The sequence below is a fragment of the Trachypithecus francoisi genome, unplaced genomic scaffold (genome assembly GCF_009764315.1).
Source record: "Trachypithecus francoisi isolate TF-2019V2 unplaced genomic scaffold, Tfra_2.0 Lachesis_group15, whole genome shotgun sequence".
Lineage (NCBI taxonomy): Eukaryota > Metazoa > Chordata > Mammalia > Primates > Cercopithecidae > Trachypithecus > Trachypithecus francoisi.
Genome location: NW_022681460.1, coordinates 42,995,527 through 43,283,884, shown reverse-complemented (window position 1 = coordinate 43,283,884; position 288,358 = coordinate 42,995,527). Strand labels below are relative to the sequence as shown.

Sequence of the window (288,358 nt, the reverse complement as noted above, 5' to 3'; positions counted from 1 at the left end):
AAGCAAATGGTTTGAATGAAGAGAATCAAGGGATCAGAAAGCAAAATGACAGAGAAACAACAAAAAAAATGTGGCTGGTTCGAAGATAATGTTATCTCAATTAATTGTTCACAGTCAGTTACAGATCAAACTCCTTGTGCTACTCTTTCCCCCCTTCTCACTACTGCACTTAACTAGTCTAGAAAAAAAAATTAAACCCTGAAACACAAGGGAAGAGAAACTGAGCAGCTTAATGAGGAATTTATTTAGGGCAGTAATAGCAGCACACATTTAAGAAAACTGAGCACTTTTTAAGTGTGAGCGTTAACTAATGTAATTTAATAGCATGGAAGGCCAATGTGCTTTGTAGTAAGCTGGTTACTTTTTCTATTTTCTATTCATTGCCTTGTTTTTCCCTCTTTGCTTATTTGTTTTCTTTTACTAAACAAAAATTAATACACTAAAAGTCCAGATATTAAAATTTAAGACATGAAAAATTAAGCATATGGCATCAAGATTCTTTAGTTTTTATAGAAGGAAAATTAGAGCATCATCTCTTATTCAACCATTATCTGTTTATAACCTATTTGATAATATGAAGAGATGGGGATAATAGCCATTAGAAAGGTTGTATACTAAAGAATAACCAGGATTCTGTAGATAGTGAGCACTGTTCTGACTTTTTCTGTGAGTAACTTGGAGAACATCATCTTGGGTACATTTAATTTTCTTCTGGTGGCTTCAGGATTACCTCTGGGAAACAAGCCCTTGTCAAGAAAGAGAAATAAATCAAGTTTTTCTTTAATCTCATTAAGTCCCCACAGTGAAGGCTGACCTTCCCAGAAGCTCTTTAGTGATTTTTATTTGTTGCATTTTTCCAAACTGAAGACACAAAGGAAAGGAGCACTGGTGGCCTGTCAATTCTTGACACTGCCAAAAGACCTGGCTGTCATCACGAGGATTTATCAGCTTGCCTTACAGGACACCTAACCCTGTCATGCGGCTTAGGGTTCCTGACCAGAGTCACTAAATAAGCAATTACCTGAGAGCCCAGCAAATACTGTGGCCTGGAGCAATATTTGGTATGACCAACAGCATGTGCTGTTACCAGATCTTTCTCTATAAAACGCTGGAATCAGGAGGGATTATTCTACAGAAAACTTAATGAAAAGAAATTTAAGCCTTTGACCAAAGTTGTCTTATCTTGAAACAGTATCTTTCTCAAGATTCTTTTTTTTATATATAACCTTTCATAGATCCCTTATGGCTTAATCCCTTGTGAAACTGCATATATCTTTAATATTATATTACTTTTCCAAATTTGTTGTGGAACAGTCATGATAGAAACTGCAATTCCAAACCACCTTAACAAAAAGATCCACATATAGAGATGTGTTTGAATTTGGTTTATTTTTTAATGCTTATAAATATTCTACCCTTTTCATCTTTGTTTCTTTTAGATAAGCATTTGGACCTTCAAATAGAATATACTTTTTTTGCATTCATTTGAACATCTTTTCTGACTTAGAACTTGTCTCAAGGGAAAACCTTGAAAGAAAATTAAAACTTCTTTTTTAAAGCCCACAGCAATTCATTAATATTTTCAAGCTTTTCAATACAGTTGCATTCACAAATTGGATTTGCACTGTTTGATATAAAACAATTGTTTTTCACCTCAAGTGCTCCACTGTTTTCAAGCTTGTTAATTAAATGTTTTATTTTTAAAAATACTGTACAAGTTTCTCAAAACTTCATCTGCACCTGCTCAGTAAATGAAAAGATGTCCTTGGAACAACTCCAGTTTATTAAGTGGAAAGCCATTTATTTCACATAAGAATTCAGTCTTTTACCTGCAAGCTTTAACATGAGTTACTGTGCATTGTATTATTTCACCTTTTATCTGCTTTCAATTAATAGAAGCATTTTTAATGTGTGGAGGGGAAAAAGACATGTTGTTTGAAATGTCACTTCCATTGCCTGATGCTCCTATGCATGTGCTGAACTGACATCTCTGTAAAGCTATTTGGTGGCTTTATCTTTTAGCCTGGCCCTTTTGGTCTTGCCCCATCATCCTTTTTCCCAAAGAGATTATGTAGTGTGATCTGATGAGATATGCAGATGGCGTGGAGCAGTAAAACTGCTACAACCTCTCAGGGATTTTTCACAGCACAGCCAAATTAGTAAACTGCTTTCTAAAACAGAAAAGAAATTAGGGACACATCGGATCTGATACAGTTTGGATATGTGTCCCCGCCCAAATCTCACGTTGAATTGTAATCCCCAATGCTGGAGTGGGTCCTGGTGGGAGGTGTTTGGGTCACGGGGGCAGATTCTATCTCAAAGATAAAATGCATCTCAAAAATGCACTTTTTCCACTAAGCGGGGAGAACATCTTAAAATTAAAGGAAAAAAAAACTGTATGTAGTCCCCTGAGCTACAATTGGTCATCTAATACTCAGGGTAGTATTCTTGGTACAAGATGGGTACCTATAACAAGAACACTGCCCAGAAAGAGACAGCTTTTGAGGCACCTGTTTACACTGCTTCCACCTCCATTCTCCTTTTATCTAGAGCTTACACCAGCTGCCTGTGGGACTCTCTCCCTCCTTCTTGTTAAGAGTAGGAACAGAACATACATTCTGTAAATTAGTGACTGTTCTACTTTTCAAGGCTAGAAGGAAGTGAGGAGCCAAGGTAGTGCATCCTATGGCCTTAATTCCACTATATTGCCTATAGACTCCTACCCAAGACATCATGAAAAATATAGGTATATGGAAGAAACTTTTTAAAAGTCCATCTGAAAAGTTATTTTATCCTCTTTAATGAAGGAAGTATTTTGGCATGAGCAATTAGTACTTATTTGCATAAATAATAAAGTATATTTACTTCTCTGTCACATAGCCCATTTGGATGACTTCCATGATGTAAAATAAGGCATGTAGTGGTATTAATGTCATTAGTCCTGATGATTCATTATTGGGCTGGAAATAGACTATAACAATCCTCAAAAATTAATACTGCTCTGTGATTGGTTTTAATGTAGCTCTTAAAATAATTTTTAAAATAATGTAATAATTACTAAATTGATTAAATTATTTAATAATGTTTGCTTAATGTAATTATTGAAATTTTTTCTACTTTGATGACATCTTAAAACTGACAATGGTAAATTTAAATATTTGCTTTCTCACTCTCTAAATATAAAGAGAAATAGACATTAATATATTGTATAGATATTGATATTGATATTACAAGATATATAGATATTGCTGAATTACTTGAGAGTCAGTTGAATACATTATAATACTTCATTTCTCAATAATTTAGCATGCATCTAGTAAGAAAAAAGCATTCTTCTTTATGACCTTAATAAAATTATCATAATGGGGTAGTTGAACATTGATCCAACACTATTATTGTCTATATATGATATATATCTTATATATAAGCCATATTCAGATTTCCCTAATTGTCCTGTGATACAGTTTGGCTGTGCCCCCACCCAAATCTCACCTTGAATTGAAATAATCCCCACGTGTCAAGGGCAGGGACAGTTGGAGATAATTGAATCATGGGGGCAATTCCCCCATACTGTTCTCATGGTAGTGAATAAGTCTCATGATATCTGATAGTTTTATAAATGGGAGTTCCCCTGCACAAGCTCTCTCTTGCCTGCCACCATGTAAGATGTGCCTTTGCTTCTCCTTTGCCTTCTGCTATGGTTATGAGGCCTTCCTAGCCATGTGGAACTATGAGTCCATTAAACCTCTTTCCTTTATAAATTACCCAGTCTCAGGTATGTCTTTATTAGCAGCATGAGAACAGAATAATACAGTAAATTGGTACCAGGAGTGGGATGCTACTGTAATGATATCCAATAATGTGGAAGCGACTCTGGAACTGGGTAATACACAGAGGTTGGAACAGTCTGGAGGGCTCAGAAGAGGACAGAAAGATGTGGGATAGTTTGGAACTTCATAGAGACTTGTTGAATAGCTTTGACCCAAATGCTGATAGTGATATTAAGTCTAATCACTGGACTTCCTGTCACAATCTGAACAATGACGTCCAGGTTGAGGTGGTCTCAGATGAAGATGAGGAACTTGCTGGAAACTGGAATAAAGGTGACTCTTGCTATGTCTTAGCAAAAAGACTGGCAGCATTTTGCCCGTGCCCCAGATATTTGTGGAACTTTGAACTTGAGAGAGATGATTTAGGGCATCTAGCACATGAAATTCCTAAGCGGCAAAGCATTCAAATGTGACTTGGGTGCTGTTAAAAGCATTCAGTTTTATATATTCACAAAAATATGGTTTGAAATTGGAACTTATGTTTAAAAGGGAAGCAGAGCATAAAAGTTAGAAAATTGGTAGCCTGATGATGTGACAGAAAAGAAAAACCCATTTTCTAAGGAAAATTCAAGCCAGCTGCAGAAAGTTTCATAAGCAACAAGGAGTCAAATATTAATCACTAAGAAAATGGGGAAAATGTCTCCAGGGCATGTCACAGACCTTCATGGCAGCCCCTCTCATCACAGGCCTGGAAGCCTAGGGAGGAAAAATGGTTTCATGGGCCAAGCCCAGCGCCTCCTTCTCTATGCAGCCTCAGAGCATGGTGCCCTGTGTCAGCTCCAGCCATGGCTAAAAGGGGCCAACATACAGCTCGGCCCATTGCTTTAGAGGGTACAAGCCCTAAGTCTTGGCAGCTTACATGTGGTGTTGGTCCTGCAGGTGCACAGAAGTCAAGAATTGAGGTTTTTGAATCTTAGCCTAGATTTCAGAGGATGCATGGAAATGCCCAGATGTCTAGGCAGAAGTTTGCTGCAGGGGTAGGGCCCTCAAGGAGAACTTCTACTATGGCAGCGTGGAAGGGAAATGTGGAATTGGAGCCCCCCTACAGAGACTCGCCACAACGGCACTGCCTAGTGGAGCTGTGAAAAAAGGGCCGCCATCCTCCACCATCTTCCAGACCCCAGAATGGTAGATCTACTGCTTGCACCATCCACCTGGAAAAGCCACAGACACTCAACACCATTACATGAAAACAGTCAGGAGTGGGGCTGTACCCTGAAAAGCCACAGGGGCGGAGCTGCCCAAGGCTGTGGGAGCCCAACTCTTGTATCCTGTATGTGAGACATGGAGAAAAAGGAGATCATTTTGGAGCTTTAGATTTGACTGCCCCATGGTGACACATGTCTGTAATCCCAGCTACTCAAGAGGCTGAGGTAGGAGAATCGCTCAAACCTGGGAGATGGAGGTTGCAGTGAGCCAAGATTGCACCATTGCACTCCAGCCTGAGCAACAAGAGCAAAACTCCTTCTCAAAAAAAAAAAAAAAAAAAAGGTTTGACTGCCCTGTTGGATTTTGGACTTGCATGTGGCCTGTAGCCCCTTCATTTTGGCCAATTTTTCCCATTTGGAAGGGGTGTATTTACCGAATGCCTGTACCCCCATTGTATGTAAGAAGTAGCTAAGTTACTTTTGATTTTACAGGCTCATAAGTGGAAGAAACTTGCCTTGTCTCAGATGAGACTTTGGACCATGGACTTTTGAGTTAATGCTGATGAGTTAAGACTTTGGAAGAAGGCATGATTGGTTTCGAAATGTGAGGACATGAGATTTGGGAGGGCCAGGGGTGCAATGATATGATTCGGCTGTGTCCCCACCCAAATCTCACCCTGAATTGTAATAATCCCCACAGGTCAAGGGCAGGGCCAGATGGAGATAATTGAATCATGGGGGCAGTTTCCCCCATACTGTTCTCATGGTAATGAATAAGTCTCATGAGATCTGATGGTTTTATAAATGAGAGTTTCCCTGCTCCCTCATGCCTGCTGCCATGTAAGATGTGCCTTTGCTTCTCTTTTGCCTTCTGCCATAATTGTAAGGCCTCTCCAGCCATGTGAAACTGTGAGTCCGTAAAACCTCTTTCCTTTATAAATTACCCAGTCTTGGGTATGTCTTTATTACCAGTGTGAAAACAGACTAATACATCCTAATAACATCCTTTATAATTGGAATTCAGGGATTTTTTTAATTGTTTTTTTGTTTGTTGCCAATTCTGGATCCCATCAAGGATCACATATTAGATTTAATTGTTTTCTCCTTAATGTCCTTTAATCTAAAACTATTTTTCAGCTTTTTGGTCCTTTGGTAACATTAACATTTGGGAAGAATCTAGGCCAATTGTTTCTAAAGAATGCTCCTCAGTTTGAACTAGCCTGTTCCTTATGATTAGATTCAGGTTAAATATTTTTGACCAGAGTGCTCCATGGTTGCTGGTGGGTCCTTATAAGTGCATCTCATCAGGGGACACAACTCAGTTTGTCCCATTACTGGTAATGTTAAATTAGATATGTTGGCAGTGTTGTCTCTAATACACTGGAGAGGTACCTTAATAAGTACTCTGTAGTATGAAACTAGGATTTTAATCCTACCAAGTTGTTACAAATAGTTTTAACCCAAAGTTTTCTAATTTTATGCAGAATTGTAGAGCTCTTATCACTGTCCTGAGGCAGTTCTCTCTGGCAGTCCATCCTCCCCACATATTGCTCTGACCCCCAACACCTTCCACCTCTCTTTCATGGCTCAGTCTTCTGCTATGCTCCTACAGCTTACTCTCTTTTATTCCTCTATTTGGGTCTACATTCTTTCATCAACAAGTTTCTCTATACTCTAAACCTTCAACACAGTGTTCCCTGAACTTACAGAATTAACTGAAACCTACTAGGACCTAGCACCCTGGGGGCCCTTCCTATTGAAGAACAATCCCTTTCCTCTAATAAGGAATCTAGGAGCAACATTCTTCTACACTCCTCTGCATCAAAGCAACCCCACTTGCACACAAGTCTTTGAAAAGCATGCCATGCCTCTGCACCCTCTAAATCTTCTCATGATTGTCATCTACCAGCCTCCAAATCTTGCCTCTCATGATCTTGGCACTTGTTTACTTTCTTCCCTCTACGTTGGTTTCTTCCATTACTCTTTGGGACTTCAATCTCCATTTAAAAAATAAAAACAACTTTTTTCTACAATACCACATTTTCTTAACATTTATACCCTAAAGACCTCTGCTCCATTTCAGCAATCCGTATCCATGATCACAGCTTGGACCTTATCAACACCCAGAAAAGTTTCACATCTGAAATCTCAAACTCCCATGTCTTAGTCCCCCACATCTTTCAATCTTCTTCCCACCTTACTGTAAATGCAATCTTTAAATGCATCATGACTTTCAGCACCAGAACTCTTTCCTCTTCTCCACCACTTTGGTAAACTCTTTTCCCGTGCAACTGCAAAGTTGTCAACTCCTCAAATCCCTTTGCAAACTGAACTGTCGAATAATCCATTCACTGACATTCTCTTAATTCTGAGCTGTTGCTGAGCCCTTCAGGAAAAAAATCACGAATCACACAGAGCTCCTGTTTGCCCATTTCCCCAGCTGCTCATCCCCAAGCCTTCTTCTTCTTAGTAACACCACCACCAGCCACCCAGAATCAACACTGATTCATCTCTTTCCTTCTCCTTCTACATGAAATCCATCTACAAGTGCTTAAGACTCTGTCTCCAAAATATACACCAGTATCCAACCACTGGTTACAATCTCTACTGCCACCATCATCTTTCCCTTCAAAGACTGCAACCTTTCTGATTCTACTCTTGCCTCATTCCACAACACCTTCTCCTCCCAACAGCCATCATGATCTTCTTAAAACACCACCACCCTCCTTTAAGCCTTCTAATGGCTTCCCACCACGCTCAAAACAAAAATCATTATTCTTGCCTTGACTTATAGAGCGAGCCCTAACTTTCCTCACTCTGTTTACCTCAGGTGCCTCAGCTCATACTACTTTTCTCCTCATCACACTGGCCATTCTCTCTTAGGAGCACCAGACTCGTTGCTGCCATAAGCATTGCTGCATGAGCTTTGCCCTTTGCCACAGAGAACCTCCCCTTGATATCCAATGTCTGGCTCCTCTGGTCAATCAGACTTCATGTTAGGTGTCACATCCTCAGAAAGGCCCCTCCTACCATCTGATTCATAGAAGTTCCCCAGTCCCTCCTGTCACATCGCTTAATTTTACCTGCATAACACTTAGTTGAAGTATTTTGCTTATGTATGTATTTGTTCCTGTTTGTCTTCTGCCACTAGAATGTAAGCTCCAGGAAGGCAGGGACTTTGTTCACCTCTGTACCCACTAACACCTAAAATGGTACCTGGCACAAAGCAGACACTCAAAAATTGTTGGTTGAATAAATACAGTGCAGACTGGAAACAAATATAAATTTATAGCTTACTTTCTCTATAGCTTTATTGTTCTCATCAACAATATTGGGAATAATAGTGTTACCTATCTTGCAGGATTAATGATGAGGATCAAAGTAGTTAATAGTGTACAAAGGGTATAGAACAGTATCTACAACATCAATTGCCATTCTTATTATTTGTTAAAGAAATAACTAAACAAAAAGGTCACCATCCAGTAGAAAAAAACTTTGTGAGAACAACTACATACTGATTCATTAATTTCACTTAACAGATATATATTAATTTCTTATTATATTCCTATTGCTATAAGTGGCACTGCAGATATTAAAAACAATACAGAGTTTCAGTCCTAGAAGACTTTCACATTTCAGTACAGATGACAGTTTCATAAATGAATATTTAAGATGTGATATAAATACTATAATATATGTATGTACAAAATACATTGGGAATAATTACTACTGCAGGGAAAATCCAGGAAGACTTCACCAAAGATGACATTTGAGCTAGACCTTTCTTTCACACTGAGGAAATAAGAAAAATTCTAAGCAGAGGTAACAGCATGGGAAATAACAGTCCATGCCTCTGTCCTGCTACACCCTCATCAGCACCCCCTCATCTTCCTACCTATGAACCCAATCCTCCCCCAGCTCCAAGGTGACTCTGTGATATCATGATGTATCCAAGGTCACAACAGACCAAGTAGAGCTAAGATTCTCTTTCTGGGTCACCTATTCATTTCACACTGAATCAGGTAGGCATGCTCCCAAGCACTGTCTGCACAAGCATGCTGAATTTCTAGGATTCATCCATCTTGCCATCTCACACACAGAACAAATGAAAGCCTCTCTCATCTTACTCTGATAATAAATCAGAGTTGAAAACTGGTTATTCACTTTTTCTTTTGCACTCCCATTGAACTTTGTATTTCTAAAATCCTTGTTTACCTTCCTGGTTCCTCTCCCAAACTGTACTCCTTAACAACCTCTCCAATAGCATTTCTGACTCCACTCTTGCCTCACTCCACAATAACTTCTCTGCCCAGTAGCTAAAGTCATCTCTTGGCCATCCATGTCTTTGTAGTTCTAATAACTGCACAGTACCTGACATTAACCTGATAAATAAAAATAACCTGCAAATGAATAAATAAGACTTTATAATTTGTAATGATTTTTATAAGTAATTCTTATATACATCTGCAAAGATATTACAGTCTATTATCTATTATCTATTATCTATATGTCATGATTTCACATTATTTCATGTGAAATATTTTAAAATATTAGAATTTAATAAAAATGCTGTGATATATGATTTGAACATACTAAATGCAAAAATAAAATGTTAGCTAATATAACTGTAGATCTATAATAAATTTTATTTTTTTCTTCTTTTATTTGACTTTTATTTTTGAGACAGCGTCTCACTCTGGACTGGAATGTATAATAAATTTATGAAAAGAGAAAAAAGTAAAATTTTTTTTAGTTAAGAGGAAAAGTATTATTCTATGTATTATTTCTCTTGCAATGTATAGACAGCAGACATACAACCACCTGATCCCATCACTAAATAGAAAAAGAAAGCGCTGGGTTTTTTTTTTTTTTTTTTTCAGTCTTCAATTTTCTGCCTTGTTTTCAAAGGATGTTTCATAAAGGAGGAAATAACCAATGAAGTCAAAGTTAATGGGGAAAAAACCATACATGTTTATATATTATATGTTATTATCTACCAGTGGAGGAGTTGTAGGTAATTAGAAATTGTTGGCTTAAAGTGATCACGTTTTTTGATCAAGAGCCACTTCTCCCTGTACTGGCGGATTTCCACTGGTTTGCCTGAATTCTGTTTGCTTGCATCGGGTCTGACAGGCGAAGAACATGGCCAGCTGGTTTCCAAAGCAATATGCTTCCTGGTCTGAGGAAGGCCTGTGAGACATGTCATAAAACAGCTGCCTCTATCTCCCCAACCAGCCAGAAAAAAGCTGAGCAGAACAAAACCTTGAATCAAAAAACCTCGACTTTTCATGCAAGGACAAAAGGCAGTTATTAAGCATACCAGGAAGGTTCTTTTATACCTGGTAATTACATATAAATTGGGGACATCTAATAAAAAAAATCATTTCCTTCTTCATTTACTTAAAAATGTGATTTCTGCAGTCATTACATAATTACTGGTATTTTTCAGTAACATTATTAGGAATAAATGGACTACTGTTTCTGAAATTATCATAAAGATAAAAATACTGAAACTTCCTTATTAGAACTGGTTGTTGAGTAGGTGGGAAGAGAAAATGGTCTATTTCTGTAAAACAGCAAACTGAACTTCTTCTTTGTCAAAAGAGATCAATCTGTCATCCTTTGCCTTTAAAAAGTGATTCCTCCTATTTCCCTCATACTCTTATAAGCCCTCTGTCTTGCTTAAATTCCTCCTTTGAACATTTTGTTCTTTACGACTGCTGATCTCTAATGAAAACTCCACTAGGACTTAGAGTATAGCACTGTTTTGTGCTCCCCAATCAACATAGTAGTAGAGAAAAAAATAGGAAATGGATTACTGTTTTTCCTATCTGTGCTACTTTGAGAGCTTAAGTAGGAGTCCTCAATGAAAGTATTAAGGAGGTAATTTGTTCCCCCACATCTTTTAACATTTTCTTTCTCTGCTTTCTACCCACTCAACAGTCCTCATTCTTGGAAATCACTACATAAAAAGCTGAACCAAGCCCCAAGTATGCACATTATCTGTATCAATTGCAACCCTCTTCCCTCATCCAAGCTAATACACACCCATGTTCCATTCCCAGCTACACATTTCAGTTGTGTGCTCCAGGCCTTACTATGTGGAGTGAACTGGTGGTAACCTACTAAAAATCACATTTTTTAAATTGCTTTTTAATGTGTTCATTAATGTGCTGATCTTTGCTCCTCTCATCCCTTCTTCCAGATAAAATTATACCTTACCCTGGTTAAAATTTACAAGTCAGCTGAAGGCCCTTGAGAGAGAATACCAGTGTTGGGGTGTCAAACACCATTGCTGGAGAAGAGGAAAATATTGTTATAGGCCAATCTTTCAGCTTTTCTCAAATCATATTACACAGACATCAAAACTATGCCAAAGCATAAATCTGACACTGTCTAAATTGTCATTACCTCAAAAGTTTACAGCTGAAGAAGGGAAATTTATAGACGCCAGCTTCCAACTGTGCCAAGAACTTAACCGTAGCCCATTTCTAGGGGAAGTGTGAGTGAACTGGGTAATGCAACTAGCCACAGAGGCCTGAAGTTTAAAAGATAACACAAAGAAATAACAAATGCAGAGAAATATTAGAATTTGAAAACCACTATTTTGCACCCCTAATGAAAGAATAGATCTAAGCAAGTTTCATCAATGGTTGCCAAAACCATTAGTTGAAACAATGATAATTACACCTGAATCCAATATCAATCTTAATCATCTTAAAAGTGGAGCATACACACATGACATGCCTCCTGAAAGGATACAATGTAAAGTATGCAGCACCACCTGTGAAGTATTCTTGTCCCTCCAAAAAAAAAAAAAGGAAACTAAATCTTAATCTAATCAATCATCTAGTTGTAACCACCAGTTTACAGAAAATGTGAGGGGTAGAGGAATATGATAAACACTGTGGAGAAGCAGATTCAGATTATGGAAATTCTAAAGGACAAATGACCTGGTTTCTTAAACACATAAAAGAGAGGTGGAAGGAGGAGAGCCATTATAAACGTAAAAAAAAAACCTTTAGAAACATGAATCAATGCAAATGAGTGTCCCTCGTTCAGACTGAAATTCAAACAAATTCAACTATAAAAGACATTTTTTAGATAACTTGAGAAATTTCAACATGGACTAGGTATTAGATGATATCAGAATAACTGTCCATTTTTTGTCAGGTGTAATCTATTAACAGGTGAAATGATACAATTCTAGGAATTTATACTTAAGCAAAAGTAAATGAAATGAGACTGGTAAAACATTGGGCGACTCATCTTGCCATTTTTTCCGCTTTTGTGAGTTTTGGAAAACTTTCATATTAAAATATTTTTAGGTTAGCTTTTGTTTTGCTTTGGTTTTGCTTGTTTGTTTTTACAACACAGACTTAATAACTTGATTAGTCACATCCTACATTGAAGATTCTTTTTAAGGCCTGATTTAATACCGAAGATCCAACTAATTGAAAGAAGAGACAGTTCTTTGTACAAACCATAAAGAAGGTAAATTGACATTTTAAAAAAAAAAAAAAGGCCAGGTGTTTAGGAGCACCAAGCAGAGTAGGGAGGGTTGTGTGAAATCTTGGGATCTTCCACAACTGACTTGACAAAGACAACGTTCCAAAGTTATTCAGCCCAAATACAGACCTGCTGGCTGGTTTCCCACTCCTCACTGCCAGCTGGCTCCAAGGGTCTCAGCCTGTGCCCCCAGCTCCCAGGAGCAGAGGGCAGAAGAAAAGAGGCAACTCTACTTGCAGATGGAACTGACCATCTCAGAGTCAGCTGTCCTCCTCCTCTTAGGGCTCCATGCTGAGAGGTCCAGAGGGCGAATGGCCGATCACTCCCAGGCCACCAGCCCAGTGACACTCACCACCATGGCACCAGGGGCTGTGATCCAGTCAGCAGTACTCTACCCAGCAGTAAACAATCCCACTGGACAGGGCAGATTTATCAAATCATTTCATTTTTGGAAAGAAAATGTAAATTGGACAAATTTAATTGTAGCCTGAGTACTGGATCATATTAAAAACTATTCATTTTGTTTGCTGTGAGATTATAGTGCTGTAGTCATGGAAGAAAATGTCCTTGAGGTATACTACACTATTGAAGGGTAATATGTCATGATGACTAAGATGTACTTGAAAATACTTCAGCAAAGAAAAATAGAAAAATGTTAATAATTACTAAATACAGGTGACAAAACTAGACTTACTAAAGTAAAAACAAAAAGAGCAATATGGTATGCATGAGAATATGCACAGTCTAGTACAACTACTTTCGTGTTTTGCATATTATTTTCCAGTCTTAATCTATACAAATACGCATGCTTAAGTAACTACAATCATAATAGACAATCATTTTGGTCAGTTGTTCTCATTTAATATTTTCAATTTTCCATTGTTTTGTCTTAATAATTATTTTTAACAATACTTTATAATGTGCCATAATATTGATACTCCCTAAAGAACACTACTTTAATTTTGAATACTTGAGTTGGTCCCCCGCTTTTTTGCTGTATGATTTAATGTTGCAGAGAAAAATCATGTATATATAGCTTTATGCTTTTGTTAAATTGTTTCACTAAAATAAATCCTCAGAACTATAAGAATGGAGCACAAATATGTACATATTTATAGTTACATAATTTTATTACATATTATGGTTATATAATAAAAGTATATAAATATGTATAATAAAATATATAATACAATAAAAATGTATAAATATATATAAACATAAATGTTTTTATTTATGATGGGAAAATAATATGCAAAACATGAAAGTAGTCATACTAGACTATGCATATTCTCATGTGCACTACATTGCTCTTTTTGTTTTTACTTCAGTAAGTCTAGTTTTGTCACCTGTGTTCAGTAATTATTAACAATTTTTTTTGCTTTTTTTATTATTATACCTTAAGTTCTGGGATACCTGTGCAGAACATGCAGGTTTGTTACATAGGTATACACGTGCCATGATGGTCTGCTGCACCCATCAATCCGTCATCTACATTAGGTGTTTCTTCTAATGCTATCCCTCTCCTAGTCCCCAACCCCCGACAGACCTCAGTGTGTGATGCTCCCCTCCCTGTGTCCATGTGTTCTCATTGTTCAACTCCCACTTAGAAGTAGAGGATATGCAGTGTTTGGTTTTCTGTTCCTGTGTTAGTTTGCTGTGGATGATGGTTTCCAGCTTCATCCATGTCCCTGCAAAGGGAAGGAACTCATCCTTTTTATGACTACATAGTATTCCATGGTGTCTATGTGCCACATTTTCTTTATCCAGTCTATCACTGAAGGGGATTTGGGTTGGTTTCAAGTCTTTGCTATTGTGAACAGTGCTACAATAAACATACGTGTGCATGTGTCTTTATAGCAGAATGATTTATAATCTTTTGGGTATATACCCAGTAATGGGATTGCTGGGTCAAATGGTATTTCTGGTTCTAGATCCTTGAGGAATCGTCACACTGTCTTTCACAATGGTTGAACTAGTTTACACTCCCACCAATAGTGTAAAAACATTTCTATTTCTCCACATCCTCTCCAGCATCTGTTGCTTCCTGACTTTTTAATGATCGCCATTCTACATGGCATTAGATGATATGTCATTGTGGTTTTGATTTTCATTTCTCTAATGACCAGTGATGATGAACTATTTTTAAGATGTTTGTTGATCACATAAATGTCTTCTTTTGAGAAGTGTCTGTTCATATCCTTTGCCACTTTTTGATGGGGTTGTTTGTTTTTTTCTTGTAAATTTGTTTAAGTTCTTTGTAGATTCTGGATATTAGCCCTTTGTCAGATGGATAGATTGTAAACATTTTCTCCCATTCTGTATTGCCCATTCACTCTGATGATAGTTTCTTTTGCTGTGCAGAAGCTCTTTAGTTTAATTAGATCCCATTTGTCAATTTTGACTTTTCTTGCCATTGCTTTTTGTGTTTTAGTCATGAAGACTCTGCCCATGCCTATGTCCTGAATGGTATTGCCTAGGTTTTCTTCTAGGGTTTTTTTGGTTTTAGGTCTTACATTTAAGTCTTTAATCCATCTTGAATTAATTTTTGTATAAGGTGTAAGGAAGGGATCCAGTTTCAGTTTTCTGCATATGGCTAGCCAGTTTTCCCAATGCCATTTATTAAATAGGAAATCCTTTCTCCATTGCTTTTTTGTCAGGTTTGTCAAACATCAGATGGTTGTAGATGTGCGGCATTATTTCTGAGGCCTTTGTTCTGTTCCATTGGTCTATATATCTGTTTTGGTACCAGTACCATGTTGTTTTGGTTACTGTAGCCTTGTAGCGTAGTTTGAAGTCAGGTAGCATCATGCCTCCAGCTTTGTTGTTTTTGCTTAGGATTGTCTTGGCTACACGGACTCTTTTTCAGTTCCATATGAAATTTAGAGGAGTTTTTTCTAATTCTGTGAAGAAAGTCAATGATAGCTTGATGGGGATAGCATTGAATCTATAAATTACTTTGGGTAGTATGGCCATTTTCACAATATTGATTGTTCCTATCCATGAGTATGGAATGTTTTTCCATTTGTTTGTGTCCTCTCTTACTTCCTTGAGCAGTGTTTTTTCTTTGCTGAAATCTTTTAAAGTACATCTTAGTCATTATGACATATTATCCTTTAATAGTGTAGTGTGCCTCAAGGACATTTTCTTCCATGACCACAGTACTATAATTTCACAGCAAACAAAAAATATATGTGTATATATATGTCCCTGGCAAAAGTTTTCTACGTTGCTGGACAAATGGTTTTAGTGACATCAGCAAAATGTGTTTGTGTCCATTTTAGAACATTACTAGCATTTTCTTATATTTTTATCAAATTTTTATATATAGGGATATTTACATCTTTGTTTATTGGCAACTTGGTTAACTTTTTTTAAACTTATTCAGGATTTTTTTTTTTTTGAGTGGATTTTTATTTTCTTGCTCTGTCACCCAGGCTGGAATGCAATGGTGCGATCTCGGCTCACTGCAACTTCTGCCTCCAGGTTCAAGCTATTCTCCTGCCTCAGCCTCCCAAGTAGCTGGGACTATAGACACACGCCACCATGCCTGGCTAATTGTTGTATTTTTAGTAGAGACAGGGTTTTGCCATGTTGGTCAGGCTGGTCCTGAACTCCTGACCTCATGTGATCCTCCCAAAGTACTAGGATTACAAGAGTGAGCCACTACACCCAGCCTCAGGAATTTTTTTTTCAAACAAAATCACAGGAAGTACTTGACAATGATATTTGAACATGAAACCTAGCTGGCTGATCTTAGAGAGCCAGAATTTGAAAGTATAATTAAAATGGTTAATTCTTGTAATTTGCTATTTATCTATTGGAATCATGACACCTTCTCATAAATTTTAACGAACTATTTACATATCGCTATTACCTTCTATTCTTGGCAAAGCTATGATTTTTTCTTAGGCTGTATTATCATTATTTCACTTTTGTTTTGTTTGTATGGAGGGATAATATAAGCTTTTGTTGTCTATACATTTAAATATATTGGTCTTTCAATTTCTTTTTAAGGTTTTATTTCCCAACAAAACCAAACACCTCTAAGATCATCTTGACCCACAGTGCATTTGCCAATAGTGATCAACACAGTGCAAAACTACTGAGAACATTATACCTGTCTTATCATTAATATGCTAGACTCCGTGCTCTTTCTCACATTCCTCCACACAGTAACAAAAGCCCATCAATGTTACCTCCTAAATATTTAACTCTATCCTCTCCTCTCCATCCCTGTTACCACTATCCATCATCATCTGTCACCTGAAATGCTGAATTTAACTGTCTTCTAACTAGTCCCCCGTCTCCAAAATAGTCCTTTTGCAATGCAAAACTGCCATTAGTGCCAACTTTACCCTTCCAGAGTCCCTCCCTTTATGTCCCCTCATCCCCTTGCACCCTCCCCCACAACTCTCCAGTCTCTCAGTAACAATTAGCCAACATGCTTTTAATGTTTACCTGAGTTAAGCACTTTGCAAACATTACTTCAATTACCCCTCATAAGAATGTTTTAAATACAATGCCATTGTTGTTCCCATTTTACAGATGAGTAAGCTGAAGCATATAGAGGCTAAGTAGTTTCACCAAGTTCTCACAGCTAGAAAGATGCAGAGACAGGATGCAAACTCAGCTCTACTGAACTCCAAAACCCACATACTCTCTTAACCACTGCATCATACTTCCTCACAGGTGGATCTTCATCTCTCAGCAATACTGCCTCTTTGCCATTCTGCCCCATAGCAACACTGCAATGCCTGGAATTCCTCAAATACATACACGCTGCTTCCCCACTCACTATGCTCATGCTATTCTGTCTCTTGGAAATGTCCTTCCTTCACCTTTTAACCATGACCTACATGACTCTTATCCATCTTGTTTAAGACTCAGCTCAGGTGTTGCATCCTCTAGGAAGACTTTTCCTATATAACGCCTTCCCTGCCCTCACCTTTCTCTCTCTGACTGAGGAGGTACCCTTCCTCTGTCTTCACCTCCATTACTACACCCACCACATTGTGTTATCAATTTCTGTTCTTATGTTTGCCTCCTCCACTAGACCATGAGCAGCTTGAGACAATCTTTCTGTTTTGTTTTGTTTTGTTTTTAGACAGGGTCTCACTTTGTCACCCAGGCTAGAGTGTGACCTCCACCTCCTGGGCTGAAGAAATGCTCCCATCTCAGCCTCCTGAGTAGCTGGCACCACAAGCACACACAACAATGCCCGACTAACTTTTTCTATTTTTGATAAAGATGGGGTCTTGCCATGTTGCCCAGGCTGGCCTCAAACTCCTGAGTTCAATGGATCAGCCCATCTTGTCCTCCCGAAGTGTGGGATTACAGGCGTGAGCCACTGCACCTGGCTTGAGACCATCTTAATCATCCATATGTCCACAGCCAGTGTTGTGCCTGGCATGTAGTGGGTCCTCAGTGCTTCATCAATGTTCAGAATAAGAAATAAAGAGCGTTTAATAAGCTAATTCTCAAATATTTGTTGAATAACTACTATTTCTAATGTATGTATTAAAGTATTGGGCCGGGACAGTCAGGGAAGGCTATAGAGAAAAGGGAAGATTTTAAATGGGGTCAAAAGATGTACAAGGCTCAGAAAGGAAAGGCACATATCAATAATCTAAATCTAATGTTTGAGCAAATGCTTAGGCTGGGGACCATGGTTAGCTATAAATGGCAAAGCTGAGAAGTTGATCGTCTTCCTCTTGCTCTTGAATTCTGTCAGATCAGCTGTTTCCTTATCCAAGAGCAAAGTGTCACATTCAAGTTTTGTTCCAGGGCATTTAATCTTTCAATGATAAGCATCTCACCTTAACTCTCAGATCATCTCCTAGGACAGAAAATTGTGGAAATATTTCTAAATAAATTAAAAACCTAGAGACTCTTAGATCATGAGATACATTAATAATGATGAAATGCCAGAAACATGTGCAGCTTCATGTAATGAATTCAACAACTGTCCGAAGGTCATAGAGGTCTTCCTGCAAAATACATGTCATTCTGTTTACATCAAACACAGAAAACTCATTTACAAGTGAATGTCATTTTCATCTTTGTTCCATGGCCAAGTACATCTCATTTGCATTCATTTGTTTCCCTACTGGAGTGCTTGTCACTATTCTACAGCTGATGTGGGTTGTGCTCAGTACCTGCTACTTACCATAGGCTCCAGTCATCCAGTTACAAGTCTGAATCATGATCCCAAAGATGGTTTTACATGAGGTATTTTTAAATAATATGCATCATTGGGAAATCAAAATTTGGTGATAGTGTTCACAGGAAAAAACTTTAAAAGTTCAAATGCAGGTGCACGAAGACATACTCTTTTCCCATGTGAGCCCAACATTAGGACTTCTATATTGCTAGGTGTGGAGAACTAAAGTTCTATAGCTAAGGCCTCCCAAGGATCCTTTGCTAAATTCTGAAGAGAACAAAAGAATGGGTAGAGGCCCCATTGTTGTCTCCCTATGTACAGAGTATGATCAAGAGCTAAAGGTAACTCTGAGTTTTCCAACTATGGAGAGAAGGACCAGTTGAACAGTCAGCCAGTCATCCTTCTCCCAGAGGTTGGTCTGATTCTGACACTGTCCTGGCCAGCTCAGTGTCCTCAATAGCTCTTTCCTCACTGCAATCAAAGTGGTAACACCTTCTGAAACACACCTGCACCCCACCTACAAAATCACCTAACACAAGTTATTTATTGAAGTGTCTTTAAGGTAATAAAAGATTGAAAACAACCCAAACAAAGGTCATCAACAGGAGAATTGGTAAAATCTATCTTTTTACCTCTACACAATACAGTATTATGTAGCAATAAAACAAAAAAAAAAGTGAGGAGGCTCTCTTTGAATTATCATGGAAAATTTCTCCAGAGTATATTAATTTGAATAAAAAACAGGATACAAAAGAGTGAATATTAAATATTTAAGACAGGGAAGAAAATAAAAATACATTCATTCTTGGATATTTGTATTTATAAAAAGAAAATTAGATGCATACAAGAAACTAAAGTAAGTGATTACAAGTATAGATCCAGATTTTTTGGTTTTGAAATTCATAGAATTTGGGTGACCTACTTTAAGAAATAAAACACAGAATTAGGTACAGTTCTGTATTAGTCCATTTGCATGCTGCTGATAACTGAGACTGGGAAGAAAAAAAGGTTTAATTGGACTTACAGTTCCACATTGCTGAGGAGGACTCAGAATCATGGCGGGAGGCAAAAGGCACTTCTTATATGGCAGCAGCAAGAGAAAAAATGAGGAAGAAGCAAAAGCAGAAACCCCTGATAAACCATCAACTCTCTTGAAACTTATTCAGTATCATAAGACTAGCATGGGAAAAACAGGCCCCCATGATTCAATTACCTCCCCCTGGGTCCCACCTACAACACTTGGGAATTCTGGGAGACACAATTCAAGTTGAGATTTGGATAGGAACACAGGCAGACCATATCAAGGTCTTATATAAGGATTTCATGACAGTGAGCTTCATGGAACATCTACCCATGGTGACTACCTGAGTCGACAGCAGTGCACAGAAATGAGATTGGATTAAGACTCCTAGATAGATACCTATTTAGACAGTTTTGGTCTTTGAAAATGTGAATATATTTCTTATTTAGAATGCAAAACCAACCTTTTTTTTTTTTTTTGGTAGATACAAGAGTCTCGTTATGTTGCCAAGATTGGTCTTGAACTCCTGGCCTCAAAGTGATCTTTCTGCTTTGGCCTCCCAAAGTGCTGGAATTATGGGCATGAACCACTACATCTGAGCATCTCAACCATCTTATTCAAGTTTGGCTCCATTCTGCAACCTTGTGTCTGCAGGGATTCTCCCTCAGCCTGGCTTTTTCCTGATGACAATGTACCTAGCATTCTGTTTTGAGTTTGCCCTTGTGTTTCCCTCTTTCTGATCACCCTCAGCTCTGTCATCAACAGAGCAGCTTCAGACACCCCAGCCCCACCTCTGCCCCCTGCCTGGCCCAGATTTCCAGGAATACAGACTGCTACATGTGAAAAGAGTTTGAACATTGAATAAACCACACCACAAATGATCTCCAATACTATGGGATACTAGGAAACTGGGAACTTTTTAAAGTACTGACTTGGAAATTCGGTGATTCTCTGGCTGTGCACCATAGTCCTGAAATTCTCAACAGAATCAAACTATTACACCTTCCTTCCTAGGGTCCTCAGGATCACAGGTGGGCCATTTTAGATCCATCCTTATACACATCTTTTTGTTTAACAAAACCAAGTAAGCCTAGACTACATTGGACACAGCCTTGCAGGGATTTACCAGAATTCAAATGACTTCAAATACATAACAAGCCAAAGGTGTTCTCTAACTTAACTCTGGTTCCAGCTAAAAAAGCCTGGAAACCCACTTATCTTTCATTTCACCTTATCATCACCCTATAAAACATTCACTGGATCTAGTTACAAAGGATTCAAATTGAATTTCTGGAAACTTCTTTCATCAGGTGACACTGTTCTAAAGAGGTCATTTGGCTGGGTGTTGTATCATGTGCCTAGTAATCTCAGCTACTCAGGAGGCTGAGACCAGAGGATGGCTCAAGCGCAGGAGTTCCATACCAGCCTAGGCAACATATTGAGAACCCATCTCAAAAACAAACAACAACAACAGAGCCCTAAATAAATAAATAAATAGAACAAGAGGACATACATTAATAGTATGTTGAGAATGAGGCTGTGGAGTGGAGACGGTAGACTTAGGAATGAATCTTAGGAATACTTATAGCTTGGTATTGAAACAAGCCCCATTTCCCTTATCTATAAAATAGATTGTCATAAAGATTAAATGAGATAATGAAGATTCAATTAAATGAGTGCTGTCAAGGAAACCTTGAGGCAAAGCTATTTTTTCCCACTTTATGAGGAGAATATCGGCCCATATAAATATCATGAAGTCTCAAACTACTAATTCAAGACAATAATATACAAATTGATTTAGAAACCAATGTAGGGCATAGAATATATACAAACACCTATAGATGGCAACGCCAGTACCCTGAGATCACATTTCAGCATGTTAGCTTTAAATAATTCTGAAAGCCTATCCCATAAACCCTCTGATGTATTTTTTTTTTCTCTACATTCTCTTGGTTACTAAGGCATTTCTTTCTCATGCTTTCTGAAAAATCACAAATCAGCTTATAAAATGCGACATCCTACGTTGACTTGTTTCTCATTGGATTGACTTTTAGCATACCTGAAAGCATTTTGTTGCTCACACATGTGTACTGCTACAGTCCAATGCCCTCAAGAGAGCTTGAATCTGACCTGGTCACGTCTCCATTTCCCTTAAGGTGACAATTCAAGAATCAACTGCTCAGTGTCAAGTATAGAATCTTATCTTTCTGCCTTTTTTTTCCAGGAATTTAAAAAAGATTAAAAACAATCTTTGACCTTCGCTATGTTCTTATGTAAAGCCATCTGCTATTGCATCTATCTTCACTATATCTCCTGTCACATAAGACATTTCCACCTAAGGCTTTCTACTCAAATCACTAGATTTAAGTGTCTCCCACTCAAATACAACTTGCCATGAAACGCTGGATTTTAAATCATTCTCTACTTAAAGTAACTTCTAGGAAAACTGCTGCACTACCAGCATTAAGAATAGAAAATTCGTATTTATAGCCATTTCTTGCAATATCAAATTATGCAAAAGTATATATGGATAGAAAAAAGTAGAGAACGCTCATGACGTTTGGATATTTATTTTAATAGTTTCCTCGCTCTACTTGAAAACATTTCTCTTAATCTGTTTAACTCAAATTACCAAAAAATCTATGACTTTTATATTCTTTAATGAACTCAAGATTTCGTCTTTATTGGCCATTTACATGAAACGTTAAACTTTAAATAATTAAAATGTACTTGAAACAAAGTTAGTGTCTTCAGAGGAGTTACATGTATACGTGTACTCCACCCACTTTCGGTCCCTTTTTGAAGGACTCTTGGAGAGTTTGCAAGCTAAGGGCATTAACAAGTTGTCTGTGGTACAACAGCTTAATTTGAATTAAACTACAGTCGCAGATGACAGAAGCCCTCCTTTCATCTTTTGTAGGGAGGCCTCCGAGCCCAGAGCGAGCGCCACGCTTCCTTCTGGAACTAAACACGTTGGCCCCGCCGTCTGTTGAGTCTTCTCTTCACAACTCACACCTGGGTGGCCAAGGGTCACTCTCGACCTCGCGTAGGCGCCAGCGCCTCTGCCCTCTTCCCGTTTGGAAAGCGGCAGATGGCGAGAGCGCACCGCGCGGGTGCCGCAGCTCCCCTCCACAGCCCGGCGGTTTCCACAAGGACCAGTTAGGCCTGAAACTCTCCCGTCCTCCTGCCAGGCACCGCGGGTCTTCCCCGGTCCTTCTCTCCAGCAGGACGCCTGGACCGTCCACCTAAGCGCGGCGAGACTCCCGCACCTCTGCCCCAACCAGACCCCAGAAACCCTGTTCCCAGGGAGCGCGACCAGGGGGCTGTGAGCCCCGGGGGCTGTGAGCAGGGAGCTCCGAGCCACAGAATGCTGCCCTCACTCTCACCTCCCGTTCTGCCTAGCCGCCGCCGCACTAGCCCAAGCTGCGAGGCCGTCACGGGGCCCGGGGTTCTTTCGCTGTGGCCAACTGGCCACCAATAGCAACCCTGGCTCCAAGGAATGCACCAATGGGAGCGCTCGGAGTAACGAGACTCAACCAATCACCGCCCTCTCGGCTCTGGGACCCCCACCAGCAGTGTCATCACTACTCCTGTAACTCCGCCAAACTGTAGTTCTAGCCACTCCCGTCCTTCCCTCAGAGTCTAAATATTAAATATACTTTCCCCAGAGGAGAATCCTGCGGAGTTGCAGCTTATGCTTGGCTCAGGAAGACATGCACACGCTTTCACCTCCCCTGCGTTCTTCTGCTTAAGCTCATCTCTCAATGCCCACCCAAGCTTTTCAAAATTTAGTGAAAACAAACGAGAATTCTTTTTACCACGCAGTTGACCGCTACGAACTATTTGAACCGTTGTCTCAGCTTAAAATGGAAAGATGGCCTGAGAAGGAAGAGTTCTGAAAGAAGTCTCTCCTTAGCAAAAGGATGAAAAGCCTTTTTTTACTGAAGCTGGTGCGAGTTGGGGGTTAGAAGTAAACCAAGGAGAGTGTTCTGCAAAAAGATGCTAGTGTTATACAAGGTCGTCAACCCTTATCTCCTTAGGTTGATATCTTCCAAATGAAAACACAAAGAGTTGTTAGAGTTTAGGGTTTTCAAAAATATATATATCGTTTGATAACTCACTATGCGTCAGGTGTGATCTAAGCTGCTGGCCTGCGTTAACTCACTTGATGTTCACAACTATCCTATTGCTTATTTCACCCTGTTTTACAAGTGAGGAAATTGAGGCAATAGAGAAAATGGCCCAAGATGCAAAGCTAGTAAGTGACAGAGGCAGGACTAGAACCCAGGTCTGTCTGAGGTATTTAGCTTAACAAAACAGTTTAATGCCCAAACGAACTAGGTTCAAGCAATCTAGAGTCTTTCACTTCTAAAGAAAATGAATACGCCTCCTATCTTTTTTTTTTTTTAATTTTTTTGGTACAAAATATTCAGTTAGAATCCCAGAAACTTCCAGTGGCGTTAGCATAACGCTCAAAGTCAGTTGTGGTCACCAAGATAAGAAGAATTGAATGGTGGGTGACAGGGAGAAGAGAGAAGGGGACTGGAGACAGAAAGAAGTAATCTGAGAAACACTAATTCAACTGAGGCACTTAAAATAAACAATACTATTGTTCCTGATTGTATATCGCTGATATGACTTTGTCATTAAAATGAATAATGGCATTACGTATGATAGTATGCACAGACATGAACAAATATATGAGTTATTTGAGGCAACCTATGGAGAATTACACATGACTTTTGATTAAGAGACTCTTTGTTCAATTTTTTCGTATTGGAATCTATTTTAACAAGGTCTAGAAGATATCAATTCACAAAGGGGAAACAGAATATTGGGTCCTTTGTCTTATTAAATTCTAAATGTATATCCTTTAACCAAACTAATTTTAGGTTTATTTTTTGAGAGGGGGTCTCACTGTGTTGCCCAGGCTGGAGTACAGTGGTTATTCACAGACAGGATCATAGCACACCGCAGCCTTGAATTCCTGGGCTTAAGCTAGCCCTCTGCCTCAGCCTCCTGAGTTGCTGAAACTACAGACATGAGCCACTCTCACCGGCTTATTTTCAATTTATTTTTAGGAGCTATTTTCATAAGTTACAGGAGTTGGTACTGAGCCAGAAAACGGGAGACAGGGGCAATACTGTGATAGCTGATAAAATGTTTCCCATGTTTCAAATCTGGGCAGCCTTTCTCACTTTCCTTGAGAACTCACATGCTCTGATTTCAGAAAAGCTTTTCCAATATTCTTCTATAGTGGTGGATTTGGTTTGAAGCAATAATTGCTTCAAAGGGCAGGACCACAATACTAAACAGACACCAAGAAGCTCTGGGCTCTTGGAGCCGATTTAGCAGGCAGATGCTTGAATTCACTTCTAGTTCTGTGTGACGAACTGTGAACCTGGTGGGGCAAGTCAATTGTGCTCTTCTATGGAATGGAAAGAGCTGAAAGTAGCATAAGAACCTGGCACAGTATAGGTCCTCAAAAAATGATGGTATTTTTGTCACCATATTTTCATGTTGATTCTCTCTCTCTCTCTCTCTCTCTCTCTCTCTCTCTCTCTCTCTCTCTCTCTGTTAGCTTTCTTTTACAAAGCAAAACATTTTCTGGTCAGCTGCCACTAAAAACCTATAATTCCTAGCATACATTTTCTCATAGAAGAAATCTTGCAGATCACCACCAATAGAAATCACATGCCCTCCCCTACCCATGCCCACCTGCTGTGATGTGCCAGAACATGTTTCTGCCAGCCACCAGGTGACTAAGGCAGTGTTGCCAACAGGAAGACAAGGTAAAGACTTGCAAATCATTCAGGATTCAGAAAATAAAGGGCATTTTTAACTGAGTTAAATTATCAGTGTCACATCCAGACCCTTGGGTGACTCACCAGAATCTTCAAACTGATCTCTGAAAAAGTGCTGCGGACATGGGCCCTTCAGGTACCTGCCCTTAGCTAAGGGGTTAACTGAGCCTCCACTTTCCACAGGGAAATCCTCCCCAGAATGTATATGGGGATGAAGATGGGTGCTTTCTAATTTTAGTCAACAAAATTATATTCTTTATGATATCTGCCCATTAGCTAGCATTTTTTTAAAAACCAGTAAATATAGTCATTGCTTCTAATTTTGCTGTTCTAATTATGGGCATCCCCGTGACCTTAAAGAGTATGCTTTCTTTTCTGTAAGATAAGACCAATACTGACAGCAGAAGACCATTGGAAGAAGGACATGGGAAAAAGAAACTTATGAGTAAAGCAAATAGATCAGCACTTCCAACAAAACAGACCCTCCTTTAGTATTTGTTGAATTAATAAAATATATGAATCATAAAAGACACTAAGCAAGTTTCCTTTTTTGCTTCCCAAGGAAAGTTCTGTCAAAATGGAACACGACAAGAAATAATGATTCTACTGTTCCATACTTTGACAATATGTGGGGTTTTTCTTCTTGAAGGTCATGAACTTCTTTCAGTAAACATGAAAACATTTAGCATGATTAACAATGGTTTTAGCAAACAATTCTTTTGCCTGATGTTTGGGAGCCTGTAAAATGCACATATTGAAAATGGCATATTTCCCTCTTATAATACAACACTGTTTAACATTATTTTATGAATAGTCAAACTATTCAAGTCTCCAATGATTTATTTTATTATGCAGTCTCCTCGCAAATTGTTTTCAAATTAAACTACTTGTTTAAAATATCTGCTGAAATCACTAAGTGAACAAACTCTCGTTTGTATCTTTATTTTTCTTAAAGATTGCACAATCTGGAACCAAAACCAAAATACTATATCCACTGTACAGTAGTCATTATAAAACAACACACACCACATTTGTATTCTACCAAATAGAATATTTTCTTTAAAATTATATATTGCGTGCTCTTAGATTCATGCTTTAGACATTTTACATTTATCATTATTCTCTCATAAATAATTGCAACTTGACCAATTTGTACACCTGCTACCACTATATTCAATAGGGCAAGGCGTAGTCTTTGACATGAGAACAGATAAAATGGAAATCAGTATATGGATGTCACATCTACCCAATTGTGACTAGTGTTTTGCCTAAGAAATGAAATGCTAATGTAAAATACACACACAAAACGTCGTTTCAAAAGGCACAATTTCCTCCACAGAAAAGTACAACTTAAAAATACGTGGCAGTTAAAATGTGCGCCCTCGAGGGCGCTGTGACGTTCGCATTGACGTGATCCTGAACACCAAGAGCAGACCGCCTGGGCGGTTCAGGGTGAGCTCGTTCAAGAAGTCCAGAGGCCCGGGGTACGGAGGTACTGGTCGCCCTCGAGCTGTCCAGGTGGCCGGATTTACGCCACCTCTGAACTGTTGCTCTGAGTTTCAGCACCAGATCTGGGACCTCTCACGGTTCCAAATCTGGCGCCCTCTCAAAAACAAAAACAGTTTTGCCCATTGGGTCCCTCTTCCCACCACCAGGAGTTCCTCTTCTACGAGAATAGACCCTCGATTCCTCTGTCCTCGCCCCGCCCCTTCCCGGGAAGACTTATTACAAGTCGCGCTCGCCGCCGCCCGCAGCCTCGGGGTCGCTCTGGTCGTCTGTGAAGCAGACGTCCACGTCACTGTCGTCGCTCTTGGGATCCCCAGGCTCCGGGGGATAGCCGGGCTCGGCACCCGGGCCGTCGCCCGCTTTGGCGTGCAGACTCTGGCCAGGGTGGCGGGACTTGACATGTCGCTCCAGGTCCCGGCGGCGCACAAGTACCTTGCCGCAGAACTCGCAGCGGTAGGGCGTGTTGCCCTCTGCGTGCAGCCGGATGTGCTTGTTGAGATTGCTGGGGTCGCCGAAGGGCCGCAGACAGACTTTGCACTTGAGTGGCTTGTAGCCCGTGTGCGTCCGCATGTGGATCTTGAGCCCATACTTGCGCGAGTACAGCTTGCCGCAGTAGAGGCACAGGTGGCCGGTCTTGGGCTTACCTGCGCCGCTGCCTCCGCTGCCGCCGCCCCCGGTGCCTCCCGCCGCCGCGACGGCCGGTGGCAACGTCCCCGAGTCCAGGCGTCCGCGACCCTTCCCGGCAGCCATCTCGGACAGCTGCTGATTGTGCATGGCGATCTCTCGGTCGATGCTGGCCAGCGAGCCCAGCTCGGCGGGGCTTAGGGCGGCCGCTGCTGGCGCGCTGAAGTAGGAGATGGACTCCGGATACTTCAGCAGCCCGCTGAAGTGCAATTTGAGCGGGTAATAAGCGGTAGTGGCCGGTGAGCCGTAGAGCAGCTCCCCGTTGTAGACTGTAAAGGCCGGCATGACGGCAGGCAGGTGACTACATTCACCACCTGGATAGGCTTTGAGACCGCCCGGGTCGAGGGGCGGCAGCGCACAGCGCTCGAGGGGCAGCCCGGGCGCTGGAGGCAGCTGCGTGTAACGCGCTCCTGGCAGCGCGGCGGAGGCGGGCGGGGCGCGCTCCACGTGCTTGAAGGCGGACGCTTCTTCCGAGGGGACCGATAGCAGAGGGAAGCCGCGCAGGGCCCCAGAGCACGGCAGGCCATGGGGCGGTGGCGGCGGCGGGTCCCCCGCGAGCAGGCACTTCGGGTGGTGGTGGTGCGCGTGGTGGTGATGGTGGTGACCCGCGCCCCCCGCCGCCGAGTTCTCCCCGCTCCCGGGGCGCCCGCACGCCCGGCCCCCGCCCAGCAGCCTGCCCAAGGTGAGGCCGGCCCCCTGCTTGCTGCCGCTCTCCTCCCGGTAGGGGTCGTCGTGGGCGGCCGCCGCCGCCCTGGCTAGGCCGGCGGGCTTGAAAGCGGAGCGCACGCCGGGGTAGAAGGCCAGGCTGCCGACCCCCGCCGAGGAGCCGCCCACGATGCCGAGGAAGTGCCCTTGTCCTCGGGCGGCCCCGCTCATGTCCAAGGCACGGTCCAGCTGCTCCTTGCCTTTCTTGAGCTGCCCCCACTTGCCTGGGGTCGGCGAGGTGGCCGAGGGCGCAGAAGAGGCCTCACGCTTGATGCCCTCCCGCGCACCGCAGGCCTGAGCTGGTGGCGGGCCCTGCGGGTGGGGTCGCAAAGTTCCTGCCTGGGAAGGCGCGGCGAAATCGGACGCGGAGGGTTTCGGGGAGAGACCGAGGCCATCAGCTGCTGGGACGGTGCCTTGGCGAGCCGCGTGTTCGTGGTGCAGGAAGGCGCCGCCTCCACCGCCGCTGAACACGCAGTGGAAACGCAGGTGTGCCTTAAGGCTGTTGGGGTATCTAAACGTCCTCCAGCAGTACCAGCAGATGTAGCGCTCCTCCCCTGGGCAAGAAAGAATGGAAAAGCGACCCGGTGAGAGGCGAACAAGCGAGACAAAAAGAAAGCGCCAGTGCACCCAAGGCAAAGGCCAAGTTTCGACCAGCGGTATCGGGAGAGGGCGAAATATAAGTTCGGTAGCCCTACTGTATCAAGGACCCCGAAAAACCTCAAATGGCCAATCCTTATCAGTGTCTCCATCCTCTGGAACTACTCAGAGGCCAAAAAAGGTGACGGGACCTTTCCAACGAAGACTTCCTCCAGGCCTTCCTAGCAAAATCTTCGTTGGAAGGGCAGCACTCAGGCAGGCTGATCGGGTAAGAGCAAAGAGCAGCTGTTGCTTTAAATCAAGTGTTGAGGCTGTGCAGTGCCTGGGCCCATCTGTTGGCGTTTGCGGAATAGGTAGCGTATGTCAAGGAGTTTGGATAAACTGAACAAAGACCAATCTAATGGTCGTGAGCGCCTCATTACCAGGCGAGACAATATCCTGTATGTATAGGCCATATGTAATCATTCCTTTTCATAGAACAATGTCTTTTGTGTCCCCTACCCACCCATTCCACCCCCTTCCAGCCTTAAACACTTTGCCTGAGGTTTTCCTGGAGCGTGACCAACTGAAGGACCACATAGGGACTATGATTTGCCATTCTTCAAAATTATTTGTATCTTTATTTCCTCTTTAACCCCATTTAATTTGCTGGGAGAAAAGAAAAAAATCTTATGCCATGATACCCTATAAAGAATGATGATAATCTAAGAAGGATGATGTTGCATTGTCTTGTCTGCCACTTGGTAATTAATTAACTCCTAGATAGCTGCACAAATCCAAGCTTAGTAAAGTCTTTGGAGAAAATATATTAGTTTTTTATTATATGAATATATATAAATGATATAGATCGATAAATAAATATAGATACTCAGCTTTTAATAAGTGCAGAATTCTCTACCAAGCACTACATATGTGTTTGGTGTCAAATCTTTTTTTCTGTTTAGTATTATTAGCATTAGTTTTTTCATTTTGCCCGAGTTTGTGAACACAACCAAGAGACACATATATGATCACATACTAGAAGTTAATTTCCACTTAAAAGGTTCATATTACTGCTGTAGAGAGAAATGATCTTGCAGTTGGGTTTCTTTTAAAACGTGGTTGGTTGATAATACTGAAGGGAAAGATGTCTGTGAGAAAGAAGTTAGTTGAACCGCAAGGAAATATCCAAAATATACATCAGTCTCATAAAATTTAACAGGAAAGTTAAATTCCCCCTCTGCATATACAAGCAGCTCAAACTTCTGAAATATTACTACAGAAATAGCAATAGGGAAAAGTTCCAGATCTTCTTCCCTTTATGTATATTAACTGCTGGGTTTGCATAACACAAGTAGCTCCCACCCCCACCCCTGTGAAACACCTGTGAAAACTCAAGTGATAAGCACTATATTCCAAGGAGAGCAGAAAGAAAAATGGGAGAGTAGTATTTCCCTATGAGACCCTATCCTAATTGTTATAGAAGTCTTAGATAAAACCATTTCAATGTTCTGTTACTTTGTACTGAACACTCATGTAAAAGAAATCTTGAAAAAAAGAAAGAATAGACCTCCTGGATTCTCTTGGTGGGTATGTTCTCTTAAATAACCTTCCATCTAACTTCAGAGCCTTTCTGTCTCTCATCACCCCTTTTGAAAGAGGGAGTTTTCCTAGTCTGCCGCAGAATGACTCAGCTTAATGCAAAGCCACGTACACTTTTTTTCTTAATGTGAAGGGGCAGTATTTTCCTCCATCTTACTACGAAATTGAAACCCACTGAAGTTAGCTAGAATTAGGAGAATAGCAGCCATCCCTATTTATTTCTTCCTCTTTCCAAGCTTTAAGCAGCATACGTTTAATATATACTTTTTTTCAGTTATCCTAACCAACTGACATGTTCTTCAGACTCTCAGATCTAAATCATGCCAAGAGTACCAAACACATTTAACAAGTGACTGCCTCCTCTTCGTGTAACTCTAAGGTAGTCAAGAGTTCAAACTTCTCCAAGCTGGGGAAGTCAGGGTTCAAAATCACCCATGCCTTCTCACCTCCAGGAAAAAAAAAAAAAAAAAAAAAGGTGTTTATTTTGACACCTGTTACCATATGATGTTTATAAGCTCAATTGGCTGAAAGGAAAACACAAGGACCACTATTCCAGTTGCTTTTGTACTATTTGGGGCTACCTAAGAAAGGATGTTCTGTGTGGAAATGGCTGGCTCCTCAAGGTTAGTGGTCCTCCAAATTCTGTAGTGGCAGATTTGAGAGTTCTCCACTATGCGGCTTTTATTATATGTCTCTTTTTACTGGAAGAAGTTGACAAGAGAATGTAATATAATGTGATGCAAGGAACAAACTATCTTAGGATAATTTGAATACTATACATGCAAAATAAACAACTTGCAGAGGACGATGATACTTTAAAGTAAAGTGACTCATTGTTTTGAATAAACTTCATTCTGTCTTATTCATGAAGTGTTTCCTAATTCACATACTTGTATTAATTTCTCTAAACCTATTTCTAAAGGGATGTGATTGAGCAGGCAATTCAGGAAGACAGCATGTTCTAATATTTCACAGCATTCATTATTTTGATGTTAAATAATAAATGTGTCTTTAGGAGAAATTACAGACAATTGTCATGGAAAAAAAGCCATGGAAGCTTTGTGTGTGAAAAGGAAGTCTCCAAGACCTTAACTATTCTAGCACCTCCTAGACTTCTTTCCACAGGAAGTGTTCTTCAGTGTTCAAGGGTAGGTTTTAAAATGTTTTTCTGTTTAGTTACTGCACCTTAATTTGCATAAATCCGCTCTTGGCTTTGAAGGGATCAAATAAATCTGAGAAGAAATTGGGATACATCCCAGATTCAATTTAAGTAGGCAAAGGGAAGTGAATAAATGCCACTTAAATGGAAGGGTCTCAGTACCTGCCAACTGACCAGCTGTAAGTACCGTAATACTTCTAAAATGCTGTAGAAATGCCCTGTTCTCCTGGAAAGCCAGTGGAGAAGAAATGTCCTTGGACTTTGTAAAAGCTTTCCAGGTTTGAGTTATATTCTGTGGAACTCACCATGTAATTACTGTAACAACAATTTAAGGCTCCTTTTTTATTATTTATTTATTTATTTTTTGAGACAGGGTCTCACTTGTCACCCAAGCTGGCATGCCGTGGTAACATTACAGCTCACTGGAACCTTGACCTCCTGGGCTCAAGTGATCCTCTTGCCTCAGCATCCTAAGTAGCTAAGACTACAGGCATGTACCACCACACCTGGCTACTTATTTTTTTGTTGTAGAGACAGAGGTCTCACCATGTTGCCCAGGCTGGTCTCAAACTCCTAGCCTCAAGTGATCCTCCTACCTCAGCCTCCCAAAGTCTGGGATTACAGGCATGAACTACCCCGCCTAATTTTTTTTTATCTTAAGTGAGTAAATAATGGTCTCTTTGAATAGGCATCAGAAAAAGGATGGCCCCATTAAGTTCATAATGTGTACTTTTTCCCCTGCCATTGTGAGCCAGATTACTATCACTGTTATCGTTTATGGTTGATTTTAAGGAGGCAGTGGCGACCTCTCCTCTTTGCCTTGAAATACAGGGAATGTGAATTCCATTTTACATAGGTCGAGCTATATCTAGGGACTTGCTTCAAGACAGGAGGAGGAGGGCTGGACTCTTGCCCATCCACGCTTTTGGAGTGGGTACCTTTCTCATCGTGAGTCGGAGTCGCCGTGGTGGGGATGTCGAACCACTGAGCCAAGGAGTTAGAATACCACACTGTGAGCTCCTCCCCTGGCTGGACGTCTCGCAATGCTCGGTAGAAGATCTGGGATGCAAGGAATGGAACAGTTCTCTGTCATTTCCTGGGTAATTGGTCAAAAAGCAACTGAGAAGAAAGGTTCAAATCCCGATTCTGATGCTGTGTGACCCTGGAGAAGCTACTGGAGCTCTCTGAACTTCACTTCCCTCACCCTTCAAACGGAAAAATAATAGTATCTACCTTATAGGGTTGTCAAGACATTTAAATGAGACGTCTAGCTAAAGCACTTTGCTCTTAATATTGTTGGCCACTGCAGGGATGGTTAGGTAGATTGAATTGGTGGTGGGGAGTAGGGGGTGTGGAGAGAAGCCCGCAGTACCTGTCCTCCCGGTAAGTCTGCAATAGCTTCCAGAGTCTGTTCCTGGGAGTTTCTGGCTGCCCGGATTAACCCTATCCACTCCAGAGGGGAGCCCCCCGACTCGTCCACCAGCTCCCCTCTCACCATGCGCACCTGCAACACAAGCAGCGGTCGTTCTTCCCACACCTTGGCAAGGCCCACAACCCAGACAGAAAGTTTATCCTCCACCCCCACCCAACACAGGAAAGTGGTTGTTTTTGGTTTGGCCAGACCACTAGGGGCTATGGAAGGAGGAGAATTCTTTAGGACTTTGCTTGGGGGAGGGAGAAAGAGGAAAGTCTACCTATGCTAACAGTACCACCACTTTCCTGCGCCCCACCTTGGCAACACGGGGAGGGGGGAGGGATGTTGAGAACATCCTCCCTTAGTGCTTAAGCACATCTTGTACCAAGTTGTGCCCCACACATTACCCCAGTTCCCCCACTGGCAGTTCTGAGAGCAGCCCTAACACCAGGTTAGAGACGTTTCTAGGTCAGTCCCAGGACCCAGAGCGTCCCCCAACAAACAAAAAAATTCATGCCTCCTCTATTCTGTGTGCATCGCACCTAGGTGCCTGTGAGCCTTGCAGCGAAAGTCTCAGAACAAAGCCCAAGCGGGGAAAAGCTTGCCTGCAGCTGGCAGGCCATTTAAAAGCAATTAAAGCGCGTTTAAAGAGGAATGCGCGGTGGGCACCAAACCCTGCTTTAGACTGTAGTGGGGCGAGGGACGGGGGGGCTTGGTTGCAGGAGGAGCGAGGTGCAAGTCCCTCTGGCTGGACACCGGAGCTTTTTCTTACTAGAAATCTCCAAGCAAAGCAAGCTAAAGCCAAGGAAGCCAAAGTCCTTCCTTCTACCCCAGACTTCTGCCTTCATTTCCTGGTCGCTGTTTGCCGACCTTTGGCTCCTGGGACGCCCCCAAAGCGGGCGAGTGCTTTAAGTCTCTCTGGTCAGGGGTCGCAACGGTGTGTGGGGTGTGGGAGTCAAAGCTAGTGGTTTGGCCCTGGCGCCTGCCGGTTGGGACTCTGAACTCTCAGAGCCCGGCTGCAGGCGCTCTGATCCTGTGCCCCGCGCGGGTGGGCGCCCCTCGCCCTTGGAGCCCGCGTCAGAGCCAGCACCTTGCTCATCCTCTCTCCATATACCCCAAACCCACAAGCCGACATCGGCAAGGGAAAAAAATATATATCTGAGGAGGTTCTGGGAATTGAGAGCCTCCCAAAGATTTTTTTTTTTCCGGGAAAAAAAATTAAATTATTTTAAGGCAAAATTACGCCTCAAATTAACATATTGAAGGGCAGAAGGGAAGAAAGGTTCTCGATGCCCTGCATCCCCAAAAAGAGGGTGCTTTTGCAGAGAGAGCTGAGGTCAGGGTGCGGGGGTGGGCTTCTGGGTTCTGAGGAGACCCGAGAGCGCGAGGGTAAATACAAGCTGCGGATGGTCCCGGCACCTACAGCCCTCAGTGCACCCCACCCAGGGCTGTACCCTCTTGGCCACATCCTCTCCTCTCAACCCGACCCGTCCAGCTCTCACAGTTAAAGAGGCTACTTGCTCAGAATAACAGGAGTCCCCTTCCACCCGGCAGAATTAGCAGGTAAAGACTCAATCACTCCCTTCCTCCACTTTCTCTCTCTAGCCCTTTCCCGGGTCAGGGCACTGAGAGGCGAACAGTAGTGGGCGGAGGTTTGAATGGTCAATACCTTTTTCTTGGGCCCGGGCTCCCTGCGGTCTGACAGGTACTTGCCCAGCTTGAAGGTACCAGGAACCGGTCCGAGGCGCAAGCCGGCCGGGATGCAGCAGTCGGCACTCACGCTGGTGGCTGGAGCTCTGGCGGCTCCGTGCATTGTTGTCGCCGCCCCCAGGCAGGCGCTCGGGTGCGCCAGGTCCTCGGAAGGGAGCGAGTGACAGAGCTGGAGCTGCGCGCTAGCCAGGGAGCCGCGCCCCGACGTGCGTCCTCCGCCCGCGGAGTGACGCGGGCGGGCATGCACCGCGCCTTTTCAATCCGGGCGGGAGCCTTTTGGCACCGCAAGCGCAAGGGCGCGTAGTTTGGTGAGAGAGTTGCGCTGCGAAGCAGCTGCAGAGTCCTACCCGAGAGGGTCACATGGAGTGGTTCCCTCAGCCCCCTGCATAATCGAGGCCTCTGAATGGCTAGCACACAATGGTCCAGGCGACCTTCCCATTCCTAAAAATCCAATTTGTCAAGGGCGAAGAAAAGGCACTGGTGAATCAAAGGTCCGGCGGGACCATTAATCCTCAGCATGGGGTATTGTCCTCGAGACAGTTACGATATTTTAAGTGACAAATCCACTGTATAATTTCTCCATAAATTTTACTTCCTTTTATTGTTCCCCGACAAACCAGTTTTGGGAAATAAGTGACTACTTTAAGTCTACTTGGCTGATTCCTTTGAGCCTTGGTCTACTTCAAAGATTTTTAATTCTCTCCCCTTGGCTTTATTGTAAAGGAGATTAAACAAAGAGATGGAGACTGTTTGGAGGACTTGTTAACTTCTATTGATTTCTGGCGTGTGCCATACAGAAATTAGGCAGGTACTTGATGGGAAAACACCAGAAAATACCTACACTTTTTAAATAACGACCATATTACCATTTCAGGGGATTGGGTTCAGGCCAGTCGTCTATTTAGAACTGCTTGAATTGTGACTTCTGTCCCATTTCGTCCCAAAATATGATGAAACCTCCAGATCAAGTTGAGAAGGCGAGGTCAACTGTGCATCACTTTTCTCGGGCACACCCCGGGCCTGCACTTTCTCTGGAGAATGGGAAACGACCCCAAAACCAACAGTTTCGAATGGGGATCCTGCCCCCGGTCTGCGGCCCAGGGTTGAAGAGGAAGAAGTTCTAACAGTGGGTTATTGATCACGTCTCCTGGAAGAGGTCCTTGGACTAACTCCCCTAAAACCAACAACCTGGACTTTTCTATTAAAAAATAATAATAAAATAAACAAAAACGAAATCATCGCAATCTGTTAAAGGTTGTAGAGAAGGGGGCGAGGTGGGCGTTTGGGACAACTCTTTCTTACAGCTACTTTGTGAACTAACAAGACGTTGTACTTCAGAGTTAAACCGGAAAGCTCCCCGTTTTCTTTTAGGGAAGCCTCCAATTAGCGTGCGGACATTTATTTTCATAAATAGTAGCCAAGTAACCAAATTCATCAGATATTTGTGACTCTTGCCGGCACCTGCCGCGTGCTGCTAGTTCTGGGCACAGCTCCCCCAATCCTATGCAGCCAGCACCCAAGCCCGATGTAGTTCTTCCAAGAGAGGCCTGAGTGGTGGTGTATTTCCAAGCCTAGCGCCAGAGCCCCAGCCACTGTACAAAAGGGCGGAGGGCCCTCAGCAGCGCCCACGCTGCTAGCTTCTCGAAGCTTTGTGGGCTGAAGGTGCTGGAGCGATTGTGGTTAGCAAGGGTGGCAGGACGCAAGGTGGCGACACCTGCAACTCAGCAGTTTATCTGAGGAGGTCTTCAGAGAAGCTCCGTGTGGTGCCCCTCACTCGAAACCTATGTTCACCACACTGGGCATGTCCGGGACACTCAGGATCATTCACTCTGTGCTCTCCCACTCAAGACTCAGGGAACCTTTAGTGGATTGCTTCGGAGGTTCGGCCTCCTCCTCTGTAAAATGGGAATGATGGATACAAACAGACCCTTTACTCCCTCTCCGCGGTTAACTTCCGTTTGTAACAACAATCTGTAGAGTGAGTGCATTCTGGAAGCTCCAAAACTGGTTGTTTGCCCAATGGGAGAATTTAGGTCAGGCCAAAGGTTTCAAGTCTAACGTCTCAAGTCAGACCCTGAGAGGACACACGGATGGCTGGCCTCGGGCCAACTCCAGGGCCTGTGTATACATGGCTGCTGAGGCAGAGAAGAGTCGCTTGAAAGGTCTGGAGGGCCACACACTGTGGCCTCTGGGACCGTGCAGCCACACTATGCCCAGGTCACTTTCTGAGGTAGCTGCCACTGATTTTTCCTCAGAAGCCTCCAATTGCGCCTCTGAGGGCTTCGAAGACTGCCCTCGACGGAGAAGAGGGAGCCTTTGATCCAGCGGCCCATGAATGGCAAAAGCCGGGGGGAGGGAAGGAGGAGAGGAAGCCTCTCCGAAGAGTCAGGGCAATAAATTTAAGCCATGAACATGTCCCTCTAACCTCTGGCCTGGCGACTCCGGGATGACACCCAGTTTAAATTACCAGCACTGCAAACGGGAAGGGGCGAGCGCTGGGCCTGGGTTCGGGGCGCCTCCCTGGCCCTCCTTAATGAGTGAAAAAGCGTGAACGACACGCGAACAATTTTATCAATAGGACCATGTAAAGGCCGACTGTGAGGAAAGTTATTTATTAATATAGCCAATTGTGACTGGTTCCCAGCCCCGCGAGAAGAAAGAGACTGCGCCAGAGGCATTCAAACCAGCTCGCCGAGTTTTATTCTGTCCTGTGGCTCAGAGTTGAAGTTCCCCAAGTGAAATAAATTGTCCACAAAGGAGAAAAGGAACACATTTTCTTTTATTTTTCCTCCCCTAAAAAGCAAGGGTGAAACCAATCTAATGTGCCCAGTGGAGCAAGATGGGCCGTGAAAGGCTGGGTGTTAAAAGTAAAAGCGGGCTGTGCAGCAAATGGGATGGAAAATTAAATGAAATTAAATAGCTTGAACGGCCGTATTGTCCCTTATTAAAAAGACACATTAATTACATGGTCTCAGCCTTATTCAAAGACAATGTTGAGACTCAATCAAAACATTCCACTCGGCTTTTTTTTTTTTTTTTCATCGACTTGAAATGGGCGTCCAGAGGCCCTGTTAAAGCGAAATCTCTCCTACACCGAGGTGCGGGGGAAAAGCGGTTTAGGGGCGGTCCTGCTCCCTGCCCACAGTGGAACCGCTCGGGCAAGGCTCCCGCTCCGGTAACAGGTTGTCCTAACAAGGCTGGAATGCTCACCAGCAGCCGCCGGCCCTCAGAGCGGCAGGCTGCGGAGAGCTAAGTCCCGCCCGCGCGCAGCTTTCGGACCCGGCAGTGATAGGGGTCGGCCCCGCCCGGTGCATAGTCGCGAATGAGCGAAGAGCTGGGAATGCTGCCGGCGCCGAGCACGTGTGACCTGACTGGACTCCGCCTAGAGGAAAGGAGCCCCTTAAGACTTTGGCGCTGAGACAAGCGGCTTCTTTCAGACCACACTTCTCCTGCGCTGCTCGTCACCGTTGTTCATAGGCTTTGAGTTTCAGGTCCCCACGGGGACCGAGTGAGCTGCCCTGAGGGGTGGCGGGGGTGGGGAGGGCTGAGTCTTGGAGACCCTGGTGCTGGTGACTCACCAAACACCCCTCCCTCCCCGGTCGGCACGGAATCCCGAAACTGGGCCCGGAGGAGTCGCGAACCCGGGGATGCAGAGAGCAGCTCGGGGTCAGTGACCCGAGACGATGGAGGTTGGGGAAAGCGGAGAGAGGCCTGCAAGCCCCGCTTTCAGTAGCCGAATGTCGGGCGGGGGTGGCCTAGGCTGCATCCCCCGACAGTGTCCGCGCGGGCCGGGCGGGCGGGTCAGCTCTGACCAGCTGCGCGGCCCCCGAGGCGCGGGTGGGACATTAAGGCCGGGTCTGAATAGGGCGGCGATGGGCTCTGGGAACGCCACCAGATGACACGCCGGCGATGAGGCCATTTTCCCCTTAATTGCGTGGCCGGTGGATGAGCGGCGACCGGGAGTCTCCAAAGTGGCAGCCAGGACGCAGCCCGGACGCCGCTGGTGGGTTTTGTGGTGCCTTTTTTGTTGTTTTTTAAGTCCTCCGTTGGAAACGGCTCAATAAAAGTATTCAGAATCCCTCTCAAGTTGCCTTTTAACCGGAGTTCTCCAACTTATTTCTTGGTTCTTTCGGTTGACATGGTGCAAAGAAAAGTCAGCGAGCGTGTTGCTGAATTGCAATGTCTCGGGGCACCTTCACATTCAGCGCTTCTCTGCCGGCCGCTGCCGAATGAGCCCGCACTCAATTCGATTTTCCTTGCTGTTGGGCACATTTAGGAGCGCCTCTATTTGTGAAGTTCATTTCTAGGCAAATGTATTCAAGAGCTGATGGGAATGAATAGGACCGTGTGTCAGCCGCCCCTAATTGGGATTAAAGCACTTAGGAGCATATGCAGAGAGTGACAGAAATTCTCAGGTTGCATTGTGTTCGGACTTCCACCCGCTCTGACGCTCCTCCTCCAGGGGAGATTTATAGAGATTTCTAGGAGAAACTGAGGAAAGAAAAGCGAAAAGGGAAACAACCGGGCTAATGGCTCACGATGGGGCTGCGGTTCTGCAAGTGGTGGTGACAGCTTCTGAGAAAAGATGCCGGGGAATAATTGAACGCGGGCGGGGGAGCAGGTCTGAACTCTTTAATCAGAAAGGCGGAGAGTTAAAAGGCGAAATAAAGATGTTCTGGAGATTCCCAGACGGTGTTTCCCCCTTTTCTTCTTTTCTTTTTTCTTTTCCTTAAAGAGCCTGGATACATTTCTTTTTATCTCTACCCTCCCACACCCACCCTAAATAACATACCCTCTCTTGGAGCAATAATAAGAACAATTTGGTACTCGAATTAGAGAGGGGAAAAGTCACAAAAGAAACAAAAACATCTCTTTTTTTGTATGTTGAAGACTTCACACCCAAATAAATCAATGAAAGTATTTTGACATATGAATGTGTGTGTAAAGTATACACATGCTATGTTAAACACGATCATAATATGTATTTATATCATTAAGACTATGTGTAGATATATAGTATGGTAAATCTCCACCTGGAAGTAGCTGCTGGGTTTCTGAGCTGAATTGACAAAGCTTCCCCCAACCTCCTGCTCTGTCACCCAAGCTGGAGGGCAGTGGAGTAATCATGGCTCACATGGCTCAGTGGTCCATCATGGTTCACTGCAGCCTTGATCACCTGGGCTGAAGCGATCTTCCCATCTCAGCTTCCAGAGTAGCTGAAGCTACAGGTGTGAGCCATGACACTTGGCTATTTTTTTTATTATTATTTATGTTTTGGAGATTCCAACCAGGCTGGTATGGAACTTCTGGGCTCAAGTCAGCTTTCCAAAGTGCTGGGATTACAGGCGTAAACCATGGTGCTCGGCCCACAAGGCCTTTTAAAACCTAAAAATCAACATGGAACTGAGGCTGGGACAGTTGTCTAAGCAAAGAGAAGTGACAGCCTCTTTTAGTCCTTGAGGAGCAGAGAAGCCAGAAAGGACAGATGAACACTGAACAAAAGAATGAGGGGGAAAGCAGATACTTCTTTTCTGTATTTTCTTTTTTCTTTCTTTCTTTCTTTTTCTTTCTTTCTTTCTTTCTTTCTTTCTTTCTTTTCTTTCTTTCTTTCTTTCTAATTCATCTGCAAATATTGGTTCCCAGGAAAAGTGACAGACTCTGGTTGTCTGAGCTCAGGATAGGAGAGAGACTTCTCACTATACTACTTTTGGTATCATTTTGGATTTGGTACCATAAGAGTATATTTCCAATTAAAAGTTATTCTTGCTGGATGTGGTGGTTCTCACCTATAAACCCAACACTTTAAGAGGCTGAGGCTGGGGTATTGCTTGAGAGTTTGAGACCAGCCTGGGTAACATAATGAGACCCTGTGTCTACAAAAAAATTTTAATAATAAGTTATTCTTGATATTATATTTTAAAAATCTGTATGAGGGCAAGGGGAAAAGAGGGAAGAAATAAAAGGATGGTAATGTGGAAATATGAAAAAGAGATGACAACCAGCAATTTTTATAATAAATTCCTATGCAAAATTAGTCTCCCAAACTCACTCTAGAAACACCTGCTAACCACGGGCTTAGCCATGGTGAGAAGCTGTGTTCTCCAACTACAAAGGAGATTCTGGATAAAGGGGATGACCATGTGACAGAGTGACAAGATCCCCCCACCCCACAACCATGTCAAGCCATGAGTGGAATGGTTTCTTTCTCCTTCAATTCCTAAAACCTTCTTTCTCCCCCAGGCTAGCCCGCCTCATAAAGAAAGAACTTGTGAATCTGTGTTCAGGAGGCACAGGATTTTCCTTTACCCCCAAATCTAGTTTTAAACTTTTTGGAAAGTAGTGCATTATCAGAGGAAGCTGGCCTGGCAGATACCTTGGTAGTCCCTGGGAGAACCCGTGAGCAGTTGAAGTTGATCCAGTGATCACCATGATAGCAAAATAAACAAACAATAAAAATTTTCTGCTTCTGTCACAACTAAGAGCCAAATTTATGTTCATAGCCAGCATCTTCAAATAGCAATTAGAAAGTTCACTAGTAGGATCTGTGTGTTCTTCTACTGTCACCACTAATTATGTGTCTGATGCAACGCTATCACTCATGTTATCCATACTCATGTTATTTATATGCGTGAGCAAATGAGGATACATTTCAATTTCTTGAAAGTATAGTTGAATTTTATATATCCTTCATTTTACAGTAGGATGAACATTCAGATAACCTTTCCAACACATAAATAATCACAATCTAAAATTTTGGTAAGGTTACAAAAGGTAAATTTTATGTACATACACACAAAGATATTGTTTAAATAGTTTTATTGAGATTCACAAGCCATAAAATTCAACCATTTAAAGTGTACAAATTTTTTTAGCATATTTACAGCTCACATGGTTGTACAACCATTACCACAAGCTAATTTTGGAACAATTTCATCTCCCTCACTCAAAGAAAGCTCGTACCCAGTAGCTACCACTCCCCATTCATCCCCAGCCTCTCCAGTTCTAGGCAATTACCAGCGTTTTTCAGTCTCTAAAGATTTGCTTATTCTGGACATTATCTAAATGAAATCATACAACATGTGGTCTTTTGAGGTTTTTTACTTAGTATGTTTTCAGGGTTCATCCATTTATAAGAGTTCATTCCTTTTTGTGGATAAATAATATTCCATTGTAGAGATATCTCAAATTTTATTTTTCCATTCATTAGTTAATAGGCCTTTGCTATTATGAGTAATGCTGTTTTGAACATTGGTATACGTGTTTGTGTATATGTGTCTCTGTGTGTGTGTATGTGTGTGCGTGTGTGTGTGTGTGTGTATATATATATATATGTGTGTAAAAACACACATATATATATGTTTTGTTTTAATTTATTTTATTGAGATGGAGCCTTGCTCTGTTGCCCAGGCTGAAGTGCAATGGCACAATCTCGACTCACTGCAACCTCCACCTCCTGGGTTCAAGAGATTCTCTTGCCTCAGCCTCCAAAGTACCTGGGATTACAGGTGTGCATCACCATGCCCAGCTAATTTTTGTATTTTCAGTAGAGACGGGGTTTCGCCATGTTGGTTGGGCTGGTCTCGAACTCCTGACCTCATGTGATCCACCCACCTCAGCCTCCCAAAGTGCTAGGATTACAGACATGAGCCACTGCACCCAGCTGTTTCTATTTATTTTGGATGTATACCTAGGAGTAGAATTGGTTGGCCATATAATAACTGTTTAATTTTGGGGGGATTGTCAAACTGTCTTCCAAAGCAGCTGCACCATTCTACATTCCCACCAGGAGTGTATAAGGGCTTCAGCTTCTCCACATCCTTGCCAACACTTATTATCTGTCTTTTTAATTATCACCATCCTAGTAGGGATGAAGTGGTGTCTCACTGTAGTTTTGATTTGCATTTCCCTAATGACTAAATGAATAATGCTCAGACATACTTTCGTGTGCTTTCTGCCATTCATATATCCTTTTTAGGGAAATGTCTATCTAGGTCCTTTGCCCATGTTTCAATTGGGTTATTTGTCTTTTAATTATTGAGCACACACATTTTTTATAACTTTTTAAATGCCCAACACATAACAGGCTATTAGGTTGAATGATCATACAACACTATGAGGTAGAATTTTTTATCTACCTTTTACCAATGAGAAAATTTCAAAGAGGTTGAGAAGCTTATTGGAGTCATACAGTAAACAATGGAGACAGAATTCCTCTCACGTCATTCTGGGTTTAAAATCCAGGCCATTTACACTTGATCTCACTGCGTTAAGGGGCTTACTTGATGTCACATATCTGTTCTTCTCTATGCAAATGATTAAGTTACCACGGGACATCCAAGTAGTTGAGAGAGTGGGCTCTGCAGTCAGAGTGCCTAGATTCAAATCCTTCTTCTAACACTTAGCCACGTGAACTTGAGCAAGGGTAACCTTTCTATTCTCCAGTTTCCTTATCTGTAAAATATGAGTAATAAAAAAGACCTACTTCTCAAGTGCTCAGCAGAGCACTGAAGACATAGGACATACTCAGAAATGTTACTTAATAATATTCTTATAATGATACTATGCCCACCATTTACCGAGCCCTACGATAATGTATTTGTACTGTTAGGCTAGGAATTGTATATGATAAATTAAATGGAGCAGGACTTCTGGCACCAGGGCAGTCACGTAAGATACAGTCATGCATAGCTCAGGGCAACAAATAATTGATGAAGGAAAGCCTCTCTTTATAGACATATTCTATCTCATAAATGAATAAAGAGTTTGGGAATTCAAGTATTATTGTTTTGGAACCCTTAGTAAAATAATGAATCCAGGCAATGATCATCAGTGACGGCTAGCAGCACAAAAAGCAAGACAACTACATATTATGTGCCTCTGAATGGAAGAAGGCAACACCTCCTGTGAAACAATCTTGCCAAAACAAGCAAGCAAGCAAATAAATGAAATCAAACCTGAATCTGATTGTTCTCATAATAGGAAATAGAAAGGACAGATGAACATGATAAACAAATCAGTCGGACCTGATCAGCAAAAACAAAACAAAACAAAAACAGATTGTGGGACCTTCTACTGGACAAATCATTTTTATTTTTAACAAGTAAGTTGCAAGGTGAAAGGCAGAGGGAGGGGAGACCAATACATTTAAAGACATTTAAAGAGTGTGGTGGTTTAAAAATATGTCCACGTATTATTTAACAATTCACACCTCAAAAAGCAGAACCTTGAATGTGGGCAAAATTTAATCACTTGCTTGTAACAAAGAGAATATGGCAGAAGTGACGGCATGTGATTTTTGAGACTAGGTCATTACACATTCCTCCTTGATATCTCTACAACACTGACTAGATATTCAATGGTATTAGGAATTAATGTTAATTTTAAATGAAATAATTTTAGTATGGTTATGTTTTTTAAATCCGTATTTTTCAGATACATACTGAAATATTCACAGAAGAAATATGATGTCTGGGATTTGCTTCACATAATTCTAAGGTGACAGGGCAATGAGTAGAGGTATATAGATCAGGATTTTTCAACCTAAGCACTAATGACATTTTGGACTTTGTTGTAGAGGCTGTCCTGTCATTGTATGATATTTAGCAGCATCCTTGTCTCTACCCACCAGATGCCAGTAATATCCCTCCCCCATTGTGGTGCAAGACATTGACAAATGTCCCTGAGGGAGAAAATTACCCTCCGTTGAGAACCACTGGGTATAGATGAAACAAAATTGGCCACAAGTTGATAATTATCCAATTGAGTGAGTGATAAGTACATGGGCATTCGTTACAATATTCTGTCTATTTTTTATGTGTTGGAACTTTTCAAAATAAAATGTTATTCAAAAATAAGATTTTTTTTAAAAGTCCAGTAGGGGAGAAGAGATGTGAGACAGTCAGTGGGTATGTGTACATGCTCTCAAATCTGAGAGGTAAAAAAAAGCAAAAACAGGTTCTTTGCTTCTGTGATCTTTTAAGAAGCTATACCAGGGATGGGCTAGAGAGAATGTGCTGAGTTGCAGGGTGTACAATCTAAATAGCTGCCTGGAATCTTCAAAGCTACAGTGGTACCTTGCTAGACCTAAGAAATCCACAGGCTTCACAATTTTGAAAAAAAGGTACTTCTGTGGCATTGAATAAAACTCTTTCTACTCTTCTCAGTTGGGATAGGAACCACCAAAAGTGGTCTGCACTTAAGTCAATTATAATGGCCTGAATTCATTTTATTTGTGCAAATACCTTCCTTGTTAAAAAAAAAAAAAAAATCAAATCGGTGAAGTTATTCCACATTCATCATTGACCTTCAAGCCTCAAAGTCATGTTTGGAAGATAGCATGGAGGAGAAGAGTCTTCAGTATTATCCCTCGGTTTGGGGATACTGTGCTCCTAACTTAATATCCTAAGACATGTCTGGATCAGTGAGTGTTCTGAGGTAATGTGGAACTTTCTCCTCCCAAAATTCACATGTTGAAGTCCTACCCACCAGTAGGTACCTCACTCAGAATGTGACCTTATTTGGAGATAGGGTTCTTAAAAAGATAACCAAATTAAAATGAATTTATTAGGGTGACTCCTAATCTAATATAACTGGTGTCCTCATAAGAAGAGGCATTTGGATTCAGACATGCATATAGGAAGAATGTCATGTGAACATGAAGACAGCCACCTATAAGCAAAGAGAGAGGCCTGGAATAGATCTTTCCTTCACAGTCTTCAGAAGAAATCAATCTTATCAAAACCTTGATTTTGAACTTCTGGCCTCCAGAACTGTGAGACAATAAATTTTTGTTATTTAAGCCACCCTGTTTTGTGGTACTTTGTTACGGCAACTCTAGCAAACTGATACAAGTACAAACACCAAAAACTCTGTGAAGGGTTGAAGCAGAAAGGGATAAGAGGTGGTTCTGATTCTATCCAAATGTAAGAAATACTGGCTTCAAGGCTACTTCCCCAAGAAAACCCAAATTAAGCCATAAGATGGCTCAACTGGAGACACCACAGCCAAGGCACAGGACACAGACCCGACTGTCTCTGAGAATGGCTGTCTGCCCCTACCGCCTCAAGAAGTTTGATACTCTGCTGCTGACCTCACAAAAAGGGATTCCACACAGGCGTTTGCTTTTTCACATTACTTATTTCCAAATCAAAGTCTCGGGTGTTAGTTTCTGACTTAGAACCTAAGCCATATTGCTATGTCCTATATGCAATAAGAAAGCTGAGAAAATGAGCATCTGATTTATAAATAGGGAAAGGATGGAGCCATAAGGTAGGATATTCCCAGTCATAGTTGAAAGGTCTTCATAAGCATGATACAATTTCACTACACTGCCTTAGTCGCTGTAACAAAGTCTTCTATTAGCTTCCCAAGTATTCATTTTTTCCATCTTTTAATAGAACGCTGATTGTATTATATTACTGCTAGCTGCATTGCTGTCTAGAACAAAGACTGCGTGTCCCAGCCTCTTTGTGGCTATGTAAGTCCTGGTCAATATGATGTAAAAAGAAGTGTCTTTTAAGACTAAGGAGACATCTCAGCCCTCTTTTGACTTTCCTCATGCTTGAAATGCAGACATGATGGCTGGGGCTACAGAAGCCATCTTGGTCCATGATAAGATCCTGTGTATAGAAGCCATGTACTGAGGATGGCCAAACAGAAAGACAGAAGGAAGTAGGATCCCAGATGACTTAATGGAACAACCACACCAACCCTGGATTACGTATGGCTGGACTTCTTTTAGGTGAAAATAAACTCTGTTGTCTAAACCACTACTTGGCAGGGGGAGTGAGAAAGTTCTTTTACTCAAGGCTGATAGCAATCCTGAAGTGGTACTACTAATATATGGAAGATACTGGTTTGTTTCCTTTTGGGCTTTGACTTTGTGTGTGTTATCAATGAATTAACTTTTTAGATTTCCTTATAATTTGTATTCATTTTTATATTTAAGAGGCTTATATATAAATATACCTTTTAAAATGAGATACTATTGATTTTATTTCACCAAAAATATTTGGAGAATAAAAAATGTTTAAGTCATTAACATAGGAACATTCTTCCAAAAATTGCTATTTAATGTTTAAAAATAAGACATCCTTTGAATCCAGGACATCATTGCTGTGCATTTATGAATTTGTAGTCTGTCTTGATTCATTTTGTGTTGCTATAACAGAATACCACAGACTGAGTAATTTACAAAGAAAATAAATTTATTTCTTACAGTTCTGGAGGCTGGAAAGTCCAAGAGCATGGCACTGGCATCTGGCAAGCACCTTCTAGTTGTTAAGAAAGTGGAAGGACAAGAAAGTGCTCTCAAGAGAGCAAGAGAGACAGAGGGGGCAGAACTCACTTTTACAACAAGACCTTTCCCCCAATAACTAAGCCACTCTCAGGATAATGATAACAACGTTAATCCATTTATGAGAGCAGAGCCCTTGTGACCTAATCACCTCTTATCAGGCCCCATCTCCCAGAACTATTGTATTGGGGGTTAACTTTCCAACCCATGAACTTTGGGGAACACAGTCAAACCAATAGCATGGTCTGTGGTATGAATTCTGGATATTGTCAACCCCAACATTTAATTATATTTTAGTAGATGTTTAATGAAGAATATTAAACTATTCATATAGCATCTGTCTTCTTCAGAATTGATAAATTTATTCATTCCTAATCTTAAACCAGCTGTGTGATATATTTTAGGCTTCTAAGGAAAAAGTAACAAATGCAAAAATATTTCAAGTGCAGGGAGAAGAAGTAGGTTCATGTCACTAAACATGAAAGAGATACCCATACATGTTTCCAAGGTCAAACCAAAGGCTATAATTATATGGTTCTTCATTTTATCACTGATGATGATGCAGAGGACTTAAAAAAAAATTAAGCTGATTCATCTTGAGTCATGTGAGGGTTGAGATGATTTGATATAAAGAAATAATAAGAGAATTCAGTAGAGAGAAATAAATAATAAAGGGGCGGGAGAGAAAAAAAGTAAAAGGAAGAAGTGAGAAGCTATTAGAAACACGTTTCTATACTTGAGCAACAGATAAAGATGGAACGATTTGCTGATTAGTATAACTGAAAATATGGGGAGGGGTGGATTCTGCAGGACAGCATCTGGATTAAATACTTTATAAGAAAAAATATAATTCAGCAAAAGTCTTTCTCTTCTGTGATAAAATGACAGACATTTCAGTGCCTACTTGCCTCAAAAAGAGAAACTTGACACAGAGCAGCAATCAGAAGCTACTTACTCTTCCATCATTAGACCAGAAAGGAAAGGACATGTTTTTTAGAATATGTTGCCGAGTAATTAATGAAGTTGACAAGTTGAAGGCAATTTTCTGGTTCTTGTTTTAACAACAACTTAACTTTGTTTTTTATAACCCAATGATGTTGGGTAAAATAAAACAATTGACAGAGAATAAGTCAGGACAGGACTTGGTTGCATCTGAATATGAAAAATATCTAGAAAGATGCTTTAACTTTATCCTTTACCTAATTCTGTTACCCTCATAGCATACATGAATTCAGTTTTTAATTACTTATTTTTAATTTTTAAAGTATATAACAAATCATGCATAGCAAAAATTTTATTCTGTAGAATTGATACTCTCATTCTCTCATTTTTACATTTCACTCAGTCACAGCCTAGAGAAGTTGTGTAATATTGCCAATAAGAATGACTACTTTGATTTCCACATAATTTTTCCAGTGACTTTTTTCTGTCTTCGGGGGTTAATTTCCTGTATTAAACTGTTACATAATCATCCCCAGTGAATCAGACCTCCTGGTATTCATGCTCTTGTATAATCTCCTTTCACAATGATCGTAGGCTTTGCCATACGACTTGCTCTGGTCAATGGGACATTAGCAAATGTGACAGAAGCAGAAGTTTCAGTACTTGCACATTTGCATTATCCCCTTTTAATATACTATTGATTGCCATATGAAGAAGCCTGATCTAGTCTTCTTAAAAGACCACTCAGAGCAAGAGGTCCAGCCCTCAGCTCCCCATCAAATGATTATAGCCACTTTAGTGAGCCTAGGTGAGACTAGAGAAAGATCCATCCAGGTAAGCCCAACCCAAATTGCAGAATGGTGAACAAATAAAGTGTTGTTTTATGTCACTAAGTTTTAATAACCAATTAGTTATTCAGTGACAGATAATAGATAGGTACACCTCCTCTGAATGAATATAGTTAAACACAACAAAGATAAATGTGGGGGAGACTGCCTTGATTCATTATGATCAGCGGTCTAGAAATGTGAGAAGGTAAACTATTTAGACAAGAGATAGCCAACAAATTGGGGATTGTGACTGATCACAAGTATGGAAGATATTAAGATATCAACCCAACAACCATCATCCCCATGCGTTTTTTGCTAGCAGAACCCTGAGTTTGTGTATAAAGTGGTCAGGTGCTTTAGGGAATGCAAAGTCCCTCCAAACTCCAAGAGGTGAATCTTGATTAACTTAAGTCAGTCATGGTAGTTCCTTTACCCTCATTTTTGACTAGTTTAGGAACAGGAATGTGAAACAATTCTGGAGAAAAAAAGAAAATGTGAGAGCAAGTGTTTTGGAGGTACATGGGAACCGTTTTCTTTCATCTTAAAAGCGGTGTCTAAAAGAAAACCGTCTCCATTATTTCTGTCTTTTCATGTTTTGTGAGAATAACAGTCTTAGAAAAGCAGTAATCAATTGTGAGGAAACAAACCTGAGAACAGAAACCAACATCCACATCAAAGAGTAAAGAAATGTTAGGTGTTTAGTTGAATAATTAGGCAATAGTTTCTGTAACCTAAATGTGAGATGTGGATATTTTGCTTTGCTTCTTTCTCTTGCATATTGGGAATTGAAATGAGAGGGTGTTTTGATTAATTTTTCTAATTAATGCTTTGCCCCCTATGCTTGCAATTAATTTACCTTTCAGTATTGTTTGGTCTTTTTAAAACTGGTTAGAAACTTGTAAGGACATTACAACTCTATCTCCTTTTCCGAAAGTAAATGCGAACAATCAATTCAACATTCTTGATACAAGAAATGTTACAATGAACGCTGGAATCTCAAAAAGACTTCTCTCTCTGGAGCAATGCAATTAGATTTTCCAGTGATTAAATGGGTCGTCGCCGACAAGAAATTATTGCTCAAGGCATAAGATTGTACTTCATTCCATCAAAGTGATGCTCAAGTTCAGAAAGCTGCACAGAAAGCACCCTTAGATAAACACAGACGTGGGAAAGGAATAAACTTGTGAGACTCCTTCAGTTTCCCCATTTGGTTCTTCAGCCCCCTTGCGAAACTGTCTGACCTCGGGCATCTGTGGAAACGCAGACGCTGAGGAAGCACCGACAGAGGAACGCTTGGGATATATGCGGCCCCATCCCAGGTCAGTACCCTGGAGGCAATGACTGACGTCCCAATCCCTAATCTGGGGACTGGGTGCTGGGGCGGCGCCACGCTGCTTACCCGGGAGCCAGAAGACTCTGCTGGACCATCGAGCTCGCGTGCAGAAAAGCTCGAGGCCCGGCCTCTCCCCCTGTGCCAGGCACCCAGGGAAAGAAAAGAGCCCTGTCTTGCTGGTGGGGAGTTGGGGGGGAGTGGGGGATGGGGATGGTAAGGACGCCGCGCCGGGGTCCCTCTCCTCTTGGGGGTGGACGTGCCAGCAGGTCAGGCTGTTTTCCTGCGAGGACGGAAAGGGAAGCCTCGCTCCTGTCTCCTCAATCCCGGGGCCCCGCGGAGCCCCCATTCTGCGCTGGAATTTCACCTCTTTCCTGCACTGTCTCCCCACTACGTCTCAGGCCGAGCTTATGCCTTCTTAGAGATCGGCTTCTGTCGCTGTGGCCCTGGGATATCAAATTCTAGAAAGCAGTCTGAGGAGAGAGAACCGCGCGCTGAAGTGCGAGTGGCCACGCGCCTCCTGGCGGGCGCCAGCAGCTGCCTCGCAACAGCCGGTGGAGCTAGGCTGCTGCGTCCGTGGGCACCCCGCCCGCGCTCGCGCCCTACACCCTACCTGGTGCCTCCGACCCGCCACACACCCCTCGGGGAGCGCCGCTAACTTGCCGGGGGCAATGCGCAGTGAGCTGGCCTTAGGGTTCCGAAGCTCACACAGCGGAAGGAAGACGAGGAGGGGAAGGAAGGCAGGTGCCCGCTGTGACCATACCAATCTGGTATTGGACTCCCTAGGCAAGAAGTCTTTTAAAATAATTTCATTAAATGGTTTTTTACTGATGATAATGACATCAATAATAATAAAAGAGATCCTGGCGCTCACATTCGTCTGTAAGAGTTTGGTAGCAGATCTCTTGGTGTCAGCATCATTCATGCTTTCCATGAACACGCAATGAGCACTTACTGTGCCGCAGCTCTGCTCCGGCTTGACTAGGATTATCCTAGCCCCTCCCAGGCCTCTCAAATATGAACTTCCCCCGTGTTTTCAGGAGTACTGCAAGGTAACTGTTAGGTAGTTTTCAAAAGGTCTGGAGAACCTGGTGACCACGACAAAGAAAGGCACAGTCATACATAGGAAAAGGATGTCTAATTTATTTGCATTGTTCCAGGCTCCATGCCAGAGTCAGGCCTAGGTTTTGATCCTCTGGAGAAAATGTACCAAAGTCGATGGTTTGAGGGACGTCAGTCACTGCCTTGTGGAAGACTAGGAAGACTGAAAGACTCTTTTTCTCATGCTTACCGTTTACCCTTTTTTTTTTTTTTTTTTAAAGACATGATCTTCCTATGTTGCCCAGGCGAGAGTCAAACTCCTTGGCTCAAGCGATCCTCCTGCCTCAGCCTCCCGACAGCTGCGAGTGCCATCTGCCCAATTACTTTTGTTTAACAAGGTTTAATCATGTAAAATCAATTATATTTAGTCAAAGAGTTACAATTATAGCTCAACTAAGCCTGCAGTCAATATAAGTATTCATACCCTAAGAAAAAGCACCACAAAATGATGACTGTGATTATAAATGGTTGACTGGTTTCTTGTGTCCATAGTGGACAATATTATCAAGCACAAACAGGAAAACATGTTTGTTAGGAAGGTTTTATTTTCCTTCCAGGAAATTCTGTAGGTGAAAATGTTGAAATTGGTCAGTTGAAATATCTGGTGAAGTCTAGCATTACCATTAAATAAAACGCAAGTGACAGGAGAGTACTGATGTATATTCCTCTTGGGAGATTAACTCTTTCTGTGCTAGTCCCCCCCTCATACCCCCACCCCTGAATTTGCTCACAGCCATGGCAGGGCCGTTCGTGTTTGGGGATGCCAGGCAGACGTAACTCGGCTTCAGAGCGCCTTGCTTAAGCAAAAGGGTGTGTGTACGTTCCCGAGGCGTCCGAGGACGGGTAGGCTGGCAAAGACTGGCCCTGGACACCACTGGGAGAGGACACCCCAGGGCTGGCTGCTGTTGCTGCTAGGGCTACTCCTCCCCGTCCCAGCCCTCCTCCAGCTTCTCTGCCGCAGCTGAGCTTCCTCCTCTGGGGCTCTCGCAGCTGTTTAGGTTTAAGGTACCGGAGGAATTTCAAGCTTTTTCTGATCCCACCCCACCCGCCCCCGACTCTGTGAGACTGGCCTCTGGGCACCTCAGGCTCTTCTGTCTCCATCTAGCTCAAATCGAAGCTTGGAGAGAAGCCCCCACAGCTGCGATTCGACCCTGCCCCGGCCCACCGAGATGAAAGCAGTTTGCGGAGGTTCCTTCGGCACCCGGCACGGGCACGCGAGGGAAGACGCCCTGCGCCGAGCAGCGCAGCCTCGGCTTTTGAAGCTGCCCTCTATGCACTACCTCCGGCTTCCAACCCGAATCTACACTCCATACGCAGAGCTGGCTGGGCGAGGTTGTGCGGCAGCAGCAACCCCGAGGGAAAGAATTTTGTTTCTTTTTGAGGCCCTGCTACATTTCTGGTTCCCAGCCTGGGGCCGGGGCCGCCTCGCTCCCCGAAGTCCCACAGGCCTGGGCCGCAGCTGGGCCGACGCGGTCGACAGGTGTGTGAGGCCTAACCCGGGAGCACCGGGAGGCGGCTGGGAGCCAGGGCAGAACGCCCGGGGCACATCCTCAGGGAGGAATCATCTGGCGTTCAATCATCTGGCCGCTCTCGGGTCTTTTGCTGGATCTGCAGATCGGCTCACGCAGCAGGAGCCCAAAGAGCAGAACCTGGGCATGCCAGACTTTGCAGTCGCGCACGCCACCCAGCGCCCGCCTTGCGCTGGTCTCAGCCGGCGTTCCCTCTGTTAGGCAAATCGCTTAGCGCTGGGGTCGGTTTTAGTTCTCCAGTGTCTCTCTCCAAAGGAAGCGCAAGGTAGTCGTTACCCCTCTACTCTCAGCTCCTAGAGCGATACCGGGCACACAGCAGCGCACAGTAAAGTATTGGTTCTTTCATTTAACATGTGTCTGTTGAGCGCTCACTATGTCCTAAACACCGCAAGACCTCTGGCCTCAGGAAGCTTAATTTCCAGTTGTTTGGATGGATGGGAAAAGAATAAGGTACTGTTCTTGCATTGCTATAAAGAAATACCTGAGACCGGGTAATTTATAAAGGAAAGAGGTATAGTTGACTCACAGTTCTTCAGTTTTTACAGGAAGCATGGTGCTGGCATCTGCTGAGCTTCTAGGGAGGCCTCAGGAATCTTACAATCATGATGGAGGGTGAAGGGGGAGCAGGCACCTCACATGGAGAGAGTAAGGGCAAAGGAGAGAAAGAGGGAGAGAGAATGGAAGGTGTGATTGCAGGGATTTTCCACAGTGATCAGCTCTGTGTCCTGTGGACAAATTACCTGCTTTCTATGGAATTTAGTATATTTTCTCTTTGCCTAGGCAGGAAGATCTTTTAGGTATAAACGTAACCTGCAATTTCAGTCTTTTGGAAGAGGACCCCAAGAGGACAAAGACTTAATAAGCGAGAGAGAAAAAAAGTGAGAGAGGAAAAAAAGAATAAAGTGAAAGGGGCACCCAGACCGTCCAACGATTAAAAACAAGCCCATAGGCCAAGCATGGTAGCATGCATCTGTAATTCCACCTACAGGGAAGGATAGTTTGAATCCAGGAGTTTGAGGCCAGCCTGGGCAACATAGTAAAAGCCTCATCACAAAAAATATGCTAGGGCTAACGACATGTCCCATTTTCCCTTTTCACAAAGAAGTATCATGAGTTTAAATCATATGAACTTTTATCTGTTTTTAATTTAGTTCAAGGACTGCCAATCAAACGAATTAGAATCATAAAACAGGTACATCCTGACAACCTCACGCTGAAGTGGGAATACTACTACCCCAATACTTCTAGCTTTCTCTTAAGCCACTTTAGCTTCTGGCTTTGAAAAAGACCTGTGAGGCCTGAGGTAACAGAAAAAGGACAAAGTGTTTCTTCCTATGTTCTTTGAATAGAATGCCCCTGAGAGTCTAACCTCTGGGAGGCACACTTTTTCACTTCAGCTCCTGAAAATGACTTTGTAAAGGAAACTGATTAGTTTGGGTGGAGGGATGATGGAGTCAGATGAAAAAGTCAGGAAAATAAGTTCAGAGAAGTAAGACCAAATGAAAGATTCCTGAGTTGTTAGCCAGACTTTTACTTGGATATGGAATTAGGTTTACAGTCTGTGATTAAGAGGTTGAGCTGTTTTTTTCAGAAGTGTGGTACCCTGTCTAGTGGGCCTCTTTGAACTTAGAATTTGAGTCTGTAAAGCTTTTCATTTGTTTTTTTAAAAAATCACATTTTCTGAAGAATTCCATATGTAATCCCAATATTAGGAAGTAGGCCTAGCAGTTATTATTATTCTAATTTTTTAAATGAGCCTCAGATAAGTTACTTATCCAAAGCCACATAGTTGGTTAATAGAGGAGCCCTTGTTAGCATCTGGGTCTGATACTCAGCTCAGCGTTCTGCGCACCATTCCGCAACAGGAAAAAAATTTTTAAACTTAACCAATAAATATCTATTGAGGACCTATTAGTAGCTCAGCACAGTAGGAAGGCCTGTGGAAGTGTGCTATTTGCTGGTCCTTAATATATTCAATGTTGACACATACCCCCTTTGTTCCTTCTTGGCACTATCAGTACAATATAGAAGACATACACACTCTAGGCACACAGTCTGGAATTACTTCCTGGCTCCAGCATTCTACAGCCGCACTTCATTTTATTGTGCTTCAGAGATATTGTGCTATTTACTATGGAAAGTGTGTGGCAACTCTGTGTTGAGTACGTCTATTGGTGCCATTTATCTGTTATGGTGATCTGCGATCAGTAATCTGTGGTGTTATTGTTGTAATTGTTTGAGGGCTCCGTGAACCATATTCATATAAGTCAGCAAACACAATCGATAAATGTGTGTGTTCTGACTGCTCTACAAATTGGCAGTCCTCATCACTTCCTCTCTCCTCTGGCCTCCCTATTCCCTGAGACAAAACAATGTTGAAATTAGGTCAGCTACACCCTACAATGGCCTCTTAAGTGTAGGGTGAAAAGTGAAAGTGTTCAAATGAAAAGAAAAGTTGCAAGTCTCTCACTTTATATGAAAAGCTAGAAATGGTAAGCTTAGTGAGGAAGGCATGTGGAAAGCCAAGACAGGCCCAAAGCTTGGCCTCCTACACCAAACCATTAGCCAAGTTGTGAATGCAAAGGAAAAGTTCTTGAAGAAAACTAAAAGTTGTTCCTGTGACCATACAAATGATAGGAAAGCAGAGCAGCCTTATTACTGATGCAGAGAAAGTTTGAGTGGTCTGAATAGAAAATCATACTAGCCACAATATTCCCTTAAACCAAAGCTTACTCCAGAGCAAAGCCCTAACTCTCTTTAATTCCGTGAAGGGTGAGAGAGGTGAGGAAGCTGCAGAAGAAAAGTTTGAAGCTAGCAGAGGTTGGCTCATGAGATTTAAGGAAAGATGTGGCCTCCAAAACATAAAAGTGCAAGGTGAAGCAGTAAGTGCTGATGTAGAAGCTGCAGGAAGCTATCCAGAAGATCTACCTAAGATTGCTGATGAAGGTAACTATACTCAACAATAGATTTTCTATGTAGGTGAAACAGCTTCTATTGGAAGAAGATGCCATCTAGGATATTCATAGCTAGAGAGAAATCAATGCCTGGCTTCAAACTTTAAAGGACAGGCTGACTCCCTTGTTAGTGGTTAATGCAGCTAACTTTAGGTGGAAGCCAATGCTCACTGACCATTCTGAAAATCCTAGGGCCCTTAAGAATTAGGTAAATCTACTCTGCCTGTGCTCTATAAATGAAACAACAAAGCTTGGATGACTGCACGTTTATTTACAGCATAGTTTACTGAATATTTTATGCCCATGTTGAGACCTCCTGCTTAAAAAAAAAGATTTGTTTCAAAATATTAGTGCTAATTGTGACAATGTACCTGGTCACCCAAGAGCTCTGATGAAGATGTATAAGGAGATTAATGTTGTTTTCATGCCTGCTAGTACAACATCTATTTTGCAGCCCATGGATCACACAGTTAATTTTTACTTTCAAGTCATATTTTTTAAGAACTATATTTCTTAAGGCTGTCGCTGCCATAAATAGTGATTCCTCTGATGGATCGTGGCAGTGTAAATTGAAAATCTTCTAGAAAGGATTCATCATTTGTCATAGCCATTAAGAACATTTGTGGGCTGGGTATGGTAGCTCACACCTGTAATCCCAGCACTTTGGGAGGCCAAGGTGGATGGATTGCTTGAGCACAGAAGTTCGAGACCAGCCTGAGCAAAATAGTGAAACCCCATCTCTACAAAAAATACAAAAATTAGCTGGTCATGATGGCATGCACCGGTAGTCTCAGCTACTCAGAGGCTGAATTGGGAGGATCATTTTAGCCCAAGAGGTGGAAGTTGCAGGAGCTGGGATTGTGCCACTACACTCTAGCCTGAGCAATAGAACAAGACTCTGTCTCAAAAACAAACAAAAAAAAAGTTAAAGTGTTAAAAAAAATTGTAACTCATGGGAGGAGGCTAAAATATCAATATGTTATTCACAGGAGTTTGGAAAAAGTTGATTCCAACCATCATATATGACTTTGAGGGGTTCAAGACTTCAGTAGAGGAAGGAAGTGCAGGTGTGGTGGAACTAGCAAGAGAACTAGAAATGCAGCTTAAAAATGTGACTGAATTGCTGCAACTCATGATCAGACTTGAACAGATAAGGAGTTACCTCTTATAAATGCTCAAAGAAAGTGGTTTCTTGAGATGGAATCTATTCCTAGTGAAGATGCTGTGAACATTGTTTAAATGACAACAAAGGAATTACAATACTCCATAAACTTAGTTGATAAAGTATTGGCAAGGCCTAAGAGGACTGACTACAATTTTGAAAGCAGTTCTACTGAGTAAAAAGCTATCAAACAGCATAGCTACAGAAAATTTGCTTTTACAGAATGCTCTTGTCTGCAAATAAATGCCAACAGCGTTTTTAAACAATAAAGAAATTTATTTTCACCTAAAAAGAGTCCAAGCAGGACAGTGACCATGGAAGTTGGAATCCACTAAGGAGTGTGTAACAACTCACCTGCCAAATCAACTAAAAAAAAAAAAAGTCCAGGTGTAGGCACTTGAGAGGTTGTTTAATTCAATGGTTCCTCAACATTGTCACCATGAACTAATTTTTTTCGAGGGCTTTGGTTCTGTCATCCTCAGCCTTGTCTTCACAGTCATAGCACATCTGCCACACAACAGTGATCACATACAGCAGTTTCTCAACTTTGGAAGTTGGTATTTGGGGCTGAATCATTCATTGTTATGGGGGCCTGTCCTATGCATTGTGGAATGTTTAGCAGCATCCCTATTTTCTACCCAGTAGATGCCCATAGCACTCTCCCCACAGTTACACAAAGCAAAAGTGTCTTCACTCTTTAGTCATTGCCAAAAGTCCCATGGAGAGTGGGGACAAAATCACCCCCAGAACTGCTCACTATAGACACAACAATCAGTAGCAGAAAACAGACTGATTTTTTTTCCTCCAAATACTTTAAGACCTTGCTCATACATTCTCAGCAGACTTCCCCTCTATGGCATTGGCTAGAATTGTCACTTGCCCATGCCTAAATTAAACGGGAATCAATGCAGCCCTCAGACTCAGGCAAGTGAGATGCTGTACCAACCCACACCTCAGCATCTTTGGAATATAGATATATATATCTATATTCCACATATATATATAAATATATATGTAAATAAATATAGATATATCTATATTCCATATATATAAATATATATAAACTCACATACACAGACACATATATACGCATATATATACACACATATACACATACACACACACACACACATATATATATATAAATTTTTTTGAGACAGAGTCTCACTCTGTCACCGGCTGGAGTGCAGTGGCATGATCCCGGTTCAATCTCTGCCTCCCAGGTTCAAGCAATTCTACTGCCTCAGGCTCCCAAAGTAGCTGGGATTACAGGTGCATGCCACCACGCCTACCTAATTTTGTATTTTTAGTAGAGAGTATTTTTAGTATTTTTAGTTTCACCATGTTGGCCAGGCTGGTCTCAAATTCCTGACCTCAAGTGATCTCCCCACCTCAGCCTCCCAAAGCACTGGGATTACAGGCATGAGCCACCACACCTGGCCTGGAGTATATTTTTAAAGTAAACTTTGTATTGGCCACTCTTGTGTTGCTATAAAGAAATACCTGAGACTGAACAATTTATTTTAAAAAATAGGTTTAACTGGCTCACGGTTCTGCAGGCTGTACAGAGCAGGCATCTCTTGGCTTATGGGGAGGCTTCAGGGAGATTTTACTCGTGGCAGAAGGTGGAGCAGAAGCTTGCACATTACATAGCGGGAAGAGCAACAAGAGGTGGAGGCTGGAGGGCCACGCTTTACAAGGAATAGATCTCATCAAAACTCATTCACTATCATGAGGACAGCACCAAGCCAAGAGGGATCCTCCCCCAGGACCCAAACACCTCCCACCAGGCCCCACCGCCAACAGTGAAGATTACATTTCAACACGAGATTTGGGCAGGGACAAATATCTAAACGATATCAAACCTTTTATTTTTGAATAATTTAATTTAAATTTACAGAAAAGTTATAAAGATAGCACAGAGAGTGCCTGTATGTCTTTTACCCAGTTTCCTCTAATATTAACATCTTAACATAACTATGGCACATTTGTTAAAATTGAGAGAGTGTTATTGATTCATGACTATTAATCAATTTTCACAGTTAATTCAAATTTCACCAATTTTTCCTACTATGTCTTTTTTCTGTTCCAGGATCCCATGCAGGATACCACATTACATTTAGCCATTAAGTCTCCTTATTCTCCTCTGGTCTGTGACAGTTTCTCAGTCTTTACTTGTTTTTGATGACCTGGATATTTTTGAATAGTGCTGGTCAGATGTTTTATATAATGTCCCTAAATTTGGGTTTGTCTGATGATGTTTTTTTTTCTCATGACTACTTATAGGGTTACAGACTTTTAAGAGGAAGACCACAGAGGTAAAGGTAAAGTTCTCTTCTTATCAATTGTGTCAGGAATACATACTACCAACATGACTTATCACTGTTGAGGCTAACCTTGATCACTTTGTTCAGGTAGTGTGTGCCAGGGGTCTCTGCTGTAAAGTTACTATTTTTTCCCTTTACAAAATCTATTGTTTGGAAGCAAGACACTAAATTCAGCCCATACTCAAGGGGTGAAGCTTTAAGTTACATCTCTGGAGGGGAAACTTCTACATGTATTATTTGGAATTCTTTAGTAAGGAAGATTTATCTTTTACCCATTTATTTATTTACTTAATCATATATTTACATATGTATGTCAGCATAGATCCAGGTATATTTGTTTTATTATTTGGGTTAAAGTACTATACTGTTTGTTTGTTATGGATAGTTAGTTTTAGGAGTCAACTTGACTAGGCTAAGCATGCCCAGGTAACTGGTAGAACATTATCGCTAGGTGAGGCTATGAAGTTTTTTCTCCTGGAAGAGAAAAAGGACATAGTAGGAAGAGATTTGAATCAGTCGAATGAGTAAAGAAGATAGCCCTCACCAATGTGGTAGGCATCATCCAAACTGTTGCATGATTAAACAGAACAAAAAGACAGAGGAAGGGTCAATTCACTCTCTCTTCTGGAGTCTGGACATCCATCTCCTCCTGCCCTTGGACATCAGTGCTCCTGGTTGTCAAGTCCTCAGGCTTGAACTGGAAATACACCACTGGCTTTTCTGGATCTCCAGCTTGAAGATGGCAGGTTGTGGGATTTCTCGGCTTCTGTAATCAAATGAGCCAATTATATATATAATCTCCTATTGGTTCTGTTTCTCTGGAGTACCCTAATATAGTTGTTTCTCATTATCATGTGGTTGTTCCCGTTATCATTTCAATGTCTTGATGTATATTCTTCTACTTATTTCTTCTTCCTTAGATATAAATAAGTACACAGGTATATAAATATGTTTGTATGTGTATTTCTTCTACAGAAGAAATTTGGTCTGGAAGTCAAGTCTGAAAAAGATTGTTTTAGGAGCACCCTCAAGTAAGTCTAAAGCACAGTCAAGATTGAGGACCACCAACCATCCTAAGCCAATTATGGTTGTTCTCATCAGGGCTGTCCCTAGTTGTATGGGGCCCTAGACACTTTGTGTGTGTGTGTGTGTGTGTGTGTGTGAAACCTCTATCTATATAAACAAAGGAAATAAGGAGAGAATGAGGCAGAATGGAATTAAGGCTGAAAGTTCATGACGAAGAGAAAAACTAAGAGCATACAAACTAAAGTTACAATGCAGAGACTACATACAGAGACTACAAAGCAGACAGAAAACATACAGAATGGGGACATAGTATAGGCCAGTTGGAAAAGGAAAACAGGAAATACACAAAAAGAAGTATGCCTCAATTCCGGACAGTTTTCTAGTTACAATTCTAGCGCCAATCCACATTTCTTTTTTTAATGAACTGTAAATTTATGGAAGTTACTTTGCACCAGAAAAGTTCAATTATAGTATGCAGATGTGAAAAAAAATGAATAAAAACAAGGAAGAGAATTGACCAATGCTGCAGAGATAAATAACGTAATGAAAGAAGTTAGGGGAGTATCCAGTTTATAGCCAGGAAGTGAGATCCATTCTAAGCTTTAGTTTGAAAAGTACATCAAAATCAATCATTTCAGAAGACCACTACACAGATAGACTTCCCCAGAGTTTGCAGATCTGGTCTTTATTTTTGCAGACTCAGAAACATGAGCTGCCAGATTGCTAAGTCTTGTCTACCTCTTGGGTGTAAACACATTGATGAAGCTCATAGAAACTCATACATTGAAAACCCAACCAGGCGCAGTGGCTCACACCCGTAAATCCCAACACTTTTGAAGGCTGAGGCAGGAGGATCACTTGAACCTACGAGTTTGAGACCAGCCTGGGCAACATAGTGAGACCTCATCTGTAAAAAAAAAAACAAAAAACAAAAACCTGCAAAAACCTAATATATAATCTGTTATGGGATTAGAGTTAAAAAAAAGAAAAAAAAACAAATTAATTGATTTATAAAGATAATTACCAGTTGACTAAATACTTTTTTTATTGCTCATAGCATTATATTTCCATAGGCAAATTAATGTGGGAAACCAAATTATTATTCAAAGATTGCTTCATAAGTATAAAATTAGATCAATAGAAGTTGGTTGAAGTTAGTGCTATCAAGTTATAACAATCTGATGCATCCACTGTATCTTAAGAACATACATGCTGAAGAGCCTAGATACTTAAGTCTGTGGACTAGAGCTGATGAACACTCTGAAGACACTATAGTAGTCAAAATAATAGTCCCCAAAGAAGTCCTCACCTTAATCTCCAGAACCTGTGAGTATGTTATGTTACATGGCAGGGAGAAATTAAGGTTGCAGATGGAATTTAGGTTGCTAGTGAGCTGAATTTAAAATAAGAAAATTATCCTAGATTATCCAGGTAGGCCCAGGGTAGTAATCACAAGGGTACTTTAAATGTGGAAGAAGGAGGTACAATTTAGAGTGACACAATATGAGAAAGACTCAACTGGCCATGGCTGGCTTTGAAGATGAAGGGGGCCATGAGCCAAGAAATGTGGAAACCTCTAGAAGCTGGAAAAGGCAAGAATACAGATTATCCTCTAGATTCTTTAGAGAGGAATACAGCCCTGCTGACACCTTAATTTTAGCATAGTGAGATGCATCTACGACTTTAGGACTTTTTTCTGTCTTTGTACAAGATTTTATTAAAGTTCCTTACAGAACAACATCCAGACTCCAGACACAGCTGCTAAGGAGACCCTGTTATGCTGTGGGGACTGGCTGGGACATGGCAGGTGGCTCTGGCTTCCTACTTTTCTGTTCTGAGATGTGGGTGGTGGAGAGTATCTCATCTTTGGGTTCCACGATGCTCATGTGGTCGGACAGGGGCTTCCTAGGGCTAATCTTACCAGCTGGTTCCCAGGGCAGCATGATCTTCACCTTGATGCCCAGTACACCCTGTTGGAGCAGCACATGGTGCACAGTGGTGTCAACACAGTATTAACAGGGTCCCAGCTATGGATCATCAGGCCATCCACAAACTTCATGAATTTAGCCCTCTGTCCTCAGAGTTTCCCAGACACAATGACCTTGAAGCCTTTGATCCCACTGTCCATGATGAACCGTAGCACGCCATAGCAGGCCCTCTGCACAGCAAGCCCTCCTAGGGGTTTGTAACACGGAGACTCTGCCTGGGCAATGGCACATATCTCTTGTGGACACCTTTTCAGCATAAAGCTCTACTTTACCCTCTGAAAAGCCAAACCTCTTCTGAACTACAGCAGTCAATTCCCTGATCTGCCAGACCTTCTCATCAAGAACATTCTGTGTTCTGGTGGCTAAGGTAATGATTTCTGTCCTAGTTGGTGTAACTCAGATCTCGACTCCAGAGTAGCTATCTTCAGCCAGCTCCTGAATGAGAACTTCATTCAGTTCAGCTTTGAAGACACCATCAGCGACAAACTTCTTCTTGGAAAACTGTACCACCATCTTGCTGTGGCACACCAGTGAAAGAAAAGGATGACACTTAGGACTTCTGACCTCCAGAACTGTAAAATAAGGCAAATTTTTATAGCAACAATGGGAAATGAACACAGACACCCTGCCAAAATATGATTTTCTGACCTCTATTTGTGGATTCCATAAATTTTCCTTTCTTAATATCATCTTTTAAAGCAAACAAATATAATAACTTGGTGTAAACTTTTAGTTACATCACAATCCAGACAGGCTTCCCCAGCTGGATCTTCTTGATTGGTGTTCACCAATTATTTGGACACTTCTTGTTCTGGTAAATCTTTTTTGTGGGCCATTTCTTGATCCTGGGAATCTCCAGACAATAGGATTGCAGAGATCTGGCTCTAAGATTTCTTATTGATACATTTTGTTCTCTTGCAGGTCATTCTAGACTAACCAAAAATGAAAGGTGAATTCTGGAATCCCTCCAAATGTCTGGGGACACCAAATCTAGGAGTGAAAAGGGCAGAACAAATATCTAATGGCATGAGTAAGCTGGCATATTGTAACCCAATGTATTTGATTATTGTTCCCTGCAGAATACAACTGCATTACAGCGTCAAAGGCTTGTATTAAAAGACAGAGCACGTTCCTCCTTGTATCAAGCTAGATACAAAGAGATCTTCCTCATCTCTGAAAACAGTTCTTTAGAGTCCATGTTACAGAATCTAGATTTGTTCTAAATAATAATAATTTAAAAAGCTAACAGTTATTGAGCTCTTACTATGTATCAGGCATTATTCTAATTTCATTTAAGTTCATTTAAACTTCACCACAACCCTATGACTTACCAATAATTGTCCCTGTTTTACAGATGAAGAAACTGAGGCTCAGAGTGACTAAGTAGTTTGACCAGGGTTAGACAACTGGTAAGTGGCAGAGCTATTATTTGAACCTCGTCAGGCTAGAGACTGAGTTCTTAACGAATACACTTTATACTATTGTTTGAATATATCCCTCAAAGTTTATATGTTGAAACCTTGATCCCCAATGCCATGATGTTGAGAGGTGGAGCCTAATGAGAAGTGATTAGGTTATGAGGCCTCTGCCCTCATGAATGGATTAATGCTGTTATCCTGGAAATGGTTTCCTTATAAAAGGATAAGTTTGGCCCTATCTTGTGCGCTTTCTCTCTCTCTCTCTCTCTCTCTCTCTCTCTCTCTCTCTCTCTCTCTCTCTCTCTCTCTGTCTCTCTCTCTCTCTCTCTCACCTTCTCTTTGTCCTTCTGCCATGGGATGATGTAGCAAGAAGGCCCAAGGCCCTCACCAGATGCCAGCCCCTCAGTCTTGGACTTCTCAGCCTCAAGAACCCATGAGCTAATACATTTCTGTATTATCACTGGTGTCACTTTTGTAATTGATCCTTGTAGCCATGGCTAAATTATCTCAAAACAATGATGTAATCATTTTCATTTTTTCTTTAAAAACCTTTGTGTTCCCTTACCTCCTTAAATACCCATGTAGTTTACTAAGGGCGCACATACTCCTATTGCAATGCCCTATTCCTGAATAAAGATCATTTTATTTTAGAGAGTCTCTCTCTGTTATCTAGGTTGACAATTATAAATTACCCATTCTATGCTATTCTCTTGTAGCACAAAACAAAGATGCTTTTCCATAATTTAGAAGTGTATTAATCTTTAACAAATACAGGTATACCAGAACTAAAATAAAGGGAAGTACAGGGGATGACTACATAAAGAAGAGGATGTTTTTCACAATAAGGACTATTAATAACAAAGCAAAGTAATTATGATAATACTTTAATTAAAAAATGAGATTATCTCTAATAATTGTGTTCAAGAAAAAAACTTGTACTACAAACTTAGAATAATGTGCTTACAGCAGTTTAGTCATAGTAGTTTTGTTGAAGCTGTCTAGTTGGGTAAAAAAGTTATTGCACTGTGAATCAGAAGAATCGGATTCCAGGTATTCTTGCCTCTATTTAACTAAGTGAGGTTAATAAAGCCACTAATCTTCTAGCTCCTAGTTTACCACAAATAGTATTCATGCTGCTGGAGAAAGCACTGTAAGAAGAAAAAGACAAACGCTTTCTTGTCACAAGAGCGTGAACACTAGCATCAAGAATTTATTGACATTTTAAAATATTAAAAGAGCATAATTGAATTGTTTGTAACACAAAGGATAAATGCTTAAGATGATGGATACCCATTTACCCTGATGTGATTATTACTCATTGCATGCCTGTGTCAAAATAGCTCATGTACCCCATAAATATATACATCTACTATGTATCCACAAAAATGAAAAATAAACATTTTTTAAAAAGAATTTATTGAACACATCCCTGTTTGAAAAGCACAAGGTAAGTTGAAAATTGGAAGGGGCAACATTAATTTATTTCATCAAGTTTAAATTAGTGGGTAGTGAGGCCTGAAAAACAATACTCATAAAATTATAAAGAAAAGTTTAAAAAATTATCAGTGAAAAAAGGCAGATCTACTAGATAGCTCATGATCTTTTTGCATCCAGGTAAGCTGGGATATCTATGCATTTTAACAGCTTTCATAAATTTCTGTATTCCACTAGAGATATCCTTAAATGAAGTTAGCTTTTGGATCAAGTCAATTTAGTTCAACCTACATTTATAGAATGGCCTCAAAAGCAATTTACTCTGAAACTAAGGAAGCCTAAGCTCCAGGCCTTTGACTTGCACAGCCCCCATGAGCACTGGGAGCTGCAGGGCATTTGGCAGAAGCAGAAACCAGGTCACAAACAGGAAGAGGTTCTATGTAGCACTTATGGTAAATTGCCTAAAAGAGTTCACAGAAGGAAAGGACCTGAATTTCCACAGCTGTGGTAAGTTGTGGCTCTTTTTGTATTCTAAATGTAGTACTCACTTTTCAGCATAATTTTGTATCCATAATGTTATATCAAAGCACATCCCCCAAATTCTACAAGAGATTTAAACACCCGTATTTGCTATGCCTACTATGCATTATACCCTGAACTAATGGAAATACAAAGATGAAGGATCTCACTGTTTTGTGGGAAGAAGAGTGCAGAATTAGGTACAAAAGAAAATTGCAGGGCATGGTGGCCTATAATCCCAGCACTTTGGGAGGCTGAAGTGGGTGGATTATCTGAGGTGCGGAGTTCGAGACAAGCCTGACCAACATGGTGAAACCCCATCTCTACTAAAAATACAAAAAAAAAAAAAAAAAAATTAGCCGGGCATGGTGGCGGGCACCTGTATTCCCAGCTACTTGGGAGGCTAAGGCAGGAGAATCGCCCGAAGCCATTGCACTCCAACCTGGGTGACAGAGCAAGACTCTGTCTCAAAAAAAACAAACAAAAAAAATGCTAGTCCAGTAACAGTAACAAAGTGTAGTGTAATAGGATCGCTTATATAAAACATTAGTAATACTAATTCGTTGCAGTATCCTTAACTTCTGGATGCCAGGCTGACAAAAACAAACAAACCCTGAGAGAGTTGAAGAAATCCTGAGTCTGTAAAATAGCCCACGGCCTGGAGTTTCTAAAGGTAGTGCCTTTTAAATATTTTTTATTGTGATCTACAGTGTAACAGACAGTAGTGTTCATCAGGTATACTACACACTCCTCTACATTTCTCAGCTTTCTTGTTTTTGAGACAGAGTCTCACTCCGACACCCAGGCTGGCGTGCAGTGGCATGATCTCAGCTCACTGCAATCTCCACCTCCCAGGTTCAAGTGATTCCCCTGCCTCAGCCTCCCAAGTAGCTGGGATTACAGGCATGCGCCACCATGCCCAGCTAATTTTTGTATTTTAGTGGAGACGGGGTTTCACCATGTTGGCTAAGATGGTCTGAGCTCCTGACCTTGTGATCCGCCTGTCTCAGCCTCCCAAAGTGCTGGGAGTACCGTTAAAAACTGGAGGCATGTGTCTATTCTGGTCAATGGCACATGAGAGAAGGTGATTGGGTTGTTTCTGTTTTAAGGCTCTTAACACTGGGTAAGAGCTAGTATGAGTCCTCTGTGCTCTCTCTAGAAAGATTTTAAGCCTAGAAGTAAAGACCATCAAGATGGAGTAATTGAAAGATATATAAATATTAGATTCTTGCAGATCTGGAAGACAACCATCAAGGAGAGCAAGCTGACTTTTTATGGGAGTGACCTATGACATGTAAAATACTTTCATGGTAAGCTATGCTGATTAGGGGTGGGGGTGGGGAGGTGTTACCACAATTTCACCTAGTGTAGCTTATCCAGACTAATTCATTCTTTTTTCTTTTTTGATTTGGAGTCTCACTCTGTTGCCCAGGCTGGAGTTCAGTGGCACAATCTCTGCCCACCGCAACCTCCGCCTCCTGGGTTCAAACGATTCTTGTGCTGCAGTCTCCTAAGTAGCTGGGACTACAGGCACGCACCACCACACCCAGCTAATTTTTGTATTTTTAGTAGAGACTGAGTTTCACTATGTTGGCCAGGCTGGTCTCAAGCTCCTGACCTCAAGTGATCTGCCCACTTCGGCATCCCAAAGTGCTGGGATTACAGGCGTGAGCCACCACACCTGGCACAGACTAATTCTCACGTACAAATAAATGCATTTCACATCTTGACTGTGTGTATATATGTGTGTGTGTGTGTATATATATACACACATATATAACTGAACCAAATTTAATATAATATCCTTGCTATTTCTGATTTACCTAGTATTTTCTGTTCTATTTAGGAAAATGATTATACTTAATTTTACCACACCCTAATTGGTCTCCATCCACAATGTGAAAAATATTGTGTTAAGTTGCCTCAGATGCTGATCGTCTATAAACAAGTTTCTGGCGTGTCCAATTATTTAGAAAAATAATTAGAAGTTTTACAACAAATGCATTGCTACAATGAAATTGAAATGGAAAATATAAAACATTTCATCTTGTAAAATTAAATTATGGTTTTTGCAGTATGTTTCTATTTGGTGCAAACATATACATACATGTGCATACATATATGCATGAATGTTTTTAGATGTTCTGCAAAACCGGTGATTCTGCTGCTCTGTAAGTTTGCACTTTTTTTATCACTCCAAAAGAACTCCATTAAGATCGCGGCCTGGCGCAGTTGCTCACGCCTGTAATCCCAGCACTTTGGGAGGCAGAGGTGGGCGGATGACGAGGTCAGGAGATGCAGACCATCCTGACCAACATGGTGAAACCCTGCCTCTACTAAAAATACAAAAGTTAGCAGGGCGTAGTGGTGCGCGACTGTAGTCCCGTCTACTTGGAGGGCTGAGGCAGGAGAATCGCTTGAACCTGGGAGGCAGAGGTTGCAGTAAGCCTAGATAGCGCCACTGCACTCCAGCCTGGGCGACAGAGCAAGAGTCTGTCTCAAAAAAAAAATCGCTTGATCCAGGCCAGGCCTGGTAGCTCACCCTTGTTAATCCCAGCATTTTGGGAGGCTGAGGCGAATGGATCACCTGAGGTCAGGAGTTCCAGACCAGCCTGGCGAAATCCCCTCTCTACTAAAAATACAAAGATTAGATGGACGTGGTGGCGCGCGCCTGTAATCCCCGTAATCCCAGCTATCTAGGAGGCTGAGGCAGCAGAATATCTTGAACTCGAAAGGCAGAGGTTGCTGTGAGCCGAGATTGTGCCACTGCACTCCATCCTGGGTGACAGACCCAGACTCTGTCTCAAAAGTAAAAAATAGGCCGTGCGCGGTAGCTCACGCCTGTAATCCCAGCACTTTGGGAGGTCGAGGCGGGCGGATCACGAGGTCAGGAGTTTGAGACTATCCTGGCCAACATGGTGAAACCCTATCTCTACTAAAAATACAAAAATTAGCCGGGCGTGGTGGTGCGCGCCTGTAGTCCCAGCTACTCGGGAGGGAGGCTGAGGCAGGAGAATCACTCGAACTCCTGCAGGCGGAGCTTGCAGTGAGCCGAGATCGCGCCACTGCACTCCAGCCTGGACGACAGAGCAAGGCTCCGTCTATAAATAAATAAATAAAGTAAAAAAAAAAAAACCACAAAAAAAACAAAAAAAAAAACTTGATCCGTGAGAACAAAGTCATCTTCATTTATTTCTCTTTCCAATCACAGGTAAAATAAGTCACAAAATCTTATATTTTATTACAATGCCATTGTTCTGTTTTTGAAGTCCTGGAAGAGGTAATAATAGAACCCCGGAACTCAGCCACTTCGCCCAGGTTAGACCCCTACTCAAGCAACTCCAGTGCTGAGGACAGAAGACTAACGCCGGGGGCCCCCGGCGAGAACCGTCAAGACGCTCTCGCGAGAGTCTTCCAACCGCCGTGAGCTCTCGTGAGCACTAGTTCTCTTCTATCTCAGCGCCCCCACAGGTCGGCACCTCCCTGCCGGCTCCCTCCGCTACCGCGGGCCGGAACTTTTGTCGATAGGAACGGGTTTGCACAGTTGAGTGTTGTCGGCCGGCGTGAAGGAGACTAGGGGGCCATCCTCTTCCTTTCGCCGTCGCCGCCGCGGAGCGGAGTCGAGCCGAGCTGATTTGATCGAGGAGCGCGGTTACCGGACGGGCTGGGTCTATGGTCGCTCCGCGGGCCGCTCCGCCGGCTGGTGCTTTTTATCAGGGCAAGCTGTGTTCCATGGCAGGGAACTTTTGGCAGAGCTCCCACTAGTAAGTGATCTTCCGTCTTCTCACCTGGGGCCGGTTATTGGGGGGCTGTGAGGACGGGGCCTCCGACTCCCCTGGGCCTGGATCCCGGCTCAGTTCCGAGTGCCGGGGTCCTCACGGGAGACGGCAGCGGCCAGAAGCAAGATGCGCTTTTCTGAGGCGACTCCCCTCCCCGCCCCCAGCCCGTTTCGGGGAGGGAAGGATCTGTGAGGGGGAGGGGTGAGAGAGAGTTTAGTCTCCCAGGAAGGAACGTTTCGGAGTTTAATTTCGGATTTTTGGTGTAACTAGGCCGCGGGGGGTCGGATAGAGTGGGCACAGGTACGGGAAGTGTGACTCAGCTCAAGACTGTGAGGCCACCTGTTCAGGACAGTTGTGGCGTGCTTTTGCCTGGGATTTCTTCGGGTGATCGGCGTCGTGGTCTTTTGTCATTCACTGTGTATCTTGAGTGGATTTAATATTCTGAAGAGAGGAGAGAGTCTGGCTTGTTTCTGCCTACTAACCTCTTCTTGCCAGTACTTTATGTCTAGATGGAGTTTTATATTGATAAGGTATAGGGCAGGTGCCCTCTAAATTTATCCATTTCATTAGCCTGTGCCTTATATTTTGTTTTAAAGGCGTATTTTTCCAGTGATTTTGTTTACCTATTTAACCTTTTTCATGAATAAGTTTTTGTTTCTGTCAGTGACTATGTGAGAGCTAGAATAATATTGAAAACATTTATCCCTAAATACATTTGTTTAAGCAGGCAGGAAGGTGCGTGATGGGGTTAATTGAACATTGAGTAGGCTTTCCACTGTATAGTTGAAAGATGAACAGAACTTGACAAAGAAGGTATCTTAGTATAATTTTTTATGCTAAGAAAGCGTTAGTAAGTAATTTAAATTTCGATTCTGTGAATAGGATCTGTTCCTGATGTACATTTTTTAGCCCTTTGCAAGGAGAAAAAGGAAACAATGAACTCGGTAACCTATTTAAGGAAAAGCAGGTTTTCCTCTTGCTGTAAAGTGATTCTGTGGAGATGACATGTTAAAGAGGCTTTACAACTGATCATATGTGTGTGTATGTGTGTGTATATATATGTGTGTGTATATATATATATGTTGCATTGTTTTCACACACTGAAATATTGTTTGGGCAAAATTAAAGTATCGAAAGTTTAGGTATTGGAGTTAGAGCTCCTGAAAAAAAAATTTAGGTAGTGGAGAAGAGATATTCTGATAAACTTTGAAAGAAGCTGAGAGAATTGACAAGTAGCTGACTGTTGATTTGTCAGTTTTTCAACTTAAAAAAAAGCACCTACCTTTTTTCAATGGTGTTCTCATTATGCTTTCATTTATTCATAGCATTATAAAAACATTTTTTCACTTTTCAAATATAAAATAATTACAAAGTTAAGTGTACTTCTTTGAAACTATTCTTTTCTCCCAATTCAAATACTCCTAAAAGAAGGGATCACTTTGCCTTGCTCAGATCCCTTGAGCAGTCATGGAGTTTCTCATCTGGAAAAGGTAACAAGTATGGAAGACAAGACAATTCTGGAAAAACAAACGAAAAGATTATGAGAGGCCATTGTTTTAGCTGAATTTGGTGAAAGAGGGCAGTTGACATTAAATATGCTATATTTCATGCTTCTAAGATGCATATTTTCACACTTTAACATCTTTGAAATGAGCATGGCAGTTTCTTTCATAGCATATGAAATAATGATGAATCCTAGATGTAATCTTAAATTTGATGAAATGCAGTATTAAATTTTTTTAGTTTATCCTGCATACAAAGCTCTGTGAAGAAAACTCATAAAATGTTTGTGAAATTTATGAAATTTATCTTTTTAAAAACATAAAATGACTCTGTGGGGATGAAATTAATTAGCAAACCACAATGTAGTTGAAGTAGAACAAAACACAGTCTGTGACCAGAATGAACTAGAAGGGGACTAAGTATTTGCTGGGTTGATTGAATGCATTAATGAAGGAGTAACAAAAATAAAAACTACAAAACTAACTGTGGATACTTTATTGTGTGAAAAAGGAAACTGAAAATACAGTTACTTAATATCTATAAAATAACATCATAAATATTACCATATATGGAATGTAACCAAAGCTTGAATGTATTACAAAATCAATATCCTGAATAATTGAGAGATAATAGAAATATTCTATTTAATAATATTAAGAAGGAAACATGAAATAAGCCTAAAGAAACAGGAAGAAGATCTTAAAATAGATAACACTGATGCTAATATATTAAAAGGAAAAAAATTATAAAAGATCATTCTTAAACAAAAACAGTAGACCAAACTACTGCTAGTTAAATCAGGGGGAAAAGGAATGATACAAAAATACAAAATTAGGAATGAGAAAAGTAAACCCAGGGGTACTTTTGGGTTATCTCCAGGGTTTTAAATTTGAAAGCCAAAGCAAGTTAAGAATATTACCCAAGAGCTATGCCTTATTTCATGGGTAAATACTTTCCATCTTTCAAGAGAATCTCCTTTTGAAATTGTTCCATTTCATACAGAAAGAAGAAAAGCTTTCTCTTTACAAAGCCATGATAACACTTACAGAAAAATCTAGCAAAGGGAACACTAAAAACAGTCTCACTTTTGAATACTGATGCAAACATTGTAAATCAATTATTACCAAATTCATTTTACATTGAAAGTATAAAACGTGACAGTGGATTTTATTATAGAAATATAGATATGAATAGAATATAGATTTTATTATCGAAATAGATATAGAAATATATGGATTTCTATATTATAGAAATATAGTCAATGAAGCAGTAAAGGTATTAAAAAACTAATGCAATTCAACATTTATCCTTGACCAAAGCTCTTACTAAAACAGAAACAGGATGCTTCCTTAACATGAAAAACATATCAAAGCATCAGCAGTGGTGAAACATTGAGATAATTAGGGTGCCTATTTAAGATTTTACCAGTATACTAGTGAATACAGTTGATACAAAGGAGATATAGAAAGAATGACAAAACAATGACAAAATTATCAATATGTGGAAATAAAATTAATGAGAAAACTCAGTTAATTGAGAAGTTATTAGAAATAATAAAGGTTTAATAAGGTGACCAGTTATAAAATACAAAAATAAAAGCTTTTTAAAAATGGATAGGGAAATATAATTTACATTAGCAACAGAAAATATAAAATACAGAGGGAAAAATATAAAGAAATATACAGAACCTGTAGGAAGAAAACTTTAAAAGTCCATAGTGGCACATACAGATTTTAATAAAGTTTGAATTCTTGGTAAAATGTCATTTCTCCCTATATTGATCTTTAAATGTAATGCAATCACAAAATTTGAATGGATATTCTTTTTTAGGACTTGATATAATGCTTCTTAAGTTTGGGTCTTAGAATAATAATTGTGATAGAATGTCAGAAATTTTCAGGAGAATAGTAGCAAGGAAGTATTTTTCATACCAGATATTCATTACTTAATTTTCTGTGTTTTAAAATAGCACAGCATATGAACAAGAAAAAAAATAGGAAATTATAAAGAAATCCAAGTATAATGATAGAATTATAAATCAGGAGATACCTTAGTGCATTTGGATAAGCATTTGACAAAATATTTAGCTGGATCCCAACTTTATACTTTGTACCAAAATAAATTCCAGATGGATCATAAATTGAAGGAAAAAAGCCCTTAAGGGTATTAGAAAATATGGGTGAATTGTTTTTTATCATTTTGAATCAGGAAAGACCTTGCTATGCCTGACAAACATGAAAGTAAAAGGTAGATTTAAGTAAGTGATTCAGATTTCTGTATTACAAATAATTAAATACTGAGAGATATTTAAACTTGGGAGAAATTTTGCACTTATTTGTCAAACAAGTGATTATTCATACTGTACAAATTTTAGATGAGAAGAATCTCTTAATCATTAAAAAAATCAGTAATACCATTAGAAAAATGGTCATATTAGAATTAACATTGTACAAAAGAAGAACTATATATGACCAATAAAGACAAGAAAGATGTTTAACCTCAAAAGTAAACTACAGAGAAAAGAAACACTGACATACTACTTTGCCTTTAAGTTGCAAAATATTTAAAAGTGACAGTAACCCATAGGATTAATTTTTTTTTTTTTTTTTTTGAGACAGAGTCTCACTCTGTCCACCAGGCTGGAGTGCAGTGGTATGATCTCAACTCACTGCAGCTTCCACCTCCCGGGTTCAAGCAATTCTCCTGTCTCAGCCTCCCAAGTAGCTGGGACTACAGTCACACGCCACCACGTCCAGCTAATTTTTGTAATGTTAGTAGAGACAGAGTTTCACCATATTGGTCAGGCTGGTCTCAAACTCCTGACCTCAGGTGATCGGCCCACCTCGGCCTCCCAGAGTGCTGGAATTACGGGCATGAGCCACCGTGCCCGGCCAGGATTAAATATTGTAAGATTCACTCATGAACTGTTAATACAAATGGAAATTGGTATAATGTTTTTGGAGGGTAAACTGACAATGTTTAATTAATAAATTACCGGCAACACTAATCCTACTTCTGGGAAGTTATTTCAAATATATTATTAATCAAATATGGCAAGGAGAATTACAAAGATATTCATTAAGAAGAATATCATTCAGGAAATAGTAGCAAGGCAGTATTTTTTTTATACCAGCTATTAATTACTTAATTTTCTGTGTTTTAAAATAGCACAGCATATGAACAAGAAAAAATAGGAAATTATAAAGAAGATCCTAGTATAATGATAGAATTATAAATCAGGAAATACCTCAGCGCATTTGGATAAGCATTTGACAAAATTTTAGCTGGATCCCTACTTCGTACCAAAATAAATTCCAGATGGATCATAAATTGAAGGAAAAAAGCCCTTAAGGGTATTAGAAAATATGGGTGAAAAATGATAACCTGTATTTCCATCAGTAGAGATTGGCTAAATAATGATCCATCCATAAAGCTGTATGAAAGAATGCTGAACAACAAGTTAATTGACATAAGACTTGGAATACATATTGAATGACAAACACAGGTTCAAGATAGTTTTTTCTTTGAGTCATGTCAATTTCATATCTCTGGTTAAAAATAGCACACTTGACTAGGCAAGAGGAGGAGGCTATCAGTGTAACACATTCTGAGGCAGTTTTTAATATAATTAGATTTGTGAAGTAAGGAAATTAAATGCCATAGTTACACATGAACAGCTGAAAAACTATACTTCCTCAAATCTAAGCCATCATCAATTGGTGCCAAATAATTCCACCGTTATCTTATATCACTAAGAAAGAATAAACATACTGCCAATTAAAACACGAAGGCATCACAGATTGTAAGACATATCTTGATACCAGAGTCAGAATCAGTGAAATACAAGCTGGTAACAGACTAAGGAGGAAGAAGGAAAAGATTAGAGCAGAATTTTTTTCAGGACATATTTACATTTATTAGTGAGATAATTCTTATTAGTCACATTTCAAGAAATGTGAGAAATAATTGTCTTTAAGGTTACTTTTGCTCTTTGTACTTCTCAGAATGTGAACAATGTGTTCAATCTTAGAGTGTTTTCCCTGACCTTGCTTGTTGATTTTCTGTAACATGTCTTTTCTAGTTTGCAATGGATTTTGGATAAACAAGATCTGTTGAAGGAGCGCCAAAAGGATTTAAAGTTTCTCTCAGAGGAAGAATATTGGAAGTTACAAATATTTTTTACAAATGGTAAACTTTTTAAAAAATTGTTTGAGATTGTATAGTTGGTTACCTCTGAATTAAAATGTTTTTGTGTGGTAATTTGTAAACTGTTTTAGTGCATACTTAACATTTTTATTTATACAGGTGTTCTTTTTACAACGTATTCATTTCTGTTTCTTTTTAGTGATCCAAATAAAGTTTTTTGTGTGAATTTTACATATTACAGGCACTTAAGACAATTTAGAAGTGTTACCTAATCTCCCTAAGGCTTTGTAATAGTTATTAGACCCAGTTCAAGGTTGGTTAAAGCAAAGTACTTTGAGGATAAATGATTCTTTGGATTGGCATCCTGTAGTGGTCATTTCTCTTAGAACTTTGCTTTGAAGGGAAGAAGATTTAGGGATATATCTTTACTCTGACATGTAGTAGGTTTGTCACATAATTTTTTTAACTTTCAGTTAACTATTTTGTAAACTTATCTCTCTGGTTTTTTTTGAGGATTCATTATGAATTTTTTTTTTTTTTTTTTTTTTTTGGTGAGCCGTATAAAGCTAAGTGTGGTAATCTTAGCACTTTGGGAGGCAGAGGTGGGCGGATCACTTGAGGCCAGGAGTTTGAGATGAGCCTGGCCAACATGGTGAAATCCCCACTCTACTAAAAATACAAAAATTAGCTGGACGTGGTACACAAGAGAATCACTTGAACCTGGGAGGTGGAGATTGTAATGAGCCAAGATCGCACTACTGCATTCCAGCCTGGGCGACAGAATGAGACTCTGTCTCAAAACAACAAAAAAGTGGTAGTATTAACAAGTTTCACAGGTGTCTAATATTTTCTTTTTATATTTATTTTAAACATAATATGAAAAGCATTAAAAATATTTAGAAGATAGAGGGGAAATACTTATTCAACTTCCTTAATGGATGAATAGTTTTTTGCTGTGGGGCAATTTCTGTTTTGTTGTTGTTTTGTTATTGTTTATGCATACCTATATATTTCTTAACACATTTGCAAATCCTAGTGTTAGACCACTGTGACTCACATAGAGCATGTGTAGGTTTTTTCATTTGTTAAAAATAAACATAATTATGATTTAACCAATTGGAAGTTACTGTTCAATGTTAATATTATAATGATACCAGAAGATACATTTAAAATTTCATTATTTACCTTTTAGTTATCCAAGCATTAGGTGAACATCTTAAATTAAGACAACAAGTTATTGCCACTGCTACGGTATATTTCAAGAGATTCTATGCCAGGTAGGATTATTTTTATTTTATTTATTTTATTTTATTTATTTGAACTCTTATCTAATGTTGATGAACCTTAGCACAGTGTAAATGAATCATGTGTCTGCCATAGAGTTATCTTGATTTTTTCCCAGTGTGTTTTCTATGTGAATGATATTTAACTTTGTTTTATCATATTTTAGGTATTCTCTGAAAAGTATAGATCCTGTATTAATGGCTCCTACATGTGTGTTTTTGGCATCCAAAGTAGAGGTATAAAACAATTTTCTGTTCTTCATCAAAGTATAGTCAATGTATGTTGGTTAATCTGCCCCAGTTTTCACATTGCCTATGTCAAATTAATAAATGGTAATGTATGCAAAATACTAAAATTGTACAAAATCAAAGAAATATATACATATCCTTATATATTCACTTAACAGACACATACAGCACTTACTGTGTACCAACTGACTTAATCTTCGTAACAAACTGGAATGCATAGTGGTAGTATTCCCATTTTATAAATGAGGAAACTGAGACAGAGAGAGTTGAAGAACTTGCTTAAGATTATATGCCTAGTAAGTGTCAGAGCCCATGTTTGAACCGTGGGAGTCTCCTTAGCAATCCTGTGTTCTTAACTACTTTCCTCTGCTGCCTTTGAGACATTTATTGTTTGGCACTGAGTAGTATTCAGTAAGTACCACAGCTTGCCTACCATAACCTGAGAATGTCCCTTATGCTTCTCACCCATATGCTTATCTTCTCCTGTCTTCCCTCCCATCATCCTGATGATTGGCTGCCTACCAAGCCAGAAGGAAGGCAAGGATTAGGGGAAGCTATAGCTATATAGATTCTAACAAGTAAAAGTTGAGGTTGTGAGCGTAGAGAAATTAGGTGAGGGAGAGAAGATAGATAGGAACTTGCAGCAGAGACTGAATTTCTGTTCAATTTTTTTACTTTTGTAGTATTTTCAAAAGAGCTCAGCTAAAGTCCAGAAAATAATAGCAGATATTGGCTGTTTTTCATAAATAATTAATGTAGTCTTTGGTGGTGTGAAATCTTTGCATTATGTTTCTATTTTTGGATAATGTCTTAGAGTTGTATTCTTAGAGTTGTATTCTTGAATACTGAATGTGATTTTTACCTAGTAAGTTTATATTCCTTTTGGTACCTACTTTCATTTAGTTTTGTTTTAGCCATGATTTAAGAATATCCATGACATCTTTCCCAACTATTACCTAAATAATGACAGTTGACTCTGTTAGAAATAATATTAAGACAAGCTTTCTAGAAGTTTATGTTTTCTAATTGTGAGTGGTAGAATCAGCTTTGTTTTTGTTAAGTTCTTTAATGGAAAAGAAAGTGTTTATTAAAGGTCCTTATGGATTGAGTTTTCTGATTCTAATAATTCTAATACATAATATTTGATTTTATTTAAATATTACTATGTAATAATTTAATTTTAAGTCTCTTAAGCACAGGCAGTATGGAGGACCAAGACAAAAAATCTTTATAAACATTTAATCTTGTAGATTAATTTGAGGATTTTAATCTATCTTATTTGTTAAATATTGTTATTTGATTTACTGAGTAGAACTCTGTGATGTGATTTACCAAATGAAAGTTTTCCCTTTGAGTTTTGGATAAAGAATTATTCCTAGGCTGGGTGTAGTGGCTCATACCTGTAATCCCAGCACTTTGGGAGGCTGAGGCGGGTGGATCACCTGAGGTCAGGAGTTTGAGACCAGCCTAACCAACATGGCAAAACCCCGTCTCTACTAAAAATACAAAAATTAGCCGGATGTGGTGGCAGATGCCCGTAATCCCAGCTACTAGGGAGGCTGAAGCACGAGAATTGCTTGAACCCAGGAGGTGGAGGTTGCAGTGAGCCAAGACTGTGCCACTGTACTCCAGCCTGGGCAACAGAGCAAGATTCCATCTGAAAAAAAAAAATTATTCCTGAGAAAGAGAATGAAAGAGAATGTAGTCTTTCAGATTTGGTGGTAGCATTTTTTTTTTTTTTTTTTTTTTAGTCTCTGTGACCAAATCTTTCTGTATTTTCTCTAGTTTTATGGAAATTGTATAGAAATCTCATTTAAGAACATGTCTCAGGCTTTTACTTTTTCTTTTCAGTTACTATAGTTGGAGGTTTAAATGTAAAACAAATATGTTACTATACATACATTTCCCCTACACAGGATAAGGATGTAGGCTGAAGGTATTTAAATAGATTTTTAGTTTAGCTCCTTTTGTTGGATAAGAAACCAACTCTTGATTTTTTATTTTAAAATGAAGTGAAGGCTTTAGGAATCTTAGGCAATAGATGAAATAGTATATATAAGGTGGATCATAGTAAGTTTTAGTATTTTCACAATGGTGGTTATTCATTTGAAAGAGGAAACGGGAACTGACTTTGGAATTCTATTAATTAAGGTTTATATTATTCACAGATTCGACTGTTTTATCATAAAATGGCATGAAGTATCTGTTAGTATAGGTTGAATTGAATAGGAAACATACTTAGTATTCTTGCAATTAAGTATAGAATGTAAATAATCTTCTTGGAAACTAAGTCCTAAAACTGACACTGTAATCTTAAGACTTGGTTTCTAATTTGGTACTTTTTATTGTTATTAAATTACAAACTTATTTTAAAATTTGTCTTAAGTTGTAGCAATTTGGGGGAAAGGTAATACAGGCAGATTATCCCTAATCTGAAAATCCTAAATGCTCCAAAATTTAAAACTTTTTGAGCGCCAACATGACATTCAAAGGAATGCTCATTGGAACATTTTAGATTTCAGATTTTTAGATTAGGGATGCTCAACCAGTGTAATGCAAAATATTCCTAAATCAGAAAAATTTCTGATCCTAAGCATGTCAGATAAGCGGTAATCAACCTGTACATTTAGGGGTTTAAGTACTTCACGCGTCAAGTGGGTAGAAGGTGAACAGAGTGTAAACAGGGGAGCAAGGAAATCCTGTTTTGAATAGAGTTCAGATACCCTTAGATTCATTGGGTTAACATGTACCTGCTTTTCTTTCTTTAGGAATTTGGAGTAGTTTCAAATACAAGATTGATTGCTGCTGCTACTTCTGTATGTAAGTGCAAAAATATATCTGCTTTAAGGATGTAATTCTAAAGAAAGCTCCAGATTACATAATTTTTTTTTTTTTTTTTTTTTTTTTAGTTTATGAGACATATGACAGATTGGTTGGCTTTATTAAATTTCCTGAGGATACCTTTATGTCTAGTGTATTTGGCAAAAAATCGAGCTAAAAAAGGTTTTTTTTAAAAAAGTTATAAAGATAATACTTTTAATGTTAAAATGGATAGTAATAATAAATCCAAAAACATCAACTCGGTGACTTTTTATCTTATAAGAGTAAACAAAAAATTATGTTTCCTAATTTTATTATATTGTTTTCTAATGACTATTATGTCATTCTTATGGGTGGATATTAATATCTATGTGCAAACCCATTCCTGTGTTGTTGGGTTGTTATGAGGACCAAATGAGTTAATATTTATAAAGCTTTTAGAACAGTGCCTTGCCTGGTATGTTACTTTGCTGAGGCTGCTGTAACAAAATGCCACAGAATAGGTGGCTTAAACAACAGAAGTGTATTTTCTCACAGTTTTAGAGCATGGAAATCCAAGATCAAGGTGTCTGGTTATTCTCACATGTATGTTTCTCGGAGCACACACACTCCTGGTTTGCCATCTTCTTCATGTGAGGACAGTAGTCTTACAGAATTAGGCCCCACTCTTATGTCCTCATTTAATCTTTTTTTTTCTTTTCTTTTTGAGACGGAGCCTCGCTCTGTTGCCCAGGCTGGAGTACAGTGTTGCCATCTTGGCTCACTTCAACTTCCGCCTCCCGGGTTCAAGTGACTCTCCTGCCTCAGCCTCCTGAGTAGCTGGGACTACAGGCATGTGCCACCATGCCCAGCTCATTTTTGTATTTTTTAGTAGAGACGGGTTTCACCATGTTGGCCAGACTAGTCTTGAGCTCCTGACGCTGTGATCCACTAGCCTCAGCCTCCCAAAGTGCTGGGATTACAGGTGTGAGCCACTGCGTCCAGCCTGTCCTCATTTAATCTTATCCCTTTAAAGGCCCTCTCTCCAAATACAGTCACATTCTGAGGTACTAGGAGTTAGGGCTTCAACGTATGAATTTTGGAGGGGGACATATATTGGTCCACAATACTCAGTAAACTTTAGGGGCTATCATCATCATCATCTTCAATGACAACAACATCATTATCACTGGAAAACACTGTACCAGTGCAGTGGCATTGGTACCAAGATAAAATACAAGGAATTTAAGGACAAAAAAAATAAGACAGACACATAAAAATATTAATACAGAAGGAAATAAATAATATAAGAGAGTTACAGAGAATGCTGTGAATGTTTTGGGTGGGAAAAGGTTGCTTCATGAATCCAGAAAGGATTAAGTAGAATTTGGTGAAGAAAGTTGAACTGGGGAAATGCAGAAGATAGACAGTCTAAGAACATTGAATAGTTTAGTCAAATAGGGAAAGCTCATGAGTTAGATTAACTGTATGTTGAGTAAGGAAATAGTGGGGAAAAATCCTTACCTGACTAATATCAGCTAATAGAAGAAGGCCTTCAATGCTAAATGAAGGAATCTGCACTTTATTCTATTGACAGTAATGAAAGTTAGTTAGTTATTTGAGACAGAGTCTCGCTCAGCCACTCAGTTTGGAGTACAGTGGCACAATCTTGGCTCACTGCAACCTCTGCCTCCCAGGTTCAAACGATTCTCTTGCCTTATCTTCCCTAGCAGCTGGGATTACAGGTGTGTGCCACCACAGTGTGCCACTGTGCCTGGCCAGTTTTATTTATTTTTACACATGAGGGTAATGCTAGTATTGTACATTAGGAAGGTAACTCTGACAGAATTATGTAAGATGAATTGGAGGAGAGGGCAGGTAGAGTTAGACAAATTTTGAAGTTATTTACATCCCACAACATGGATGAACCTTGCAGACATTATGGTAAGTTAAATAAGCCAGTAACAAAAAGACATATTGTGTGATTACACTTACGTGGAATACTTAAGAGTAGTCAAATTAATAGAGATAGAAAGTAGAATGATAGGACTGGAGGAAGGGTGGTATAGGGAGTGATTGTTTAATGGGTACAGAGTTTGTTTTGCAAAAGTTTTGTGTATCTTAATACAATTTATAAACAAAAACCTTCTGAAATACAGTGAAACTGCAAACTGTATTGAGTGCTGTCACTTACCACAGGGTGCTGTGAGAAATAAAACCTAACAAGTTTAAAGTGGAAAAAATAATTTTTAAGTTGCTGAAGTCATCCCAGTGAACACTAATGAAGGCTTAAACTAATACTAGCAGCCAGCAAGAAGAACAAACGAGCCAGATTTGAGCAATAGAGTCAGCAGGACTTGTAAAAGGAAGGGATTTAAGAAGAGTCAGAAATGTGTTTTGAGGTTTTTTGCCTGGGGACTGGGGAGCTGTAGGTGGTACCGAAAAAGAGAATAAGTGAGTTCTTAAAAGAATTAAATTTAATCTTTGACATTATAACCATAAATATGTCAGTAGAACATCCTCTTAAAAATGTGAGGCCAGCAGTAGAAATTTGGAATTTGATAACGTTTAAGAGTTGCACAGGCCAGGCATGGTGGTTCCTGCCTATAATCTGAACACTTTGGGAGGCTGGAGCAAGAGGATTGCTTTAGAACAGGAGTTCAAGACCAGCCTGGACAACATAGCAAGACTCCAACTCTGCAAAAAATTAAAGAAAAACTAACTGGGCATGGTGGCACACACCTGTGGTCCTAGCTACTCACCTGTAGTCCTGTCTACTCAACTAGGCTGAAGTGGGAGGGTTGCCTGAGCCCAGGAGTTCAAGGTTGCCGTAAGCTATGGTTATGCCACTGCACTCCAGCCTGGGCAACGGAGTAAGACTCTGTCTCTAAAAATAAAAATAAAAGACTTGCACAATGTCTTATGCTGCATAGAAAAAGATGTGAACCAAAGAAAAAAACAGATCTTTGAGAGAGAGCATAGTGTTATTAACAATGTGGGGGTAGAGGTAGAAGCCAGATTGCAAGGAATTAAGAAGTGAGTAGGTGCTGAGAAAGGAATAGTCTAACTATATTACAAATATATGAAACGACTTCAGTGAAAGGAATTGGGGGAAAGGTGTTGACATAAGTAGCTCTGGAAATGATTAGAGTGTAAGCATAAAGGCAAAAGGAACTACACATAAGCACTGTACTCTGGTTGATAAAGTTGTTACCCATGGGTGTACAAGTTAACAATTCTGATAATGTTATACATGTATATGGGAATTAAACAATTATGTAAATCAATAGCAAATGTTTGAGAGCCAGGTTTCTCATTGTTGGAATGGGAATTTACAGATAAACAAAGGGCTGGAAACAGCATGAACTCGTGTACCTTAATACAATATGGATGGTTACATATAGAAATACTTATAGATATGTGTATATAAATGGGTTAATGTGTGTATTTCTTGGCTTTCTCAGCTGAAAGAGTCTATAAGCAATGACATCCCAGTAGCAGTGAGCTCACCTAGTACCCATGTCTCGGTTTCTAATAAAATTCTCCAATAAAAGGTACCAGGGCTCCTTGGAGAAAATGGCTGATTCTAGGACTGGGGCAAGAAATACACAAGATGGACCTGGACCATTTCATGATGCCAGTAATAAAGAAGTATTCAAAACAAACAAGAAAAACAAAAACCTACATTGATGAGGATATGTCAAAAGGATATAGGAGCCAACTAAGAGAGCTCCCACTGACCAAAACTGAAATAATTTGACCATCAAAATTTTAAAAATAGCATTGGGTAATAACTTAAAGTATAAACTAAATATCCATGAGTCCATACTGATATAAATAAATGAAGGAGAAGAGACATGTCTTCCATGCTGAAGAATTCCAAATGATATATGTAGCTACTCTGCCCTGAAGTAGAGGGAGCATAACTCGCACTCGTAAGGTGTTGGCTATATATGTTAACTTCCTGCTAGTGTGTACCTATGGAAAGGGAGAAGAAAAGTAACTTTACAGTGGGGAAACCTGACAAATACTGCCTTAGCCAGGCGATCCAGGTCAGTAGCAACAGTGATAAATCACATTAATATCATGTATCCTTGATGTGATATGATGAAGATGGTACTTTATCTTTGTGGTCTTCCTGTCAAAAACCCATGTTCTCTAGTCTAATGAGAAAAACATCAGACAAATTCCAGTAGAGGAGCATTCGACAAAATACTTGACTGGTACTCCTAAAAACTGTCAAAGTCATCAAAAACAAGGAAAGGCTAGAAAACAGTCACAGCCAAACAGTCTAAGGAAACGTGACAAATAAATGTAATGTGGTATCCTAGATGAGACCCTAGGATAAAAAAAGGACATTGGTACAAACTAAGGAGATCTGAACAAAGTACAGAGTTTAGTTAATAATAACATTTCAATATTGGGTCAGTAACTGTAACAAATGCACCATACTAATGTAAGATGTTAGTAGTAGGGGAAGCTGGGTGAAGGCATGTCTTAGTCCAATTGGGCTAATATGAGAAAGTACCATAGACTGGGTGGCTTTCACAACAGACATTTATTTCTCACACTTCTGGAGGCTGGCAAGTCTATAACGGTGGGTATAAGAGAATTGTGCATGATCTCAGTTTTTGAGTCCACAAAAATAAAAGGCAGAGGAATATAATTAGGTAGAGTTTGTTTTGCTTTTTTCAAGGGAAGTTTGAGCATATCAGTATGTGGTGGAAGATTTACTGAAGGAGGAAAGGTTAAAGATGAAAAAAAATAGGAGTTATCTATTGAATAGATGATAACAAATGTATAAGTGGTAAGACAAACAATAGAGAGGAGGGAGGTATTTTTCTCCAAGTTGGAAGAAAAGGATTAAAAGATAGAAAAAAATGCAGAGCAGTTTTAGCGTGGAGTAACAGATATGTTGTAACAGTATCAGGTAAATATATTCTCAATAGAGGTGTTAGTGTCCAGGTCCAGGGGATGGGAATGTAGATTTGTTTTATATACAGAGATAATTTTACTTTGTTGATTGTCTACCATGATATAAGAACCTGTTTTGCTGGTATACTTTACATCACAAGGATTTGTAAAACTCAGAAACCTTAATAGGTACGTCTTAATTTAAATAAAGGAAAGCAGAAAGGAAAGATTATAAATTTACTAATGTCAAGTTTAAATTTTTCTAGGTTTCAAATCCTGGCAGATATTATGCATCTAAATTAGCTGTAGGGCACTTAATTTGCAAAACAAATCTTTTTGAAAATATACTGCATAGAAGGAATGGAATTTCTTTCTTTCTTTTTTTTTGAGATGGAGTCTCACTCTGTCACCCAGGCTGAAGTGCAGTGGTGTGTTCTCAGCTCACTGTACCTTCCACTTCCCAGGTTCAAGGGATTCTCCTGCCTCGGCCTCCCAAGTAGCCGGGACTACAGGCGCACACCACTACACTTGGCTAATTTTTGTATTTTTAGTAGAGATGGGGTTTCACCATGTTGGCCAGGCTGGTCTCAAACTCCTGACCTCAGATGATCCACCTGCCTTGGCCTCCCAGAGTGCTAGGATTACAGACATGAGCCACCATGCCTGGCTAGAAATGGAATTTCTTTTAATTTCAGGTGAGATCACTTGGGCTTTGTACAAATGGAAGCTGACACCAAACATTTTTTAGGACCTGTCAGTAGATACTTGGTTGAATTAAATGTGTCATAATGGCTTGAATACAATTTCTCAAATAGTACTTATATGTATATGCTCACACCATTTTAAAGAGATGGGGGATTGATGGTTAACATTGTTTTTTCATTTGTACTTTATTTAGTGACTAACCAATAAAGTAATAGATAATAGAGTACCACTTTGTGTGTTACTACTACTACTTTGAGTAACTTTGTGTTACTCTAGAGTTTAAAAAAACTCTAGAGACCTTTGCACATATATTAATGCTTTTATTAAAATATATATTTTGATAAATACCTGGTCATTGTAAAAAGTTTAGAAAGTGCAGATTAGTAAAAAGTTCTTAAATCTCACAGATAACCACTGTTAACATTTTTTTGGTGTACTATCCTCCCGATATTTTATATGTATATTTTTTACCAATTGTATATATTGTAAACATATATGTAACCCCGTGTTCCTTCTAAGCTCAATCACTGGAAAACAGAAGAATACCATTCTATAGCTAAAAAGATTTTAGAAATATAAAAGCCAGTGATTTTTTTTTTCCTGATATTTTTCTTTTTTAAACATCAGAACCTTTCTCAAGGTAGTAAATATAAAATTGAAGCTGTGTAGGGTGTCATGCCACCTAGTCTTTCCCCTTCCCTGAAAATAAATAAAAATCTGGGTCCCTAAGTATTGCCAAGAATTCCTACTGAAAATAATTTTGCTCTACCCGCTAATATTCTGCTCTGTTAAAGGAATTTTGAGTTAATGCACTTCCCATTTTCTCAGTTTAAATTGTTTTTTGGTTTTTCTTCTGCAGTAAAAACTAGGTTTTCATATGCCTTTCCAAAGGAATTTCCTTATAGGATGAATCATGTAAGTATATGGTATAAAATAGAACACTTATCAAAGCTATATATAAACTAGCTCTATATTATATTAGACTAAATTTAGTAGTTTCCTAGAAATGGCAGTTTCAAATATTACATAAATACAGACATTATTCTAAATTAAAGCTAAATAACTTTTACCATTTAAAAAAATACTTCATAGTAGTGATTATCAACCCTGGCTGCTCATTAAATCACCTTGGGAACTTGTAAATAATACTGATGTTGGATCCTTTCCAGAACAACAAAATCAGAATTTTCAGGCTTGGGGCTCCCAACATTGGTACTGTGTAAAAGCTCCCAGGTGATACTACTATTCAGCTGGGATTAAAAACTAATGGAACAATATGAAATATAAGGTGAGTTTTCATTGACATTTTAATAGGTATGTCCTTTTTCCACCTTGCAAGGGATTTGTTTATTTAAGTTACATTTTTTTAATGAAGTAGAAATAATTGTATTACAAAGTATACTGGAAAATCTGATGGTTTTACAGGATATTTTAAATAAAAGTGAGTAATAAGAATGATTGTGAGAAGCTGGCTTTTCTTTACAAGGATTAAAATCTTTATAATCATAATTGCATGTATAATATAGTAATTTTTTATTGCAGATATTTATTTTAATATAAACTATGTTTATTGTTTGGATTTTTAAAACTTCTTAGTAAAAATTTTTAATAATTACTATAATGTCTGTAATTTATGTTAGATTAAGTGGATGGACTTATCTAATTTGGTTTCATATTAACATTTCATTGATAATCTTTGTTTTCAACAGATATTAGAATGTGAATTCTATCTTTTAGAACTAATGGTAAGTAAATCTTCTGTGATTAATCGATTAAAACATTTTTAAAATTTAATGAAGTTGGAAATTATTTAAAGAAAGTATTTTAGGGAGGTACATTTTAAAACCATCCACCTGATATGTGATGGTGAAATCATGGTAGCCTATTTATATTAGCATCTAGAGTCTCTCTGATGCCTGTAAAATAATTTGTATATCCTACTTAGGGATGAGAAAATTTTTGTTTTATAGTAAGTAACTATAATGAAAGGATTACAAACAGACAAGTCAGGACATTAAACCACCGTAAATTATGTGCACAATTTGTGTGTGCGTGCAGTGTTATTTAAAGATAGATTATGTCTTTGGCAGAATTCTGCTCCTCCAGTTGGGAATTATGGATTTATAGGCTAATAAGAGGTTTCAGTGTGTTGCAGATGTGACACTTTGAGTCTCTAAGGGAATGAATGGATGCTGACTGACTGCCAACCGATTTATCAAGGTATATTCCAGAGAGAGCACTGCCTTCACTATTATAGTAGAGTTTAGGGCTGTCATACTGCTTGCTTAAGAGAATAAAAGGGAAGCAAGCATGAGTTAGTGAAATTCACTTTGAAATACACAATTACAAATCAGTTGGGTAATGATAACATTTTTGTGTTGTAATAAATCTGTTTTTTATACATACACATTTTTTAAACTGTTTCTAGGATTGTTGCTTGATAGTGTATCATCCTTATAGACCTTTGCTCCAGTATGTGCAGGACATGGGCCAAGAAGACATGTTGCTTCCCCTTGCATGGTAATTAGAACAGAAGTTATTAATAGTGTAACGTGTTATTAGATAGGAAGGTTGACAATTAAATATGAAGTCCGGCATTTTTAAAGTCATTAAACTATTGCCCCAAGATATTTTATGTTGAGCAAAATACCACTTGTTGAATTTTAATAACTATAGTGGTGTAAATGCCAAAATGAAAACAATCCTAAATTATCTGTTCCATAAATATACCTATTAAAATTTAATTTTATACAAAACACAGACTGTTAACATAAAAATTAAGACTGAAGCTATCTTTAAAGTAATCAGAATACTTTTTGGTAGTATGCAACATACATATAAATTTACTGTATAATTTCTGTTTTTTTAATTTGATTTTCCTGATTTTTAAAAAATTAGAAAAATGTGTTTATAATTTGTTATGAGATTTTGAAATTTAAAATATATTTAGCTGTAATTTTATTCATTGATATGTGCTTATTTGTTGTCACATTCATGTATCCATCCTTTTGCCTTGATGTTTTCACTTTTATAGCTGTGCTTCAGTAATATAAAAGGAAATAAATGTGTGCAAAGATGGGAAATCTGGCCCTCTCTGGAGGAAATGTACAACCAGATGAGGTAGTTCTGCTTTCAGTAATAATATGATTTACATTTCTATAGGAGGATAGTGAATGATACCTACAGAACGGATCTTTGCCTACTGTATCCTCCTTTCATGATAGCTTTAGGTATGTAAGCATGGTGTGCCTTTATTAGTTAAATTAGTTATAAACCTATTTAGGTCATCCTAAATTTCACCCTATTGTACTTTGTGTTTTTATGTTCCACGAAGTAATAGACTAATCCTTGCATGTGAACTTTCAATAATATGAACTGCAACTGTCACAAATCAGGATTATTATTCCCCTACTCCCTTTTTTTGGTAAGTTTTTTTTTTTGAAACCATTCAAAATAGTTTTAATCAGTGTCTGAATAGAATATATTTGTTTTTTAGAGGGAAAAGTTCAGAATTAAGCCAGCTAATATTAGTTGTAGCATGTAAAATAATTGGGCCTTTCATATCTTGAGCCCAAACAAGTACTCAGAGGTTGTGTAAAGGAGCATCTGTGGTCCCTAATGCTTGGCTGGAGGAGAAGTTAGATACATTCATTCTACTGTCTGTGGAAAGCAGTACTGTAATGGGTGGAGTCAGATAGTCCTAGGCTTAAACTTTACTTCCTTTACAATTGTGGGAAAATTATCTGACCTTTCCGTGTTTGTTTCCTTAATTGTAAAATGGAGAGAATACTAGTAATTCCACTGAGCCATTTGAAGAATTAAATGAGATAGCTTGTACAGCACCAAATAATGCCTGTTATACATTGGGCACTTGTTAATTTTGTTCCTTTTCCTTCTGTTTAATTTTTTTTTTTTTTTTTTTTTTTTTTTTTGAGATGGAGTCTCGCTCTGTCTCCCAGGCTGGAGTGCAGTGGTGTGATCTCAGCTCACTGCAAACTCTGCCTCCTGGATTCAAGCGATTCTCCTGCTTCAGCCTCCTGAGTAGCTACAGGAGGATTATAGGTATGCACCACCATACCTGGCTAATTTTTGTGTTTTTAGCAGAGATGGGGTTTCACCATGTTGGCCAGGCTGGTCTTGAACTCCTGACCTCAGGTGATCCACCCTCCTTGGCCTCTTAAAGTGCTGGGATTACAGGCATGAGCCACCGTGCCCAGCCCCTTCTATTGATTTTTATAACTCCATCCTCTTGATTTTCCCCTCTTATTTTCCATTGGTTTGTCTTTGTTCAGTTGTTAATTATTCCTTAAATGTTCGGCCTTCTTACATCAGGGCTGACAAATAGGTTATACTTATACTTCTGTATTACTGGCAGCTCCCTGAAAGGACTGGATTTGAAAGGATTTTTGAAGTGGTGTCTGGGTTTAGCAGGTACGAATACTGGGATCTCTATAGGTAGGAAGGAAGGGATAACAACATGTGTGACATCTTTGCCATCCCTGCAGTTTTCTTCTTGGGTACTTTCCATGAGATTCATGGCTTCTACTATCACTTATGTGCTGAAACATTTAAATTTCTTTATTTAGCCAAGATCTTGCCACTTTTCAGTTCTTTATATCCATCTTCCTTTTACATAGCTCCACTTGGCATCCCAGCAGCACCTCAGCCTCATGATGAGGACTGAGCTCATCACTTTGCCCCAAAATATGTTCCTCCTTTTAATGTCTTTGCCAGCTTGGTGAATAGCACGAGTTATATACCTTACTTGGAAACCCAGCAGTTAGGCCCTTTCATCTCCCTCAATACCCACGTGTACTTGTTTACCAATACATTTTGTGCCTTCATCTCGATTGTTCCTTCTGTAATCTCATAGTCATCTCATTTCTATCCATGTTACCACAGCAGTCTCCTAACTGGCTTGTTAGCCTACAGCACTCCCATCCTCAGAGAGCCTATCTATCCTCCAAACTGTTGTGAAGCTAGTGGTTTCACCTGGGGATAATTTTGCCCCGAGGGGACATTTGGCAATGTTTGGTTTTAGTTGTCATAACTAGGGTAGGGTGCTACTGGCATCTAGTGCGTAGAAGCCAGGGATGCTGCCAAGCATCTTGTAGTATTCAAGACAGTGTCAGAGAATTGTTCAACCTAAGATGTCAGTAGTGCCAAGTTTGAGAAACCTGGAGCCAGCCGAATTCATCTCCCAATTGATATACATACTATTTCCTTCTCATTTTTTGTTAGGACTTGGCTTAGATATCTCCTCTTCAGTGACCCTCCCCCACCCTTTCGGCATCACCTCAGTCTGGGTTTAGGATGCTTTCTTGATCTCCAGTGTACTCTATGCATGCCCATGTTAATAGCATTGTCCACTGTATTTTAATTTCCTGTTTTTATCATTTCAGTCCTTTAGTTTTTTAACCCCTTCTAGACCTAAGCCTTACTCATAGCTTTGTTTGACTTAGGGCAACCAGTGTGTCAGTTCACATTTGAGTTGCTATTTGCCTAGAATGTCATCCTTAGCAAAGACATATGGATAACCAGACCAAGGAGTATAACTTAAGCTGGGGTCGGTTCAGTATATCCAGGCTGCTCAGTAGAAATTGTTTTAGGCAAAGTTGTGATGTAGATTGTTCTCTTTTGTTAGTTTATATTGTATATAACATATATAACTAATTTTGTATACAGTATATTACCTTTTTTTTCTAACCTTTATTTGATTACAACACTGAATTCTGTAAGGATGTGCCCAACTTTCACATAACTTGATCATATGCTAATAATGAAAAGGAAGAAAAAAGGCGAGACAACACTGCTTTTAACTGAAATGTGGAAACATAGTCAACATTGTTAAAACCTAGTGTATTAATTGACATTTTTGTTTGTTTTGTTTTGTCGCACTGACTTCTGGGTGCAGTTTAACTGCTGCTTTGTACACTACTCAGGGATAACTTCCCTTTTCCATTCTCCTCATTGAATGTTTTTCCTCTTTAACTTGCCTGACTCTCAAGGCAACTGCACCGTGACTAGCACGCAGTGAGGACCAGATGTCAAGAACTTGATGTAATTACTCTAGTAATTTTTTCTGTCTCGGATTACATTGTTGAGGTGGTCAATGGTAACTCTCATATGTAGCTGTTTAATTTTTTTAAAGAGTGTTGGAAAATACACAGGAAATTTTTTAGTGAAAAATCTTTGTTAGATCATATTCTGTGTTTGCAGTTAAACATGGATAGTTGTCTCTCATTTTCATTTCAGCTTGCCTACATGTAGCCTGTGTTGTACAGCAGAAAGATGCCAGGCAATGGTTTGCTGAGCTTTCTGTGGATATGGAAAAGGTATTCTGTAAAATTCCGTTAGTTGTATGTAAACTTGAATGTTTAAAAATTAATGTCATATGTACTTACCATGAGCCTAAAATCTTATGATGTCCACCAGGCTAAGAAGATTATTGGTTACAAAATATTAAGAAATATGGGCTGGGTGTGGTAGTTCATGCCTGTAATCCCAGCACTTTGGGAGGCCTAGGTGGTCGGATCACCTGAGGTCAGGAGTTCAAGACCAGCCTGACCAATATGGTGAAACCCCATTTCTACTAAAAATACAAAAATTAGCCGGGTGTGGTGGCATGCACCTGTACTCCCAGCTACTCGGGAGGCTAAGACAGAATTGCTTGAACCTGGGAGGCGGAGGTTGCAGTAAGCCAAGATCATGCCACTGCATGTGAGCCTGGGCAACAGAGCAAGACTCCATTTGGTAGGAAGAGTTAATGCTGATTATTTAAGCTATGTATCTCTTTTCAGGTTAGGATTAAACAGAATGGTAAACTTTTGGTTTGATTGGTTGCAAAGTAGCCTCTAATTCCCAGGATTATTTTAAAAGCTCCCTGGTAACCACTGAATACTACTGTAACATAGCCTATCTCCTGGCAAAGTGGCTTTTGCTGTGTTTCTAGCTTTTGTGCCCAAGTGTTAGATGCATTAAAATTAATCCTAAGGTTAGGTTCTACTCAGGTGGGAAAAAACGGCTAATTTAGAAACTAGTTATTTCAAATTTGTAGCTGCCAGTTTTTGAACACCTTAATGTATGTGTAGTTAACAGAGAATCAAAACATCTTTTGTGCACTACCCCCCCATTAAGTTGTTTAAAATAATTTATACTAGAGGAGTGTGCTCTATAATGGTATATTCCCTCATGATTAGAACCTTTATTCTTAGTATGTTTCAGTTTAAAAGATATCATCAGATGGAAGGAAATCAACTGCAGAGATAGATAAGAATGGACAATGGACACATGCTGAAAAATGAGAGGCTAGAAGGAAAATCCTAAAAAGCATTGTGGTGAAAAATACTGCTTTCAAATTTATCAGGATTTAAGGACAGAGACTACTCTTTTCTGAGGGTTGTGTAGTAAGTGATGTGTGCTCTTTATATACATGTTGCTTGTTTTTGCCACTGAGAACTTCTCAAATATTTTCTTTTAGATTTTGGAAATAATCAGGGTTATTTTAAAACTATATGAGCAGTGGAAGAATTTCGATGAGAGAAAAGAGATGGCAACCATTCTTAGTAAGATGCCGAAACCAAAACCACCTCCAAACAGGTACTTTGTAGACTTTAATTATTGATGTCATTTAATTATATATCATACTTACCATATTTTTCTTAGATTATGTTGTTTTACAGTTTTTAAAACATTTCTTCCAAAACTTCATGATCCATGTTAATTTTATTTTTTAAATTTGTGATTTGATTGAAAATGTCTCATTAAAAAAAAACACTAATCTGATTAGTAACTTTTCCTAATGCAGTGAAGGTATATTACAGGTATCTCTCAACATATGGTCATATACCATAAATTTAAAGCTGATAGAATTAGGCAAGTTCATCCGAAATTCAGGGCAGAATTCAGAACTATAGTAGTTTCATGTCAGTTTGACTCTGTGCCATCTTTTTTTTTTTTTTCCACTGCCAGCTATTGTCCTGTTTTATAAATTTCAGTAGCAATTTTCAAAAATTTCAGTGAATGATCTGATATTGTAAAGATAAAGAATTTTGGTTTTAAAGTGACCCTAAGATCCACAGCACATAAGAATATATTTTTGCTAATAATGAATCACCTGTGCTAAGAGGGTTTTTTTGTTGTTATTGGGTGGGTGGCTGTGTGTGTGTGCGTGTGTGTGTGTTTTAAGTAAGATCTGTTCATTTAGTTCAGTGGTTCTCTGCCCTCACTGTGTATCAGTTCATTTGGGTCAGGGAGAAAAAGTCAGAAGGGAAATAAAGAAATGCCATCCATTTTAATTGTTTCTTTAGAAAAATGATTGTTATATAACAAGATAGATTTATGGATTGCTACTGACAAGTTAATGTCACAATTTGGAAACAGTTAATACTTTATTCAAGGAGCTGTTTAAGGCAGTCATTCAAACAGCTACCTTTGGATGCATTTTTTGCAGAAATTCCCTGAGTGATTCTCCACTAGTGGCAGGGCCTGAAGCTGCAAGATGATGGTGGACAAGATAAGGCAATAATCCTATTGCCAAAGTTACTGGTATTTTCAGTTTTAGTTATTTTTAAGTATTCAGCATTTTTATTTTAAGTATTCAGCATTTTCCAGGAAATTACCATATTTCTTGCTGACTTATAAAGGTTTGCCATATTTATGTATGATTTTATTATGCTTTGGTTTTTTTTTTTTTTTTGAAGAACACTTCTTGTTTTTCATAAATAGTAGGAATAGGATTTTATATGTAAGATTTAATTTTATAGGAAATTTGTTTAGAAGAAGCTGTAATCTCTATGTTGAGTGATACCTGTAATAACAATGAAATCCCATACCCTGGTTTAAAGTTTTTGAGTATATATGGACACTAACTTCCAGAATGCTTGTTATGTGTGAGGGCACAAAGTTATATAAGAATAAAAACATAAAACCAAATGTTAGTCTTCTGGATTTTAATTTTTCACGTGTCTTATAATGAGGAATGTCTTTGTTTTGTATAGTTGTGCCACAGAATAATGAATTTTAAAGTCAGTAGGCTTATCAGGGTGTAAAAATGGATCTTTTAATTGGTATAAAATCTCTTTCTTCCCCATTTGAACAGTGAAGGAGAGCAGGGTCCAAATGGAAGTCAGAACTCTAGCTACAGCCAATCTTAAAACATTCCGAAGAATTCCGTAGTGGACCACTTGGAAATAAACCATTGGACAGATTTCAGTAATGTCTTCAGTGGAACACAAATGAAAATGAATAGCTTGTTTCTGTCAAGCATATTGGAAAGTGATTTTATTTTTGCAAAATAAGTTTTTCTTTAATATGATTCTAGTACATAATTGATTAAAATCTCTTGATTATAAATGTTTGGAAAGGTTCTAAGGGGACCTACAGACAGACATACATAGACATTTCAAAATTAATAGCTTTTGATTAGTATAATATTTCTTAATTTGGATAATAAAAATTGTAGCTTTTTATTAAGCCAGGAAACATGAAGCATAATTTGTTTAAAATTCTCTTTGGTCGTTGAGGGACCAAAAAAGGACGTAAAATTTACAGTCAATATATGAGGGGTTTTTTCCCTCCATAAGTTTAACTTTAAAAGTGTATTTAAGGAATCAAATCTTACAAAATCCTGGAAGATTTTGGTGATGATGTTGATAATTTCAGGGAAATTAATCAAGTACCTATATTGATTTAAAAGTATATTTTACTCAATAGTTTGAGGATCTTGCCATGGAAGATACTAGCCCAGCCTAGCAGAAAAGTGCAATATGTATAGCATACTTTGACATTTTAAACGTTATAGTCCATAACCATTTTGAAATGCTGGGCAAACTACATGAAGTTATTTATAATTAATTCACAGCTAATCAGGCATTTTGAAAGCTTAATTGGATTCAAAACCCATAATGTTGGAATTTGGTAAAATTTTAATGTTGATTTTTACTGTGAAAAGTTTTTTATAAGATATATACACCCTAGTTTAATGTTGTGTCTTGGTGTGGATTTACAAATTTACTACAGGTATTCTGAACCAGGAACACAATCAGGTTTCAGGCCAGTTTGATACTGGCTGTCCTTAATTCTAATACGAGAGTAGGACATCATACTAAATGTTATGTCAGTGGGACTGTACTGTCTGTGGAACTTAGCAAATTAATCATTTTCTTCAGACTTGAAGGAGAGTAATAAATAAAATTTGGAGTCATAGGATATTGATGTACAATTTAAGGATTAAACATTTTTAATCAATTGTGGATGATGGCTTATTAAATTAAATGTTGATTTCCTAGTATAAAACTGCAAGAATAAAAGTAACTTCTCCAGCTGTATCGACTAGTGTCTTGAATTTATCTGTTTGAATTTGCCTGATGTTGTTTTTTGAGAATTCTTCCTTTAGTTAAGTGTTAAAGCCTTTTATAGGTTGTCAAGGGGGTAATTTCAAATCATTTATAAACAGATTTTAAATAGAAAATTTATTCCTGATGGAGGGTATCAGAAGAGCTGGAAAGGGAGACTATGTGTAAAGTCAAGACTGATAACATATATAGGTTTCCTAGGCTTAATAAGAAAAAAAGCTCTCCTCAGGTCTGAAGGAATTAATGTTGGGCTTAGGTAAGACCTATAGTCTTTTAAGTTTTTATTTTTAAAATTAATACCATGCCTCATAGTTTTGTTTTCAGTCTCTTATTGTGGAAAATTTAAAACAACATACAGGAGTAAAGTAGTGTAAGGAACCTCCATGTATCTATCATCCAGCTTCAGTAGTTATCAATTTATGACCAATTTCATTTCATCTAAACTTGCACCCACTTTCCTCAATTTGCCATCCCCCATCTTATTTTGAAGCAAATCCTAGATATCATATAATTTTACTCATAAATATTTCAGCATGTATTCCTAATAAATAATAGTTCTTCTAAAAAACTAAAAGTATTATTGTGCCTCAAAAAGAATTAGTAAAAATAATACTGGATTTTCAGTTATTTCACAAGTATAAAAATTGTTAAAGAGTTCTAGTCGGGATCTAAATAAGGATCACACATTACAATTTATTGACAAATCTTTTGTCTTTTTATTATTTTATTTTTATTATTTTTTTAGACGGAGTCTCTCTGTGTCACCCAGGCAGGAGTGCAGTGGCACAATCTTGCTCACTGCAACCTCTGCCTCCTGGGTTCAAGTGATTCTCCTGCCTTAGCCTCCAGAGTAGCTGTGTCTACAGGCACATGCCACCACCCCTGGCTGATATTTTGTATTTTTATTAGAGACGGGGCTTTGCCATGTTAGCCAGGCTGGTCTGGAACTCCTGACCTTAAGTGATCTGTCCACTTCAGCCTCCCAAAGTGCTGAGATTACAGGCATGCACCACTGCACCCGGCCATGTCTTTTTAAATTCATGAATTCCTTCTCAGTCACATTTTTTAAATTTCTGTTTTTGGTTTGCTTGTCTACTAAGAGTCTCTACCATCTGGATTTTGCTGATTGCATCCTTGACATGCCATTTATTGTGTTATTTTCTCCTCCATATTTTCTGTAAATTGGTGATTGAATCTATAGGCTTGATCAGATTCAGGCTTGCTTGTTTGCTTGCTTCCTTTTTTCTGTCTTTTTTTTTTTTTTTTTGGTAGACCACTGTACAAATGAAGTAGTAGTTTTTAATCAGGAGACATAAAATGGCTGGGTTTCTCTATGATTTAATAGCCATTGATGATATGTATTGTTTTTAAAAATCAAATATTACCATAGGTTGCATTGCCCAGTGTGATAGCTACTAGCCACTTGTGGTTATTGAACGCCTAAAATGTGGCTAGTGTGAATTGAGATGTGCTGTAAATGTAAAAATATATGTTGGGTTTCAAATAGTACAAAACAAAAGAATATAAAATCTCTAATTTGTTTATAATGATTACATATTTTAAATATTTTGGATACATAGGATTAAATAAAACATTAAAATTAATTTCACTTTACTTTTAAATTTTTTAAGTGTAAGATTTAAAATCATGTAATGGTTTGCATTAAAATTATATTGGGCCAGGTGCAGTGGCTCACGCCTGCAATCCCAGCACTTTGGGAGACCAAGGCAGGTGGATCACCTGAGGTCAGGAGTTCGAGACCAGCCTGGCCAACATGGTAAACCCCCCACTCTACTAAAAAATAAAAAAATTAGCCAGGCGTGGTGGCAGTTGCCTGTAATCCCAGCTACTCAGGAGGCTGAGGTGGGAGAATTACTTGAACCTGGGAGGCAGAGGCTGTGGTGAGCTGAGATCATGCCACTGCACTCTGGCCTCGTCAGCCTGAATAATAGAGTGAGACTCTTGTCTCAAAAAAAAAAAAAAAAAATTCTATTGGACAGTGTCACTGTAAGACATAGAGAAAATGTTAGATCCCTATCCCATTCTCCCTACCTCTCATTCCCATTCTCCAGAGGCAGCCACTTTCAACTTTTAGTCACTTCTCTGCTGTTTACTTCCACATTTCCAAGTGACAAGGTTTTAATTACCTTTATTTGAACACTTACTAAAAATGTGCCAATTATGTTCTAAGCTCTCTGCATTTATGAAGTAAATTCTTAGAACAATCATTTTAAAGATGATGAAACTCTGGAGCAGAAATATTAAGTAATTTACCCAGTCACAGATTAAGTAAGGGACAGAGCTTGGATTAGATTCTAATTCTTAGTATCTGGGCATTTGATCAGACGTGGTGGCTCATGCCTATAATCCCAGCATTTTGGGAGGCTGAGGCAAGAGGACTGAGGTAGGGTGTTCGAGACCAGCCTGGGCAACAAAGCGAGACTCTGTCTCTGTTTATTAAAAAATAAAGCATTTAAAAAAATCTGGGCAGCTGGCCGGGCGCGGTGGCTCAAGCCTGTAATCCCAGCACTTTGGGCGGCCAAGACGGGTGGATCACGAGGTCAGGAGATCGAGACCATCCTGGCTAACACGGTGAAACCCCGTCTCTACTAAAAAATACAAAAAACTAGCCGGGTGAGGTGGCGGGCGCCTGTAGTCCCAGCTACTCGGGAGGCTGAGGCAGGAGAATGGCGTAAACCCGGGAGGCGGAGCTTGCAGTGAGCTGAGATCCGGCCACTGCACTCCAGCCTGGGCGACAGAGCAAGACACCGTCTCAAAAAAAAAAAAAAAAAAATCTGGGCATCTAACCTCCAAATATGTTACCATATTGCCGCCTCTGCTTACACTCCCCTCATTTTTTTCTTTTTTTTTTTAAATATAAATATTATCTAACTCCCTGCTATGGAAGATGAAGATGTTGCTTTTCATACTTCTCCCCCTATTCTCCTTCCCTAACCTGATCTTACACTGGGACTTCTACTCCCATCATCACTTAATTGTATAATTTTTGTTAAATTCATATCTAATATATAAATATACATAGATAATATTGTCTTCTATAGCATACCATGATTATATTTTCTTTATCATATTTTTATATTTCTGCAAGTAGTAATTGCCTTGGTTGTAATTTGTTCAGCTTCATTTGTATCTTCTATTAATTGATCATCAGAATCGTTTGTCATTTTTTATTCTCCAAATCACAGGGAGACTTGTTGGAGTTCTGCAGCCTTCAGTCAGGACTGACTACTGTCCAAGTAACACAGTTCTCATAATAGAATTGATCATATTGGGACTTCCCCTTGTTTTCTCTTGCATTTAAGATATGGGGAATCCAAGTCTTTTTCTTTCACCATAGATAAGGTCTCCCTCTGTCACCCAGATTGTAGCGCAGTGGCACCATCACAGCTCACTGTAACCTTGAACTGAGTTCAAGCAGTCGTCCACTTCAGTCTCCTCAGTAGCTAGGACTATGGCTGCACAGCTAATTTTTAAATTTTTTGTGGAAATAGGGGTCTCACTGTGTTTCCCAGGCTGGTCTCAAACTTCTGGCCTCAAGTGATCCTCCTACCTCGATTTCCCAAAGCCCTGGGATTACAGGCATGAGACACTTAGCTGGTAATCCAAGTCTTTTAAGTAGTACCTTGTTCTGGAGAGTGCAATGGCTTCTCAAAATTCTAAGGATATTAACTTAGGTTTTTTTGGTTGTTTTAAAATTTTCTTTGTTCCGTGCATTAACGCTACAGGTTGAACATGCATAATCTGAAAATCTGAAATCCAAATTGTCCAAAACCCAAAACTTCTTGAGTGCCAACATGATGCCACAAGTAGGAAATTCCCTATCTGATTTTATGTGATGGGTCACAGTCAAAACTTTGTTTCATATACACAATTATTTCAAAATACTGTATAAAATTAACTTCAGGCTATTTGTATTAAGTGTACATGAAATATAACTGAATTTTGTTTAGACTTGGATCCCATCCCCAAGATATCGCATATATAGGCAGATATTTCAAAATTGGAGACACTTCTGGTCCCAGCTGTTTCAGATAAGGGCTGTTCAACCTGTATTTCCTTTAAGTTCCTTTTTGCTGTTTGGTTTGGTCGTAGTCTTTCAAGTTAAAATCTTGGCCATAATTGTCTCAGGATCCTTCATATTTGAGAGACACAGAGAAAGCTAACTGGAACATCTCTGCGTACATGGGTAGGACTTTTCAGTGGTGAGCTTCATTATAAGTAAGAAAACAGCAAAACATTTTCCTTAGCCATGTCTCACACCCCCAACATGGTTTTTTAAAGATTTTTCTTCAGGGTGGGTCAATTTTTCTGGAGAGAAAGCTTATCTCAGGTAATAGGAGCTGGGCTGTCAGTTCTGAGACGAAATAAGGCAAGAAGCTAGCTCACTGTTCAGTATTCAGTTTCACTTTATCTTCTTGTTTTCAGTAAGGAGTCACTGCCATTCCTACCCCATATGTTTAGGAGTTTTCACCTGCCATCTTTACCCATTAATGTTAAATTAATGCAAACAGTAACACAAAATATCAGCTGCCTACAAATAGGTATCATATTGTACATACTCACACAGTAATAAATAGTGGCAAAGTATTAAATATTTGACATGTGTTATCTGATTTAATCTTCAAAACTTTACTGTGAAGTAGGAACAATTATTATCCTTATTTGGATTCACTTCAACCACATTCTGCCATTACAATACCTTATTGGCCGGGCATGGTGGTTCACGCCTATAATACCAGCACTTTGGGAGGCTGAGACAAGCGGATTGCCTGAGCTCAGGAGTTCGAGAACAGCCTGGACAACACAGTGAAACCCTATCTCTACTAAAATACAAAAAATTAGCCAGGTGTGGCAGTGTGTGCCTGTAGTCCCAGCTATTTGGGAGGCTGAGGCAGGAGAATTGCTTGAACCTGGGAGGCGGAAGTTGCAGTGAGCTGAGATTGAGCCAATGTACTCCAGCCTGGACAACAGAGCCAGACTCTGTCTCAAAAAAAAAAACAATACCTTATTAAAATTTCTTTTTTTCTTCTTATCCTTTGCTCCCGGAGAAACTTTTAGCATTAAAAAGTGGTGGTGATAAAATTATATTTTTCCATTAATAAATTGCTGTTTTGGGGGGCACTGAAAAATATATTTACTGGATGGTAAGACAAGCATTCAATTTTTTGTGTCTAATCATACAAAATTTCTCATAGATTAGCTGCTGATCTTACTACCTCTAGCCAGTATTTCTATGGCATATACATTCTAGATAGCAAAAGGGCACATTATCTCAGAATCCAAGAAACCCCACTGAGATCATAAGCAGAGAAGAAAGATGATGTGAATGAAAGAAACCTGAGATACTTTGATTGATTTAGAACTCTGAGGCTATCCACTATTGCCAGTTTTTTCAGGACATCTTCCTCCTATTCCATTATGAAAGAGATGTAGAGTACACATAGCATTTAAAAATGTAATCTGGCTTTTCTCATACATATCTAAAACTTTTGATCTACCCTTGTATTATCAAAGTAAAAGTGATATTCTCCCATTATTGAAATAAACAGACATTTATTAAATGATGTATTAAATCATATGCTGTATATTCACATTTTGAGGTCTCTGATACTACAGACCTTAATAACAGTTTTACTTCTAAGAGTTTTGTTGGCATAAGGCCAGGTGCCGTGGCTCACGCCTGTAGTCCCAACACTTTGGGAGGCCAAGGCAGGGTGATTGCTTGAACCCAGGATTTTGGGACCAGCCTGGGAAACATGGTGAAACCCCACTTCTACAAAAATTAGAAAAATTAGCTGGGTGTGGTGGTACGTGCCTGTTGTCCTAGCTACTCAGGAGGCTGAGGCAGGAGAATCACGTGAGCTGCCCAGGAAGTCAAGCTGCAGTGAGCTGTGATGATGCCACTGCACTCCAGTTGGGAGACAGAGTGAGACCCGGTTTAAAAATATATATATATATATAATTTGTCTAGAGCCAGAGGTTGCAGTGAGAGGAGATTGCACCACTGCACTCCAGCCTGGGAGAAAGAGTGAGAACCTGTCTCCCTGTCTCAAAAAAAAAAAAAGGCCAGGTGCGGTGGCTCATGCCTGTAATCCAGCACTTTGGGAGGCCGAGGTGGGCAGATCATGAGATCAGGAGATTGAGACCAACCCGGCTAACACGGTAAAACGCCATCTCTACTAAAAATAGAAAAACAATTAGCCGGGCATGGTGGCGGGTGCCTGTAGTCCCAGCTACTTGGGAGGCTGAGGCAGGAGAATAGTGTGAATTCGGGAGGTGGAGCTTGCAGTGAGCCAAGATCCTGCCAGTGCGCTCCAGCCTGGGTGACAGAGCGAGACTTCATCTAAAAAAAAAAAAAAATACATATATATATATATATATACACATACACACATATACACACACACACATATATGCACACACATATATACACACATAAAATTTGTTAAATATATCAGAATAACTGACAACTAAAATTGTGTTTATAAGTTTGAGCTAATATAGAAGATAACATTATTCTAATTTATTAACCCTTTGTTTATTTGGGTAAATAGAATACATTATCAAGTTTTTTCTTAAAAAAAAAAAAAAGGGGGGGTAACCAGGAATCCAAAGGTATAATTGTATAGTCTTGTTCAGGTGTAGCCAAGTGGGGATAACAGTTCCTGTCCCATGCATACAAAAGGTAAAAATAAGTGCTTACCTACCAAACATGTTAAATAAAATTGTCAACAATACTGTATGTTAAAGCCTATTGTGTTCCTCTCCTTTCCCCCATTGGAAGCCATTCAGAATTAGATATTTATTATTTTTATAATTTATATGTACATTATATATGTCCATATGCCTAAATAATAATATAGTATTTTGTATGTTTAAAAACTACTGGCCAAGCATGGTGGCTCATGCCTGTAATCCCAGTGCTTTGGGAGTCAGAAGAGTAGGATCAGCTGAGGCTAGGAGTTTGAGACCAACCTGGGCAACATAGCGAGACCCTGTCTCTACAAAAAGTGAAAAAACTACCAAGGTGTGGCAGTGTGTGCCTGTAGCCTCAGCTACTCTGGAGGGTGAGATGGGAGGATTGCTTCAGCCCAGGAGGTATAGGTTGCAATGAGCTGTGATCTTGCCACTGCATTTCAGCCTTGGTAACAGTGAAAAACCTTGTCCAAAAAAAAAAAAAAAAAAAAAAACTATGTTGTATATGTTTCTGTAATTTGCTTTTTTCCCTCAACATTGTAAGAGTCATCCATGTTAAGACATGTACCTCTGATTTCTCCATTTTCACTAATCCTGTCATCAGGCGTGTCTAATCTGCCGTTAAACCTGTCTACCTTCTATTGGGTGTTTAATTTCAGTTACTGTATTTTAATTTTGTCATCTAAGTTACTGAATATATTAATCACAGTTACTTTAAAGTCTGTGTCTGGAAACTCCCCATCTGTAGATCTTCTGTAGATCCATTTCTCTTGTCTTGTTTTTTCATTGTTTCTCAATCATAAAGTCCTATTGACTGCTGTGCTTAGTAATTTTTGGTAGAATACTGAAATTGTGTGTGAAAATTGTAAGGTGAAATTGTATGTGAAAAATTGTAAGGATAATTTGTGGCTGTAGCTCAGGGATCTACAAATTATGCCCCATGGACCAAATCTGACCTGCTACCTGTTTTTGCCTGGCTTTAAGTTAAGAATGTTTGCTGTATGTTTAAATGATTGAAAAATAATCAAATGAGGAATAATATTTGGCAACACATGAAACAAAATTCAAACCTAAGTGACCATAAGTAGAGTTACTGGAATAGTCACATTATGTATTGTCTGTGGCTGCTTTTGTGCTGCAACAGCAGAGCTGAGCAGTTGCAACGGAAACCTAATTGGCCACAAGACTAAAAGATTTATTATTGCCAACCTCTGCTCTAGCTAGATGATGGTATCTTTCTCTAGGGAGGATTTACTTCTGGTAGGCCCTTAAGATATTAGGAAGATCATCTTAAGTCGTTCAGGGATTTAGTTGATTCAAAGCTTGTTTTGAGTTCTTGTGGGGGTTGTGAATTTCTGGTTCACCTCTACTTCTAGGGCATAGCTTTTCAGGGATTCCAACTAAAAGCCTGATGTATTTACCCAGAATCCTATTCCTTGATGGGCCCAGTACTTCAGTGTTGGTTCATTGTCTACAATTTTCCTTCTCCCTGAGATTATGGCTCTTCTATGTGTGTGTGTATGTGTGTGTATATATATATGTACATACACACACATGCACCGACAGACATATATATATTTCTGACATTGTCAGAAATAGAAGTTCAAGGTGATCAAATTGCATCCCCACCCCAGATTCTTCAATGGCCTTCCATCTCATTTAGGAAAAAACAAATCCTTATAGTTACTACAAGAATGACTGCATGAGTGAGTCTAAAAATACATGGGTCTAAAGAGGCACAGACAAGAGAAAACAGGTTTATTTTGCCACCAGTGCATGAGCACACTAATAAGTGTAGGACTTAACACTCCAAAGGAATATACCCATGCTAGAACCATGCATTTGTTTTCATTATTTTTAAACTGAGGTATAATCACTTACCAAAAATGTACATTTAAGTGTTCAGTGTGTTTTGACAAATGTATATCCCTATGTACCAATACCTCAGTCAAGATACAGAACATTTCCATCACCCTAGAAAGTTCTCTCCTTGCCTTTTGTTTTTTGTTTTGCTTTTCAATTTTGTTGTTGTTGTTGTTCTGAGACAGGATCTCACTCTGTCACCCAGGCTGGAGTGCAGTGGTGTGATCTTCCAGCGTTCAAGTGATCCTCCTGCTTTAGCCCCCCGAGTGGTGGCACGCACCACCATGCCTGGCTAATTTTTTCTATTTTTTTTGTAGAGACTGGGTTTCGCCATGTTGCCCAGGCTGGTTTTGAACTCCTGAGCTCAAGCGATCTGCCTGCCTAGGCATCCCAAAGTGCTGGGATTACAGGCCTGAGCCACCATGCCCGGCTCCTCCTTGCCTTTTCCAGTTAATCTTCTTCCCTGTAGAACAGCAACCGCTGTTCTGATTATCCCCATATTAATCATAATTTTTATTTTTTTTTTTGAGACAGAGTCTCACGCTGTTGCCAGGCTGGAGTGCAGTGGCACGATCTCGGCAAACTGCAACTTCCCCCTCCCAGATTTAAGCAATTCTCCTGCCTCAGCCTCCCGAATAGCTGGGACTACAGGCGGCCGCCACCATGCCCAGCTGATTTTTTGTATTTGTGTAGAGATGGGTGGTTTCACTATGTTGGGCGGGATGGTCTTGATCTCCTGACATCGTGATCCACCCTCCTCGGCCTCCCATAGTGCTCGGATTATAGGCATGAGCCACTGCACCCGGCCCAATTTTAATTTTTTCAATTGCAAATTTCATAACTACCATGCTGGTCATAACATTGCTATAAGTCTTTAGAAGCTGTTGATGTATTTGCGTTGTTCAAATTTCACCTACTTCTCTGGATCCCAGATTAATTGATTTTTTTTTTTTAAGGCCACATCTGCGTATTAATCTGCAGGTCTAGCTCATAGCCCCTTTGATGAATAGAGGGTATACTAACACAAACGTCATACATGATTAGGTAATATAAGTAACCTGGTCTTTTAGAATACTATTGAATGACACTAAGCTACTTAAAAATTAATTCCTAGAATCCCAACACTTATATTTCCATGGCAAGTAACATGCATTATCTCAGGTGAGAGTGCCATTTTCAATTTACAGATGAGAAAATGATTCAACAACTAATTGACTTATACAAAAACCCCCTTACCATAATCAGTGGTGCCAGGACTAGATTTTTATTATTTTGCTCATTCCACTATCCTAGGCTGCATGTACACAAGGAAAGAGCCAACTTGTATTCCAAAAATTCAATTTCCTTGTTTCTTCTCTGAAAATTCATAGGTTACCCATTCTTCCTATCCTCTGGCATAGTGTTGAGCACTGAAAACATACATCAAATAGTGCTATAAACTTTTTTTTGAGACAGAGTCTCGCTCTGTTGCCAGGCTGGAGTGCAGTGGTGTGATCTCGGCTCACTCCAACCTCTGCTTCCCAGGTTCAAGCGATTCTCCTGCCTCAGCCTTCCAAGTAGCTGGGACTACAGGAGTGCACCACCATGCCCAGCTAATTTTTGTATTTTTAGTAGTGACAGGGTTTCACCATGTTGGCCAGGATGGTGTCGATCTCCTGATCTCGTGATCCACCTGCCTCGGCCTCCCAAAGTGCTGGAATTACAGGCGTGAACCACCGCGCCCGGCCACTATAAACATGTTCTGTACTTTATAACAGAAGATTGATAGGAAATTTAGAGATAAATAATTCCATGGCTATTCACTATACAATTTAGACTCCACCTATGTAAAAGATGGTGTTGCTTTTGAGTAAGATGAAAAGAAGCCCTTAGTTTTGCTATCCTGCCTTACTGACAATAATTACAAGAAATTCTTAAATAGACATATAAAAATGTAATATATATGATACATTGCATTATACATTTATGAATCCATTTTTTCCTTCATCTACACACCTGTGAAAGCCCAGAGATACTGCTGTGTCCAGGGCCTTCTTGCTTTTCACTCCGGCTAAACAAGAAAACATTAGGTGGTCAGATTTGGAGGGCTTTACTTCATTATACTTCTCTTTGAAGTCTCTTGGGTTCATCTGTAGAGCTTCGCCTACCTCATCCACTGAAAGAAAATGTTAAGAATTTCAATTAGATTTTAGATATAAATTATTTATATGTTTTTTAATAATTTAAGACACATGTCATTTACATGTTATATTGATAGACCCAGGGATTTTTCAATACTCCAGAATTCCCCATGTCTCTGTAACATCAATTAACATATTTTTAGAATTCAACAGGTTTTCAAGTTCCTTATAAGTGACATCATTAGAAATAGCAGTATAAAAATTGTGGTGGTTTCCCGTTATTTACTTCAAACCTGGAAAAAATAAACAATTTAGGCAACTTCAAAGTGATATCACTATTAATAGCTGGAAATAATAGGTTAAACAAATTTCCCCCCTGTTCCAGTCAGTTAACTATCGTCAATTTTTTTGCTTTAATAAACGATGTATTCTAGGTATGTATTTTGCACAGTGACATAATAAATATATATTTGGCCTCTGCTCCTGGTTCCTGATACAAGAGCTCCTAAAACCCTTGTAATTTCCTGAGTGATGGTGGTGGGGGGGTGCTGGGACCATCTTTTGTTTTAATGTATTTCGTTTTGTACTCCACTTCCTGACCCAGAGCTCCCAAATCCCTTGGAATTTCCTGGGTGATAGATTCTTTTGTTCTAATGAAGTGACTCTTGGTAGGTTCATGGATAGCTTCAGGATGGGGGCTGGTCACCAGAAAGACCCAACTGTGATTAGAAGCTTGGAACTCAGCCCCATTCTCATCCTCCAGGAGGTAAGAGCAGCTGGAGACTGAGTTAATAACTGATGACTACATGATGAAGTTTCCATAAATATCTCTAATGGGGTTCGGAAAGCTTCTGGTTGGTGAACACATTCAAGTGCTGGGAGGATAACACGCCCCAACTCCATAGGGACGGAAGCTCCTGTGCAGGGGACCCTTCTAGACTTCCCACTGTGTACCTCTTCATCTGGCTGTTTATCTGTATTTTTTATTATATTCTTTCAAATAAATTGATAAACTTGTTTCTCTTCTCAACTTCTTTGAGCAGTTCTAGCAAAGTATCAAACCCAAGGAAGGGGTCAAGGGAACCAATTTACAGCTAGTTGGTCAGAAGAGTGGGAGGCCTGGACTTGTGACTGGCATCTGAGGTAGGGGCAGTCTTATGGGACTGAACCCTTAGCCTTTGGGGTCTGTGCTAACTCTGGGTAGTTAGTTCAAAATAAAATTTTAGAACATCCAGTTAGTGTCCATAGAGAATTGGAGAATTACTTGGTTTTGGAAAACCCACACATCTCCCACACATCTGATATCAAAAGTGTTGTGAGAGTACAGAAAAGAATTTTTCAGCCAGGCATAGTGGCTTATGCCTGTCATCCCAGCACTTTGGGAGGCCGAGGTAGGAGGATCTCTTCAGCCCGGGAGGTGGGGTTGCAGTGAACTGAGATCACGTCACTGCACTCCAGTCTGGAGGACACAGTGAGAACCTATCTCAAAAAAAAAAAAAAGGCCAGGTGCGGTGGCTCATGCCTGTAATCCCAGCATTTTGGGAGGCCGAGGGGGGGTGGATCACCTGAGGTCAGGAGTTCAAGACCAGCCTGACCAACATGGTGAAACCCCGTCTCCACTAAAAATACAAAAATTAGGCGTGGTGGCAGGGGCCTATAATCCCAGCTACTTGGGAGACTGGGGCAGGAGAATCGCTTGAATCTGGGAGGCGGAGGTTGCAGTGAGCCAAGATCATGCCATTGCACTCCAGCCTGGGTGACAACAGCAAAACTCTGTCTCAAAAAAAAGGAGGAGTTTTTCCATGTATGCATGTATCCCCTGACTGTGAGCATCAGGATGCAGCCTGTGCTGCCCTGAATGTTTGATATTGGCCTTGTGTCAGTTCTATATTCTGCTCTTTCCAAGCCCCTTAATTGGTGGGAGCTTGTAAATACACATTCAGCATCTGGTAACTGAATTATGGAAATAATTTGTAAATCTTAATCTAAGTTACAATATTAAGAAAATTTTTATTTCATTTCCCCTTGCAAGCAAAGATATTAAGACATAGATTAGATGTGGGGACCTTACATTTTATACTACAATTGTAAGTACTTAATGGCATTATTTCTTTCTTTTTTTTTTTTTTTTTTTTGAGATGGAGTCTGGCTCTGTCACCAGGCTGGAGTGCAATGGCGCAATCTCGGCTCACTGCAACCTCCACTTCTCGGGTTCAAGCAATTCTCCTGCCTCAGCCTCCTGAGTAGCTGGGACTACAGGTGTGTGCCACCATGCCCAGCTAATTTTTGTATTTTTAGTAGAGACGGGGTTTCACCATGTTGGTCAGGATGGTCTTGATCTCTTGACCTTGCGATCTGCTGCCTTAGCCTCCCAAAGTGCTGGGATTACAGGCGTGAGCCACTGCACCCCGCCTGGCACTGTTTCTATCTCTTAAATATAGTCACCTTTTGGTATCTGAAGGGGATTGGTTCCAGTACTTCTTTGGATACCAAAGTCTGTGGATGCTCAAGTCCCTTATATAAAATGGCATAGCATTTGCATATAACTTATGCTTATCTCCCGTGTACTTTAAATCATCTCGTTTACTTATAATCCTTAGTACAATGTAAATGCTATGTAAGTAGTTATATTGTATTTTTGGGTTTGTTGTTGTTGTTGTTGTTGTTGTATTGTTATTTTGGGTTTTTCTTCCTGAATATTTTCTCTCTAGTTGACTTGAATCCTCTGGTGTTAAACCTGCAGATACAGAGTGCCAACATATTGTTACATAATATGGTATTGTAATATAATATTGTAACATAATATAACAATTGTAACATAATATGGTATTGGAACCCATAAAATAAAATAAATCCATGGGTCCATACTGATATAAGGATATAATTGAATAAATAAATTGGGAGAAGGGATTATCTTCCTTATATGGGAATTTCCAACTAATAAATATAGAAGGAATGATGGGAACAGAAAATCATTAGGCAAACACTCCAGTAATAATTGTTGCAGATAAAAACCATTGATAGATATAGATCTAGTGGGTGAAAGTGTGATGAGAAATGAGATAATATCTTTCCATGAGATACTAATTACAAAGGGAGAAACCTGAAAGATAACACTTTAGTTATTCAAATATAACTTCACTAGTAACAAGACATGTTGACAACATGTGCCTCCTGATATGAGGCCCTGAGAAGAGCACACAATATCACTTCCTTAGTATTCTTGCAAAAAAATTCATGTCCTGAATCTAATTAGAAGAAAATTTCAGACAAAAAATCTACAAAATAACTAGTACCCTTTTTAAAAGTGTCAATGTCAAGAAAGATTAAAGTCTGCAGATAAGTTAACAGTATTATATCAATACTAATTTCCTGATTTCAATAATTGCGCTACGTAAGATGGTCATACTATGTGAAGTTGGTAAGAATAAAGGAAACTGTTTTACTTTTGCAACTTTTCTACAGGTCTAAAATTATTTTTTAAAAAGAATATCCAAAAGATTTTTAAAATAACAAAAAAAGTAATAATGTTCGTATTTCACAACAAAATGACCACTGTAAGAAAGGTAAATAAGGCCAGGCACAGTGGCTCATGCCTGTAATCCCAACACTTTGGGAGGCTGAGGTGGGAGGATCACCTGAGTCCAGGAGTTGGAGACAGCCTGGGCAACACAGTGAGACTCCATCTCTACTAAAAGTTTTTTAAAAAAATTAGCCAGATGTGATGGCACAAGCCTGTAGTCCCAGTACTAGGGAAGCTGAGGCAGGACAATCGTTTGAGCCCATGAGGTGGAGGCTGCAGTGGGGCTGTGATGGTACCACTGTACTCCACCAGCCTAAGTGACAGAGTGAGACTTTGTTTCAAAAAAAAAAAAAAAACAGAAAAGGTACATTATACAGGTATGCTTCAAATTTTGTTTAAAGTATTAAATATAGTAAAATTGATTTAAGTAGTGTAGAGCTGGTATAAGAAAAGGTTTAAAAGTCTGAGTCCAGAAAAGAGACTTACAGTATACTTTATACGAGAATTTAGTATCTGTTAACAGTAACACTGTAAATTAATAAGGAAATGACATTATATTCAATAAACAGGCCAACTAAGTAGGAGAAAACACTAAGTAGGCTGTTACCTCATTCCTTATGCTTAAATTCCAAATATAAACCTAAAATCTATTTTCTTTTTTTTTTTTTGAGATGGAATCTCTCTGTCGCCCAGGCTGGAGTGCAGTGGCACAACCTTGGCTCACGGCAAGCTGTGCCTCCCGGGTTCAGGCCATTCTCCTGCCTCAGCCTCCCAAGTAGCTGGGACTACAGGCACCTGCCACCATGGCCAGCTAATTTTATGTATGTTAGCCGAGATGGTCTTAATCTCCTGACCTCGTGATCCGCCCACCTTGGTGTGAGCCACAGGTGTGAGCCACAGCACCCAGCCCTAAAATCTAATATCCTAAAAGTACTCATAGAAAACATGAGTAGATAATTTCAGTCTTAGGATAGGAAGGCTATTCTAAACATGACAAAACTCAGAAATCATAAAGGTTTGATCTCATAAAAATGCTAAATTTATATATGGAAAAAGAACAATGAACACTTTGAATACAAGTAACAGGTAGGAAGAAAATTCTTGTGACATAGAAAAACACCAAAGGGTTAGTGTTAATAAAATAGAGTTCATACAAATAACTAGGAAAAAGAAAAAATCCCCATAGAAAAATGGTCAAAATATATGAACATGGAATTGACATGAGAAATATAAATAGCCAATAAAATGTGAAAAGGTGCCCGATCTACTACTAATTAAGGAAATACAAGATCTAAACAAAATTTTGTTATTTTGTCAGGTTTGTAAAAATTAGAAGAATTTATAATATCAAATATTGGTGAGGGAAAGAGGAAACGGGTACTTTCCTACATTGCTGGTAGTGTATAATGTTACAAACTTTTGAAGGGAAATTTAGCTGTAATAACATTGTAAGTATGCATATCCTTTTTACCTCACAATTTTAGTTTTAGGAATCTATCCTACAGGAATCTTAGTATGAGTTAATACAGATGTATATATATATATATGTAACTATGTTTGTGGGTAGCATTCTTTGTAACATTGGAAAACTACAATAAGCTGGAAGTTCAATAAGGCAACTGTTGTAAGTGGTACATTTATACAATGGGATATGCATCATTTAATGTAAGTTGTCCAAAATAGTATTGAATTTAAAAAACTAGTTGTTGAACATTGTGTATAAACCTAAGGTTCCCAAACGTTCTGGGTTTACAATGCTTTTAATGCCTTGGTAATTTTTTGCAGGGCTCATAAGCCAAAAGAAATGAACAGCAGTTCCATGTATTAAGTAGTTAAGAAAAGCCAAAAGTAAGTTACAAAAAAAGCATATCTTCTTATAAAAAATAGACACTCTTTTGTTTTATTTCTCTTTTTTTTTTTTAGACTAGTCAAGTGCAGTAGTGAAAAGGAGGGAAAGAGTAGAACAAGTTCGATCTGTAACTGACTGGACAATGAATCGAGGTAACTCACTACCTTCAGACCAGCCATACTTTTCTATTTTCATCTGTCATTTTCATGGCTAGCAAAGTAACATAAAAATGGACAAATAGCTATAAAGGTTTAAACGAACAGGTTTCCAGCTATTCCACTCCCATGTATATGCTCAAATGAAAACAGGGGCTCAAACAAATACTTGTACACTAATGCTCATATGTATTCACAATAACCAAAAGGTGGAAACGACCCAAGTGTTCATCAACAGATTATGGATAAATAAAATGTGATGTATACATAGAATGGAATGTTAGTCATAAAAATGAATGAAGTACTGACACGTGCTACAATACGGATGCACCTTGAAAACATGTTGAGTGAAATAAGCCAGACACAAAAGGACAAATATTATATGATTCCATTTATATGAAATATTTAGAACAGGCAAATTCATAGAGACAGAAAGTAGGTTAGAGGTTGTCAGGAGTTGGAGGGAGGAGGAATGGTGAGTTTCTTTTTGGGGTGATGAAAATTTTTGTACTGAAATAAAAAGTGTCGATGGTTGTGAATATAATTAATGCTACTGAATTGTACATTCAAAATAGTTAAAATCACATTTTACACATATTTTACCACAATAAACAAAACTTAAAAATACAGGTTTCCTCACCCTCTTCAGATCTGAAAAGTTGATTCACTGTGTCTACAAGATTAGATCTTAACCTGGAATCAAACTATTTCTCATCCAGCTAGCTGTTTTCTGAATTCCCAGAATATAAAGAGCCAGCAGGCTGAATTAATAATGCTCATTACTGCTTCTCATTGTTAGGAACTGGAAAACTATGGTAATTTTATAATTTATGTTAAACTCAAGATTCTGGCTCTTAGCCACTGTGAAAGATAGTGACAGCAAGTAACTTCTTTAAGTGGATCAAAGATAGTTATGTTTTTCTTGTAGTCATCTAACTGATATTTAACTTTCTATAATTCAATTATACTCTTATTGGGAGGTGGAGGATGGGGGAAATAACCAGTGAACACTAGATTTCTTGCCCTTCCACTCAGTGAGCAAAAGCCTGAAGCAAGCCTATTTGTTTGATGAGTTTCAGCTCCCTCAAGCCTCTCATGATATGAGCCTCTATTCCACACTAATTATTTAAAGCCAATAGTGCGTGTTTTTATGTACAGCATGTGCTCCACTTGCAAATCAACCACTTGATCTTGTGCTCAAAGAAACACTAATCTGTTCCTATACTGAAGAAAAACTGGCTATTTAGGATTTACTGAGAGATGATGTGTAGTTCTCTAGAGGGATTTTCAAGAGTAATACAGACTGCACCTGATTTTCACATTTTCAGCCTAACCTTTGAATAACCTCCAGTTTTGCAGTTTCCACATTAGTAAACCTAACATCACCTGGATATTCACTGCGGCATTACAACACAGGATAGAATCCAAGCTCCTTAGTATGTTCCTTAATGCCTTTCAACAACCCCTTACCAGCAGTTTACCAAATCCACTCCTCCCCCCATTTCTCCTCTTAGGCCCCAATTGCCCTATCCTCCAGCTACATCAAAAGTATATGTGTGCTCCTGGTCGGGCGTAGTGGCTCATGCCTGTAATCCCAGCACTTCGGGAGGCCAAGGAGGGCGGATCACGAGGTCAGGAGTTTGAGACCAGCCTGACCAACATGGTGAAACCCCCGTCTCTACTAAAAATACAAAAATTAGCTGGGCGTGGTGGCACGTGCCTGTATTCCCAGCTACTCAGGAGGCTGAGGCAGGAGAATTGAACCCATGAGGCAGAGGTTGCAGTGAATGGAGATTGCGCCACTGCACTCCAGCCTGGGTAACAGAGCAAGACTCCATCTCCCAAAAAAAAAAAAAAGTACATGTGTACTCTAAATACAGTTTTATAATGAAAAGAGGAGGGATTTTAGAGTCAGATAAACCTAGATTCACATTCTGGCTTACCCATTTACCCCTGTAACCCTACAGAAATTACTTAAAATTTTTAGGATGTAGTTTGTTATTTGTAAAATAGGAATATTATTATCATTTAAACCTATGAGCTTTAAGTAAGGTAATGTATATACAGTGCAATCAATCAATATCTATTTCTGCCTTTCCTTCGTGATTTATACATAGTGCTCATTCTCAAAGAAATATCTTTCTCCCTCATCTGTCCATGGAACACTCTTACTCTGCTTTAAGGCCCAGTTAAATGTCCCTTGCCACCTCCCCTTTAATCTAACAATTGCGCATCTAGATATCTATTTTAGTAAAATATTTGTACAAATACACAAAATGGTATGTACAATGATAATTACTGAACAACTTTATCATAGCAAAAAAATTGGAAATCAAAGTGTTCATCAATAGGTGACTGGTGAAATGGTAGAATATATGTGGCAGTTAAGAGAGTTACATGTGCCGCCATGGAAGGCTTCTGAATACCTAGGAAAAAACTGCAGAAAAGTATGCACAGATCACATTTGTATATACAGTATTTTTACGTACTTTTATTTATGTATATTCATAGACAAGTGTTTAGAAGGGTGTGTATCAAGCCATGTCTAGGCAGAAGAGTCGGAGGGGGAGGATATATAAAGGATCCACATGTTGTGTTTTGTTTTAATATGAGGATAGAATCATTTAATACTAGCATTTTTTTTTTTTAGATGGTGTCTTCTTCTGTCACCCAGGCTGGAGTACAACAGTGTGATCTCGGCTCACTGCAACCTCTGCCTCCCAGGTTCAAGCAATTCTCCTGCCTCAGCCTCCCGAGTAACTGGGATTACAGGCACGTGCTACCACACCTGGCTAATTTTTGTATTTTTAGTAGTGGTAGGGTTTCACCATGTTGGCCACGCTGGTCTTGAACCTCCTGACATAAGGTGATCCACCCACCTCGGCCTCCCAAAGTGCTGGGATTACAGGTGTGAGCCACTGTGCCCAACCACTAGCATAATTTTATATGTTATTTATTTGAGGCAGGGTCTCGATCTGGCGACCAGACTGAAGTGAAGTGGCATGATCTCCCAGGCTCAAGTAATCCTTCCACCTAAGCCTCCTTAGTAGCTGGGACTACAAGAGCTTGGCTAATTTTTGTATTACAGCATAATTATTTAAATGAAAAAGGTACCTTTTTCGGCCGGGCGCGGTGCCTCAAGCCTGTAATCCCAGCACTTTGGAAGGCTGAGATGGCCGGATCATGAGGTCAGGAGATCGAGACCATCCTGGCTAACACGGTGAAACCCCGTCTCTACTTAAAAAAATACAATAAAACTAGCTGGGTGAGGTGGCGGGCACCTGTAGTCCCAGCTACTCGGGAGGCTGAGGCAGGAGAATGGCCTAAACCCAGGAGGCGGAGCTTGCAGTGAGCTGAGATCTGGCCACTGCACTCCAGCCTGGGCGACAGAGCAAGACTCCATCTCAAAAAAAAAAAAAAAAAAAAAGAAAAAGGTACCTTTTTCTAATACTTTCTAGAACTCAGAGTCAGTTGTTCTTTCCACTGCAATGTCACTTGACTGGGCTGTGTGTGGTGATTGTGTCTGCCTTCCCTAAAAATGGGTGAACTGAGCTACAGAGGCCGTATCATCAGCAGGAAGCCTGCAGTTTAGGAGCTCAATAAATGGTTGATTTTTTCATGTTTGAGACAAAGTCTTGCTCTGTGGCCCAGGCTGGAGTGCAGTGATGCAATCGTGACACACTGAATCCTAGACCTCCCAGACTTAAGTTCTCCCACCTAAGCCTCACCGGTAGCCAGGACTACATGTGTGTGCTACCATGCTGGTTTTTTTTTTTTTCTTTTTCTTTTTCAGTAGAGATGGGGTATCACTATGTTGCCCAGGCTGGTCTCGAATCCCTGGGCTCAAGCAGTCCTCCTGCCTTGGCTTCCCAAAATGCCGAGATTATAGGTGTGAGCCACTACGCCAGTCCCAGAGCTCAATAAATGATTCTTTTTTTTTTTTTTTTTTAAGACAGGGTCTCACTTTGTCACGTGGGGTGGAGTGCAGTGATGTGATCTCAGCTCACTGCAGCCTCGACCTCCTGGGCTCAAGTGATCCTCCTGCCTCAGCGCCCCCAAGTAGCTGGGACTACAGGTGTGTGCCACCATAAGTAGCTAATTTTTTCTACAGACAGGGTTTCACCATGTTGGCCAGGCTGGTCTTGAACTTCTGAGCTCAAAAAGCTCAGCCTCCCAGTGCTAGGATTACAGGCAAGAGCCACTGCGCCCCACCAAATGATTCTTTAATAAAGGTGAAAGGAAACAGTCTGTGGCCAGGAGCAGTAGCTCACACCTGTAATTCCAACACTGTGGGAGGCCAAGGCAGGAGGATCACTTGAGGCCAGGAGTTCGAGACCAGTCTGAGAAACACAGTTAAAACCCTATCTCTACAAAAACAAAAGAAAAGGAGAGAGAGAGTGAGCGAGAGAGGAAGAAAAGAAAAAAAAATTGCATACAAAAGCACCTCTTAAACCACAGAGGACTTACCAACAGTTAAAATAGATAGGTGGGGCTGGGGGGAAGCTGTGTTAATGCTGGGTCCCTGTAGCTGCATCCACAGATTAAAGTTGGTGCTGGAGAGGCAGCATGCAAAGCGAAAAGAAGGGACCGCTTGGAGTTCTAGACCCAACGCCTCCGGTAACCACCTTCACTTCTCTGGCTTCTGCTGGCTCATCGGTAAAATGAGGGGTGGTATTTTTATAGTTCTAACACGTTATAGTTCTAGGTGGCTGTTTCATGAAGCGCGGAGCGCTGCTCTCTAGCAGGTCACAAATGTAACTCGCAAGGCTGGGCTCGGCATTACGACTCTCGCGGGCAGGGACTGGCCATCTTGCTCGCTCCTCTGAGTTGCAAAATTGGCCTTCATGTATTGCTCAGTCAAGCACCACTACCAATATAAACGCCCTCCCCATACGACCCGGCTGGAGCAATGTTTACTTCTCTCCCTGCTTCCCCAGGGCGCCCACAGGTTCGGGTAGCCCGAGATCTTCGAACAAGAACTGCTAGTGGGTGTTACATTCCCAGGTGCCAAGAGTGATGGGTCTGACTTTTAACTGGAAGTCTAAAGAAGCGAGCACCCCCACCAATGTTAACCCTTGCCTGAAATCCAAAGTTAGGCCCTCTCCCTTTTCCCAGTGACCACCAAGCTCACCGCAGAGCGCAGCCTCCGCGCACCCGAGGACAGCCCTGCGCTCAGCCGGGAGCAGCAACCAGGTTAGCACCATTGCCGGCTGGCGGCCGCCGCGCTATTGACCACCTCCCACTGCTCTTCCTCCTCCTGCTCCCGCCTCCCGGCGCGCTGCTCCAGGCTCTCCGGCGCCCTCCAGCCAGGCACCGGCCGAACAGGGTAGTGACGCAAGGTGTAATTACTGCTTTAAAACTTAAAGGCATTTGGAAAGAAAGTAAAGGTTATGCTTACTTTTTTTGCTTTTATTATTTTTTAGGTGACACAAAGTTTAAAAATAGAAAGCAGAAAATGTGACACATTATTTAAGATTTAAAGTAAATAAACTTTTCCAATTTACCTTAATAACATGATTTTCATACATTGGATTTGTTTAAAACAGACTGACTACATGGATAACTTTTCTAAGAATTGTTCTTAACTCTAATAACTGGTTCAACTGATGTAGGCATTAAAATAAGGTCATATTGTCATCGTTCCTCCACGAACTGATGATATTTGACTATAGGTTTGTCAGGGTTATGTTCAACTATTGTATAATATGTGTCAGTTTCCTATTGCTACCATAACAAATTACCCCAAATTTACTAGCTTAAAACAACACAAGTTTATTATCTACAGTTCTGTAGATTAGAAGTCTCACTTGGCTAAAATCAAAGTGTCAGCAAGCCTGTGTTTCTTCTGAGCTCCAGAGTAGAATTTCTTGACTTGTCTTTTCTTTTTTTTTTTTTTTTTTTTACTTGATAGATATTTTTACTTGCCCTCAATACATAAATTATTTTTTTTTTTTTTTTATTATACTTTAAGTTCTAGGGTACATGTGCATGACGTTTATATCATGTATAACTCCCCAATGCAATCCCTCCCTCCTCCCCCCTCCCCATGATAGGCCCCAGTGTGTGATGTTCCCCTTCCCGAGTCCAAGTGATCTCATTGTTCAGTTCCCACCATTCCTTGGCTCTCATGGCCTCCTCCTCCACCTTCAAAGCCAACAGCTTTGAGCTTCAAATCCCTGATTCTGACTCCTGCTTCTGTTATCACATCTCCCTCTCTTCCTCTGACTCTGCTGCCTCTCTTTTATAAGGACCTTTACATTCAGACCACAGAGATAATCCATGATAATCTTCTCATCCCAAGACACTTAGTTTAATCACATCTTCGAAGTCCCTTTTGCCAGTTAAGGTAACATATTCACAAGTTTCAGGTTTGTAGAACATGAACATCTTTGGGGCAGGAGGTCATTATTAAGCCTACCACACAAAGTTTCTCATAATCTTATTTTTTATTTATTCTCAGGTTGGTTCCCAAGCATAATAAAAGCTATATTTAACTGCAAATAGATTTACAGTTAAAAATTAAAATATTTGGCCAGGTGCTGTGGCACCAACCTGTAGTCCCAGTTACCAGCAGGCTAAGGCAGGAGAGTACCTGAGCTCAGGAGTATGAGGCTATAGTGCACTATGATCAGCCTGGGTGACTTAGTGAGACCCCATCTCAAAAAAAAATTAAAATATTCATGTTTAAATGGCATTATTAAAGTGTCTGTCCAAGGAATCATTTCATTAAGCATTTTAAAAATTCAGTTATTAATAATTTAATAAGCTATAAGCAATTTCAGATTTCTAGACCAATGACATCATTTATAATTATTTTCCAAATAATTTGGAGCTTAATCATTGTCTCTGTGTAATTTACTTTGTGGATTCACTTTGAACTAAGATATCACTATATACTATAGATTCATATAGTCTCTGTGACATCCCCATTCTAAATATACATCATAAATCACAGGTAGTATGAACACAAGATAGGGAAACAATGTACTTGGCCTCAGTGAATCATATTTAACCTGATTTCTGCTTTTGCAGGAGAAGTAATACTAAACACTTATTCTTTTAGGGCTCATGACTAATTATTATTTTAAAAATATTTTTACGTAGGACTTTTTTTCTGAGGAGACAAGTATATCTTTCCATATATAGCACACTGCTAAACTTAGTTTATTTAAGAGTCCTTGCAGCAAAAAGATCTGTCAAAAGAGATTCTTGATTGTTGTTCCTAGTGATCTTGATCATTGTGTCCAAGTTATTCCATCATTGTTAAGGAATAACTCAAGCAAGACTTAAAATGGGATAAGAGGGGGAGAAATAGTTTAACTTTTCTGAAAAAGATTTACTAGTGCTGAGTTGATATGAATCATTAATTCCCAAACAACTAATTTAATTTTTTGTTGTTACTCATGTGTTAGTGAAAGGCTATTGGAAAGAAGACTTTTTTTTTTTTTTTTTTTGAGGCAGAGTCTCACTCTGTTGCCCAGGCTGGAGTACGCTGACATGATCTCAGCTCACTGCAACCTCTGGCTCCCAGTTCAAGCGATTCTCCTGCCTCAGCCTCCCCAGTAGCCACCACACCTGGCTAATTTTTATGTTTTTAGTAGAGACGGGGTTTCACCATGTTGGCCAGGCTGGTCTTGAACTCCTGATCTCAAGTGATCCACCCGCCTCGGCCTCTCAAAGTGCTGGGATTACAGGCATGAGCCACCACGCCTGGCAGAAAGAAGACAATTTTTAAGAGACTTGGGATTTTTCCCATTTCTTTTTCTTTTATTTTTGACCAATAAAGTCATTTCACACCCATTTCTTTTAAAATCAACTTTTAAGTCCCCATATAATAGACTAATATAATAAAATGAAAAATTAGGAAATATATGGCCTTTCATGTGAGTCTGTTTTTTTAAGAATTTCTGTCAAAACTTTAAATGAACATCTGTTGACTCCGCATTTCTACAGTGAATAGTTTATTTACTGAGAATATTTGCGTTAGTAAGCAAAGACAAATGTACACTAACAAGAGACTGATGAAAAAATAGATACATTCATTCACAAGAGACTTAAGCAACTGGTCAAAAAAATGAGACTAATATGGCCCAGCACGGTGGTTCACGCCTGTAATCCCAGCACTTTGGGAGGCCGAGGCAGGCAGATCACCTGAGGTCAGGAGTTCAAGACCAGACTGGCGAACATGGTGAAACCCTGTCTCTACTAAAAATACAAAAATTAGCTGAGTGTGGCAGCACATGCCCGTTGCCCCAGCTACTCGGGATGCTGAGGCAGGAGAATCGCTTGCACCCGGGAGGCAGAGGTTGCAGTGAGCCGAGATCGTGCCACTGTATTCTAGCCTGGGTGATAGAGCAAGACTCTGTCTCAAAAAAAAAAAAAAAAAAAAATGAGGTTAATATGAAAATGTGTCTGCCATATACTGTTAGGTGAAAAATTCAAGTAATAGAAGAGAATGTAGACTGTAATCTAAGCTGTGTTATCTTTTAGCATAAAGGCAGTCACATAAAAACATGGTACAAATGCATGGTGTACACACAAAGACAGTGCCTAAAACTATATATCAGAAAACAGCAAACAGAGGAGGAAATGGGAGTGTGGGAAGGAGGGGAAGATGAGAAACTAGCAGGTATTACTTTGACAATAAAGAGTGTATCTTAAATATACTTGATATCTGGTTCAATTTGGTGTTTGATAAAAAGGAGCTGGGCGCAGTGGCTCACGCCTGTAATCCCAGAGCTTCGGGAGGCCGAGGCAAATGTATTGCTTGAGGTCAGGAGTTCAAGACCAGCCTGGCCAACATGGTGAAAACTTGTCTCTACTAAAATACAAAAAAAAAAAAATTAGCTAGACGTGGTGGCAGGCATTTGTAATCCCAGCTACTAGGGAGGCTGAGGCAGGAGAATTGCTTGAACCCAGGAGGTGGAGGTTGCAGTGAACCAAAACCATGCCACTGCACTCCAGCCTGGACAACAGAGAGAGAATCTGTCTCAAAAAAAGAAAAAAATGAAAAAAATACACTTGATAGAAATATAAGAGGAATATATATAGCCTACATCTTAACAAAGTATTCCACATATTTCCAAACAGAACATGACGGTAAATTTAAGATATTTAGCATTATTTGGAAAATACATGGTTAGATAATCTTAAGGTAATCTATATTTTTATTTGATGTTTTCTTATAATGTCATTGTAATAGCACTAAAACATACTTACTGTCTAACATTTAAAAATAATTTCCTTTCTTTGAATAATCCATCAAGTAGTAAATTTTACATTCAATTAAGTGAAAAGATAAATGAGGAACATCAGAAATAAAAACTTAAGTGTTACAGAATTTTCCTTAATTTATGCCAAGTTTTGAAACAAAGGTTGAAATCTCTGCAGATTTTGGTTATGCTAAGGGTACATCCACTGGAAATCAATATTTGAAATTTGTCGTTCCCAAGAAAATTTAAGTATTGTATGGTATTTGATAATTTCTAAATTTTTTCTTATGAAGAAAATAACCTAAATTTCCATAATCTAATTCAATCCCTTTTAAAAAATCAATCATAAACTGGGTTTCCACATCTAATACTTTTTTTTTTTTTTTTTTTGAGGCGGAGTCTCGCTCTGTCGCCCGGACTGGAGTGCAGTGGCCGGATCTCAGCTCACTGCAAGCTCCGCCTCCCGGGTTTTAACGCCATTCTCCTTCCTCAGCCTCCCAAGTAGCTGGGACTACAGGCGCCTGCCACCTCGCCCGGCTAGTTTTTGTATTTTTAGTAGAGACGGGGTTTCACCGTGTTAGCCAGGATGGTCTCGATCTCCTGACCTCGTGATCTGCCCGTCTCGGCCTCCCAAAGTGCTGGGATTACAGGCTTGAGCCACCGCGCCCGGCTATAATACATTTTAAAAAATCTTTTACAGTGACACAATTAAGATGCAAATTATTTAGATTTACTCAAGTTTGCTTGTTCTTATTCCTCCAAGTTCTAGATCAAATTCAATGATAAAATATATGAAAGCTTTTGATTTATGAAGTAGACACTTTTGCCTTCAAAAACACAACCTATTCTTATTTGGGGAATTTTTTTTTCCCTAGGGAAAAAAATTATCCTAACCCCCCAAATGATAGTGTACCTCTATACCTATAACAGCACCTGGCATATCTGTGCTCAATTATATTTGTTAAATGAATGGTCCTTGTAAGTACGATATAAGCAAATACCAACCTTCTTTGCCAAATTCTCCACAGGTAAATACTGTTATAAAAAAAGTTTTTAAAGTAAAATTTAGTATTTAAAATTTTAACTCTGGTATCTTCTGATTTCTACGCCAATAGTCTTATCCTTAAAGCCACATCTGTCCCTTGGCTGAAGAGTTGTGAAAGATCAGGAGACTTTTAGAACCTATCCATAACCACTGTTGGCATTTGCAATATCCATGATTCAAACAAAATATTTTCAAACCAATTACTTTTACTAAACATGCACTGTGCTGGCCACTTTAATAGATAACTGGGCTTTGAGGAGGTATAGGTGTATTTGAAGAAATGTACCATCTAGTTAGGAAGAGAGAAGGACAGGTAAGACAACAGCAATGGCGAAGAAAAGCACAATAATATATGACGAATGTTAGATGTGACTTTAAGAGTCCAGAGGAGAGTAACGGAGGGAAATCGGAGTTTGTTTCAGAAGGCGCCCAGCAACAAGTGGAACTTAAGCCGGACTCCTGGAACATCCGAGGTGCGCACGCTGGCCCAGGATCCTAATAAATTGCTAGTCGGTAGCTATTACTCTAAGATTACCAGGGACTCTCCGGGCTCTGAGGACATGCAGAACGCAGGCGCCACGCAAGCCGGCCCCGCCCTTCCACCCCTCCCCGCGCTCCCAGGCCCGGCGCGCGCCGCCTGGAACCTTCCCGGGCCAGGCTGGGGGTGGGCAGACGAGGCCCCACCTCTGCCGGGCGCCTGGCGGGCGCGCAGGCGCAGTCTCCCCAGGTTGTAGACGCGGCGGCCCGAACGGGCGGGGTGAGTTGGGGACGCGGAGCTGTGGTCGCAGCGGCGGTATGGTCGCCGCAGTTTCTCGGTCTTCGCTTCGGCGACCTTGACCCCCTTGTGGGTGGGCGAGGCTGGAAGAGAGGCTCCCCACCCCCCTCGGCTTCCCGATCCCTGGGGGCGCCGGGCGGTCACCCAGGGCCGTGTGAGCGCAGCTCTGCCGGCTTCGGGTCCCTGCGGCTGCGGGAGAAGCCCTAGGCGTCAGGGCTGGCGAGGGGCCGCCTGGGAGGCGCCCGAGTCCCCTGGTGACCTGGGCGTGCGGTGGCCCCACACCCTTCCGTCCGCCTCCTCGCGGCGCATTTCTCTTCACATCCTCGGAGTGTGTGTGTTGGTGACCGGAGGAAGCGTGTCTAACCCCGACTTTCTGGAAGCGTCGTGTATTAGGAGCTCCGGAGCCGGACTGCTTGGGTCCGCATTTCCATCCACCACTTACTGGCTCTGGGACCTCTGCAAGTCAACCTCTCTTTCTCAGTTTCAAGTGTAAAATGCGGGAAAATAATAGCAACTTACCTCCTAAGGTGGCTGTGAGGGTTGAGTGGGTTAATATCTGTGAAGTGCTTAGAACTGAGCGTGATACACAGCAAACCATAAGATGCTGCTCATCTTTTTGACCTTGGTATATAAAAGGAGATAGTGTTTTTTTCTTCTCTTTCCAACCCCCATAAATAATTGCCCAAGAGTGGGAAAAAAAGGACTTTTTCTTAAGGATATGGGCTTTTTGCATAGCCTGTTTAAAAACAGCTTTCTAAACAACTTGGTTGCACATCCTACTTTAGAGAAAAGACAGGTGTTAAGTGATGGTGAAGTTGAAAACTGTAAAGTTTATTGTTTGGAAAACCGCATGAGAAAAATGGCCAGAACATATTTGTGCTAAAAAGAGTTAACATAGCAGGCCTGAGACTGCTATCTTTAGAAAGGACTGCTTGCAATGTTGGTGCTTGTTTGGCATCTGGGAACTTAGATTTTTGGGTTTGTGCTGAACAGTTACGTTTTACGCCGAAATTACCAGCTTCTGTAAAAATCCGGGACACCAAGTCTCTGATGGGCTTCCCTGCGCGGAAGCGTTGCATACGTGTTGCTGTATTTTCATTGGTTGAGGAAGGGTGTGTTTTGTTTGACCCCTCTTGGGAGGGAGACCACATAAGGAGCCTACACGTGATTCCTCCAGACTCCACTTGTGTCTTTTTCTATTGTGATGAGCCTGTATATCCATACTGCATTGTGTAATAAATGTCAGCCATGAATACAATTATATGTTGAGTCCCGTGCATCCTATCAAAACTCTAAATGTGGGGGAGATCACGGAGATCCAGAGCCACAGTTATGTAAATTTGTATAAAGGTAAGGGATGTAAGTGCAGTTTTGTTACAGGATCTATTTCCTAGTGGTACTGGGCTTTTAGTGTAACCATCACCTGAATAATGTACATTGTTTCCATTAAGTAATTTCTCATTCCTCACCCCACTCCCATCCTTCCCAGTCTCCAGTGCCCAGACACAATTTTGATGATGTAAAGTATTGGAAGCTCTAATAATTGGACTTTTAAATTTGTCCTTTTGCCTTAAATGGAAATTGGAAAACTGCAGATACATGATTGCCGAATCCTGGGTTACTGTACCAAATGATTCTGTCTGTTTAGACATATTACATATGGCAGAAAAATCATCAGAAATTGCCTCTACATTACCAAGTTAAGTTTGAGTCAGTGTTTTTGAAAAAAGGCACAGGTTGCTTACAGTATGTAGGTCAAATGCCTGGTTTTGTTTATTATTTTGCTAGCATTATCTGTGTTAATGCTCATCTTTATCAAGAGCTTATCTGTATCACAGCGGGAAAATATAACCAGTTTCTCATAGACCATTTTCTCTGTATTTTATTAGTTATACCTATCTCTTTTCAGGACATCAAATTTAAATTGATGGAGGTAGGTTTGTAAATTTGGGAATAGAAAGATCAAATTTGCCATCTGCTTATGTCTGTCTTCCCTTAGTGAACGACTAGATCAGTTTTTGATAAGTAAGTGGGGAGATGGAGGGGTTAGAGGTTTAAGGAAAGTGAAGAAGATTTGAAGTGGCTTTGTTGATAGTATGTAGGTTTACCAGAAGGTGTAGTGAATAATAATGGACCTAGTCTCCTTTCTTAAGACACTTTCTCCCGACATGGAGAAAATGATTAATTGGGTTCATCTAGGATTGGGTTCTGCCAGAGAGGTGATGTCGTCCTTAAGGCTCTGCACAAGTATTCCAGTTCACCTCTTTTTGGGTACATGTAATGTTGCACTGTTTATACACGGGCAACCCCTCTCCATGTCTACTTGAAGTTAAATGTGCCATGTGACTTGCTTTAGGAAGCAGCTCTCCATTAGCCATTTCTGCTTCTCCCTACCCTTCTGTAAGGGTCATGGAAGGACTTGAGATGCAGCCTCTTGTCAGCCTGGACACTATAGGAAATTATGAGTGTCTGATCAGGCAAGCTGGAAGAACTGGGAAGTTACGATCAGAGAAGGGGATTCGTAAATTAGTGATTTTATAAGGTGGAACTGGAGGGGAGAGAAGATGAGGAAGTTTGGAGGGAGAAGGTAGACATGAAGTGCTCAAGGAACTCAGAGGCTTTTTACATGGTCCTAACCCTGAAGCCCTTAATTTATTGCAACTTAGTTCAGTAGTGATGACCGTTGGACTTAATGGTAAACTTGAAAGCTCCCTTATTGTGAAATATGGAATGAATAAATCAAGATTTGGAATTTAGTACTGAATTGAAAGATTCATTACTTTGATCATTGAAAAGTAAGTCAGCAACCATGAAAATTGTGATGTTGCTTAGCTACCAGGCAGGAGAGTAATAGGTAGGCTAAGCTACTCTAACAGAGACTCCAAAATATAGTGGTTTTAAAAAATGCTTAGCTTGTATCTAAAATCTTTTATAATTAACTGAATTTTTAAGAAATGTAAAGGATAGAGGTAAATAATACCATGAAGAAAGAGACAAATGCAATGTGAGACATTATACAACTTTGCTGTTGAAAGAGTATTCTGTGGGCCCCCAGCAGTGGCTTCAGTTTTAAGCTTTTTAGATAGGTAGAATCTCAGGTCTTGTGCCAGACTTGTTCAATCAGAACTTTCATTTTAACAAGACCCTCAAGGTGACTCATGCACTGGCCCTATCTCTTTAAAAAGCTAAAGTCTTAGGCAAGTAAAAGGTTGAAGAACTGTTCTGTTAATAGATTAAAAGATACTAAAGACACAACCAATATAAAGTGCAAACCTTGATAGGATCTTTTTCAAAAAACCAGCTATAGAAGACAATTTAGGGCCAAATAAGGAAATTAGAATATGATGGAAAATGAGATGATATTAGAAAATTATTAATTTTCTTAGATATGATTACATTGTTATATAGGAGACTGTACTTATTTTTAAGAGATACATGCTGAAGTATTTAGGGATGAACTGTCAAGATCTGTACAACTTACAAACAGTTCAACAACAACAAATATATATATATATAAAACGCACACATACATATGTGTCTCTATATACACACATATTGATATTTAGATAAAAACAAACATAGCAAATTGTTAATAGGTGTGGAATTGGTGGAGCACCATGCTTCATACCTGTAATCCCAGCTGTTTGGTAAGCCAAGGCATGTGGATTGCTTGAGCCCAGGAGTTCAAGACCAGCCTGGGCAACATGGGGAAATCCCATCTCTACTAAAAAATACAAAAAAATTATCTGGACGTGGTGGTGTGCACCTGTAGTCCCAGCTACTTGGGAGGCTGAGGTGGGAGAATCACCTGAGCCTGGGGAGGTCGAGGCTGCGGTGAGCTGAAATCAGGCCACTGCACTCCAGCCTGGGCAATTGGAGTGAGACTCTGTCTCAAAAAAATAATAATAGCCGGGCACAGTGGCTCATGCCCGTAATCCCAGCGCTTTGGGAGGCGGAGGTGGGTGAGTCACGAGGTCAGGAGATCCAGACCATTCTGGCTAACAGGGTGAAACCCCGTCTCTACTAAAAATACAAAAAAAATTAGCCAGGCCTGGTGGCATGCGCCAAGCGTAATCCCAGCTACTCTAGGGAGGCTGAGGCAGGAGAATTGCTTGAACCCAGGAGGTGGAGGTTGCAGTAAGCCGAGACCCGTCTCTAAAATAATAATAATAATTAATAAATGTGGAATCTAAATTTATATGAGTGTTCATTATACTGTTCTTTTAACTTTTGTAGATGTTTAAAATTTTTCATGATAAAAAGCTAGAGTGAACCCCCCCCCCCCCCCCCCCGCAAAATGTGGTAGCTTAAAAAGATAGAAATTGGCCAGACGTGGTCTCATGGCTGTAATCCCAGCACTTTGGGAGGCCGAGGCGGGCGGATCACGAGGTCAGGAGATGGAGACCATCCTGGCTAACACGGTGAAACCCCGCCTCTACTAAATATACACACACACACACACAAAATTAGCTGGGCGAGGTGGCGGGCGCCTGTAGTCCAGCCTGTGGTCCCAGCTACTCTGGAGGCTGAGGCAGGAGAATGGCGTGAACCTGGGAGGCGGAGCTTGCAGTGAGCCGAGATCGCGCCACTGCACTCCAGCCTGGGTGACAGAGCGAGACTCCGTCTCAAAAAAAAAAAAAAAAAAAGATAGAAATTTAATTTTCTCTTAATATTCTGGTGCTAGTCGTACAGCACAGGTAGAGTGACTTTACTGTGCTTGGCTTACAGCTTCCATTTTTGATCCAGTATGGCTCATCCAGCTCCTACTATTTCCTTGCTAGCAGAAGGGAGGAAAGGGTGAAGAGAACTCATTATCCAGAAGCAACACTTACTCCGTTGATGACAACTTTAGTTTTGATCATTCACCTGGACATCTTATATTTAGGGGCTGTGTCTTGGTTCAGCCCGCTAGAGCAAATTATTATAGGCTGGGTAGTTTAAACAACACAGACTTATATCTCACAGTACTGGGAGCGGGGAAGTCCAGGGTCAAGGTGCTGGCAAATCTAGTATCTGGTGAGGGCCTTCTTCCTGGTTTATAGATGGCCATCTTTGCCATCTTCTCTGTATATCCTCATGTGGATACAAAGGTAGCTTTTATTATAAGAGGCCAGTCTCATTCATGAGGGCTCACCTACATGACCTAATTACCTCGCAAAGGCTTCACCTTCAAGTACCATCGCTTTGGCGATTAGATTTCAACATGTGAATTTGGGGTGGGGACACAAACATTTAGTCAGTAACAGTATAGTTGGCAAAAGCCAGTGGAATATATCATGTGTATACTGATTTAACAAAGATTTATTTCATTTCAACTGATGTTCCCTTCTTCTTCCTCTGTTAATATCCCAGACCAGTTAAAATTGAAGTCATTTCAATTTTGATATGCATTACATAAAATATAAAATTTTAATTTTGAAGACTCAAATGTATGAATTTTTTTCCCTCAGTCCCTTCAGTAAATAACAGATGCGGGTGAAAGATCCAAGTAAAGCTTTACCTGAGAAAGCCAAAAGAAGTAAAAGGCCTACTGTACCTCATGAAGAAGACTCTTCAGATGATATTGCTGGTAAATTGTGATATTTGGCATCCCAAATAGTGTTGAGAAGAAATAACAATGCAGTTGACCCTTCAACAACACGGGTTTGAATTCTGAGGATCAACTTGTACACGAATTTTTTCAACCAAACGTAGATGGAAAATACACTATTCTTGGGATGCGTAAAAACTGCATACTCAGCAGACTGACTTCCTAAATGCAGATTCCACAGGGCCCACTGCGGGACTTGAGTATGCACAGATTTGGGTAAATGTGGGGAGGTCCTAGAACCAACTACGCCCCCCACCTCCCTGCCTCAAGTATCTGAGGGATGACTATGTGTTTTTGTTTTTGTTTGTTTTTGTTTTGTTTTTATTTTGAGAAGGAGTCTTGCTCTGTCGCCCAGGCTGGAGTGCAGTGGCGCGATCTCGGCTCACTGCAAGCTACGCCTCCCAGGTTCACGCCATTCTCCTGGCTCAGCCTCCGGAGTAGCTGGGACTACAGGCGCCCGCCACCTCGCCCGGCTAATTTTTTGTATTTTTTTAGTAGAGACGGGGTTTCACCGTGTTAGCCAGGATGGTCTCGATCTCCTGACCTCGTGATCTGCCCGTCTCGGCCTCCCAAAGTGCTGGGATTACAGGCTTGAGCCACCACGCCCGGCCTGACTGTATAAGTTTTTAATTAAGAAATCTGGGCCGGGCGCGGTGGCTCAAGCCTGTAATCCCAGCACTTTGGGAGGCCGAGACGGGCGGATCACGAGGTCAGGAGATCGAGACCATCCTGGCTAACACGGTGAAACCCCGTCTCTACTAAAAAAATACAAAAAACTAGCCGGGCGCGGTGGCGGGCGCCTGTAGTCCCAGCTACTCTGGAGGCTGAGGCAGGAGAATGGCGTGAACCCGGGAGGCGGAGCTTGCAGTGAGCTGAGATCCGGCCACTGCACTCCAGCCTGGGCGACAGAGCGAGACTCCGTCTCAAAAAAAAAAAAAAAGAAATCTGTTACTCTTTATTTTTACTATTTTCTGCGTAAGCATTAGAATCACCTTGTCTAGTTTCAAAAAATCCTGTTGGTATTTTTATTAGGATTTTGTCTAGTTTATAATATGAAGTAACTTAGATTGGCCTTTTGTTTTGTTTTGTTTTGGTCTCTTTCTCATGGCCTGTTAAAACCATGTCACCAAGCCACCAGATCTTGGCAGATGGCCTTTGGGAGCTGCTGGCCTCAGGACTTGGTTTTCTCTTTAGTCTCATGCTTTTGATTTAGGCCTCTGAGGATTTTCCTCACTTTCTTGCCGGTTTTCTCCATTTAAAGAGATATTTTTAATATATTATTTCCATTTTAGGTGTGCATAGTTGCATACAGCTATACATACACACTCACATATGAGTGTGTATGTCTTGTGAAATCCGAATAAGTTCTAAGGATTGTACCAACATCAGCTTCCTGGATTTGATATTTTACTATAGTAGTCCAAAATATTAACATCAGAGGAAGCTCAGTGAAGGGTGAATGAGACCTCCTTGTATATTTCTTTGTACCTTCCTGTGAATCTAAAATTAGTTCAAAAATTTAAACCGTAATAAATCAGGGACATCAGGTAAGGTCCTAATGATATTTAAAGAGATACTTCAGACATCCTTCAATGCAGCAAACTGGCTATCCTGAAACATCATCCAATTTTAGTACATGTATAGCTTTGTATAACCACCACCAATCAAGATACTTGACTGTATCATCACCACCCTATGTGCTGTCCATTTATAGCAACACCCTCTGCCTTGTGTCCACTGCCCCCTAAAACCGTGAATCTCTTCTCTCATTCTATAATTATGTTATATCATGAACATTATATAAATGGAATTACATAGCATATATTTTTTGAGTTATTTTGTGTGTTGAATCTGTGCTTTTTAGTGAACAACATTTAATACTTTTGAGATTTGCTTAGTAATGGTAGCACTTTAGTGTAGCAAAGAAAATGTTGAGATTTTGTTTTATCTTATTCAGTAGGTTTAACTTGCCAACATGTAAGTCATGCTATCAGCGTGAATCATGTAAAGAGAGCAATAGCTGAGAATCTGTGGTCAGTTTGCTCAGAATGTTTAAAAGAAAGAAGATTCTATGATGGGCAGCCAGTACTTCCTTCTGATATTTGGTTGTGCCTCAAGTGTGGCTTCCAGGTAAGAAAAGTGTTATTTATATGTGAGTTTATCTGAAATATTTTCCTTAAATGCTTATTGTGAGCTGGACTGTTGGTCATGCATAGGAGTTAAAATAAATTTATTCCAATTTAGATAGAAATTTTCCAAGAATGAACTTAAAAATGATTGTTAAGGTAAAGTAAAAGGTATGCTATGTTCAGAAAGTAATCAAGTGTGGTTTATAAATACTTGCAGAGGGAATTCAACCTATTTGCAGTAGTTCCCATATCTGGACCAGTCTTTACCTTTTGTATTTACTTAGGAAATAGATCCACCTTTCAGATTAATTTTTTTTTCTCTCAAAACAGATTTTTCTGCTGCTTTTGCAAAATAGTTTAAAATCTTAAAGTTTAGAAGTTATTAATACCTGTAATAAATTTTCTAATGAAATTAAAAGTATATACGTTTTTTCAAAAAATAAGAGAAATCTTCATTATCTCACACAAAATGTCCAGAAGTAAGGCCACTTCAGGATTAGTTAATTTAATGGAAAGAACATTAAAAACTGAGGTTTATTCTATTCTCTGCTCTGCTATCCTCAACCTCATGGTTGTGTTCCTCTTTAAAAAAGAAAAAAACCTTTCTGGAAAGATTCAGCAGATTTGACTTCCCTTCATGTTGCATTAACCAGAATTGCATCTCATTTCTTTACTTACCTAGTGAGGGAAATTGCTGATTGGTCTGTGTCTCAGTAGTTCTCAGTGGGTTGGGGTGAAGTTGTGTACAGGATTGGGAAATGTGTGTTTGTGGAAGGGCACCACTGGCCTGCCAGGATGCTGGGTGTTCCACAGTGTGCCAGACAGTGTGTACATTTTTAAACGATAGGGAAATTAACTTTGCCCATGATTGTTTTAGGTAAATACTGTATATTGAAAAGCATGTTAACCTGTTTGCAAGAAATTAAATTTAATGAGAATCCATATTGCTTTTTTGAAACTTTCTCCTCTGGCCTGAAATTAAAAACAGAACAAAACTTTTCAGTGTAAGTGTGAATATAATTTAAGTTTTGATTAATTTGAAACAAATATTTGTAAGTCATACAAAATAGCATTCTGTTCATCTTCAGGGATGTGGTAAAAACTCAGAAAGCCAACATTCACTGAAGCACTTCAAGAATTCCAGAACAGAGCCCCATTGTATTATAATTAATCTGAGCACATGGATTATATGGTAAGTTAAATTTTGTTAGTTCTTGTGTCCATTAACCAGCCCCCCCAATTTTTTCTTCAAGCTTTTAAGGTAAAATATTTAAAGATGTTCTATCAGCTTATGGTTTTTTAACCTGAACACAATCTACGGGATACCTGAAGAAAATTAACATTACCTATGAATATAAAATTTAAATTGGAAAAATGTTAACTCTCTACCTTTTTTTGTTGTTGTTGTTGAGATGGAGTCTCACTCTGTCACCAAGGCTGGAGTGCAGTGGTGTGATCTCGGCTCTCTGCAACCTCCGCCTCCCGGGTTCAAGCAATTCTCCTGCCTCAGCCTCCTGAGTAGTTGGGACCACAGGCGCACGCTGCCACAGCTGGCTAATTTTTGTATTTTAGTAGAGATGGGGTTTCACCATGTTGCCCAGGCTGGTCTTTGAACTCCTGAGCTCAGGCAATACGCCCTCCTCAGCCTCCCAAAGTGCTAGGATTACAGGTGTGAGCCACTGCGCCTGGCCTCTCTACTTTTCTCTGACATTTTCCTTTTAATATTAAGAAAAATTCTTTTTAGTTGATTTTTTTTGGTAGTGAACTTGCTAATACAGAATTCTAGTGTTGTAGAGAAGGAAGATACTTCAAGCAGTCAGGTCATTTTCTGAAGGGAGAAGGAATAGCTGGGCATAAGTAGCTTGTAAAAACTTTTCAGGTCATTCTGCTATTTAATCCTGGTTGAGAACCTAGTCCAGTTTCCTATGTTACCTGTAAGGAAACTATGTAATATTTACCTTTTTGTGGTTATGAAGTAAAAATCCAGGTACTAAAACAAGTTTTTTTCGTGGGGCACGGTGGCTAACACCTGTAATTCCAGCATTTAGGGAGACCACAGTGGGTGGATCACTTGAGGTTAGAAGTTTGAGACCAGCCTGGCCAATATGGTGAAACCCTGTCTCTACGAAAGATACAAAAATTAGCTGGGCATGGTGGCGCATGCCTGTAGTCCCAGCGGCTCAGGAGGTTGAGGCAGGAGAGTCACTTGAACCCAGGAGGTGGAGGTTGCCACTGCACTCCAGCCTTGCTGATAGAGTGACACTCCTTTTCAAAAAAAACCAAAAACGAGTTTTTTTATTTTCTAGTGTCTTATTAGCGTATCACACTGTTTCGGTGGTATAAATGGACACTATGTTGAAATGCTTCCTCTGTGTTTTACAATAATATTCCACCTTGAATCTATGGACTCCTAAGAGTTCCTTGAATGAATTTTCAGGAGTCCTCAGATTTTCTTTAACATAAAAATGTTTTGTCTAAAATTAATATAAGGGTATTTTAGCTGACAGAAGAGGTCATCATCTTTAATACAGCCAGAAGGGTTGGGCACCTGCTGCATTTGTGTTTTTCTTTGTTGTTGTGAGTCCCAAGTAGTAGTATTGGGGAGAATGAGGAAAGGTCAGAGGGAACTTAATATATAAATGATGCATTGGAACCAAGGGAGACAGCAGTAGTGCCATAGTGCGGCAGTTCAATAAGGATTTCACTTTAGTGATCTCAAACTCTAGCTGCATCAGAATCTCAGGGAGATCTTACTATGACAGACTGCAGGATCCCAGTCTTAGAAATTCTAATTTAGTAGTTCTGGGGTGGAGGGGCCAGAGAATTTGCATTTAACAAGCTCCCAAGTGTTGCCAGTGCTGCTGGTCTGGAGACCACAGTTTAAGAACTACTGAATTAGAAAAAGGTGGGTAAGAAGATTGTGAAAATGTAAGGTAGCACTGGTGTAATGCATTATGTTTTTTTGCTTTTTTTTTTTTTTTTTTTTTTTTGAGATGGAGTCTCACTCTGTCACCCAGGCTGGAGTGCAGTGGCGCCATCTTGGCTCACTGCAACCTCTGCCTCCCGGGCTGGGAGTAACTGGGATTACAGGTGCCTGCCACCACGCCCTGCTAATTTTTGTATTTTTAGTAGAGATGGTGTTTCACCATGTTGGCCAGGCCGGTCTTGAACTTCCAACCTCAAGTGATCCTCCCGCCTTGGCCTCCCAAACTGCTGGGATTACAGGTATGAGCCACCACACCCGGCCATAATGCATTATGTTTATAAAACACTTTGAACACTTTCCAACACATGTTCTTAAATGATCACTGGATCTCATGAGGATAAAGGAAACAGGTAATTATAATATAGAGAGGAAACAAATTAATATGATGTATTAATGAGTAAACTTAATTGAGGGTAGTTTTCTGAATTGGAATGCGCTTTTGAAAATGTCTTTCCTAACCCTCTACCTCCAAATAAGCACCCAGCAAAATAAAACACCTATCTCTTTGAGTCTTACCCATCTCTATATGTAATCAAGCTAGAAGCCTGGCAGTTATTTTCTTCCCCTTTTTTATGTTATTTTATTTTTTAGCCTGTTAACAAAAGTAGACAGAATGGTATAATGAATTTTCCCATACCCATCAATCAGCTTCTGTTGTTGTTGTTGTTGTTGTTGTTGTTGTTTTTCCAGCTTTAAACATTATCAACTCACAGCAAGTCTTGTTTCATCTAGGCCAGGATTTCTCGATCTCAATACTCTCGGCATTTGGACTGTTAATGCTCTGTGATTAATTCCTTGTTGTGCTGTCCTGTACATTATTGGATGTTTACCAGCAACCCTGGCCTCTACCCACTTAAATGCCAGTAGTGGTCCTCTCTCCTCTTACCAGTTGTCAGAACCAAAAATGTCAAATGTCCCCTAGGTGGCAAAATCACTCCTCATTGAGAACGGCAGTGATTCTCAACACCAGCATTGAGAATTGCTGACATTGTCTCACTCCTCCCTACCCAAGGCAGTTATTTTGACACTTCCCTTTCCCTCCTCTTTTACATCTAATTTGTTACTGTTTCTATCTGCAAATATATATAATGAATGCCCATTTCTCTGCAGATCGTCTGCTACTATACTAATCTGTTTCTGTTCCTAATGCCCTCCAATCTAGTTTTATTACATTAGTGAGAGTGATGTTTTTAAAGTGTAAGTTGGGGCTGGGTGTGGTGGTTCACACCTGTAATCCCAACACTTTGGGAGGCCGAGGCAGGTGGATCACTTGAGGTCAGGCATTCAAGACCAGTCTGACCAACATAGTGAAACCCCGTCTCTAATAAAAATACAAAAATTAGCTGGGCGTGGTGGTGCATGCCTGTAATCCCAGCTACTGGGTGGCTGAGGCAGGAAAGTCACTTGAACCCTGGAGGCAGAGGCTGCAGTGAGTTGAGATTTCACCACTGCACTCCAGCCTGGGAAACAGAGTGAGACTCTGTCTCAAAAGTAAAAAATAAATAAAGTGTAAGTTGGACCGTATCATGGCCCTGCTTAAGAACCCTCTCATGGCATTTCATTATAAACTGCCAAAGATAAACTGCCAAAACTTTCATTTCAACTGTAAGGCTCTGTATGAATTGTCCCCTGCTTATTTCTCTAGACTTACCCGGTACCTTCCGGGTACATTTGTATACAAATACATTTGTATTCCCTCCCATGTAATTTAAGACAAAAGTAACTAAATGCCAACTTTGTTATCTGATGTGCAAAATTATTGAGGATATTTTCATAAATTTTATATTTTTTCAGGTGTTATGAATGTGATGAAAAATTATCAACGCATTGTAATAAGAAGGTTTTGGCTCAGATAGTTGATTTTCTCCAGAAACATGCTTCTAAAACACAAACAAGTAAGTTAAGCAATTACTAAAGGAATCTGTGTTAAAATATAGATATTTCATATAAAGAGTTCAGAAATTCAGAAAGAATACTTTAGATTTCACTGTGACAGCCCAGTCAGTAATTTGAATAAAGATATTATGAGTATTGACTGGGTGCAGTGGCTCATGCCTGTAATCCCAGCATATTGGGAGGCCGAGGTGGGCAGATCATGAGGTCAAGAGTTTGAGACTGGCCTGGCCAACATGGTGAAACCCTGTCTCTACTAAGAATACAAAAATTAGCCGAGTATGGTGGCACGTGCCTGTAATCCCAGCTACTCGGGAGGCTGAGGCAGGAGAATTACTTGAACTCGGGAGGGGAGGCGGAGGTTGCAGTGAGCCAAGATCACGCCACTGCAGTCCAGCCTGGGCAACAGGGCAAGACTCCGTCTCAAGAAAAAAATACATATATATTATGAGTATCATGCATTCTTAGGTGGAAACCTTGTTATATGTTTATGTAACCAATTTGAGAAACTGAAGTATGTCGTGTCTAGATCATGGGCTTTGAAGTCAGTCCTAATAAGTTTCAATTTAGGCTTCCCCACTTACTGGCCATGGTCATTTTTATTGCTTAGTTTTCTTATTTATAAAATTAGGATGATAATTCTGTCTTATGGAATTACTATGAGGCCTAGAGATAATATTTTCTAAAGATTTAGAAATAATGCATGTAAAAATACTTGCATAGTACCTGTATTAGTCTTTTCTCATATTACTATAAAGAAATACCTGAGATTGCATAATTTATAAAGAAAAGAGGTTTAATTGGCTCACAGTTCCACATGTTGTGCAGGAAGCATGCTGCTGGCATCTGTCCAGCTTCTGGGGAGGCCTCAGGAAACTTTCAATCATGGTGGAAGGTGAAGGGGAAGCAGGCACGTCTTACATGGTGAAACAGGAGGAAAAGAGAGATGAGGGGGTAGTACTCACTTTTGAACAACTAGATCTTGTGAGAACACACTGACTATCATGAGAACAGCACCAAAGTGATGGAGCTAAACCATTCATGAGAAGCCCACTCCCATGATCCAGTCACCTCCCATCAGGCCCTTCCTCCAACATTGGCAATTACAACTCGATGTGAGACTTGGGTGTGGACACAGATCCAAACTATATCAGTACTTGACACATATGTATGAAATGGTGTCTGTTATTTGTTACATAATTGCAGCATAGTTCTGACACTAACTACTGGGAGTTAGGCCAGACTTCACAGGCTAAGGGCACAGTTGCCCACAGGACTGCCCTCACTTCAGACACTAGCTGCAGGCTTGAGGGTTCCTAGGCCACCAAATTTCTGACCAACTGTCTACAGATTTGGGGGTTCCTACCATTTCTTCAGGGTCAATGATAATTTACTAGAATGAGTCAGAGAACTCAGGAAAGTGCTGTACTAACAATTATAGTTTTAATATAGTAAAAGGATACAAAACAGCCAAAGGAAGAGACGCATAGGACAAAGTCTGGGGAGGGTCCCAAATGTGAAGCTTTTGTGTCCACTCCAGAGAGAGTGAGGACACACTCTCCTCACCCTCCCCAGCCCACACATTCGTGTGCACTGATATGCACAGAGTATTGGTAACCAAGGAAGCTCACTGGAGTTTTGGTGTGGAGAGTTTTGTTGGGATTTCATTGTGTAGGCATGATTGATTGAATCATTGGCCATATTGATTTAACTCAGTCTCCAGGCCCCCAACATTCTAATCACATGGTTGGTCTTTCTGGCAGGGCCAGGCCCCATCCTGATTCATCTCTTCAGCATAAACTGTCTAGGGGCCCACAGTGAGTCACTTTGTTGACATAAACTATCAAATATGGCCTGAGGGACCCATTATGAATAACAGACACTCTTGTCACTCTGTAAATTCCAAGGATTTAGAAGGTACTTCCCAGGAACCTGGGGAGAAAAGCCAGCCAGATCCTTTATTATACAACAGTAACGTATTATATATTATGTATTTCGTTATTGTATACTTCGTTACCTAACAAATACATACTATATAATGTATGTTAAGAGTGTAGGATAACAGTTTCTTCATCCAAAAATAGTAAGTGCTTCCCACATGCCAGGTATTAAATTTTATTTGGTCTGTAGTATTAACAAAAATAGTTTTATCTTGCCCTCTAGGCATTTAGATTATAGTGTGAGCAACAGGCAAAAAATGCAAATATAAAATGACTTCTGGTAAGTGCTACAAAAGAAAGGAACAGATTGCAGTGCTAGGTAATAATATAGTAGTCACAGTGATCAAGAAAGGCTAATATTGCAGAAATGTGGTTTGTTAGGAGAGAGTGCAAAGAGATGAAGTTACGAGGTGGGTGAGCTGGTCATGAAGGATACTGTAATGAACTCCACGTTAAGGAATTTTTATTTTATTGGAAGTTTAATGGAAGTTACTAAAGTGTTTTAAGCAGGGGGTTATCACGGTAATTTCATGCTTTTTAAAAATAAAGATAACTGATTGCTATGTGGCACACAGATTGTAGGGAGTTAAGCCTGGGGGTGGGGAGATCATGAAGAGGGTTAAGGAGGTGATTGTGATGGGGCAGGTGAGAGGCTGATACTCTCATGGGGAGTGGGTGGATTATATGTAGTGAGGGAGGCAGAGTGAGAGGAATCAAGTATTAATATAAACCTCAGGTTTTTCATTGAACAACTAGGTGAATGGACATGATAATTTTGAGTTTCCTTTGAAGCAGAATTGAACTGCTTAGTAGGTGGCATCAGAAACTGAAAAGCTATGTGAAACTATAGTTGCCAACTGTTTTCTATAGCCCAGTGTACAGCTGTTTTTGTTAGCCATTGCCCTAATGAGACAGTAATGGTGAAGGAACTGGAGGAGGAACCAGAGAAGGTAAACTCAGGCTCCTGGACAGCAGTAGAAATGATTAATTTGATCACTTATTCATTTACTTATTCAACAAACATTTACTGAATTCTGTTCTGCACTAGGCATACTAGTTGTAGCTCCAATTCTGCTCAAATAAAGAACCAGGAAAATATGGTAGTGAAAGACATGTAATACTACTGGAATTGAAGTTGGTCATAATACTGTTTGCTGAAAAATGTGCATTAAGTTTCCTTGGCCATATAAGAAGATAGGCAAGGATATGATGGCATGGGTGATGAAAGTACAAGTTTAGAAATTATTTTGTCTGGATTTTTTTTTTTTTTTTACCTTAGAGGTTCCCTAAGGTTAAGTACAAAGCCAGTCTGATTTTCATTCAGTTTTACAGATTTCTTGAATGATTATTACAAGAAAGATGCTAGGAAGGGAGCATAAAATTACGGTATGATGGAAAGTACATGGCTTTGAGGTTGGGCACGGTGGCTCATGCCTTAAACCCAGCACTTTGGGAGCCCAGGGCTCCCAAACCAACATGGTGAAACCCTGACTCTACTAAAAATACAAAAAAATTAGCTGAGCATAGTGGCACTTTCCTGTAATCCCAGCTACTCAGGAGGCTGAGGCATGAGAATTGTTTGAACCCAGGAGATGGAGGCTGCAGTAAGCCGAGATCACACCACTGCACGCCAGCTTGGGTGACAGAGTAAGACTCTGTCTCAAAAAAAAAAAAAAGACAGTAGATGGCTTTGAGTCAGGGGGTCTGGCATTCAGATTTGACTGTCGCTACATGTGTGACTCCAGGCAGTTATCTGTTTATCCAAGCCTCATTTTTCCGTAGTACTTTATATTTCCAAGGTGCTTCAGGGAATAGAGATTGATAAGACAGTCCCTAAATCTTTAAGAGGCTAAAGATCTGAAAGAAGGTGTGAGATTAAAAAGTAATGATATGCAAGTAGAGTAAGTTTTCTATTTTAAGTAACAACCAAAGTCCTTCAAATATCCAAAGAGGGATATAATGTTCACTTGTAGGAACTAAAAAGGAATCATGGATGAGCTGGCTTTCAAGTTGACCCTTAAAGGATGAACTTTGGGCAGGTGAAGATGAGAGAAGAAATCATTTCAGGTGGTGGGAAGCACTAATATAAGCCTTAATTGTGCTTATGGAACCGTGAGATAGCACCTGGAATGGTGGGGAACGGGCTCTTGAGGTAGTTTGAGAGTGAGTGGAGCTTTCAAAGTTGGAGAGATACATGGTTCTTAGTTTAAGGCTTTCGGTGGTTCTAGGGCAAGATGTTATTATCCTTGTGGGTTAAGCTACAGGATCTCTCAGGCAAGTTTGATTTAAAATAATATTCCTTGGCATTCTAGAATAAGTTTTTGGATATAATAGTTTGTCATACTGTGTCTTGTATGCGGCTTCAGTATATTTTTATAAAATATTTGGCAAATCAAATATGAAAGTTGTTATTTAGGTTTGCAAGAATGCTGGATATGATTTTGCAGTAATCTTAATGGTAATCGTGAAGATTATAGCATTGTGAAAACACCTATATGTGATAATTCAAAAGGAATATGAAACTGTATTATTGTGTTTGGGTGACAGGATAAGTATGATTTTAAAAGATTATTTTTGTATTTTTGCACTAAGTAAAAATAGTTATCAAGAAGAAAGCCCATGCCTGTACGTTAAACACATTTTGAAGTTAAGCATGACCAGACATTTTCTCTCTCTCTCTTGAAAGGATATCACTAATTCTTTTGTTTTTTTCTTCCTTTACTTTTAGGCGTCACTATCGTAAAATCAGATAGTATGTGGGTGGCTCACGCCTGTAATCTGAGCACTTTGGGAGGCTGAGGCTGGCAGATCACTTGAGTCCAGGAGTATGAGACCATCCTGGGCAACATAGCGAGACTTGTCTCTAAAAATAAAAATAAAATAAATAAATTAAATACTATGAAAGATAACTTTTTCAAAACAAGAGTTTAGTGAGTGGCACTGTCTTACATTTTTACAAGTCTCAAGTGTCTGGCTTAATAGAAAATGGCTGGATTCTCATATCTGCTTCTGCATTTAATCTTTTGTGATATCACATGCCATATGGCCTCTGGAGAACGGCACTGTATAATTGAGAGTGAATGAAAGTAAAAAAAAAAAAAAAAAGCAAATAAAATCTTAGGCTTATTATTAAAATACTTTTGACCATAAGTACCCTTGAAAGGAGGAAGTTGCCTTCCGACCCGCTTTGAGAAGTGCTGAACTGTAGCACATTTGTCTTTATACTTTCTGTCTTCAGCCTTATCCATTAAGGCTCAGCTCAAATTCTACTTCTATGATGCTTTCCCTTATCTCTTTTTTGGCACTCAGTGTCTGTGCAGCACACTTTAGAATCTAATAACACACTTTTTTGATTTTCATATTTATGTTTGTACATGTCTTATTTTCTCTCAAGACTGTAGGTTCCTTGAAGACTAGACTCTGGGTTAGATTCTTTTTTATTTTTATGTGGGTAGACAGTAAATACTTGCTGAATAAACCAAAGAGAATGTGACCAGTTTTTATTGAGGAAGTAGATAGATAAGCTTTGCACTTTCACCCCCAATCCTAAATACTAATATCAAAATATTTATTCAGTCTTTTAATATCTTTGAGTTCCTGCTTTGTGCCAGATACTGCATTAGGTGTTAGAAATGCAGTAGTGAATGAGACAGATCTACTTCCTAGTTCCCATCGTTACTGATCTTTTGGTCTATTGAGGGATATAGACAAATTGCACTTAGTTATACTTGCCTGTTTAAATAGTGCTGTGATGGAGCAAGTACCAGGGACCGTGTGAACACTTTGGAATAGTATCTAACATCGATTGGAGGAGCCAGGCCAGTTCTATTTAGAGGAATAATCCAACTTAGTTGGAAGCAGAAGAATATCTAGAAATTATCTGGGCAAAAAGGGAACGGATTGTGTGCTCCAGGCAAAAAAAAAAATAGCTCATTGATGAGAGCTCGATAGGTTCAGGGAAGTCTAGAGAGCTGAAAAGTTGAGTTTTGTGGTGTAGAAGATGGTGAGAGGTGAGACTTGAGGTAAGTAAGAACAGGTATTTAAGGGCCTTGTACAGATAGAATTTGTTCTGAGGGCAGTGAGGAACCACTGTTAAGTTTTAAGCAGAGAAGAGGCTGATCAGTGATTTTGTATCTTAGATCTCTTGGATTGACTTGTATGGAGACAGTTAGGAATGCCTATATATGTATAACTGCCCATTTATTATGTTAATATCAATTTATCATATGACAGTAAAGTTTTCTAAGGCAAATGGTTAACTGGAAGTTAGTTGATTTTGAGAATAAACTGGCAAGCTAATTATTATTTGGTTCCTAGCTAGGGGAATTGTAGGGCAGCAAGTTGTCTCTTTTTACTTGCTCTTTAAAGATTAAACTTCTTTTCAGCTGTAGAAATGAGCAGATTACATTAATACTACATGACTGGTTTAGGTAATTGCATTAAGCAGTTGAGATGAACCCCAGCTCAGGTTCCCAGAAGAATGCTTACAGCTGTGTAGATTTCACATCTGATGTTAGGATTTGCTTATAGAAACAAAACTCCCTCTACCTCCCCCTTCCCCATACATGTAATAAAAAGGTAATATCTAATGCAAGACTGAAAATGGGCAAATAAGCATTTTTGTGAGTCCCACCCAGATATAGGTATTATTAAAAAGTAAACCAGAAAACTTTGGAGACAGTAAAAAAAATCAGTGGTTGCAAGGAGTTGAGGAGAAGGGGTGAATAGGCAAAGCACAGATAATTTTTTAGGGCAATAAAACTACTCTGTGTGATACTATAATGCTGGATCCATGTCATTCGGCATCTGTCCAAATCCACAGAATGTACACTGCCAAGAGTGAACCCTGATGTAAACTATGAACTTTAGGTGATAATGATGTGTCAGTGCAGGTTCATCAGTTACAACTAATGAACCATTCTGGTGGGGGATGTTGATAAGCGGGGAGGCCATGCATGTGTTGGGGTAGGGGGTATATGGAAAATCCCCATTAACATATGCTCAGTTTTGCTGTGAACCTAAAACCTGCTTGAAAAAAAAAAAATTTTTTTTTTAAAAGTGGGCCAGTGTCCTCTGAAAGGCTCATTAGATTTCTCACTTTAATAGTCTTTTAAATGTCACGAAGTGTTCTACACATATTTAGAGAATATAGGAATTCCTGGTGAAATAACGTAGTTGAATATTGGTTTATTTTTTGTGAAATAGATGACTGACAATCCCATGTTCTTTTCTAAACCAATACATTTGGCTCATAATTTTAATACTGATGGGATGCCATTTTTAACAAGATTAAAGAGAAGACAAAATACTATATCTTGCTGAATTTATTAAGCTTGTGCTCCAGGTATACAATAGACATGAATTATGTGGGATTTATGAAGGATGAGTTTGCTGTATCTTTTTTTTTTTTTTTTTTTTTTAGTAAGAAAGTAAGTGGTGGTATGTTCAGGATCTGAAACGCCATCTGAGGATAATATCATGACCTGTTTCAGTAACAATTTGATTATTTACTTAAAAAAAAAAAAAGGTGATACACGCTGGGCACATGTATGGCTTATGCCTGTAAGCCCAGCACTTTGGGAGGCTAAAGTGGGAAGATTGCTTGAGGCCAGTTGTTCGAGACTAGTATGGACAACATAGCATGACCTATCGCTATTTATTTTTGTCTGTTTTTTTAAGAGGTAATACAGTTCTCTAAAGTGACAGTCATGTTTCTAAGAAATTTGCATTTTCAAAAATGAGCACTAAAAATAGTTGTTTCAGTGTATACAAGGGGCTAGGCTCAAAAAGATAATGACATTTTAAGAGGAACTTATTTTTACCTATGGGGTTTTTAATTTGGGGTTCCTCATCTGAACTACAAAACACAGTAAAATTATTAGAGTGACGATTTTCTCAGTTCTCCCAAAGATGTCACATAATTAGTACCCTTCCAGATACATAGGGAGAAGTTAATTGCATACAGTGGGTACCTACGATGTTAGGGCCTAATTTTTTAAGGATTCATTTGAGAAGGGCTGCTACAAACTATGATTTAAAACGCTATAAATCCAAACACAAAACACCCATGCAGCAATTGATTACATACAGCTTTTACTTAAGAGTAATGGCTTTTCTATTCATATCACCACTGTCCTTTTGTTAGTGTCTTATACTACTGTCACACTTATAAATTGCACCATCTTTATTATAACAGACAGTAGATAATGTTTAAGTGTGTGAATTCTGAAGCTAGACTGCCCAGGTTTGAATCTTCCCTCAACACTAACCAGCAGTATACCTCAGTTTCATCTTGGAAGTGCTTCAGTTCTAACATGGGGACAGTTATCAGAGGTGACAATATAAGGGAGATACACTCTGAAACTCTAAATGCAAAATAAGTTCTCTTCCCCCTTGCCTATGGAAAGAAAGGGAAGAACCAGTGTTCCCCACTTTTGGTTTAACCAAGGCAATTCACAAATACACCTTTGGGAAAAGAAAGACACCAATTTAATGTTGCTTCACAACAAACCCACTATTGGTTGTTTTCAATTTTCTCCTGTGATAAACAAAGCTGTATCTTTGTGTATTTGCTCTTTTATTTTGTAGGTGAAAATTTTTTGGAATTTCTTGGCCAAAGTATAAATTTTCATTACCGTTGTAAAACTGCCCTCCAGAAAGCTTGTACAAAGGGTGTAGTTGACAATAGTGCCCATAATTCCATATTTAACTTTATTGTTCAGTTTTGTTTTGCCATAATGAAGTTTTTAATGTCATTGTTGCCAGGTCATTAGTCTTTTCTGTTTTTAACCTTTGGGGTCATGCTTTGAAAGTCTTTGCTCTCCAAGATTCTAAAGATACCTAAAATTTGCTGGTACTTTGAGTTGTTTTATGTTTATGATTTAATATCCTTGAACTCAGTTTGTTTGTTTGTTTTCTGAAACAGAGTCTCACTTTGTTGCCTAGTTTGGAGTGCAGTGGCATGATCTCAGCTCACTGCAACCTCCGCCTCCCAGGTTCAAACGATTCTCCTGCCTCAGCCTTCTGAGTACCTTGGACTACAGGCAAGCACCACCATGCCCAGCTAATTTTAGTATTTTTAGTAGAGACAAGGGTTCACCATGTTGACCAGGCTGGTCTCGAACTCCTGACTTTAAGTGATCCTGCTGCCTTAGCTCCCAAAGTGCTGGGATTACAAGCGTGAGCCATCATACCCGGCCTTGAACTTAGTTTTTTAAAAAGATAGTGGCCGGGCGCGGTGGCTCAAGCCTGTAATCCCAGCACTTTGGGAGGCCAAGACGGGCGGATCACGAGGTCAGGAGATCGAGACCATCCTGGCTAACACGGTGAAACCCCGTCTCTACTAAAAAATACAAAAAACTAGCCGGGTGAGGTGGCGGGCGCCTGTAGTCCCAGCTACTCGGGAGGCTGAGGCAGGAGAATGGCGTAAACCCGGGAGGCGGAGCTTGCAGTGAGCTGAGATCTGGCCACTGCACCCCAGCCTGGGCGACAGAGCGAGACTCCGTCTCAAAAAAAAAAAAAAAAAAAAAAAAAAAAAAAAAGATAGTGATAGGATCTGTAAGTGTTGAAGTCATTTTTATGCTAGAAAAATTTGAGGTAATATCTTAAGATTTTTTAAAAAGTTCTTAGGTTGTTTTGTTGTTTCTATTGTTTTGTTTTGTGTTTGCTTTGCTGGTATTTCAACCAGTTTTGTCTTAGAAGACTTGAGGTACATACAAAACCTATCAGTCCTACTCAATCAGCTACTTTTTGAGGACTCAGATTGTAGGCTTAAAGGTAAACTACAGAGATGTGTAAGAGTTTTAAAAACTTAAAAGTGCCAGAGAAGTGTGCTCTCAATGTTCTTTGCATTCTAGGTTGATACTTTCTTTTTATATAAAGGATGACAGTGTTAGTAATATAGAAGTGATAAGTAAATTAATTGCTTTTATTTTTTATTAGTTTTGATTTATTTCCCAAGGTGAGATAAATCCCTTTTAATAAAATAACCTAGCCTGGAAACTCTGTGATTACCTTTTTGACTGTATGGACCACTTTTTTGTAGGTGTGGGTAAGCCTTTACGAGAAGAAAATAAATGATAATAAAAATTTTGTGTAGTTTGTCTTTATTGTCGTAGCAGCTTTGTCCTCTTTCTTATACCATACTTAAAAACATCTCGAAGTTCATTCCTTATTGTATTTGGTTCTGTGTTTGTAAAGGAAGAAGAGAGTTTTTAATATGATCTAAAATGTTTGCAGTGCCAGATTGAGAAAAGCTTTGTTATCTCTGAAAACAAAATGATCAAAATAGTTCTTCAGTAGAAGCTATAAATTGCTTTTTATTAAAACATACAGGCTGGGCGCCGTGGCTCATGCCTGTAATCCCAGCACTTTGGGAGGTCGAGGCAGGGTGGATCACCTGAGGTCAGGAGTTCGAGACCAGCCTTGCCAACATGGTGAAACCTCATTTCTACTAAAAACACCAAAAATTAGCCGGGCATTGTGGTGGATGCCTGTAATCCCAGCTACTCAGGAGGCTGAGACAGGAGAATCACTTGAACCTGGGAGTTGGAGGTTGCAGTGAGTCGAGATCATGCCATTGCACTCCAGCCTGGGCGACAAGAGCAAAACTCCGTCTCAAAATAAATACATACATACATACATGCATACGTACATACATACCTGCATGAATGTCAAATAATTGAGACTGATTCAGACATCCCTGTTTTAAACTAGAATTATAAACTCTCAGTTGACAGCTTCTTAGTAAACACATATACTACAAGTATGTTTAGTTTCCAAATGCTTTCCTGAGATATTAGTTATCATAAATTTAAGGCTTGGCTGAGCATGGTGGCTCATGCCTGTAATCCCAGCACTTTGGGAGGCCAAGGAGGGTGGATCACCTGAGGTCAGGAGTTCAAGACCAGCTTGGCCAACATAGTGAAACCCCATCTCTACTAAAAATATAAAAGTAGCCAGGCATGGTGGTGTGTGCCTGTAATCCCAGTTACTCAGGAGGCTGAGACAGAATTGCTTGAACCCAGGAAGCAGAGGTTGCAGTGAGCCAAGATTGTGCCACTGCACTCTAGCCTGCACTCTAGACTGAGACTCCGTCTCAAAGAAAAAAAAAAATTAAGGCCTAAAGTCTCTGCTGTTCACTATGTATGAATTCTTTATACTCCAGTCATAAATAAGAAATTGGGTGTAAACAGTTACAGTGGTTCATATAATGCCTGATACACAAAGGGCATTGATAAATCAATTTTATAAATGTACAACTTAGTAAAATTTAAGACTGGCACTTTTATTTTAAGTAAAACTCTTAAATAACTCTTAGAGATGTTATTCTGGCCAAGTGCGGGGGCTCAGTCCTGTAATCCCAGTGCTTTGGGAGGCCGAGGCAGGCACATCACTTGAGATCAGGAGTTCGAGACCAGCCTGGCCAATGTGATGAAACCCCATCTCTACTAAAAATACAAAAAGTTAGGCATGGTGGTGTGCGCCTGTAATCCCAACTACTCTGGGCACGAGAAGACTGTGCTGGCCTTTGCCCCCAAGCTCTAGTGTGGGGTTTATTTCTTATTTATTATAATATTTGGAGGACAGGAGAAGAGACCTATCTTGCTAGTTCTTTTCTGCTTTAACTCAGGATTCTGGAGTTGGGAGTTAAAAACAACTCCTTAATATCTGGACAACAGATTCCAGTGACAACCAATAACATTTAAAGAATAAAAAAACCACGAAGACTGAGGCACGAGAATCACTTGAACCTGGGAGACAGAGGTTGCAGTGGAGCTGAGATCACACCACTGCACTCCAGCCTGGGAGACAGAGCAAGACTCTATCTCAAAAAAAAAAAAAAAATTATTGTATTTTCTAGTTAAATTATGTTATGTGTTTAATAGCATAATTTTTAATATTTTCTCACAGACTTACATGTAAAAGTCAACAAACAGACCCTTGCCACTTGTGTGAAGTGGCTATTTAACCATGAAATAAACTCTTTTTATTGCCATTGCCCTGTGGGTATGTTCTTTCTGGCAGTGCTGTCCATATTTGGTGGCTATGCATGGAGAGCCAGGTGGTGCTGAAAAGCATCGCACAGTGAAGCGTGGATATATCTAGGTTTGACATTTGTCATCCCTTACTGCTGAAGGGAGGGGGAAAAATCTGTTTTTCCATATGTTTATGCTTTATTTTGCCTGCAGTTTTGTCCAGATGGTCTTATGAACATTGTTTACTTTGGGATGCCATCCCAGATGTTTTGAAAACTGTTGGATAAATGTGGCACACAGATACATAAATCATTTGCATATTATGGTTTTTAAAATGTTATGTGTCTTTGCAAGATTAAAATATAATTTATTTCCAGGAGTATTTTCCCAAGTGAATAATGTGTCTGCGTATATATGTATTTTTTAACGTTTTTTAAAACAGGCCCAATGGGCGTCATGCGTATATATATTTCATAAGTATATAAAACATACATAGTTATTATCTGTAGGTTATTTCTTCCAGACATTCTGTTTTCATGTTAATAAGCTAAAAAAATATTGTGGCAACACTTACTAAGAATGTTAAATCTGTTTCATGTTTTGGAAGAAGCCAAAAAAAAAAGATACTTTTGAGGAGTCATATTTGTTTAGGGTTGCATATACCCAAATCTTTAAGAATCTTGTCCTACTGTCTTTTATAATTCTTCTCATTGTACATAAATCACTGAAGAGAATTTAGGTGATAAAATGACAATGAATTTATAATCAGAAGATTGTCATTGTGACCTTGGGCAAATCACTTAACCTGTTGGAGACTGAGTTTTCTAAATGTAAAATCAGAGTTCACAGCCTGAAAAAATTGAGTAATGCTTGGATTTAATTTCTCTCCCATCTTAAATCTCTCAGAAATCACTATGAAACCACCTATTGGCAACAGCAATAATGAGAGTCTGAACCCTTCCTATTCTAGGTTCTATGTACAGGCTCAGATATAAACAAGAGGCAGACTGTTCTGTCTGGAAACCCAGCCAGCATCCATATCAGGGTTCCTCTTGTTTGTGTAGTGCTTCTTAAATACTGACTGGCTTTTTTCATTTGCTTTTATATTCATCCGAATACTACCTGGCCTCTTCCCCCTTTTCCTTTTTTCCATGCCTGGTGTTTGTACTTCAGTGACCCACTTCGTTGATTGTGCTGGCCTTTGCCCCCAAGCTCTAGTGTGGGGTTTATTTCTTATTTATTATAATATTTGGAGGACAGGAGAAGAGACCTATCTTGCTAGTTCTTTTCTGCTTTAACTCAGGATTCTGGAGTTGGGAGTTAAAAACAACTCCTTAATATCTGGACAACAGATTCCAGTGACAACCAATAACATTTAAAGAATAAAAAAACCAGGAATAAGGGGGGAAGCCAGTTAATAGGGTTTATAAAAACTATTGCAGCACAGGATAAAAGTTGTTGGAACTTAAAACTCTTTTCCATGAAATAGGTTTGCTTAATGAAAGAAACATCTTCTGCTGGGTGCGGTGGCTCACACCTGTAATCCCAGCACTTCCTGCTCCTTGGAACATGGCCACTCCCACTCGAGTTCATCTCCTTTAATGCTGTTTACAGAAGTGGGGCAGGTGTCATAATTTATTTCCTCTTAACTTGTCAGAGACATAAGAAGCTAACCTACTAGTTCTGCTGTTTAATCTTGCAGATTTTTATGTGTTTTGAATTTTTATCATGAGCAGTCCCCCCAGTGCTGTACCCCTTTGGCAGGAAGAGCAATAGTAAGAGACGTTCCCCTATTTCCATCAATCAGCCAAATATTTAAAAGTTAATTAGTAATGCAAGGCAGCATGTCAGTATTGGGTGAAAAAACATGTAATTGTAATGAACTATAAAATCTGAGGGCTGGCCGGCTACGGTGGCTCACCCCTATAATTCCAGCACTTTAGGAGCCCGAGGCAGCTGGATCACTTGAGGTCAGGAGTTTGAGACCAGCTGGCCAACATAGTAAAACCCTTTCTCTACTAAAAAAAAAAAAAAAAAAAAAATACAAAAATTAGCTGTGTGTGGTAGTGGGCACCTGTAATCTCAGCTTCTCGGGAGGCTGAGACATGAGAATCACTTGAACCTGGGAGGTGGAGATTGCAGTGAGCTGAGATTGCACCACTGCACTTCAGCCTGGGCTACAAAGTGAGACACTGTTTTTTTAAAAAGAAAAAATCTGAGGGCTGAAAGGAATTTAAAAGAACATCTAGTTAAAACTAAAACATTTCAGAACTTGGGAATTTCTTGTCAAACTTCAAATTATCATAATTTTGATTCAGAGAGTAATCTGCTAAATACATGTAGTCAACCATGTCAGTAAATGCTAGGAATTGTTCTTTGTTTTCATATTAGTAAACATGAACTGATAAAATAATTTTCTCTTTTTCTTTTGAGACGGAGTCTCACTCTGTCACCCAGACTGGAGTGCGGTGGCCTGATCTCAGCTTACTGTAACCTCTGCCTCCCAGGCTCAAGCGATTCTTATGCCTCAGCCTCCTGAGTAGTTGGGATTTCAGGCGTGCGCTCGAGCATGCCTAGCTAATTTTTGTATTTTTAGTAGAGATGGGCTTTCACCATGTTGGCCAGGCTGGTCTCGAACTCCTGACCTCAAGTGATCCACCTGCCTCAGCTTCCCAAAGTGCTGGGATTACAGGCCTGAGGTACCGTGGCCAGCCTAATGTAATTTTCAAATCTGCATTAATTATACAAATCTGTAAGCACAAAACATGCACTTATGTGTCATACACTTAGGTATTTTACTTTTTATATTACAATGTGGTTCTATTGATTTTTTTTAAAACTTTTAATATGAACATTTTCAAATTCACAGAAATGTTGCAAGAATAATACAAAAATTGCCACTATAGGATGGTGATTTTCCTAATTCTGTCATTTGTTCTATTAGCTGGCATTCTCTTGTAAGGAAGTCTCTTCCCTACTTTTTCTCACTTAAAAAATCTGTTACCAATTCAGATTCATTCTGTGAATAATAATCTATTATACTACCCTTACTTATTTTTATTGTCAAATTATCCTGAATTGAACCAGCCTGGTCAAAATCCCTGTGTGTTTTGACTTATTCCCAATCACACTTTTTGAGCACTTCCTTATTCTCTGGCATGGCAAAATGTTATGGAATCATTTTGCGTCTTTGCTACCCTGGGTTAAGAATCAGCCTTTTCCCCTAGAAGTCCTTATTTCTTTTCATGGGGAATGGTATTTAGAAGTTAGACCTTTTATACTTGTTCTCGACTGTTCTTTTACATTTAGTTTTTTAATTCATCTGCAATTTATTCTGTAATACAGTGCAAGATACAGATCTGTATACTAAAGTTAAAATTAATTGCTCTAGCAATGAAATATAAAACCAAAGACAGTTGTGTTTATATTCTTCCCCTTCAGGAATACTGATTGAGAGAGACAATCTTATTTAAATTTAATTTTAAATAATGTATATAAATCATGTTAAATGACATATATTTAACTTTACATCATGTGTCAGTTATTTTTTCTCTAACTTGTAGGTGCATTTTCTAGAATCATGAAACTTTGTGAAGAAAAATGTGAAACAGATGAAATAAAGAAGGGAGGAAAAGGCAGAAGTTTATCATCTGTAAGAGGAATTACAAATTTAGGAAATACTTGCTTTTTTAATGCAGTCATGCAGGTAAGAGTCATCAAAAAGCTTTGTAATATGTAAAAAATTCTCTTAATCTATGTGGTCATTGGCTCACCTGTAGACTGTCAAATGACTGCTAAATGTTCCTCTAGAAATTTCTCTGTTTTCCTTTTGTTTATGCTATCTTGGGCCATCGCCATATGTATACATGTACTTTATTTTCACACAGTGCTTCTGAAAGGTCTTCTGTGTATTTTACCATGGCTCTATCGGTAATAGTGACCTTTACGAAATGTAAAATGTACTCAACTAAATCTTAATATTTTTTGAAATAGACATTTTTGCTATGCTAGATGAAATTTGAGAGTGTATTCCATAAAATCAGAGGCATATTTTAACTGAATCTGAAGACTTTAATTTTGTTTTCTTTTAGAACTTAGCACAGACTTATACACTTACTGATCTGATGAATGAGATCAAAGAAAGTAGTACAAAACTCAAGATTTTTCCTTCCTCAGACTCTCAGCTGGTGAGTAATAACTGTTTGAATAATAGCTGCTTTCAGATGAGCCACTGATGTTACAAAATCTCTTTTCCTAATTCACAGATCAGTCAACTAAGATAGTAGTCAGGGGGCTTAAAAAATAATTTAAAAGCATTCTGTGAAAATAATCAGATTTAAAATTTTGAAAATCTTAACTTTAGGGTATGTTATGGTTCCAGTATGCCATGGATCAAATATTAAAAAGATATCAAGGCAAATTTAAACATACTGGAAGAAACAAAAGAGGTTTGACTTCTATTGAGCAAAATGCCTATGACCCCTATTTTATAGTTTCTGGTGACATTTGTTTAAATTTAGCATTTTTGTTCTTTAAAGGGAGATGAAATTTTAATAGTGAGCATCTAAAGGCTTTCTGAAGCCTAGCCTGATGATAGATTTTTAAGCTAGTGAGAAAGATGAAAAAAAGAGCAGCCCCTGATACTCAGAAGCTGGCCTGGCACCCACAGTTAGGCCATGTTACTCAGATAATCTCACAGAATAACAATCTGATACTTGGTTTCTCTGAGACTACAATGAAATGAGACAAAGCAAGGCCACTTCATGATTTCGTCTAAAGCAAGGTCGCTTTGCCATTTAGAAAATCTCAAACACCCTCCTTCAGCCAAAATGAGAAATGAATGACTGCTACTTTACTAGTTAGAGATTTATCCTCATTTTAGTCTCCCCCACCAACTGCCACAATATGTAAGATTTATTGAGATGTTCAATAATAGATTTACCCTCGCTTTCTGAGGGCATTCATTCTAGAGTAAACCTCTGCTTCCTGAAACCCACCTTCAGATTATTCAACCAAAGCCTAAATCCTGGGTAGGTTCTTTATAGCGCCCTGTTACTAGGACACCCTGTGGTTCCCCATGCTGTGTGATCTCCCTCACTGGCACAAGTAATAAACCCACCTAGTTTAACGATAGGTGTGTTTCTGATGGATTTTGGCTGGGGGCGGGGGGGTATTGATACTAGTAAGGATAATTTTATTAGTGAGAAATTGTTCAGCGTGTGTGTGTGTGTGTGTATAAGAGAGAGTATATGTATAACTCATGATCTGACTTTTGAAAACAATTAAAGAAGAGTTCTAAAAATGCTTGGCTCTCTAAAAATGTTTAGTAATCTTAGATTGTTTTTCTCAGTAGGCAGTTTTGAAAGACAGTACTGATATATATATATACAGATATATATATATAGCTTTGAAAGACAGTATTATATATAACATACTGTTGTATCTATAATAACCTCCATATATATATTTACTATACATATGTTTACCATATATATGTATGTATAGTCGAAAGGCAGCCTGTAAACATTTCTTGTTCAGCCCCTTAAAAATTTAATGATAAATTCCAATGCCCTATTCTAAATAAAGTGCAGTGAGATCCTTGAAACTACTAAAGGGAAATTATTGCCTAGTCATTTAAAAAGACCTGTTAAATGTGATTTCCTGTTAAATGCGATTGGATGTTGAGTTTAAATATTTGACATGCAGAGCTGTGTCTCAGGATTACTATATGGCAATTAGATACTGTAGTTAATAACTTTAGGTTTGTATCATTCTGACAGGGTAATTTCAATCTTGCATCTTGGATTTTTAGGGCATAAAGTTGACCTGAGCTGTGGGACTACTCTTTGAGTAGGTTACTGCCCTTTGAATTGCCAGTTTATCTTTGATTTTGTCTATATACCTTTTCTTTCTTTTTCTTTACCTTTTTGTGCTGGCTCAGACCTCCAGTAATGTGTTGAATAGAGATGATGGGAGCAGTCAGCCTTGCCTTAATCCCAAAATTAGGGGAAAAAACACTCAGCCTTCTCCCATTATTACATATGAAGGTAGGATTTTCAGAGGTGTTCTTTTTTTTTTTTTTTGAGACGGAGTCTCGCTCTGTCGCCCAGGCTGGAGTGCAGTGGCCGGATCTCAGCTCACTGCAAACTCCGCCTCCCGGGTTCACGGCATTCCCCTGCCTCAGCCTCCCGAGTAGCTGGGACTACAGGCGCCCGCCACCTCGTCCGGCTAGTTTTTTTTTGTATTTTTTAGTAGAGACGGGTTTCGCTGTGTTAGCCAGGATGGTCTCGATCTCCTGACCTCGTGATCCGCCCATCTCGGCCTCCCAAAGTGCTGGGATTACAGGCTTGAGCCACCGCGCCCGGCCCAGAGGTGTTCTTTATAAGGTTGAGGACATTCCCTTCTACTGCTAGTTTTCTGAAACTTTTATCAGAATGGATGTTGAATTTTGTCAAATGCTTTCCCCACATCTATTGAGATGATCATATGGTTTTTCTTCTTTATTCTGTTAATGTGGTGAATTACATTGATTCCTTTTTCAAATGTTAAACCTATCCTGTATTCCTGTTACAAACCCCAGTTAGTTATGATATTTTTATATGCTGCTGGATTCAATTTAATATTTATGTGCATATCAACAATGTGTTTGGAAACCTTTTTAATGAAAATATTCTTAAAAATGTATATCATGAGTGTATAGCTTGATGAATTTTCACAGCTAACACATTTGTGTAACTAACACCTTGCTCAAGTAACATTACCAGCATCTGGAAGGCCCCTTCAACTTCCCCCTCCATTCACTACTTCCCTAACCCGCATGAGTAACCACTAACCTGGTTTCGAACAGGATAGATTAGTTTTGCCTGTTTTAATACTGCATCTAAATGGAATCTTACTATGTACATTCTTTTGCATTTGGCTTCTTTCTGTCAACATTATGTGTGAAATTCATCCTTCTTGCGTTTTCAGCGAACTTTTATTTTCAAAGTTTAAGTGTATTTTTTATTTTTAATTAATTTATTTATTTATTGAGATGGAGTCTTGCTCTGTCACCCAGACTGGAGTGCAGTGGCACAATCTCAGCTCACTGCAACCTCCACCTCCTAGGTTCAAGCAGTTGTCCTGCCTCAGCTTCCCAAATAGCTGGGACCACAGGTGCATGCCACCACACCCAGCTATTTTTTTTTTTTTTTTTTTTTGTATTTTTAGTGGAGATGGGGTTTCACCATGTTAGCCAGGCTGGTCTCAAACTCCTGACCTCAAGTGATCCGCCTGCCTCGGCCTCCCAAAATGCCTATAATAGGCGTGAGCCACTGCATCAGGTCTAAATGTAGTTTTTAAAACTAAGGTTATTTCCTCATCTCATTCTGAAGGTTTTTTAATCTGTCTAAAAAATACTTTCATTGGGAAAAGGGGAGGTGCAACTTGGTACTTGAACTTTAAAATTACCTTAGATTTTGCTTTTGACCCTTGAGGTAACTTAAACATGGCAGAAAACACTTTAAAAAAATAGACTTTATTTTTTTAAAGCAGTTTTAGGTTTACAGCAAAAGAGAAAACCTTTTTTTTTTATTTTTTTATTTTTTTTAGAGACAGAGTCTCATTCTGTCACTCAGGCTGGGGTGCAGTGGTGCCATCATGGCTCATAGCAGCCCGGGCTTAAGGGATCCTCCCACTTCAGCCTCCTGAGTAACTGGGACCACAGGCATGTGCCACTACACCTGGCTAATTTTTAAATTTCTTTTTGCAGAGAGGGGGTCTCCCTATGTTGTCCAAGCGGGCCTCCCACTCTAAGCTCAAGTGATCCTTCCACCTTGGCCTCCCAAAGTGTGGAGATTACAGATGTGAGTCTGTAAAAGCACTTCTGATATTCAAAAGCTGTGGAAGGCCGAGCACCATGACTCATTCTTGTAATCCTCTAGCACTTTGGGAGGCCAGGGTGGGAGGATCACTTGAAGCCAGGAGTTTAAGACCAGCCTGGGCAACAAAGTGAGACCCCCGCCTCCGACCCCAGTCTCTACAAAAATTTTAAAAATTAACTGGATATACTGGCATGCATCTGTAGTCCCAGCTGCTCAGGAGGTGGAGGCAGGAGGATCACTTGGGTCCAAGAGTTTGAAGTTACAGTGAGCAGATCGCACCACTGCACTCTAGCCTGGGTGACAGAGTGAGACTTCGTCTCAAAAAAAAAACAAAAGTCTGTCTTGAGTCCTCTGTAATTTTCACTGGGTGTGGTGGCTCATGCCTGTGATCCCAGCTACTTGGGAGGCTGAGGCGGGGGGCATTGCTTTAGCCTTAGGAGTTCAAGACCAGCCTGGGCAACCCTGTTTCTTAAAAACAAAAAACAAACAAAAAAAAAGCTATGGAAAATTATAGCCTGTCCTTCCTGTGATGATAGTGGATTTTTAAGGATAGTTGGTATGAAATACATATGTAACAGTTATTTCATGAATATAGGAATAGGAAAACATATTCAGTAGTTGTCTTAGAGATAACATTCTTTAATGTCCTGAGTTTATATTTGGGATCTGCTTTCTTTTTCTTGTCCTTTAGGAGAAAGTGTTATTGGTGGGGATGATACTTTAGAAACCAGATTTCTAGGGGAAGAAAACTTCTAGAATTAAATGGGTTAATCCTTCACCCAATGTTAGCTGCTTTTGTCAAGCTTTATGTCTCTCCCCTTTAAAAGAGGGAGATATTATGCTGATTTTGTCACATGATTCCACATTATTATTTTACTAGTAAAATATTTGGGGAAAAGAAGGTTGTATAAGCAATCATACATCGTACACAAATAATCGTACATTATTAAATAATGTACGATTATTTAATAATGTACGATTATTTGTGGAGTGGTACAAATATTAAGCAGATTAGCGATTTTATAGGAGAGTACATTAAAGGACAGTGACAAGCAACTAAAGATTGGTGATATTATTCGAGCTAATGGTTTTATTAAGCAAAGGGCAGAGGATATGAAAATACCTGTGTTTTTCAAGGCAGGTATTCTGTTTTCCATTTTTATATATTCATTTCATTTATGAAATAATAAAGTTTCTTAATACAATTGGGGGAATTTAGTTGCTATTATTTAAGCAGAGTATAACTGAGATTTTTAGTATGTTATTTTTAAACTGTACATTTCTGACATAAAGTTGATCATGTTTTTAAAGGACCCGTTAGTGGTGGAACTTTCAAGGCCTGGACCACTGACCTCAGCCTTGTTCCTGTTTCTTCACAGCATGAAGGAGACTGAAAAAGGACCACTTTCTCCTAACGTTCTTTTTAATCAGCTTTGTCAGAAGTGGGTGCATCTACATTTTTAATATAAGTAATTATGAGTTACAAAATACTAATGTATTTATCACTTAACGTGAATAGTCATTCTTACTGTAACTTTGCTATTACTGCCCAGACTATCAAGAGAAAGAACTAACATTTATTAGTTGCAGCTCTATGCTTTATGAAAATTATATCTCAGTCCTCGGAAGAAGCAGATTATCCTCATATATAAGGAAATGGAGACACAGAAATTAAATGGCTCACCTAGTCTGAGTGAAAAGCTGAGAATCAAACAGAGGTCTGTCCTGACTTGGATGCCTTTGTTGTAATACCATAAAGTAAGAAAATCATAGAGTTGTAAAATCTAGAAAGTACTGTAAGATCATCTAATCTAGCTTTCTTATTTTAAAAGATGAGCTGTGAGGCAAATAGAGTTTAAGTGAATTTCTCAAGGTATTACAGTATGTTTAAAAATGAAATCCTTATGTGTCTGGAAATAAACACATAGAGGAACTGACTTGACTTTAATGCACTCATGTATTCATTTATATAAAAAATTCAGAGATTGCTTTTTATGAGTTACTTGCTAGAATTCAGGGATACACAATGTATATTGCATCACAAATGCGCCCTGTCCTCATGGAACTCACAAGCTAGTCCAGTCTACAATTACTGAAATATGTAGAAGGAAAATTATTTGAATATGAGCTTGTATTTTTGCATATTTATAGACTTTAAAATCTCATTTTAATTAAAACTAGTAATGAATGCCATGATTTTTATATATAGTCCAAAATAGAGGGCTTAGTGTATATTTCATTTGGTTGGCGAATGATATTTCTTCAAAGCCTGAAGACCAAAAAACCTGCAAAAGTCTCAGGCATGAGTGTTTCGCAGAGTTAAAAAGTTTTTAGCACAGCCATAATAAAGAATGAAATCATGTTATTTGCAGCAACATGGATGCAGCTGGAGGCCATTATCCTAAGGGAATTAATGCAGGAACAGAAAACCAGATACCACATGTTCTCACTGATAAGTGGAAGCTAAACATTGGGTACTCACGGACATAAGGATGGCAATAATAGAGACTGGGGACTACTAGAGGTGGGAGAGATTGAGGGAGGAAGGGTTGAAAAACTAGCTGTTGGATACTATGCTTAGTACCTGAGTGACAGGGTCATTCATACCCTAGACCTCAGCATCAAACAATATACCTGCAGGTAACAAACCTGCACATGTACCCCGCATCTAAAATAAAAGTTGAAATTAAAACAAAGTTATTAGGGCATTGTATGCTTTAGAAATTTGTTTCTGACTTTGCCAGAAATAACTTGTATAATTTTCTTCCTGGTTATAAAGGTTTATTAGCATTTTGAAAATTATTATTAAATAATGGGCACTCATAGGTCAAAATTCAAACTCCTCTCTATACTCCTCAGAAGTAACTATTACCTGATTCTTTCCAAAAGTGATTATACATACACAGGCATATGCAAATCGTTTGCAACTTGCTTGATTTGCTTAGTATATTTTATACATCTTTCCATGTTAGTACGTGTATGTATAACTTAGTTTTGTATGTATACACTGTACTTGCGGAAGTACATCAGTAGGATAAATTCTTAGAAGTAGAATAACTAGATCAAACATTATTTGAAGAGTTTTATTTATTTTTTGTATTTTTTAGGAGACAGGGTCTCGCTCTGTGCCCAGGCTCAAGTGCAGTGGCCCGATCGTAGTCGAATTCCTGGGCTCAAGCATTCCTCCCTGCTCAACCTCCTAAGTAGCTGGGATTACAGGCATGAGCATCCATGCTTGGCCGAAAAGTTTTAAATTGCTTTCTTTTTGTTTGTTTTATGGCGTTTACTTTTAAAAGAAGTATGCATTAGACAAATTTGTTTTTTTTTTTTGAGACGGAGTCTCGCTTTATCACCCAGGCTGTAGTACAGTGGTGCGATCTTTGCTCACTGCAAGCTCCGCCTCCTGGGTTTATGCCGTTCTCCTGCCTCAGCCTCCCGAGTAGCTGGGACTACAGGCGCCCACCACCACGCCCGGCTAATTTTTTGTATTTTTAGTAGAGATGGGGTTTCACCGTGTTAGTCAGGATAGTCTCTATCTCCTGACCTTGTGATCCGCCCGCCTCAGCCTCCCAAAGTACTGGGATTACAGGTGTGAGCCACCGTGCCTGGCCAAATATTTTTTTTTTTTAATCAGGTAAAGATTTAAGCCATATGTGTTTGGGTTTATTTATGAACTATATTCTGTTTCATTGATCTGTATGTCTTATCTTTACCCCAAAGCCTACACTGTCCTGATTACTGTAGCTTCATAGTAAGTCTTGCAATTGAGTAATATGAGTTCTCAAATTTTGGTCATCCTTTTCAAACTATTCTAGGTTTTTGTTGTTGTTGTTTTGTTTTGTTTTCTGAGACAGAGTTTCACTCTTGTTGCCTGGGCTGGAGTGCAATGGCATGATCTTGGCTCACTACAACCTCCACCTCCTGGGTTCAAGCAATTCTCCTGCCTCAGCCTCCCGAGTAGCTGGGATTACAGGCGCCCGCCACCACGCCTGGCTAATTTTGTATTTTTACTAGCGACGGGTTTCTCCATGTTGGTCAGGCTGGTCTTGAACTCCCAACCTCAGGTGATCTGTCCGCCTTGGCCTCCCAAAGTGCTTGGGTTCCAGGCGTGAGCCACTGCACCCGACTGGTCCTTTTTTTTCTAAGTAAATTATAGAATCAGATTGTCAGTTGGGATTGTTTTGAATGTGTAGATCAATTTGGGGAGAATCAACATCTTAACAATGTTGAATCTTTTAATGTATGATATCTTACCAGTTTTCTAGGTCTTTGATTTTTCTCATCAAGGTTGTATAGTTTTCAGCATATAAATCCTGCATATGTTTTGTTAGATTTATCTTAAGAATTTCATGTTTTTATGCTATTTATTGTGAATTGTACTCTTTTTAAAAAATTCACTTTCCAATTGTTCATTGTTAATATACAGAAATACAGTTGATTTTTGTATACTGACCTTGTTTCTTGCTACCCTACCCAACTTGCTTTACTAGTTCTATTAGCTTTTTGCTGATTCGTTGGTATTTCTTATATAGACAATAATGTCATTGGCAAGTGAAGATTGTTTTATTTCTTTCCAATCTGTATCATTTTATATATTTTTCTCATTTTATATCACTGGCAAGGACAACCAATACAATACATATTGCAATGGGACTCTTCTTGGAAAAAAGATGAAAAAGGACTGCCAATACAATGTTGGAATGGTGAAATGGGTGTCTTGCCTTATTCCTGATTTTAAAGGGAGAGCCTTCAGTCTTTCACACATAAGTGTGATAATAACTATAGTTTTTTCATACGTGCCTTTTATCAGGTTGAGGAAATTCCCAATTATTCTTAATTTTTCTATTTTTCTGAGAGTTCTTATCAAGAAATGGATTTTTAAAAAATACTTTTTCTATATCAAAATAATCATTTTTTTTTTGTCTGTTGGAATAGTAAATTATATTGGTGGATATTCTGATTAGCTTTACTAACGTATATTTGACATAAAGTAAATTGTACATATTTAAAGTGTACTACTGGCGCCAGACACAGTGGCTCACACCTATAATCCCAGCACTTTGGGAGCCAAGGTGGGAGAATTGCCTGAGGCCAGGAGTTTGAGACTAACCAGGACAACACAGGGAGACTCTATCTCTATGGAAAAAAAAAATTTGCCAGAGGTGTGATGGTGCGCACCTGTAGTCCCAGCTACTCTAGAGGCTGAGGTAGGAGGATCACTTGAGCCTGGGAGTTTTGAGTGTACAGTGAGCTGTTAGTGTCATTGCACTCCTGTCACCCCGTGTCTCTGAAAAATAAAGTATACTATTGGATAAGTTTTGACATATCTATACACTTTGTGTGTGTGTATATATACATACATTCATTCAATATAATGAATGTATCCATCACCCCCCACAGTTTTGTGGGGCCCCTTTGTAATCCCTTTCTCTGGAACCTCTCCCCTAAACTCCATCCCTGGGTGGTATACCACTTACCTGTGTTTTTGTTGCAATAGATTAGTTTGCATTTGGGAGAATTCTATAGAAATGGAATCATACATAGTGTACTCTTTTTTATCTGACTTCTTTCACTTGGCATAATTTGTGGTTTATTCATGTTGTGTGTACGCGAACCAGTCTCTTGAAGTTTCTATTACAGTGTTGATTATCAGACACTTTGACCACTTGTGATGAGCCTTATTTGGGAGCAAGGTCTTCAACTTTGTGTTTGTGTTTGTTTTATTTGGTTTTCTGCTTCTGCATTAGTTCACTTAGGGTGACGGCTTTCAGCTGCTTCCATGTTGCTTGCTGCAAAGGACATGATTTTGTTCTTTTTTTTTATGGCTGTGTAGTATTCCATGGTGTATATGGACCACATTTTCTTTATCCAGTCCACCATTTATGGGCACCTAGGTTGATTCCATGTCTTTGCCATTGTGAATAGCACTATGATGAACATAGAAGTGGATTAAATTTCTTTTTCTTGACAGTCTCATAATTTATGCTTGTACATGTATTTTTCTCTTATGCCTTGAGGTTTTCAAAAGTCCTCTCCTCTTTCTCATGGCAGTACTTTTACTAAAGTATATTTCCTGGGAATCCTTAGTGTTCCCCTTATTTTGAATAGGCTGAATATTTTCACGTGTTTGGTGATTTTTCTCTTTTAATCCTTTAATAGGTTTGAAAGTCTCTCTTGATATGGGTAGCTCAGACAGGCTCCATCATAGAGTCTATAAATCATCCTATGATTTTTTTTTTTGCCCATTCCTAGGTAAAAAAGAAAAAGCAAATCTAAGTTTATTAAATTTTCTTCAGTGGTTTAGAAGGCAGTAAATAGTTTTTGCAGTGGTTGAGATGGAGCTATAGGCAGAGACATGGTGGAAGCCATTTCTCTTTGTTGAGGAATGATTTCCTTCTTGTGTGTCTGCTTTGAAAGCCATAAACTGCCCCCTCCTCCTACCTACCCCTTGGCTAGTGAAGATCTCTAAAGGATTCTCCTGCTCCCTATTCTAGTCGTCTGCTACTTCACTGGCCTTCTTTGGAGTGTACAGCATAAGTGCAGGGTTCTGCAGTTTCTGCCTCTCCTGATGCCAGCTGTGGAGGTCCAGATAGGACTAGAATATGTGTCCATCTTGATTTCTGTCCTCATCTCTAATCTAGGAGGTAGGTTCTGGACACCACGTGCAGGTAGGGAAGCCCATCAAGGTAATAAAGTGTTGTCAGCATGTTGCTATGTGCTGCTAGTTAGCAAGAATGTCTGGAGTGGTGTTTCCTCTTACAGGCTAGATTGACTACCAGTTAATGTTTTAGCAGTCAGGTACTCACTTTCTTTGTATTATTAGGATGAATATTTATCCTGAGATAATGAAGACCAGTAATCACATTTTGTCTATTTAGTTGGAAAAGTAGTAAACTGCGTCTTTATGCCATTTTGTGTGTGTGGGTGTGTGTTTTGGTAGAGAACGGGGTTTTGCCTTGTTGCCCAGGCTGGTCTCGAACTCCTGAGCTCAACTGATCTGCCCCTCAGCCTCCCAAAGTGCTGGGATTACAGGCATAGGCTGCCGCACCCGGCTAATAATATGCTATTTCAAGTGCATTTAGACAAGAGTGTCGAACCATGGAATGATTATGCTTTTTTTTCTTTCCTCTTTTGTCTTTAAATCACAGGGCACCTCGATTTAAAGATTTCCAGCAACAGGACAGTCAGGAGCTTCTTCATTATCTTCTGGATGCAGTGAGGACAGAAGAAACAAAGGTCAGGTTTCTTTATGTATATCATATATTCTCTTCAAGAAGAGAATACAAAACTAAGGAAGTATTGAGGGGCCAAGGCGGGGTGTCATCTGAGGTCAGGAGTTTGAGACTAGCCTAGCCAACATGGTGAAACCTCCTCTCTACTAAAACATAAAAATTAGCCAGGTATGGTGGTGCATGCCTGTAATTCCAGCTACTTGGCAGGCTGAGACATGAGAATTGCTTGAACCCAGGAGGCAGAGGTTGCAGTGAGCCGAGGTCATGCTACTGCATTACTCCAGCCTGGGTGACAGAGTGAGACTGTGTCTCAAAAAACAAACAAACAAAAAACAAGTTATTTCTACTGCAATTTAAAGGTACAGTTGAGAAATAAAATTTAATTTTTTAGAATAAATATTCTAGATATTTTTTCTTTCTTCTGTAAGATATTTACCTTTATCTTTTACAGCCCTATTGTCCTTTTTAGTTAATGCCCTTTGGCTGTAAATAAAATAATTTAAACTAGCTTAAGTAAAAAGGAATTATGGCCGGGCATGGTGGCTCATGCCTGTAATCCCAACAGTTTGGAAGGCTGAGGCAGGTGGATCACCTGAGGTCAAGAGTTCAAGACCAGCCTGGGAAACATGGTGAAACCCTATCTCTACTAAAAATATAAAAATTAGCCAGGCGTGGTAGCGTGCACCTGTAATCCCAACTACTTGGGAGGCTGAGGCAAGACAAACGCTTGAACCCCGGAGGTGGAGGTTGCAGTGAGCCAAGATCGTGCCAGTCTACTCCAGCCTGGGTGACAGAGTGAAACGCCATTAAAAAAAAAAAAAAAAAGAAGAGGGAATCTTAAGATGCAGGGAGATATTCCTGGGGGATATAGGAACAGGAAATCTGTCAGGAATCCAGAAAGCATTCTTCTTCTTATCCTAGTTTCTCTGGCTCTGTAGATAATTTTCTTCATTTTTCTCCATGCAGACCAAGCAGTATTTGTATGTCATAGTTCCATGTATGTAAAAACTATACTGGCTATTCATGATTCTTGATTTTTAAATTCCCAGTAGAGAGAAACTTCATTATTCCATGTTGGATTAGATTCCACTCATGGATCAGTTGTTTGTGGCTAGGAGAGAGGAGTCCCAGCCTCTTGGATGAGAGAGCATTTCTCAGAAAAGGAATAGCCCATGGTCTGGATAGATTCCCCAAACAGTGTTGATTGTAGGCCTATCCCCTAAATGATTGGCTCTTTATTGACCTTAATGTTAAATTAGTTAAATTCAACTTCTTCTCGGGAGGGGTTTCCTATGCACATAGGATTCAGTTTATCAGAGAAAAATGCAAGATATTAAGGATGTCGGATACACAGTACGCACGCTCCATTTTCCTCCCTCTTACTCATAAAAGACATTGTTAATCATTCCTAACAGTCCAGAATTATTTTCTGAGCACACCACTGTGGGCAGCCCTTGTCAGTTATAATTGGAATAATAGGTGAAAACCTGTTTTCCATCCAAGGCAAATATGCTTCTTAATCTATATGGTAATATGTAATAAAAGCAGCCAAGTGTTCAGTGAAGTACATACAAGCTAGTGCTAGGCATGATGGACCTTCCTTTTTTAAAAAAAAATTCTGCCAGGTGTGGTGGCTCATGCTTGTAATTCCAGCACTCTGGGAGGCCAAGGTGGGTGGATCACTTGAGCTCAGGAATTTCAGACCAGCCTGGTCAACATAGTGAAACCATGTGTCTACTAAAAACACAAAAATTAGCCATGCGTGGTGGTGCACACTTGTAATCCCAGCTTCTCGGGTGACTGAGGCATGAGAACCACTTGAACCCGAGAGGCGGAGGTTGCAGTGACCTGTGATCGCACCACTGCACTCCAGCCTGGGCAACAGAGCAAGGGCCTACCTCAAAAAACAACAACAAAAATCCTGTGTTTTAATTGTAGTGTGGCAGTGTCTCTTTACTCCTAGTGACTATTTCATGTGGCCGTGTGAAGAGATCACCAAACAGGCTTTGTGTGAGCAACATGGCTGTTTATTTCACCTGGGTGCAGGCGGGCTGAGTCCGAAAAAGGAGTCAGCAAAGGTGATGGGATTATCATGAGTTCTTATAGGTTTTGGGATAGGCGGTGGAGTTAAGAGCAATGTTTTGGGGTCAGGGGGTGGATCTCACAAAGTACATTCTCAAGGGTGGAGAGAATTACAACGAAACTTCTTAAGGGTGGGGGAGATTATGAAGAACATTAATCAGTTAGGATGGGGTAGAAACAAATCACAATGGTGGAATGTCATCAATTAAGCTATTTTCATGTCTGTGGATCTTCAGTTGCTTCAGGACATCTGGATGTGTACGTGCAGGTCACTGGGGATATAATGGCTTAGCTTGGACTCAGAGGCCTGACAGTGACCAGTTTCCAGTGAAGAGAAAATTAGAGTTCTAACATTTTCTTTAAAGTTTCCTTTAAAAATAAGGATTGAGTTAATTACTCTCTCCTGCTACAAAACATCACGTATCACAATCCTATTTTTAATTGTCCGTTTTTAATTATCTGTTTATTGACTTTCTTATTAAGCTAATTGAATTCAGCTTTTAGAGGTGTCATTCCCTTTCTGCCACTTCTCTACTTTTATATAATTGATCATAAACGCTACCACTTTCTATTTAGATTTATGTCCCTGTCTGTCAGCTTTCTTAGATTGTGATCTGTTTGAGGAATGGTACTATGTATTGTCTCTGTCCTGTGTACCTTGCACATAGTAGGTGTTCTGTGAATTTTTGTTTGTGTGTGTGTGTGGTTTTTTTTTTTTTTTTTGACACAGGGTCTCTGTCACCCAGCCTGGAGTGCAGTGGCATGATCTCACCTCACTGCAACCTCTGCCTCCCAGGTTCATGTGATTCTCCTGGCCTCAGCCTCCCAAGCAGCTGGGATTACAAGTGTGTGCCACCATTCCCAGCTAATTTTTGTACTTTTAGTAGAAATGGGGTTTCACCATGTTGACTAGGCTTGCTTATTTATTTATTTAGACAGTGTCTTACTCTGCTGCTTAGGCTGAAGTGTGGTGTTGTGATCTCGGCTCACTGCAACCTCCAACCTCTTGGGGTCAAGTGATTCTCCTGCCTCAGCCTCAGCCTCCCGAATAGCTGGGATTACAGACACATATCACCAAGCCTGGCTAATTTTTTTTTTTTTTTTTTGTATTTTTAGTAGAGACAGGGTTTTACCACTTTGACCAGGCTGGTGTCAAACTCCTGACCTCAAGTAATCTGCCTGCCTTGACCTCCCAAAGTGCTGAGATCACAGGCATGAGCTGCCACTCCAGGCTCCCTGTGAATGTTTTTTGACTGAGTTGTATGTGCTTAACCTTAAACACCACTTCTTTTGAGAATTTGAATTGGGAAGAAATCAAAATAATTATTCTTATATGTTGTACTAGCTAGTTTCTTTGTGATTTGCAATTATTTTGAATATGTTGTATTTGAATAAACTAATAAACTGACAGGATAATACTGTGTCATTTTACCTACATTATGTCTAAAAAAGAAAAAAAAGATTTATAATTAGTTAACCATTGATATTAGCGTAATCCCCTAGTTAGTATTTGATCACATTGTCTTAGAGCTAGGAACTGATACTTAGAGTTGAGCTTCAAACTCAAGTCTTTCTGACTCCCAAACTAATGATCTTTCTAATTCTATAAAATACTGCTGATTGAAGTTTAGTTTTAATGCTTGGACATCTGTAGTCAGTAGAAATAATGATTTTAAGCCTGCTATTTAAAATGTAACCACAATTATTTTACTATTTGGAAAAGTATTAAATTGGATTCAATAATTATGATATAATGCTGTTCTTGTTAAGGGGTAGATGCATGTTGGCAGGGTGGGAACAGGTTGCTGTTTATATTATAAACAGTAAATGGGCCTACAGATGATATGAGTTACTTTAAGATTAATTCAGATTTATCAATTGCTAGAATTATTTTTTTCCTGGGGTTTGCAGGAATACATTTACTATGTGGTGGTCATATATCATTAAATGGAATTAAAAATTATGTAAGTGGGCTGGGCATGGTGGCTCATTCCTGTAATCCCAGCAGTTTGGAAGGCTGAGGTGGGTGGATCACCGGAGGTCAGGAGTTTGAGACCAGCTTGGCCAACATGGTGAAACCCCGTGTCTACTAAAAATACAAAAATTAGCTAAGCGTGGTGGCGCGTGCCTGTAATCCTAGCTACTCAGGAGACTGAGGCAGGAGAATCGCTTGAACTCAGGTGGAGGTTGCAGTGAGCCGAGATCGTGGCACTGCACTCTAGCCTGGGTGAGGGAGTGAGACATGTTCTCAAAAAAAAAAAAAAAAAAAAGTGAGTGAAGTTAAAAGTCATGTGAATGGATTAAAATTATGTCTTGGGGTTTTTTTTTTTTTTTCTGTTGGTATTATAAAAAAAAGTAAAATATATCCCTGTCATTTTTTTTCCCTAAAACTCTATAATTTGATAGCAGTCTTTGTTATAATAAAGTTATTGTTTGGTCATAATGGTGCAGTGGGATGCACAGTATCTTAGGCAGCACAGCAGGACATGTTGGTTTTGAAAACTGTTATCTTTCTTGCACTATTTGAGAGCTTTAGACGGTGCAGTGAAATTAAAATGTCAAGTCTGTGGATCTATTCAGTTTCATAAGCGAGGACAGTCCTGACGGTCAGCTACAGTGAGTATTGGGGCAGGAGCTGCATTGTCTGGCCTGGGAACTCCACAGCTGTTAATCGTGCTGTTGTTGTAGTGTGTCACTGCCATGTGTTTTCTTGATTGAAGAAAGGCTACAATGTTACGTCTGCCACCAGAATCTTTTAGTAATGATGAAAAACTACTGACCTCCTTTCATATGGTTTCATTAAAGTCTTTTCTGAACTACAAAGTTGAGGAATAGACTCTTGCTGAATATAGTACTTAAGGGATCATTTGTGCAGAAATTGTAAATTTTTCGTGTACAAAATCAAATTTCCTAGAAATAGTTCTTTTATAAGGCAGTCTTTTTAATTTATAAATTTATGCTTCTTTGTTTTTTCCTTATAATTTGCAGTCAATAAATTAATATTACCTTTTTATTAAAGATTTATTACTATAATACATTGTTGGTTAGAATTATTTTAAAGGCAGACTATCTCAGCTAACTTAAACTGTACATTATTCTCATTCTTGTTTTTGAAGTATAAGGTGGAGATTTGAAATAGTTGAACCTTGATACTGCTAATTGATTACGTACTACAGTTATTAACAGCTCCCTGACCAAAGTATCTTTCTTTTAACCTAAATTGTTCAAAGCACAACTCCTAACAATGAGCTATTGTATATGGACCTAAACTCATTCATTTTCCTCAACTTGATGAATTACCTATTAACTTTTAAGCAGTTTAGAGTAGGGAATATAAATTCATGGTTAGGATAGAAATTAAAAAGCATAAGTCTAATATGTAAAAGTTAATACGGTAAACAATTTCATTTTACTCTTTTTAGAGTGTAATCACAGCTTTTTTGCTTTTTTCCTGCTGCTCGAATTGGTAACTTTTTAGCTTCTTTTGAGTGATATGACATTTCAGGATATATAGCGAAGTTTCATTAAATCATATCAAAAATCATGTCTGAATTAGTAAAATGTTTAAATTGTAGGATAAATTTACAGACTAAGTTGAGTTAGAAGTATTTCTCTTGAGTTGTTTGAAAGTATGATTATATGAAATATTTACAGGTGAACATTGGTATTTATTGGAATTTTTCATTTATTTCCCCTGCATGGAATTTACGCAATTCCAATTTGTTTACTTTAGTTCAATAAATTCTTTTTCAAGGCGTAAAAGTCAACTTTAGCTTAGACAATGTCTGAATTATATCAGCTTTCAAATTTATTTGAGTCTGAATTGGAGATTATTTCAGTATTTAATAGCTTCTGGGAGACATTTTAATGTTTGATTTCTTTATAGTATATTAGTGTATTTCAGGACTTGTGTCACATGATATGAATTGCTTTATGTTTGCTTTTATCCCCTACTTTGTAAAATATTTAAGTGTTTTGACCTTGTATTAATTTTCAAAGTATGCTTGAGGAGGACAGTAAACAGTTATAGGAAATATAATGTGTTAATCACAGGCCAGTTAATAATAAGTGAAACTCGGTTTCACAATTATTGGAGGAGAATGTGTTAAAAAACATATATCATACACAGAAGAAACATAAATTATACACAGCAGAACAATTCTGAGGGGTCACGAGTGTCTTCTGCTCATCCGGGCAGCAGGGCATGGAGCAAGAATAAGAACGTGAGCACCTCCTTCTCCATATATTGTGTTCTTAGATTAAAAGCATGTTATAATGGCAGAAGGGAATCTTGGTGTTGACAATATGTCTGATTCATAAGTCTCATTGCTCCAATCTGGGTTCTTTACCTCTCATGTCTGATGTACACATATCCTTCTGGAATTCCTCCTAACCATGCTCCCGGGAGTTCCCTTTGCCTCTCTTGTGTTTTGGCCTTGCCATTGCTTACATCCCATGTTCTTGTCTTTCTTCCTTTATGCTCTTTTCTTCTTTATTCAAAAGGTGGCATATACCATATATATAACTTTTTGTAGTTTGTCTTTTTTCACTTAATATATCATACTGATTTATCCCAATTAAAAGATAGGAAGGGCCAGGCACCACCTGTAATCCCAGCACTTTGGGAATTCGAGACCAGCCTGGGCAACATAGGAAGAGCCTGTCTCTACAAAAAACAAAAAACAAAAAAACCAGGTGTGACAGCTCATGCCTGTAATTCCAGCACTTTGGGAGGCTGAGGCAGGTGGCTTGCTCGAGCTCAGGAGCTTAAGACCAGCCTGGGCAACTTGGCAAAACCCCATCTCTACAAAAAATTTAAAACAAATTAGTCAGGTGTCATGGTGTGTGCCTATAGTCCCAGGTACTTGGGAGGCTGAGGCAGGAGGATCACTTGAACCGAGGGAGGTCAAAGCTGCAGTGGGTGGTGATCACACCACTGCACTCCAGCCTGGGCAACAAAACAAGACTCTCTCTCAAAAAAAAATTTTTTTTTAGTTTTGAAAGATAATTAACAAACTTTTCCCTCATCCTATTGTCATAATCTGAATTAGGAAGACAAAATTCATCCACTAATTAGGGGCATAGTTAATGTAAAAAGGTCACTTACTAAGTTTTATTCTTGGAGTATGTAGTTTTATTCTGAAACTTTTCAGTGAGATTGTGTCTTTCCTAAAACATACACAAGAGATGTAGAAATATATAATATAAACCTTGACATTTACTGAGAGCTGCTGAAGACAAATCATTGACAACTAAGTTCAAGTAAAACCATAATTAAAATTTGGGAGATTCTTCTTGCTATGGACATTAATTGATAAGTTTGGACTTGATTTATATGTGTATATAAATGAGGTAGTCCACATAGCATAGAGATTATAGTAAGCAGCTTGATAGCTTCTTAATATAGAATGGTCTTCATAGACAATAAATTTCATATGGTCTGTTTTCTTTTTTGGTTCTAATTAAGAAGTGTCACTTTAGAGACAGGGAGAAGGAAGAAAGAGGGCAAATGAATTTACTCTAAGCCTTCTTTTATTAGGAGGATGAGGCCTGAGTTAACTATTACTAGACCAGAATCTATTAACTTTGTTTTACAGCGAATACAAGCTAGCATTCTAAAAGCATTTAACAACCCAACTACTAAAACTGCTGATGATGAAACTAGAAAAAAAGTCAAAGGTATGTTGACTCTTTGTTTCGACTTTTTTCTTTAAGAAAATATTAAATTTTTATTTTAGTTGGAAAAAGAACTGAGCATTATGTGAACTAATACACCAAAGTAGCGGCTTCAAAAGGAGGGCACAGTTGCTGCAATGTCTGTAAAAGACTTTAGTGGAACATAGAAAATGCTAGAATGTATTCATGTGAATTTATAAAAATAAAGCTAATACCACATATACAGATTGACACTGATACCTTTATGTGAGGTCTTCTAAGGGAAACTTGAAAGGTTGTTGAAAGTAGCAACCACACTTGAAAGTTCACATTTATTGTATCATTTGACATGTGTTTGGATCAATGGATTTATGGATTTTTTTTAGATGTAGCTAGACAAAATGCTTAAGTGCTCCAAAGACTCCTGCAAATAAACCATTCATTGAAGAGAGTGCTAGTATGTCAAGTGTAAGTGCACTTTGCCTACTCCTAGTGTTTGCTATGCATCCGTAAAAATATGAGCTCCAAATGATGATTACCTAATCAAAGTTGGTTATTTATCATTATCAATACTACAGTGTGGGTTTATATACCTTGCCCTAAGTGTATATTCTGCATTGAGATACTAACTAATATTAGCATGAAGTAATTTTTAGAATATATTTAAAAATATTATTTGTAATTTTTTCTAACTTTTGTTTTTGTGGTTTTATAATGTATGTACTACGGGTCTATAATTTACAAACATACACACATTGTTACTGTGCACTTTATTGAACCCCTTAATGGGTTCAAGATTTTTTTAAACTGTAGCTGCTCAAGTATGCCTTGTTCTTTTGTGTTGAGATAGTGCCATCTCGTGGATATTTAGAATAACAACCCAGTTTTTCTTTCCCGTTTTCCAGTTTTGTAATCTCTATTTCCAATCGCTTGTAGTTTTTCTTGATGAAACATCTTTATTATTATAGTATTTTTAAATACAATTTTAATTGTTTGTTGATATATTCAGATATGTTTTCTGTCATTCAGTGCTGTAATACTTTAAATGATCTTAAATATTGTTTGTATGAAACTTGAAGATAGAGGCTCAAAACATAAGTCTGAAAGGGGTGAATAGGTTTGTTAATGTACTTTTTCCTCCCATGGCTTATGATGGCAAGTTTCAAATTTTTATTAAAGTAGAGAGAATAGTATAATGCAGCCCTTTTATATCTGTCACCTAACTTAAACTGCGTCCATGGTTTATGTTTAATCTATTTTCTCCCAACCTCAGGTTATTTTTTATTTTATTTTATTTTATTTTATTTTTTTATTTTTTTTTTTTTTGAGACGGAGTCTTGCTCTGTCGCCCAGGCTGGAGCGCAGTGGCTGGATCTCAGCTCACTGCAAGCTCCGCCTCCCGGGTTTACGCCGTTCTCCTGCCTCAGCCTCCCGAGTAGCTGGGACTACAGGCGCCCGCCACCTCGCCCGGCTAGTTTTTGTATTTTTAGTAGAGACGGGGTTTCACCGTGTTAGCCAGGATGGTCTCGATCTCCTGACCTCGTGATCCGCCCGTCTCGGCCTCCCAAAGTGCTGGGATTACAGGCTTGAGCCACCGCGCCCGGCCCTATTTTATTTTATTTTTTGAGACGGAGTCTCGCTCTGTCCCCCAGGCTGGAGTCCAGTGGCGCCATCTCGGCTCACTGTAAGCTCCGCCTCCTGGGTTCACTCCATTCTCCTGCCTCAGCCTCCTGAGTAGCTGGGACTACAGGCGCCCGCCCCCACGCCTGGCTAATTTTTTTTGTATTTTTAGTAGAGACGGGGTTTCACCATGTTAGCCAGGATGGTCTCCATCTCCTGACTTCGTGATCCGCCCGCTTCGGCCTCCCAAAGCGCTGGGATTACAGGCTTGAGCCACTGTGCCCAGCCAACCTCAGGTTATTTTAAAGCAAGTCATAGGCATGTTTTTTTAATTTATAAATATTTCCTGAGCAAAATAATTTTAACTTTTAAAAATATAACCATGTTCTTAGCTGAGTTTTTTTTTTTTTTTTTTTTTTTTTTTGAGATGGAGTCTTGCTCTGTGGCCCAGGCTGGAGTGCAGTGGCCGGATCTCAGCTCACTGCAAGCTCCGCCTCCCGAGTTTAGGCCATTCTCCTGCCTCAGCCTCCCGAGTAGCTGGGACTACAGGCGCCCGCCACCTCACCTGGCTAGTTTTTTGTATTTTTTAGTAGAGACGGGGTTTCACCGTGTTAGCCAAGATGGTCTCCATCTCCTGACCTAGTGATCTGCCCGTCTCGGTCTCCCAAAGTGCTGGGATTACAGGCTTGAGCCACCGCGCCCGGCTGAGTTCTTAATTGCCTATGTTAATTCCTTACACTTGCGTTTTACGACTCTGTTATTTTCGTAGCCATGATCCTGGCATCCGTAGTCCTGATAGCATAATCTCCTTTTCCATTCTTCTGTGTACTACTGGTTAGACATGAGGTTTTATAAGTTTTAATGGGAGTGGTTGAGGTGTGGTAGGAATAGTGGTTATTGTTTTGTTTTACCTGTTAAGTTTAAGAACAGTTCATTATTTCTTGGAGACTAAAATAGTTGATAGTCAAATCTGCTACAAAATTGTAAAGGAGAAAGACATTGGAATATTGTATGTATAGTAAAATATATTATTAAATGTAGTACAGAATATCTTATTCAGATTACTTTTGAATAACCAGAAGATAGCCTATTATACTGCTAGATGGATGGTTGATATGTTTTTTGCATTAAAAAGTATGATTTTTACAGCATATGGAAAAGAAGGTGTGAAAATGAACTTCATAGATCGGATCTTTATTGGTGAATTAACTAGCACGGTCATGTGTGAAGAATGTGCAAATGTAGGTACTTTAGAATTCAATTCACATGGAATGGATTACAATCACATCATTTTTATTGTATTTTCTTTCACATATAATTGTTGGCAGTCATTTTTAAAATTTGTGACAGATGATTACATAATTCTTGAAAGTCTTTTTATACACTATACTCCTAGAAAGTAATGTGGTAATTTATATATTTTTAAAAGTAAATGTGTTTTGTGTTATTTTTCCTCATGACACACCTATGAGGCAGTTTTAGCTTATCTTAATATACTGAAATTCATTAGCTCTCTGTTTGAAGTGAGAGAAAAACTTCTGTGAAGAGAGTAACTATGTTACATTGCAGTGCCCTAAAGTGTAATTCCAGACTGGGGGCAGTGGCTTATGCCTGTAATCCCAGTACTTTGGGAGGCCAAGGCCGGCAGATCACTTGAGGTCAGGAATGCAAGACCAGCCTGGCCAACATGGTGAAACCCTGTCTCTACTTAAAAAAATACAAAACAATTAGCCAGGCATGGTGGTGGGAGCCTGTAGTCCCAATGACTTGGGAGGCTGAGGCAGGAGAATCACTTGAACCCAGGAGGTGGGGTTGCAGTGAGCTGAGATTGCGCTACTGCACTACAGCCTGGGCAAAGAGCAAGACACAGCTTCAAAAAAAAAAAAAAAGTAATTCCAATATAAATAATTTAATGTATTAACATAATTTAGGGTGGTTATATCACATTTGATTTCAAGTTTATATGGCGTATTAAAGATTTTTGTGTAGACTTCACTCACTTTGAATTTAATAATTTTTATTTTGAATGCCATCTTTAACAACTTAAAGCATGTATGAATTTTTTGTAGATTTTCAATTGCTTGGTAAGGAATATTTCTGTAAGTGTATGACTTAGAGTATGATAGGTTTTAATTTCTGTTAGATTTTAATAGTAAAAGGAGCCTTTATTCATTTTCCTGTCCCAGATTATGGAGTATTTTTCTGTGTTCTGTAGCCTTAAAGAAGCAGGATTATAAATTATATCTCATTCTAGCCTGTCACATTGAAACAAAGAATGTACGACCATGATTATTTAAGTTTCTAGACTATTCAACACAGAAGTTGATTTCTCTCACACAAGATAGAGAGTATCTTTTAAAACAGAATTATCTTAAAGAATCTATAAAACACAGCCAAGCTCCCTGCTTTTTTTCATGGCTTTTTCTTAACATTTCATAGTTTACTTATGTTACAGCCCTAAGCTCACCAAAAATGTCTAGTCTCTTTAATCTGTTTTATTAAACAGTTTATTTTGAAGTTATTTTAAATATTACAGGCCATATTGACAGTAATATAAAGTTCAATTGGATCACGTTCAGTGATGTTTGAGAGTATGTTGTTTCAATTAACAATGTGCTACAATACCCAATTAAATCGCTGTTTTTTCAGGAATATGTTTTGATGTAAAATTTTAGGTTGCCCAGGAAGTTACAAAACTATGTGTTTATGTTAGAATTCTAACTGAAGTTTTCAATGTGTTTTCCTTTTAAGATCTCCACAGTGAAAGATCCATTCATTGATATTTCACTTCCTATAATAGAAGAAAGGGTAAGGAGAAGAAAACTAATGATGAAGCTTTTGTGAAGAACATTTAATCATTTATTTAAACATTTGTTGAGTATATTACGAGATATCTGAGAGTCATTTTTTTTTTATATAATTGAGTTTGTATTTGTAATTGAGTCTGATTTGGGGGTTTGTGTAAGTATGCATAAAGTATGATATGGTTTTTATTCTCAAGGAATTTAAACTCTTAAACACTTTTTATTTTGAGAATTTAATTTTTTGTATTTCAAATCAGTTAAAAATTTTAAGATGAGGACATCCAGAATTTATTTGCTAAAGAGGTTTTGTGTTCTGTACGTGGCATTTACATAGGTTTCAAAACCTTTACTTTTGGGAAGAATGAATAAATATAGAAGTTTACGGGAGACAGATCATGATCGATACAATGGCAATGTTACTGTAGAAAATATTCATCAACCTAGAGCTGCCAAGAAGCATTCTTCATCTAAAGATAAGGTAAGACCATGAGCATTTGTTAGACGTCTGTTTTTTTAACAGTTTATTAACAAAAGTTTCAAGCACATCTAAAAGTAGAGAACATAGTGTAATAAACTCTCATGTACCCATTTTTTTGGCTTCATAATTACCAACTTGGCTACTTGTACACTATATATATCCCACATCCTCCCTTTCCTCCCATCCCGGACTATTTTTGGATAATCCCAGATTATTTTTGAAATAAATCCCAAATATATCATATACTTCAATGTGTATCTCTAAAAGAGAGTTTTGTTTTGTTTCGTTTTAAGATGGAGTTTTGTTCTTGTTTCCTAGACTGGAGTGCAATAGTGCAATCTCTGCTCACTGCAACTTCCACCTCCTAGGTTCAAGCAATTCTCCTGCCTCAGCCTCCTGAGTAGCTGGGATTGCAGGCATGCGCCACCACACCTGGCTAATTTTGTATTTTTAGTAGAGACAGGGTTTCAACATGTTGGTCAGGCTAGTCTCAAACTCCTGACCTCAGGTGATCCGCCTGCCTCGGCCTCCCAAAGCGCTGATATTACAGGAGTGAGCCACTGCGCCCAGCACTAACAGAGAGATACTCTTCTAAAAAACAAAACCACAGTACCATTATCATATCAAAAATATTAATTCATTATAAATAAATAAGGATTCAGTCATTATTTAAATTTCTGCAGTTGTCTCATAAGTACTCAGTTTTTTTCTTTCGCTTTCTAAAGTTTGGATTTTAGGATTTAAAAGAGGTCTATAGATTGCAGTGTCTTTTTTTTTTTTTTTTTTGAGATGGAATCTCGCTCTGTTGCCCAGGTGTTGCGATCTTGGCTCACTGCAACCTCTGCCTCCTGGGTTCAAGCAATTCTTCTGCCTCAGCCTCCTGAGTAGCTGGGAGTACAGGTGCATGTCACCACACCCAGCTAATTTCTCTATTTTTAGTAGAGACTGGGTTTCACCATGTTGGTCAGGCTGGTCTTGAACTCCTGACCTCGTGATCCACCCGCCTCGGCCTCCCAATGATTGCTGTGTCTCTTAAATCTCTTTTCATCTACAGATTCCCTCTCCCTCTTTTTCTTCCTTTGCAGTTTATTTGCTGAAGAAATTAGGTCCTTTTCTTCAGCAGCATGATGTTAACAGGTTCCTCTGTCACCTTTATTTCCCCTCTGAGACATTCAGATCTAGAGGCCTAGTTAGGTTCAGATTTAATTACTTACTTAATTTTTAGCAAGAAGACTTTTAGGTGGTGGCATGTATACTTCCATGAACTAGATGCACACAATGTTTTATGTCTCTCTTTCTATGATATTACCAGTCATTGATAACCATTGTCTAGACCTATTATTTTACTAGGGATGTACCTGGTTGTTCAGTTATCCCATGAAAATGGAAAATTATTCCATGAAATGGTGATCATTGATAACCATGTCTAGAGCTATTATTTCACTAGGTACATACCAGGCTGTTGTATTATCCCATGAAAATGGAAAGAAATCAATCTGAACTTATACTTCAGCAAAGAAAAAACTTTTTTATATGAAATGATTTGTTTTAATTTGGCAAACTGACATTAAATTTAACTTACTCTTTTTAAAATTTTATTTATTTATTTATTTATTTGAGACAGAGTCTCACACTGTTGCCCAGCCAGGCTGGAGTTCAGTGGCACGATCTTAGCTCACTGCAGCCTCCCAGGTTCAAGTGATTCTCATGCCTCAGCCTCCCGAGTAGCTGGGACTACATGTGCACACCACCATGCCTGGCTAATTTTTGTACTTTTTGTAGAGGACAGGGTTTCGTCATGTTGGCCGGGCTGGTCTCAAACTTCTGATGACCTCAAGTGATCTACCTGCCTTGGCCTCCCAAAGTGCTGGGATTACAGGCATGAGCCATGGTGCTGGGCCTGAATTTAACTTACTCTGTTAGAAGGCTTATGTTAGAAGTCACAAGACTTCAGAAAGGACATGTTTTCTTTAAATAAAAGCTAACTTTGCTTCATAAGATATATAGGACAGTTAAATTCAACTTGAGCATATGCTTTATTCTAATGGTATAAAACAAAAGCATCTTACAGAGTTTGAAAAGGTTAAAGCATTAATTGTGTTGCTATTCCCCTAAAAAGCACTGGTTATTGGCCGGGCGCGGTGGCTCAAGCCTGTAATCCCAGCACTTTGGGAGGCCGAGACGGGCGGATCACGAGGTCAGGAGATCAAGACCATCCTGGCTAGCACGGTGAAAGCCCGTCTCTACTAAAAATACAAAAAAAAAACTAGCCGGGCGAGGTGGCGGGCGCCTGTAGTCCCAGCTACTAGGAAGGCTGAGGCAGGAGAAAGGCGTAAACCCAGGAGGCGGAGCTTGCAGTGAGCTGAGATCCGGCCACTGAACTCCAGCCTGGGCGGCAGAGCGAGACTCCGCCTCAAAAAAAAATAAAAATAAAAATAAAAATAAATAAAAATAAAAAATAAAAAAATAAAAAAAAATAAAAGCACTGGTTATTAAAATATAAATGTGTAGTGATTTTTTTTTATTTTTGTTTAGTTTAAAGAGGAGATTCTGTGGTACTGGCCAAAGTAGTTTTAATACATCCGCTATCCAAATGTATGAGAGAAATACTTCCCACACAATATTGGTTAGGAACTGAGAATATGCATATATGATATATACAAACTGTCTATACCTCAAAGGTCTGGACACCACATGAGTATAACTTGTGCTTGTGCTGAACAAATTGGACCTACTCTTTATTGAAAATTTTTTTTCGTATACTTTTTTTGTTACTTTTTTTATTGGACCTATTCTATATTGAACATTTTTTTCATGTAATAGAGTTACCTTTTTTTTGGTTTTGATGGGAAAAAGTGCAAGTTTGCATATGGTTCTAAAATTAGAAAAGTACAGTTCTAATAACATCTTTAAGGTACTGTATTCAAGAAGCGAAAATTTAAATGACATAAATGTATTTCAGTCATTAGGAAGTTTATGTTTAGAAGTTATTTCCAATAGTTCAACTACAGAACCAGTTTAATCATGGAACCAGAATGATTCAGTAGTTAACTAATTTCAGTACTAGTTTTATAAAGATCAATAAAGTCTTGTTTTGCTGATTAGTAAAGCTATTAATAAGAGTATAAAGATATTTTTGACAAACTTTTCTTTATAGTACTCTTTAATCTCTTACAGTAATAGAAGCACCTCACATCTTTTAAAATTATACTGGAGGTACAAGTACTGATTTGATCATAAGTTTTTGAGTTCTTCACCTTTTTTCTTTGCCAAATTATATTAGTTACCTAAAATCACACAAAAACTTAATATGAAGAATGATAAAATAATTACATAAAAATAATAGTGAAATTAGCTGAGAAAATCTTGCCCTCAAGTTGGAAGTTGTTATCTCTGAGTACCTTGAAAAAGTGCATTTTCTTTTTTTTTTTTTTTGAGACGGAGTCTCCCTCTGTTGCCCAGGCTGGAGTGCAGTGGCCGGATCTCAGCTCACTGCAAGCTCCGCCTCCCAGGTTTACTGGGACTACAGGCACCCACCACCTCGCCCGGCTAGTTTTTTGTATTTTTTAGTAGAGACGGGGTTTCACCGTGTTAGCCAGGGTGGTCTTGATCTACTGACCTCGTGATCCGCCCGTCTCGGCCTCCCGAAGTGCTGGGATTACAGGCTTCAGCCACCGCGCCCGGCCAAAAAGTGCATTTTCTTTTGCTTACTGATAACAGGCAAATACTCCAGTTAAATAAAACACTATAAAATGAATATGTCAATTTCTGGCCTAAATATAGAAAAAATAGTAACAGGAGGCAGATACATAAACACAGTAAATAGCCATAGGCATATATAGACGTCCTTTTTAAACCAAAAACTAAGGTAAAATGAGCTGCAACAAATGGCTACCAAAAGATATTATGTGAAGTCTATTCCGTAGGCTAATTTTCTTCCCTTCTTTCCCCTCCCCACAGCTTTTTTAAAAACCATCATGCTGATTGAATAACTGTAGGGACTGGGAAATCTCAAATTGATATCCTTATTTAAAATCCTGCCTCAGCTCATTAGTTCAGAAAGAAATCCAAAAGTTCAATTCTCTGAGCCGCTTCAACACATAAGTATATTAGTTTTATGAAAAATTTTTTTTATTTCATAAAACTTTAATACTTCTGCCAGAATCAGAAGTGCACTGTGCTCTGGTGCAATTTACATAAACCTTGGTTCCCACCACCTGTTAGCTGCGCAGCCTTTTGCCAGTTAAGCTCTTTGAGGCTCAGCTCTTGCATTCAATTGTAAGACCAGAATCTTGCTGTTTTTTTCTATTTATCCCATCTGTTCTTTATTTCTGTTTCTACTTTTCATGCACTTTTGGTTTTAATTGAATAATTTTTGTGTTCCATCTTATTTCCTCTGTTTTCTTTTTAGTTATTATAAAAGATGTTATTATGGAATTGCTGAAACATATGTTGTGCCTCTCATCATTGGGGTTATATTCAGAAAATCACAGTCCTCTTATTTACATGGAAGAAATTAGGAAAATTTCAATCTTTCTATTCTTTTACCAATCAGACCAGTCACCAAAAGAATACTGGTGTAGTTACAGTATCTATCAATATACTTAAAAATAGATTTGAGGAAAACCCTGTATTCAAAGGGATCTTACCTGATTTTACCATTTTTCCTAGGTGCTAAATTGCTCAAGGTATTATACAGAAGGATCTGAGAAAATGGCAACTTAACCTATGTAAATTTTTTTAAGGATTAAATTGAATAGATACTTAGTAGTTTTAAAGTCCAAGTAAAACAGTTGCAAGGATATTTTTGTTTATCATGTGGTGTTGGCTCAATTTACTATCTGGATTTTGGAAACACCCAGAGAAGGTCATATATTTCTCCTTTGATCATTTTCATTTCTTATATTTTTAAAGTTTAAAAGTGGACTTTTCCCCTCTACTTGGTGTCTGTAACAAAAAGAGAAGCTCCTTGCATCTGTTAATAATAGAGGTACAAGTACTGATTTGATAGTAAATTGAGTTTTTCACTTCTTCTCTTTGCTAAATTATACTATGGTTATCTCATTGAAACTGAACAAAGTTTAATATGAAGGGTGATAAAGAAGCATCAGGCGAGGAAAAAAGGAGAATTAAAACCAAGATATAGTAATGTGAATACAAATGAAAGTTAGCACTGGTGGAAAGGCAAAAGATCTAGGCTGAATGTTTTAGAAAGTTTAAAAAATAGTGAAAGGAAACAATGAATAGATATTTTTTATTGGAAAATTATGTGAGGCAAAAAAAGCACCACCCAAAGGTCTGAGAGAAAAGATAGGGAATTATAATGTAGCCACCTGATTAATTTTTTGTTTCCCTAGACCCCACTCCTCTCCCCTTTCCCCACCACCATTTGGTGCTCCACATTGCAGACAGTGCAATATTTCTAAAATACAAAATTGGTCATCTTATTCCTTGTAGCCCTCAGAATCAAGCCAACAGGCATAAGAAAACTCAACATCACTGATCATTAGGGCAATGCAAATCAAAACCACAGTGAAATACCATGTCACACCAGTCAGAATGCTGTTACTAAAAAGTCAAAAAATAACAAATGCTGGTGAGGCTGCAGAGAAAAGGGAATACTTATACACTGTTGATAGAAGTATAAATTAGCTCAACCATTGTGGAAAGCAGTATGGCTATTCCTCAAAGAGCTAAAAACAGAACTACCATTTGACCCAGCATTTCCATTACTAGGTATATACCTGAAGGAATATAAATCATTTTTACCATGAAAACACATGTATGTGAATGTTCATTGCAGCACTATTCACAATAGCAAAGACATGGAATCAACCTAAATGCTGATCAATGACAGTTTGGATAAGAAAATGTTGTACATATAGACCATGGAATACTATGCAGCCATAAAAAAGAATAAGATCGTGCCTTTTACAGGAATGTGGATGGAGCTGGAGGCCATTGTCATTAGCAAACTCAAGTAGGAACAGAAAACCAAATATCACATGTTCTTACCTATAAGTGGGAGCTAAACATAGAGTACACTTGGATGCAAGGGAACAAAGACACTAGGGCCTACTGGAGGGTGCAGGGTAGGAGGAGGGAGAGGATCAGAAAAAATAATATCAGATACTAGGCTTAGTACCTGGGTGAAGAAATAATTTGTATAACCCCTGTGACACAAGTTTACCTTTATAACAAACCTGCACATATACCCTGAACCTAAAATAAAACTTGAAAAAAGAAATCTCATTGCTGTTCAAAACACAAAAACAAGTCTGTGACTTATATGCTTCTGGTTAATTTTTGTCTGTCCTTCTCACCTCCCCACATTTGTACTCATTTTCTAGCTAGACTTCCCTAATTTCTTGTTCTTTGTCTTACCTGTGGGACTTTGAACTGTTTCTTCTGCCAGGAACAGTCCCATTCTGCTCCTGTAGCCTCTGCTCAATTTCTGCATATTTCTCTGATCCACTCAATTCTGGATTAGTTCTTTTCCTCTGGCTTTCTATAGCACTGTATTTCTCCTATCATAACAAAAATTGTACCTAACATTTGAGTTCTTAATTATGTCATGATCACTGTTTTCAGTTATTTACACCAATTATATTGAGTCAAGAGATGGATTAAGTAACATGCCTAAGATCATACAGGTAGCCTATGGCAGAAATGGGGATTCAGACAGGTTAAACAAGGACCGTGTTCTTAACCAGATATACTGCCCCCTGCTGACTTGAACTTATGTTTTACCATACTTCTATTGGGATGGATTGTAGGATCTGCAAACAGGAACTGAATCTGTCCTTCTTGCCACTATGTGTCAGGTGCCTAGTTCAGTGCTTGTACATGGATGGTGTTTAGGGAAACCACTGAGCTCATTCTCATGATTGCCGCCAATAATAATAGCTGATACTGGCTGACCACGGTGGCTCACGCCTGTAATCCCAGCACTTTGGGAGGCCGAGGCAGGCAGATCATGAGGTCCGGAGATAGAGACCATCCTGGCTAACACAGCGAAACCCTATCTCTACTAAAAATACAAAAAATTAGCCAGTCGTGGTGGCACACGCCTGTAGTCCCAGCCACTCAGGAGGTTGAGGCAGGAGAGTTGCTTGAACCCAGGAGGTGGAGGTTGCAGTGAGCCGAGATCGCGCTACTGCACTGCAGCCTGGGCGACAGAGTGAGACTCTGTCTCAAAATAATAATAATATAATAATAATAATAGCTGATACTTATGCTGCTTACTATGAGCTAGGCACTGCTCTGTGGGCTTTTCTATATACTGTCTCATTTAACCACCATGACAACACAATATGGGTTGGTGCTTTTGCTTTATGGGTGAGGAAACTGGAATACTGAGATGTCAAGTAATTTTTTCAACATCACCCAGCTAGTAAATTGGAGAACTTAAATTTGAATCCGGGCAGTCTAGTTCCAGAATCATACTATTCTATCCTGTATCATCTCTTTGATAGCAAGCTTTCTCTCATGTAGTTTTGGTTATTTTTTCAAAATAGACTTCTTAATCTTTGGTCCTAATTTATGTTATAAACTTAGGATATTTTTAGTGGATTAAATCCATCATATGTCTACTAAGCAAAAAACAAGGATGGGAATGGGTACTTTTATATTTCACTGGGAGCAGGAGGATAAAAAGGATAGATAGAATAGTCTCATTCAAAAGTTCCTCAGGCCAGCTGATCATGAGAATCACCTGTCTATTCAAACAAATTCTCATACCCAGCCTCAGACATCATTAATGGGAATTTCTTAGTGGTAATGCCTCATATATGTATCTTTTAAAACAAGCCCTCTTAGGTGAGTCTGATAATCACCTGAGTTTGGAAACTATTCAATTAGAAATGAGATTAATTGGATTCTGGACACAGCTATTTTTATTAGTTATATGATCTTGGACAAGTTACTAAAAACCTGTATGGGTCTATATTTTTCCATTGACCATTAATAATTTTCTATTGGTACATAATATTTGTACATATTTATGAGGTATATGTGATATTTTGATACATGTATAGAATGTATTGTGATCAAGTGAGGGTATTTGGGATATCAGTTACCTTAAGCATTTATCATTTCTTTGCAATGAGAACATTTCAGATTTTCTCTTTTAGCTACCTTGAAATATATAATCTATTGTTGTTAACTGTAGTTACCATAGTGTTCTATGGAACATTAGAACTATTCCTTCTATCTAACTCTGCCTTTATACTCAACTAACGTACCTCTCTTTTTAGCTCCTCCACAACACCCTCCCTCACTCTCTTCTAAGCCTCTGATGTCTATCATTCTACACTCTACTTTCATAAGATCAACTTTTTTTTTTTTTTTTTTTGAGACTGAGTCTCGCTCTCTTGCCCAGGCTGGAGTGCAGTGGCACAGTCTCGGCTCACTGCAAGCTCTGCCTCCCGCGTTCACACCATTCTCCTGCCTCAGCCTCCTGAGTAGCCAGGACTACAGGCACCCGCCACCAAGCCCGGCTAATTTTTGTATTTTTAGTAGAGATGGGGTTTCACCTTGTTAGCCAGGATAGTCTCGATCTCCTGACTTCATGATCCACCCACCTCAGCCTCCCAAAGTGCTGGGATTACAGGCATGAGCCACCATGCCTGCCCTAACATTCTTTTTTTTTTTAGCTCTCACATAAGAGTGAGAACATGGGATATTTGCCTTTCTGTGCCTAACTTGCCTCACTTAACATAATGATATCCAGTTCAATCCATGTTGATGCAAATGACAGGATTTCATTCTTTTTAGGGCCAAAGAGTATTCCATTATTGATCTATACTACATTTATCCATTCAGCTACTGATGGACACTTAGATTGATTCCATATCTTAGCTATTGTGAATAGCACTACAATAAACATGGGGGTGCAGGTATCCTTTTGATACACTGATTTTCTTTTCTTTGGATAAATGTCTAGTAGTGGGATTGCTGGATCTTATGGTAGCTCTATTTTAGTTTGTTGTTGTTATTGTTGTTGTTGTTGTTGTTGTTGTTGTTGTTTGAGACAGAGTCTCACTCCATTGCCCAGGCTGAAGTGCTGTGTGGCACAGTCTCGGCTCACTGCAACCTCTTCCTTCTGGGTTCCAGTGATTCTCATGCCTCAGCCTTCATCTCCCAAGTAGGGGCTACAGGCGTGTGCTACCACGCCCAGCTAATTTGTGTATTTTATTAGAGACTGGGTTTCACCATGTTCCCCAGGCTGGTCTCGAACTCCTGACCTCAAGTGATCCACCCACCTCAGTCTCCCAAAGTGCTGGGATTACAGGTGTGAGCCATTGTACATGGCCCTATTTTAATTTTCTGAGAAATCTCCATATTTTGTTTTGTTTTGTTTTGTTTTTTTTGAGATGGAGTGTCACTCTGTCACCTGGGCTGGAGTGCAGGAGTGCAGTGGTGTGATCTCGGCTCACTGCAACCTCCATCTCCCGGGTTCAAGTGATTCTACTGCCTCAGCCTCCCGAGTAGCTGGGATTACAGGCACCTGCCATCACGCCCAGCTTATTTTTTTGTATTTTTAGTAGAGACAGGGTTTTCACCATGTTGGCCAGGATGGTCTTGAACTCCTGAACTCGTGATCCACCCACTTTGGCCTCCCAAACTGCTGAGATTACAGGCATGAGCCACCACGCCCAGCCATCTCCATACTGTTTTCTATGATGGCTGTACTAATTTACATTCCCACCAGCAGTGTATCGGACTCCTTTTCTCCACATTCTTGAAGGCATCTTATTATTTGTCTTGTTTGATAATAACCATGCTAACTGGGGTAAAATGATATTTTATTGTGGTTTTGATTTGCATTTCCTTGATGGTTAGGGATGTTGAGCATTTTTTTTTTTCATATACCTCTTGGCCATTTGGATGTATTCTTTTGGGAAATGTCTAATATTAGTTCCTTATAGGATGAAGAGTTTGCAGATATTTTCTCCCATTCAACAGGGGTCTCTTCACTCTGTTGATTATTTCCTTTTCTGTGCAGAAACTTTTTTTTTTTTTTTTTTTTTTTTTTTTTTTTTTTTTTTTTTGAGACGGAGTCTCGCTCTGTCGCCCAGGCTAGAGTGCTGTGGCCGGATCTCAGCTCACTGCAAGCTCCGCCTCCCGGGTTCACGCCATTCTCCTGCCTCAGCCTCCCAAGTAGCTGGGACTACAGGCGCCCGCCACCTCGCCCGGCTAATTTTTTATATTTTTTAGTAGAGACGGGGTTTCACCGTGTTAGCCAGGATGGTCTCGATCTCCTGACCTCGTGATCCGCCCGTCTCGGCCTCCCAAAGTGCTGGGATTACAGGCGCAGAAACTTTTTAGTTCAATGTAGTCCCATTTGTTTTTGATGCCTGTGCTTTTGAGGTCTACATAAAATCATTACCTAGACTAATGTCCTGAGTGTTTCTCCTATGTTTTCTTCTTGTAGTTTTATAGTTTTAGATCTTACATTTAAGTCTTTAATCTATCTTGAGTTGATTTTTGTATATGGTGAGAGATAAGGTTCTAGTTGTATTCTTCTGCATATGGATAACCAGTTTTCCCAGTACCATTTGTTGAAGAGGGCGTCCTTTCCCCAGTGTTTTTTCTTGGCCCTTTGTCAGAAATCAGTTGGCTCTAAGTATGTGGATTTATTTCTTTATTCTGTTGCATTGGTCTGTGTGTCTGTTTTTATACCAAGACCATACTGTTTTGGTTACTGTAGTCTTGTAGTATATTTTGAAGTCAGGTAGTGTGAGGCTTCCAGCTTTCTTCCTTTTGCCCAGGATTGCTTTAGTGATTCTGGCTCTTTTTTGGTTCCATACAAAAAAAAAAAAAAAATTTTTTTTTTTTTTAGATGGAGTTTCACTCTTGTTGCCCAGGCCAGAGTGCAGTGGTGCAATCTCAGCTCACTGCAGCCTCCACCTCCCACGTTCAAGTGATTCTCCTGCCTCAGCCTCCCAAGTAGCTGGGATTACAGGTGCCCGCTACCATGCCTGGCTAATTTTTTGTATTTTTAGTAGAGATGGGGTTTCATCATGTTGGTCAGGCTAGTCTCAAACTCTTGGCCTTAGGTGATTCACTTCCCTCAGCCTCCCAAAGTGCTGGGATTACAGGCATGAGCCACTGTGCCCAGCCAGGTTCCATATACATTTTAGGATTGTTTTTTCTTTTTATGTGAAAAATGTCATTGGAATTTTGATAGGAATTTCATTGAGCCCATAGATTGCTTTAGGTGGCATGGTCATTTTAATACTATTTTCCTGATCCATGAGCATGGGATGCTTTTTCGTTTGTGTCTCCTTCATTTCTTTCATCAGTATTTTATAGTTTTCCTTGTGGAGGTCTTTAACCTCCTCAGTTAAATTATTCCTAGGTGAGATTTTTTTTTCTTTTGTAGCCATTATAAACGAGATTGCCTTGTTGATGTTTTTTTCCAGCTAGTTTTTTGTTAGTGTATAGAAACACTACTGATTTTTGTATGTTGATTTTGCATTCAACAACTTGACTGAATTTATCAGTTCTAAGGGTTTTTTGTTGAAGTCTTTAGATTTTCCTATATGTAAGACTATGTCATCTGTGAAGAGGAACAATTTGACTTCTTTTCCAATTTGGATATCTTTTATTTTCTTCTTCTGCCTGATTGCTCTGGCTAGGGCTTCTTAACTATTAGTATTATATATATAACAGGAAAGTTTGTTTCCAAAAAAAGTACTATATAAATTCATCAGAGTGGAACTTGTTGGCTGTTACCATAAGCTTTATTACTTATCATATGCTCTCTAGTATACCAGATATATATGGTGAAAATAAATACCTTATTTTCACTCAAGAAGTTCAGAATACTTGGTAAACACAGGAGACAATGTTATTTTTCCTGATTTTGAAGATTGAGGCAAGACAGTTTTTATAACTTACCCTTCTTCCCCTGAATAACTAAAACAGAGTATCAATTACTCATGATAGTCTTTTCTTTATTTTTTGTCTTGACCCTTCAGCCAAGGTATAGGAAAAGAAAAATGTAATTCGAGCCTTCAGCTATGTGGAAACTTTAGTTAAACATTTCAGGTAGCTTAAAATTTTTAATTAGTTGATTCCCCCCTTCCCAAACTTAGGTTATTTTATTTCTGTAATTTTCTTCCAGATCTATGGCAACCAAGCAACACCGTGTCATAATAGTTTATAGTTTACTTTTGTTACTTTTTAATTTTTTAAAAAAAAGATACATTTTCAGTGTTTAAAAATGAACAAGTATGGAAAGGCTTATACAGTAACTGAAAAGTCTCCTTTGGGAAGCCAAGGTGGGAGGATTGCTTGAGGCCAGGAGTTCAAGACCAGCCTAGGCAACATGGAGAGACTCTGTCTCTACAAAAAATTTAAAAATTAGCCCCGTGTGATGGTGCATGCTTGTAGTAGTAAGTACATGGGAGGCTGAGGTGGATCACTTGAGTGCTACTGCACTCCAGCCTAGGCAACAGAGCAAGACCCTGTCTCTAAAAGCAATTTTTTTAAAAAAGAAAAAAGTCTCCCTCATAGCCCTGTTCTACAAAAGTCCTACTTCCTTCCCCACAAATAGCCACTGTTACATTGTTGTTAGTTTCTTGTGTGAAGATTTACTTTTAAAATAGAACAATTTTTTAGTATATCTTCTAGTGATCTTAGTTTCAATAGGCTTACGAAATGGATCTGAGAGAAATGGTATTTAATAAGTGTGATATGTTTAAATAAGAATTATTGGCATTTATTTTCAACGAGGTTACAAGATTCTTTTTCTTTGAAAACACTGTCAACTTACAGAGTCAACTAATTCATGATCGAAAATGTATTAGAAAATTGTCTGGAGAAACTGTTGTCACATACCAGAAAAAGGAAAACCTTGAAATGAATGGGAATTCTTTAATGTTTGCAAGACTCATGAATTCTGAGTCACCTCTGAATGAAAGCCCTACTGATGACAGTGAAAAAGAAGCCAGCCATTCTGAAAGTAATGTTGATGCTGACAGTGAGGCTTCAGAATCTGAAAGTGCTTCAAAGCAGACTGGGCTGTTCAGATCCAGTAGTGGATCTGGTGTGCACACAGATGGACCCCTTTACCCTCCATCAGCAGGTGAACTGGTGTACACCAAGGAGACTGACAGTGGTGATAAGCAAATGGCTGAAGCTATTTCTGAACTTCGTTTGAGGAGCACTGTAACTGGAGATCAAGATTTTGACAGAGAAAATCAGCCACTAAGTATTTCAAATAATTTATGTTTTTTAGAGGGGAAGCATTTGAGGCCTCATAGTCCCCAAAATGCTTTTCAGACCCTTTCTCAGACCTATATAACTACTTCTAAAGAATGTTCAGTTCAGTCCTGTCTCTACCAGTTTACATCTATGGAATTACTAATGGGGAATAATAAGCTTCTATGTGAGAACTGTACTAAAAACAAACAGAAGTACCAAGAAGAAACCAGTTTCGCAGGTAACTGTTTTTTTAATTAAATAATTATTGATTTCCTGATAGTGTCTAGTGAGTTACAAATTTCACTGAGAATTTTACTGAGAATCTTGTTTCTATACTTGTGTTACTCAAGCACAGAGATTGTTTTATTCATGTTCGTACCTGAGCACTTACGATACTGGGCAGAACAGATTTTCAATAGTTTTTTTTTGTTTAAATAAATTGAAGAGCAGGAAGTATACAACTCTGCCTTAAAAATGCAAACCCAGGCCGGGCGCAGTGGCTCAAGCCTGTAATCCCAGCACTTTGGGAGGCCGAGACGGGCGGATCACGAGGTCAGGAGATTGAGACCACCCTGGCTAACACGGCAAAACCCCGTCTCTACTAAAAAATACAAAAAGCTAGCCGGGCGAGGTGGCGGGCACCTGTAGTCCCAGCTACTCGGGAGGCTGAGGCAGGAGAACGGCGTGAACCCGGGAGGCGGAGCTTGCAGTGAGCTGAGATTCGGCCACTGCACTCTCAGCCTGGGCGACAGAGCGAGACTCCGTCTCAAAAAAAAACAAAAATGCAAACCCATATAATCTTATTTGAGGGAACTATGTATCTGAAATCTATCCAGAAGAAATACCCTGATAACTTTTTTTTTTTTTTTGGATGGAATCTTACTCTGTTGCCCAGGCTGGAGTGCAGTGGCGCGATCTCAGCTCACTGCAACCTCCACCTCCTGAGTTCAAGCGATTATTCTGCCTTAGCCTCCTGAGTAGCTGGGATTACAGGCGGCCGCTACCATGCCCAGCTAATTTTTGTATTTTTAGTAGAGATGAGGTTTCACCGTCTTGGCCAGGCTGGTCTTGAATGCCTGACCTCATGATCCACCCGCCTTGGCCTCCCAAAGTGCTGAGATTACAGGCATGAGCCACCATGCCCGGCCTCCCTAAAACTTGAAATTGTATCACTAGTAAGATTAATGATGAGGCTAATGTGTTTCACAGATCCTATCAATTTGTTGTAAACTCAATGTAAGATAAATTTTGAAGATTTTAAATAGTAGCATGTCATAAAGCTAGCGCTATAATTACCAAGATTAGTTGGTCAGAGAAAAGTGGAGAAAGGGGGAAAATAAGAAATTTTCACTTCATCTTTATCCTTGAATAAATGGAAAGAATACTCTGATTCTTAGTGACTACTTGTTTTAAAATGTAGACTTTATTATTCAGGTACGGTGAGGCTAAAAGATCAGGAGATCATTGCCACTGAAGAAATAGTGTGTTATTCATAGTTCCCAAGAAGTAGGGGCCCACTGTGCTGCACAGGACCACATAGGGAAGCACCAGGGTCAGTCAGGAGGTGGGGGAGTGAGGGGAAAACATGGGCAGGAGCCTTTAGTGTGATTTCTAAAGGAAGGAATGTGTAAGGCAGGGTAATCAGGCTTAGGATCGGCTAGTTTGAATAATTTTAGTGGGCTCTGGGATATAGGGGCTGTCTCTAGTTATCAGGTGCCTGGTCCTAGGGTGATTACAGCAAGTGGGTAGTCGCCCAGAGTACAAGAGCCCAGTGAAGGAGGTTGTTGGGGTATGGGCTCTGGACTCTGGATTGGTTTACATATGAAAGGCATGCATACATAAGTTGTTTACTATCTCTGTGAATTAGCCCTGGGAGGGGTTGTCCCTCCAGTGTTAACCAGACCCTAGATGTCAAAGCATCAGAATAAAGACACGCTTAATACGCTAGTAATAAAGAAATGGGAGAAGGAAGGAATACCTACTTACATTAATCCAAGTTAAATATGCAATTGGCGATGTTCAAATCCTAACATAAATCTTAGGAATTTAGAAATTGGGACTGGGCGCAGTAGCTTACACCTGTAATCCCAACACTTTGGGAGGCCGAGGCACGAGGATCGCTTGTAGCCAGGATTTCAAGACCAGTTTGAGGAACATAGTGAGATCCCATGTCTACAAACAACGTTTAAAAAATTAGCCAGGTGGGGTGGCATGCACGTGTAGTCCCAGCTACTTGGGAGGCTGAGGTGGGAGGATCGCTTCTGCCTGGGAGGTCAAGGCTGCAGTGAGCCATGACCACTTCATGGCACTTCAGCCTGGGTAACAGCAAGACCCTGTCTCAAACAAACAAACAAAAAATAGACAAAAAATTCAGAAATCTTTTTAAAACCCAAACTCTTCAACTACACATGTGCTTCTGGTGATTTTTGGCTGGAGGGCACTGACACAAATTACTTCTAGTCCATCTGCTTTCTACCTTCCAAAATTTTGTTTCAAGTGTTACCTCTCCTATTCTTTGTTCTTATTAACTGTGTGCCTTTAAAAAAAATTCCTTTACTTTCATTTTAGCAGAGTTAAATGAAAGTAAATGGAAGGAGTAAAGACTGCCCTTTCATCAGAAGTCCAATTTCTTTAACATTTTTAAAAATGTGGTATGATGCTTCTGTATAAATTTTTATTATATGGTAGATAATGTATAAAATGGAATTTTATAAATTTATTGCATTTTATGTAGAAAAGAAAGTAGAAGGAGTTTATACTAATGCCAGGAAGCAATTGCTCATTTCTGCTGTTCCAGCAGTCCTAATTCTCCATCTGAAAAGATTTCATCAGGTAAGTTTCTTCAGTAGCACCATAATTTTCATCATGTGTTTTACAGAGCTTTGAGTCCTATAGAATATTGTCAAGGATTAGACAGTAACCAGTAACTTACTGAATTTTAAAATGTGTCATGTGAGATTTACTGCTCATCTAGCCATAATAGTTTATAAGACTTTCCTGATTAAAATTGTTTAATTCACAATATTTGAACATTTAGGCAGCAGGAACCTAAATGATATCTCCGTGTATGTTTGTGTGGTAATAGAAAATAAGTTTTGTGGCCGGGCATGGTGGCTCCCTGGGTCTTTGGTAGGCCGAGGTGGGCAGATCACCTGAGGTCAGGAGTTCAAGACCAGATGGAGATAAAAGTCTTGCTCTGTCGCCCAGGCTAGAGTGCAGTGGCTCAATCTCAGTTCACTGCAACCTCTAATTCCCGGGTTCAAGCAATTCTCCTGCCTCAGCCACCCAAATAGCTGGGATTACAAGTGCCTACTACCACACTGGCTAATTTTTGTATTTTTAGTAGAGATGGGATTTCACCATGTTGGCCAGGCTGGTTTCGAACTCCTGACCTCAAGCGATCTACCTGCCTGGGCCTCCCAAAGTGCTGGGATTACAGGCGTGAGCCACCATGCCCGGCCCATACAATTTTCAAATAAAAATGTTAATTGTATAAAACAAATTATCAAGAAAACAAGGAGAAAACTTAAATGATTTTTTGGGGGTGGGGTGGGGTGGGGGAGGGAATCTCCCTCTGTTGCCAGGCTGGAGTACAGTGGCACAATCTCAGCTCCCTGCAACCTCTGACTCCTGGGTTCAAGCGATTCTCCTGCCTCAGCCTCCCGAGTAGCTGGGATTACAGGTGTACACCACCACACCTAGCTAATTTTTTTTTTTTTTTTGAGACGGAGTCTGGCTCTGTTGCCCAGGCTGGAGTGCAGTGGCCGGATCTCAGCTCACTGCAAGCTCCGCCTCCCGGGTTTACGCCATTCTCCTGCCTCAGCCTCCCGAGTAGCTGGGACTACAGGCACCCGCCACCTTGCCTGGCTAGTTTTTTGTATTTTTTAGTAGAGACGGGGTTTCACCATGTTAGCCAGGATGGTCTCGATCTCTTGACCTCGTGATCCGCCCATCTCGGCCTCCCAAAGTGCTGGGATTACAGGCTTGAGCCACCGTGCCTGGCCTAATTTTTGTATTTTTAGTAGAGATGGGGTTTCACCATGTTGGCCAGGCTGGTCTTGAAACTCCTGACCTCAGGTGATCCACCTCAGCCTCCCAAAGTGCTGGGATTTTAGGCGTGAGCCACTGCACCTGGCCCTTAAATGAATATTTAACTTGACCTCTGTGTGAAAGACTTTCTAAATATAAAAGCTAATAAGGAAATCTCAAGGAAAACTATTGATAGTTTACATATTTGCAACATTTTAGGTGGAATCCAGATGTGCGAGAAGAGATTTTTCTCCATTCTGCCATCCCTATCCACAGATTAAGTTCTGGATTCTTCCATAGTCAAGGTTATAGAAACTCAATGGAACTGAAATGGCACAGAGAACAGAAGCAGATGTATTATATCTTGTCATATCAGAGCGCCTAATGGAAAGGGTACATCTGCAGTGATTCTGTGTGAATAAGAGAGGATAATGCCAGATTGCAGAAGCTAATTTCATGATGCACCACAGTTATTTTATATTTGGTACTTGCATCCCTGTTTAGAAACAACTTACAGAAATAATTCTTGCCCTTAAAGGGAAATATTTATGGACATCCATCTAGGTCCCTTTTTCTCTCAAGCTAAATATAATGTCAGCAAAGCCACATTCTTATTCCCAGGATTTGGGCATTATAGGGAGCAGAGTCCCTAAGCAATGCCTTTGTTTCTAATTCATTGACATCCCTGAAAGCCTTCTGTATGGTAGCTTTGTATATCAGAAACATCCACAACACTTAAATGCAAATCTGAAACTGGATAGAGATCTTTGTCATAAAAATGCCAAATTTTTAACGTTGTAAGTATATAAAGAGTCTTAAAGGCAGGAGATTGTAGATGCAAATAAGAAATATCTCAGACCCTAATAGTAAAATGGGAAAAGAATATCAACTGACAGTTCTGGAAGTACAGAGTTCGGGCAAGTATAAAAAAGGTCCATCCTTCCCAGCAAAAGAAAGGCAAAATAAAATGGCAGATTCTTTTTTCAACCTGTCCAAATTAGCAAAGATATAGTAGTGTTAATAAGGATGACCTAAGATAGAGACATTTTCATTTACCAGCATTGGGAGTGTAAGTTGGTAACACCTACTAGAAAGCGATTTAGTAATAAATACGAAGAACATTGAGTAATTTTTTTTTTTTTTTTTTTTGAGATGGAATTTCGCTTTTGTCACCCAGACTGGAGTGCAATGGCGTGATCTCAGCTCACTGCAACCTCCACCTCCTGGGTTCAAGTGATTCTCCTGCCTCAGCCTCCTGAGTAACTGAGATTACAGGCACCCACCACCACGCCTGGCTAATTTTTGTATTTTTTTTTTTTTTTTTTTGAGACAGAGTCTCGCTCTGTCGCCCAGGCTGGAGTGCAGTGGCGGATCTCAGCTCACTGCAAGCTCTGCCTCCCGGGTTTACGCCATTCTCCTGCCTCAGCCTCCCGAGTAGCTGGGACTACAGGCGCCCGCCACCTCGCCCGGCTAGTTTTTTGTAGTTTTTAGTAGAGACGGGGTTTCCCCGTGTTAGCCAGGATGGTCTCGATCTCCTGACCTCGTGATCCACCCGTCTCGGCCTCCCAAAGTGCTGGGATTACAGGCTTGAGCCACCGCGCCCGGCCATTTTTGTATTTTTATAGAGACAGGGTTTCACCATGTCGGTCAGGCTGGTCTTGAACACCTGACCTCAGGTGATTCACCCACCTCGGCCTCCCAAAGTGCTTGGATTACAGGCATGAGCCACCGTGCCCAGCCGAGTAATGTTTTAAACAAAACAATTTTTGAACAAAGCTAATGACTCTTGACTAAGTAAGAACCTACCACAAGGAAATAGAGATATACATAAAAATGTTTGTGTGTCCCACTCAGGTTACGCCAGACGTAAGGCCTAGCTTAAATGTCCAATGTGCAGGACATCAGATTTATATTTTAATATGGAAGATGCAGTGTATCATTCCATTAAAGGGAAAAAGGCAGGAGACTGTAGATGCAAATATAAGTCTAGATATTTTCCAAAAATTACCACCTAAAAAAAGATTCGTCTTATATTAAAGTCCTTCACAGTCTCTCGTATGACGGGGTAATTTCTTAACAGCAAAGTACTGATTGAGGAGAACACAAAAGCCTGAAATGATCTCAGACAGTGCTCGTATTGGGTGCTTATAGAGGTCACCTGATGAAAAAAGCAAAGAAATTGAATATAGATTAAATATTCCTGGGATATGACCTCATAATTTCATGTCAGCTATTTTCAAGCCTTCTAAAGATCACTTGAAAAAACAAATCAGTAAGCGGCTACACTTTGGCAAAAAAGTAAGTGTTTTTTGTCTTTAAAGAAAGATAAGCAATAAAAAAGCAACAGATCTACAGTAAAATTGTGATTAGTATGCAAATGAAAGATCAGTCATTGACGTCATGAAAGGTTGTCTCTTTTAGTTTTTGTCTACCCATTCATTTCGGATTTAGGTATCTTCTCATTCCAACAGAGTCCATTTCTATTTACGGGTCTCCTCAATACCTTTGATATTTTATTAGCTAGTTTTTATTACCATTACATAATGCAAAGCATACACTTTTTAAGGTTTGCCTTTGAAAATTAGAAAAAGAGAGCATATTTAAGAACATAAAAGTACAATTTTATTTATGTAATAGCATTTACTTTTACTGATAAAATGTTTTGAATGTTCAGGTTGTTTGTTTGTTTTAATGAATGAATATAATTGAATTTTAGAACTGAGAAAGACCTAATCTCATCCTTTTATACCTGGAATCAAGTTGACAACCAGTCACTGAGTTAGGCCTAGAACACCAATCTCCTTACTCTTTAGTTGAATATATTTTCATGATAGCATGTGTGTCAGTAGCTTAGCTTTTATATTGAATTTATTTTTCCATAAGCGTTGAAAAGCCACATTGAAAGTAACTATTCCCCCTATTGTTTGTGGTAAAAATCCCCACATAAATGAATAATCTTTGCAGTAACAATTCATGAAACCTAATTTTTAATTTAGTCATATTAATTTTGACTATTCATTAGTCACATTTTTATCTATGAAAAAACTGCTACAATTTCTCTTTTGGTTTTAGTTAAACACATTGCTTTTGATCTAATTGTTTGTTGCATTTCAAAAATGTTTTGGTCTTTTTAAGGCTGGCTTGAGTCTTCGTAAAGTAAACAGACATGTAGATTTTCCACTTATGCTCGATTTAGCACCGTTCTGTTCTGCTACTTGTAAGGTACAGTATATTAAGATATTTAATTGATTTATAAATTAATATACTTGAATGTATCCTATATATTATTAGGCAATGCTTTTTCTTAAAAAAAAAAAAAAGACTTCTCTTCTGAAAGGGAATTTTAATAGCCAGTGATTAAGTCAGTAATATATGGAACATTTAATACACTGAATATGATTTTTGTCCTTTGGGAGACAAAATAAAGGAAAATTGAAAAGGTAAGGCATGAGGCATGATGGTTATGAAGGTCTAAGCTGTTTGTAAATGCTACTGAAGTTGATGGTTGCTGAGAGAAGTGAGGTTTTGTGTCCTCTCTTGTTCCTTGTGAACTGTTTAATCAGTAGTAGTTTTACCATTTGCAGAGTTCTGTATCTTGCATATCAGTGTAGTAGTGAATTGTCTTTCGTGCCACTTTATGTGTACTACTGAGAATAGGGTACTTGTCAGTGGAGTATGATACTTCAAAACTGCTGCTACTGTAATAATTAGGTACAGAAAGCAGACTGGTTTATCATTGCTTATTTTACATGTAAGACTTGTGTAGATGAGGCCGGGCGCGGTGGCTCAAGCCTGTAATCCCAGCACTTTGGGAGGCCGAGACGGGCGGATCACAAGGTCAGGAGATCGAGACCATCCTGGCTAACAGTGTGAAACCCCGTCTCTACTAAAAAATACAAAAAACTAGCCGGGCGAGGTGGCGGGCGCCTGTAGTCCCAGCTACTCGGGAGGCTGAGGCAGGAGAATGGCGTAAACCCGGGAGGCGGAGCTTGCAGTGAGCTGAGATCCGGCCACTGCACTCCAGCCCGGGCGACAGAGCGAGACTCCCTCTCAAAAAAAAAGAAAAAAAAGAATTGTGTAGATGAAGTAGATGACTTTGTCTTCCTTGAGGGAAGCAGTTATGGGGTAACATATTGTCCTGCTCATGATTACTGGCTAGAAGTCTAGATTTTGTGGTATGTAATAGAATGCCTATTGAACTTAATACTTTCAGTACATGATAGTCAAAACAAAAATATCTTAAATGTAATTTTTGGTTGAGTTACAGTGTATCTGCTGTGGAATACCAGCACTATCTGTCGACTATTAATACTCAGTATTCCTAGAATTTGATAATGTGGTAAATAATAATGAAATTTAACAAGCTGTGTTAAATTTATAAAAACATATTTTTAAAAAGTACCTATTATGGAGAATTTCCAATATACACAAAAGCAAACAGAAGAGTACCATGAACTTCCAGCACCCAGCCCTAAACCCTTACATCCATGGCCAGTCCCGCCCTATCCACACACTAATTAACTTTCTTCTTCTTATTTTGAAGCAAACATCAGAAATCATTTCACCCATAAATATTTCACTATGTATCTCTAAAAGATAATAATTGCTCCCTCTCCACTTTTTAACATAACCACAGTATCATTTAATAATTCTGTCATATCACCTAGTGTTCATGTTTTCAATTGTCTCGTGATTTTTAAAATGAATTAGTATCCAGATAAGTACTGGATCTGTTGTTCATTTGTGCGATTTTTAATTTTTACTTTTTGGAATTTCTTGTAAAATTTAATTTTGTTTAATTACACAAAATATTTATGTAGGTCCAAAGTCAAATGTACCTAAATAAGGTAAATTCAAAGATATCTGGCTTTTCTCCACGTCATTCTACCTGTTTGCTCCTTCTCCCTGTAGGTAACCATTTAAAAAATTATGGCTTGGCCGGGCGCGGTGGCTCAAGCCTGTAATCCCAGCACTTTGGGAGGCCGAGACAGGCGGATCACGAGGTCAGGAGATCGAGACCATCCTGGCTAACACAGTGAAACCCCGTCTCTACTAAAAAATAAAAAAAACTAGCCGGGCGAGGTGGCGGGCGCCTGTAGTCCCAGCTACACTGGAGGCAGAGGCAGGAGAATGGCGTAAACCCGGGAGGCGGAGCTTGCAGTGAGCTGAGATCCGGCCACTGCACTCTCAGCCCGGGCGACAGAGCGAGACTCCGTCTCAAAAAAAAAAAAAATTATGGTTTATTCTTTTATAATTTATTTAAATATAAGCAGATAGGCATGTATATTTTCATCTACCCTGTTAAATAATGGTAGCTGACACTGTGTATCCTTTTTTCTGCCTTACTCTTAACATTATATCCTAGAGCTTATTCCATAGCGGCATTTAGAGATCGTCTGCACTCTGTTTTTCAAGAAGCATAATACTCTATTGTGTGGATACATCATAGTTTATTCAACCAGTCCCCAATTTACAGACATTTTAATTCCAGTATTTTGATATTACAGATAATCCTGCAATTAATAGTGTGGTACATGTCTTTTAACATTTTGCTCATGTATTTGTGGGATCAAATCCTAGAAAAAGGATTAATGAATCCAAGAGTAATACATATACAACTCAGCCTGATACCATGAAATATCCCTGCATAGGCCAGTCGCAGTGGCTTACGCCTGTAATCCCAGCGCTTTGGGAGGCCAAGGCAGGTGGATCACCTGAGGTCAAGAGTTTGAGACCAGCCTGTCCAACAAAGTGAAACCCTGTTTCTACTAAAAATATAAAAATTAGCTGGGTGTGGTAACAGATGCCTGTAATCCCACCACTTGGGAAGGTGAGGCAGGAGAATCGTTTGGGGTGGCAGAGGTTGCAGTGAGCCAAGATCATGCCATTGCACTCCTGCCTGGGTGACAGAGCAAGACTCCGTCTCAAAAAAGACAGAGACAGAAAAAAGAAATATCCCTGCATAGGGATTGTACCCTTTGCATTCCCATATGCAATATGTGTGAGTGCTCTTTTCCCCACAAATCAGCCAACAGAGAACCTTGTTAAGGTTTTTCAATTTTGCCGGCCTAATAGGTATGGAAACTATCTTACTTTTACTATGCATTTTTCTTATGTTAGGCAGATATACATTTACTTATTTTTCCTTACAACAGTATTTAACAGATATTACTAATTTGGGTTTTTTCTTTGTTTAAAAGAATGCAAGCATGGGAGATAAAGTTCTCTATGGTCTCTATGGCATAGTGGAACATAGTGGCTCGATGAGAGAAGGCCACTACGCTGCTTATGTGAAAGTGAGAACACCCTCCAGGAAATTATCGGAACATCCCACTAAAAAGAAAAGTGTGCCTGGTATGCCATCCTAAGTTTATTTTATTTTTAAAAACAAATGAATGTGTGCTTCCTTTTCTGGAGAGCTAAGTTACTATTTCATAGATGCCTCTAGTGGATTTGCTTGCTTGCTTCATTTTATTTATTTATTTATTTAGATAGAGTCTCACTTAGTCACACAAGCTGAAGTGCAGTGGCACAATCTTGGCTCACTACAACCTCTGCCTCCTGGGTTCAAGTGATTCTTACTCCTCAGCCTCCTGAGTAGCTGAGATTACAGGTGCATGCTACCATGCCTAACTTTTTGTATTTTTAATAGAGACGGGGTTTCACCGTGTTGGCCAGGCTGGCCTCAAATTCCTGACCTCAAGTGATTTGCCCGCCTCGGCCTCCTAAAGTACTGGCATTACAGGTGTGAGCCACCATGCCCAGCCTCAATTGGATTCACCTTAAGTGAGAATTCCCTCTACGAGTGCTTAGAAAATCTCAAATATTATGAAGACTGTACCCTTCTAGGTCATATGAGATGACATGGTATTTTAAGGTACTGAGTCATTGTGTATTATAGTGGAGTAGCATTTTATTTAACAATACCAAAAGTTTTTGAAGCCATACCAGATTGTCAGAAGAGTTGGAGTTGAAAATTTGCTGGCTTTGTTTATGGGTCATCCAACTAACTTTGCTTTTTTTGTTTTGTTTTTGAAATGAGGTCTCACTCTGTCACCCAGGCTGGATTGCAGTGGCACGATCTCGGCTCACTGCAACCTCTGCCTTCTAGGTTCAAGCGATTCTCCTGCTTCAGCCTCCAGAGTACCTGGGACTCCAGGCACCTGCCACCACACCTGGCTAATGTCTGTTTTTGTTGTTTTTTTTAATTAGAGACGGGTTTTCACCATGTTGGCTGGGTTGGTCTCAAACTCCTGACCTCAAGTGATTCACCCACCTCAGCCTCCCAAAGTGCTGGGATTATAGGCATGAGCCACTGCGCTGGGCCAGACAGCATTATTAATTATCCCTATAATATTAATGCTTTGAAAGAATTTGTTCTAATGAGAACACATGGGCACAGGGAGCGGAACATCACACACTGGGGCCTGTCGGGGGTTAGTGGGTAGGGGAGGGGATAGCATTAGGAGAAATACCTAATGTGGATAACAGGTTGATGGGTGCAGCAAACCACCATGGCACATGTATACCTATGTAACAAACCTGCACGTTCTGCACAGGTATCCCAGAACTTAAAGTATAATTTAAAAAAAAAATCATTATTTTTGAAAATGCTTAAGCCAAGAAAAAACAGACTTCTCAAGTAAAATTTGGCATTAGATAGAGTTTGTAATGAATATATTATTGTTTGTAATTTAGAGTAAGAACCTAAAGCATACTTACTTTAAAATTGCACTTCTTTTTGTTTTGCTAGGTTTGAAAGAGGCTGATAGTGAATCAGCAGGCCAGTGGGTCCATGTTAGTGACACTTACGTACAGGTGGTTCCAGAATCAAGAGCACTTAGTGCACAAGCCTACCTTCTTTTCTATGAAAGAGTATTATAACTATTAATGGTGATGATTATTTAGGTCATTTGTTTTTGAATACTGCAGCGATAACTATAATATATAACGTGCCTTTGTAGTCTTCCCTCTTCTGTAGGAATAGCATGTTCATCAAATGGTCCTGAACTATTTCACCATTTTGGTGAACCCTTTTAAAGTAAATTTACTCAATGCTTTAAAATTCATAGTCTTAAAATAAATGTGAATTTTGTTTCCAGGTATTTATTCTGGGGTACAAAAACCTCCCAGAATTTATAGTAGGAAAGGAAACCCCTTAATGATGTGGCTCATTATTACAAACATTCAGAAGTGATGCTGGCTAAGTCAAATCATTCCTTAAGACAGTGTTTCCTAAATGTAATACCACCTTCCTGAACTCTCATGTATTCTGTATCATGGTTATTTTTTTAAAAATATTTTTAGCCTTTTTAAACCTTAGTCTTATTTTGAGCAATCATATTCCATGTTTTATGTGCTTTTATATTTTTTATAATAAATATTAAAACTATTAAAGAAAAATTGTTTATCCATGTACCACTTAACTTAAAATCATCTCAGGGCCATCCAGTGGTATATGTGTACTACCATTTAGGAAACTGCTATAACACATAATTTCATGAAGTAACACCTAATATGGTGTAGTTCCCTTGTCATATTTTATACAATTCAACCATATAAAAGGGTATCACTGTAATTTCAGTAGTGTGGGTTTACAAATAATCTGTTTATTAGCCTATTACTTTGAGGTTTTGAAAAGCTAGAAATATGTTGAGGCATTTCATAAACATATCTCTTGCATCCTCTTCCTGGTGGAGTTAAGGATAACTTGCAAGTGGTTGGCCAAGGCCAAATATAGATGATTATAAAATTTAGAATTGGCAATTAGAAGTTGATAATCCATATAGGACCATAGGATAGCTTTGAAATATAAATTGCCAAATTATATTTGTAAATGATAGAGAATTATATTAACAGAAAAATGTAATACTTTTTTTACTTCTCGTAAATACTAAACACAGTTTTGGGGTTTTGAAATCACTATTTTTGTCTTCAGCAAGCATCATTAACAAGTTCAGGTGAATTTAGCTTTTATTTTAATGGGGCATTAAGCTGGCATTTTTTATTTTTTAAATAAATAATAGCAAAAAAATCATTTTTCCCCTCTAGAATACAAATTATTTAACTGTCAAAACTTGGCATGAAGAATATTACTATTACTTAGGCTTAAATATCAAAAACTAATGGCTACTTCAGTGTCATATTGTTGAAATAGAAACAAAAACTGCATGGTTCAAGCATCCTAATCATTAGTGCCAGTGAATGATAGTGCAGGTAAGTGCTGGGTAAATGCCTAGTCCCACTTCATTCTCCTCCTGGGAAAGAAGGATAGTGGCTGCAGATAATGTATAGAAATATTTAATCAAGATTGACTGTCTTAAACACATAAGCATATATAATGTTATCAAGGCACCAGTGCTGCCTTTTAATATATGGATGAACATAACTGATTAAAGATGGCAGTAGTACACAAAATGCAGAGCTTAAAAATGTCATTGCATAAATTCTATTTTTAAGATGTTGAAATGTTAATAGTAGTGTTTTTCTTGATTTTTAACAGTGAAATAATCAAGAAATGTATCTTTAAGTTAATCTGCAAAGTCAAGCTGTGTTCTGTAAAAGGTATTTTACAGCATTTTCTGTTTAACTGTAATCCATTATCATTGGAGATCTCAGTACCAGAGCAGTGAATATTTTGAAAAATATTGAATGTCTTTATTCAAGTCAGCCATCTTGGTAAGAGCAGTTTTCACCCCACCCCCCCACCAACTGCCTAAATGTAAATATAGGTCACCTAATTTTTCTTACAGAAAACATACTTTTAAGAGGCATGCACTTTTCATCGGATGGTTACTTGTTTCTTGTTTCAAAGATAAATATTTGGATAGATACCCATACTTGCTATGAGTCAGTCACAGTGCTGACACTATTTTAACATCATTTAAAATGGAAAGATCTACGTAGATTTTTGACATTATTCCAGAAGTAACATGCAAGTAAGATATTTTTATTTTCATTTTATTCATGTTAAATGAGCTAATTATGAATTTTTTTTTATGGCCTAGAGTTTATGAGTGCTTTTTCCTTGTCTTCTGAAAAATGGAATAAATTCGAGTTTTAATACTTAAGAATTTGCTAAATATAGCTTTTGTAACAGAGAAAGCATGTTAAATTACACATGGGTCTACATTAAAATTTTTGTTTTTATTTTGAATATTTCCAAAGCACATTTGCAGGGATAGTAAATTGCGAGGCTACTAATAACAACAACAATAGTTTCTGGATCACCTCAGGAAACAGTATAAATAAATAAGAATGTTTACATATCATCAACATAACTACCATAGTGTTGGAATGAATTAAAGTAAAACAAGTTTCACTAGCTTTATTTAGAAACTGGTTTACCCCAGCTTCCCGTTTTTTTCCAAATATAAAAAAAAAAATGTGTGCCAATATTGTATCATTTAATGCTTTTAAAACTTGTGAAGACCACCTTTTTAGATAGCTGAGAAGAGTGACAGTTGGTATCAATTTATTAGCCAGGCATGGTGGCTCATGCTGTTGGGAGGCTGAATGGGGAACATCGCTTGAGCCCAGGAGGACAAGGTGCAGTGAGCCATGATCACGCCACTGCACTCCTGCCTGGTAACAGAGTGAGACCCTGACTCAAAAATAAAAAGAAGACAGTTGGTATCAACTCAAAGAATAGTTGATACCTGTTCTCCTATTTTAAATGTACCAACAGAGCTATTTTACTGTATTTAATAGTTCTTAGTGTCCATGTGTGATGATTTTAATCAGTGATTTTATGCAATAGCAGAATAAAATTTTCTGAAGATTAAGCTGTGAAATGTATCAACCCTCATCTAATTTTTGCAGTACAAAATAACATGCTGATTCCTTTTAAAAATTCATGTTTGTAATTTATTTTTCTGCATGTATTGATCAAATAAGCCTAAACCAAATATGTGCAATAAAATTGAGCCTTTAGATAGTATCTAGTACATTGTTAAAAAAAATACTATTTCTAGATATTTATGTTTTTGTTTATGTAGAAATCATGAATTCAAATCTGTTTAAAAGATGACTATATTTTCAATTTTGAGTAATAAATTTATACTATTATTCATACTGTTTTTTTTTTCTTTTGCCATGTTTCTAGAAAATAGCTGTGTAACTTATTGAGCATTATTTTGGTGTTACTGTATAAAACATGCATAATAAATATTCTTATTTATTTTATGTTACAAGATTGGTCCTGGAATTTTCGCAGTTTATGTTATTGACAGAATGCTTTATCTATCAACAATGCATTTGCTTATGTCTTAGTCCACTCAGGCTGCTATAACAAAATACCATAAACTAGGTGGTGTATTAACAGAAATTTATTTCTCACCGTTCTGGAGGCTGGAAAGTTTAAGATCAAGGTGCATCAAGGTGCCAGCAGACTTGGGGTCTGATGAGGGCCCACTTCTGTTCATAAAGACAGCACCTTCTTGCTGTGTCGTCACATGGGAAAAGTACAAGGCATCTCTGTGGGTCCTCTTTCATGCAGCCCATTCATGAGGGTTCCATCCTCCTGACCTAATCACTTCTCAAAGGCCCTATCTCCAAATACTATCACACTGGGGATTTGTGAATGTTGTAGGGGACATAAACCTTCAGTTCACAGCAGCTTTCTCAGCTGTATTCAAAATATCCTACATATTTTAGAAATTCTTTATTTCAAAACAAAATATCTTATGGGCCACTTTCACTCAGATTTCAGTATCTACCAAGGATGATCATCTTCCTTTCAGGGGTTTCTTAAAAGGTTACTTAGACAGGATAATTATTAAAAAGGGTAAGGTCTTGCACCAGCAATTAAGAAATATTTTGCCTACCCATCTGTGTCTGAACTTCTTTCAGGTAATGAAGTTCTCTGAGATTAATGATGAAAGTTAAAGACCATCTTTTATTTGTTTAGTCATTTAGTAAGTATTTGTTAGGCCACGCACAGTGGCTCATGCCTGTAATCCCAGCACTTTGGGTGGCCAAGGTGGGTGGATCACCTGAGACCAGGAGTTCGAGACCAGCCTGGCCAACATGACAAAACCCCATCTCTACTAAAAATACAAAAATTAGCTGGGCATGGTGGCACACGCCTGTAATCCCAGCTACTTGGGAGGCTGAGGCAGGAGAATCGCTTGAACCCAAGAGGCAGAGGTTGCAGTGAGCCAAGATCGTACCACACTGCACTCCAGCCTGGGTGACAGAGAGAGACTGTCTCAAAAAAAAAGTAAGTATTTGTTGGATACCTGTTGTGTGGTAGGTACTAGGGATACAGCAGTCAACATAAGAGCCAGAAATCTAAGAGGTGAGGAAATACACATTCTAAGAATGTAAGGAAAATTTATGTTAATAGTAATGATATGAAGAAAAATCAAGCAATATGGACTCCCTATGAAGCCATGTGGAAATTAAGGTACAGGGGATGAAGATATCCTAGAGATAAAAGACATGGTGATATTAGTACTGATAGTCCCCAAAGAGAAAGCTGAATGTTGTAGGAAGAATGGGGTTTTAATTCTGGGGCCCTCTCTTCTGGCAATATAGAGACTGAGAAGGGAAGTCTTAACATCTGTATGTTCCCAGAAAAATGTATCTCCCTAATTTTTGTATGTAATTTCAAAGGTTCATGGACACTTCTGAAGCCATTTCATACACATTTTAAATTGCACCCAAGAAGAAATATCTGAGATGTTTGCATTCCCATATGTATTAGGATAGGCTGAGTTGTGCTGCAGTACAACCCCAAATCCCAGTGGCTTAACACAAAAGTTACTTCTGGCGCATCCAAAGTTCACTGTGAGTCTGCACGGTCTGCAAAGGCAACTGTCCTCCAATTGGCGATTCTCGTAATCCAAACTGATTCAGTCTGTGGCTGTACCATTTCAATATGAGGTCTCCCCATTGTGGCAGAAGAATACAGCATTAAAAGATCTTGCCCCAGCAATTATTCATCTTGGATGTGTGTCTGACAACCCATTGGCCAGCAGTAATCATATGACCCTGCCTAATTGCAAGGAAAGATGGGTAGGAAAGAGTCTCCCACGGGCTTATAGGAAAAGGAGAATGGGATATGTGAATTTAACAGAAGTCTCTACCACAGTCCACCCCTCTGGTCACCAAATAGGTTTTTTTCCTTTGTACACATGGAACACAGTGACTCTTAAGGGACAGGGCCCAAAAGTCCCATCAAGGTAAAAGTTTTATCCTCCAAGACCAGGCTCTCTGGAAGTGCTGTATCAGGTTTGGATGTTTGCTCCTACTGTTCTGGAGACCCAGGAACCAAAAGGATATGTTCTGTTTTCCACATACTTACTGTACAGTGATGGAACTATATCTGCAATAAACATTCAGAATGGGTAAGAATGGGAGATACTGTTAGTATCCCTAAGTCTGGGTATAGGGCATACTCATGATTAGGCTCCTTTTCTATCTCCTAGGAAGAATTCCCTTGTGTGTTGTTCTCTGACTCTAGACTCCATCCTCTGGGAAAGTTTTTTTTTTTTTTTTTTTTCCTTAAATCTTCATGGCTACATCTGAACAGCTACTGAGGAATATATATATGCCAACTTTGGGAGTTACAAAGCTTTCATTGAGACTATTTCTTAGATGACTGGGGGCTGTAATTTCTCTTAATTTGGAATAGCCACAAGTTGTTTCAGCCACAATTTGTGTGTGTTTCTAATACAATTCTTAAAATTTTAGTAGGCTTCTCATCCGTAGATTCATATGCCAGCAGCTACACCAGAGTTTTTTTGTCACATAGTTCTTGGGTTTGCTATATTTCTTTGCTTTCCTGCCCCCACACCTCACTTTACGACAATTACAAGATTTGATGAGAGAGACATACTATACTCTTTGTTTTGAGACAGTCTTGCTCTGTCACCCAGGCTAGAGTGCAGTGGTGTGATCTCCATTCACTGCAACATCTGCCCCCCCGGGTTCAAGCAATTCTCCTGCCTCAAGTTCCCGAATATCTGGGATTACAGGCGCCCGGGACCATGCCAGGCTAGTTTTTGTATTTTTAGCAGAGACGATATTTCATCTCATGCATTTCATGCTGGCTGGTCTGGTCTTGAACTCCTGATCTCAAGTGATCCACCTGCCTCAGCCTCCAAAGTGCTGGGATTACAGATGGGAGCCACCACACCTGGCTGAGAGAGACATACTCTTAATTACATTTTCACCCTCAGGCTTTTTTTTTTTTCCCAAGAGGAAAAAACGAAGGTTCCACATCTTTAATTAATCCATTGAAAATTTTTCCAAAATGGATATAAAGTTTACATCCTTAGTTATATCTGTTGCAAGCCTGAGTTTTAATAATCCTTTGTCACTTAAAAGCTTTCTCAAGTTTATTTTGGATTGCCTGTATTCCCTCTTGTTTCAGCTTTCATAAGCCAACTCTTTTTTTTCCTGAGCTCTTCTCTTTCTTATAATACATTGTCTAGTGCATCCAAAACACCCACCACACACTAGTATCTGGTTTTTAAACCTCTTCCCCTAGTTCGAAATTCATTATGTACATTATCTGCCTCCCAGATTATCATCAGTAAGTTATATCAAATGCTTTATTGCTACATAATGTGAAGTGCCATGTTTCGAGCCTCCAATATTAGTTTTTTCTGCCAACCAATCCTAAGCTAATGCTTTTTATTTTAGGTTCTTTGTTTCAGCAGCACCCAACTCCTGTTACCACTGTCTATATTTGTCTCAAGATAGGTTAGTCTTATGCTGTATTGTCAAATGAACCTGGAATCTCAGTGGCTTATCTCATTCATGGTCGTTACAAAGTCCTTTACAGATCTGAGGATCTTCCGGGATCCTGAGTTTCCCGTGAAGCAATTCAGTTATCCAGGCTGACAGAGGAATTCCCAACCTGTAGCTGCATTGTCTGAAACATGCTGTATTATGTGAAACATGCAGCCTGAGGACGGTGCACCAACTCTTGTAAGTGTACTTCATTACTCAACCCACAATGAATTCGCCAGAACGAATTGATAAAGTACTCCCTAACTTTAAGGGGCTTAGAAATTCAGTCTTCTGTGTAGTAAGCCTGTGGAGAATCATACTGTCGAACACTAGTGATGTTTACTAGTAATAATCATCATACCAGTGAATTAAGTACAGAAACAGTAGTTTGAATCACAAAAGATTTTAGGTAAGAACAGGTAGTCATTGAGCATAAGTTTACCTTACTTTCTCCAACCTGGCCTAAAGGGACAACACCTGTATAAAGCCCTATGTGATCTACTGTTAAACAACTAAAGTATTATTTTATATCCTCGTATTTCATTATGCCAGATTCACTACTTTCTAGGAAATGCTTAAGTAACTATATTAAGAATCAAAGAGTAGGCCGGGTGCGGTGGCTCACGCCTGTAATCCCAGCACTTTGAGAGGCCGAAGCGGGCAGATCATGAGGTCAAGAGATTGAGACCATCCTGGCGAACATGGTGAAACCCTGTCTCTACTAAAAATACAAAAATTAGCTGGGCGTGGTGGCACGCACCTCTAGTCCCAGCTACTTGGGAGGCTGAGGCAGGAGAATCGCTTGAACCCAGGAGGCGGAGGTTACAGTGAGCCAACTGCACTCCAGCCTGGCAACAGAGCGAGACTCCATCTCAAAAAAAAAAAAAAAAAAAGTTGTAATTTGTAAGGATGTGCCTGTAGCATACTATCTTTAAATATTTTTCATCATCCATTGTATTATGTGGTAAAATATATACAACATCAAATTTACCACTTTAACCATTTTTAGGTGTATAAGTAGTGTCATTAAGTGCATTCACATTGTTGTGCAAATTTCACCATTCATTTCCAGAATTCTTTCATCATCCCAAACGAAAACTCTGTACCCATTAAATAGTAACTTCTCATTCCCCCCTTCTCCCAACTTCTGGGAACCTCTATTCTACTCTCCATCTGTGTGAATTTGCCCATTCTAGGCACTTCATATAAGTGAAATTGTACAATATGTGTCCTTTTGTGTCTGGTTTATTTCATCTTGCATGTTTTCAAGGTTTATCCATATTGTAGCATGTATCAGAATTTCATTCCCTTTTAAGGCTGAGTAATATTCAATTGTATATATATACCACAGCTTTAAATTTTTATTAAGTTTTAAGATGGATGTGATATGGCACCTAATAACACTATAAAGGTTCAAATCTCAAGAAAGAGCAATAGTTCCTATTTTGATATATTTTCCACATATCATCTTAGCTTATTTCCATTTTGCTTTAAGGATAATTTGTTTCTGTAATAATGGAAGGTGACATATCCTCCCCTAGAATTTTCTACTTCACTCCATTCATTCATTCATTCATTCATTCATTCATTCTCACTGTGTAGCCCAGGCTGGAGTGCGGTGGCGTGATCTCGGCTAACGACAACTTCTGCCTCCCGGGTTCAAGTGATTCTCGTGCCTCAGCCTCCTGAGTAGCTGGGACTACAGGTGCAGGCCACCACACCCAGCTAATTTTTGTATTTTTTTGTAGACAGTTTTGCCATAGTGGCCAGGCTGGTCTCGAACTCCTGGCCTCAGGTGATCCACCCTCCTTGGTCTCCCAAAGTGCTGGGATTACAGGCGTGAGCCACAGGGGTTGGCCAAATTTTCTACTTCAAACACTGATAACAGAGGAAGTTAATACAAATTTTAACCTATAAAGTCCCCTGGTTGTTAGTCATTAACAAACAGCAGATTGTCAAATAAGACTGGTAAAATAAGACTGTCAAATAAGACTGCTAAGCATTTGATGATCCAGGTGCAGGATGATCAGACTGCAGCAGATCATGCACATGACAGCTGCTTACATAGAAATTTAACACCACAACACACATTCTTAGAAAATTCTGTGTTGAAATACATATACTTACCTCATGTGTCCATAAGATCATAATGTTATGGGGAACTCTTAGAGCGGTTAGATAAAGGGAACTGGAATTGGAACTGTAAAATTCATTTTCGGGTCTGGCAAACAGCAATTGCTGAGGGTGTCTCATTAAACTGGCACAAGGAACAAAATGTGAGGTATTTAATAATCCTCTCCATTTCACAATGCATTTCCGAAATGACTGGCCTACATGAGGATCATTGTTGAACATATTAATGCAATCATACAGCAGATGTAACAATTTCTGTGTGCAAAGCAGATGCTGGGCACTTGGAGGGCAGAGGTGAGGGGGAAAACCCTTACCCGAAAATTGCCTCACCTTTACTAGGGAAACAAGCAAACAATTACAATATGATTATAGGGAGTAGGAACACGACAGTTTCACTAGGACAATCGGGTTTCTCTAAGATAGAACATTCCTCTGATGAGAATGTGTCTCAGAGAATGTAACTTGAAAATCAGACCTGATGCAAAAAACTTGGAAAATGCACAAAATCACAGAGCAGAATCAGAGATTACTGATAACATGTGGTATATGTCCTTCTTTTGCTCCATACAGTGGTTCTTATTTTATGCTTTTCGACAGAGACTCACTCTTGCCCAGGCTGGAGTGCAGTGGCGAGATCTCGGCTCACTGAGACCTCTGACCCTGGGTTCAAGCAATACTCCTGCCTCAGCCTCTCTAGTAGGTAGGATTACAGGCACCTGCCACCATGCCCAGCTAATTTTTGTATTTTTAGTAGAGACGGGGTTTCACCATGTTGGCCAGGCTGGTCTCGAACTCCTGACCTCAAGTGATATGCCTGCCTTAGCCTCCCAAAGTGCTGGGATTACAGGCAGGAGCCATCACGCCCGGCCCATACAGTGATTTTTAAAATCAGACTGTTGAGTAGTCTTATTTGTGCTAAGTGGAAATTAGGGAAAAGGTCGGAGAAATAGGGATTTCCTTTTGCCTTCAGTAGTATCTTCATGAACCTGCGTCATGGTGTTGTCAGGTGTAATCAATGAAGGTTTCTCACAAGATAAAATTTTATTTTGAGGACCACGTCTGTGGATTGGAGGAAAGGCAGATGGTTAGCTAGTGAGGACTTTTATTATAATGCTAATTCAGGAGTATCTGGGTTTCTAGTGCTAAGGAAAACTGAATTTTCAGCAAAGGGCATCTATATTTTCACATCTGTATCTTTATCCATCCAGCTGTGCTCTTACTATTTTGTTTCTACGGAAATTTGCTATTTCTTTTGCATGACAATTCCCAATGAAATAATTTAGATACTTCGTGCACTTTGTCACGCAAAAGTTTTCATGTCACTCTCTGGAAAGGCACTTCCCAGGATGTAGTTAATAAACACTTTATCTTTGGAACATTTCTTTATCCTTGTAACTTGTAGCTCCTAGCCTGGAAATTAATACTTTTGACACTTGAACGTTGTTCATATAAAAACACTGTGGAATCAACGTACCCTCTTTGAGGAATGGCATTGCATACGTCCTTTTGAGAAGCCATCTTGTAGTTGAAGGAAAGCAGCAAGACGGAAACCAGACTTCCCCGCCCCCGCCACGGTTCCCTAAAGGTCACAGATAATGAAAAACCGAGACTAGTTAAGCGAAGGAGAGATGAGCAAGTGTTCCCGGAAGGGGGCGCGATGTGTTGAGGTTAACAAAGGAAAAAGACAGCAGCGGGGTCAGCTAAGGTCTCCGCTTTCGCTACGGACCCAGACTGCTCACCTTCACAAACTCGTTTCCCTCAAGCGGAACCCTCGGCAGAGTATTCCAAGGATGGAATACTCTCACTTGAGCGCTGCAATACTCTGAGAAGGTTCGAGCCAGATGTTGGACTGCCTGAAATGCCGCTTCCAGCGCACTAAGCAACTTGAACTGCGCTAAGCAACTGGCCTGAATTGGTTTGGTTTGACCCTGGGGTTCCTCCGTAGTCTGTAAGTGGAGTTGCGAACTCAACCCCTTCTCCAAGGCGGGAGTGTTTCCAGGAGAGAACATACTTCCCCTTGAAGGAAGATCACGTTACTAAAGTAAAAAACTTGAAGGCGCCCTGTGTATATAACACTTACGCTCTTGGCTTTCTGGCCACTATAAAGATAAAGATGGGTCGGGAATGGGGCCGGCTACATTAAAAAGTAATGTGCAGGAATGGTTCAGTTGCCCGGTGTTGACCAAAGTAGAGATGGTTTTGCCCATAATAAACATGGCGCCGTAACATGTCAATCGGCACAATCACGTGTTCACAAACCTAGATGAGAGATGGTATGGCTTCAGATGACGAACGGATGTTATTATTCTTTACTTCCGGGTGAGACAAATCGGGCGCCATCTTGTCTTGTTCCCGAAGAAGTAGAAGCATCGAAAGCGTTGGAGAGGTATTACCGGAACGGCGGCGACAAGAGGGTTCCCGAACTAGAGTGGGTAAGTGATGGAGAACAATTACACGTGGGCACTTGCCGGACCATTACAACCCTCTTGGTTTCTGTGGCGACGGTAGCATAACTTAAAATAGGCTGCGTACGCTGCTTGGCGCGACCGCTGGAACCTCATTCCTTTAAAGCGGTGCAGTCCGCCAGACTTGGTAAATCAGAGCGGTGCTTTCGCTGAAAAGGAAATGTCCCTGTTAAAGAGGGTGCTCACGGCCCCATGTTCTAACAGAGTTTCCTCTCGGACGAGAAGGGACTAATTGTTGGGTTCCTGACCGGCCGTTAAACACTGCGCGTGCGCAGTGGGAACCCCCTTGTGGGGAGGGGGTTCGGGGGCCGGAGGAGGCGGGGGCTCCCGACCTGGAGCTTTTACCCTTTGAGGCTCCGACTACGCAGGCGCGGTTCCTTAGTTTGTGTTTTTCGTGTGTTCTTACCTAATGATGGATATTATATGTGTTAAGCTTCAATAAAGGAACAGGTAGTATCCGATAATTCAGTTTTTTACCCTGTGGGGGATGGTATCGTCATCTGAACAAATTGAGCACTAGACAAATTTGTTTGTGGGTTGTTAAATTAGCATTCTAGCTTAAGATTTTAATTCAACATTAATCTTTTACATCTTTTTACTTCCTCCTGCCCCCAAATGAAACAAAATAAACTTGGAATTCCTCATTTGAGTGCAGCAGGGCAAAACCAACAGAAACCAGACTACTAAAGATTTTACTTGTGGAATTTTTTTGCAAAGTGTCAGAGGGCTTATAGAGAAAATAAAACAGTTCTTTAAAGATGTTCTTGAGAGAGGTTTTTTTCTTTAACTTACTAAAAGACTTTATGTTTTAGAACAGTTTTTGTTTACGTTGAGCACGTAGGACGTCCCCACTACACACACAGTTTCTCTTATTAATAGATATTAGTATGGTACATTTGTTGCAACTAATGAACCAGTAATGATAAATTATTAACTAAGATTCATAGTTTATTCCTACTTCCTCACATTTTATCTAAAGTCCTTTTTCTGTTCCGGGATCCCAGCTAGGATATCACATTACATTTAGTTGTTGTATATTCTTAGGCTGTATATTCTTAGCTGTGACAGTTTCTCAGGCTTTCCGTGTTTTTGATGACTGTTAAGGGTTGAATTGTGCCCCTGTAAAATTCTTATCTTGAAATCCCTACCTCAATACCCCAGAACGTGACTGTATTTGGAGAGAGGGTCTTTAAAGACGATGAGGTTACTAGGGTGGACCTTAGCCCAATATATTAATAACTGCTGTCCTTAAGAGAGTAGGACACAGATTGATGACGATATGAAGACACAGGGGAGAAGACAACCGTCTACAAGCCAAGGAGAGAGGCCTCAGAATGAAATCAACCCCATAGGTCTTAAACTATACGCCTCCAGAACAGTGAGGAAATAAATTTCTGTTGCTTAAGCCACCCAGTCTTTGGTACTTTGTTATGGCAAGCATACCAAATTAATACAGTGACCTTGACATTTTTGAGGAGTATGGGTGAGGTACATTGTAGGGTGCCCTGCTTTTGGAATTTGCCAGACATTTTTCTCATGATTAAAATGGCTTTACGGACTGTGTCAGGGGAAGATCACAGAGGTAAGATGCCCTTTTCAGCCCATGCTATCAAGGATAGATACTATCAAGGTGACTTATCACATTGTTATTGACCTTGATCACCCTTCTGGAGTAGTGTTTGTTAGATTTTCCACTGTAAAGTTACTTCCCCCACCCCTTTTTATACTGTTCTCTTTGGAAGGAAGTCACTTTGCAGAGCCCACGCTTACTGAATGGAGAGTTGTGCTCTTCCTCAGTTAGGGTGGAATATTTACATAATTTATTTGGAATTCTCTGTGGGAGATTTGTCTCTTCCCTGCCATTTATTTGTTAATTTATTTTATCATATCATTATGGGCCTGTGGATGTTTATTACATAACTTGTATTATAATCCAGTACTTCTTTATTTTGCTGCTGAAATTGTTCCAGCTTTGGCCGTTGGCAGCTCTTTGAGTTGTCTACTGTTCTCCTTTGATGTGTTCCTATCAATTTTTTTTTTTTTTTGCACTTTATTACTTCCTGGCAGTATACATGCTCCAGACTCATCTTTTACATTTCCTGTCGCAGTCCTAGAATCAGCTGTTTGTTTAAGGATCCCTGATTCCTTTTTTTGAAGAACGATATTAAAACCAAGTTCTAATGCCTAGGTGTGCTCATTGCTACTAGGATGTCATTTTGGGCGCTCTCTCTACCTTTATTTTTAAATTATTGTTATTTGGGAGGGGGTTATTTATAACCAACTATCCAATTCTGCAAATTTTTTTTTTTTTTTGAGACAGAGTGTCACTCTGTTGCTCAGGCTGGAGTGCATTGGTGGCACAATCTCGGCTCACTGCAACCCCCGCCTCCCAGGTTCAAGTGATTGTCCTGCCTCAGCCTGCTAAGTAGCCGGGACTACAGGCATGCGCCACCATGCCCGGCTACGTTTTGTATTTTCAGTAGAGTGGTGGTTTCGCCATGTTGGCCAGGCTGGTCTTGAACTCCTGTCCTCAAGTGATCCACCCACCTTGGCCTCCCAAAGTGCTGGGTGTACAGGCATGAGCCGCCATCCTTGGCCTCCACTTTAAAAAATATGTCTTTTGAGCTACAAGCTGCAAATATTTCAGTATATACTAAAATGCATGTCACATAAAGTAGCAAAAATTCTGTTTTCCATATTTCAAATGATTACAAGATTAAGCTTTACCAGTGCCATTTCCACCTAATCTGAATTAAACAAATAAATTCTTTTTTGACTTTGAGGTCAGTCAACTTATATGTGAGACTGAAATGTCAGGGGCAAAGAGAATTGTTTTATTTTCTGGCTTCTCAGCTTTGTGGTTGATTTGAGAAATATTTCATCCTATGCATCAAATGATAGATGTGTTTCTGTAGCTCTTTGATTTTGTAGTTGATGCTCAAGGACTTTAAAATACCACATTTTAATTCTCATCCATCTCTGTCACAGTCTTGGAGTGACTTTTGTAAATATTAATGATTGTCACTTTGGCCATGCAGGGTGGCTCATGCCTGTAGTCCCAGCACTTTGGGAGGCCGAGGAGGATGGATCATTGAGGCCAGAAGTTCGAGGATAGCCTGGGCAACGTGGTGAAACTCCCATCCCTACTAAAAATACAAACATTATCCTGGCGCAGTGTCATGCACCTGTAGTCTCAGCTACTTGGGAGGCTGAGGCATGAGAATTGCTTGAACCTGGGAGGTGGAGGTTGCCATAAGCCGAGATCACGCTGCTGCATTCCACCCTGAGCAACAGAGTGAGATTATCTCAAAAATAAATAAGTGATTGTTATTGAAACAAGTCGTTTTAGGACCGCAAAGCAATGAAGTTCTGATACAGATCCATTTAAGAAGAGGATAAAATAGATGATGGCCATTTCTGGTTGTATTAGTTTTCTAGGGATACCGTAGCAAATTACCACAAACTGGCTAGTTTCAAACAACAGAAATTTATTCTTCCACAGTTCTGAAGGCTAACAGTGTAAAATTGAGCTTTTCGTAGGGCCATGCTCTCTAATGGCTTTGTGGGGGATCCTTGTCTTTTCCTAGCTTTTGGTAGTTCTTGTCAATCCTTGATGTTCCTTAGCTTTTAGAGCCATCTACTCCAATCTGTACCACTGTGGTCATGTTACATTGTCCCTGTGTTTATGTTTCTTTTTTAATAAGGTCCCCCCTAATCAAATGTGAACTCATTGTAATTTGAATACAACTGCAAAGACCGTATTTCCAAATAAGGACATATTCACAAGTATCAGGAGTTAGGACTTCGGTGTATCTGTTGGACGGGGACACAGTTCATTCCATAACACTGGTGATAGCTATCACTCGATTTTTTTTTGCAGCAGTGTGTGATGGTTTTGATGATCTGATACAAACCTTGGTTATTCATCTTTCTGTTCTTCCCAGACCCCATTAGTTTTCCAAGGAAATAGCAGTTAACTTTACTCCATAAAGGGAAATAACTCTTAGGAAAGTCTTGCAGCCTTGCGCATCACTAACCAGATTTCTCCGAACTTGAAAACTCAAGCCTAACAAACTTTAAAATTAAGTCTAAAGGAAGAGTGAATAAATTGGTATCAATTTTTGATGTTTATAAAATCACAGTGGCAGTATTGGAATGTAATTTTCATGGTTGAACATTAATGTATTTACTTGCTAAGATTTCAGTGAATTATAAATATTTAACCACTTAATATGGACAAAACATTATGGAGAATTTAAATTATTATAAAATGTTTTCTCTCCCCTAAAGAAGATTCTTGTTTGAGCCAAGACAAAAACATGAAAATTTAATGCAGACCCTCTATAAAAAGTATTGTATATCATCTTTAACTTATTAAATGGAAGCTTTCAAACAGTGGAAAAGAACAGGGTAGCAAATGCCCATCTTTAAATTATCAACATTTTCCAAATCACTTTTAAACCAACTTGTAAATGTCATTTTTAATGGTACAAGGTTATGTTATTTCGTTAAACCATAGTGAAATTTTAAAATATGTATCCATTGATTACTGTGTGTTTTGCCTGTGTATTCCTTCTGTTTTCTAGGTTTTGCATTTTTTAGATTCGTTAGTAGTGAAGATGAAGGAAGAAAGAGTAGCGTTCCTAAATCCTTGCCATAAAATCACTTGTAATCTTACTCTTTAATTAAAAAATAGTTAATGAAACTCCTTATCAAGCATTGTGCTATGTGCTGAAACATACATAAAAGTTTAAGTATTTCCTAGTTTTATACCAAGTCTTTACTACAATCTGTCCCTTGTCTACAAAATTTTAACGTAAGTCCAAATTTTGTTTTCATGACCAGAGTTACCTGTTTTGGATAAGATTATCAAAATTTACTCTAAATCCTATAAGAAAATGAGACAGAGGACATTTGCCCAATGCATGAAAAATGATGCCACTTGAGGCTTTTTCTTTTTAAGAATGCAGTTATGGGCCGGGTGCAGTGGCTCACGCCTGTAATCCCAGCACTTTGGGAGATCGAGGTGGGCGGATCACAAGGTCAAGAGATTGAGGACCATCCTGGCTAACACAGTGAAACCCCGTCTCCACTGAACACAAAAAATTAGCTGGGCATGGTAGCAGGCACCTGTAGTCCCAGCTATTCGGGAGGCTGAGGCAGGAGAATGGCGTGGGCCCGGGAGGCAGAGCTTGCAGTGAGCCGCGATCACGTCACTGCACTCCAGCCTGGGGGAAAGAGCAAGACTCCATCTCGGAAAAAAAAAAAAAAAAATGCAGTTATGTATAGAAAATTACTAAATTACAAAATCATCTCAAAACTGCTAAGCTCTAAGAATTGGAAATAGGAATCAGATAATTTTAATCTTTATTTTATATCTTTCTGTATTCTTTGAATTATTTTATTCTGTGAATATACATTTTTAGAAAAAATACAGATTTTTTAAAGATACAAAGAACCAAATGAAGCTGATGAACACAGTCCATAATGACTAGTACAGGCAGTAAACATTACACAAACTTCTTCAACTGTGAGACATTGGGCAAATGTCCTCTGTCTCATTTTCTTATAGGATTTAGAGTAAATTTTGATAATCTTATCTGAAACAGGTAACTCTGGTCATGAAAACGAAATTTGGACTTAATATTAAAATTTTGTAGAAAAGGGACAGATTGTAGTCCCTTTTTTTGCACTTAATGCAGTTTGTACAGTAATACATATCAGTATGTAGAAGTAGAAATCTACCTTATTCATTTTAATGACTGAATAGGAATCTACTGTATGGTTCACTCTTATTTAACTTGCCTTTAATTTAATGTCACTGAAACCAGGTGTTTACTGTTACATGATATGCTGCCGATTTTTGAGTTATGGTGTGAATATTCACATTCATGGTTTAGGACCCTGCAGTGGAATTGCTGGGTCAGAGGGATGTGCACATACAGTTTTGTTAAGATGCCGTAATGGCAAATTGTCTTTCTTTTTTTTTTCTGAGGTGGAGTCTTGCTCTGACCCCCAGGCTGGAGTGCAGTGGTGTGATCTTGGCTCACTGCTACTTCTACCTCCCGAATTCAAACGATTCTCCTGCCTCAGCCTCCCGAGTAGCTGGGACTACAGACCCGTGCCACCACGCTCAGCTAATTTTTTTGTATTTTTAGTAGAGACGGGTTTCACCATGTTAGCCAGGCTGGTCCTGAACTCCTGACCTCAGGTAATCTACCCTCCTCGGCCTCCCGAAGTGCTAGGATTACAGGCGTGAGCCACCGTGCCCAGCCGGTAAATTGTCTTTTAAAAGACTAACCATTTGGTGTTTCACCTATGCCCTCATCCAGTAGTCATCCTCTATAACTAAATCAAGTTTCTCAACTCCAGACTTAATTAAAGCACTTTAATAAACAGCCCTTAACTTCTAACTTCCTTAACTTACCATCACCTTCTTTACTGTTTTTTTATTCTGCTCTGCTTTTCCCAGTTTCACATCTTTTTTCTATTTTTCTCAGGCTAAGTGTCCCAAACATTGTATTACTTGAATAGTAGCTTCCATTAAAACTTTAGGGAAGAACAGCTTCTAAAAATATAGCAAAAGTAGAAGTGGCTGTTTTAAACATACAGAAAAATAATTATAGGTGATACAAATCAAACTCTTGAAAATATGCAAATTAAAACCTCTGTACATAGGAAAACTTTTTTTTTTTTTTTTAAATAAAAGCTTTAGCTGGGTGCAGTGGTTCACACCTATAATCCCAGCACTTTGGGAGGCCAAGAGGGGCAGATCATTTGAGGTCAGAAGTTCGAGACCAGCTTGACCTACATAGTGAAACCCCGTCTCTACTAAAATACAAAAATTAGCCAGGCATGGTGGCGGGCACTTGTAATCCCAGCTACTCAGGAGGCTGAGGCAGGAGAATCACTTGAACCCAGGAGGTGGAGGTTGCAGTGAGCCCAGATCACACCACTGCACTCCAGCCTGGGTGACAGAGCAAGACTCCCTCTCAAAAAAAAAAAAAATAATAATTATAACAATAAAAGCTTCAACCTATGAAACAGGAAGACAAATTTAGACTAAAGAATTCTTTCAAAGATAAAGTGAAACCTCTGTAAGTTTTAGATTTGCTTCTGGAGAAGAAATGGAGTTGAGCAGAAGTGGGTTGGCTTGATCACACTTTTTGTTTTTTGAGATGGTGTTTCTCATGTTGCCCAGGCTGGAGTGCAATGGCACGATCTCAGCTCACTGCAACCTCCGCCTCCCAGATTCAAGCAATTCTCCTGTCTCAGCCTCCCAAGTAGCTGGGATTACAGGCACCCACCACCACGCCTGGCTAATTTTTGTGTTTTTTAGTAGAGACGAGGTTTCACCATGTTGGCTAGGCTGGTCCTGAACACCTGACCTCAGTTAATCCACCCACCTTGGCCTCCCAAAGTGCTGGGATTACATGCGTGAGCTACTGCGCTTGGCCGATCACCTTTTTTTTAAAACCCCCTGATAGTTGTTAACTTGAAGAGTGCTACCAAAAGTAATGGTGAGAAAGCTCTAGTATTGATACTAATCACCACAAATTGAAACTTCCAATGCTTAGTTTTTATATGTTTCTTATTTAATCCTCACAATAATCCTTTGGGGTATAGACATTTAGGTCTTCTGTTTTACAGATTGGAAAACCAAGGACTAGAGTATAACTTACTCATGTTCACACCACTAACAAACAGATGTAGGTAGGCATCCAGAACCAGAGCCTGTGCTCTGAAGTCTAGGTGACAGGTGGTGACCAGAAAACTTAAAAGGGGAGCTAAAAAAGTTGTCCATGACAACCATTAAACAAGAGTAAGAACAACCTTTATTTAGAGTAGTTTCTGGAAAAGTAAACTTATGGATTGGGAATGATGGTAGGGAGTCATTATACATCATTTTCATCATTTAAATAGTTTTAGTAAGTGCACATTTTCAGTTTCAATAGGCACTTTATAGAGCTGTTGATAATGTCTGTATTATATGGGTTTACAATTTAAGATAGGAAAATTATGCATTGAACTCTGATAAGCTGTTAAAGCGTTGGAAAGCACAGCAAGCTTTTTGGTTTTCATAAGTAGAAGTTAACAGCTTCCTCATCATTTGCCTTTAAACAGAAAGTAATAACTAGACACTGCTTGTTTATTTAGTGTCTGCTATGTGCAAAATGGTTTCTTGTACCTTATTGAAGATAAAAAGATGAATATGTTTGTCTTTCTGTCAACTGTAAAAGCTGTTGATTGAATAAAAAGGAAACTAAACCATTTCAGGAACAAACTGTTCTCTCCTTGCTAATGTTAATTTCTAAACATAGAATTCTATAGGAAAATTTAAATTAATACATTTTATTACCTTATTTGTATCATCTAAGTTAATAACAGGTGGATGAGATCTTCATTTCAAATGTTTGTTCATTTTTTCTCAATCTCTAAATTGTTTGACATTGTTTTTTATTATGAAGGAATTGTTCAAGTAAATAAAGGATACTTGGAAAGAAAAAAAGATGTTAAAATGCTTTGCCTCTTCATTTCTGGTGTATCTCTTTTCCTTAACTTTATTATGATAAAATAATTCCCCATTATAAAGTTAATGCAAGGAAAAGTGACTAACTTGGAGGTGATCACACTTATGTTGCATCTCTAGAATTTATTTTTATGCAAATCATGATAATCTATAAGCAGATATCTACTTTTTTTTCCCCCCTAGGGCATACATAATCTTGCTGCTATGCTTCGAAGCTGTAGTGTGAATCAACCTAAGTTTTAAACAGAAGGTGAACCTCTGAGGTCAGTTTAGCAGTTGGTGTGTCTTGTTGGTGTTTCCTATTTATTATTTATATGTTAACTCTTAATTAAAGTTGTAAGTGAAATTACTTTTCAGGGGCTCTGATAACCTATTTAGCCTTAAAGGGCTCTAAAGGTGTACTTGGGAAACTGGAGAGGACACAAAGGGGAGGAAGAAGGAAACACTGAAGAGGGGTTAGAAAAAGAAATATATTTAACTTGGAACTGATACCCAAACCAGTTGTTGGCCTCATTTGTGCTATCTAGTGCCTATTTTGCCATATTCTAATAATGCCGTTGTAATTGATTAGTGTAACTTGAAGACGGTACATTTGACTCATAAGTAAATCAAGGTAACAAAAGAAATACACCCCCCATAATCCACAGTGCTTTTCATTTGAGGGATTAGGATCTGCTGCAGATAGAACTATACCTGTATGGCATTCTGGGAATGCTGCGAAGACTGGAGTTGGAAACTTTTAAAGGCCTGAATTGTAATCTCCAGTTGTCCTATTAGAGTTAATTTCTCTATTTTATTGTTATCCAACTTGCCTACTTTTTGTGATCCTGCAATACAGAGGCTTGCTTTTATCTTGTTTTTTAGCATACAGGAAAGGATCAGTCTAGAAGGATTCATTTAGTAAACATTTATTAAATGCCTGCTATGAGCTAAGCCTTGGGATACAAAAATAAAGAAGAAACCATGCCCTGGTTGTGTGAGTCACTGGTTCTTGAACAGGGTTGTGTATCAGTATTTGATAAAGTACAAAGATATTAGACTTGTAAGACTTTTAAACCTTTTATTAGGAATGTTTTCAGACTAGCTTACAGAAAAGTTGAGCTAGTGCGATGATTCCCCCCATACCATCTCCTAGATTTAATAGTTACTAACATAAAGTACCTTCCCTCCCATCTTTTCCATGCTATTTATATGTTAAGAAACCAAGTCTTAGAGGCTGTCTTACTCTCTGGATTTATACAGTTTATCTCATTTCTTTATTCTGTAAAATTGCTTTATATTGTAAGTAAAATCCAAAAGCTCAATTGGACTCAGTTAAATATTTATTATGAGAATTCTTAGTGATTCTGCGAGCATAGTAGACACCTGATAATCTGTAGGGGTGATATTTTGGCAACCTTTGAATTTCTGATTTCTCATCAACTTTTCTTGTAAGGTTTCCTGACTTAATATTTTATTACTTTTGGCAATATGATAGTTTTCTAATTATATTCTGCATTTTTCATTTTTATTAGCTGTAATTATTTATGAGGAAGAATTTTTCTTCATCAGCTGAAGCCGTTTGGTTACTATCTTAAAGGAATCTTGATTGGGGAGAAATGAAATCACTTTTTTCCTACAATCTTCAAAATAATTGTCCAGAAATTTATATTGTACAAAAAATAAGAGTTTTTTTTTTTTTTAAGTCTTTTTTGAGCTAAATTCATTGTTATGCTTGCCACCAAATTCTGAGACCAGCATTAACGTAAAATTTTCTACCTCTTGTTTGGTACCCTAAAAATTCTAGTTGGCCTCTGGCAAGCTATTGACAATTTTAGACCTCTGATGAAATAAATGTATCATCATAAAATAATTTCTGATGTGAGGTTTTAAGATTAAATAACTCACTATAGTTTTTAAACTATGTTTAATTTATTGAAGATAGAAAATCAAGTATATTTTAAAAGAAGGGATGTGGGATCAAGGAGGACAGCCTTGGCAGCAGTGGCCCTTGAACCAGCAACAATGGATGCAGTCATTCCAGCACCAACAGGATCCAAGTAAGGAAACCAATTGAATTTGAAAGGGTGGGGTTGGATATGTGGAAATGGGTAGAAGACACATGATAGGGTTAAGGGATATGGAATTAAGATTGGTGTATTGGACCATTTTATGGTCAGAATTTAATGTTCTCATAAATAGCCTTGCCGTAGCTTATATAGCAGGAAATGGACTTCCCTTTGGAAGACTCTCAAAAGGTAGAAAGCTTTTTGAAGATTTTACATTTTTTAAACTGATTTAGTCCTTGTTTTTCTTTTTTTTTTTTTTTTTTTTTTTTTGAGACGGAGTCTCGCTTTGTCGCCCAGGCTGGAGTGCAGTGGCCGGACCTCAGCTCACTGCAAGCTCCGCCTCCTGGGTTTACACCATTCTCCTGCCTCAGCCTCCCGAGTGGCTGGGACTACAGGCGCCTGCCACCTCGCCCGGCTAGTTTTTTGTATTTTTTTTTAGTAGAGACGGGGTTTCACCATGTTAGCCAGGATGGTCTCGATCTCCTGACTTCGTGATCCGCCCGTCTCGGCCTCCCAAAGTGCTGGGATTACAGGCTTGAGCCACCGCGCCCGGCCTAGTCCTTGTTTTTCTAAAGAAAGAGAAAAGCCTAAAATAGATTGCTTATGAAGAACACACTTATATGAATTCTGACTCTTAAAGTTGTATATCATATTGAACTGGATGGTATGCTATATCATTTTAAAATTTTTTTGCTATGGATTATTTCAGGCACTCATACAAAGGTAGAAGAGTATAGGGAGCCCCCCATTTATTACTTAGCTTTAACAGTTATTAACTAGTGGCCAATTTTGTTTTATCCATAAGACCAGTTATATTGCTGTGCCCTCGCTGAGTTAATCTGATGCTATTTCTTTTTTCAATAGCCGTGTGTCATTCTGTTGTAGGATTGTACCATAATTTAACAAAGCCACTTTTGGATGTTTTATTATTTGTAGCTTTTCACTTTTTAAAACAATTAGCATAATCTTGTGTACATATTGTTATTCACTTGTCCAATTATTTTCTTATGAAAAGAGATAGGTTTGCTAAGTCATGGTAATTTCAGATGCACATTGCCATATGTAACCCCAGAGGGGTTATGCCAGTGTTTCAAACTGTAAGAGAATACCTATTTAATCTTCATTAAAGTAAGATGCAGAAAAACATATCTTATTCTACTTTGTTTACTTTATTAATATTAGATCTTAATGCATTTTTGAGTGGACTTGCAAAATAAAAAGTATTAAAAAGGTCTTGAAATGTTAAATATAGATACTTTGGAAGAGAGGTCGGGTGTGGTGGTTCACGCCTGTAATCCTAGCACTTTGGGAAGCTGAGGTGGGAAATTGCTTGAGCTCAGGAGTTTGAGGCCAGCCTGGGCAACATAATGAAACCCCGTCGCTACCAGAAATACAAAAATTAGCCAGGCTCATAACCCGGACTCTACATGGATGGATGGATGGATCATGGATGGATAGATGGGTGGATAGATAGATAGGTAAAAGTTTAAAAATTGAAAAAATATATCTTGAGAAGAGAGTCTTCAAGATAGTGGGGAAATGAACTTTGAGTAAAGATTGGCTAAGAAGTTGTAACCAGACTACACTAGTCATGTTTTGGCTAGAGAAGGGAGCCTTACTTAAAGAAGGGCAACCATAAGGAAAAACAGAGTTAGGTAGCTGCACTCATCCAAGGCCTATAGGCTCGAATGCAGGCCTGGAAAGATAAATAGGATATGTTGAAGAAATAAATGATAGCATTTGATTATTTTTGTGGTGATTTTTTTTTTGTAAAGGTGATGACATTTAAAAACTCAGTAAAGTAAGATACAGGGGATAATTTTATATGAATTAATATTAGAAATGGGTTAAGAGTGTTCTTGTGGAGTTCTTTTCTGAAAGTGTTAAATAGTTATATTATTTTTTAGCCTGAATATGGGTTATTTGTTAACCACCCTTTCAGACACAGTATGCTTTAATATTTAAGATCTCTCATTTAAAAAAATTTTTTCTAATTTCCCTCATACCCTCTCTGTCTGAAATATTTAAGATCTAAGAAATAATTGAGATGCTTGTTTTACATAGAGACACTATTCTTTTAGCTCCTACATTCTGAATGTTGAATTCAATGTTAATTTACGTTAGGCCAGATTGACTGGGCTGCATTGGCCCAAGCTTGGATTGCCCAAAGAGAAGCTTCAGGACAACAAAGCATGGTAGAACAACCACCAGGAATGATGCCAAATGGACAAGATATGTCTACAATGGAATCTGGTCCAAACAATCATGGGAATTTCCAAGGGGATTCAAACTTCAACAGAATGTGGCAGCAACCAGGTTTGTTGTTTATGTTTTCACAATTTTAGGACTTTTAAAAAACAAAATGAAGATTATTATTAAATTTTTTAATTTGCTTAGTAGTATGACTTCCCGAAATTAATGCTTCTTAAAAAATAGGCAGTTTTCAATTTGATTTGACTTTGACATTTTGTGGTTAAAATTATTCTGTACTCATTCTGCTAGCATTGTGGCACTCAGTTTGATTCATTTCTTGGTTCTTCATTCCTAGGCTGACAGGGGCTGGGAACACTCTGGAAACCTCACTTGGCATCTAGGGAAGAGAGCATTCTTTGTCTCTCTATTGCAACCTCTGGCCTTTTCAGAAGCAGCACTGGCAGAGTAAAACATGTCTAGCCTCTAATTAAAGAAAAATTGTGTCACTGTGTGACAAATTAGTCTGTCAAATATACTCTGCCCCGACCATCCGCCTACCTTTTTCTTCCCTTTTTTTTCAGATAGTGATCTTTCATAAGTTTTTGTGTGTTTTACTTTTTTGTTTGTTTTATTTCACAGTATGATGTAGATTTCTTGATGCTAATTCAGTCTTCGATGGCTTGTGTTATTCTTTTTTAATAGTCACTTGAAACTATGGAGGAATTAGCCTCACATTTGGGTATGCTGATGGTGAAGTCATAACCTCCTTTCCCTATTAATACTTTTTGTTTCTCCTAATAAGAATGGAGACCTCAGTTGAGACCAGCCTGGGTAACATAGTAAGGCCCTGTCTCTACAAAAAAAAAAAAAAAACTTAACAATTAGCCAGGCATAGGGGTGCATGCCTGTAGTCCCAGCTACTCAGGAGGCTGAGGTGGGAGGATTGCTTGAGCCTAGGAGATTGAGACTGCAGTGAGCTGTGATCACGCCACTGCACTCCAGCGTGGGTGACAGAATGAGTCCCTCATTTAAAATGAAAAATATGAGAATTCAGATTACTTTTAAAAACATAAATATTTTAATCTTTGATACTTTGAGGTAGTTCATTTCTAGCTTTCTTGAAAGTGAAATTTCCCCACATTTGAAAATGTTTTAGTTCCTACGTTTAAGTTCCCAAATGACTCTCCCTGGCATCCCTACCCCTTAGTTTTACTCTACTTTGTGACCCTGGGCAAGTGGTTTACCTCTGTGTGCCTCAATTTTCCCTCCCGAAATTGGCAAAAATAATACCTGATTTCTCCCTACCTCACAGGGATGTTGTGAGGATAAATGTGTTCGTGTAAGAAAGAAATTATATAAAACCTCAAGGTATTATTTTTGTGGTGTTGTTACTAAACAAAAATATAAAAATTCAACAAAAATAATGCTTTGGATTTTGGTACATTTGTTAAAAATAACATTGGGCATTTGGTTAGGGTGTGAATTAGAGTGGAATTACCTCATTTTGAATTACATATGACATTTTAGTTTATTGCTTATTTTTAAGACAAAAGGAATTTGACCAAGAAGTCATAAGTTGTTTTTTAAATCTGTATGTTTACTGAAAAATCTTTCTTGAGATCTTAAAATTTTGTGTTGATTTTGTTATAACCCCCTGTTGAATGTTTTTATGCCTAAATCTTAAATAGAATGGGGAATGCATCAGCAACCCCCACACCCCCCTCCAGATCAGCCATGGATGCCACCAACACCAGGCCCAATGGACATTGTTCCTCCTTCTGAAGACAGCAACAGTCAGGACAGTGGGGAATTTGCCCCTGACAACAGGCATATATTTAACCAGAACAATCACAACTTTGGTGGACCACCCGATAATTTTGCAGTGGGGCCAGTGAACCAGTTTGACTATCAGGTGAAAGATATTTTGTTGCTTTAATATTGTAGATGTGCACGTAATCCATTCTTTGGAAGTGTCTCATCAAGAATACCTAAGATACGTGTTTCACTTTTCAGACTTGTATAAATAAGCACATTCTGTCTCAGAAAAGTTAGCAATTTTTGAATATTAAAATAATTAGAATTTGTTTTCTGATTTTCTTTTACTTCATTAGGAAAATGGTATAAAAGATCATTAGGGAAAATTTTTGAAAAAATTAAAAATGTGTAAGTGCAATAGCTATATGTTTTGTTTTCTAATTTATATTTCAAAATGGTATATTTAAGTGTTGAAGACTAGAAAATGCACACTAATTGAATATAGCTTATGGTTAAGACATGAATAAAACACATCAACATAGATCATTTTCCTAAGTGTAATTCCTTGTGCTATGTAGAATTATGACTGTTTTTCTAGTGTCATTTTTTTTCCATTCTGACATGACATGTTAATGGAATTGTATATAATTTCCTCTGTAGCATCTAATTCATTCCTAGGGACATAGAACTCTGTGGGGAATAGTGTCGTATGCTGGGCTTTATTTACTTTATTCCCTCTGCCAGGTTCTACCCTTAAATTATAGTGCTAGTTGTCATTTTTAAGTAACTGACTGCAATTATTAACTTATAAACTGCTATCATAATTTAAAATTTTGAAAGAAAAATCATTATTTTGTGAATTTTAAGGTAGATTTGATAATGGACATATAATATTCACCTTGAGATGGTAATCCTCTCATTAATAAATATTCAGATACTTGTTGTATACTTGGTATACGGATAAAACAGTTTTTATCTTGTTTGAAGAAATGTAATGGCAGGGAACATCTGCTTACCCTACTTTTGTGTGGTAGATCCCATGTAAACAAGACAAAGAGCTGTATTGGCAGTTGGCCTAGAAAAGCCTCTGAAAATAGCAAAGTAGCAGAAAATATTTAATGATTCAGTAACTTCTATCTTTGCTTATAAATGAATATATCTGCAAGATTATAGAAACAGCTTAAATTGTTTAGTTCACTTTTTGTTCACTGTAAGGAGGGTGTTGAAATTGACAAAAATGTCTAGGTAAAGAAAAATTAGTACCTATTTGATGTCTTAGTGTTGGTAGGATTAGCTTGTAAATGGATTTGGAATGAAAAATTTCATATACTTCTTCAAAGTAGCTTATCAGGTGGCTTTTAGAAGCCTCTTTGCATTTACATAGCCGGAAAATCTTAAGAAAAGTAAGCCTAGGTTCTTGGGACTATAGATGTATCGGTGGATATTAGAGCCATGGAATTCTTGGATGTGCTGCACACATGGATTTCTACTGTCCCAGTTCATAACACACGTGTGTCCCAGAGAGTATATTGTATTAATTTGAAGAAAAAATAAACTGCAATACTCTTTCAGCATGGGGCTGCTTTTGGTCCACCGCAAGGTGGATTTCATCCTCCTTATTGGCAACCAGGACCTCCAGGACCTCCAGCACCTCCCCAGAATCGAAGAGAAAGGCCATCATCATTCAGGGATCGGCAGCGTTCACCTATTGCACTTCCTGTGAAGCAGGAGCCTCCACAAATTGGTAGCTATTTAATTAGTTTAGTGGACCACAATTGGCATGACTTTTTTTTTTTTTTATCATTTTATAAAAGGAATGGCTTGTTTTATTAAAATTGTTCGAGTATCTCTGATGTGTTAGAAATTGACACTTTATTTTTTATGGTCATAAAACTTAAATTCACAAAAATGATACTGGTCTAAAATATTAAAAGGTTTAAATAATTTTCTTTAAATCTTTACATTAAATTCCAGATTTTGTGATGAAGTGTAAATTTATGCTAACCATATCATTTTGGTGTTTTCTTCAGTGTGGGCATTTCAGTACACTATGCAGATATATGAGCCCTTCTTAGACCTTTTAAACCTAGTTGTTCAGTCTCTGTCCACTCTCAGTTCATCTGATGCACTGCTGTCAGATTAATTTTCCTCTGCTTATTTCACTTCCCCTAAGTGTTTTGGCAGAAAATTTCAATTTTTAAATAACATTTTAGAGCCAGCCTATTTCAAGTGACAAATACATATTTATGCCACTTTATATCTGGAAAGTTCTAAATCGTTCAGTATTTAATGAACAGGAGCATTTATTAATAAATCTTTATTTTTTACATTTTAGAAAGAGTCTAACTTTACTGCTTTTTTAACTTACTAGCAAATCACTTAATTTTTTCGAGTCTCGGTTTCCTCACCTGTGGAAATAAGTGGAGTAATAGTAGTGATCTCTGAGGGCTTTTTGTAAGGATTAAATTAGATGATGGTTTAACATGCTTTCATTGTGTCCTGGCAGATTGTAAGCACTAGAGCAGTGTTCCCTACTGTTACTAAAAGTGATGGCATTTAAGAAAACCTGATATTTAATGGGATATTTTTTAAATTTACTCACAAGTTTGTAGAAATATTTTACTTAATTGATTTGTATATATTCCCATGTGAAACAGACGCAGTAAAACGCAGGACTCTTCCAGCTTGGATTCGTGAAGGCCTTGAAAAAATGGAACGTGAAAAGCAGAAGAAATTGGAGAAAGAAAGAATGGAACAACAACGTTCACAATTGTCCAAAAAAGAAAAAAAGGCCACAGAAGATGCTGAAGGAGGAGATGGCCCTCGTTTACCTCAGAGAAGTAAATTTGTAAGTAGAATCCCCAACAGGAAATGCCATGTGATAATCTTGTTTGTGTGAAAACTTTACTGAAATAGATATTTTAGTCTATAGGAAAGTATTAGAGTGATGTTCCTAAGATTACGTTCATTAAGTGTGTTGAGGATTATGTTTTTATATATGTGTTACTGAAGATACAGTAAGGAGAAAATGGGAAACAAGTTTATAAACATTTCTTTCCAGAGAGCTAGCTAGATCTTGATAAACAATCTGTATTCGTTCATGATGGTACAGGTGACTCCCTAGTGGTAGATTATAAAACAAATCTACCTTAAAATAGTAATAGAGAAATATAATCTCCCTCTTTTGAACATTTAAACATATACCTGAGGATGTAGTAATTTTTATTGTTTTTGACATGAGCACTGGAAGTATAACAGCATTTTAAAGTCTTTAAGTCTTCATCAGTTAGATGGCTTGAGTGGTTTAGGAACTTTTTTATTCAGCAGGTACGATAGCCACAGCACTGGCCAGTATGCAACTCAGAAAATTGGTCTGTCTTCCACGGCCATTTTGTGGTTTAGAAGTAAGTCTCAAGAAGAGCAGAATAACTAGATTTTGGCAGGCATTAGTTTTGCTTAAATTCCATAAATTACTTTTATTTTTCCCAAAAGACATATACCAAATCTGTGTTTCTATTCTAGATGTTAATTAACAAAAATAAGAAACAACAGAAAAACACTGTTGAAGCTTACTTTTTTTTTTTTTTTTTTTGTCTTTTTAGGCGGTTGGGGGATCAGGGTCTCACTCTGTTGCCCAGGCTGGAGTGCAGTTGCACAATCATAGCTCACTGTAGCCTTGAACTCCTGTACTCAATCAGTCCTCTCAGCTCAGCCTTGCAAGTGCATAGCTAGGACTACAGGTGCACACCACCACTGCCACCTAATTTTTGTATTTTTTGTAGAGATGGGGTTTCACCATGTTGCCCAGACTGGTCTTGAACTCCTGGCTTCAAGTGATTCTCCCACCTCGGCCCCCCAAAATGCTGGGATTACAGACGTGAGGCACTCTGCCCACTCTTGTTTTAAAAAAATCCTTACATGAAATAGTGGTGTTCCAAATTTTTTTTAAGCATCAAAAATTTGTTTGGAAATTACCCTTCCTCTTTCCTCCCAAATGCCTGTGGGATTGTGTTACATATATTTTTCCCCTGGTTCAGGTAGTCTTTCCGCAGTAGTATTTAGGTGGTCATCTTGTCTTTTACGTACTAGGATTATTAAAAGTGACTAGGGGACACTTCTCTGACAAAGGAAAGAGTCACATGCTATCTGGATCTTGAAACCTAAAACCATACAAAGACAGGAGACAAACTGCTGGCATTTGTTTAATCTGAAGTAGACCTCGTTTTTATCTTTTCATTATGGAGCTAAAAAGAAGCAAGTTTTACTGAGTTTCAGGGCCAGTTGAGATCTTGGCCCTGAAAAATGTGATAGAGATTTTTCATTTTAAATCGTGCAACTTTAGGTAAATAGCTTAAATATATAGCTGTAAAAGTTATACTGAATAATATGTCTATGGTCCATTTATCCAAAGTTCTGTAAGCCTCTCAGGCCCTTTATATGTAATAGATAATAATTAAATCAGTCTCTGGGCATTATGTTTTTCTGGGTATTTATAAAATAAGTTTAAAATTGACCAAGGGAAAAAGAAAATTGAAAAAATAATTTATTTTCCTAAGCCATCTTGTAACCTTACGTTTTTCCCAGGTTATACTTTTTAAATTATCAAATGAAATCTGTAATAAATGTAATTTAAATAGCAATTTCACTCATATTTCTGCTTCGTAGGCTTTTTAGTTTGGGGTTTAAGATTTTCTGTATGTAAGATAAGGATTTTACATTATACACATGAATTTGGACTACCATACTATTATTTTTTATAGGATAGTGATGAGGAAGAAGAAGACACTGAAAATGTTGAGGCTGCAAGTAGTGGGAAAGTCACCAGAAGTCCATCCCCAGTTCCTCAAGAAGATCATAGTGACCCTGAGATGACTGAAGAGGAGAAAGAGTATCAAATGGTAGATTGTTAAAGTTCTTACTATGTACACGGATTTATTTTGTTTGCAATTTTTTTTTGGAGACAATATTAGAGGAAAAAATAGAAACTAGAACTGCTGACCAGTATTATTAATTGAAGAGATGTTCCTTTTAACTTAAAACAATTACAGAAACTTTCATTAATAGGGACTTTTTTAAATGTGTTGATTTCAGGCTGGGGTAATCCTAGTACTTCATGGGGGGTCAAGGCAGGGGGATTGCTTGAGTCCAGGAGTTCAAGACTAACCTGGGTACTATAGTGAGACCTTGTCTCTACAAAAAATTAGCCAGGCATAGTGAGGTGCGCCTGTAGTCCCAGCAACTCAGGAGGTGGTGGGAGGATTGTTTGAACCTGGGAAGTGGAGGTTGCAGTGAGCTGAGGTGGTGCCACTGTATTCCATCCTGGGCGACAGAGTGAGACCCGGTCTCAGAAAAAAAGGAAAAAGTGTTTTGAATTCAGTGTCTCTACTATACAGATACATTCATAATATTTTTTTCTTTGATCCATATGATTTTGGAATTTTTTTTTTTTTTCTTTTGGAGACGGAGTCTCGCTCTGTTGCCCTGGCTGGAGTGCAATGGTGGGATCTCGGCAAACTGCAACCTCTGCTTCCTGGGTTCAAGCAGTTCTCCTGCCTCAGCATCCCAAGTAGTTGGGATTACAGGTGTCCACGACTGTGCCCGGCTAATTTTTTGTATTTTTTTAGTAGAGACAGGGTTTCGCCATGTTGTTCAGGCTGGTCTCAAACACGTGACCCCAGGTGATCTGCCTACCTCGGCCTCCCAAAGTGCTGCGATTACAGGCGTTAGCCATTGCACCCAGGCTAGAATTTTTTTGAAGTTTTGATGTTAACAGAAAAAGGTTCAAGATACTTTATTCCTTGGAATGTCTGCTCTGATGTCTAAAAATATTTTATAAATTGGCTTTGGCTAGGCATGGTGGCTCACGCCTGTAATCCCAGCACTTTGGGAGGCCAAGGCAGGCAGATCACTTGAGATCAGGAGTTTAAGACCAGCCTGGCCAACATGGTGAAACCCTGTCTCTACTGAAAATACAAACATTAGCTGGGTGTGGTGATGCACACCTGTAGTTCCAGCCACTTGGGAGACTGAGGCAAGAGAATCGTTTGAACCCAGGAGGTGGGGGCTGCAGTCAGCCGATATCACGCCACTATGATCCAGCCTGGGCAACAGAGTGAGACTCTGTCTAAAAAAAAAAAATGACTTTGTATTTTAATATTTTTGAAGATGTCACACTATTAGTAGTTATAATCATTAGAAATGCTGTATAAAATGCTCTTTTTTAGATGTTGCTGACAAAAATGCTTCTGACAGAAATTCTACTGGATGTCACAGATGAAGAAATTTATTACGTAGCCAAAGATGCACACCGCAAAGCAACGAAAGGTATATTTTGGTGTTTTTGATTTTGCTTTTCCTGGGGTATTTTGGTTCTGATGACTATTTTGGACTTTTTTTGTTGTCCTTGTTGGATTTCTACCAGATATTTGAATATTCTCTTGCATGTTTTAACTCTTAAAGATTAGATTTGTAGACACCATATTAGAGCTATACAAATATTTTTGTTTTATCTGACCTACATGAGTACAAATTAGCAGTCATGCTGTTGTCCTCTAAAATATATTGTGGAAAATTCCTGATGTTCAGTTTATTTCACCTGATTTTTTTTATAGATAACATGGCATTGTATGACTTCTGATACAGTTTATTTTGACTAATGAATTTTGAATTATCAACCTTCAGTTTTTAGTTTACCAGTTATCTCTTACAGAAGCAAGTGATTCCCTACCCCTATATTTTAGTAACACCTTAAAAATTTATTGAAAACAAAAATTAAGTTACATATCATAATCTCAGAAGTAGACATACAGATATACTTGTCAACATTTTTTCTCATTATAAACCAATTTCAGCTCACATCAGAGTTATAATTTCAAAGCCAGACATGATACTGGTTTAAAATGAATGTTATGTTTTTAATGTTTCTTCTCTCCCCAAAAAGCAGCAATAGTAGTAGATTTAACAATACCATAGACTCATGACTATGAAATCGTGGCTATTTGTGTTAACATGTTGTTCCTGTTGTTGATGTGATACAAAGCTCCTGCAAAACAGCTGGCACAGTCCAGTGCACTGGCTTCCCTCACTGGACTCGGTAAGTGTTTTCCATATTTGTGAAAGGGCCTAAAGGGAAAAATCACACATACATTGTCTCTCTACGTGTTCTGTTTTGAAACTGTATTAGTCCTACTCAGTTTATAAAAACCTAGGTCTTAGGGTTATGTCATCCTGTCTAAAAAGGTTTGCCTATTTTTTTGACTGACGCATTCACAGTGAGAAATTTATAAATGTGATGGTTAATTCATAGTTTATTGGGGCAAGTTATATTGGAAGATTTCCTTATTGCTCCAATATATGCATTTTATATATATAATTATATGTGAACACCTATAGTTTGTACTTGATAATTCATAATTTAGCCATGATAATATCTAAGTTCACTTTCAGAATTATTGCATACATGCCTTAGGGAGGAACCTATCCACTAATGCTTTTAATAACTTACATAGATTGTATTGTGGCAAGTCAAGTTTTAATATAGAGGAAAGGGTTTATCTTATAGTAAAATAGTAGTGATGTGTTAATAATTTACTATTTGCATGGTATATTATCAAGGCTGTAAAAGCCTGAATTTGCCTTTTCCACATCTTCATTTCATATTAGTTTTTGTGAGGACACAGAGAAGTGGGTAGAACCAAATGCCCATGTGGTTTTTGTTATGGTTATTTATATCATTTCGGGGTGGGGAGTAGTATCAGCACCATAATATTTCTGTACCAGGGAGATTATAGTATTCTAATTTTTTCAGGGAAGAATTGCTTAGCTCTAGGGATTTCTAAACTTTGAACAATAAAAGTTAGTTTTAGAAATACTTTCAGGGTGATGATTAAGCTTTAGTGTGGCTTTGTTACTGCCCTGTTAAGTAGTTTTGTTGGTTAGTATGGAAAGTACAGCAAACCCATTATGATTCCTTTACATTGAGAAAGATATGAAATAGTCCAGAAAGAATAAGATATTAAGTAACCTTTGCCTGAAGGTTCTGTGAACTCCTTAAGCATTGAATGTATACTTCTCCCCACCCCGAATAAGCATATTCTTCTGGGAAAAGGCAATGAAAAAAGAAATGAGCTTTCTTCTCAGACCTTGAAAAGTTTTTAGTGCATAGTATAATTTTTTTCATATGATAGACTGAGCTTTATGCACACAGGTGGACTGGGTGGTTATGGATCAGGAGACAGCGAAGATGAGAGGAGTGACAGAGGCTCTGAGTCATCTGACACTGATGATGAAGAATTACGGCATCGAATCCGGCAAAAACAGGAAGCTTTTTGGAGAAAAGAAAAAGAACAGCAGCTATTACATGATAAACAGATGGAAGGTGTAGTATACCTTTTAGACTTAATTTTGGTCCAGTTTTGTATTTCTTTTTATTTTTTAACCAACCTAAAACTATCAAAGGATAAAATAAAGGCTATATTATAAATAACGTGATATAACTGAAACTAAAGTCACAATTTTTGTTTGGTTGTTTTAGGAGCCATTCATTGCAGTGGCTATAAGCCAAGCTATTTAGGGTATTTTTATTTCTTGTTAAAATTCTTGAAATGAAAAAGATTACTTTTACTTTTGAAATGGGAGAAATATATTTGTAAGACTATTGAAAAGTAATTTGTAGCTAGGATATATAAGGATAATAGAGAACCTAGAAGTTTTTTACTTAAGATACTTTATATAGTAGGAATAACAAAAGGGAAAATTTACTTAGAATTTCTTCTTTGAAAAATCTAAGAAAGGTAATTAAGAGTTAGCAGCTAAGACTTCCCTGTAAACCACTTATTTACCTTTAAAATTTTGCTTTAGTTGGACAAAAGGGAAGTCTTTTCCTACTTGCCTCACACGCACCTCTACATCTTGATACTGTATTTTGCTACACTGTCCAGGAGGGTAACTTAACTAACTACAAGCTATAGAGGACTTGAAATGTGGCTAGGCATGTGCTGTAGGTATAAATTACATGCTAGATTTCAAAAGCTTTACTTGAAAAAGAAAACAGAATTTTTAAAAATTTATTTTGTGTTGAAATGATAATATTGTTGGTATATTAGGTTATTTTACCTGTTTCTTTTTACTTTTTTAATGTGGTTACTAAAAAATTTTGAATTACTTTTATGGCTTGCATTGTAATTCTATTGAAAGTGGTGTTCTGTTGTTGCAGTCTGGTAGCTTGACATTTGGTAGTATGAGAATTTTACATTCACATTTTCTTAGTGTTTTTGTCTTTTTCTGTTTCAGAAGAAAAGCAACAGACAGAAAGGGTTACAAAAGAGATGAATGAATTTATCCATAAAGAGCAAAATAGTTTATCACTACTAGAAGCAAGAGAAGCAGACGGTGATGTGGTTAATGAAAAGAAGAGAACTCCAAATGAAACCACATCAGTTTTAGAACCAAAAAAAGAGCATAAAGAAAAAGAAAAACAAGGAAGGAGTAGGTCGGGAAGTTCTAGTAGTGGTAGTTCCAGTAGCAATAGCAGAACTAGTAGTACTAGTAGTACTGTCTCTAGCTCTTCATACAGTTCTAGCTCAGGTAGTAGTCGTACTTCTTCTCGGTCTTCTTCTCCTAAAAGGAAAAAGAGACACAGTAGGAGTAGATCTCCAACAATCAAAGCTAGACGTAGCAGAAGTAGAAGCTACTCTCGCAGAATTAAAATAGAGAGCAATAGGGCTAGGGTGAAGATTAGAGATAGGAGGAGATCTAATAGAAATAGCATTGAAAGAGAAAGACGACGAAATCGGAGTCCTTCCCGAGAGAGACGTAGAAGTAGAAGTCGCTCAAGGGATAGACGAACCAATCGTGCCAGTCGCAGTAGGAGTCGAGATAGGCGTAAAATTGATGATCAACGTGGAAATCTTAGTGGGAACAGTCATAAGCATAAAGGTGAGGCTAAAGAACAAGAGAGGAAAAAGGAGAGGAGTCGAAGTATAGATAAAGATAGGAAAAAGAAAGACAAAGAAAGGGAACGTGAACAGGATAAAAGAAAAGAGAAACAAAAAAGAGAAGAAAAAGATTTTAAGTTCAGTAGTCAGGATGATAGATTAAAAAGGAAACGAGAAAGTGAAAGAACTTTCTCTAGGAGTGGTTCTATATCTGTTAAAATCATAAGACATGATTCTAGACAAGATAGTAAGAAAAGTACTACCAAAGATAGTAAAAAACATTCAGGCTCTGATTCTAGTGGAAGGAGCAGTTCTGAGTCTCCAGGAAGTAGCAAAGAAAAGAAGGCTAAGAAGCCTAAACATAGTCGATCGCGATCCATGGAGAAATCTCAAAGGTCTGGTAAGAAGGCAAGCCGCAAACACAAGTCTAAGTCCCGATCAAGGTAGTATACTTTTTAAAGTATTTTGTCTGATTTTTTAAAAAATTTGACTGAATTTATTCAAAGTTGAAAGTGTCCTTTCTCTCTCTCTTTAATAAACTCAGTTTGGTACTTGATAAATAATCATAGTCTTAAATGTTAGAAATCCTATATAATATTATTTATTTAAATTTGCAGATTTTTAGTTTAAAATACATTTTTATTTTTAAATTTTGTCTTTTCCCTTTTTTTTCAGATCAACAACCCCTCCCCGTCGTAAACGCTGAGGAATGATGTGGCAAGAATGCCATGATGTTGTTTAAAAAAATTCCATGAGTTTTAAGGGCTTGTCTCATTATAGAGGCACATTGTGGCTGTGTAGGTGAAACCAGAATCTTTTTTTTTTTTTTAATCTGTAAATAGGTGTACTTTTTCCAATGCTGCTCCAAGTTACTTAATAGGATTTCTTTGTATTACATTTTTTTCAAAAAATATAGTGCATAATAAGACTATAAACATGCCATTCTCTTTCAGCTGTAATGTTCTTAAAATTATTCTTGAATGTACTGTGATGTCAATAAAGCTCTTTAGTTCATTTTTGTTAAACTCTTGCACCTTAATTTTATGGTTTTAATCTAAGGAACGTACTTTTATCAAAAGGCAGCTGGAATTTTGTATAACAAGTTTTAAAGGTACCTTCTCTCACCTCCCCCAAAGAAAATGGTTTTTACTTAATAGTTTGTCAAAGTTTGTAAATTGTACCCATGGACTTTTGTCAGATTCCAACTTTAAGGCTATGAAAGAGGGCTAGAAATAGACCTTTACTTTTCATTTGGAAGTATTTGACAACTTTCTAAACTTTTCTTCCTATTTTGGGGATTTTCAAATAATATATTCTCTGTGTGTATAACGTGTGGTTCACTCCTGTAAAATGATATTGCTGGAATCAATCAAGCCAGTGCACCAGTAGAGTTATTTGTAAGGAACGATTGTGTTTGACACTAATAGTCAAGTCTGGAACTATATTCTACAGTCACTTCTGTTTTAGAAGCATTTTGAAACACTTTTTGGGGTTATAGAAATAAGACTCATGACTCAATATATTTATTTATATTTTTAAAGTATATATTTAAACCTCAAATTAATGGAGGAATGCTGTATTATGCAGGTTTGTGTCAATTTCATGACATTAAAATTGTCTGATTTTGTCCGTTTCTTAAAATTACGATTAGTGAGTGGTCTAATAGTTTAAGGCATTGATAACTAACGAGTAGAATGGGGCTCTCAAAGCATTTTAACTCAGTTGCTTTCAGGGTCCTTTTTTTTTTTTTTTATGTAATCACTTATTCAGTGATAAATGAATCTCTGAAAACAAATGCTTTTACATTTTAATTTTAAAAGAAAACAGGTGCAGGCCACAGAAAAGTTTTAAAGTATGCCTTCTTACCAGCAATAGTTAATTTTAAAAATCATGCCAGATTTTTGCCAAGATCAGTGTTTCCTCAACATGAAGATAGAAATAGATTTGTATAGTGTGCTCTTGTACCTCTACATAGGTTATTATATAATTTTGAGCAGTTATACATTTATCTAAAGGAAATAAATCAACTGTGAATAAATGCATGTTTACCAAAATGGCTGTTTACAGTGCATTTAGTTCTGATATTTATAAAGATGACATTTCACAGAATAACTTTAAAATAGTTTGGAATTCTATATAGTGTAGACATCAATCACATCTGGAGACAAAATAAAGGAAAATGTGCAATATTTTTTATGTAGGCAAGCTAACACAGTGTACCTAATTACAGAATTATCTGATTAATTTGTAATAGATAAGTTGTATAACATTTTCATATCTTAAAATGTTTTTTAGATCAATCTTGAAGTGAAATATTATTTTCAAAATAAAATTCTACAGAAAAATTCTGTTGGCTATGATATGCACATTTTTGGGCAAGATATGAACTAGAGCCAAAAGTAGTATTTGACAGTTTTATTTACTCTGCCATAATTTGCAAGCTTATCAGTTAAATCTGTAGTTTTTTTTTAAAGCCGTCATGACATTTGTGATTATTAGTACATAAATCAGTATTATAATTTGATATTTGGGTTTTTCAGACTTTCAGTGCCAGATTTAGAGAATTCATTATTTTCTTGACATGTGATGTAGTATTTACCTTGAGTGGTAAGGTTTTATAAGGTAGGGTTTTCATGATTTAGGATGTGAATGCGAAAACTTACATAAAAGTTAGATGTATAATTTGGTTATGAAATATTTTCTAAAATAACACTACCAGAAAATTAACAGATTAAATTTTTGAGACAATCCTTGGTCTGGATTGGTTAATGAAAATGTCTTCTTTAAGAGGTTCTATGAAAAAAATATTTCTAGTGTGTTAGTCGTAATTGTTTTTGTGGAGTGGGGGTAAACCACACCATTAAGGGAATAAAATGTAATTTGAAAGAGGTGATTATAAGATTTGTTTCAGGCCCCAAAATATAAATAAAAATTGGTGTGGAATCTCATTAGTGTATATGTTTTCTGCCACTATAAAATTACCTTTTTAGCATGTTTCTAGTGGTGTAATACCAAGTAGGTAAATTTTGCAGTCTGTTTTTAGTGTCCTGAGTTTTTTGTTTCCTTAAACACATGAAAGGTAGTAAAGAATTTTTTTGGGGTGGGTGCGGTGGCTCACGCCTGTAATCCCAGCACTTTGGGAGGCTGAGGTGGGCAGTTCATGAGGTCAGGAGATCGAGACCATCCTGGCTAACACGGTGAAACCCCGTCTCTACTAAAAATACAAAAAATTAGCTGGGTGTGGTAACCGGCGCCTGTAGTCCCAGCTACGGGGGAGGCTGAGGCAAGAGAATGGTGTGAACCCAGGAGGTGGAGCTGGCAGTGAACAGAGATTGTGCCACTGCACTCCAGCCTGGGCAACAGAGCAAGACTTGTCTCAAAAAAAAAAAAAAGAACTTTTTACTGTATTTGGGAATTTTTACATAGGAGTTGTATTAGGTTTACAGTCCCTGTAGTGTTGCCTTATGGAAATCTTTACATCTAAACTGAGTATTTCTTCTCTTAGATAAATTCAAATGTATTTATTGAAGTTTCTAAAATGTACTGAGTACAGTCATATATCACATAATGACGTTTCAGTCAGTGACAGGCCACATATACAACAGTGGTCCCGTAAGATTATAATGTGGTATTTTTCTGTACCCTTTCTGTGTTTAAATACACAAAACTATTGTATTACAGTTGCCTACCATTTTCAATATAGTATTTGTAGCCTAGGAGCGATAGGCTATACCATGTAGCCTGGGTGTGTAGTAATCTATACCATCTAGGTTTATGTAAGTATACTCTATGATGTTCACATCACAATGAAATCACCTAATGACACATTTGTCACATGTCCCCAAGTTAAGCAATATATGACTGCATAGTTACTGTTTTTTTGGTTTTTGAGATGGAGTCTTGCTGTTGCCCAGGCTGGAGTGCAGTGGCGCAATCTCGGGTCTCTGCAACCTCCGCCTCCTAGGTTCAAGTGATTCTCCTGCCTCAGCCTCCTGAATAGCTGGGATTACAGCACCCGCCACCACACCTGGCTAATTTTTGTATTTTTAGTAGAAACGGGGTTTCGCTATGTTGGCCAGCTGGTCTCGAACTCCTGGCCTCAGGTGATCGACCCACCTTGGCCCCCCAAAGTACTGGGATTACAGGCGTGAGCCATCGCTCCCAGCTGACTGCGTAAATGGAAGTATTAGGAGTCATTGGATTGAGCTGGCTCTGTTTCTTGATGTGTTTTAGGCAAATCACTAAATCACCATGGGCCTTAACTTATTCAGCTGTAAGGGAGGAATTAGATGCGGTTTTTGTTTTGTTTGGGGATGGAGTCTCACTGTCGCCAGGCTGGAGTGCAGTGGCCTGATGGCTCTGCAACCTCTGCCTCCCGGGTTCAAGCAACTCTCCTGCCTCAGCTACCCAAGTAGCTGGGACTACGGGCATGTGCCACTATGTCCAGCTAATTTTTGTGTTTTTAGTAGAGACAGGGTTTCATCATGTTGGCCAGGATGGTCTTGATCTCTTGACCTCGTGACCCGCCTGCCTTGGCCTCCCAACATGCTGGGATTGCAAGTGTGAGCCATCGCACCCAGCCGAATTAGATTATTTCTAAACACATCCAGCTGTTAAGTTTTTCAGTTTTAAGTGGAATTCGGTTGTACTGTGTAAAATTTAAAAGAGAAAATGGGCTTTAGCTCTTTAAAAAGCACACATGGGTTATATTTATACCATAAAGGTTTATCAGATACCTGTAGAGTTCCTTTAAAGATACCTTGGTTAAATCTGCCACATTCTGATTTTGGTAGTTAGATAGAATTATTCTGAGTTACCAATTTATGTAAAATTTTTAAGTAAATGTGAAAACTTACCAGTTAAACTAAGTGGATGTAGTGGTATATCTTTTTTTTTTTTTTTTTTGGAGGCAGAGTCTTGCTCTGTTGCCCAGGCTGGAGTGCAGTGGCGTGATCTAGCTTACTGCAACCTCCACCTCCCAAGCAATTCTCTTGCCTCAGCCTCCCAAGTAGCTGGGATTACAGGCTTCCATCACCATGCTCAGTTAATTTTTGTATTTTTTTGTAGTAGAGGTGGGGTTTCACCATATTTGCCAGGCTGGTCTTGAACTCTTGACCTCAGGTGATCCGCCCACTTCGGCCTCCCAAGGTGCTGGGATTACAGGCGTTAGCCTCTGCGCCCAGCTGTTTATGATTTCAAAGCTACAAGGGAGCATTTTACCCTTGGATTCAATGTTTATAAAATTGAATTACAAAATAGACATTAAGAGTTTTATAGCAGAATAAATATGTAGACTCTTACAGGTGAGACCATTATAATAATCTGGGGAAATATCTCCAACAATGGCCATATGCTGCATTACAGCCAATACAACTTTCCAATACCACTTAGGTTTAAGAGTCATTGGAAAAGCCCTTTGTTGATGTTTGTAGCGAGAAGTACTATTAGCTAGTTTTGCTTATCTGGGCCAGACTAGTTCTGGGTGTTCAAAAGACGTACTTCTTGTTAGCATTAAGGCAAATCATTGATTCCCTTTCTTGTTAAACTGAAAATGTATTGGAAAGGCTCTGAAGCCCAGTGAAGTGTGGTACATTCAAAGAAAGTATGTATAAAGCTCCTAGAACTTTATTTAATCATGCTTGTAGTTTGCTTTTTCCTTGGATGTGTCACTCCAATAAATGTAACACGTGCTACATTCTCTTTTGTGCAGAGCTTTTTGCCTTCATGTGGAGAGATGATCATGTATCTAAGGGTAGAGGAGCTCTGAAGAGGACATAGCAACTGAAAAGTGCGACCACTCTTAGGAGGAGGTCAATATTTTAGCTAAGAACCATAAATGAAAGACTATTCCTGTCTGGGTGAGGTGCTCACACCTGTAATCCCAGAACTTTGGGAGGCTGAGGTAGGCAGATCACCTGAAGTCAGGAGTTTGAGACCAGCCTGGCCAACATGGTGAAACCCTGACTGAAATTAGCCGGGAGTGGTGGCATACACGTGTAATCCCAGCTACTCAGGAGGCTGAGGCACGAGAATCACCCGAGCCTGGGGGTGTGGAGGTTGCAGTGAGCTGAGATTGTGCCACTGCACTCCAGCCTGAGCAACAGAGTGAGGCTGTCTCAAAAAAAAAAAAAAAAAAACCCTATTCCTGAATGGTAAATTTCACTAATTGAAAGAACCCTTTACCAATTTGACCCTGCCAGTTGAAAATACAGAATATTTTTTTGCCTTCCGTGTTGGAGATTTGTCATTGTTCTTACCCAAAGAAAGACTTTTTGTGCATTTAGAGGTAGAATGTTACTGATCAGTGTTCCTGGCTCTAAATGAAGTTTGCCTAGACGAAGCCACAAACGCCTACTACATGATGTATATACCCGGTACAGGATAATAGTCATTTGCAGAAAGTAAGTTTTACATTTGGCCTTCTGGCCATCTGATATTTGAGTGCCTTGAAAGGAGAAAGAATTCTTCCCTTGAGGAAGAAGTGCTCCCATACTCTTGCGATTCTTAGCATTACGGTCAGCGTCTTACAGGAATATAAAAGTCCTTGAAGAGACATCTGTTAAGTGTGAAATAGAGCTACATGGCAATAAAAGATCACACAGCACAAAGTAATGGCCTGATTAAGGTCAACTTCGAACATGAGGTTTCAGGTGGTCTTATAGAAATAAAGGCTCTTCTTACAGTTTCATTGCATGTAGTTTGCTAGATGAGCGTGAAAGTATAGCCATACATACACAACACTCAATACAATCATGAAAGTTGGCTGCAGGCCGGGCGCGGTGGCTCACGCCTGTAATCCCAACACTTTGGGAGGCCAAGGCGGGTGGATCACCTGAGGAGGTCAGGAATTCGAGACCAGACAACATGGAGAATCGCTTGAACCCGGGTGGCGGAGATTGCAGTGATCCCAGATCAGGGACTGTATACTCCAGCCTGGGCAACGGAACAGACTCTGCAAAGGAGGAAAAAAAAAAAAGTCGGCTGTAGAGGGCGAAAGTGGATCTCGGAACCTTTATGTTGGGGATCTTTTTTCGGGAGGGACCGGAAAAGAGGTGGGATCGTTTGTCGCGATGTGGGGCAGCGGTAAGCTGGGCTCCTCGGGGGGTTGGTTTTTAAGAGTGCTGGGGCCTGGAGGCCCTAATACAAAAGCTGCACGTCCTCTAATTTCCTCGGCGGGTGAGTGTGTGCGGAGGTCCCTCGCATGCAGTCCATTGCGCGTGCTCGCAGCTCTGCGCATGCGCTGGGGGTGGGGCGGTGGGTTGTAGCTGGAGCTCGCGAGGGGTCAGCGCGAAACCTGAGGCTTGGCCCTGGTCCCAGCTCTCTCCATTGTAAACCTGTCATAGTTCCCTTGGCGGACGCCGGGGTAAAGAACTCAGTACCAGTGGTCCTGTCTGGAAAAGCGGAGGCCGCGGGTCTCTAGTGGCTGAGCTCCTTGCCCCAGGAGCCGGAGACCCACTCTGCGTGTGCTGCCGTCTTGAAGGTCATGCATCTTTCCTTTGCCGGGGCAGGAGTAACTCGCGCCTCGTAGTTATGCATAGCTTTGTATCTGTGTTTTGTTTTCACAAAGCTTGCTGTTATTTCAGAAAGAATTTAAGGCAGCTGTACTACTTTTTGATTAATAGGTTAATTCAACAGACTGTATTTGCAAATGAAATCAAGAAAATAACGCACTGCTCGGTGCTTGTAGACAGTCTGATTTTCGAACTCTCAATGTTAAGTAGAAACTTAAGCTCATTTTTACATGGAACTCTTAACAAATACTGTATGCCAGACACTGTTATGAGCACTGGGAATTTTAAAATGAATGACACCGTAAGGATCTCTTTAAAATGTTAGGATAGACCTAAGATCAGGATATAATGAACAAAAAAATGGGGAATCTAACGGCCCATTAATAAAGGTTATTAGTTGGTACTATCATACAGTGGAAAAATAGTACAGCCAATAAAAATGATTTAAATCTATTTGTATCCACATGGAAAAATAATAAGATATAGTGTTAAGAAAGTAAAGTTTCATTGTTTCCTGGAAGAAGCCAAAAACAAAAAAAAGTTACAAATCAGTATGTATAATGAACTTGGAGTTATAGGTGGAGATATATAGAGAAATTTTGCAGTGATTGCCTGTGGTACAGTAGGTGATTTTCTATCGTTTTATCCTTTATATGCTTATCTTTTAATGAACTTTTTTAAAGTCAACGTATGTGTCTTTTATAATCAAAAATTTAGAAAAGATACAGTAAACATAGTTCCAGTTTTTGAGGGGTGAACATAGAGGGAGCCTCTAATCCATAATTGGGATCAAGGAAACTTCTTGAATGGGATATTTAGCGAAATCTTGAAGGAAGTGGTCAGTTTTAGAAGCAGTTGGCCAAGGCAGGCAACTCACTTGAGGTCAGGTGTTCGAGACCAGCCTGGCCAACATGGCGAAACCCCATCTCTACTAAAAATACAAAATTAGCCGGGCGTGGCAGTGGGCGCCTGTGATTCCAGCTACTCGGGAGGCTGAGGCAGGAGAATCGCTTGAACCTGGGAGGCAGAGGTTGCAGTAAGCCAAGATCATGCTATTGCACTCCAGCCTGAGCAACAGAGTGAGACTCTGTCTCAAAAGAAAAAAAAGAGCAGTTGGAAAGGGGAAAGGACCAGCTTGAGAATCTGTGAGAAAGTTTGTGAGAAACCGCAAAGGGTTCCTTGAAAAGTAAAATTTGTAGGTGGAGGGCAGGAGGTAAAGGCAGGGGGTGGCAAGGGATGAGGCAAGAGGCCTTTTTGTCCATGACACATTCATGAAAGGCCACATACACCTCCTGAGGTAGACTATCCTGCGGACAGTGGAAATTACTGAAGAAGCAACATGAGCAGATTTATGTTTAGGAAATAACACTTGGCAGCTGTCTATATAGCTGTCTTCACAGCTGTCTACATAGAGAGTGGGATGGAAGCAGGCAAGCCTAGGCTCAGGGAGACCTTAGAGTAATCCAGACAATAAATTATTATTGCTGGAAATAAAGTATTGGCAGGGTAAAAATCTGTTACCTGTTTTATTCACCATCAGCATCATGCCTGGTGGATGCTGAATAAATGACTTTTTAATAAATAAAATGAAAAAAACCTTTTCCCATTCCTTTAAAATCTCAAATACCAGGATGATCACAGATTCAAGGTAGAGAAGGAATTGGTAGCATTCTGTTTAAATACAAACTCAATTACTCTCTTTCAGTTGTGGTAAGATGGTAGAGTTGTTTTTATTTTTACTTTTTAGATTAATTAATTATTTTTTTGAGACAAGGTCTTGCTCTGTACCCCAGGCTAGAGTGCAGTGGCATGACCACAGTTCATGGCAGCCTTGGCCTCCCTGGCTTAATCGGTCCTCCCACCTCAGCCTCCCAAGTAGCTGAAACTACAGGCAGGCACCACAATGTACGGCTAATTTTTATATTTTTAGTAGAGAAGGTGTTTCACCACATTGTCTAGGCTGGCCTTGAATTCCTGGGCTCAAGCAGTCCACCCACCTTGGTCTCCCAATGTGTTTGGATTACAGGCATTGAGCCACTGCATCTGGTCTAAGGTGGTTTTTAAACCTCTTGAGAATTGTAGCAATACTGATAACTTAGGGATTCATTTTCCAGAAATAGAGGAGGTAAGAGAGAGATCAGGGGTTGTCTGTCCGTAGAAGGCAGATATTGTTAAAATTTCTAAGGCTTAGTTTCATAATAGTAATACCTTATATGTCCTTATCTATGTATCACCGTTTATATAGTTAAACTTTATTCTTTAATAATATTTCATCTATCGACCTAAAGTCATACAGCAGGTGATATTTGAACTGGGTCTTAAAAGGTAGTCCAGATAGAGTTGGTGGAAAAGGAAATAAAATGAACAAAAGCCAGGCCAAGCACCTTTAATCCCAGCACTTTGGGAGGCCGAGGCAGGTGGATCGCTTGAGCTGAGGAGTTTGAAACCACCCCGGGCAGCATAGCAAAACCCTGTCTCTACAAAAAAAAAAAACACAAAATTTAGCTGGGCATGATGGTGTGCTGCTGTGGACCTCACTACTGGATAGGCTGAGGTAGGAGGATTACTTGAGCCCGGGAGGTAGAGGCTACAGTGAGTCATGAACCCACCACTGCACTCCAGCCTGGGCAACACAGCTGGACCCTGTTTCATAAGTAAATAAATAAAATGAGCAAAAGCCTAGACACATGAACTTTATTAAAAAAGAACATTGTAATGGATTTGGGATGGACTGTGAAGGGCTGATTAAAACCAAATAAATATAAACTCAGGAGAGAAGCGTGCAGAGACTACAAAAAGACAAAATGTGAAATATAAATGACCATTAAACATAAGAAAAGATGCTTAACCTCACTCATGATAGATTGAAACTGCATTAGCTGGGCATGGGGGCCCAAGTTTATAGTCCCAGATACTCGGGAGGCTGAGGTGGGAGGATCACTTGGGCGATGTTGGCGGAGGTTTTAGTGAGCAGAGGTTGTGCCACTGCACCCCAGCCCAGGTGACAGAGTGAGACCCTGTCTCAAAAACAAAAACAAACTAATTAAAACTACACTAAGATATCATTTTCATGTATTTGATTAGCAAACATAAAAATGTTTAACATAGGCTGGGTGCTGTGGCTCAGGCCTGTAGTCCCAGCACTTTGGGAGGCCAAGGCGGGTAGATCACAAGGTCAGGAGATCGAGACCATCCTGGCTAACACAGTGAAACCCCATCTCTACTAAAAATACAAAAAATTAGCCGGGCGTGGTGGCAGGTGCATGTAGTCCTAGCTACTTGGGAGGCTGAGGCAGGAGAATAGCGTGAACCCGGGAGGTGGAGCTTGCAGTGAGCCAAGATCATGCCCCTGCACTCCAGCCTGGGCGACAGAGCGAGACTCTGTCTCCAAAAAAAAAAGGTTAACACATTGTATGGGTGACAGTGTGGGAAAACCAACACGAGACACTCTCATATATTACCCAAGGATGGCAAATTGGTTCAACATCTATTTAGTGGCAATTACAGATTTACAAATACACATACCCTTTGACATCATTCTTGAGATTTTACCCACAGGGACTCTGAAACACATATGAAATGAAAAAAATCTATGTCATTTAATCTCTAGTTGTTGTTGTTGTTGTTATTTTGAGACGGAGTCTCACTCTTTTGCCCAGGCTGGAGTGCAGTGGCGTGAGCTTGCCCACTGCGATGTCCACCTCCCAGGTTCAAGTGATTCTTGTGCCCCAGGCTCCTGAGTAACTGGGACTACAGGTGCACACCCGGCCCTAATCTCATAGTGTTGATAATTACCCAAATGCCCATTATTAGGGAACTCCTTAAATAATATAGCCACACAATGAATTAGCACATAGCCTTTTAAAAAACATGAAATAATTTCCAAGATATGTTGGTAGGTGAGGAAAAACATTCAGAAGAATGAGTGTATTATGCTACATTTTATATAAAATGAGAGAAACTGATACTTTAAAATGATTGTATATGTATAAAATGCCTCTGGAATCTTACATACAAATCTAGTAAGATTGGTTGTTTGTAGGGAGAGAAACTAGATAGCTACAGTCAGGAGTAGGAGAGATACTTTGTACTGTACCCTTTTGTACTTTCTGATTTTTTAAATTTTTGATTTTGAAATAATTTCAGACACAAGAAATGGCAAAAATAGCACAGAGAGGCTGGGTGCAGTGGCTCATGCCTGTAATCCCAACACTTTGGGAGGCCAAGGCAGACGGATCACTTGAAGTCAGGAGTTTGAGATCAGGCTGGCCAACATGGTGAAAGCCTGTCTCTACTAAAAATACAAAAAGTTAGCCAGGCATGGTGGCGTGTGCGCCTGTAGTCCCAGTTACTTGGGAGGCTGAGGTGGGAGAATCACTTGAAACTGGAAGGCAGAGATTGCAGTGAGCTGAGATCATGCCTCTTCAGTCCCATTTGGGCGACAGAGTGAGACCCTGTTCCCCCAAAAAACAAAACAAAACAAGAACCCCAAACACACAGAGAGAATTTCCATATACTATTCACCCAGTTCCTTGGTGATACCATCCATAGCACATTGTTGAAGCCAGGAAATCAACTTTAGTATAATTGACTCCACTACAGACCTTATTTGGTTTATGCCACCAGTACATGCACTCATTGTGGGAGAGAGCGAGGATGTGTGTGTGTGTGTGCGTGTATAGGTAAGTTTTTTGTTTATTTACTTATTTAGTTTTTGAGACGGAGTTTCGCTCTTGTCACCCATACTAGAGTGTAATGGTGTGATCTTGGCTCACTGCAACCTCTGCCTCCTGGGTTCAAGCAATTCTCCTGCCTCAGCCCCCTAAGTAGCTCATATTGCAGGTGCCCACCACCACGCCTGGCTAATTTTTTTATTTTTAGTAGAGACGGGGTTTCACCATGTTGGCCAGACTAGTCTCAACCTCCTTACCTCAAGTGATCCACCTGCCTCAGCCTCCCAAAGTGCTGGGATTACAGGCGTGAGCCACCGCACCTGGCCTATTTTGCCTTTCCATATCAATTTTAAAGTCAGTATGTCTGTGTCTACCAAAAAAAAAAAAGGCTATTGAGATTTTGATAGGAATTATATTAAATGTATAGGTCAGTTTGGGGAAAAGTGATGTTTTTACTATGTTGAATTTTCCAATATGTCTCACGTTTATTCTTTGATTTATTTCATCAGTGTTGTGTAATTTTAAGCATATAGATTCTGTACATGTTTTTGTTTGATTTATGCAACAATGAAAATTTTTTTGGAATGATTTAAAATGATAAGGCATTTTACATTTTGAATTTTGCCTTCCACTTGTTCACTGTTAATATACAGAAACAAGACTGACTTTTTTGTGTTACCTTTGTAATCTTTGACCTTTCTTTTTTTTTTTTTTTGAGATGGAATTTCGCTCTTCTTGCCCAGGCTGCAGTGCAATGGCACGACCTCTACTCACTACAACCTCTGCCTCCTGGGTTCAAGCAATTGTCCTGCCTCAACCTCCCGAGTAGCTGGGATTACAAGCATGCACCACTATACCCGGCTCATTTGGTATTTTTAGTAGAGACAGGGTTTCTCCATGTTGGTCAGGCTGGTCTCGAACTCCCGACCTCAGGTGATCCGCCCAGCTCAGCCTCCCAAAGTGCTGGGATTACAGGTGTGAGCCACCGCGCCCGGCCTTTAATCTTTGACCTTTCTGAATTCACTTATTAGTTCCAGGAGCCTTTTAAAGATTTCTTAGGATTTTCTATATAGACAATAGGGACAGTTTAATTTCTTCCTTAACATTCTATATACCTTTTATTTCCTTTCCTTGCCTCATTGCACTGAATAAGACTTTCAGTACTATGTTGAGTAAGAGTTGTGAGAATGGATGTGTTTACCTTGTTTCTGATTTTAGGGGGAAAGGGCTTAGTCTTTCACCATTAAGTACTACGTGAGCTATAGGTTTTTATAGCTGTTTTGTAAAATAATTTCCCTTTCATTCTTAGTTTGCCAAAAGTTTTTAATCATAATGGATATGGATTTTGTTAAATACTTTGTATCAATCAACATGATTATGTTTGGTATTTGTTTTGTTTTGGTTTTTGGTTTTCGCTTGTTTGTTTTTTGAGACAGTATTGCTCTGTCTCCCAGGCTGGAGTGCAGTGGTGCAATCATGGTTCACTGCAGCCTCTGCCTCCCAGGCTCAAACAGTCTTCCCATCTCAATCTCCTCAGCAGCAAGGACCATGGATGCACACCACTATACCTGGCTAATTTTTAAAGTTTTTCTGTAGAGATAGGGTCTCACTATGTTGCCCAAACTTGTCTCGAACTCCTGGGCTCAAACAATCTTGACTCTTCAGCCTCCCAAAGTGCTGGAACTACAGGTGTGAGCTACCCCGCCTGGTGTGTTACTCTTTTTTTTTTTTGTTAATATGGTCAATTATATTAACTGAGTTTTTAAATGTTGAACTAGTGTTGCATACCTGGAATAAATGTCACGTGGTTGTGCTGTATTGTTCTATTTATATGTTGCTGAATTATATTGTGCTAATATTTGCTAAGAATTTTTGTGTCTGTTCCTGAGACGCATTGGTCTGTAGTCTTTACTGTACTCTTTGATTTTTGTATCAGAGTAATGTTGGCTTCATAAAATGGCCTGGGAAGTATTCCTTACCCTTCTATTTTTTTAAGAGATTAAGTAGAATTGGTTGTTTAGTAGAATTCACCAGCGAAGCCATCCAAGACTGGAGATTTGTCGGCCGGGCGCGGTGGCTCAAGCCTGTAATCCCAGCACTTTGGGAGGCCGAGACGGGTGGATCACGAGGTCAGGAGATCGAGACCATCCTGGCTAACACGGTGAAACCCCGTCTCTACTAAAAAATACAAAAAAATTAGCCGGGCGAGGTGGCGGGCGCCTGTAGTCCCAGCTACTCGGGAGGCTGAGGCAGGAGAATGGCGTGAACCCGGGAGGCGGAGCTTGCAGTGAGCTGAGATCTGGCCACAGCACTCCAGCCTGGGCGGCAGAGCGAGACTCCGTCTCAAAAAAAAAAAAAAAAAAGACTGGAGATTTGTTTTTCAGGTTTCTAACTATGAATCCAATTTCTTTAGTAGTTATCAGTTATTCAGGCTCTCTATTTTATCCTATAGGAATTTTGGTAGTTTGTGGTTTTTATGGAATTCGTCCATTTTGTCTAAATTGTAGAACTTCTGAGTGTAGAGTTATTTGTAGTATTCTCTTGTCAACCTTTTAATGTCTATGAGGTCTATAGTAATATCCTTTCTTTATTTCTTGATATTGGTGATTTACATCTTTTCTTTGTCAGCCTTGCTGGAGGCTTATGAATTTTATTGATTTTTGCAGTGAATTAATTTCAGATTTGATGTATTTTCTATGGCTTTGTTTTGTTTTCAATGTCATTGATTTTCTTATTTATTTGTTTGTTTGTTTGTTTGTTTGTTTTTTGAGGCAGAGTCTCACTCTGTCACCCAGGCTGGAGTGCAGAGGCACTATCTCGGCTCACTGGAACCTCTGCCTCCCAGGTTCAAGCGATTCTTGTGCCTCAGCCTCCAGAGTCACTGGGATTACAGGCATGTGCCACCATGCCTGGCTAATTTTTGTATTTTTAGCAGAGATAGGCTTTCATCATGTTGACCAGCCTGGTCTCGAACTCCTGACCTCAAGTGATCCACTTGCCATGGCCTCCCAAAGCTCTGGATTTATAGATGTGAGCCCCCTCATCTGGCTGATTTCTATTTTTATCATTTTCTGATTTCCGCTTTCTTGCTTTATGTTTATTTTGCTCTCCTTTTTCTAGTTCTTGAGGTGGAAACTTAGATTGTTGATTAGAGGCCTTCTTACTTTTCTTTTTTCTTTTCTTTTTTTTTTTTTTTGAGACAGAGTCTTACTCCATTACCCAGGTTGGAGTGCAGTGGCGCAATCTTGGCTCACTGCAACCTCCATCTCCCAGGTTCAAGTAATTCTTCTGTCTCAGCCTCCCAGGTAGCTGGGACTACAGGTGTGTACCACCATCCCCAGCTAAGTTTTGTATTTTTAGTAGAGACGGGTTTTACTATGTTAGCCAGACTGGTCTTCAACTCCTGACCTCCTGTGATCTGCTTACCTCGGCCTACCAAAGTGCCCAAAGTGCTGGGATTACAGGTGTGAGCCACCATGCGTGGCCCTTTCTTCCTTTTCAATACTCTTATTTTAGTGATATAAATTGCCCTCTCAGTACTCCTTTAGTTATATCCACCAATTTTTATATGTAGTATATTTATTTTCATTTACTTCAATTTTTAAAATATCCCTGAGACTTGTCTTTGACTTATGGATTGTTTAGAAGTATGTTGTTTAATTTCCAAGTGTTTTGCTTTTTACTATTATTTTTCTATTATTTATTTGATCCTGTTACGGTCAAAAATATAGTTTCTGTGATTTCACTTAAAGTTGTGAAGATTTGTTATGTGTCTCAGGACATAGTCTATCTTTATGAATGTTCCGTGCATGCTTGAAATAACGTGTATCTTGTTGTTTGGGGGAAGTGTTTTACACATTTTAAGTAGATTGTATTGAATAATGGTCTTGTTCAGTTCTTCTTTATCCCTGCTGGTTTTCTATCCAGTGTTTCTATCAATTACTGAGAGAGGAGTGTTGAAGTCTCCAACTTTTAATTGTGGATTTGTTTGTTTCTCATTTCATTTCTATGAGTCTTTATGTGTTTTGAAATTCTGTTGTTTGTGGTGTACACAGTTTTTTCAAGACAGAGTCTTGCTCCATTGCCCAGGCTGGAATATAGTGGCTCAATCTCAGCTCACTGCAGCCTCTGCCTCCCGGGTTCCTTTGATTCTCCTGCCTCAGCCTCCCGGATAGCTGGGATTACAGGCACACGCCACCACGCCTGGCTAATTTTTGTATTTTTGGTAGAGATGGTGTTTCACCATGTTGACCAGGCTGGTCTTGAACTCATGACGTCAGATGATCTGCTTGCCTCAGCCTCCCAAAGCGCTGGGATTACAAGCATGAGCCACTGCGCCTTGCTGGTGCATACAGTATTGCTTTTTCTTCTTGGTGGATTATCCCTTTTATTGTGATGTAATGCCCCTCTTTGTTTCTGGTACTTTCTTTGCTCTAAAGTCTACTTTGTCTGAACGTTTATTGAACAACTGAGTGTTCTGCAACACAGCTACTGGCTCATAAAACAGCCCCTGTGTAAGTTGAGCATATAGACTGAGTGATTGTTTATTTTAGGTTATATATACACACACTTTTTTTTTTCTTCTGTAAAGGGTGTTGAGCATATGTAAAAATTCATTTCATGTAGCTAATATGGAATTGACAGAATTTGAACTAATTTTGACAAATAATTTCAGAATTAATATTATCCTAGTTTAAAACATAACATTTTATATTTGAATATCATTCCTGTCATTTTATGTACATAATGTAGATGTAAAAACTAATGGCATGAAAAACTTTATAAACATGCATTACTTGTTTTGGCTAATAATTTTAGAAATGTCTGGGTTAGAGTTAGATACCAGAATGTAAGACCTTTATTTTACTTTTTAGGTAAAATCTTTTTTTTTTTTTTTTTTTGAGACGGAGTCTCGCTCTGTCGCCCAGGCTGGAGTGCAGTGGCCGGATCTCAGCTCATTGCAAGCTCCGCCTCCTGGGTTTACGCCATTCTCTCGCCTCAGCCTCCCGAGTAGCTGGGACTACAGGCGCCCGCCATCTCGCCCGGCTAATTTTTGTATTTTTTTTTAGTAGAGACGGGGTTTCACAGTGTTAGCCAGGATGGTCTCGATCTCCTGACCTCGTGATCCACCCGTCTCGGCCTCCCAAAGTGCTGGGATTACAGGCTTGAGCCACCGCGCCCGGCCGGTAAAATCTTAAGTAAAAAACAAACAAAAACCCTTTGTTTATCAATTGTAATATAACATAGCATTACCATATAAAATAAAATTTTGTCCAGGCCTGGTGAATCCCAGCACTTTGGGAGGCTGAGGCAGGAGTATCCCTTGAGCCCAGGAGTTTCAGACCAGCCAGAGCAACATAGGGAGACCCCATCTCAACAATGACAATAACAACGAAAATTAGCTGGGCATGGTGGCATGTGCCTGTAGTCCCCACTACTTGGGAAGCTGAGGTGGGAGGATTGCTTGAGCCCAGGAGGTAGAGGCTGCGGTAAGCCGTGATTGTGCCATTACACTCCAACCTGGGTGGCAGAGCAAGACTCTAAAACAAAATAAATAATAAAATAAAATAAAATCTTCAATTACATGCGTATGAGGGATTCTTACTGTGCAATGCTTTTCTCTAGATATTTAATTTTTTTTTTTTTTCAGTTTATGTGAAGAACCAGCTCAGTTGGATGCTACAGATTAAACCAGGGGTTTTCAATGAATACAGAACCATGTGGTTCAAATCCTACAGGACAACCTTTTCCTATCTGAACAGAATAAAGAGTTTCAGGTGAGTTTATTATTACCGTGGCAAATATTCACGTAATTATTTGCAATAGGTTTTTAGTATTTAATAAACCCAGTCAGTATGTAATAGTTCATGTGATTTGATTAAAGTAGCTTATGTTTATTTAAGTAGTCTCACCGAATTTATTTTCTAATAATTTTTAAATTTGGGGAGTTTCAAACCCACAGAAACGGTAATAGAATAATATAGTATACAGACAATAAATAACCTTCATTCAGATTCAGAGATAGCTTTTGTTTTCAATATAAATTACTTAGAGAAGAATTTTTATTTCCTTATAATGTCCTTATGACAAGACACAAACAATGCAGTGCTTAAAATCATAAATATTACTTATAATACCTAATACAATATTTTAAAATTTTTAGAAATCATAAATGATTTGGGTGCTGCATAAATATAATAAGGTGGCTAAGGTAGTAAAATTAGAATGAAAGTAATATCTTTCTATATTTGTATTTTATAAGCCAACTTTTAACCTTGTGAAAATATTGCATAGCATTAATACTTGAACTCTGTTTGTTTGTTTGTTTTTGAGGCGGAGTTTCACTCCTATTGCCCAGGCTGGAGTACAATGGTGCGATCTCAGCTCACTGCAACCTCCGCCTCCCGGCTTCAAGCGATTCTCCTGCCTCAGCCTCCCGAGTCAATGGGATTACAGGCACCTGCCACCACGGCCAGCTAATTTTTTTTTTTGAAACAGAGTCTCGCTCTTGTTGCCCAGGCTGGAGTGCAATGGCACGATCTTGGCTCACTGCAACTTCCGCCTTCCGGGTTCAAGCAGTTTTCCTGCCTCAGCCTCCCGAGTAGCTGGGATTACAGGCATGTGCCACCACACCCGGCTAATTTCGTATTTTTAGTAGAGAAGGAGTTTCACCATGTTGGCTAGGCTGGTCTTGAACTCCTGATCTCAAGTGATCCACCCGCCTCGGCCTCCCAAAGTGCTGGGATTACAGGCATGAGCCACCGCACCCAGCCTTGAACTCTGTTTTCTAAGTGCTTGTTCCTCCTTCTTGTAAATGAGCCCCTTTGAGATTGGGTTTATATGAAATCATTCTTAGTCAAATGAGCAATCACCTACTGCTATCTATTGTAAATTAGTCCTTGATTACTGAGGCTTTGCATGAAGCATGGACAAGGGGGCTAATATTCCTAAGATAATATTGAAGAGGAATGACATTTGAATCTCAAAAGAAAAAAAAGTAATGAATATAGAATATGCTCTCGTTATGTGGCTAAAAAAATAATAAAAATGTGAATGGCATTACTTTTTCTAAGTTAACATCCTTATTATCTTTTACCCGAGCAGCCCTTTGAAGGATTTTTCTATACTATATGCTACTACATGGAAGTCAGTGTAGTGTCTAATCCCTCTTTATTCCTGTTTGATCCCATTTAATTAAATAAAATTTTAGGCAAATTATATACTTTTCTGGGCTTTTTCCTTCAGATTATTCATTTACCAAGTGCTTCCTGAGCACCATGTTCCAGGAACTGTACTAGTCACTAAGAATAAAATGGTAAGGAAGACAGTCCATGCCTTGCCTTCATAGTGCTTGTGGTCTAGTGGAAGACAGACATGATCGATCAGATAATCACACAGCCCCATGAAGAAGTACAAAGTGGTATAGGAGTTAAAATAGGGGGATAGGGGGATGAGGGGAACATGACCCAGTTTTGAGGATCAGGGAAGTTTTTTTTTTTTTTTTTTTTTAAGACAGAGTCTTGCTCTTTCACCCAGGCTGGAGTGTAGTGGCATGATCTCAGCTCACTGTAGCCTCCACCTCCCTGGTTCAAGCAATTCTCATGCCTCAGCCTCCCAAGTAGCTGAGATTACAGGCACCTGCCACCACACCTGGCTAATTTTTGTATTTTTAGTAGAGACAGGGTTTCACCATGTTTGCCAGGCTAATCTGGAACTCCTGACCTCAGGTGATCCACCTGCCTCTGCCTCCCAAAATGCTGGGATTACAGATGTGAGCCACCATGTGCAGCAGATCAGGGAAGATTCTTAGATAACATTTAATTGAAACTAAGATCTGAAGGATGAGAAGGAATTAATTAGGTGTTTGGGAGAGGAAAGGAAGGAGGTGGGAAGAATGTTCCAGGCAGAGGGAACAACTAACCTATGTGAAGTGCCTGAGGAAAGAGCGTGCATGACCAGTCCAAAGAACTGAAAAAGGACCCATGTGGCTAGAATGGGAAGGATGAGGAGAATAGAAGGAAGTGAGTTTGGAAACGGTGGAAACTGAGCACGAAATAATTCAGAGCTTTATAAACTATGCTAAGGAATTTTGGTCTTTTTTCTAATGGCACTGGGAAGATATGGAAGCATTTTATTCAGGAAAATAACAATCAGATTTGTATTTTGGAACAATCACTCTAGATGCATCATGGAGAACAGATTGAAAAGGGATGAGGTAGGAAGCAGCTACCAGTTAGAAGGCTAGGACAATAGTTCAGGCAAGAGATGATGGGTGCTTGGGTTAGAATTGTGGCAGTAGAAATGGAGCAGAGAAGATGGAGGTACCTGTGTTCAAATCCCGGCCCCACCATTTACTTAATCTCTCTGAGCCTCCCTTTTCTTATCTGTAAAATAGAGATAATAATAGCACCCACCTTGCAGAGTTGTTGGAAGGATTACGTGAGGTAATATATGTGGAACTCTTAAACAATACCTGGAATTTAGTAAGTGCTCAATAAATGGTAGCATTTATTTATTTATTTATTTATTTAGAGACAGAGTCTCGCTCTGTTGCCCAGGTTGGAGTGCAGTGGCGCAGTCTCGGCTTGCTGCAACCTCCACCTCCCGGATTCAAGCGATTCTTCTGCCTCAGCCTCCTGGGTAGCTGGGATTAGAGGTACACACCACAATGCCCAGCTAATTTTTGTATTTTTAGTAGAGATGGGTTTCACCATGTTGGTCAGGCTGGTCTCAGACTCCTGACCTCTTGATCTGCCCCTTTCGGCCTCCCAAAGTGCTGGGATTACAGACGTGAGCCACCACGCCCAACCAGCTATTATTATTATTATTGTTGTTATTATTATTAGATATAACCCAGAAGGCTAAGTTTTATAAAGTTCTGTTTTGAAACTTACTTGGAAAGTAATTTTGTTTCATCTGTGACTATATATATTTATAAGCAGTGTGATTATAAGAAAGCTTGGTTTTAAAGCATCAATATTGAGCAATATACAGATTTAGAATATAATAAATTATAAATAAGACTATCTTTCTACATGATATATCCCATGTTAAACATTTCTTCAAAACAGCAGTATTTGCCTGGTTCTTCGTTTTCACCTCTTAGGTACCCTTGGGCGAGACTGTACAGTACTTCCCAAACCACTGTCGACAGCGGTGAGGTAAAAACCTTCTTGGCCCTGGCTCACAAATGGTGGGATGAGCAAGGAGTATATGCACCTCTTCATTCCATGAATGACCTGAGGGTGCCATTTATTAGGTAACATTCTAGAAACTCTAAGTCTTTTTAAATGGAACTTTTAAAGAATTCATATTTCACATTCCTTTTTCTCTTAGTTTATACCTAGTTAAAAATGCTGCACATTAAGTTTGCTTTGGAAATTAGGGAGATTCTTTTCAATTACCACTGTTTGAAACCATTAATTTTTAATAATATCATGCAAGGTCTAGGCTGCTTTCATAGCTTAATTTGAAGCCTATTTGTACATTATCAAGTTAGTTACAATTAAGTTCTTATAAAAGCAAACTAGGGTCTTATGGCATCAAGGCCATTTTATTTTATTTTATTATTTTATTTTATTTATCTATTTATTTAATTTTAAGATGGAGTCTCGCTTTTGTCACCCAGGCAGGAGTGCAATGTCATGATCTTGGCTCACTGCAACCTCCACCTCCTGGGTTCAAGCGATTCTCCTGCCTCAGCCTCCTGAGTAGCTGGGATTACAGGCATCTGCTACCATGCTCAGCTAATTTTTGTATTTTTTGTAGAGACAGGGTTTCACTATGTTGGCCAGGCTGATCTCAAGCTCCTGACCTCAGATGATCCACCCGCCTCAGCCTTCCAAAGTGGTAGGATTACAGGCGTGAGCCCCTGTGCCTGGCCTAAGGCCATGTTATAACTACAGACCTACAGTGGCGAAACTGACTTAGGCAGTTCCGGTAAAGTTTGATTCAACAATTTTTTTTGAGAACTTACCTCATACAGAGCTCAGGGACTAGACTGTAAAAGACTCTAAGATGAATGAAACATAATCTGTGTGCTTTGGGAACTTATATAGGTTGCTGTGGGAGTTAAGAAAAGGCAAGAGTTCATCAGGGCTTACATTTAAGAAATTGTTCATTTGTTCTTCTGTCCATTTATGTATTCATCAAACAATTTTGGGCAAAGCACTGTAACAGACACAGAATATCTGACTCAGACTTTGCCCTCAAGGAACTTCCTGGTTGGTTTTTGTTGGTTCATCCAGAATCAATGTAGCAAAAAGAGAAACACTGGCATCCTTTAATACCACTGACTTTGTGGATCACTGCAACAAATCGTAAAGCAAAGAAAAACAGAAATGTCATTCTTGTAAGCTAGAACACTGGTTCTCAAGTGTAGGCCCTGGACAGTGACATTAGTTCCCCTAGGAACTCATTAGAAATGCAAATTATCAGGTGTCATCAGGGACCTGCTGCTCTGGGGAGGGGTCAGCACTCCATTTTAAGCAAACTTTTTATATGATTCTGATGTATACCAAGTTTGAGCATTACTCTATTCAAACTGCTGAGACACCTTTAACTAGACATCACACATAATAACCCAGGGCAGTGCAAGCTATGGTTAAAAGTTTAGATTTTATTTTGAGCATAATTAGAACCCATCAAAGGAAAGTGGTATGATCTAAATTATGATGTAAAGGAATCATTTTAGCTGCTATTTAAAGAATGGAACGGACTTCATTTGAAATGGGTCTTTTCTGTATAACTTTCCAGAATGATCTACTTAACCACTATCCATGTTATTCTTAGAATTCAATTAATTTTAATGGTAATAGAAGATATCTTAAGATATCCTCATTATGAATAATATTTATTTTAATATAAGTATAATTAAAATTTATGCATAATCCTCTATATATATGTTTAGTTTACAATACTATTAGGTGTATATATACTTGTGTGTATATGTGTGTATACATATGTTTGTATAGGTAAAGTATTATTGTGATTACCTTAGAAGTAAGTTGACTTGATTTAGATGCCGGTTTACATGGTCATACATGAAAACACCACTCATTGAGAAGATTAAAAGACATTTTATTTCAAAGGGAATATAGACAAATTCTGAAAATATAGGTCTCCCATCTGCTTTTTCTAAGCTCTGTAAAATAACCTATTTGCTGCTGACATGAAATGGGTCTAGCAAGTATTGACAGCAAAGTCAAAACATGTGTCATGATATCTCAAGCAATTGAAATTAGGTTAATCTAGATTATTTCAAAAATTTTTCCTTATATTATTACTAAAACAATAATTAAGTCATAATTACTACTAGATTATTTCAGACCTTTAAGCCTCCTGCTTTTTATTATTGAAAATGTTTTGTAAATTAAATGTCACTTAATGTTGAAAGATCTGTTTATCAAAAAATATAAATAATGTATTTAAATGGAGGTTAATATTTCCTTGAAACTGCATACATTTGTGACTTTTCATTGATAAAATTAATTATTTGTTTTGGTATGTTTTAAATTTTTTAAAAAAGAGACAATCTTCTGAAAACAATTCCTAATCACCAGCCAGGAAAACCTTTGTTTGGGATGAAGATTCTTGACGTTGGCTGTGGTGGTGGGCTGTTAACTGAAGTAAGTGATAGCTTTCCTGCCATTTTTAACTGGGGGAAAAAAATTAAGAAGTAGACTTGTGCCTCATTTATTCTTTCAACAAATAATATTATTCATTAAAAAAAGAAATGCATGTTGGGAGGCTGGGGTGGGTGGATCACCTGAGGTCAGGAGTTCGAGACCAGCCTGGCCAACATGGCGAAACCCTGTCTCTACTAAAAATACAAAAATTAGCTGGGCGTGGTAGCCGGCACCTGTAATCCCAGCTACTCAGGAGGCTGAGGCAGGAGAATCGCTTGAACCCGGGAGGCAGAGGTTGCAGTGAGCTGAGATCGCGCCACTGCACTCCAGCCTGGGCAACAAAGAAAGACTCTGTCAAAAAAAAAAAAAAATCCATAATGTTGCTTTTAATCTTTTTTTTTTTTTTTGAGACAGAGTTTGACTCTTGTTGCCCAGGTTGGAGTGCAATGGCACCATCTCAGCTCACTGCAACCTCCGCCTCCCAGGTTCAAGCGATTCTCCTGCCTCAGCCTCCTGACTAGCTGGGATTACAGGCTCCCGCCACCATGCCCGGCTAATTTTTAGTAGAGACAGGGTTTCACCATGTTGGCCAGGCTGGTCTTGAACTCCTGACCTCAGGTGATCCACCACCTCAGCCTCTCAAACTGCTGGGATTATAGGCATGAGCCACCGTGCCTGGCCAACCTGTGTTTAAAAACTTGGGCATGTCATGGGAAATGACTAAATACAAAAGCTGAGAGAAGAATTAGTTATGAAAAATCATTTCTAGTCAGAAAAAAAACTTTTGAGAAAAGATTGTTCTTTAGAAAATTTGAATATTTCAAAAATGATTGCTGTTTTTTCAATGGCTTGTTACATTTATTGCACTTTAAATATGTTAATACTGTACTATATGCAAGTAAATGTATCTAGAGTACATAGACAAAATTTTTTTCACTGTCTTCGAGTAGTTTTTTTTTTTAATCAGTTTTTTGTTGTTTTCATTGTTCTTCTTACCTTTAAGTGTTTGATTGTGGAACATTTCAAATGTGTACAAACTAGAGAGAATGTATATGAATTTCCACGTATCCATAAATGATGTCCAGTATTTATCACCTCATGGTTAATCTTGTTTCATTTTTGATAAGCTTTTTATTGCTAACATATGTTCTATTTTCTTCCTGAGGGTAACAGTTTTTTATGCCATTAGCCTCTAGGGCGGCTTGGGGCTTCAGTTATTGGAATCGATCCTGTGGATGAGAACATTAAAACAGCACAGTGCCATAAATCATTTGATCCAGTCCTGGATAAGAGAATAGAGTACAGAGTGTGTTCCCTGGAAGAGATTGTGGAAGAGACTGCAGAAACATTTGATGCTGTGGTAGCTTCTGAAGTTGTAGAACATGTGATTGATCTAGAAACATTTTTACAGTGCTGCTGTCAAGTGTTAAAAGTAAGGCTTATGGAGTTTACATCTTGGTTTCTTCTTCTGAGTGTGTATATATGTATCTATAGCAATAAAATGGTCCATAATGCATTAGCAGTCCAGCAGGCAAGGTACAGTAGAGAAGAAACCAGGAAGCCTGGATAAGGGGACAGCATCTCTGCTGTAGATTTCTTCTACCCCTCGGTTTTCCCTTACTACCAGGGTCTTCCTGTGTCCTGTTAGTATATTGGATGTCCAGGGATCTTGAAAAATGTTGGTGCTGGTTGGATATAGTGGCTTACGCCTGTAATCCCAGCACTTTGGGAGGCCAAGGTGGGCAGATCACTTGAGGCCAGGAGTTCCAGATTAGCCTGGGTAACATGGTGAAACCCCGTCTCTACTAAAAATAGAAAAAGTTAGCTGGACATGTTGGTGCACACCTATAATCCCAGATACTTAGGAGGCTGAGGCACAAGAATCGCTTGAACCCAGGAGGTGGAGGTTGCAGTAAGACGAAATTGTGTCACTGCACTCCAGCCTGGGCAACAGAGTGAGACCCTGTCTCCAAAAAAAAAAAAGAAAAGAAAAATATTGGTGCTGAACACTGGAAAACCATACACTTACAGCAGTATTTTTCCATTGGTGTAGTCGGGGTTAAATACTTAATAGATATTGAATGACAATTATAAGACATTGATTTGAGGCCGGGCATAGTGGCTCACACCTGTAATCCCAGCACTCTGGGAGGCGGAGGCAGGTGGATCACCTGAGGTCGGGAGTTCAAGACCAGTCTGACCAACATGGAGAAACCCTGTGTCTACTAAAAATACAAAATTAGCTGGGTGTAATGGTGCATGCCTGTAATCCCAGCTTCTCAGGAGGCTGAGGCAGGAGAATCACTTGAACCTGGGAGGCAGAGGTTGCAGTGAGCTGAGATTGTGCCTGGGCAACAAGAGTGAAACTCTGTCTTAAAAAAGAAAGAAAGAAAGAAATTGATTTGGATGAATACTTAAAAATCAATAAAAATAATTATTATCATAAGTTTAAATAACATAAGTAATTCTGTACGGGGTAAATGCATAATAGTTTACAGCTTATAAAAGAATATTTCATAAATATGATCTCACTTGATCTTACCTACAACTAGGTGAGGAAGGAAAGGCAGGTATTGTTATCATATCCTTTCACCTACGAGGACTCAGGATTTGTAAGAAGTCAGAGGTCACTAGGCATTTAATTGGGGCTTAAGGCCAGACCATTTGACTCCAAGTTTGGGTCTCTCCACTACTTACTATGCTTATATAGTATAATTTGCGACAGACTTCGTTCTCTGAATGTGGTTCTAAGTTTTCTTTTTTTTGAAACGGAGTCTCGCTTTGTCGCCCAGGCTGGAGTGCAGTGGCCGGATCTCAGCTCACTGCAAGCTCCGCCTCCCGAGTTTACGCCATTCTCCTGCCTCAGCCTCCCAAGTAGCTGGGACTACAGGCAGCGGCCACCACGCCCGGCTAGTTTTTTGTATTTTTTTAATAGAGACGGGGTTTCACCGTGTTAGCCAGGATGGTCTCGATTTCCTGACCTCGTGATCCGCCCGTCTCGGCCTCCCAAAGTGCTGGGATTACAGGCTTGAGCCACTGCACCCGGCCTAAGTTTTCTTTTAATAAATCCCCCTGAAGTATTATTATTATTACTATACTGACTCTGTTGTTCACATATTTAGGAGGTGACAACCTAAAGTCAAAAGCTAAAAGAATGAAATGCTTAGCTCTTACCGAAATAGAGCTTTTTTTTTAAAAAAAATGTTATTTTTAAGTAATTTTAAATTTATAGCAAAATTACAAAGATAGTACAGTGTGCCTTTCACCTGTCTTCCCCTTAGGTTAACATCTCACATCATAAGGGTAGGAACTAGGATGAGTCAAGTGAGGCACCTGGGGCACGAAATTGCAGGAGACAGCCCTTCTCAGGTGCTGACCCTCCACTTGCACCCCCTGAAAGGGGTTGCTTATTTCAATTCTGTGCCCTAGAAACCTCACTTGCCTCATTATAGTTCTAGCCCTATATATAACCCATGGTACTGTTCTCAAAACTAAGAAATTAATATCAGCATTATACTTATTAACTACACTACAGAGCTTGTTAAATTTTATTTTTTATTTTTTATTTTTTTGCTAATATCAGTTTGCTGTTACAGGATCCAAACCAGATTCCTGCATGTATTTAGTTGTCATTTCTCCTTAGTCTTCTTCAATTCGTGACAGTTTCTTGGTGTTTCCTCTTTTTTCTTGACAAGGTCTTACTGTGTCACCCAGGCTAGAGTGTCCTGGCAAGATCACTGCTCACTGCAGCCATTTCCTGGGCTCAAGCCATGCTCCCATCTCAGCCTTCCAAGTAGCTGGGACCACCTGTCATGACCACAGGTGCATGACACCATGTCCAGCTAATTTTAATTTTTAATTTTATATTTTACTTTTTTGTAAAGACAGGGTCTCCCTATGTTGCCCAGGCCGGTCTCAAAATCCTGGGCTCAAGGGATCTTGCCGCTTCAGCCTCCCAAAGTGCTAGGATTACAGGCATGAGCTACTGTGCCTAGCCCTTGTTTCCTCTTAAGTAGAGTTTTACTAGACTTATCTCTTATTTTCCAAATAAAACTTCTTAAATGATTGTTAATTCTTGTTTTATATGTCAGTCAGTGTGTATGAATGGAGGTTCTTTGACACATATGAGGGATGCTGGCATTGCAGGGTTTAAAACTAATTTTTGCTTTAATGGAAAGCCTATGTTTTGAAAATGACTGTTGCTTACCACCATTTCCTTAGAGCATGAGTTTGTAGAACACAGATTAGATATTCATAAGTGACTTTTTTTTTTTTTTCTTTCAGAGACAGAGTCTTCCTCTGTCACCCAGGCTAGAGGGCAGTGGCACCATCATAGCTCACTATAACCTCAAACTCCTGGACTCAAGTGATCCTCCTGCCTCAGCCTCCCAAATAGCTATGTCTACAGGTGCTCAGCACCATGCCTGACAGTTTTTTTAAATACATTTTTTGTAGAGATGGGGGTCTCGCTATGTTGACCAGGCTTGTCTTGAACACCTGGTCTCAAGCTATCTTCCTGCCTCAGCACTAGAATTATAGGTATCAGCCACCATGCCTGGCCTATAAGTGATTCTTAAGATATTTTAGAGTTTGAAGTCGCAGTGAGCTATGATCATGCTACTAAAGGAAAAAAAAGATATTTTAGAATACTGGAGCTTTACAGAGGAAAGTTAAAATGTGTGATAATATAGTGTAGGATATGTTTGTTTTTAATTTAAAGGCATGCTCCAGTATTTCAGGGCCCCCTCTTGTCTTTTTTATTATTGGCTTAGAGTGGTATCTAAAATATATTATCTCTTTCTCCTAACTCCCCTTTCTTTCTCTCTTTCTTTCTATATGTCTATAGTAATATAATTATTTTGGATGGAATCTTTGGCATTTTTTCCCCATTAGGCTAATGAGAATGTATAAAAGAGAGAGGGGACATTAATATCCTTGCCATTTGTGAGGCAACATAGGAAACACCATAAATACATTTACTATAAAGTGGCAGACCGAGGCTGGGCACAGTGCCTCACACCTGTAATCTCAGCACTTTGGGAGGCCGAGGCAGGTGGATCACGGGGTCAGGAGTTTGGGACCAGCCTGACCGGCCAAGATAATGAAACCCTGTCTCTACTAAAAATACAAACGTTAGCCGGGCGTGGTGACAGCCACCTATAATCCCAGCTACTTGGGAGGCTGAGGCAGGAGAATCACTTGAACCCAGGAGGCGGAGGTGGCAGTAAGCTGATATTGTGCCACTGCACTCTACCCTTGGTGACAGAGCAAGACTCAGTCTCAAAAATAAAATAAAATAAAATGGCACACTGAATAGTCCTGTAAGTCCTTTGCATTCATCCCAGTGCTTATGTTGTTCTCTTTATATAAATATATATCACTTCAACCTCCACCTCCTGTGTTCAAGTGATTCTCCTGCCTCAGCCTCCTGAGTAGCTAGGAATACAGGCACTTGCCACCATGCCCAGCTTATTTTTATATTTTTAGTAGAGATGGGGGTCTCACCATGTTGGCCAGGCTGGTCTCAAACTCCTGATCTCAAGTGAGCTGCCCGCCTTAGCCTCTCAAAGTGCTGGGAATACAGGTATAAGCCACCATGGCCGGCCACTCTTTATATTTTTTATAAAAATGAAATAAAAACAAAAAATGTTCAAACCTAATCAGTAATGTTTTAGTGAGAGAACACTTAATGGTAGTACTTCCCTGCACAAGATGTATAGCTCTGTGCTGTAACAAACAAGTTAAGACAGGCTCAGCCCTTACAATGAAAACTGTTTTGACATATGTTAGAATGTGAATGTGGACATGTAACAAGGAAGCGCAGCCTGATCTCATTTTTATTGTAAAGTGTTTGGTATGTACAAAAGAATGTATAAATATAAATCATAATTATGTATGATCTTGAGAGTTGTAAGCACTGTTGTATATTCTGAGTACATCTAAAATGCCTTTTATAGTGAACTTCCCAAGAGAAGAAAAAATGCTATTTTGCTGAATTGTATTTTATTCATACATATATATTTTAATGGCACTCAGATTATTTGGAAGAAAGGAGGGAGGGGGAAACTTAGCTTTTACTTAACTGATACACTTAACCTTTTACATTTTACTTCTATATCATTTCATTTCTTTTAGCCCAGTGGTTCTTTATTCATTACTACAATCAACAAAACACAGCTTTCCTATGCCTTGGGAATTGTTTTTTCAGAGCAAATTGCAGGTATTGTACCAAAAGGTACTCATACGTGGGAGAAGTTTGTTTCACCTGAAACCCTAGAGAGCATTCTGGAATCAAGTAAGTACTAAGAGAATTTTTTCCAATTTTCCAGGTCTAACTGAACTTTTAATATGCCAGTAATTATTACACACTTAGCCTAGCACTTAATAAAATAGGCCACTATGTTTTTGGATGTTGGTTTTATCTTTTCAACTAGGTCATAAACTCGTTGAAGTTAGGATTAAGTAGTAGATACTACTTCTCTTTTACCTGTCACCCCCTAACCCAAGGCCAAGCGGATAACAGATGATTAATGAATACTTTTTGGCTGTTTAGTCCTCACTTGTTTAAGAAAGAGACACAAATGTCTGTTGTTTACACATTCTCGGTCTGCCCTATTGAGCCCTGTTTGTATCAGCTCATCTTACATATTATTTTTCCTGATTCCACCACAGTTACATATATTTTGAACTTCAGTATCACTTTTTTATGTATTTTATATGGCTTATAGCATGACTTCATGGTTATTTTGGAGTTTTTTTTTTTCATCCTTTTATGGCCTGTAAGCTACTTGAAGGCAAGACTATGTCTCGCTTTACACAGAGTGAGCTCTCAATTTATGTGATGAATTCCAGTCAAGTAATAGTGCTTGTCAGTTCATTTATTTGGCATTTGGTATTCCTACTGAGTACTTAGACTCCTATATTTCTTATGTTTTTTTTTTTTCATGTAAGTCTATCAGTAAACTTGATTTTACTTGGAATATTATCAGTACATAGCAATGTAGTAAATTCTAAAGATTTCTGTGAGTAACTTTGTTGAAAATAAAGTAAGGCCACGCACAGTGGCTCATACCTGTAATCCCAGCATTTTGGGAGGCCGAGGCAGGCAGATTATTTGAGGTCAGGAGTTCGAGACCAGCCTGGCCAATGTGGCGAAACCCTGTCTCTACTAAAAATACGAAAATTAGCCAGGTGTGGTGGCGCATGCCTGTAATCCCAGCTACTTGAGAGTCTGAGGCAGGAGAATCACTTGAAATCAGGAGATGGAGGTTGCAGTGAGTCGAGATTGTACCACTGCACTCCAGTCTGGGCGACAGAGTGAACCTCTGTCTCACAAAAAATAAAAAAAAAAAAGAAAGAAAATAAAGTAGGAAAAAATGTTTTCAAGATGCGTTATGGGGACAATCTCCTGTTGGCACATATTTTTTAATAACAGCTAACATTTATTGAGTACTTACCAAACTCTAAGCATTGTGCTAGTTTACACACATAGCTCATCTAATTCTAACAGTTCTGTGATACAAGTTCTGTACATGTAAGAAAACTGAGATTTAGAAAGTTAAGTGGCTTGCCCATGTTCACCATATTATAGATACTCAAGCTGTGCTTTGAATCCAGGCAGACTGCTTTGGAGTATGTGTCCTAATTGCGACTTACTGAAGTTCTGCACTAAATTGTGATTAGTGCTTAGTTACAAAATACATTTGCCGATTAAGTTAGGAATCCTTTTTCTTCTTCTTCTTTTCCTATCCATTTAGTGTATTCTCAGCATTTTTAATGCAGAGAGTTGCATGAAACTCTTGGAAATTGGAAGGAAAATATTTATTAAATCTACTCTTTCTGATTTTTTCTTCAGATGGTCTATCAGTTCAAACAGTGGTAGGAATGCTCTATAACCCCTTCTCAGGTTACTGGCATTGGAGTGAAAATACCAGCCTTAACTATGCAGCTCATGCTGTGAAATCCGGGGTCCAGGAACATCCAATATCTGCTGAGTTTGCTTTCAAGGGAGAAACAGAAGAGCTCCAAGCTAATGCCTGCACCAATCCAGCTGTGCATGAAGAGCTGAAGAAATGAATTGCTTCTGAGGACTATAGTAATATGGCTTGGACATCTGATGTTTTCAAATATAAGAAATATATAATTTATCCTTTGAGAGAGAATCATGAAGAAAAGAAGGTCAATAAAAAGGGCTAAAACCTTGATCGAAAGTTTTTGTTATTTCATCTAATAGCTACTTTCAAGGGATTCTATGAATAAAAAGTTTTGTCAAGATACTATGTGATCGAGGAGTTTAAGTTCCTCAATCTTTGTTGTATAATTAGGGTATGCATATTCATTTCATCGTACAAAAAAAAATTTGTTATATATATGCTGTAATTTGTTTTTGTTTTGAGATAGGGTCTCACTCCGTTGCCCAGGCTAGATTGTGGTGGCGTGATCATGGCTTATTGCAGCCTCAACCTTCAGGACTGAAGCAATCTTCACACCTCAGCCTTCTGAGTAGCTGGGACTAACAGGCATGCACCACCATGCTTTGCTATTTATTTTTATTTTTATTTTTATTTCTTTTGAGATAGAGTCTTGCTCTGTCACCCCCGAGCTGGAGCGCAGTGGCGCTACCTCATAGCTAGGCTCACTGAACCTCCACCTCCCAAGTGCAAGCGATTCTCCCACCTTAGCCTCATAAGTAGCTGGGATTACAGGCGCCCGCCACCACGCGCAACTAATTTTTATATTTTTAGTAGAGACAGGGTTTCGCCATGTTGACCAGGCTGGTCTTAAACTCCTGACCTCAGGTGATCCATCCACCTCGGCCTCCCAAAGTGCTGGGATTACAGGCATGAGCCATTATGTTCGAGCCATAACTCATTTTTTTTAGTATACTTTAAGTTCTGGGGTACATGTGAAGAACATGCAGTTTTGTTACATAGGTATACATGTGCCATAGTGGTTTGCTGCACCCATCAAGCCGTCACTACATTAGGTATTTCTTCTAATGCTATCCCTCCCCTAGCCCCCAACCCCCTGACAGGCCCCAGTGTGTGGTGTTCCCCTCCCTGTGTCCATGTGCCATAACTAAATTTTTTTTTTTTTTTTTTTTGAGACGGAGTCTCGCTCTGTCGCCCGGCCTGGAGTGCAGTGGCCGGATCTCAGCTCACTGCAAGCTCCGCCTCCCGGGTTTACCGCCATTCTCCTGCCTCAGCCTCCCGAGTAGCTGGGACTACAGACGCCCGCCACCTCGCCCGGCTAGCTTTTTGTATTTTTTAGTAGAGACGGGGTTTCACCGTGTTAGCCAGTATGGTCTCGAACTCCTGACCTCGTGATTCGCCCGTCTCGGCCTCCCAAAGTGCTGGGATTACAGGCTTGAGCCACCGCGCCCGGCCCATAACTAAATTTTTTAACTGAGTTTTAAAAAAATCCTTTCTACTTAAAAAAAAAAGCACCATAAAACAGTTAAGGAACTGTATACAGAAGTATGTCCAAATAACCTGAAATTCTTGAATTTAATATTTGAATCCAAATCCAGCACATATTTAACAACTCATTTGCTTTCCAACAAAGTAAAATTTAAAGGAAAAAAGTACATATTTTATCTTCCCAAATATAAGTGATATGCAGTTATTACTGAATCATCTTGAATTTCTAGTACTTAACAAGGTATATATTTAATAACTGTGAAAGTTAGGCATCTCTTTCTACAATAAATGAGTTTTGGGGACTGCTTTCGAAGCAATTCCATTACATATTTCTTAGATTAATGTTTAATACCAATACTTCTTCTTCCAACAGATAGAGTGAGGAGGCTTAAATTACTAAGGAAGCCACTAGAAAACAGACTAAGAATCAAACTTTTAGATGAAGTCCAATGAAAACTCCTCATTTTTAGCCCCCTAATTAGTCACTGGCAACTAAAGTTAACATTTTCCTTTTAATTCTTGAAATTTCACTTTCTTCCCCTAAAATACCACTGGAAAAAAAAAATAATAAGCTAAGATAGTGGGGAAGTGTTTGCCCAAGGAACCTAAACCAACAGACATTGACAAAGGAATATAGAAAACCTATGAACTGAAAAGTGGAAAAGGCAGAAAGTAAAAGCCGACCTCTACATGGGCCGCACACTGCTCCATCTGTGTTGTCACATTTGGCCAACACGTTCTGCGTATGTGTTATGCGGCATCCAGATTTTCAGAAAAAGCCAGAGACTTGCGTACTTCAAGAGGCATAAAAATATATTTCCAGTTAGTCCTTTTCATTATAAAAGTGTTAGCTGAAAAAGGAAGTTTCCATAACTACATTTTTGTTGTTGTTTGAGACAGAAACTCACTCTGTCGCCCAGGCTGGAGTGCAATGGCATGATCTCGGCTCACTGTAACCTCTGTTAATTCCTATGGAATTAATAAATGAAAATATATCTTGCCCCTGTGTATAATTTGATCTTGCAGGCCAACTTCAATCATATTCCAGAAGAAATAGACTTTTAAAAGATACTACAATTTCTTAAATGTATATTTGTAAAGTGAGGATTACTCAGCTGAAAAGTTCTAATTTTGAGAACCACCTATTTTTGAAAACCAGGAATGTAGCAATTAGGGTTATAGTAGAAACTTTAATATGCAAAACTTCCCTTAGGAACCCTGGGGCATAAGAGTCCCTGCAAGAAATAATGATGGAAACTTGAGGGCTGATAGTCCAGCAAAAGAGACTGTAGATCTGTCTTAGGAAGAAAAAGAATAAGGCTAGAGAAAGCAGGAAGGTGAATTTGTTTGTGATTTTGATTTAGGGTCAGAGGAACAGCTGTGGGAAGCTGAGAGATGATCTGAATGAATATTCATACCCTACTTATAAAAGTAGATGACTCACGTAGTCCTCATGAAGGCAGTCAGATTGCTCAGTGGGGCAACTAATTATAAAAACTCCTAGACCATTTAAGGTTGGCTCCCAGAGCTATAAGCACTAGGAAAGCAAAACTTTCAGCACTTGGAAGTAGTAATAAATGATGGTAGGAAGAGTCATAAGAGAGAAGTCAAGTAGTGTAGCTTTTTTGAAAACATCCATAAGGAACCATAGGAGCCAGCACCCAGCACACACACAAAACACCTGTAGAACCTAGAGGAGCCTTCTGGCAAGATTCCAGAAACTAGCAACAGTAATGAATAAAATCAATAAAACATCAGGTACCTATTCTACATATTTCCTCATAGCAAAACATGACAACAAAAATCTTTTACATCTTTCAGGAGGCACTAGAATTGTCAGCATCGATCCCTCAAATTATGCCTGAATGTTCTCAAATGAAAATGTCAATGTTACTACAACTGTAAGCTTAGAAAACTTCCTATTTTTGATGATAATGTCAGGATTTAGAAGTCAGGAGTATCCTTTACATAGTCAGGAGCATCATTTACACAATCTCTATGTAAACAAATCTTCCTCAAATCATCTATTTTGAGCATGCCATCTCTTTCCTGTTGAAAACCTCACAGATATACTGACCCCATGCCCCAACCTCTTCTTCAGTGGTTTCTCATTGCTCCTAAGATACAAGGCCTAAATCCTTTAACGTGGCTACCAAGTGCCTTCACGGTGTAGCCCTACCTACTTCTCAAGACTGCTTTTTGACAAGCTTGCTGTATTTGAATGACAGAACAGTTCATTACAAGTCTTTTGTATTATTTTATTTTATTTTTTGAGATTCATTCTCACTCTATTGTCTAGGCTGGAGATCAGTGGCGTGATCTTGCTAACAGCAACCTCTGCCTCTCGGGTTCATGCAATTCTCCTGCCTCAGCCTCCTGAGTAGCTGGGACTATAGCTGGGACTACAGGCTAAATGCCCAGCTGATTTTTTTTGTATTTTTAGTAGAGATGGGGTTTCACCATGTTGGCCAGGCTGGTCTCGAACTCCTGACCTCAAGAGATCCACTTGTCTTGGCCTCCCAAAGCGCTGGGGTTACAGTCATGAGCCACCACACCCGGCCTTTGCATTATTTTAAACTTTACATTTTAAAATAATTTAAAAATAATTTCAGACTTAGAATAAAAGATAACAAAAGAAATACAAAGAGTTCCAATATATCCTTTACTCAGCTTCTCCAAATGTAAACTATTTTAACCACATTATAATTATAAAAACCAGGAAATTAAATTTGATACAATACTGTTATCTAATCTGAAAACCTTATTTATATTGTATTAATTGTGCCACTAGTTGGGTTCTTTTTTTTCCTTTTGAAACAAGATCCCACATTGCATTAATTTGTCATGTCTTCTTAGTTTCCTTTAATTTGGGATGGTTCCTCCATCCTTCTTTAACATTCATGACTTTGACACTTGAAGAGCACTGGAGAGTTATTTAGAATGTACCTTAACTTGAACTTTTCTGAATTTTCTTTGTGACTAAATTCTGGTAATGCGTTTTTGGAAAGAATACCACAGACATGATAAGGCACTCTTCTCCACCTCAATGCATCCTATCAGGAGACACATAATGTCAATTTGTCTTGTTACTTGTGATGTTAACTTTCATCACTTGACTAAGGTCGTGTCTACCAGGTTCCTTCACGGTAAAGTTAGTATTTTTCCCTTTGAAAAACAGAATATTTTGCTGAGTATCTTGTAGCAAGATAACCCTAGAAATATATAAATATTCTGTTTTTCATCATATTTTACCCATTAGTTGTATCATCCATTGATGCTTCTTGCTTGGAACTATTATGCCTATGGTGTTTGTCTCTTTCTACACTTATTAATGGAATTCTTCTGAAAGGAAGAGCTGTCACTTTTCCTCCATTTACTTATTTATTTATTTACATTCATATAGACTCACAGATATTTATTATTATTGATGGGTTATTATGGATTACCATTTCATGAAATGATTATTCATTATTACTTTTTTCAACTTGTCCCAGATTTGGCCATTAGAACCGCTCCTGTGTCCTTTCATGTCCTCATAAGTTTTTTTTTTTTTTTTTTTTTTGGAGACGGAATCCCACTTTGTCGCCCAGGCTGGAGTGCAGTGGTGTAATCTCGGCTCACTGCAACCTTTGCCTCCCGGGTTCAAGATTCTCCTGCCTCAGCCTCCCAAGTAGCTGGGATTACAGGCACCCGCCACCATGCCCAGCTATTTTTTTATTTTTATTTTTAGTAGAGCCAGGGTTTCGCCATGTTGGCCATCTGTCACCCAGGCTGGAGTGCAACGGTGTGATCTCAGCTCACTGCAACCTCCGCTTCCCAGGTTCAAGCTATTCTCCTGCCTCAGCCTCCCGACTAGCTGGAATTACAGGTGCCTGCCACCATGCCCCACTAATTTTCGTTTTTTCTTTCTTTTTAGTAGAGACAGGGTTTTGCCATGTTGGCCAGTCTGGTCTCCAACTCCTGACCTCAAGTGATCTGCCCGCCTTGGCCTCCCAAAGTGCTAGGATTACAGGCGTGAGCCATCATGCCCGACCTAATTTTTTGAACACCACATTTTTTCTGGCGCCATAAGATGCTCCGGGTTCAACTTGTATTTTTCCTGAACTAGCCCTGGAAATCCAGGGACTCCAATACCTTTAATTAGAGAATGGTATTTAGAAACCAAGATCTGAGCACTAAGGACCCTTGAAACTACTGAGGTGTCATTGTTTCCAGGTTCAGCAGATAGCTAGGAAATATGTGAATGCATACAAATATACATATCTCTAGTTCTGTATCTGTGGGTGTGTTGTTTGTGTGTATATAATAATGAATTCATATGGATACCTCTGATTACAATCCAAAATCACAGGGTTTATTCCAACGTTCCTCTTTTTTTTTTTTTTTTTTTTTTTTTTTTTTGCAGGCGGAGTCTCGCTCTGTCGCCCAGGCTGGAGTGCAGTGGCCGGATCTCAGCTCACTGCAAGCTCCGCCTCCCGAGTTCACGCCATTCTCCTGCCTCAGCCTCCCGAGTAGCTGGGACTACAGGCGCCCGCCACCTCGCCTGGCTAATTTTTTGTATTTTTTAGTAGAGACGGGGTTTCACCATGTTAGCCAGGATGGTCTTGATCTCCTGACCTCATGATCCGCCCGTCTCGGCCTCCCAAAGTGCTGGGATTACAGGCTTGAGCCACCGCGCCCAGCCCCAACGTTCCTCTTTATTTGTAACCCTTTCTCAGACAATGAGAAACCTAGCTCTCATTATTCACATATATTCAGTTATTTCCCCAATTCCAGAATGCTTAGTTTCACAATTGCTAACCCATACCACTGCGAGTTAGTTCTTTTCCTTCTCATCTATCTCAGCATGTCATTCATTGGTAACACAGTTGGGTTCTTATGGTACTCTCTCTCTCTCTCTCTCTCTCTCTCTCTCTGTGTGTGTGTGTGTGTGTGTGTGTGTGTGTGTGTGTGGTGTGTGTGTGTGTGTGTATCTATCTATATTTTTAGAGACAGGTCTTACTCCAGGCCAGTGTGCAGTAGCCCATGCATAGCTCACTGCAGCCTCAAACTCCTGAGCTCAAATGATCCTTCCACCTCAGCTTCTTGAGCTAGTACTATAGGTGCATGCCGCCATACCCGGCTAATTTTTTTGAGAGGGAGTCTCACTTTGTTGCCCAGGCTGGAGTACAGTGGTGCAATCTCGGCTCACTGCAACTTCCACCTACTGGATTCAAGCGATTCTCATGCCTCTGCCTCCTGAGTAGCTGGGACTACAGGCACATATTACCACACCCAGCTAATTTTTGTATTTTTAGTAGAGATGGGGTTTCACCATGTTGGCCAGGCTGGTCTCGAACTCCTGACCTCAAGTTATCCATCTGCCTCAGCCTCCCAAAGTGCTGGGATTACAGGCGCCCAGCCTACCCGGCTAATTTTTTTTTCTTTTTTTTGAGACAGAGTCTCGCTCTGTTGCCCAGGCTGGAGTGCAGTGGCATCCCAGCTCACTGCAAGCTCTGCCTTCTGGGTTGACGCCATTCTCCTGCCTCAGCCTCCTGAGTAGCTGGGATTACAGGCGTCCACCACCACACCCAGCTAATTTTTTTGTATTTTTAGTAGAGATGGGGTTTCACTGTGTTAGCCAGGATGGTCTCGATCTCCTGACCTCGTGATCCGCCTACCTTGGCCTCCCAAAGTGCTGGAATTACAGGCGTGAGCCACTGCACCTGGCCCTACCCGACTAATTTTTAAAAATCATTTGTAGAGACAAGGGTCTCACTATGTTGGCCAAGCTGATCTTGAACTTCTGACCTCAAATGATTCTTCTGCCTTCGCTTCACAAAGCATTAATATCACAGGGGTGAGCCACTGCATCTGGCCTGTTATTTCATTTTGGGTCTGTCTTTGCCCACATCTTGGCTATTAAATTATTTGCTTTGGAAATACATGCCACTGGCATAGTACTGAAAGTCAGAACTATACAACAGTTATACTCAGAGACATATCACTCCCCCATATCTCTTCAGTTTCCATCTGCCCCATTCTTTCCATCCATTCCTGCTTACTCGTTGTAAGTGATCAGTCTCATTATTTTTCTGGTTTTGTGGGTTTTGCAGAAATGAACAGACATGTATATTATTTCCCCTCTTGCTTACATGAAAAGTGGCAAACTATTGGTGGTGCTTTGCACTTTGTCCCAGGTCTCATGTTGTTACGTTGTTATGGGAACTGTTGCTCAGTTCTCCCTCCACTGTCAGGAACATTTAAACTCTCTCACCACTAGCCACCCACCCCTTCACTTAGTTCACTCTACTTCTCCTTCTGACCTCAGCCCAAGCATCACCTCTCGTGGGGACATTTCTCTGACTTCCTTGACTAGCGAAATACCCTTTTAATATTATACTTTATCTCCTTTCTTGTAGCACTTATCACAATTGCAGGCTTAAGTTTATTCATGTGAATATTTGATTCAAATTTGTCTCATATAAGTACCGTGCAGTCTGGGTCCACTGTTCTGCTGTGTTCATGATGCATTCCCTGACCCAGTTTAGTGCCTGGTACATGATATATGTTTATTGAATAAAAAAATGAATGAATGAAGTGTTGGTAATATATTCCAACAAAGTTCTAATAAAGTCAATAATCTGGATGTCTGAGAGGTTACTACTATAGACTTTTAAAAAATTTTTTTAATTTTTTTTATTTTTGGAGACGAAGTCTTGCTCTGTCACCCAGGCTAACCTCTGCCTCCCAGGTTCAAGTTATTCTCCTGCCTCGGCCTCCCGAGTATCTTGGATTACAGGCATGTGCCACCATGCCCAGCTAATTTTTATATTTGTAATAGAGACAGGGTTTCACCATGTTGGCCAGGCTGGTCTTGAACTCCTGAACTTCAGGTGATCCACCTGCCTCGGCCTCCCAAAGTGCTGAGATTATAGGCATGAGCCACCACGCCCAGCCAATTTTTTGTTAATAGGTTCAAAACTTACACTTTCTTCACTTTGGGACTACCACCTTCAGAGAAGGCCAAATAAATAAATTTTCTTGAGGTTTTGAAAAGTATTTAACCTGCCTGTTTTTATTCTCAATTTCCCCTTATCTTTTCCTAAAAATATGGTATGTTTTCATCTTGCTAAAGATTAACCCACGACATCCCCAATGCTTGGAGAGTCTGCTTTTTATTCCCCAATAACTGCTCCTCAGTGACCCTCTTAGCCACCTGTGAACAGACGTAGCCAAGTCTGATGGATGTTCCCTAAACCTCTCTCCCCTTCTGTAGCAAAATAACTGTATTTTAGCTACATTTCTCAACCTTCTTTGCAGCTAGATATGGCCATGCCCTTTAGTTGTGACCAATGAAGTGTAAATAGAAATAATACGTGTAACCTTCAAGAAGTGTCCTTAAAGCAAAAGTATGCCCTTTGCTGTCCCTTTCCTCCTTCCTGCTGGCTGAAAAGAGGACATGTTGGCTTAAACTGGAGCAGTCATCTCAGACTTTCAGTTGGAGAAACAAGATTGAGAAGCCTGAGATGTGAAGTACTATGTTAGCCTTAGGTTGTTTACTTCCATACTTGAGAGAAGAGAGACAGAAACACAGAGAGTCAGAGAGAATCAACGTGTTTGAGCTACCGAGGTTTGGGTTTTCTGTCACTCACAGCCAAATCAAATCATAATTTATTGTAGCTTGCTTTACCATAACATCCAGACCTAGAGCCAAATTACCACTTAGAGAGTAGGGATAAATAACCCAAACAAACCTCACATCTATTGATTGGAGGATCCCACACAAAGGAAAGCAATGATTTAGGAATCCTTATAAGAATGACCACTTTAGGTCTAGGGAACCATGATGATATAAGGATGAAGACAACTGAGAGACAACGGCAGGTGTCCATGTCTTTATTCACTCAGCACCCTTCTCTCTTGTCCATTGAGTGAGTAGCTAACCTGCTTCCAGACTCAGCCCAAATATCACCGCCATGAACCCATTCCTGACCAGCTTTCTTACTCAGATAGAACTGATGATTCACATCTTAGAGCCACCCTTTTCCATCCTCCACCTGCCCCTCTCTGTGATCCTATGGTTATTCTATCAAGTGTTTATAACATCTTAGTACCCTTAATTCTCTATTAGGAAGCTCTTTGTGAGTAGGAACTGCATGTCTTATCTCTGTATTTCTAGTGTAATTTCTGGCACATACAGCCACTATTAAATAATAGTTGAAATGAATAAATGCTTATTTTATGAAATCCAGCCAACAAACATATATATTTATAAAATGAGATCATTTTTTACACATGGTGTAGGAACACAATCTCTGAGCCCTTGGTGATTTCTGTCAACTTTTAGATATTCTTCTTCCCTTTAAGCCCCTATCTGTACTCTTTTTTAACTGACTTATTCAGTCTCCCAAATGGAAAACTAAAAGCACTCGCATTGCCTACAACGTAATAATGGATTCAGGCAATGGTCATCAATGAAAGTTGTTGATCTAAAATAGGCAACAGAGAGGCTGACTCTCCAAAATAAAGAATTTACTTGGGAATAGCAAGAAATTGCCATTCAGAATGCAATTCACCATAGGCACATACGAAGAGGCTGGGGCAAGGGGATGCTTTTAAATGAAAAAAAAAAAGGAAACATCCATGTAAGCTGCTTTGAAACAAATCCACCGGCTTGTTGCAAGAGTTGGCACTGGCTTATTACTGGAGACAGCCATTGTTAGGCGAGTATCCTTTGCTAGTGGCTTATCTGGAATAGTGTGAGTTTGAGGAATTTCTTGCAATAATTTCTATTACAGATAGAGATATGTGAGGGCTCCTTCTTCATAGCTTCTCAGCTGCATTTTGAAAGAATATGACTTAAGTGAATCAATTTTGATACTGATAACTTCCACAAAGCTAAAACCATTGATATAAAAGTTGAGAGGAACAGGATGTTTATTGGATGTCAAAGTGTCACCTAACAGATTACTTACTGATTTCAAATGAATAAGTGTTCTTTTACAATGAAAAGATTAAATTTAGCATCACTCATAGTGGGACTGCCTTACATTATGTCCTCCTGATATGATGCAATATGAAGTATATGATATCTCTGGTGTGTCCTTGCTAAGAAAAAATTTAAATCTAATTATGCTTCTAGGCTTAAGTTTCCAGAAATATATGACAAAGGAAAACACGTTGAAAGAAACTATAAGGGGAAAGCCAGACAAATCCAAAATGTGAGGCATTCTACAAGTTAACAGGCCTAAACTGGGATGTAGGTTAAAAGTGACCAAATGCAATGCAAGATTGGATTCTAGACAGAAAAAACAACGGCAACAACCAAACAACTAGAAAATATGTTTGAGGAAATTGGAAAAATTTGAATATGGTCTGAATATGTACTGGACATGAGATAGCATTATGGAATTATATATTTCCTGGTGTGTGATAATTATGTTTGTGAAAGAAAATGTCCTTGTTCTAAGGAATTGCATGCTGAAAAGTAAAATACCTGCAACTAATGTTCAAAGGGTTAAGAAAATGAAAACAGGCCATGTTGTTAGAACATGATAAGGGGAAAATGGGAATAGTCAGATAAAGAGAGACAGATGAGGTACTTTTCAGAACTTGAAGTTTCTGAGAGTGTATGTGTCCCTGACTATGTAGATACAGAGAGGAAGTAAATGTAGCAAAAGACTAACAGTTGATGAGTCTAGACGAGGGTACACAGGCTACTATTCCTTCAACTTTTCTATTAATTTGAAAATTTTCAAAATCCAAAGTTAGCAGAAAACGTTAGTGAAATTATGATTTTGAGCTGGCCAAGAAAAGAAGGCCTACATTGATTATTGTCTCTGTCTCATATTGCATTTTAAAAAGAATTCATGATTGGCCGGGCGCGGTCGCTCATGCCTATAATCCCAGTACTTTGAGAGGCTGAGGCGGGCGGATCACCTGAGGTCAGGAGTTGGAGAGCAGCCTGGCCAACATGGTGAAACCCCGTCTCTACCAAAAATACAAAAATTAGCCGGGCATGGTGGTGATGTGCCTGTAATTCCAGCTCATCGGGAGGCTGAAGCTGGAGAATCGCTCGAACCCAGGAGGCAGAGGTTGCAGTTAGTGGCGATTGTGCCATTGCACTTCAGCCTGGGCAAAAGAGTGAAACTCTGTCTCAAACAAACAAACAAACAATTCATAGTTACTTTTGGCTACTTACTGTAATCCTTTCGATTTATGAAGTGCCAAATCTTGTGCTAAATGCTATGCATGTGCAATCTCACTTAATCCTCACAATAGCCCCATGAGGTAGAAACTATTGTTAGCTACATTTCTCAGAAATGTTGAGTGACATTGACATGTTCAGCATCACACAGCTAGAAAGACAGAGCGAGGATCTGAAGCCAGGCAGTCTGATTCCTGAGCCTGTGCACTTCACCACTTTTATACTTGTATCTAGTGTCCATGCCATCATATAATCATAGCAGTAGCATAGCCATGCTCAGCTGGATTATTTTAATCACATATTTGAATTGTCTGTATGCAAGGCAGTATCTCCAAAAATATTGAAATCAGACAGAACATCAGCAAGCCTAGAGTCTGGGCTCTTGCCTCAGTTCTCTTAAAGATTAATTCCCCTTCTATGATTAAAACAACTATGAGCTACTAATTGCAACTTAATAAAAATGCTTTAAATATCCTGCATAAAATTATATCCTTATTCTCTGTATTATAATTGGATGTTTTACTATTGTATTAGTGATAAATTGGAGAAAAGCATCAAGTTAAAACATAATACATCAAAAGTATCTTAGTCAAAATTTTGGACACTATTTGAAATAGCCCTTTGATGTGTCCTAGGGACACCCAAGAGAGCTTCTGTGCTACTACTGGCCTTGAATAGATATAACATTGAGAAGCATCAAGTTTTAGAGACTGTTCAGTAACCGAGCACAAGCTCAAGTCATGCTTACTAGGAATATTTTTTAAACCTGTACTGCTGAGGCCCCCACAATTCTATTTAACATATTTACATTATTATAGGCTACAGAAGGAGGTCTGAACATTTAAGAAAATGTCAACGTAGAAATAAAGATGGGGCCGGGCGCGGTGGCTCAAGCCTGTAATCCCAGCACTTTGGGAGGCCGAGGCGGGTGGATCACGAGGTCAGGAGATCGAGACCCTCCTGGCTAACACGGTGAAACCCCGTTTCTACTAAAAATACAAAAAACTAGCCGGGCGCGGTGGCGGGCGCCTGTAGTCCCAGCTACTCGGAGGCTGAGGCGGGAGAATGGCGGAAACCCGGGAGGCGGAGCTTGCAGTGAGCCGAGATCGCGCCACTGCACTCCAGCCTGGGCGACAGAGCGAGACTCCGTCTCAAAAAAAAAAAAAAAAAAAAAAGAAATAAAGATGGAAGCAAGACCAGATAAAAGTGTTAGTATAGCCAACACATAATTGTTTTGATTAACTTATGTTAATTAACTTACAATGTGACTCTATTAGAAGGGAAATTCTTACTTGACAATTACTAATGAGATGCAAATGACATACAAACTTTTGCTGTGTCAAAAAGCCTGACACTGACCGTTTGCATGAAAATTAAGTAAAAAAAATGGATTGTGAGTTCAATAAACCTCTTGTATCTGAGCAAAAAAGTGATGCGGCACATATAAAGAGCTATTGTCTAGGAGATAAAAGGCACCAATTGGACCCAAAGAAAAAAATATGTTCTCAAGATGATGTGGTGGCAGAGCTAAGAATGGGAGTAGAGAGTTTCAAGGTAAATATGGACACGAGATGTTCCCACTTCAACTAGATCTGAATCCTTGTTTCTCACTGAGGAACAGAACCAAATGGATATAGAACTCACTGATATTTCATAAGATCTCCATTCCTTTTTGAATTTAAAACAGGCTTGGTGTTTGTCTCTGTGCTCCTTAGATGACACCTTTTCCTGGGAACAATGAGTTCAAGTGCAGGTCATTGGCGTTCCAGGGAGCCGCTGAGTCCAGATGGTTGTGTCATTCTTATAGCCTGATAAGGATCTCTGCTATCCCTAGTCATTGCCCAACATGTAGACACCCCATAGTGATTCTTTCCCAGAATCTCTCCTTAAGAGTGTTTCTTGAATTTTTCTTGCCTAACTCACATTGATTTTCTATACTTTTCTGCTACAACCTCTATAAGGCCCGTTTCATGATGTACCAATTACCCTACCTTCTCAAGTCCTCTTTGTAGTGCCCTTTACTTCCTATATCAACTGAAACCTGCTCTCCTAGGAGGACATGATTTCACCCGGAGGAACTCCCACATGTTCTATGAACCTCAGAGTTTGGAGATGGGTTTTATGTTCTCCTCACTCACTGCTGTTACTTTTGGGTAAAAGCTCATGCTTCTCCAAGTTTCAGGTCTAGCTCTCCCATCCTCTACTCCTCCCCTGTTCCAAACTCCCACTTCTGTTCACACCCCTCAATCACAGCATCTTTTTCTTCTACTCTTCCTGAGTCTTCCTATATTCTTGTATAACTTGTCTGTCTTTGTGGATGGTCTCTGTCCTATCTTGTCAGAAACAGACCCTTATCTCTAGAGGCTTCTACTTTCCTGGTCACAAATGACAAAGACTCTCTTCTTGACCAAATTGTAGTCAGGCTCCACTAAGCCTTCTTCTCAACTAAGCGTCAACATTTGGACTTCTGTGTCTATGTTTGCATTGCCCAATTTTAGAGAGAATGCTGCTAAGTCAGTTTAGCCAGATTTCCCCCATCCTTGATATTTGATCACCTTCAGTGTCTGATCAAATTTCTCATCTCCCAGGTGGCATCTGATCACCTAGGCCTGTCTTCATCAGGAATCTTGTTGGCCAGTTTAGCCTCCTAGCCTTGATGTCTTCTCATAGTAATTCTCCACCCCCTGACATCTACTCCCCTCTCCCTGCCACTTGGGTGTAAATCCTCACTTTTCCTTGTTGTATTTGGAGTTAAGCTCAATCTTTCTCCCCTACTGCAAAGCCCCATTACAGTAGTCCCTTGAAAAAGGTTTTCCTTACTGCCTTTAACAAGTATCAGAATAAGTTTTTCTTTAATACACCCCAGCACTTGAGGTCACCCCAGAACACTGAAATAATAGATTTGAGCATCCTATTCAGAGGATAACGCCACTCTAAAACTATAAAAGAAAATCAAGAAGCCATAGAAAAAAAAATGGAAAGAGACTGGGACAGTGGCTCATGGCTGTAATCCCAGCACTTTGGGAGGCTGAGGCAGGCTAAATGCTTGAGCCAGGAGTTCAAGACCAGCCTGGGCAATATGGTGAGAACCCATCTCCACAAAAAATAAAAAAAAAGAAAAATTAGGTGGCCGTGGTGGTGCCCACCTATAGTGCCAGCTACTTGGGGTGGTTGAGGTGGGAGGATTGTTTGGTAATTCAGAGAATTATCTGAAGTTACCTAAGCCCTGGAGGTGAGGCTGCAGTGAGCTGTAATCATGCCACTGCATTCCAGCCTGGGTGACAGAGCAGTCTTGTCTCAAAAATAGTAAATATGTAAAATAAAAAGAAAAAATGGAAAGATAACAAGCTGGGGGAAATATTTTCATCACTCTGATTTACAGACCAAGAGTTATTTTTCTCTATTAAGAGCTCATATAAATAAAGAAATAATAAATAAATAAATAATGCCAAGTGAAAAAAATGAATGGTTCAGGACCAGGTGTGCACTTATAATTTCAGCTACTCAGGAGACTGAGGTGGAGGGATCACTTGAGGAGTTCGAGTCCAGCCTGGGCAGCATAGTGAGACTTGACTCTTAAGACAAAACAAATGAACAGTTCACAAAAAAATAGAAATGCATCTTTCCAAAAAATGCATTCAACCATGCATGTAATAAGAGAAGCACAAATTGAAAAATACAAGGAGACACTGCTTTTTCAAATTAGGGAGGATCAAAACATTTAAGAATATCATGTACGGGCCGGGTGCGGTGGCTCACACCTGTAATCCCAGCACTTTGGGAGGCCGAGGTGGGCTGATCATGATGAGTTCAGGAGATGGAGACCATCCTGGCTAACACGGTGAAACCCCATCTCTACAAAAAATACAAAAAATTAGCTGGTCGTGGTGGCAGGCGCCTGTAGTCCCAGCTACTCGGGAGGCTGAGGCAGGAGGATGGCGGGAACCTGGGAGGCGGAGCTTGCAGTGAGCGGAGATCGCACCACTGCACTCCAGCCTAGGCGACAGAGAGAGAGACTCTGTCTCAAAAAAAAAAAAAAAAAAGAAGAATATCATGTACAGTAAGGGTAGGACAAGGAAACAGACACTCTGAACACTGTCGACAGTAACATTTTTTCAAGCTAGTTTCTGCCTCCTCAACACTTGAATGCACTCACCCACCAAGGTCAGCAATGTCTGCCCTGCTGGCTAACTTTATTTTACTTGATTTTTGGTAGCACGTGACACTATTGATCCTACCTCTAAGTTTCTCGAAACTCCCTATTCCCTTCTGTGTCTCTGACACCCTCCCACTTGTTGCTCCTTCTCCATTTCCTGGATAGTCTTCTCTTTCTTTGCCCATTCTCTAAATATGGTGTTCTTAGGGTTCTGTTCTTTGCCCTAGCAAACTAATACACTGTCCAAACTCAAAATGTTCTACACTTCTCACGATTCACCTTCTCAATTGCCTCTCACTCATCTGAGCCTGGTTATTATTTGCATATCTTTTCTCAGCATCAAGTTAATCTTACAGGACATGCTTTCTGAGAGTTGCATAATGGTTTGTAAAATGCTCAAGTCCAGTGGATCAGAAACTATATAGGCAAAGCACCTTATGGTGAGAGGTGAGAGACTGGCTTCCAGCTATAATGTTGGTTAGGATTCAGAATTCTCCTATGGACCAGGCACAATGGCTCACGCTTGTAATCCCAGCACTTTGGGAGGTCGAGACGGGCAGATCATGAGGTCAGGAGTTCGAGACCAGCCTGGTCAAAGCTGTGAAACCCCATCTCTACTAAAAATACAAAAATTAGCTGGGCATGGTGGCAGGCACCTGTAATCCCAGTTACTTGGGAGGCTGAGGCAGAAGAATCGCTTGAACTCGGGAGGCAGAGGTTGCAGTGAGCCGAGATTGCCCCACCGCACTCCAGCCTGGGTGACAGAGCTAGACTCTGTCTCAAAAAAAAAAAAAAAAAAGGAGTTCTCCTGTGCCAGGTGGGTAGTTTGGTGCGAGATGTCCTCTCCACAAATCAAACCAAGAAAGCAGACATTTACAACAAAATTCAGATAAATATTATCAATTAAATTGTCTACATTTGAATAACATAGAGATATTTTAATGCAATAGCATAGTAAATTTTACTATGTAAAAACCAGCAATAGTGCCACATCACATCCATTTGTTACCATAGGAGCAAGGCTTTAAATCTCTTAAACTCAATTTTAAAACATCAAGTATAATATTATTCTGATAAAATATATTTAGCATAAATTTGTAAATTATTTTGTTCATTTGTTTATGCTGTTTGTTTTGGTGCCTGAAAAATGCTCCATGATATTATTAATCACCCAGGTAGTGAAACAGAGACATGATAAATTGCCTATTCTCTGTCGTCTCTCTTATCTCCTATCTCCTCCCCTTACATCTCTCCTTCCCCATGACTTCTTCCCTCAGCTCCTACCACTTGGGCATCAGGTCAGTCTTGAAGAAGGGATACACATTACTACTCTCTGTTCTAATTGTTCTTCTAGAGTCTTGATTTATTTTCTTCCTATTTCTCATTCTACTGCTGCCCCAAACTTATCTGCAATGTATGATGTTCAAACTAATAAAAGGTGGTGACTTGATTGGGTTGATTAGAAACCATCCAACATGGGGTACACCTGGTGGGCAGAGTTCTTGATCTTCCTTATAAACCAGTGGTATAGACAATTGTTACACATACTGTGGTCTGGTATCACCTGGAAGCTTGTTAGAAATGCAGACTCTCCGGCCCCACCCTGGAACTACTGAGTCAGATTTTGCATTTTAACAGTATCCTCATATACATGGTAATGTTTGAGAGGCCCATACTCAAAACATCCTAAACTTTTCTCACAACCCACCTTCTCAATTGCTTCTGACCTAATTGTCTCTTGTTTGATCATCATGACAGAGCCCCAGGTGACACATATGTACTTTAAGGTTTGGGAAACACTGATTTAGTTGTCCTTACCCAATTGTCTTGGCGAGGCTGTAGACCCACATGACATAGGGCATGCCGATATCCGCGTAATAAGTTATCTGAAGCTACCTTTTTCAGGTGACAGTATAATCTGCAGGCATTTGACACTTTGTAGTCATTCAGTTGAGACAGTTCAAAACTGAGCCCCAGACTAATAGTGTAAAGCAAGAATACCATGGACAGCAGCACTCCGTACTCACTGTTCCTGGTGTGAGACCCTTGCAGGTCAAAACCTTGTCCAACCTGGCGGTCCAGGACGACTTTGAATGTGGCCCAACACAAATTTGTAAACTTTCTTAAAACATTATGAATTTTTTGTGATTTTTTAAAAAGCTCATCAGCTGTCCTTAGTGTATTTTAGGTGTGGCCCAAGACAGTTCTTCCAATGTGGCCAGGGAAGCCAAAAGATTGGACACCCCTGATGGAGATGGTGGAGCACCCACAGGGCCGCTGGTGTGAGACATGCTTGGATCCATCATCACCTCACTCTGGAAACTGAACTTGTTAATTGCTGCCCTCTGGGCCTTAGTTTCTTTCAGTTGTAAAATTGTAATGACAATACTTACCTAACATAGCTTGTTACTGGAAAAAAAATCACTATACAACACAAATAGGTGTTCAATCAATATTAGTTCCTTCTTTTTTCTTGTCTTATAACACCTCAATTAAAGTTAGTTAAGAAAAAGTCCTTGGAAAAGAAAAATAAGTTGCCTCTAGTTTGGAGCTAATGTCCATGCGTACGGCACCAAAGCTGTCAAAATTAGTGGTGGTGGTGGTAGAAAGAGTGGAGTAGAGATGCCCAGCCTAGTGCCCAGAGTCTTCAAATGTTTTCACTAACTATAGGAGCCTGAAGAGGAGAGCTGGGGTGCAGACATGTTCAGCTCCTGTACCTTCAGCCTCAGCGGGCAGGCCCTGCATAGCTACGGTGGCTTTAGCCTGCGACCTGGCTCTACACTGGGGATTCTGAGGAGGCATTTTTTGAAGAGTCAGCCTCCTTAGCTCCTCTTGTTAACCCAGCTGTGTTCAGTTCCTTTCTGCTGAGTTCATCCCACCACTACCACTCCTCTGGGGCTGAGTCCCTTGCCCCTGAGCCTGAGTCTCCCATCTTTCTACAGCTGGCTTGCACCCCTTGGTAGAGCAGCTTTTCCTTCTGGAACTCAGTCTGACTTTGGATGAAGAGTTGGCTGAGGATTGCATCAGTCGGTGCCTTTATGGCTAGAGCTGCTTTCCTTGCTCCCCAAAGGTTTGTTCTGAGATTCTTCGTCTTTTTTTGAGATGGAGTCTCACTCTGTCACCCAGGCTAGAGTGCAGTGGTGCAATCTCGGCTCACTGCAACCTCTGCCTCCTGGGTTCAAGTGATTCTCCTGCCTCAGACTCCCGAGTAGCTGGGGTTACAGTTGCCCGCCACCATGCCTGGCTAATTTTTGTATTTTTTTAGTAGAGACAGGATTTCACCATGTTGGCCAGGCTGGTCTCAAACTCTTGACCTCAAGTGATCTGTCCACCTCCCAAAGTGCTGGGATTACAGGCGTGAGTCACCCCACCATGCCTGGCCTATTCTGACATTCTGATACCAAATATTTGTCCAACTCGGATTTGCTGTCTCCTCAGTCTACTCTTCCTCCTTTCATCTTATACAGCCCTAGCAATAATCATATTTTCTCTTCTATGCCATGGATCTAAAAGTTAAAATTTAACATGTATCAGATTAAGATGACATTTTAGTTTCTCTTGTGGGATTTTATTTTTATTTTTATTTTATTTGAGATGGTGTCTCGCTCTTGTTGCACAGGCTGGAGTGCAATGGCACAATCTCTTCTCACTGTGACCTCTGCCTCCCAGGTTCAAGCAATTCTCCTGCTTAGTCTTTGGAGTAGCTGGAATTACAGGTGCTCGCCACCACACCCGGCTAATTTTTTTGTATTTTTAGTAGAGACGGAGTTTCACCATGTTGGCCAGGCTGATCTCGAACTCCTGACCTTAGGTGATCCACTGGCCTCGGCCTCCCAAAGTGTAGGGATTACAGGTGTGAACCACCTGCGCCCAGCCCACATCTGCTTCTTAAAGACTTTCACTGCAGTGTTCCTCTAAAAATGTAAACCATGTTTGAACCAGAGACCAGCTGATGCTCAACAGTTGTCTGATACTCCCAGGAAGCAGCAGTGGGCCCCTGGCCTGCATGTGTGAGTGGGGCGGGTCACCATGAGTGAGAGTCAATTGTAGTCAGTGTCTTTCTGGGATAAAAATATTATACTTCTTCTGGTTTCTAACTTGTTTTTGGGCATTAGGTTTGTCAGGATTGACTCTCCCTTTTGCCTTCCATATTCTTCCACTCAAGGTAATTTATGCCCATCCCCATGCCTAGACCTAGATACGCAAATAATGTGATCCCAAGTATCAAACTTATATTCTTTAAATATTGGCTCAGTGTTCACTGAGAGCAAAGACTGAGCGCTCTGTGGGAAGGGCACAGAAGGAGCATGGAGAATCCCTGGTGCCAGCCCTTCTTGTTCCCTCTTCCAGAGCACTGCAGCTCTGGTCCCAAACTTAACTACTCTGCTTCTTGCCGACAAGGCCAGGCAGCTTTCTGGTCTCTCTCCTTGCAAGATCGGCTGGTAACCACCTCAGTCACCCCAGGAGGTCGTTGGGTTTCACTCCTTGCAACCTACTCACGGGAGCTTCACTTAAAACCACACACATTACTTCTTCCTGGGAAGTCACACGTTCCCAGGAGTGTCTGGGGCGTCTCACATGCTGGTGCCTAGGCATCAGCTGACTAGCCCCTCTCCCTGTCTCGTTGAGGCAACACGTCCATATTTATTATTTTTTAACAACATGACCACACTCCTTGCCTGTTCTAAGGGGCTGGTGTGGCAGGAGAGGAAAAAAGGGGGGAGTACTTTTGCACCTCAATCTCTGCTCCCCAGGCAAAAGTCTGGAGGTTTCTTTGATCCATCCTTCCACCTTAAGAGTGATGAACCTCCACTGCCCTGT

At 39.4% G+C, this 288,358-nt stretch overlaps 6 protein-coding genes, 1 long non-coding RNA gene and 1 pseudogene across 14 annotated transcripts; 4 read left to right on the top strand and 4 right to left on the bottom strand.

Annotated features, from left to right (window-relative positions):
- Positions 1-26,398: 26,398 nt before the first annotated feature.
- Positions 26,399-35,133, bottom strand: PRDM13 (PR/SET domain 13). The gene is made up of 4 exons (XM_033236539.1): positions 34,788-35,133; positions 33,077-33,208; positions 32,643-32,763; positions 26,399-28,921 (listed from the first exon to the last, which is right to left on the bottom strand). The coding sequence occupies exons 1-4, from the start codon at positions 34,929-34,931 to the stop codon at positions 27,198-27,200; spliced, it is 2,121 nt and encodes a 706-aa protein (XP_033092430.1). The 5' UTR covers positions 34,932-35,133; the 3' UTR covers positions 26,399-27,197.
- Positions 35,134-62,099: 26,966 nt separating this feature from the next.
- Positions 62,100-62,825, bottom strand: LOC117097124 (annotated as a pseudogene).
- Positions 62,826-68,853: 6,028 nt separating this feature from the next.
- On the top strand, positions 68,854-95,389 carry CCNC (cyclin C). 2 transcript variants are annotated; one of them, XM_033234687.1, is made up of 13 exons: positions 68,854-69,447; positions 75,047-75,153; positions 76,304-76,388; positions 76,562-76,631; positions 79,412-79,463; positions 85,921-85,976; positions 86,771-86,806; positions 87,490-87,581; positions 88,224-88,291; positions 91,317-91,396; positions 92,542-92,660; positions 93,514-93,608; positions 94,162-95,389. In XM_033234687.1, the coding sequence occupies exons 1-12, from the start codon at positions 69,356-69,358 to the stop codon at positions 93,563-93,565; spliced, it is 909 nt and encodes a 302-aa protein (XP_033090578.1). In that variant the 5' UTR covers positions 68,854-69,355; the 3' UTR covers positions 93,566-93,608; positions 94,162-95,389. The 2 variants fall into 2 exon arrangements, with proteins under 2 accessions (XP_033090578.1, XP_033090577.1); XM_033234686.1 differs by lacking the exon at positions 93,514-93,608.
- Positions 70,904-116,891, bottom strand: TSTD3 (thiosulfate sulfurtransferase like domain containing 3). The gene is made up of 3 exons (XM_033234688.1): positions 116,775-116,891; positions 105,992-106,151; positions 70,904-70,979 (listed from the first exon to the last, which is right to left on the bottom strand). Exons 1-3 carry the CDS (start codon positions 116,845-116,847, stop codon positions 70,940-70,942), a joined length of 273 nt encoding a protein of 90 aa, XP_033090579.1. The 5' UTR covers positions 116,848-116,891; the 3' UTR covers positions 70,904-70,939.
- Positions 116,892-122,520: 5,629 nt separating this feature from the next.
- USP45 (ubiquitin specific peptidase 45) lies at positions 122,521-203,471 on the top strand. 2 transcript variants are annotated; one of them, XM_033234683.1, is made up of 18 exons: positions 122,521-122,657; positions 128,126-128,244; positions 130,223-130,395; positions 131,483-131,586; positions 135,175-135,275; positions 150,754-150,896; positions 151,282-151,377; positions 156,364-156,494; positions 162,201-162,288; positions 169,964-170,045; positions 172,791-172,882; positions 174,393-174,449; positions 174,780-174,923; positions 187,707-188,373; positions 190,870-190,967; positions 195,300-195,386; positions 198,365-198,518; positions 199,918-203,471. In XM_033234683.1, exons 2-18 carry the CDS (start codon positions 128,145-128,147, stop codon positions 200,046-200,048), a joined length of 2,448 nt encoding a protein of 815 aa, XP_033090574.1. In that variant the 5' UTR covers positions 122,521-122,657; positions 128,126-128,144; the 3' UTR covers positions 200,049-203,471. The 2 variants fall into 2 exon arrangements, with proteins under 2 accessions (XP_033090574.1, XP_033090575.1); XM_033234684.1 differs by lacking the exons at positions 122,521-122,657; positions 172,791-172,882 and having other exon boundaries at positions 128,135-128,244.
- Positions 137,474-141,985, bottom strand: LOC117097121. Its single transcript, XR_004442819.1, has 3 exons — positions 141,976-141,985; positions 140,396-140,398; positions 137,474-138,047 (listed from the first exon to the last, which is right to left on the bottom strand). It is a non-coding gene; the product is annotated as an uncharacterized LOC117097121 (long non-coding RNA).
- Positions 203,472-211,023: 7,552 nt separating the features above from the next.
- PNISR (PNN interacting serine and arginine rich protein) lies at positions 211,024-238,905 on the top strand. Of its 4 annotated transcripts, none has more exons than XM_033234679.1 (13): positions 211,024-211,468; positions 220,215-220,294; positions 221,952-222,070; positions 224,204-224,395; positions 225,961-226,184; positions 227,600-227,771; positions 228,685-228,875; positions 230,788-230,925; positions 232,252-232,351; positions 233,067-233,120; positions 234,234-234,404; positions 235,319-236,405; positions 236,638-238,905. In XM_033234679.1, exons 3-13 carry the CDS (start codon positions 221,983-221,985, stop codon positions 236,666-236,668), a joined length of 2,448 nt encoding a protein of 815 aa, XP_033090570.1. In that variant the 5' UTR covers positions 211,024-211,468; positions 220,215-220,294; positions 221,952-221,982; the 3' UTR covers positions 236,669-238,905. The 4 variants fall into 4 exon arrangements, with proteins under 4 accessions (XP_033090570.1, XP_033090573.1, XP_033090571.1 ...); XM_033234680.1 differs by having other exon boundaries at positions 211,327-211,468; positions 221,956-222,070; positions 236,638-238,307; XM_033234681.1 differs by having other exon boundaries at positions 211,327-211,468; positions 220,215-222,070; positions 236,638-238,307.
- Positions 238,906-242,985: 4,080 nt separating this feature from the next.
- On the top strand, positions 242,986-268,049 carry COQ3 (coenzyme Q3, methyltransferase). 3 transcript variants are annotated; one of them, XM_033234676.1, is made up of 7 exons: positions 242,986-243,045; positions 253,797-253,923; positions 257,253-257,405; positions 259,674-259,773; positions 260,963-261,205; positions 265,909-266,068; positions 267,629-268,049. In XM_033234676.1, exons 1-7 carry the CDS (start codon positions 243,033-243,035, stop codon positions 267,847-267,849), a joined length of 1,017 nt encoding a protein of 338 aa, XP_033090567.1. In that variant the 5' UTR covers positions 242,986-243,032; the 3' UTR covers positions 267,850-268,049. The 3 variants fall into 3 exon arrangements, with proteins under 3 accessions (XP_033090567.1, XP_033090566.1, XP_033090568.1); XM_033234675.1 differs by having other exon boundaries at positions 242,996-243,138; positions 267,629-268,047; XM_033234677.1 differs by lacking the exon at positions 242,986-243,045 and adding an exon at positions 243,259-243,442.
- The last annotated feature ends 20,309 nt before the right edge of the window (positions 268,050-288,358 follow it).

Bases quoted from the DNA above. Each gene is read 5' to 3' on its own strand.
- PRDM13 (XM_033236539.1), bottom strand. From the start codon at position 34,931: ATGCACGGAGCCGCCAGAGCTCCAGCCACCAGCGTGAGTGCCGACTGC. The intron at 32,764-33,076 runs GTACTGCGGGCT...CTTGCATCCCAG, and splicing joins CAGACTTACCGGGAGGACAG to ATCTTCTACCGAGCATTGCG. The intron at 28,922-32,642 runs GTACCCACTCCA...TTTCTTGCCCAG, and splicing joins TCCGACTCACGATGAGAAAG to GGGAGGAGCGCTACATCTGC.
- CCNC (XM_033234686.1), top strand. From the start codon at position 69,356: ATGGTCGCTCCGCGGGCCGCTCCGCCGGCTGGTGCTTTTTATCAGGGC. The intron at 75,154-76,303 runs GTAAACTTTTTA...TTTACCTTTTAG, and splicing joins ACAAATATTTTTTACAAATG to TTATCCAAGCATTAGGTGAA. The intron at 91,397-92,541 runs GTATTCTGTAAA...ATTTTCTTTTAG, and splicing joins TTTCTGTGGATATGGAAAAG to ATTTTGGAAATAATCAGGGT.
- TSTD3 (XM_033234688.1), bottom strand. From the start codon at position 116,847: ATGGTGCTAACCTGGTTGCTGCTCCCGGCTGAGCGCAGGGCTGTCCTC. The intron at 106,152-116,774 runs GTGAGCTTGGTG...ATTTTCTTTCAG, and splicing joins CGCGGAGGCTGCGCTCTGCG to TGGATGAGGTAGGCGAAGCT. The intron at 70,980-105,991 runs GTGTGTAGATGA...TTGTTTTTCCAG, and splicing joins GTATCTCTGGGCTTTCACAG to AATTGTCTTGTCTTCCATAC.
- USP45 (XM_033234683.1), top strand. From the start codon at position 128,145: ATGCGGGTGAAAGATCCAAGTAAAGCTTTACCTGAGAAAGCCAAAAGA. The intron at 130,396-131,482 runs GTAAGAAAAGTG...GTTCATCTTCAG, and splicing joins GCCTCAAGTGTGGCTTCCAG to GGATGTGGTAAAAACTCAGA. The intron at 195,387-198,364 runs GTACAGTATATT...TTTGTTTAAAAG, and splicing joins TCTGTTCTGCTACTTGTAAG to AATGCAAGCATGGGAGATAA.
- PNISR (XM_033234679.1), top strand. From the start codon at position 221,983: ATGTGGGATCAAGGAGGACAGCCTTGGCAGCAGTGGCCCTTGAACCAG. The intron at 224,396-225,960 runs GTTTGTTGTTTA...AATCTTAAATAG, and splicing joins CAGAATGTGGCAGCAACCAG to AATGGGGAATGCATCAGCAA. The intron at 227,772-228,684 runs GTAGCTATTTAA...CATGTGAAACAG, and splicing joins GCAGGAGCCTCCACAAATTG to ACGCAGTAAAACGCAGGACT.
- COQ3 (XM_033234675.1), top strand. From the start codon at position 243,033: ATGTGGGGCAGCGGTAAGCTGGGCTCCTCGGGGGGTTGGTTTTTAAGA. The intron at 253,924-257,252 runs GTGAGTTTATTA...TTCACCTCTTAG, and splicing joins AACAGAATAAAGAGTTTCAG to GTACCCTTGGGCGAGACTGT. The intron at 266,069-267,628 runs GTAAGTACTAAG...TTTTTTCTTCAG, and splicing joins AGAGAGCATTCTGGAATCAA to ATGGTCTATCAGTTCAAACA.